The sequence below is a fragment of the Uloborus diversus genome, chromosome 4 (genome assembly GCF_026930045.1).
Source record: "Uloborus diversus isolate 005 chromosome 4, Udiv.v.3.1, whole genome shotgun sequence".
Lineage (NCBI taxonomy): Eukaryota > Metazoa > Arthropoda > Arachnida > Araneae > Uloboridae > Uloborus > Uloborus diversus.
In genome coordinates, this window is record NC_072734.1 from 13,596,240 (window position 1) to 13,840,032 (window position 243,793).

The window sequence follows — 243,793 nt, forward strand, 5'->3', positions numbered from 1 at the left end:
GTAAAGAACGCCGTTGTCTATTTTTTTTAAGTGCAATTTCTTCAATATCCAACCATCTAAGTAGGTAAATACATAAAATACGCCGCCAGCGCAGTCATTCCATCCGAGGACTGCAGTTTCGTGCTTATTAGCACTCATCAGCCCGGAATAAGAAGTGACTGAGCTGGAGGTGGAACACCTCCAGCTTAGCCTACACCAGACCACAGCCTCCAGCTCTCCAGCTCACCTCCAGCTCAGTCACTTCCTATTCCGGGCTGATGAGTGCTGATAAGCACGAAACGGCAGTCCTCGGATGGAATGACTGCGCTGGCGGTGTATTTTATGTATTTCTACCTTAGGGGCCCTGGCTATAGGGTGGTAACTTACTGAAAATACCTGAATTGGTTTATTTATGGAGAATCCCCCTCCCCCCTTCCTCTTTCCTCATTTCAGTTATTTCAGCAGCACATTGTTAAGAAGCGTATAATTGGTTACTGTTTTGTAAAAACGAGGTTTTTTTTTTGGCTAGGATAATGTTTTTTTATTTGATTTCATTTGTTATGGTAATTCAAAGGTCATTAAAGAAGTTTTTTTTTTTTTTTTGTTAGCGATACAAAGTAGTTCAACAGAAACAGAGGACCGTCATCTGTCTTGTATTTTGTTTTGCGCATTTGCTCTTAACAACAGTCGTCTGTCAGGAAATTCTTTCATTAGTGTGCCGTTGACAAGATGACTACCAAGGCCATCAGAGAATTTGAATTATCCCAGCTTGTTCGTTATCTGTGATTAGTGGACCGCATCAAACCCTTTCAAATATTGTCTGAAACCTTCTCTGCAGTACATGAAAATATCATTATCTTAGGCTTTGGAATGTCTCGTTCATTTCAAGTGTGCCATCATCTTAAATTAACCCCTTTTACCGGACGAATCATTTTTTTTTTTTTTTTTGGCTGTAATGAGAAACATCCGTTTTGGAGAGGCGCAATTTTTATCTTCACAGTTAGTAATTTGCCACAGTTAAAAATTAATCGTTGAGCTGTTTTTTCTTGTCAGCTAACAATGAAATTGTTACCAATCGTGTGAATGAAGGCTTAAGTTAAAATCTTATATAATTAAAAACTGAGCGTATGTATGTACCTATGTTTCTATGTATGTCCAAGCTTCTTCTCCCGAACGACATTGAACTGACCATCGAACCAGGTATCGATGGATTCGTAATCTTCCCGTCTTCATGTTTGGCTATTTACCATAATCCTCAGATTATAATTAGCGGAGATATCAATTAAAAACTATTAATTATGACACTTAGATTTCGACATAAAATCCCTAATTTTCGAAGGCTTTCCTCCATTGAAATTATTATTCAGTGCTTCATCTCAACTTTCTGCAACAATGATTTTATTATAATGTATAGCGGGGGGGGGGGGGGGGGTTCTTATCAGTTGTCTTGAATTTCTTCCATTTGTTGTCCATGCAAAAATGTAAATAAACAGCACCCCACTGTTTTTCGTATTACATTAAAATTAAGTGATTGGTCAACTACTATCATCCAAAGATTATTTTTCATTTTTTAGTTCATTTTGTTTTTTTAGTTTTTTAAACTATTATTTTTTCTTTAAAACAATATCAATCATGTTTGAAAGTCAAAAATTACAATTACTATTTCAAGTTTCAAAAGTGATCTAAAATAGAAAATGTAATTGTTATGATTACACACATGTTACTCAATATTTTTGGTTGAACGATGACTTGACTTATTTCTGATGTTTGACCAAGAAAGCTCTCAGTTATAAAACAAAAAGTTTTTTTTTTTTTTTTTTGTTTCTTTTTCTTATTGAACTTTCTTTTATGTGTCAAGCTGAAAAAGATGTGTGAATTGCATATATTTTTTAATGCTTACCCCTTTATATGTTCTAAGAAATACAGAGCTATTAAGAAACCCTATTTTTATTTATAAAAAATCAACTTTTCTATTTTTTCCAATTTTACCGAATAAAACGGTAAAAAAACCGTTTTTTCCTCCACTTCAAAATTTCCGGAAATTTTACATCTCTAGTCGGAGGTTAAAAATGCAGCAGAGCAGGGGTTTCCAAAGCGGGCACCGCGGCAGCATGTGTTCGTGGTGCCGCAGGGAGAGGCGAGGGGTGCCACAAAGTATCGACGGTATCAATATTTATAATATAACTAGCTGTACCCGACGCGCGTTGCTACGCCAACAAAAAAATACATCATTATACTGATTTTCATGACAACCGATTGAACGGGGCAGAAGTTGCTACTCTGCAGTGCCACCTGGTGACGAGTGGCTTCAACGAGCCTATTATGCACCTTCTCCGTGGAAAAATACATATATATAGCAATTTTCACAATAATCGGTCCAGGTATCAAGTGAAGCCGTGACTATACTCAAATTTTGTACTCACGCAGTTTGCAAGATCAATCCATCGCTAAAAATATCAAATAGAAAAAGTTTTAAATCCCCCCGTTGCATGAAAAGCCATAAAACAATAAAGAAAGAATTTATTTGTTCAAACTCAAGAAAAATGGCAACAGCTAACTTCTTATCAATGAGATAGATCTTTCACGCGAATTTTCTGCAGCCGATAATTTTATTCGCATTTATCCAATGGATTGTGACTTAAATCGGAATAAAAAAGGAACTATCGATCGGATTTTTTTTGAACTGATCTATAAACATTCCCAGTACCAAAAATAACAAACGGTGAAAGTTTCAGCCAAATCTGCCGGGTAGTTTTTGAGTTCATGGAAGACCAGGATGAGGTGGGAAAATTCTAACTGTTCTAAAAGGGCGCTGCTATTCGGAAAAGTTTGGGAACCCCTGGTTGTAGTAGAGCGTCAACCTTTCTCAACATTTTTTGTCCCTCGAACCTGTAAAATTAACATGCTGGTTTGATTCCGGATTAACTAGCGTAAAGGTTTCCCATTTTTGCGATAGTATTTAAATATAATTGCAACTTTTCAGTGAAGTTTGCATGCACGTGTTTCGGTGCTGTAAAGCCCGCTTCTTGTTCAGCGTACAAAATGCAGCTAATGTTATTAATTTTTTGCCTGGGATTTTCATTTTTACAATTTTCGTTTCAAAGTCTTTTTCCCCTCATTTTGAAATCTTTACTAATAATAAAGCTGAAAGTCTCTCTGTCTGTGTGATACACATAGCGCCTTGATCGTTAGGACGATTTTCATGAAATTTGGCACAAAGTTAGTTTGTAGCATGGGAGTGTGCACCTCGAAGCGATTTTTCGAAAATTCGATGTGGTTCTTTTTCTATTCCAATTTTAAGAACAAAAATATCATAAGATGGACGAGTAAATTACGAAATTATCATAACGTGGAACCGTAACATGGGCACAAGCCAATTGGCGAGATAATTCACCATAAATTATTTGTACATATACAGGCGAACCAAAAGACCTTTTAATTTTCTATTGCGGGCAAAGCCGTGCGGGTACCACTAGTAGGAAATAAATAATCTAATGTGAGCTAAACATCCTAAATAAGAGATGGAGAGATGGTTAAGATAATAACAAGCAATTATCCCCCCCCCATTTGTTTTCATGTTGTTACTTGTGTAGTAGGGGGCCTTACTACATTCCGTGGGAAATTTCGTGAGGAAATTATGAGACCAATTTTAATATATTCCTTATGGTCTATATAACTATGCCTCACCGGGTGTTTTGCTTGAATTCGTGTCAGACGGCTTGTATGACGTCATCAATCCAAGATGGCGGCTTTGATGAGTTTTTGAAATTATAAGCTTATTTTTGGGTATTTTGTGATAATTTTCTGGTGAATTTACTGGATTAATATTCTATTCACCTTCTTATTATAAATTAAAAACAAAATATTTGATTTATTTGTTTATTGACTCATTTTTAAAGAAAATTCTGATAAATGCTATTTTTTTACCTTGCCACACTCTAATTAGCAACTTAAAAGTATCTTGGGTGAGCTTTCGCAGTTAAAAATATTTTCATTTTTCAGGCTAAGATCTCTAAACATTAGTACAATTGAACCTCGTTAATTCGAACACGATTATAACGAAGTACTGCTAAAGCGAACTACATTTGCGGGCACAGTCTTTCTGTTGAAAATCACTTAACACACTCATCACTATTGTTTTTCAGATGAAACGAGCTACTGTTGAGACAAATTTACTTTGAATGTCCCTTTGAGTACGTTTTAACGATGTTCGACTGTGTAATCGTTTAACAGAATACTTAATAACCTGTATAATTGCGCCTTACGAGGAGCTTTTCTTACATCCTTTAGAACGCGTCCCAGTAACGCAAAACAGTCCCGTGCAGGACGATTTTCTGACCCTCACCCTTGACCTCTTTGGCCGGATGTGAATATCGTATTAGATCAGGGGTGCTCTTAAGGAATTCGTAGGGAGAGTAGAAGAAAAAGCTTCTGAGTAGAGAAAGTATTGTTTGCCGGTTCGTTGGTGAATAATCTGATCTACAAGTACGGTTATTTTTTCCTTAACCTATTTCTGCTGTTTTATTCACGATGTCTTCTATCCCAGAAACTCATTTACAAGTTTCTTTGCCTCCATCTTCAAAAAAAGCAAGGCTACAAATTAATTACAAGCTGTGTATTTTTTGTCAGATTAAGAAAGACCGATTAGTTAAACCCATTGGTTATGATACAGTGTTAGAATGTATCAAGAAGAGAGCAGAATGGAATGACAAAGAGTATACATTACTTAAGGATAAGATTAACGAATGTGACCGTAGAAGAATTGAAAAATGAAAACGCATCATGGCATGCAGAATGCTACAAGAAGTGCACTAATGAAGCAAGTATGGACAGAAGTAAGAGATTACACGAAATGGATAAGAATGAACCACCTTGTTCTACTTCCATTCATGAAGACAATTTTGTAGGCTACACAACGAGATTCGAAATTGTCGTTGGTGACAAAAATAAGCGTTTTCTGCTTCGAAAATGGGAGTGTAAAAAAACCATTGGTGGTGATAAAAACAGGTTCTGCAGGTCAGCAATTACAAAAAACAATTGAAATTTCCAAAAATGAAACTTTCAAAATTAAACTCAGTGACTGTACGGATCCAGGAGACCCTCATTTTATACCACAAATCTTGCTGGGCAAAACATGTACATAATGTTTTACGAAAACATCGCGATCCTGATGCAGTAACAAAGTCGCAAGACATTTCTAATGAAGCAACAGACGTAGAATTTCTGTGTGCATTAAATGATTTTCTTGTTGAGGGAAATGTTACTACAATAGCAGAACTTGAAATGAATTATCAGTCAATTTCAAAAAAAAAATGAAGGAAAAAATAAAACGCGAAAAGAAATTAAAAATCTCATTCAAGAAGAAATGGATGACGCTATATTTAGTAATCCAAAAAGAGTAAAATGAGTCGCAACGCGTGTCTTTAAAGGCAACTGTAGACATTACCCTAGCTAATGCAGAAGATGATTTTATAGACATTGGAAAAACATGAGAACTATCTTTGAAGCAGCAAACACTTTACGCAAAGCAGTTTTATCTCATCAGAAATGGATATTTACAGGATCTCTTGATCAGAATCAGATAGTTGATGCCGTTCCAACCGAAGTTGACCAGTTTTTTAAATGGCACTGCAACGGAAAATTTGAAATTAATTCTACTTCTGAGGTGCAGGACAATACCGTGCTAAACAAAGCAAAAGACTGTCACACATATTCATGTATGAAATACTGTCTCCGTACCAAGCTTCAAGAGAAACTGTTCATCGACACACCCGAGACATGCCTTTGCAAGTTGGTGTTGGCCTTACAATGCACTCTGCTACCCGAAGCAAATTTATAATTGATTTTTTACGTAAAATAGGAGTTTCGATTGATTATGCTAAAGTTCTACGTTTGGAAACACAGATAGCGAATGAGGTAACAAGGCGCATGGATGAGAGTGGCGGGATTTATATTCCTCCTGATCTGATAAAGGCAAGATTTCTGTTTTGTGCTGCAGATAACATTGATTTCCTTGAAGGCACATCTTATGGAAAAGTTACTTTGCATGACACAGTAATGGTACTTTATCAACAGAAAAAAGACTCGGATAGACAAATTTCACTTTCTCTTACCACACCTTCAGCAGCCTTCAGTTCCCTTTCGGCATTACCTCAGTCCTTGACTGAAATAACGTCTTATAAAATTGCAAAGACAAGTAAGCCCAAATGTTCAGCATTTGGAGAAGTATTAGAAGATAAGAAAACAGAAAGTAAGATATTAAATCAGTTCCACTTAGAGGATATTTTTTGAATGATGGCCCGCGTTCAGCAAATAAAACATGAATCTGTTAATGATGATTCACATGAATCTGAAAGTGAAGTAGATGATGGAAGTGCATCAAGCCCTGAACCTGTTATCCAAATTCCAAACTTGTCTGCGTACAACTCTATAGTTAAAAAACAGCATATCACTGAAACGCGTGTTTGTGTATTACATCTCATCGATAGCAGCTCAAGTTTTTCATCAACACAGCTTACTTTCATGCAGAAACTGGAAGACGTAACTAAATATATTTTAGGAGAAAATTCACCGACAGTAGTCACCATGGATATTGGGTTATACAAACCAGTTTTAAAACTTGCTGTGGCAAACAAAAACTTGTCCCATAATTGGATTATTAGGCCTGGTGAATTACATACGATTATGGCTATGCTGCGAGCAATTGGGTTATATTTAGATGGTACAGGTCTCGACTCCACTTAGACTGAGTTATACAGTGAAACTGTAGTGTAAAAAATTCTTGCAGGAAAGTGTGTTAGACAGGCTATAGAAGCACATTCTACGTTAAGGGTTGCACTATTCAAATGTTATCTCGATGCCTTTCATACACACAATGAAGAAATTAAATTTCAAAGCGATTATAAAGTGCAAAAACTAATCAATTGCTTTCAAGAAAAAAAGTATGGTGAAGCAAAAGTACTTCACTCAAATGTAATGCAGATATTAATAGATTTTAAAATACATGAAAAAAATGAAAGATTTTGAGGATACAGAATCAAGTGGAAGACCAATATTTAAACTTGCTTTGTTATATATGCATATGGTTGATATTATGCTACTTTTTGTACGGTCTGTTAGGTCAGGAAATTGGGAATTACACATTTCTTCATTGGAAGCTTTCGTTCCCTATTTCTTCGCTTTGGATTTAACAAATTATGCAAGTATGATATCATGGTACCTGATTGATATGAAGCGTCTTAAAGTTAAGCATCCAAATCTTTGGAATGAATTTATGGAAGGAAATTGGGTTGTTAAAAAGTCTTCTGTACCATTTTGTGCTTTAGGGTCATATGAAGCTTTAGAGCAAGAGAATAGGAGAATGAACGTAATTGGTGGAATAGTAAATATAACTCAAAAAAAAAAAAAAAAATACTTAAGCGCGATTTTTTTTTTTTTTTTGACTACTCCAGAGCTGGCACGGCTTTCTGATAAAACTAAAGCAATGATTGGATTAAATGAAATGTTAAAGAGTAAACATCATGATTTGGCAGGTTCAAGAGGAAAGCTTTCCAAAATATTTTTAACTGCTATTGGTAACTAAAAAAGTTCATAAAATCTGAATCGAAAATCACAAATAACGAAAGAAAAAAAAAAACTTATTCTATATGGGCAATTTGTTTTTAAATTTGAAAAGTAATCGCATTAAAATATTAAATATGTAATACAAGTTGGAAAAAAAATCATAAATAGGCCTCAAAAATGTGTTAAAACCGAGAACTTTCATCAATATCTAGTGCAGCCGCCATCTTGGATTAATGACGTCACACAGGCCGTCTGACACGAATTCAAACAAAACACCCGGTGAGGTATAGTTATATAGGCCATAAGGAATGTATTAGAATTGGTCTCATAATTTCCTCACGAAATTTCCCACGGAGTGTCTTTTACCTTAAGTAAGCAACTGGACTATGTGCGTTTGTTACGTTGGTTTTTTTAATTTACTGCTGTTATACGAAGGTAAACCTTGAACTTTTTATCCTAAAATTTTGTTTATCGCGTTTTTTTTAGTACTACCCTCCTGCTTTTAGTGCAGTGAGATCTCATTACGACGAACTTCAAGGGGCCGCATATTTTGTCAGTTGTAACGGGAATTTCGTTGTTTAGAAATCGAGCATTGTAACATAAGTTACGTCGGAACAGCATATTTATTTCGCAGAAACGGATATTTCGTTGCATTAATACTCGTTTTAACGGGATTTTACTGCATATCTTTTTCTCGATAAAAATGCTTCCATGCTTCAAGATATAGTTAATTATTCTTTTAGTTCTATAGCTAAAGTAAATAATTTGATTTTTTGAAGTGGTCCGAATATTGGTTATAGTTATGCGTATCTTACTATGTTTTGCTCTGAAAAGACGATACTAAAACCGGTGGTTGAACGAATTTACTCAAGAGTGTCATGTTAAACCCCAAAAAGAGATAGCGAACAATTTTTTTCTGTAAAACTGTTTTTCCTGCATTGGTTCGCAATAGACTGGGAAGTGTATGTCTTTGAGATGTTGAGATTTCTATCTATACTACTATCAAGTAAAACTGTTTTTCTTATAGTGATTCTCAACGAACCAGAAAAGTGTAGATCTTTGAGAAAGTATTTACTATTCCTGCTCTAAAATGTGGTATTTGAAAAGGTCACTCTGTGGAGTTTTTATAATGTTATTTTTGTTCTTTTTGCACGTTTCATTTCGTTATTGTTGTTGCAATTTTAAATTTCAGATGTGCCAACAGAAATATTCTTTTGGCGTCTTTATTTTTGTTTGCATGTGCTAGTCCTTCTCTTCGCTGTGTAGGAAAATGTCCAAAGGGCTCCTGAAGGGGGTGATGAACCCTCGAGGGGGAAGTAGTGGAGGCAAAACCCTTCACTAGGTATTTTCCTTATACAAATTTGGTTTCCGTCTGATCTTTTGCCGAAGTTGGCAGAGATTCTTTGATGCTCAGGATTTCACATAGGTTTTTTTTTTTTTTTTTTTTTTTTGACCCCTTTAGGAAATCCGTGAAGCTTCTTTGGAATTTAAAAAATCCAAATAAGTCTAGATTTAAATTTTGAGTTATAAAACTGCTCTTTCTTACACGTTGTCGGGAAATTTTACTCAATATTTTATTGAGCAATCACGATTGCTTATTGTTCTCACTTAACTGTTTTGATGTCGTATGATTTTATTCCCCCCCCTAAAGGTCAAGATTTACGGTCGCCACTCGCCACGTGGCGACTCAGTTTTCAAAATTGGCGACCCCAAAAATCTCTACAGTCGCCAACTTTTTTGGGGGGTTATTTTTATTTTAGATCCCAAGAAAAGAATTCCACACCACAGATGCCTCAGTACAATAAGGATTCACCGATAGAGACCGTACTCCGACTGAATGTTGTTTATTTTACAAAGCTTGCATGTCCTTTCTCACTGCCTGCCTGAATGTTGGTTATTTTACGTTGCTTGAATGTTCCTCTTACGCGATTCAGGCAATGTAAAATAAGCAAAAATACAGTGAATTAGGAAGCCATTTGCACAAGATCAGAGTTGCTCCTTTGTCTTGACTCTGTTTTTCAAGTAATTAGCGTACTATAATCATGATTTCAAGAAGAAATCATTATATTTTAGATTATATTTTAGATAAATTTTGATTATGCCTTCAAAGTAATTACCTTTTCACGTTTTTAGTTTAGTTGCTCAAATGGTATATTAAATTCAAACTTTATTTTTTTACATCGTATTATACACCTGGGATTATACGAAGCTTTTTTTTTTCTTCAAGCCCATTTTAGAACCTGCAGATTATAGGCCGCCCGCCGATAATACACAGGAAAATATGGTTATTAAATTACAGGGTTCGTACGCTCCAGGAAAACCTGGAATTGTCTGGGAAAAGTCAGGAAAATTTCAAATTTTGCCCCCAAAAAAATTTTTCCAGGGAATTTTGAACCTTGAGTTCTAATCTTCGTTTTTATCGATGTTTCCTGAAAAAAAAAAATGTAAAAAGTTTTGAGGCAAAATGACGCTGGCAATAAAATAAAAAAGGCGAACCAAAAAAAAAAAAAAAAAACTTTCGCGGACGCCATTTTTGCCCCTCAATAGTTCCAAAGAAAAAATTTTCTAGGGTGAACAGGAAATATGCACAAATTTAACTGGAGAAGAACATTTTCCTTCTTCTAAAGCACAAGCCTGCGGACGGTAGGGTCAATTGAGAAAATCGTTTTTTAATCGAAAATCTTTTCAGCTACGAATAATACGTAGTCGCCATGTTCGGTCATTCATAAGATGGAAGTAGACACGATGCTTAAATGCCTAAGATTCCAAAAACAAAGCAGAATTGGATGTTTTCTTTAACTGTAAACTAATGAAAACAACGCAAAATGTGCTGTAAGTTGTTTTCTTTTTTTTTTTTAATGTGTAATTTTCTTGAGAAATGAAAATTTTTGTTCTTAAAACTTAATCTTATCCCATTGCTTTGGACGCAAATGTGCTAAAAACTTTTCAACTGAAGTGTAGTTTCATGAAGATTTATTATTTTTAAATTGTTTTCGTGCTATTGGTATATCAATACGAATTCTTCTACTTTGAAACAACTATAGATAATCAAGTCCAAAAAAAAAAAAAAAAAGACAAAATTGCAACAAACTTAATTAATAAAATATACTCCGAACTCAACTAAAAACCAACATTTTTCCGGTAAATTTTCAAAAAATTTTGAAGGAGAACTCCCGGAATTCTTGCTACAGTGGTGCATTCAGGGGGATGGGACACAATACTGGTGACTCTTCCCACAGAATGCTGAGTTGATGTTTTTAAAAAATATATTTTTCATTATTGAAGAGAAAAAAAGATCTCATTTTGGAAAATGCAGTTATTTTAAGAAGAAAAAAATAAATAATATTGGGGGAAAACCTTAATTTATTTCAAAAAGAGAAATATTGACCTTTAAATTTTTCAACAGCTTCAAATTATTGACGTAGAACTGTGTGTATCCCCCCCTCCTCCTCGCACAATCCTCTTTTTTTCATACTCCCCCCTCCTTTTTTTTTCATTTTTTCATTCTTTCTAATTCGTTTTCATTTTTTCTATTAGTGCTCAATTCCCCCCTCCCCCCCGATGCCCTCTCTCTTGCCAATGTTATTACGGAGTATCTTAAATTTCGCTTTTTGGGCTTCAATTTCGCAACATTTCCAAGGAAGATCCTATGATCACCTATAAACATGGAAAATCTTTAAAATTGCGTTTTCGGAGCTTCAGTTTTGAAAAACTGCAGTGTCCCTAACGTTATCAAATATGATCTTCCACTCATGTGATTAAGATTTTAATTTTGGAAAATATTTGAACAAGGGTCTCCCACCCCGTTTCTCTAATTATCATCAAAGATTGTTAATATTTTGGTTTTGAAAACTATACTATTTCGTGATAAGTAGGAGAATTTTTTTTTTTTTTTTTTTTTGGGGGGGGGGGGGACAGTAGCTTTTGAAATCCTCTTTTTAATACCATGGAGTAGTGCATAAGTACTTCATTTTTAGGACTTCAATTTCGAAAATTTTCCAGGGGAGAGCTTCAGGACCATCATCCGGGAACAGCATCAAAAATTGTCCACCATAGCGTTTTTGAACTTTAATTATTAAAAACTAAAGAGGTAATGGTAGGGGGGACATATATTTCTATCTGTTTTTCAAAACATCGATTGGGGTCAGTCCGTGAGTGTCATTCCTAACCCAAACTATAAATATGGACTAGGATCACATTTTTAAGACTTAAATTTCTAAAAACAGCCTTGGAGCCCCACGTATCATTCCTTCCCCTAAAATATCACCAAGAACTCTAAAACTGTGTTTTCAAAACTACTATTGCAAATTTTTTCTGGGGCGTGAATCCCCTTTCAAACCATAAGCTGCAGAACTTTTTCTGCAGTTTGAAATGTTTAGAACTGCTGATCTCCTAATGTTACTAAATATGGTTTACATCTCGTTTTTTAGACTTAATAGTACGCCCTGGCCTAAAATTATTTTCTGATTTCGCCACTGCCTTGTTGAAAACCCCCACGCCCCAGATCCCTGTTATTGTTGCACCCCCAAAATTTTCGTCCTAAATCCGCCTATGGTACACAAAACCTTTTAAGTGCCTAAGTTTCCGAAAATAGCATTGGATATTTATTGCAATGCAAACTATTGATAACAACGCAAAATGTGCCCTTTTTTCCGGGTAATTCGTAATTATTTTCTGGAAAAATGCAAAATTTTATCTTCAGAATTTTTTTTTATTCTAATTGATTTAGACGCTTATGTGCTAAAAACTGACTATTTTATCTTATAATTGTAGTTTTTTAAGGATAAATTATTATTTGTAACTACTTTTATGCTACAAATTCAAAAATCTACTCATTATCTTAAATTTTTTACTTAGTCGCCATATTTGGTCATTTGCGAGATGGAAATAGACAAAAATTTACAAAAACATAATTAGATGTTTATCTCAATGTCTATTGAAAGTAAATGTGCAAAAAAGAAAATTTTTAATTTTAATGTAAGCATCCTTTTTATGCAAAAGGAAAAAAAAACTGATTATTGGCATTGGCTTATGATTGACGGATGTTGACTTTTGATATAGAATGCATTGTATGGTATGCCCATCGATGCAACAAGTTAATCATATTTATACTGAAAAATAGCTTTGTACTTTGCTCAATATGTTTTGTGTTACATACTAATAGGAAAATAAAAAGAATCGTAAACCAAAAGCGGAGAAAGATTGCTGCTGCTTACAGCAAAACGCTAATATGCATGACATGTGGCATCAGAGAAACGTTAAAATAAGTTGAAAGTACATTGTTTTTAACAAATAGTTAACAAATGAAAACAATTTTTAACGGAATGTTTTTTTTTTAAACCAAGTTTTTTTTTTTTACAAGTGGAAAAGTTTCAGTTCTTACACATTGCTACTTTGAACAATTTTGACTATTTTGAAAATATTGTTACTTGAATTTAATTTTGAGTGAAGCGAGTAATCTGGAATTTTCTAAAAAAATAACCTGGAAAAGTAAGGGAATTTTTTTTAACCAAAAGTGTATGAACCCTGTACTTTTTTCAAATTCTTTTTCTAAAACAGTTTTATGTTTTGCTTTAAATGTTGTTCTGAAAGTATGAAAATATTATGCAAATTTTGGCTCTTTAAAAAAAACACACCATTATGTATGTTTTTTTACATAAATCCTCGAAGGTCGTTCCGATCCTATTTTATTCCCAATTAACTCAAACAGTCTTTATTCTGAAAAACGTCAAAATAGGAAAAAAATTAATTAATTTAAAACTTAAAAAGGCAACTTGTTTTTGACTGCACAAAGCCCCCCGCACCCCGTTTTATCATTCCTTTGCCATAGTCAAAGTTCCATGTTTTCCCATAAATCCTGTATTTCATTATAAATCCAACATCATTAAAAAAAGAAATAAAAAAATATATTTCTATAAACTATATCTTATATTTCTGCTGTGATGTGGACAGTAATACTCGTGATCGATTAGGAATACGTTCCATTGAAAATCGTTTAAACAACGGGGGCTAGTTTCTATTTATTCGAATAACAGTTGTAATTTTTTAATCTTCAATTGCATCAGATTAAAATATAAGCCAAATAGCCAGTCCTTTGATTGTTTTCCCTTCATAGTCATCCTAACGACGCTGCGTATTGAACATAGTCGCCATGTTTGGTCATACTCTAAGTTCAAATAATGCAAAAAGAATGATTTTTTTTTTTTTTTTGGAAATATATTCTTGGTAAATGCCAAATTGTATATTACTGGAGGAGGTCCGTAGTTAAATATTTTTATGCCAAAATTATTTTTTTCACTCTGGGACCATGGTACTGTGTACACTACTTTATTTTTGGCTTAATGATTTTTTTTTTCTTATGAAACTTTAAAATGGGTTTAATGGACCATTTGATTCAGGAGCTCCCAACCTTCACCCTATGCCTCTTATGTTTCCATGATTAATATAATTTATATTTCTTGTTAGCATTCCTTTAGCATCACTTTCATAATACTTGTTTCAAAAAATACAAGTCGAAATCCCCCCTTCTCCCACCCCCATTCTTGTACTACAGCGCTGTTTTCGAAACCCGGTAAAACTGGTGGCCACCAAGCTTTTTGAAACTAGTGGCCATAGGCCACTTGAAAATATTCTGAACCTTGAGGTCTACCCCCCCCCCCCCGCCACCCTCCGCACCATCACCGTCGGCCGGGTCCTCATGATGCTACTCCTATAGCGAAAGCCGTCTCCAGGTTGCATCCATGTCCTACACACACGCGCATACATACACAACTGCACACATACACACACATACACCTACACACAAACACATACAGACACCTACACACACATACACAAAACTAATCACATTCATGCATACATACAGACACCTACACACACACACACAAACATACACACAACTACCCACACATTCGTGATTGCGAAAAACATAATTTGAATTCAAGATGTCACACACGCGCATACAAACTACACACACATACACAAAAACACACTCAAACAAACACATATACACACATACAGACACCTACACATACACACACACCTACACACAACTACCCACACACTGATGCCTGCACACAGACACAAACACATATGCCTACACACACATTCCTCCCACCTACACACAAACACTCATACACACAACTACCCACACACTCATACCTGGACACAAACACACATGCCTACGCACATACACATACCCCTACATACAAACACACATACCCCCCCCCACACACACGCCTACATGAACACACACACACACTCGTGATTGCGAACAACATAATTTGAATTCAAGATGTCAAAATTCAAATTTTTTGAGCAATCACGATTGCTTATTGTTCTCACTTGACTGTTTTTGGCGTTCCTATGATTTTATTTTGTTTTATTTTATTTGAGCCTGATTTTTGAACCGAACATGCGTTACTTACTTTTATTTCTGAGATAGACCGCGCAACGCAGCTAGCGCAAGAATAAATCCCAACGTTGTAAAAACACTCAGCAGGCCATTATTAATTCTCTAAAAAAAAAAAAAAAAAAAAAAAAAAAAAGGGCGAAAAGAAAATATTGAAACCGAAAATGTGACTGAACAAACAGTGCTCGTCCTGGGAAGAAGTCTCGACGAATGACCTGGGGATGACATCATTTTGACGACAGTGTGCCACCCCGACCTCATGCAGTTGCGACTGGATGAGAATGACAAATTTGGGGACGCTGGATCTAATAATGAGATCGTTATTTGGCACGCGATTTCGTTGTGATTGTGTACTTGAGTTGGAGTTATGTGCAAAGTTATTTTAAGATGCTAGTGTCCTAATTGCGGAATTGTTGACGGTCATTTTAATGTTTCCTTTCGAGTGTACTCGTTTAAAAATAATTATTTTGATGTTGGTATATGTTGGGCAGTAAAATTATGTATCCAACTATGGATCAATAGTTCCAACTTCTATTCGTTTTACTTTGTTCTTGACCTAAGTCTAAAGCTGTTAATTTTTAGAATTGATGTATTTTTGTTGTGAAAAATCGTTACTCATGGCCAGTGCTGCATTTGGGAAAAAAATATTTGGGGGTTAGATGTCATGGTTGACAGATTTTTGTTCGGCTAAAATTGTCAGTTTAGATTACTTAGCCTGTTTTAATTGTAAAACCATTCATTATTATTATTATTTTTAAAGGTGGTTTGAAAACAATTTACATTAAGTTAGCATCATTCTTTCATTAGCAATCCAAATGTTTGAGGGGACGGTATAAGCCCCCCCCCCCCCACTACTTTGTCTTTTGTTTGGCTTATTATCTTTTGTCTCATTTTCAGTTTACAGATATGATTCTTCGTTTTAAATTAAAAACAATTTTATATTTCCTGTTGTTGAACTATGTACATGCGTATGAGTTTCTCATGGCTTCTTTTTCTATTCTAGGTAAGATGGAAATGGAATGTTCTTAAAACCCGTACATGATCATTTATGAAAAATCTAATTTTTAGCAACTTCTCATGGTATGTACTCTCCGTGGAAAAAAATTATTTCAAAGTTATCAAAAGTTACACAAAAATGTGCGTGTTTGTTTTGGTTCAAATGTCTATATTAGCCTTATACTAGCCTTGCAGGAGATAAATAATGTCGTTCACGCGTCACGGCCAAGACTCCTGTTTTGTTTGCAAAAGAATTTTTGAGCAAATTTTCATGTTACGCGGTTTTTCTAAGCTTTGAAACGTTGCAAATTCCAACAAAAAAGCCTGTGTATGTATTCAAATTGAAAAAAAACCTTGTTTTCGATTGAGATATAGTCAATTTACCCTTTCCCGTGGTTTAAGAGTGTTATAAAAAGTTTTGCCTGAAAACATCAGAACGTCAAGATTTAAAATTCGGTCCCAGGGGTCTGGTTGCGTGGGTCACTACCCCCAACCTGAACGCTACTAGTAAATAGCCTGAAACTTCATTTTGACGTATGCTTGCCAGATGTCCAGGTTTTATGACAAAATCCCGGTATCCCGGCCGGTTTGCTTCATATGTCCCGGAAAAAAATAAATTTGATTACAGAGACATGACCAAAAGAGTCTAAAAATAATTAACTGGAAAGGATTATCTAAGATAATTAATTTGTCATTTGTAACACTGACTTGAAAAATTAATATCGCGGATTAGCTTGTGAGGATTTTTACAAGATTAAAACCAAAATAGACTTTCTAAAAAAAGTCCCTGCCAAAAAAAAAAGCATATGTAAATGTTGTCCAATTTTTTATTCCTCATTCAAAGTGTTTCTTCTTACGAAATAACTTAGAGATATTAACATGCAAGAAGTTAAATTTCTTAATTTATCTGCTTGCGTTATTTTTTACTAGCAGTACCCGCACAGCGATGCCCGTGCTAAAAATTTAATGGAAATTCGTTGTATAAAAAAATTGCCCTCTGATGTGAAATGATCATTTTTCTTTGTTTAAAATGCGTACACATCTTTTCAAAAAAAAAAAACTATTAAAAGTATATTTAGTCTTAGGAATTTAAAACTTTTTATCCAATTATTAAATTAGATTTACAGTTGCTTTGAAACTCTTATTTAACGAGTGAAGCGGTTTTTACTGCAATTTAAAATGTTTCGCCAAATAAAAAAAGGCATCAAATAATATTTTTCAAATGTAAACACGCCCAGCAACCACGCTATCATAATCCATCCGTCTAACGAAAAAAAAAAAAAAAAATCCAGTGGAACATTTAAAAATCGTCGTCAGTTAAAAAGAAGAAAATGTCGTACATTTCAATCCGATAAAAACAAATCAAAAGTTTCTTTTCTTTGAAAACAAATCGCCAAAACAATGAATTACATTTACGGTGCTTTAAAACAGTAGTCGGTAGTCTGAACTGCTCAGCGCCTAACGCGCCAAGCGACCACGCTACTGGAACCCAGCCCTTTTGCGAGTGAAGCGGATGTTTTTTCTTTGGCAATAATAAATGTTTCGCCAAGCAAGCAAAAAAGTATAAAATCACATTAACAGTAGCTTTCAAATCTTTATATATTAAGAGCTGTGTTGCCCGGCTTTGCCCGGTCTACTTTGAGAATAAAAATTGTGTCCAGTGACATATATTCAACAATCAGGCTTAAATAAAAGAAAAAAAAAAAAAAAAAACACCAATCAAAATTACCCTTCCAAACAATGACGTCAGATATTAAAATACTCTTGAGAAATTAAAATGCGAAAGATAGATTTTAAAAGCGTAACCATGGAAACACGAAATAAAATAAGTTTAAGAAATTAAATGCAAAATAAGGAAAGAAACAATGGATTCAAAAAGCGTAACCTTGGAAACACGAAAATAAAATGGTTTGGCAAAACTGAATCAAAATGACATTTTTCGAAAACATTTGTAACTTTTTTCCTTTGAAGATGAAGCTAAGTTTGTTGATCAAAGGTCGAGTGAGATCTGGAGTAAAAAATATCGCTTTTTCCAATGGTGTCAAAAAGAAAACTGTGGGACAAGTCCTTCACTTTTTATTGATAGATTTAATGAAGAAAGTAGTGCCTAAATTTCAGCGAAGCCTAAAGAAGTTCGAGCTAAAAACGCAATTTACTCCCGCCGTAATTAAGTTAGAGCATTGAAACAAATTGTTTAGAACGCGGAAAATTCTACCCTTCTCAACGATATATAATATTAATATGTACAAGTAATTTTTAACGCCCATATTTTGGAATTTATGTGAAATTTGGGCCTAAATTGGAATAAAAAAAAGAACTATTTATCGGATTTTTCGAATTATAGCCTATGTCACTCAGTAAGAAAGCACCTTTCATATATTGAAGGAATTTTTCAAATAGGTGCAGTGGTTCCAGAGATTACCTCGAACATATAACACAAAAATCCCCCCTCTCTCTTTATAATATTAGTATAGATTACCCTTGTTTTAGGTTTATAATTAGTAATCATTTACTCATAGCATTGAGAATGAACTGCCCTATAAAATACTCTAAACGCCAGCAAGGAGTGTGTACTCTTTTGAATGCTTGTGACGCTGGGTGGGGGGGGGGGGGATTCTGGTGTCCCGGATGAGCATTTCAGATATCTGGCACGCCTAATTTTAAGGATCTCGAGAAATTTCCACGAGGGCCTATTATATATCCCTTATTTGTGGTCGAATCACACCGACTCTCTTCTCGATTTGTAACCCTTCCAAAGTCAGAAGCTAAATCCGCAATGGGGTTGTTTCCTTCAGTCAAAAGTTCGACTTTTAGTCACTGAAATGGATAGAATGAGTAAAAAAAATAACATGGACTCAGAAAATACTTTCATTTTCCTAACAGTTATTTTTAATTATTTTTTTTTTAATGTCCGATTTTGAAAACAAGGTGTGGTCTTGATGACGTCACAAATAATGCAATTTGGCGCATCTGTCTACCACGTTTCCACGTTATGATAAACAAGCAGCGAATTAAAATTGCTCTCTACGCTTGCTATCAACCATATCGTTGCCAATACACGTGAGTAAAGATGCGAATTAAATATTTTTCTCCGTGAATGGCAACACTGAATGGCATTTCATCATTTGTGACGTCACACGACAGAAACGTAAACAATGAAAGCGCACCGATTTAAGCAATTTTTTTAAAATATTGAACTTGAACAAATTATTTAAAAAATGGTCAGATCCTATGTTTTTAAGCATGCTCTTTCAGAAAAAAATACTTTTAAAATTTTTGAAACGACCCCATTGGCAGATTTGTTCAGCGAACAAAACATTCGAGAAGCGCTCTAGTCTTTTAAATTGTACAGATAGACGTTTGCAATTTATGTACACAATGAAGAGATTGCGATAATTAAAAGTCATAATAGTTGACTCTTTATTTAAACACACTCTTAATTCCGCACGCCTTCCGTCTTTTTATCCACAGGTACGGTCTTATCCGCGGCGAAGAAGGAAAAAAAAATATCTTCTAATTAATGATCCGGATTCAAGACTGCCTCCTGAATACCGTATGTTTCGTTTTCATTTAGAAGCAAGGGTGAATACATTTGGTATTCGTCATTCGAACGTTAACCCGACTATCACCGGGTGGAACAAAAGGAACCGAGTCCGCCACACCCCGCGAGCTCAACGGAACATCGAAACTCGAACGTTTTTCTGTGGCTTCAGCTGATATGACTCAGAATGACCAGAATTAATTGCGACCTCTGGGAACTTTTCAATGGAAAACGGCTGTAAGTGCGGTTTTCGAGTTAATGTGTTGGGTTTTACCAGTGGTCCTTTTTGGCTGTTCAAGGACAGGCGTTGATTATGGATAGTCTGACCATGTTTGGATTAATGCATTTTCGAGTTTGAATGTCAACGGTTCTCTTCAATGCTATGTTTGCAGCAAACGTTGCAATATGTAATGTATTTTTAAGTGCCGTTATTAGTCGTTGCTTCTATTGTTGAGACGTTTCAGTTGCTCGTGAAAATGTGTCTGTACTGTGTTCACGAGGTAGATAGATTAGATGCAAACAAAGAGTTGCGCCATTTGGTGATGTCAATCACGTGTTTGGCTTGGTCAAGAAAATATGGGTTCCTAAGCAAACAGCGAATCCTGTCGGCATATTTTTTCCCCTTCTTATTCCAGAGAAAAATCCCGAATAGTGGCATGGCGGCAACCTTCTGGCAACCTGTTTACTTCCGGGTTACTTTTCCGGAAGCAGAATGTAGTCTGGCTCTGCTGAAATTTTAACAATTTTATTTGTGGAAGTGACGGCGAGGATCCCCTAGTTTGCGTTGATGATAATGACTACTGGCATTGTGTTAATCTAGGACATCTCCTCTTTCAACCCAAACATAAACACGCTCAATCAAGGTCAAACATTATTTTACCAAGGCCTGAATATCACGATGTCAATATCTCTAGTTGCATGCACATTATTTAAGTAAGAAGCAGTACTATTTTTATCCCTCACTAGCATTCCCGTACCCGGCATTGCTTGGGTAATGGAATTAGCAGGGGTTAACAGTGCTTGGTACACCTAGTTTCGAAAATCCCCTATAATAATTACTCATTACCTATATTTTTTTCTAATTTTGGGAGGATCCCGGGGCCCCTGGACTCCTTACATATATGGCCTTGTCCTTAACCGATCTTTAACTGTTATTAACGATCCTTTTAAAGTATTGATTATCTTTGCAAGCACAGGCCATCCACATTTTATTGTTATACCTATGTTTAAGCAAGAACTTCTTTGTATACAACTTTTTTTTTTTTTTCTGGTGCTAAAATTATTAAGCTGCTTGATGAACTAACTGACTTTGGAGCAAGCTACATAAAATTGACCGTGTGAAAAAAAGTCTTCTCTTAAATTGATCCCTGCTACTTTTAATGTCTGTCCTTGTGACTTATTAACGGTTATTGCAAAGCAAACTTTTACAGGAAACTGCACTCTTTTAAATTCAAAAGGATAGTCCGCCTGTGATGATGTTCTTAAAAACTTCGTTTCTAGTTTTGAAAAAATGAAAGCAAAAGACAGAAAGATTATTATTTGACTTAAGAAAAGCCTCGAAGAATCACGTGAGAAACAAATACAATAACAAATTTAAAATTCGCTATCGACCAAAAATTGAGATGAAGTACTGAATAATGATTCGAATGGAGGAAAGCCTCTGAGAAAATAAGGGATTTAAATTTCAATGACAGGTTTTAATTTCACAGAAATTAAGGGGTTTTAATTAATTTCTCCTGAACTAATTGATATTTCGAAAAATCTTTTCTTAGTGGATACTTTCGTAATTCTGTGGACATGCCTGCCAAATTTCAAGTCTAAGGCTTCAGTGGTATTGACTGTGCGTTAATATATATATGTTATCTCAGGACATTGATTTTTATATATTAAGATTACTTTGCAGTTTGGGAAGAGACCCTTCAGGCCTGTCAGTTAGGAGGTCAGGGGTGTCAGTTCCGCCTTCCCCTTCCATTGCAAAATTTTTGTTTTTGCGAAAAAGGGGTCGTGGATTTTGTTGTTTTCCTACAGAATTTGCATTGAGTGTATTTACCCTTTGCCCCCCTCCCCATGCCCTTTTTTGTGAAATTCCAAATGACAGGCATAAGGCCACTGAAAGCAGTGACGGGGGTGTCAATTTTTTTTGAAGTTTAAAGTAAAGCCATGCCCTCAAGTTTACACACACACACACACACACACACACACACACACACACACACACATATATATATATATATATATATATATATATATATATATATATATATATATATATATATATATATATATATAACAGGAAGACATAAGCTTTTTACCGTCATAAAAGCTATTATATTAAATAATCTTTTAGCTTATAAACAGAACCCTTCAGGTTCGACTGAAAAATGATTTTTTGGGGCTCTTGGGGGGGGGGGGGGCTCTGACCCCCCTATCCCCCCCCATGGCTACGCCACTGACTGAAAGTGATTTTCATAGTTTTCCGATTTCCGATGTTACTAAATACATCAAATCAAAATGACCGATTGATACGGATGTTGATGAAAATGCGAAAAAGACTCATTTATCATCAAAATATTTTCCTTTCCTTCGAACCAAAATACCATCATGCATCTCTTTCATTTTCTCCCCGCCCCCTTTTTTTTTAAATCCACTTTCGCTTTATCCGCGTAATTTCCACAGGCTATTTTAATTATTTGCCAAATGCTTTAAAAATATCATCTTTTCTAAAAAACGGTTTCAATGTTACCAGGTGTGATGTCATTTATTGTGTCGGGCTGTTTCTGGTTAGAAAACTACAGACAACCAAAATCTTACAATTCTTTTAGAGTTGATGCATACTTTAGTGATAATTAATTTAATAACTTCGCTCAGACAGAGAGCTTTTTCTGAAGACGTTGAAATAGGTACGTCTTTAACAATATGTTAGATCTTATCACAGGCTCGCATCGCATATGATGTATTGCAGAAAATTACACGTCTTCTTGCATGAGTGATTTCGTCGAGCTGAAAGACACTCAATTAGGAAAAGAATGTTAACGATGAAATGCCTTTCGATGCTGTCAATTGCAGCAATTTCGTAGGTGTAACCTTTTTTCATGAGAAATGCGAATTCATCATGTTACCTTTTGTTTAAATGTCATAACTTTTGCTTAGTCTGTATTTTCTAAGTTTTGGAAGTTAGTGTGAAAGGATTTCAGGTACTTTCTATCATACACCCTTTTAATGCGACGAAATGGTGTTCGGTAAATAGACCTCTAGTAAATGAGAATTGTAGAAAAAAAAAAAGAGTTTATAGTATGTATAATTTCATACAGTATCGCTAATTTGTTAATTATTTTCTTGTAATTTTAGTCAAGCATAACTTCCCAGATCCCAATCATGTTTCAGTTTTAATCTGGAAAAATCGGAAAATCCTTAAATGGGTCAGGTAAATTATGACCTCATCGTAGTGGCGTATATATACTGTGAGGGAAGTTGCAACCCATTAAGTGTTCATATTTTGACTATTGGATATTATTAATTGACCCTCAAAACTAAAAAATTCACCATCGCCGAATTTTAAAACACCGTGATTGTTTTTTAATGAATTTTTAAAAATCCACCCGCAAAAGTGCGCTCTTCTGAAACGTCACGAGCCTACGTCACAGGGCGCGAATGGGCAGCCTTCCGCTGAAGATCCCTTGTTTTCGCTACGGACGTTTTGAACGCGCTGATATTTTTAATTTTTAGAAATTCAATAATCCTTTTGAACACATTATGGAGGCCGGATTCGTTAAAGTACAATCTAATAATCTTCCTCAAGTACATCAATGATGGTATTCGAATATTTCCGAGAGAATGAGAGGTTTAATGTTCCAGAAACGCGAGGAGGTAAGCCTTAATGTTTCGTCTTCGAAGCCAACTACACGTCCTTCGGCTTTTCCCACGGAGGAAGAGCACATGACGTCACTTCCTGTGCCATTTGACGTCACAACGCTTGAACTTTAAAAATTAATTAAAAAAAAAACTACTTATCGTATCGCAAAATTTTTTTCACCTACGTACATACATGTTACTCTATCATATAAAAATAAAATCAAAAAATAGAAAACTTCCCTATTGCGAGAGACCCCCTCTACCAATGGGGCCCCGAATGATATTCAAAAGTGCACATGATAAATATTTTACATAGTTCTGAGATGGACAAAGGGACTTTCAGCTGTGCATTACGACGGGCCCCCAAACCTATAAATCCGCCACTACCTCTTCCAGTCCCAAACTTTTTCAGATTTTTTTTTAGCTGAAATAGAGTCACGAAATCATCAAGCTTGGTAGACAACCATATGATTCCACTGGATTCAGATTCTTGCAAATGTTGAGTGAGAAAACGGAACAGTCGACAAACCACAGTCCTTTTGGTGAAAGTAATTTTTTAGTGATTTGATTCAGTGGTTGATGTATGCAGAGCCGAAATTGGACAATGTTTTTCTTGCTGTCAATATCCTGAAAAAACTCACTGAGAAGAGTGAAAACTGAACGCTAAGTTTCTAATGCAGGTTTCACACCACATGCAAAAACCTTTTTGCGGCATTCAAATATGACTTCCACGGGGCTGGTCTTATTTATTCTTTACAATAATCCTGAAAAGTATTTGGAATAAGTCCTAAAAATATCTCTTATTTTTCATATCAATGCATGGAAACGTTCCCTGAACTCATATCAGTGGCGTGCCTGGTAGGGGAGGGGGGAGAAAGCAACCGCCCGAGAACCATTCGCAATTCAAGTAAACTGTAGCAAGCATTGCAGTCTCTCGCTAATGGGTGCTGAAAGAGATAAAATCGCTGACGTAGGATATGAATTGTCCAATGCGTTCCGCTCAAAATTAAAATGTTTTATTCCGCTGGCTAATTTCTTAAATCATTGCAAAGAGGCACACTTAAGCTCTAGAACTGCCAGTTGGCTTTAAGTAATGCTTGCAGTTCTCATGTATGTTTTAAACAACGACAAACCAAGGCTGAACTAGATCCAGTAACTTAGACGATCAAGTTCAGCCTTGACTAAACAAATTAAAAACATTGATGAATACATAACCAATCTAAATTACTAAACGAGCAGAATTCCTCCCCTCAAAAAAGTTCTGGGCGGTATTCTCACTCGTATCAAATGGTGAATTTCGAATTTTTATCCTTCGGCTCTTGTACAAAGGTTCCTGTATAACATGTCACAAAAAGAAGTATAAAGCATCGTTCGACATTTTGATTTTATTTCCTGCAGGAATACTTTGATAAACCGCACCATCAAATATTTTGAGGCATTCATTTTCGCCATGCGTGTCGACCAGCTGCGGCACTCCTTTTTTTTCTCTCCTCCCCTCTCTAATAAACGCCTTTCATCGTGCTAGTATCAGTAGCAGCTGTCCAACCGAACCATCTGCGTTGGCTAATATTTCTTTCATTTGCGTCAAAGATATTTTGTATTTATTTGTTTACATTATTTTAGAGGAAGAAAAGAAATCGACCATGATTCTTTTCTTAGTGCCCTTTGTTCTGTTTGAACAAATTGGCTGTTTAAAATCAAAGTGGTTATTTTTATACAAATATATCGGCTTTCAAGCGGACCGTTGCTCATTCTTCATTGTATGTAGAACTCTTTGACCATTTCATTTTTATTGAGCGATTCATCATTTATGTGGGCATCAATTATTGTTTAAGAATAGCTACATTGTTCTACTGTGTGATGCTTGACGTCATGATGGTCTGAATCACTTCTGAACGATTGTTTACCTGAAATGATTTTGGAGGCAGGGTAATTGGAAGTCTTGGGGTTGTTACACTTAATCAATTTTAGTGCGTCATTGACAGGGAGTAATTTACATGGGAGTTCAGCTCCTGCTTTTTTTTTTCCATTTTCATGAAATTTTACACATTGGTTGTGTTCATTCGATTTACGCTTTATATATGTTCAGAAGACTATGCAGCTCCCACGCTTCTGGTAGAAGTTAAGCCCTGGGCATTGAGCTCCGTGAGTAAAAAATTAGCATTTTATATCAATTAACAATAAAAATTTATAATAACAGAAATTAAATATACAAGTTTATTTTTCATTAACAACAAAATTAAAATATTTTTGCGATTTTTTTCTTTTTATTGCACCTGAGAAACGAGATGATTATCAATGGTTCATCCTTTTAAAAAATACATTTGAAATTCATACGTGTTCCGCTCCACGAGGTTCACCTTAACAAATGGTGCGGCTCTCGTGTTAGGATGAAATAAGGCCCCTATATACAGGGTGTTCTGTTTTAACCTGCAAGACCTTTATTTTCTCTTCCGTTAGTCCAAGATGTATACCTCCAATTGCAAAAATGCTCAAAATCAGATGCAGAATTAAGATATTGAAAGTTCGAAGCAAAAATAAAAATGAGTCAAAAAAATACAGAATTTAACTTTTTATACGGGCCCTAGATTCCCTAACTAATATTTAGAGAAAAAAATCTCCATTGAAAGCTATTACTGACACAAAAAAACTTGCCATTTGTGCGACCAAAACTCAAGGAGATATTCCAGTTCAAAGTTTTAAGGGACCATAGAGAAGATGAGATTAGAACTTATCGCTCTTTCAGAAGAATGACAGGTCATCAAAGTAAGAAAAACAAATTATTTATATTTTTCATTGCTGTTCAAAAATGAATGCAAATGTTTGTCATGATATGCAAAAACACGCTACAAAACCTCGAACAATTTGAAAAATCACTCTCTTTGCACGCATATAATTCTCAACACTAGTCAACCGCTATATTTCCCCTCAAAATGTGTTATTGACGGCGAGTGAAAAGTGGTATTAGTCACAAAACGCTGCGTTTCATATCTCGCCGGTGAATATTGGTCGTACTTATTTCAAACATTTTGTGTAAGAATTGTTTTTTAATGGAGATTATTTCCCTAAACATAAGTTAGGGGACCCGGAGCCCGTATAAAGAGTTTTTGTGTTTTTTGACTTATTTTTGTTTACTTCAAGCTTTCAATATCTGAACTCTGTATCTGATTTTGAACATTTTTGCAATTGGAAGAATACATGTAGGAACTAACGGTTGCGAAAATAAAGGTCTTGCAGGTTAAAACGGAACACCCTGTATATCATCAGGGGCCTTAGTTCATCTTAACACGAGGGCCGCACCATTTGTTAAGGTGAACCTCGTGGAGCAGAACACGTATAAATTTCAAATGTATTTTTTAAAAAAAGTCTAGATAACAAGGGAAAACGCAGAAAATGAGTAAAAAAAAAAAAAAAATGGCAAAGACTTATTGTTGTCATTGCTACATGCTTTTCTTATTTTTTTAAAACGAAGTTTCCATCGGTTTTTTTGGAAAATAATTTGAATGTTTTACTTCAAATTTGTAACCAGCGACAAAACAACAGGAAGAAGATTTGTTGCCTTGGAAGGGTTTCAGATCATAAATTTCGATTCATAACATTGAGCATAACCAGGGCTGCGAAATCAGAGGGAAAATAACTGATTCCAGATCCGGAAATTTTTGAACCTCCGACTCCTTTACCTCAAAATCAGTTCGACTCCCGACTCCGCAATCACTGGCAGAGTGGCGGACTTGGAAGGAAAAGGACAGACTCCGACTCTTGGAACTTTAAACCTTCGACTCCCGACTCCGACTCGTTTCTCCCTTAATGTCCGACTCCGAAGCCTTGAGCATAAGAATGGGCCTTATGGATCAGTTTCGTGTACCGCATTTGTCCCGCTTGAGCATAGTTGGGGCCCTACTGATTCATTTCTCGTAGGCTTGCCAGATTTCTGAGATGTTCAACCGGGACACCGGAATCCCCCCCCCCCTCCTCAGCATCGCGAGTATTCTAAGAGTACACACCCCTTGATGGCTTTTAGATTATTTTACAGGGAAGTTCAATCCCAATGCTATGAGTAATTTTTGTATGCAGATAAATTAAAAGATTTTACTTCTTGTATGGAAATATCTATAAAGTTATTTTAGTAAGAAGAAACACTGAATGAGGAATAAAAAAAAATTGAACAATATTTACATGTACTTTTGACTGGCAAAGACAAGTGTTTTTTGGTTTTAATCTTGTTGTAAAAATCCTTACAAGCTAATCGATATTAATTTTTCAAGTGAATGTTACAAATGACATAGTAATCATCCTAAATAATCCTTCCCAATCAATTATTTTTAGATTTTTTTGGTCGCCTGTAGTCAAATTTATCGTTTTCCGGGGCATAAAGTAAACCGGCACTGTCCCGGTCAAATCAGGACGTCTGGCAAGCCTAATTTCTCTTCTTCAGCCCTCTGTTCAGTATTGCAATTAGTTGAGAAAATGGGTGTGTATTTTGTCAAAAATATGTTTGTATAAATTTTGCAGAGTAGTTTTTTTTTTAATAAGGTGTACGAAATGCTTTATGACCCCGTCTTAGTAGTAAAAGGTTTCCTAAAATATTTTCTAGTGTCTTGGGGCCAAATATGAATTTCTTTTTTCTGCCAACTGTTTGATTTTCTTCTTTACAATTATTTCTTTTGGGGACGAGGGAAATAATTTGTCCTAATAATGAAATTCAACTCTTACAAGACATAAAATAAATAAATACAGTGAAGCACCGTTTATACATTTTTGAAAGGACCATATTAAAAAAGCGTATAAATGAAAAAAACGTATAATAGGTGTACGTTAATATGTATTAGACTCTGCAGCAAGGGCGCCCATATGCAAAATTGAAGGGGGGGGGGGGCTCAGATATTTTTTCCATGGGTTAGGAGGGTATTTTCTCCATGTATCCCGATTTTAGGACATATTGGAGTCACTAAAATATTTCATTTTTAATAACTTATTCATTAATGGCTGAGAATAAATGTTTTTACATTTTTGCAAAGAAAAAAGTACCAAAAGCAACGAAATTCTAATTTTAAAGGGGGGGGGGGACTCGAGCCCCCATTGCTCCATGAGCGCCCTTGCTCTGCAGGGACAAATTTAAAAAACGTCTAATTGATAAAAACGTATAAAAGAGAAACGTATAAGCGGTGCTTCACCGTACCTTTGTGCTGAACAGTAAAGTAAAAAATAACAACGTCAGAAAAAGCACAAATTGCCAAATCTTTTCATCCATAAGCTCATTACTTTTTGCATTGAAAAAGGTGCACTGTAATTGGTAATTTGTGCTTTTTTGGCGTTGTTTTTTCTTACTTTATCTTACAAGACATGTTAATAATGACTCATGACGATCAAAACTGTAAAACGATTTTTATTTTGCATGTTTTTTTTTTTCAGTTACACTCTCATTCATAATATGTTCTTTTTTTTTTTTCAAATTGAGTAAATTCTTTGCGTGCGGGAATATCTTTTTCTTTCGGGCATGGAATAAATTCCACTATCAAATATTGTCAGCTGTTATTTTATCGGTCGAGGTGGGGCGGGAAAAAAAGAAAAAGGGCATCCTCTTATGGAATGTATTCCGTTAGTTGTCAATGTATGTAAATCATTTATGATTCCATTCAGGGCCGGAGTTCTCCCATTTAACGATAATCCCTTTATAGCTCTCAAAGACGCGCGCAGCACAAGCCCCGGAAAAATAAACACATTCCCAAAATAGGTCCTTTGAATAAGTAATGGGTAATATTTTTTAAAAGGGAAAAATTGCTTCGCTTAGAAGTCGGTAAATGGCAACACCGTGATACTATCTTTCAGTCTGACGTCATAACGGTTCATGGTAGCTATTTAAACAGAGGGTGAATTTTTAACTTTATGGAATTTTTTTTTCTTTATTCTCTACGTTTCAATCTGCGTTTTTTCTGTGTTCGATCGGTTCGATGTTATTTTGTACAAAGATTGCGTGAAAAAGGATATTATGTGAAGTTTTTTTTTTTTAATTCTGGAAGAGCATTGATTTTTATCTGCTCTTGAATGTTTTTTCTTTCGAAGTTGCTCATTGATTTTTTGATCGCTGCCTTAAAATGCAACTACCTGAACTCCTGCTAAAATTTCGCTTCCGAGATTTTTTATGTGGATGAGTGTTGTTTTGATTTTGAATTTAGTCTCCCTTTTTTGGTTACTGCTTGTGTAAAACTTTTCGTTCATCTGTGAAAACGAAGTTTTTTTCAGAACATAGTTTGGCGATGTTCAAGGCAGGCAGGAGACAAACACTTTTCCCCACTCATTGTGTTAAAAAGAAAAAATGTACCTTATTGCGATAAATTATTACTATGTGTCTTGTAACATTTTCCTCTTTTGATGTTTAGGTACTGTTTAATTCAAGGGCAGATCCAGCTTATGATTTTGGAGCGGATTATTATCGAAAAATGAGGGTCAAACTGTAATTTTTGGCTCAAAATGTGGTCTGGGGGCGATTTTTTCAAAATATAAGTCTCTTGAATATAGGTTTGCCAGAATTCTGAAATGTTCAACTGGAACACCAGACCCCCCCCCCCCCCCCCCCCCCAACGTTGCGGGCATTCAAAAGGGTACCCACCCTTGACTAGTTTTTCCATGGATATTGGACCTCCTACTTCTATTTTTTTTTTTTTTTTTGAGTGTTTAGAGGGTAGTTCATTCTTAATGCTATGAAAAAATCGTTACTAATTATGAACCTAAACTAGGGATGATAATAAATGACGCAAGCAGAAAAATTTAAGCATTTTATTATTTGCTTGCTAATATTTGGAAGAACCACCACTTTGAAAGAGGAATAAAAATTTTAACAATATTTGCATGTACTTTTCAAATGCCTACACTTTTTTAAGAAAGCTATTTTGATTTTAATCTTGTTTCAAAAATCTTTCCAAGCTAATACGATATTAATTTTACACCTCAATGTTGCAAATGACGAAGTAATTATTTTAGATAATCATACACAGTTCATTATTTTTGAGCAATCACGATTGCTTATTGTTCTCATTTGACTGTTTTTGGCGTTACGCTGATTTTTCCCACCGCCACCCTCCGCACCATCACCGTGGACCGGCTGGCTCCTCACGATGCTGCTCCTATAGCGAAAGCCGTGTCCAGGTTGCATCCATGTCCAACACACACGCGCATACATACACACACACAAACACATACACACATACAAACTTACACACACGCATACATACAGACACCCACACATACATACACACACACACATACACAACTACCCACACATTCATGCCTGCACACAGACACATATGCCTACACACACATACACATACCCCCCACACACATTTAAACACACACATACACATACCCCCACACACAAACACACACGCCTACATACACACACTCGTGATTGCGAAAAACATAATTTGAATTCAAGATGTCAAAATTCAAATTAATTTTTTTTTAGATTTTTTTTTCTTTTGGTCATTATATGATCAAATGTATCTTTTGCCGGGACGTGAAGTAAACCGGCCGGGACACCGGAAATTTCTCTTGAAACCGTTACGTCTGGCAAGCGTGCCGAAATACAACTTTAGGCTATATTTGGTCGTTTAATCGGGGTCATTACCCCATGACTCTCCTCCTTCTTTTTCCTGGCTTAATTCAAGTTTTTGAGGTAATGAGAAGCAAAAATGACGTATAAAAAATTTGATTTAACTGTATGTAAATTCAAACATAGTGTTAGGAATTCCGGTGCGACTTCAAACTTTCTTGAAAGGACGACACAGTTCTTGAGAAAACACAGGAGATTTATTTACACTATGTACAGGAAAGATCGTTAACAACTGCTAAATTCACCGTAGCAATTAGGCAAATATCAATTAACACCGTATACTCAACGATGGCACACGTATTTACATCCAAATCCGCAAAACAACACAGCGAAATGCCTCGCAATAAACAGAGCTAATACACTCTCAGTACGAATTCTCAATCGAGACACACTTTTTATCATGCGGCACGGCTATTTATAGACATCGAAAAGAGCTCTCAAATATTCCAGAAAATCGTAGACTGTTCTACCTCATTTCTTTCCATTCACAAGTTTTATCATTCCGAAATGAGAGAACCGTATACTTCAGCCGAATGTACGGGGGATGTATATTCATCACAAGAAACTATTTACAGGTTACGTTACTACAATAATTTTAGATGAAAGATAATTTAATAAACGCCAAATTTAGGCTAGATTACGACAAATTAATCACAAAAATAATTACTATTTACAGAATTTGTAACAATATTTAAGGCTCAAAACTTGAATCCACTTGCATCTCTTTGCCTCCATTTCTGTCAAGACTGTAGAGCACTTCTTCTGAGCTACACAAATAGTTCCTTCAAGAACGCGGCTGAACTTGACTGAAAAATTCAAATCAAATGCGATTAAAAACTGGGTAATTGACAAAAGTGTAGATTTATGTCGGAGAACCGGGAAGACAGCGGAGGAAAAAAAAAGATCGGATGTGAAAAGAGAGGTTGAACCGCGCGCTCCCGTTCACTTGACCCGGTTCTTAGATCTCAGTCGCTCTCTCGTGACTCACGCGGTCGGTCGTGCTCTCTTCTCGTGGCGAGACGAGATGGTCTTATAGGGTAAATCTCTGACGTCACTATATCGGATTTTTTGATTTTGATAAAAGTTGGCACCGAAGGCCGGTCGGTGTCCGTGCGCGCTATCCAGATGTGTCTGTGTTTTATTGGAGGAAGAATTGTGGCCGCTGTTCCTGGTTTGAAATGTAAATATTTACGTGAGTCGCTGGAAGCCATGTTGTTCGGTTCGTGTTTTGTGTGAGGTTGTTGCGTTTTTTTGTTGTGGTGTGTACGTGTGGGAGAAGAAATCTCTTTGGATATTTCTGGTTTCGTGATGATGGTATTGTGATTGAAGAGTGTCTATGGGATTATTGACTTTTTTCCAGGTACGTTTTACTTTTTATATATTAAAAAAATCATGGTAGTATCCCGAAATTTTCCCGCTTATTGAGCAAAATGGGGTCGTTTCCAAAATTTTAAAAGTATTTTTTTTCTGAAAGAGCATGCTTAAAAATATAGAATCTGACCATTTTTTTAAAATAATTTGTTCAAGTTTAATATTTTCAAAAAAATTACTTAAATCGGTGCGCTTTTATTGTTTACGTTTCTGTCGTCTGACATCACAAATGATGAACTGCCATTCAGTGTTGCCATTCACGGAGAAAAATATTTAATTCGCATCTTTACTCACGTGTATTGGCGACGATATGGTTGATAGCAAGCGTAGAGCGCAGTATTTAATTCGCTGCTTGATTATCATAACGTGGAAACGTGGTAGAATAATGCGCCAAAATGTATCATTTGTGACGTCATAAAGACCACGTCTTGTTTTCAAAATCGAACATTTTAAAAAATTAATTAAAAAATCACTGTTGGGGAAAATGAAAGGTATTTTCTGGGTCCATGTTATTTTTTTTTTACTCATTCTATCAATTTCAGTGACTAAAAGTAGTATTTTTGACTAAAGGAAACAACCCCATTGTACATGCTTGTTTAAAACCCATTGAAATTTTCTTGCATTCTAGACCGTTTATATTCAACTATGACAATGCGATTTTCCAGAGAATTTTTGTTCTCATCTTCACATACATTGATGATCACGACTCAATCTGTGCAGATATCTTTGACTTCTTTACCACTGATTACTATTTTACGCTTTGATACCGTACAATTCATTTTGCTAAGGTATTCCCTTTCTACACTCTGATCTCCCAAATAACGGGCGTAGTTCTCAATGGAAAAACCATCTTTATCCGGATACGTTTTCATTTATCAGCTAACGTCTTTTACATTGAAAAAAGCCACCGTTTTTACTCTGAAACAAGTGTTTACAATTTAACTCAAATTTATACATTATGTTGTTTTTATTGGTGGATTCATGCTTTTTAAACTTCAAAAATTTGCTGTATACTCACGAATGATGACGATATAACTGTTTCAATGACTGTAATAAATACGCCCCCTCCCCCCGCCTCTACTCCCTTGCACCATTTTCGAGCCTGGCAGCATCCAAATTCTTTCTCTTGGAGCCAATACCTTTCAGAAAAATTAATTACCATAATTGTATCGCAATAATCGCACGGAAAACCAACTTGCTTTCAGACTAAAAGGGTTAAGTTTGACTTTTCGATCAAAAGGTTTCTGCAATTTTCATTTCGCACAAAAGGGCTGACATTGAAACAGCAGATATGTCCTTCTAGATTGAATCTGTTGAACAAAAACTTCCTTTTTCTTTTCCTCAAGAGCATACTTGTCCAATACCTCCATGTTTTAATCCACTAGTTTTAGATGCTCCGATATGAGGATATTAGGGTTTTGGTGAAATTATCTATCGATTTTAAGATTTTTTTTCAGAAGTGCACATAGCCAAAATTTAAAATGGTGACCTCCCCTTGATTTTTTTTTATTCGAAAATTTCTAACTCCGGGACATAACCTGCTATGTCCTTGTGCTCCATTGTGTACCCAGAAGAAAAATTATAAAACTGTTTTGCTATCAACTAAAAACGACTATTTTGCAACCAATTGTAAAAAAAGATCCTTTAATGAAAAAGCGAGTAAAATACATAAAAATTCTCTTTTCTTTTTTTCTTCTAGGACAAAAAAAAAAAAAGTAAAACAAATTTGAAAACTGGCTGATAAATTCACCTCTTACTTTCGACAAGGGGGGGGGGGACATTTTCAAACAAATGTGTGATATTCATATTTTTGTGCGAAAAGTTTCGGTTTTGAGACCACAATATTTGCAAAGGATTAGTTTTTGCGAAAATTTATTTCCGCTACCACTACTTTTAGAAGCTGTTTGCATTCTAAATAAATGTCAGTAAAATTTTGTTTTGTAATTTCTTATACCTCTATTATTACATACATTTTTTAAAACGAGCACTAATTTCACGTGATGATCCAAAATATTGTGAATACGGCACTTGTATTACTTTTTATGCAGTCAGTCTTAAGAATACGGTTAATGCCCCGGTAGCAGAAACTGCGAGACGTGCGTCGCAGATTTTTCGGCGGCCTGCAGATAATTTTATTAAAGAACAAAAAGAAAGAAATAAAAAAAGAAATAAATAAATAAAAGAAAAAAAAAAAAAGAAATACAAGGCAAAGATCGTTTGGAGATAAAAACTGACTGTTTCACCTAAATTGTAGTTTTTTAAGGATTTTTAATTTATTACTACTTTTTTGTAACAAATTCAAATATCTATTTATAACCATGAATTTTTCGCGTAGACGCCATGTTTGGTCATTCGCAAGATAGATAAGTAATAGTATCGTTTATTTCTAAGTTTCCCAAAACAGAATTGGATGTTTACTTCAATATATTGAAGATAACATAGTGTTCAATAAATCATGTTTTTTTTTTCTTTTTATAAAATATTTTTTTGAAAAATGCAGAATTATTATCTACACAGTTGTATTTGATCCTCATTGATTTGCAGGTTTTATTATAAGCTGAATATTTCATCTAAAATGCAGTTTCCTGCCAACTTCTCATTTACTAATTTAAAAAATTTAAAAACCTATTTTAACTCAAATTTTCCACATTAAAATTAATGTCTCTTGAATAATTGTTTTTCATAATGTGTAGAGTTCTATTTATTTTTATAAAAGTAGTGAAAGCTGCTGCCTCCCCTGCCCTTAATGCTTACTCAGCGACAGTGGTGGCCACTAAGTTTTTCGGGTCTAGTGGCCACTGGCCAGTTGGAAAATTATCCAAGTCTTGGCCTTCACAAAGGACTTGTGTATTTTATGAAAACTTAAAATTAAACTAATAATAATGCTGCAGATTATTTTCAACTATGGAAAATAGTGTCGCAGACTGGCTAGAAAGTTTCTGCTACTGGGGTTAATGCGAATCTTAAGTTGAGTTCTAGGTTTGCTACTTTTTCTATCAATCGCTAATGATTACCGATTAGGTAGATTTGATATGCTTGATTTTTTGAAAAATATTTTGCTCTGTGAGCGAAGAATAACTCATTCCTTGTACTTATGTTTACCCCCTTTTAAAATCTCATTTTATTTTCGGTGGTAATTATGTCCACGTTAGGAACCGCTGCCCTACAGGAGCGTATATAGGATAGGAATTTATTTCGGGAGGGGCCCCCGGTGATCTTCAATGAGAACTTTCCAAATTTAAGTTTAAAAATGTTGAAATCCTTATTCATAACTAAAAAATCGTCCGTCAAGGTATGACGGGTGAAATTTGCTTCTACATTCCAACGAAGCCATTGCCTGTTTGGTAACATTTTGATAGTTGACGTTTTTACCCTGACACCAGTGGATTCCGCCTAAACTCCAGTAGATAGCGGTCATTGTTGACCGCTTTTTCGTTTCTTCATTTCCCTGAAATGACACAGTCTTACTAGTAAAACAGTTAAGTTACCGGACCGGGACAAATGAGGATGAGTGGTTTTAAATTAATTTCGGGTGGGGCTCGGACCCCTTCGACTTCCCCCTTAAATTCGCCCTTGCTGCACTATAACTACCTGCTACTGTTATTCATCAATATAACAAGTTGTTAGTTAGAACGTTAGAACCTTCTTTTTTGCTTTGACTGTTCCTGTTATGTGAATGTGGGTCGTTCTCCTCCACTGGTTCGTGAAATGTGGTCAAAGAACCTGGAACTCTTTGACGCGAACACGAAAGAAAGCCTTGGCTTTTTTTTTTCTTCTCCCCACTTTCTCGGGCGACCTTCTTGCGCAAACACCTTGCCTTTTGTTGACCTCACGCGATGAAGAAAGATATGCCGCGTGCGATCGAAGCCAATATTTATGTTCGTTTGATGGAGGCTGTCATTTCCACACTTTTGATTCGTAGTAAATTCGGTCATTATTTTTAATGGGGATCGATACGGTATCCATTGCAACTAGAACACCAGTAACGTTTTATTTAGTTACTAGTAGTACCCGCACGGCTTTGCCCGTAATAGAAAAATTAAAAGGTCTTTTGGTTCGCCTGTATATTTACAAATAATGTATGGTGAATTTTCTCGCCAATTGGCTTGTACCCATATTACGGTTCCACGTTATGATAATTTCGTATCTCGCCAATTGGCTTGTGCCCATGTTACGGTTCCAAGTTATGATAATTTCGTAATTTAATCATTCATCTTATGATAATTTTGTTCTTAAAATTGGAATAGAAAAAGAACCACATCGAATTTTCGAAAAATCACTTCGAGGTGCACACTCCCATTCCGTAAACTATGTGCCAAGTTTCATGAAAATCGGCCGAACGGTCTAGGCGCTATGTGCGTCACAGACATCCAGACTTCCTACAGTCATCCAGACATCCTCCGGACATCCAGACAGAGATTTTCAGCTTCATTATTAGTAAAGATAAAGATTTCTTCGATAGTTTAAATGTAATGAAATCTTGTGATGGCCCCCAATTCGTTAGCATTGTTTGCCCCCTGTATACTCACCAACCTGCATTTATAGTGCTGTCAGACTTTTCAAAGAAAGGAAAATTTCAGCTTATTCTACCAAAACCCCATATCTTTGAATCTGTGTTCATGCTAATGTTGAGATCACTAGCGCAGGCAAAGATTTTTTCCTTGACCCCGGATCCACACGAATTGTGTGACAATGAAAATAGATTGAATAGGTCGCAATCAAAAGAGCATAGTGTTTTTTTTTTTTCTGGAAGCATAAATTGTTGCCCTCGTCTCCCCTTTAGGGAGAAAGGAAGGCTTCAAGTTTGCCGAAATTTTAAGAAGAGCCGCCAAAGTGAAAATACTTGGCGAGAAAGGGAACGTACCACGTTACTTCACCGGCTGCCGTAGGAAAGATGTCTTCCATTTCACACCGACACTAGCTAAATTAGGCGACTTTTCTTAAAATTCGGGAAGACTTGAAGACCTCGTATTTCGATAATGGGGACACGAAGGCAACTAACTTAAGTGTCTCAAAACATGTTTATCACGTTCGATTGTTACTGTTTGACCACGGATTGTATGGAATTGGCAAACATGCAGTTAAGGCGATTCCATTTGAATGAGGGGAAAAATAAAAATTTTATGCGCGTATTCCGCTCATTTGAAGGAGACTCTGATTAATTTAGAGGCTAACATACATCTGCAAAATCTGACATCCCTGAAAACTTATAGATGCTTCCATTTCCGCGTGTAAACAGGATGTTTTCCTTTCCATACAATCCGTGGTTAGACAGTACTTATTTAGATTTGTTCATTATTACACTATCGAGTTTTCTAACTGAAATCTAGGTACTTTTTCTTTTCTTTTCTTTTCTTTTTTTTTTTTTTTTTTTTTTTGAAGCAAATCTATGTGATGAGGAAATTTCGTAAAATGCACAGAATACACAAAGCACAAGAAAAAAAAATGAATAAAATTAAAAAATAAATAAATAATAATTTTAAAAAAATCTAATTTTTAAGTGTAAACAGTGAAGAAACGTTTTTCTCTGTTACGAGCACCCATCGTGGGTCGTAAATCGCAATGAATCAAAGACTGATGTGATCCATTTTGACGTCAAAATGAAATATTTGATTGGTAAATGCGCCTATAACGACCTCTTCTTTCTCATCCTTATATATTGTCGTCTCAGAGCAACACTAAGACGTCTAATCCCAGGAATAACATTAAGATATCCTTCTGAGGCGACGATATATAATAGCCAATGATCGAGAAACGCTACTGACGTCATCGACAATGAAACTCCTGCCACCGCATGATAATTCGATAATATGTTTTCTTAATGTTTGACATGGGGGCGGGGAAAGGCTTTAGTGTGACAAGGCTGAACTGCATCCGGTAACTTAACTGTTTTACTGGTAAGACTGTCATTTCAGGGGAGTGAAGAAACGAAAAAATGGTCAACAATGAACGCTATCTACTAAGACTCTTTTAAAATTTCAACCATCAAAATATCACCAAACAGGCAGTTGCTTCCTTTAAATGTAGAAGCAATTTTCACCCGTCATATCTTAACGGGAGATTTTCTAGTTAATTATAATAACACTAGGCTTACTGGATTTGATTTAGTCCTTTCTTATACTGCCAATTGAAGGAGGTTTTACTTGATTTCAAACTGGTTTCGGACGAACAGTTATGCGCTGTTGCATCTGGTTTCCTGACATGTAACTCTGAAAAATCATTTTCTTAAAAGATGATCAACTACAACTTAAAGAGGAATATAATTTCCAAAAACCAAGTTTTTTTAAAAAAATCATTTTTACCTTTTCAGCGTGAATTTTAGCAAAAGTTACTCGATCATTTATTTAAAATGTTATTTTTCTCTGTTTAAAGTCGTTTTAATGTCAAGCTTTTTTTTTATCACGCTTTTATTAGCTTAACCTGTATGTATGTATCTTGTAACGGAATCTTGCAGCTCAAATTTCGCCCACTTCCTGCGATCGGATTCTTTTGAAATTTGGCACACGAACTCAGACCCGATGACAATGCAATAGTCTATAATCAAATTAACTCTTTTAATTGTTAGTTTCCTCCAATTTTAATTAATATTTTGGCATAAATCCAACAATGTGAAAAAGGAAAAAATAAAAAAATACATTAAAAAAAGCTTGCAAAAAATTATTTAAAAATATCTACAAAAACCTTTAATTTTTCTGCATCAGACAAAATTTATTCCAATGTTCCAAGGTAATTAGAACATGAAATAAAATTGTTTTTAACTAATTTCATGCCGAAATTTAGGTGAGCTTTCAATTGGAAATTCATTACTGATCATACCATTGTTGAACAAAACTTTCATTCAAATGCGTCTCAAATTTTCGAAGTAATGTAGATATGATTTCCGCACACATACATCGATGACTGAGATGGATTAGCTGGATTTGACAATTACTCCACAGGCAATTTATCAGCGAAGTTGAATGTTTTTAGAGCTCGGCTATTACACTTTAAGTGGTACAGTTGCTCTTTTTGGAGTTCGAGAGACCACGTTTCGAATGCCACCCGTGACCTTTATTCGCTTTTTTTCGGCAAATTTCATGAATATAAAAGATTTTGAACAATGTTGAAATGAATATTTTTTCGTAAAACAAGTTAAACTAAAAAGAAGAAAATGGAATAATAGTTTAAAAACTAAAAAAAACGCTTTCGTAGCAAAATGAACTAAAAAGTGAAAAATTATCTTTGGATGATAGTAGTTGACCAATCACTTAATTTTAATGTAAAACAAAAAAGCGTGGGGGGCTTCTTACCAGTTGTCTTGAATTTCTTCCATTTGTTGTCCATGCAAAAATGTAAATAGACAGCACCCCACGGTTTTTTGTATTACCTTAAAATTAAGTGATTGGTCAACTACTATCATCCAAATATTGTTTTTCACTTTTTAGTTCATTTCGCTACGAAAGCGTGTTCTTTTAGTTTTTAAAACTATTATTTCATTCTTTTCGAAAGCTTATTTTTTTTTGTTTATGAAATGTTAATCATTCTACCGATAACTGTCGGCTTTTGAAATATACGTCGCAGACTCGCACAGAACTGCTCCGGAAGCCCATTTTCAAAATCACATTTTGTCAGGAGAAAAATGGATTCCATCACTATTATCGATTGTATTCTCAGATTGTCCACATTTTCGAAAAGCTAATTCCTTAGCAGTATGTCCTATTTTGAGCCTAGTTCGATCGCTCTTCGGGTATAGACAATATTTGCTCTAATGATTTGAATTTCCCTTTGAAGTTCTTTTTTGCAGACAGCTTCCTGTTATAAAGCGTCTTGTGTCCATTTCCTGGAACATTTGTGTGTTTAACCAGCCATGTTGCTCCGTTTGGGAAAAGTAACTGGATCGTTTTCCACATCTTGGATTGAAACTTGTGAATTGTGGCTGCAGATGACTCCTCGCGAACTTTACTCAAACATCTGGAAAATATATATTTTCCTTAAATAAAGTTATTTTCGATTATGGACTTAGTTGTGCGTTTCTAAAAGGAAATCTTTCGGTCTGTTAGCCATTTCTTTCCTATTTTTTCTCTCTCAGGAATGTTTTGATTGAGCATAGGGAAACTTTTCGTTTTTTTACTTCCTTTTACAAAAAAGAAAGTATTCTATTCACAAAAAAAAAATTTCCCTCAAAAATCGGCCTTAATTTCCATTTTGCTCGCTCAAGAATGAATATTGATTTTTTTTTTCAACCGACCACACGTGGATACATGCCTAAGAACGCATAGACACCTGAAGAGTCCATTTTGACGATCCCCGAGTTAATACAACGAGTTTTCTCGTGACGTCCGTATGTACGTATGTATGTGCGTATGTGTGTGTGTATCTCGCATAACTCAAGAACGGTATTTTCTAGAAAGTTGAAATTTGGTACATACTCCAAGTGGGGTCTAGTTGTGCACCTTCTCTTTTGATTGAATTCGGATGTTCCAAAGGGGGTCTTTTACACCTTTTTGGGGTAAAATCATTGTTAATTTCAATGTAAACTCAAGCGGTGCTATAATTTGGCAAACACTTGGCAATATATTGCCAAGTTTTGTCGCCAACTTGACGACGAATTTGGCTTTTTTTTTTTTTTTTCAATTCTGGTTTCAATTCGGCCATATTTAGAGAGCAAACCATTGAATCACATAAAAACTGCCAATATTGCGAAAATGTATCTGTTTAAAACGTTTTCTTTGCTTCGGTTCGCAACAAACTTGGGGTGAAAATATTTAAAATGTTTCTTTGTTTTCTCCGAGGCTTTAAATTGGAGTAAAAGAAAGTCATGTGATGCAAACATCAGCTCGTTTTTTTTTTTTTTGTCTATAAATAATTTTTCTTTCCTAAAATAACTTTTACTGAACATTTTTATAAGGATGAAATCCCTTCTATCTTTCGCACTGTTAAAAGTATCTTTCCCGTTCAATCAACAGATCGTGTTTTAAAACTTTAATTTGTGTTTCTATCTTCACGTTTTTCTGTGTGTTTTTATTTAGGCAAAAAAAATTGTAACTGGACTTTATTATTAAAACTTTAATTATCAGAAAAAATGATTTTTTTTCTCATAAAAATCCGATTTGTTTCTGGTGGAAATGTTTTTTTTTTTCTACTTTCGCAAAAGAAAAAAAGTTCAGGCTTGTCCCAAAAAACTGTGAACGTGATGTCAGTAGAATCTGTCTCGTTTGTCCTTTCGGTAGAAAGTTCTTGAGGGGGAGAAGACTGCCACCTTTCTCATTAGAACTCTCTTGGTTTAAAAATGCATCAAAAGATAATGTTTCTTTGTATATTTGAAGAATTTTTTTTTCTTGGAAAAACTACTCGGTTCACTTGAATGTTCTTATTACAAACCAAAATTGATTGAACCCTTTGTTCCAAGTTCCTTATAAAATTAAATAAGAATAGTTTTCATGTAACGTCCACATACTTTAAAGAGAAAAATGCAGTTACGAAGAGACGGAATAGTTTTTTTATTAAGTTTTTAATTTCAGAGACTTTTTATAATGAGATATTTAAGAGAATGATGACGTACTTTTCCCTCTCTCTAGGAATTAGACTTCCAGTTTCGTTATCTTGTAGAGAGAGAGAGAAAAAGAGAGTGGGATAGAATGATGGTAGCAGTGTTATTAATTTAAATGAAATGTTTTGAAATGACATGGTGGTTTAAAAGAAATATAGCACTAGAAAACAAAGTGCTTATTTTCGTCGAAAGACAAAAATTGCTTCTAGCTGCTGCTGTTTTATGCATTTCTTAAGTTTAACAGCAACCTTAGAGGAAATCCAACTCTAGTACCCCCTCCGTTTCAACTCACCTGCAAAAAGAGAGAAAAGAAAACTGAAATAAATTCAGAAATGGGAATAAATAAATAATTTCTTTTTTAGGGTATGGGTGATTCTCAGCGGGTACCGTAGAGAAAATTTTGAAGACCACAGGAGGTTAAAAGGAAGTGAGGATGTCATGAACCTCAAGATGTAGTTTAGTATTTCAAACCGGTACATCATTCCATATATGCTAATTATGCCAAAACGATTCTTCAGCGTTATGCGTAAATGTCTGTCAATAGAATTACAGTGCTATTACAGTAGGCTTGCCAGACGTCCCAGTTTGACCGGGACTGTCCCGGTTTTCAGACTAAATCCCGGTGTCCCGGCCGGTGTACTTCACGTTAAACGATAAATTTGATTACAAATGGCCAAAAAGGTCTAGAATTAGTTAACTGTGAAGGATCATTTAGGATAATTACTGTATCATTTGCAACATTGACTTGTAAAATGAATACCGGATTTGCATTTGAGGATTTTTGCAAGATTAAAACCAAAAACTGCTGTCTAAAAAAGTCCTGTACACCGAAAAGTATATCTAATTTTTTATGCATAATTCAAAGTGTTTTTTCTCACTAAAATAAATTGTAAATATTTCATCTAAGAAGTAAAATGTTCAAATTTTTTCTGCTAATGTAATTTTTTACTACCCCTGTTTTAGGTTCATAATTAGTAACTATTTGTTTATATCATTGAGAATAAACTGCCCCACAAAACACTTTAAAAGCAGCCACAGGTCCGTAACCTTTTGAATACTAGCAACGCTGGGGGGGGGGGGAGCGGGGGGCATTCCGGTGTCCCGGTTGAATATTTCAGAAATCTGGCAAGACTATATTACAGTGATGTGAATGACAAAAAGATATGCATTTTCAAAAGATAACAAATTCCAAAGCAAAGTGCTGCGTTTCAAAACACATTCTAATATACAATTTTAAATATGAGAAGTGTTTTGCTCCCCCGGAAGCACATTGCTTAAGATGGTGGCGCATATCTAGTGGCCACAAGTAAATAATCAAGTCAGTTTCTACTGAACTTTTGCAAACGATGCTTGTTTTGCGCACGGGTGCCATTTTTGGGAAGGTGACCCACGCCGGGGGGGGGGGGGGGGAGAGAAATTAATTTGAATTTTGACTCTTGAATTCAAATTATGTTTTTCGCAATCACGAGTGTGTGTATGTAGGCGTGTGTGTTTGTGTGTGTGGGGGGGGTATGTGTGTTTCTGTGTAGGGGGTATGAGTACGTGTGTGTAGGCATGTGTGTTTGTGTCTGTGTGCTGGCAAAACTGTGTGGGTAGTTGTGTGTATGAATGTATGTGTGTGTAAGTGTCTGTATGTATGCGTATGTGTTTGTGTATGTGTGTGTAGGTGTATGTATGTGATGTGTATGTGTAAGTGTGTGTGTAGTTGTGTATGTATGCGCGTGTGTGTAGGACATGGATGAAACCTATAGACGGCTTTCGCTAGAGGAGCAGCATCGTGAGGAGCCGGTCGACGGTGACGGTGCGGAGTGTGGCGGTGGGAAAATAAAATGATAGCACGCCAAAAACTGTCAAATGAAAGCAATAAGCAATCGTGATTGCTCAAAAAAAAAAAAAAAAAAACATATTTCTGTGCAGATACTCGTTTTTTGAAAGATAAACTATTGTTTTAATTGCTATATTTGATATTTATTGAGTAATTAATAAAACCTGGCAAGGCTTCGTAAAAACATTAGCCCTTTCACCTTTTAGAGAAAGGGGCCGTCCATTAGAAGCGTCGCTTTTTTAAAAGCATATTTGACATTTCTCCTTCCCTTTTGTCCCAAAGTGTCACGATTCACCTTACTCCCTCCTCTCGTCACATGTCACGCTGTTATCTGAACATAGTTGTGAGAAATGTTCAGATTTCAATCAAATTTTGCGATGTTACACTTCTTGTTACCTTCTCTCTCCCCCCTTGTCATAAACTATCCCAATTCCACGAACCCTTCTCCCCTCTCAAAGCGTGACATCATTTGTTTACGACTCCGAAGGTATTTGACTCGGTTGTATCAAATCAGATTAAATCCCGTTTTTAATGTCAATAAACAACTGCTACTAATCAAGCCATACTCATCCTGCGGACGACTGGCCAAATGCTTCTTATTAAGCTTTCTTCCAGTGAGGCTGTCCAAAATTTTAACAACTTGTGAGTTACTTTTACACGGGTGCACTCTTAAGAAAGTATTTTTTTCTTTCTAAAAGCAATGGGGTGGTTTCCTTCAGTCAAAAGTACTACTTTTGGTCACTGAAATTGATAGAATGCGCAAAAAAAAAAAAAAAAAAAAAAAAAAAAAAAAAAAAAAAAAAAATAGAATGCGCAAAAAAAAAAAAAAAAAAAAAAAAAAAAAAAACATGGACCCAGAAAATACTTTCATTTTCCCAACATTATTTTTTAATAAATTTTTTAAACTGTCCGGTTTTGAAAACAAGGCGTGGTCTTTCTGACGTCACAAATATTTCGTTTTGGCCCATCTTTCTACCACGGTTCCACGTTATGATAATCAACAAGCGAATCAAAATTGCGTTCTACGCTTGCTATCAACCATATCGTTGCCAATACACGTGAGTAAAGATGAGAATTAAATATTTTGCTCTGTGTTTGGCAACACAGAATGGCATTTCATTATTTATGATGTCACACGACAGAAGCGTAAACAATAAAAGCGCACAGATTTCAGTATTTTTTTTTAAATATTAAACTTAAACAAATTATTTAAAAAATTGTCAGATCCTATGTTTTTAAGCATGCTCTTTCAGAAAAAAATAGTTTTTAAATTTTGGAAACGACCTCATTGTAGATTGGTGAACCAGAAAGAGGACTTTTAGTCAGGGCTGCAGAGTCGGAGAGAAAATGGCCGGCTCGGACTTCGCAAGCACTAGCAGAGTTACGGACTTAGAGGAAAAACTACCCAATCCGACTCTTGGAACATTAAACCTTCAACCCCGATTCCTTTACCCCAAAATCAGTCCGACTCCGGCTCATCAGCTCTGCTTTTGTTAGATTCAGCGACCTTAGCACATATTAATTTGTTTATAATGCTCATTAGTTTTTGTTAATTATTTATGTTGCGATCCGTATCAACTGGTTGTCATTTTTCTATGAACCCACGGGGGGGGGGGGGATAAGACCCACATTGCGCATTTCGTATGGCTTCTTTGTACGCTTTTAAGTTATGTACTTTCCTTTTCCATTGAAATCAGAAAACCGAAATGTACATTAATTTGTCACAAAAAGACTAGTGCCTTGAAACTGAGTTTGACAAATAAATGTGTTTAAAGTTTTCACGACATTGCAGATAATCACTATCACGTTTTAATAGTAGCGAGATTTGTGGAACAAAATCGTTGTAAAATCTTTTCCCCCCAATTTCCCCAACTCGAGAAGTTTATTTTCGAGAGTCGAAGATGATTCACGTCGATCCTTCCTTCACTTTATCTCTCTGAAGTACCACTCCCGTCCGTGTGGTGGTGCAAGAGATCTCATAAAAGTGAAGCCTCCGCTGAAATTGATAACCCAGCAGAAAGAAAATGTATGTGGAGAAAGTAAACAACGGATCTCTCAGAAGAAAGGACTTATTCCGTCGTTAGACGTGAGAAATGGGAAAGTCGTTAAATCAGCGTCTCCGAGCGACCTGTCCATGATGAGCTCTCTTCTTCTGTTGGAGGATACTTGTCCTCGTCCTCCCCCTCATCCTGCTCTTGAGGACTTACGACTGGCTAGGGGCCTACCGAGGGATTGTGGTGATAAAATTAGGGAGAAACCTGAAAATGTCCTTTTTATGGTTGTTTATGCGGGAATTGTTGTTTTTTCGGCTCGAGTTAACGGAAAATGGGATTTGTAAATTGAGTGTTGTCACAAATTGTAGGCGTTTTGACCTCGAGGAATTGCTTTATGGTGTGTGACTAATGTTATGTCTGCACCCTTGCCATTTTACTTTCGTTTTCGACATGACGAAAGAGGAGGAGAACTGAATGAATAGAATGCGCTGCAGCATGCCTTGTTACGAGTTAAATTAATAGAGAAACGTCGGGCAAAACCGCACATTGAAGCTTTGAAGTGTAATTAAAAGACATTTAGATATATTTAGGACAAAAATTAGTCAGAGGACTTCATTATAGAATTAATAGGCAATATTCTGAATTTAGAAGTGTTATGTTCATTGTTATTTTATCGTTTATTTATTTATTTATTTTTTGATTGACCGTTGAAAATGCCCAATCTTCCCCAAGAGGTGAACAAAACCACTATTTTGCCAATTATAACTTAGGGCTCTTGTGTAAAACGTGGAATTTCATTGTTATTCTAAAATACAATAGTAAATACAGTTAATTCATTTGTTTACTTAACCTATGCGAAAATATTTGTCTTTCTGATATAAAATAAGATCTTTATCGCCTTAAAATTAGACAAAAAGTTACGTAAATTTTCAAATTTTTTACATCTAAACAGAAACTAAATGGCTGCCAGACACCAATACAGCTTCAGCCGCGTTTTTATAGCAGTTACTTTAATAAATTGATGTTCTTTTCATCAGATAGTAGCACATATTACACAAAACGGTAGGTTTTGGTTTAACCGACCTGTACAGTTTTGCCCTTCTATTCCCTACCCGCATTTGTGTGACTTGATATATCAGCTGCTTCTTGCACATGCATAAAGACGTTTTCTTACGGTGTTCAGTTTGTGCGTAAAGATCGTTAATTTTGTTTCCGTTTCTCTTTGCGTTCCTTTTTGAAACCCTAGCCAATTTTATTGCTCTCTCTTTTTGCACCAGTATATTTTTTCGTTTTAAAACACGGAGAATATTATGAGTGAAATTTTACATTTTGGAAGTCTCATTTTAAAATGGAAATTCTCAATATTCCAGAACTCCTTGATACTTCCGTCTGATATGGACTTGGGTTCATTTTTCACTACGGCAAACGGAATGCATGAAGGCACTAAGTGTAAAAATGAACTCATAAATCAATTACAAATGAGGCAGGACCGCCTAAGTATTTTATTTTATCGCCATAATATCCCGTTTAATCGCCTAGTGACCAGTGGCTTGTGATTATTTTGTCGCTGCCGTTCGAAGCTCCTACGAATGCGACCTATTGCACACGGAAGTGAATTATTTATAAACGAGACTACTGATATATTTAATTGGAGTTGGGGCTGTTGATGATTGATAAATAGTATTAAAATAGTTGTTCCAGTTAATGTTTTAATGGTTATTTGTGATCTGATGACCTATCTTTCTTTTTTGCCAACTGTACTTTTTGGACTAAATCGAGTTTATTTTATCATTTGACATCAATGTTGTTTCTGGTCTTTGTGCATGAGTGCATCTTGCGAGTTTTTGTACGAAAAGTGTGTTCTTTGAGCAGATTAATTAATCCAGAAAAGAATCAAGGTCGACTGAAGTTCTTGCATGTCGGACTTATTCTCACCAGGGATCTGTATCCAATAATCACTTAGATGTCTGCAAATGCACCAGCAGATGAAATGCATTTTATGTATTAACTAGAAGTACCCGCACAGCGATGCCCGTGCTAAAAATTTAATGGAAGTCCGTTGAATAAAAAAAATTGACTCCCCCTCTGATATGAAAGATCATTTTTCTTTGTATAAATGCGTACACACCTTTTCAAAAAAAAAAAAAAAAAACTATTAAGGAGTCTTTGGAATTTAAAACTTTTCGTCAAATCATTAAATTAGTTTTACAGTTACTTTAAAACTCTATTTAGCGAGTGAAGCGGTTTTTACTGCGATTTAAAATATTTCGCCAAATAAACAAAAAAAAAATACATCAAATAATATCTTTCAAATGTATAAATAGTTCCGCAACTTTATTGTTTATCGTCAAACTCGCCCAGCAACCACACTATCATCGTCAGAAAAAAAGAAGAAAATGTCGTACATTTTACTGGGATAAAAACAAATCAAAAGTTTCTTTTCTTTCAAAACATATCGCCAAAACAATGAATGACATTTACGGTGGCTTTAAAACAATAACCCTAGACTGAACTGCTCACCGTCTAACGCGGCAAGCGACCACGCTAAGGGAACCCGGCCCTTTTGTGAGTGAAGCGGATGGTTTTTTCTTTGGAAATAATAAATGCTTCGCCAAACAAACAAAAAAGTATAAAATCACATTAACAGTAGCTTTCAGCGTTACCCGGCTTTGCCCGGTCTTCCTTGAGAATAAAAGTTTTGTCAAGTGACATATATTCAACAATCAGGCTTAAATAAAGGAAAAAAAAATAACACCATGCAAAATTACCCTTCCAAACAATGACGAAAGATATTAGCCTATGTCACTCAGTCAGAAAGCAGTTTTCATATAGTGAAGGAATTTTTCAAATAGGTGCAGTAGTTCCGGAGATTACTTCGAACATATAAACACAAAAATCCGCCCTCTCTCTTTATAATATTAGTATAGATTGGTACATATTTAACTATTGGTGTATCTCAATAAAACTTTCTCCAAGTAGGAAGGAATTTCGAATCGTTTTCAAAACACTTCAATGGATGATTGTGCTGCAATTACGTACGTATCCAACTGTTGAAACTTGGTTGCGAATAAATGAAAACTACTATATTCCCTTACAAATTTTCAATTCAACAGTTAGAGCAGTCCAACTCTATGGCAGCAATACATGGAAACTAACTAGACAGCTAGAAAAAGAGCTTGATGCCTTTCAAACTAAAAGCATGAGAAAAATATTAAACATATACTCGCCAAATAAAATATCGAATTCAGACCTGTACAAACGTACCAATTGCAAGCCGATAACCACACTGATAAAAAAGCACAGATGGTCATGGATAGGACATGTTCTCCGAATGCAGGCAATAGACCGTACAAGAACTGCTCTCACGTGGACCCCTAAATGCAAGAGGAAGCGCGGGCATCCAAAACTAACCTGGCGTCAGATGGCCATACAAGAAAGAAATGCCTGTGGTTGGCCAAGTTGGGGGAGTGCCAGGGAGGCGGCATTAAACCGGTCGGGATGGAATACCACGAGAGCGGCCTCATGCGCCACTAGGCGTTAAGAGAATCAAGTCAAGGTCATATTCCCTTTCTCACTATACTAAATTTTTATTAGCCTACTTTCCCAGTAAAAGCCAGAAAAAGAAGAAAAAAGCATGAAAGAAGGATTAATGCATCTTTAAAATATCGCGAAGAACAAAAAAAAAGTCAAAAATAAATAAAATAATTAAATAAATATCGAAAAATTGGAAAGTAGGGTATTGAGATGGGGGAAAATGTCTGTCTGTCTGCCCCCCCCCCCCCCTAATAACTTTTAAATGAATATTCCGATTCGAACAAACTTTTTTTTGTTCGAAAGATCTCGGCGAGGAAACCTCATTCCCATATCTCACTTTTTGATTTGAACTATTTTTTGTTCAATTTTGAACAGTTCAAAAAAACTTAAGATTAGCTCCTACGGGGAAATTCAAGGTAATTCCGAACTGTGAGGCGAATTTGCTTCAAACAAACTTTGTAGGAAAAAGCTTTTGATGAAAAACCTGTATATAAAATATCTTTTTGATTTGAACAATTTTCCGTTCAATTTTGAACAGTTCAAATCCCTTAACATTAGCGCCTATGGGGAAACTGAAAGTCAATGTAGATTCCGTACTTGAAGGCGGATATTTTTCAAACAAATTTTGTTGGAAATAGCTCTTGACGTATCTTATGTTTCTACATAAAGATATGCGCAGACGATTTTTTTTTTTTTTTTTTTTTTGACAATGAAAAGTATTTCTTTAAGTTAACATTTTATTGTTTTTATTTATTTTGGTAAGTTCATTAATTTATTTAAAAAAATATTTTTGGCAACAGGGGAAAAAGAAACTTTTTTTTTTTTGATACGATGTATTTATTTTAATGTGCTTATTAATTTTAATTATTATTTTTTCGTTTTGAAAGCTGTTAAAGAATTTTTTTTAATGGAAAAAAGTGTATTAGCTGCTTTGTTTAAAAATTGCTGCTTTTTTTTTTTTTTTTTTTTTTTTTACAGGAATATTTTATTCCTAGAAATTAGCTTAAAATATTTTAAAAATATGTTTGAAATAATTTAGCTATTTTTGAGAATATTGATCAGGTGCTGGAAAATAGTATGGGTATACGGGAAAGTAGGCTCGTATAGTTCTAGACGGAACTTCTTGTTTAAAATGCAGTGCATGAAAATACGCTTGTTGAGACGTTAGAAATATATCTGCTTACAGGTGAACTTCTTTTGCGGGAAATTCGGGGCTGGCCATAAATGTAACTTTTTTCATAAACGTTTTTGTCCTCTCCCCTTTGTCGCAAAGTGTCACACTTCACCTCCCCCCCCCCTTTTGCCACGTATGACGATATTTTTATAGACATATTTTTACAATAAAATGTGTGAAGTCACAATTGTGACCTCTTCCACCCCCCCCTCCTCCCTTTGTCACAACTTCACGGACCCCATCCCTCATAGCATGGCATCATTTCTGGACAGCTGCTTATTGATAATTTTGGACAGCTTTTTCTCAGTGGTGCAATTTTTCTTTTTCAACTTTTTGAAGATGAATCAACAGGTGTTTTTTGTAGTAATCAAATCAATTGATACATAAATAAAAACGGAAAAAAAAAAAAACTAATTTGAATTATGGCATTTTGAATGCAAATTATGATTTTCGCAATCACGAGTGTGTGTGTATGTATGAGTGTGTGTTTGTGTCGAGGCATGAGTGTGTGGGTATGTGTGTGTATAGGTATGTGTATGAATGCGCGTGTGTGTATGTATATGTATGTGTATGTATGCGTGTGTGTTTGTGTCTGTATGCAGGCATGAGTGTGTTATGTGTGTGTGCAGGTGTGTATGTATGCGTGTGGTGTGTATGTTGGATATGGATGCAACCTGGAGACTTTTCGCTAGAGGAGCAGCATCGTGAGGCCGGTCGACGGTAGTGTTGCAGAGGGAGGCGGTGGGAAAATAAAATCATAGGAAGGAACATCAGTCAAATGAGAACAATAAGCAATCGTGATTGCTCAAAAAAAAAAAAAAAAAAAATAGTATAAATTTTATGAACCTGTTTTTGAGTTATATCCTTTCCATTGATAAAATTTTTCTCTTCTGACGAAGACATATAAACTTTAATAAAATAGCAAATTGCTCCTGACTGGGAATTATTAGAGAATTCTTTGTACTTTTTAACAGGACCCTCTATGCTTCTGATTGATACACTGACTATACTCGTTATCCAGGTCAAGAGAAGAAAGGAGTAATGAAGTCACGAACTAAAAAAAGGAAAGAAAAGATATTCCTTTGATGTTCGAAAGGAAATGAAGCGGGCTTAACAGTCATCTCGATTCCGACATGTATGCTGGGAATTTCTTTTCTGTATCTGCTTTGCTCATTTCTGTAATATGTGTCTTTATCACCGGGGGGGGGGGGGGGAAGGTTTGTTATTTTTCCGCTCTTTCCCGAAATAGAGTGCTAATGGTGAGGGAGAAATCCCCATCGCCTTGTCTCGCGTCATTTGCCTCTTCACGTTGTCGAATTTGATTTGCTTTCTAGACTTTGAAGTTCATTATGTGATATTTTGCTTGCTCAAATGTTCGTCGTTTCGTGTTTGAAGTTACTGTAGATCCTCGTTTATCCGGCTGACGTTTATCCGGATCTCCGGTTTATCCGGATCAAATTTCTAGAGATTAAAAATTAAAACCCCACTTTTTATTTTGAATTTCCCTGTAATTATTATGGGAACTAATATCATTATTGTCGTTTTTTTTTTTACTGACGGCTTCGTGCCATGATCGCAGACTCTATGGGTAATTTGTAATTTCTACATTTCGTCCCCCCCCCCCACGAATTGCATGCATTTAGGGTATTAAGACGATTGTTAATTTCTGCTCGCCGCCAAATGAAAAATTTCCGTTAAGCAAAAGTTGTTTCATCTGGCAATTTAGAACTTGGATATTTCCAATTGAGTTTCTCACCAAAAGATCAGTGCTGGGGGGGGGGGGGGTCTCCGTACCCCGAAATATATAGTTTACCAGTATAAAATTAATACAAACATAAAGTAGTGTGGTTTCTAACCAAAACTCTGAATGAAATAAATGTCTGCTTTTGGAATTACTACAGCACTGTTGTTTGTCCAATTGAATACTTAAAAATAATTCAGAGCTTTTGAAAATGAAAAATAACATTTAAATTTCAAACGAGATTTTGTGTAATTTAATTACAAATTGTTAACATTATTTCCTGTCATTACTTTTTGTTGATCAATAAATAGCTGCTCTAAAAGCACACTTGTCTGACATAAAAATGCAGCCCATTTGTTCTCCATATTCTTTATTAAAACGCCACAAAAAATAAAAAATAAAAAAAAAATTGCCGATTTCAACTATTTCGGTAACTTTTTTTAACGTATAATTTTGCGAAATAAAAATCTATGTGGTTAAATTTTATTTATTTTAAAAATTAGTCACGCAGCCAGAGTGTGGGGTTGTTTTTACGGCCAACGCTCTTACTTTTAATCCAAATTCAAGATACATAAATTAATATATTAGTGTAAAGTAATTTTCAACAAACCTTTCACTGCGAAATTTTTTTTAACTTCAAACAGGAAAAACTACAGAAGTGTATTATTTGATATGCTATGAAACCAATCTACATATGAAGTCTTAAACTCTCACAGCCTGATGAATTGCATTTTCGTCTTTCATTTATTTGCGTGTCTGTAATAATGAACTAAATAGTTTACTAATCATTTCTTTTAAATTAATTATATTTAAACTGGATTATTAATAAATAATGTTATCTTAATGATTCAATAAAATGAGTATTTTAGTTGGTTATGTCAGAAAAAAAAAATTAATTGAATGATCTGTCCTTAACAAAAGTTCTGGTTGGCCCAATATTTGAATGAAATCGAAATTCTGCTTTAAATTTATTTCGCTTACTTTTCATTAAATATTTTTCGTCAAAATTTTACTGTTCATTTTGTGTTTGGCTATTTTTCCCTCACTTGCTCTCATTGAATTGTGCAAAACTAACTATGAATATATGTCACACCCAGACTAAATTCGTTTTCTTTAAAATTGGCTAGCTTCGTATCTCTGCTACTGCTTATAAACGGCGAGCAGAATGCGTTGAAGATAATCAAGGGTTTTCTCAAAACGACTTTCAACTGATTTGTCCTCAAACACTAAAATACCTGCAAAACATTTCTGATATATTTACTGGTTGGTTTGTGGAGTCAAAATTAATAATGTACTGTTAAAGTTCGAAAACGCTCCTTCTAAATTATGAAAATTCAATGATGTATCACTAATGATTCTATCATTTATACGCCTTGCCGCGCCAGTTGTGTGAAGTAACTTCTTGCGAGTTTTGTGACCAGAAAGAAATTTAAGTTTAGATTTTAAATTAATAGTTAGTACATCTAAAACTTTTTTTAAGAGTTGTGGCACTTTTGTTACCGGGATATTCTTCGAATCGGGCGTAGATCTTGCGATTCTTGTCCCTTTATCTTGTCTCATTAATAATTTGAGTTCATTAAAACAGAGTTATTTTGAACTCACTAATAGGGAAGCTTTCGATTTTTCAATTATATTTTTATACGATAGAGTAACATGTATAAACATCATAGGTGAAAAAATTTTTGCGATACACTAAGTAGTTTTTTTAAGTTAATTTTTAAAGTTCAAGTGATTGTGACGTCAATGGGCATAGGAAGTGACGTCATGCGTTCTTCCGCCGCGGGAGAAGCCGAAGGACGTGCAGTTGGCTTCAAAGACGAAACGTAAGGCTTACCTCTTCGCATTTAACTCCTCGCGTTTCTGGAACATTAAACCTCTCATCTTCTCGGAAATATTCGAATACCATTATTGGTGTTACTTGAGGAAGATCATTATGTTTTAACGAATCCGGCCTCCATAGTGTGTTCAAAAGGATTATTGAATTTCTAAAAAAAATAAAAATATCAGCGCGCTCAAAATGTCCGTAGCGAAAACAAGGGATCTTCGGCGGAAGGCTGCCCATTAGTGCCCTGTGCCGTAAGCTCGTGACGTTTCAGAAGAGCACACTTTTGCGCGTGGATTTTTAAAAATTCATTAAAAATCAATCACGGTGTTTTAAAATTCGGCGATGGTGAATTTTTTAGTTTTGAGGGTCAATTAACAATATCCAATAGTCAAAATATGAACATTTAATAGATTGCAACTTCCCTATTAAAGACTTACTAAGAAACGATAACAAAACCGTTCAGTAAAAATTCCTTAGCAATGAAAGGGTTAAATTCAAAGCCTCATTAATTTCATCAGAACGGATAAGAAATATTCTTTCACATCTTGGACATCCCTTAGTCCACCTGAAGATTGAGAATAAAGTGTAATTCCGTGATTCATTCGTCCCCTTTCACCATAATAATACCCGTATCTAGTTTGTGCTCCTGACCTAAATTATTCATCAGAGAAAGGAACTTTCTCTTGCGAAGAGATCTAGTTTGTATAAGCCAGGAAATCCTCGTTTTCTTCGTTTCCATCTAAAATGAATTAGTCTGACCTTCCATTTCCCGTGTTGACCGTTGGTTGGGAAGGAAATAGGGACGCCAGAGATTAGCAGGAAACATACGTAAAGATAAGGACATGCGCTTCTGCCTCCTTAGTATGATATCGAATGATAAGGTCCCGGATAACACGTCTCGCTTATGAATTTAGTTTGGATCAAAAGTTCATCGGGGGGTGAGGCAAAATTTAACTTTGAGCTCGAGCAATGTTCTCCGGAAAATTTTCAAATTAATACGAAGTTTTTGCTTGAAATGGTTTCTGCCCCCTTAACAGTTTACTCATCAGATGAGCATCATCATCCCAACATACTTATTTTGACAGCAGACGCACGTTGCCAACGATGGGTCCTTAAAATTTTCATTCTTCAGCTACGTTTACACTTATCCGGAAAATGAGATCCGTATTCCTTTAACTGACTCCTTGCAAAACAAAATCAAATTTTCTGGTTTATTGTGATTCGCCGAAAGCTACACAGTTTGATTGGTTAAAGCCTTTTGCTGGTTGACATTTCGCGAAATGCAATTGTCGATTGCAGAATGAAGGTGAACTTTATACCAAACAAAATACATTCAAATATTCTCTCTATTCTAAACCCATCTTTTTTTTTTTTTTTTTTTTAATTTGTTTGTTGAGCGCACGTATAGTATTATTCATGATCTGGATGGTTCAGCAAGATCAAGAAATCTTTCGCGCCGCCAAGTGAAAAAAAAATACCCCTAAAAATTTCAATAGCGCAGTCTACGCCATGACCTCTCTTCCCCCCCCCCCCCGGTGGATCTTTGGACACCCCTGCGTAAGTCAGGTTCTGTCAGGTAAGTTCTGTTAGTATGAGTGCTTTGAAAGTTTTGTTTTCCTAGATTTTTTTTGTTTAATAGCGCCCCTCCCCGCCTCAAGACGTGCAGTTGAACCTGAGTGCAGATTGACAGGATCTAGGGGCCCTTCGCAATGTATTTTTGAGGGCCCCTTAGAGATGAACAGAACTTCGAAACTTATTTTCTTTGTGCTTTTTGGATTCTCTTCGGGCCTCCTATGCCATGAGAGCCCCTCGCAATTGCAACTTTTGCAAAATGGTAAATCCACCACTGTAGAACTCTTGTGTTCCTTCTTGTGTTTCTGCAAGAGAATTACTTGAAGCCTGACTCTCCTCACAAAGTAGCCCTTCTGGGAAATCAATTTATTCAGCGTTTCCGGATACCTTAAGTAAATAATCTGTTTCCCTAAAGGATTAACTGAGTAGAGTAATCCTATTTCCACACTCTGACTTTGTTTGAATTCTGTCCTCGGTGAATTCGAAGTGGCACAGATTTTGCTTAAGATAAATGAACGGATTTCGCTAAATGTGCATACCAAATGTCTATTAAAAATAATCAAATTCTTTCAGGATTGTTCACGTTGCCTTCTAAATCCTACACGTTTCGGGTTTACTTCTTTCGTCGTCTTACAAGTTGGTAACCAAAGTGCACCCTTCCCTGTTTCCGTTGGAAATTATTTGGTTAATTTTTTTGAACTTGCAAAGAGTTACACTGGTGCAAAAAAGATATCAAAAATGAATCAATAGATTCCTGGAATACGATTCCTTTGCGAACTTGGTGGTTATATCGGAAACTAGGCTTATTCAGTTCTGGGCGGAACTTCCTGTTATCCTTCGAATAAAGAAATAGCGTGTATGAATGTTTAATTAACAAATCTAAAATAAATTTTGGAAATGATTTATATCACAGCAAAGACTTACATTGTTCTATTCTTTCTCCCATTCATTGGTAATTTCTTCTACATAATCCATGAACCACTATTCGCAACTCCAATAAACTACAGAGGACGCTGCAGCCACTGTCTGATGGAGGATGAAAAAGGTAAAAGAAACGCATGCCGTAACTTATAACTTGCTTTGACGCTTAGAGAATGACAGTAATTTTCGCATTGTGTTTGTGGGAAGCTTTCTTTTCTATTCTTTTGAAATTAGATTACACCACTAACTGTCTGAAGCCTGTAATTTACCCCAAAGAAAACATGTGGAATGGAATGTTTTACCTTTTTCTTTAGTATTGTTAATCACCGCAAGGTAGCGTATTCGAGCTCTGGAGTTGCGAATTTACTTGTACTCATTTTCCAAAAAAATACTTGTCTTTTAATTTATTGAAAAATCATCCTGAATGAAACATCAACCAAAATAAAATCAATCTTGAATCACGCTTATTTTAAAAATTTAAAAATAAGCCAAAACTGCCTTGTGCGTTTTTTGTTTCTCATCAATTGCACCCTGGAGCTGTGCCGGGAGTGTAGTTATCTGTCTGGAGTAGATCTTCGGTTTAAAATCGCTAGGAGACAATCTTTTAGGGATGTTGATTATATCATATTGCACAATTGCCATCATACTCTTTTCCCGCATCATTTTAAAGTATTGCGGGGGAAAAAATATGAATAAAAGCATAAAAATTAAAGTTTTGGTGTAAAAGGTAATTGAAATCTGCTGTGTCTAGTGAGGTTTCTTTCATTTACGCAAACCAATCCTTTGGACGTTCTAATAAAAGCAGTTTTTGTTGTATATAATGAAAAAATTGCTATTCACTTAAACGGAAGCTATTAAGTTCAAAACACTAACATGTCACGCTTTGCGTGGGTGTCACCTCTAATCTGATAACCGTGATTGCCGCATTAACCGCACATCATGTCTTGACTTCCGTGACGTAGTTGAGACATTCCATGTCAAGTGACCTATTGGTCCTTACTCGACCATCTCCGATTTGGATGAAATTTTATAGAGGTGTAGAGATGCCTTTGAAACTAACCAATGCAAATTTTCAGGTTCCGAGATCCAAATCCTGAGGATCTAGAATCTCCCAAAAAAAAAGACCCAAAATGGCGGATGAGCTTTTTGTGACAAATTGCCATCTTTAGCCAAAGTTTGCAAAAAAAATTATCACTCTGGAACCCTGAAATTTTTGGAGCTTAAAGTACAATTGGCTGTTATTACTCGTTTATTTTTGTGAAATTGAGCTCATTATGTTTTTTATAGCATGTGTGTAAACTCGTGAAAAAGCGCGGTGGGGAAATATTTTCCTAGGTTTTAGATTGTCATAAAATCTGAATAAAAATAATTCAATGGTTCGTACTTCGTGATTATATTGTAAAAACACTTGTTTTTAATGGGTTACAGTTGCAGAGTTTAAATATCTATATTCGAATAGATATTGTCATCCAAAGTGGCTATCACAACCATTCAAATGAAAAATTGCCTATTTTCAAAGTGCTGTAACTCAAGTTGGTCACCTCGCATCTTCTTTTTGTTTATACCATTAGAAAGAATGCATTTTTCGCTATCAAAGTAAGTTTTTTCTTCGATGGTGTATTTTCGAATAAGGGAAAAAAATGTTCTTGAAATTCTGTCTGTCGTAACGATTTGCCACGTTTAAGGTCGGGTTGTGGAAAATGTTATCACACTGGAAGTCTGAAATTTTGGAAAACCGGCTTTTGTGATTTTGCAATTGTTAATAGACAGAAATAGCTTTTTAATTTATCTTTTAAAAACCTATTTTGCAAATGAAATATGGTAGAAATAGAAAATTATCTTGTTTTTTCTGATGTATCAGTCTGTTTCCAGAACAGGATGTTTTTCTGTTTCTATCATATTTAATTTGAAAAATAACTTTAAAAAAAAAAAAACTTTCTGACTAATAACAGTTGCAAAATATTTTATACTCCGGTTTCGATGACAATCACCATTCTTTATACAATTTAGAACGCGATTTTCTCGTAAGCGACTAATGGTATTTCAGGCTCATTTTTTATGCTTATCTGTAAGAACACCTTTGAAAAGAAAATTTATTTTTATAGGAAAAAATATGTTCTTTCTAATGGTATAAACGAAAATAAGATGCAAGGTAACGAACTTCAGCTACGGCACATTGAAAATTGGCTTTTTTTGATGTGAACTATTTTGATAGGCATTTCGATGGCAATATCTTTTAGAAAATCAATATTTACTCTCTGCAACTTTTACCCATCAGAACCATGTATATTGACAATAGAATTACCGAGTACGAGCTTTTGAAATATTTTTGTTCCTAATTTATGACATTCTAAAATCCAGGAAAATGTTTCTCCACTGCAAATCATTTTTGTCAAGACTTTGCATGTGTGCTACACAAATTTAATGACCTCAACTCACAAAAATACTAGAAGGTATTGACAACCAAAAGTATACTTAAAGTTCCTAAAATTTCAAACTGCCAATGTAATAAACATTTCCAGAACCTTTCCTTAAACGTGGCAAATCGTTACGATAGACATAATTTCAAGAACATTTTTTTCCCTTATTCGAAAATACACCATCGAAGAAAAACTTACTTTGATAGCGAAAAATGCATTCTTTCTAATGGTATAAACGAAAAGAAGATGCGAGGTGACCAACTTGAGTTACAGCGCTTTGAAAATAGGCAATTTTTAATTTGAATGGTTTTGATAGCCACTTTGGATGACACTATCTATTCGAATATAGATATTTAAGTTCTGCAACTGTAACCCATTAAAAAAAAAGTGTTTTTACAATATAATCACGAAGTACGAACTATTGAATTATTTTTGTTCAGATTTTATGACAACCAAAAATCCAAATCAATATCTTATGCAGCATTGGTTGGAGATGTCTCATTTGTGGACAGAAAGAAATACAATATATTTCTCTTCATACATTTCAACGCAAACACAAAACCGGCAAGTAGTGGAGCTTGCGCTGAAATCTTGAATTAAAATAAAAACTGTCCGGGACTTCAGTTTTTTTTTTTTTTTTTTTTTTTTTTTTTTTTTTTTAACTGTTACTAAAGTTAGGAATTAAAAACATTTTCATTACCAGTTATCAGAACAGCCTTTTACTAAAAATGCGCTCCACAAGTATCGCTTTATCTTAATGGTGTACAGCGCATAAATCCATCTCATTTCCATCTAATGAGTGCTCCGAGTGCGCAAACCATAAAGGTTAGCTTTTCGAAACGAAAAAACGCGCATTAATTCTTTGTTTCTTCATCCATTCAACTTGAGCGTGTGTCATTGTTGTAACATCGCAGAGTAATCGGCCGTGTGCTTGATGGGGCTCTTACTCTAGCTCGTGTGCATTGCAGTGGAATTTTTAAGTACCGCCGTCATTAGGGTGATTAATGACGGGGAATGATAACTTTACTAACATATTGCGCATTTGCCAACTCAGAGGCAAAAATTAGAGAACCAGGAAGAAGCGGTACCCAGAGAGGAAATTTCTGTGGCTGCATTGGAATTCCTTTTTTTATTTTTTCAATTTTTAATTATTGTTATTTACTTATTTATTTATTTGACAAAACCTGGAATTCCTGGATATATTCTTTTTAATTGACAAATTCCGGAATCTTTGTAAGAAAAGCTTATTAGTAGACTTTCAAAGTGGTCATTATTTGAACATATAGTTTAATTCTTTTAGTTTAGTAATGCTTCATATGTAGCTTATGGCTACAAAAGTAGTACAGCAGGACTTCAATTATCCGAATTCCAACTCTCCGAACAGCTGATTAAACCAAATCGCTTTCAGAATTTTAAAGAAATTTTTTTGGCGAAACGTTTATATATATATATACATAATTTCTTTATACATATTCAACAATGTTAAATTTAACAAATTATGGGATGAAGTATGTCAATATTTACAAACAACCCACATGAGTAACATTCAGTTTTGGTATAAACATAAGAAAAAGATTTAGTTCAGAAAAAAAAAAGATATATATATATATATATATATATATATGTGTGTGTGTGTGTGTAGAAATAAAAAATTGGCGAAAACGCCCTGCTATTCGCAAACGACGAACTTCTTGAATTCTTAAACAGGTAATGCAAAAAGTTCTCACTAGTTTGAAGTAATCTCGATTACGTAATATACCATAAGCGATTACGTAATAACCGATCGATCATAACCCATCGAAATCTCAATACATAAAACCCTTGTAATTGTAACCAAAATCACTGAATCTTTGTGTAATGGAAATTATAATCAGTGGAATTGTAATCAAAATCTCTTGTAATCACTATTACAAATTACAAAAAAAAAAAAAAAAAAAAAAGCATAGTTTGAAAAACTTAATAGCGCTTTTGCGGCAATATTCACTAATAAGTTTTAAAAAAAATCTTTGAATGTAAATCATGTTCAGCAGCTAGAGGACGTCCCACAGCTAAGTATACCTTCGTTTTTTTAATAGGCTTAAAAAATAGCAGTAAAATAATTGACTAAATAACTAACTTTAACGCAAAAGGAAGAAGCTTGGAGTGCTATCTATTTCACAATCATAAATTGCGAAGCAGAAATTAATAGAAGCTTGTTAAATTAAATGCGAAACTTTTTGAAATTTCAAATTACCCTACCTTTTAAGAAATTGGGAAAAGAGCTGCAAATTTTACATTTTTCGCCATTTCTTCAAGCGCAAATCGGAATTTTTTCGTCTGGTTGGGGAATAAGTTTTAATGATCTCTTTCTCGATCTGTAATGACAGTCGAATTGCGCGGCTGTGGCTTTTTTCAAACGAAACTTTTAACCGAATTCAACCAAATCTTTTACTTAAATTAGAGCCAGAAAAAATCTTAAATGTTTTTTTTCCTTTTTTAGTGATTTGTCTGTAGTGGCGAAGATTTTTATCGAATCTGCTGATAACAGAAAAGCTTGAAAATCTTCTATTTCGTGATTTCGAAGTAACTCGACCAAGTATTCTTAAATTTCCCTCATTTTCCTCAATACATAAAATGATTATAAATTGTTCCGTTATCGCTTTTGTGCGATTTCTCGGTTTTTTCAACGTGCGGAAACTTAAGCGTGACATGCTGCTGTGAGGTTTAAAATGTTTTTCGAGCTAATTATATTACGTTGAGTATTTAACATCAAGTTCAAAATCTTACATCCAGTTACAAATCTGTACGTTAATTGAAGTTGAGCCAATTCGAATAAATTCCAAATTGTGAAATTGTTTCGAAATTTCGGTTACCTTTTGTTAAAATGTCAACAGTGGTAAGTCACAAATGCTGTAATCGAGTTAAAAAGTGTTTCATCGAGCTGTAAATGTGTAAGTTATTCGGGTTATCACATCACACTCCAGCATCCCTCGTTCCTACTACTATTTGTGGTTAAACCGGTTGGATGGAACCCTCAAGACAGTTCTGTTTTTTGATCCAGACCAGAAGCTTAGCAATACATGGTGCAGCACCAGTTATTGGTGCACTTGGAGTCCTTTGTGACCACGACATATTTAACTTGCCCCAGTCACCATTACGAACACGGAGGAGCTTTGACTGACTGGCATCGAGCCCGGGGCCCTTATGGTCAAATATCTTGCCAATTAGGCCACCATGGCCTTATATTCGAGATATAAAAGTTTCCACAATCAATCGCGAAATTTTCTTTTATTTCTTTCTTTCAATGGTTTTGATGAATTACAATTTTGATGAATGAGCATCTTGTTGAATTACAATACTCAAACCGAAGTACTAACACACATTTCAAACGCTTTCCTTGCTTCTTTTTTTCATTTTGTTACTTTTTTTACGTCTTATCAAGGATATGATAGCTTTGTCATAGTGGTGGGCTTCCGAAGTTTTTTTTCCGCTGCCATCTGGAAAGGAAGAAGAAAAAGAAAAATAAGAAAAAAAAAACTCGAAGAGAAAAAGGCACGAACACATCTGACCCTAATCTAGCGTAACTGACGTTTCATGTTCATTCGCCACTCCGCTACGTTTTGTTGTCGTTAGAGAACAAATGAAATGTTGCCGGCTTACACCCTTTCCGTTGATTTGATTCGCCTTTTTCTTTTCGCCTGTCGAGAGAGTCAGAGTGGGACGTTACTTGTATCTTTAACTTTTTTTCTTGAGGTCTATAGTAAAGAAGTAGGGAAGAGGTATTTGATGCTATGAAATGTGAGTAATCATAGAATATTTAAATTTCATTGCAGGGTCTTCATAATTCCTCTTTGGAGTAAATGTCCGCAAAAGGGTTAGTTTTCTTTGCAGTAAGTTATGGAATTTCATATTCATCAAATAAACAAAAAAAAAAAAAAAAAGTAAATGAAAAAAAAAAATAATAATAATTTTAATTTTGACCTCTTGAATTCAAATTGTTTTTCGCAATCATGAGTGTGTGTGTGTGTGTGTGTGTAGCCTTGTGTGTTTATGTGTGTGTGGGGGGAGGTGTTTTGTGTGTTTGTCTGTAGGGGGTATGTGTGTGTAGACATGTGTGTTTGTCTGTGTGCAGGTATGAGTGTGTGGGTAGTTATGTGTATGAGTGTTTGTGTGTGTGGGGGGGGGGAATGTGCATGTGTGTGTAGGCATATGTGTTTGTGTCTGTGTGCAGGCATGAGTGTGTGGGTAGGTGTGTGGGTATGCGTGTGTGTGTGTGTGTATGTGTTTGAGTATGTGTATGTGTGTAGGCGTATGTATGTGTTTGTATGTGTAGGTGCGTGTAAGTGTAGGATATTGACGCAACCTGGAGACGGTTTTCGCTAGAGGAGCAACATCGTGAGGAGCCGGTCGACGGTGGTGCTGCAGAGGGTGCTGGTGGGAAAATAAAATGATAGGACCTCAAAACAGTCAAATGGAAGCAATAAGCAATCGTGATTGCTCAAAAATAGTGCTAAATAATTGAGTAATAAATAAGTAAAATAAAGTGTTGTTGTTGTCTTGTCCATGATGTGCAAAGAAAAGCAGTAGATTGCTCCGAAGCTGTCGAAGACAGCCTCGGCGACCTCCACAGCCTTTTCCGAAAAAATCAAGTCATTTGGATCTTCGAGGCCGATCTTGAGAAGCCTGGTCTGAATTACTGGGCAGCCGAAGATATGCTGAAGCAAATAATAAAATGAATGAATGAATGAAAATAAAGTAGTAAAATAAAAGTGAATGATAGTAATAAAAAAAAATAAATAAGTGTTGAATAAATGAGAAACAGAAAATGTAAATAAATAAGATATAAGTAAATAATAAAGTGAATGAATGAAAATTACTAAATACAATTAGTGACGCATAAATGACAGATACAGATAAATGAGTTGTACAAAATGACTGCACAGCAGTTAGGACGTTATATGCAATATTTTTCAACGAAATGACGGATACCGTTTAAAAGCAAATGAAAGCAAAGCATCTATTCTATTAAGATGCCTTTTATTGTTTCGGAAAACGTTAAAACTAAGAACTAACGCTTATTTGCATATCTTCGTGGTTTGTTTTGAAAGCATTGCTCGTCGCAACCAAGAGTGAAAAATTATCACTGTAAAGTTGGTTTCTTTTCTTCAGTAGTATCACTGCAGTGCTGCTGACTTACAGCTACTTCTGCCGAGAAGGTGTTTTGTAAGCCAAATGGAAACAAAATTTTACAGTTGCAGCATATCCGTTTTTTTTTTTTTTTTTTTTTAACACTTGTTCATTAGTAAGGTATGGGTTATAGTCGTGGCAAGTGTTATCATTTGAGTTTAAAAATGACTGTTGCTAATTCTTAAATATGTTTGCTTTTTATCACATTATTTATTTTCATGCTATGTTCATGCACGAAATTTATTCGCTACGTTTTTTCTTCTTCCGTCTCTAACTTCAAGTGGCTTTGATTTTTTTTCACACATTTTATGATTTAAAAGGTTTAAATCTTTACTAATTATAAAGCTGAAAGTCTCTCTGTCTGAAGGATGTCTGGATCTCTGTGACTCGCATAGCGCCTAGACCGTTCGGCCGATTTTCATGAAATTTGGCAAAGTTAGTTTGTAGCATGGGGGTGTGCACCTCGAAGCGATTTTTCGAAAATTCGATTTTGTTCTTTTTCTATTTCAATTTTAAGAACATTTTCCGAAATTAAAATTTAATATTAAATTATTAAAATTATCATAAGATGGACGAGTAAATTACGAAATTATCATGACGTGAATTGGGAGAGCGAATTAACATAGTCAATTGGCGAGAAATTCGTCATCCATTATTTGTAAATATACAGGCGAATCGGATGACCTTTCAATTTTCAACTACGGGCAAAGCCGTGCGGGTACCACCAGTAATGAATAAATTGAAATGTTCAAATTATCAAAATTTTAAAAGAATTTACTTCAAGCGAGTTTTTGACGCATTTCTGTCACTCTTAGAACTTAATTTTGTCTTCGAAAGGTGTATAACCAAAATTTTTATCAAATTACGTAGATCAAAACTATAGATGCAGTTATTGGAACCCAACTTAGGGACTTAATTGCTAAACGTAATATTTTGTTTTCGGCACATTTAAGAATTTAATAAATGATTTGCTTGATACTTTAAAAAAACATTTTTTTTTTTAAGATACAAAATTGGTTTTTGACATTTTTGAAAAAGAGGGTTTCCATGTGACAGTTTAAACCCATGGTTTAAACTGTCAAAGACAGTCACGTGTCAAAAAACCTTCCAACTTAATCAAAAGCTTCCTTGAATCGACTGTCACGAAACAGGCAGCTGTGTTGTGTTCGTATGGTCCTTTATGTGTCGGAGTTTGTACCAGAACAAGGAAACAACGATTATTTATTCAGTACGTTTTTCCCATCCACCGTTGCAATAAATCAATCAAAAAGTCAAGTTCGGAAAAAAGAAAGAAAAAAAAAAGGTTTATAAAGAATGAGCGTGAGTTATTATGCAGCCGAAGTCATTAATAGTGTCTGTTACAGCAGCTTCCATAGTAATTCGACTGAAATTTTTCGCGCTTGTACAAGAGAAAGGAAAAACTTCTTTTCTGCTTGGATATCGATCAAAGATCAAACCATTCTGAAGTTATTTTTTTTACTGAATTCCTTCACCTCCCAACAGTAAATGTTAGAGCAAAATAATAAAAAAATTTAATTCCAAAGAAAATGCGCGATCTTTTTTCGGTGTGTCGATAGTTTTTTAGAAATTTTAAAAAGAAAAAAAAGGGGGGGGGGGATTTACACAACTTTCACATTGGAAGAAGAAAAAACTTGTTCAATCAATGCAAATATTTTTTAATCACTGAAAATCTGTACACTTGTATACGTTCAAAGTTACTGCATACATTCCAAATGCTATGTTTTGATTGTACTTACCCCTATTCCTCTTTTCAAATCTGACGCACAATTTGTAATATTTTTTTCAAGTTCACCAGCATTTTAAAATTCTCATACGCAAGAAATGAAAATGTTACCGGCTGAGAACTACGACTAGGTGACTTTGAATTTGAAAAAAAAAAAAAAAAATAGAATGTTTCGCCCTTGTTAACATTTTTTGTTCGATAGAAAACGTTAATACTACTTCTAATAAAATAAAATTTAGATGTGAGTTTTCCTTGAAGTAGTTAGCATTCGCCCCACGATGTAATATTAAAATAAACAAATAAAACGGAAATACATTTAATGAGGGGCAAGAAAAATTTGAAATAATGAACTTCGTTCTACGGTGTCACCGAATTTGAAAGAAACGCTTCTGGAAAAAATTTTTGTTTTCTTTTTTTGGTCTGCAAATAAATTTGAAAATAATGTTAAGAGGCAGTTTTTAATAGTCAGATAGATCAGATACATACTATTTTTGATTTTGTTGAAAATATTATAGTGGATAAGACATGTATGTTTTTTTTTTTTTGGATAAGACATTTTCAAAAGACATGTATTTTTTCTTTTCCTCAAAATTTATTTGGAAACCTGTAAGAATTCGTAAAGTGGGGCCCGACGTAAAAGTTTTTCCTTATCGATATTTTTTAAAATTCGATTATAAGTGTGCATCGAGAATGAGCCAGATAAAGTTTTGTGTTTACGACATGACATATAGTATCTAAAAATCGTAAATTTAAAACCGTAATATGCTTACGCATATTACGGTCTTCCCAGACTTATTGTGATTGAGACCCACGATTGACGTGAAAAACCAATCGAGTAATTTCGAAATATAATCGACTAGCTGCGTTGCCCAGCTTTGCCCGGTCTACCTTGAAAATAAAAATTGTGTCAAGTGACATATATTCAACAATCAGGCGTAAAACATAAATTTAAAAGAAAAACATCATGTTTTCCTTTCCAAACAATGACGACAGATATTAAAATACTTTTAAGAAATTAAATCCAGAAAGATGGATTTAAAATGCGTAGCCATGGAAACACAAAATAAAATAAGTTTAAGGAATTAAAATGCGAAAGAAAATGGTTCACAATTTGAATGGAATCGAGATTTCTTAAACTTGATTTAAAAAGGCTTGTAACTTTTTTTCTTTTCGAGATAAAAGCTTATTTTTTAGACCATAGGTCGAGTTAGATCTGGAGTAAAAAAGGTCACTTTTTCCAATGGTGTCAAAAAGAAAACTCTGAGACAATTCTTTCACTTTTTATTGGTAGATGTAATGAAGAAAGTAGTGCCTAAATTTCAGCTAAGCCTAAAAAAATTCGAGCTAAAAACGCAAATAACTCCCGCCATAATAGAGTTAGAGCATTGAAACAAATTGCGTAGAACGCGGAAAATTCTACCCTTTCTAACGATATGTAATATTACTATTTGCGAGTAATTTTTCACCCCCATATTCGGGAATTTATGTGAAAATTGGATGTAAATTGGAGTAGAAAAATAACTATTCATGGAATTGTTTTCGAACTGGTCTGCAAACCTTCTCAGGACTTAAAGGAACAAACTGTGAAAATTTCTGCAAAATTGGCCGGGTAGTTCTCGAGTTTTGCGAGTTCAAACAAACAGACGCTTTTTGGGGACTTCACTTTATACTATGTAGAGATTTTGTCAAAGTAAAAAATTATTTTCCTCGATATTTTACAGCTTTTAAAAAATATGCTACTGGAATATGTTGCATTTCTATTTAATAAAGACTTTTCCATTTTCTCGTGTATATATTTGATTCTTTGAATATGGCACCTAGATTGTTCATTTGGACGATGACGACTAAATTTGAATTCTTATTTTTAACACCGGTTGAATTAAACTTAGGGCCTATAAGGAGCCAAAAGTATGCATATAAATGAAATGGGACATAGCCATGAATGGACAAATATATATATTCCTTTAATAAATAAATAAAAGGAAAAGAAAAGAGAAGAGAGCATTTCATTTGACAATGGGTTTGATTTATCGTTCGTCTTTCTCTGCTTCCTCGTTTAGAGACCGGGAGGGAAGTGTATGAATATTTCTTCTCCTCGCGAGTTATGTCATTTTTTGAGAAAAAGTAATTCTGAAATATTATGGTAATGTACTTTCCCCTTGCTAAGAACAGCGGCCATGTGAAGGTGACGTTTGCAAATAGTGTTGACGAATATACATTTTCCACTTTTTGTTTTCCCGGCGAAACGAAACTTTCTTTGCTCGGTTTTATCTATTTATTTTCATTCTGCGCGATATGAATAATGAAAGGGCTGGTTATTTGATTTGATCCAATAACGATGCTAGTGCGGTGGATTATCGGCTTTTTATTTTCCCCAGTGTTCCCGTGATTTTAATTAACTTTGTCGTTGGGTTTAGAATATTTATTTATCGGCGAGGGAATGATTGTTTCGTGGTAATATTGATGCACTTTGTTATACTGGGAGGTGGAATATGTTTAGGGTTCCGCTCTATGTCTCCTCAGATGTGTCAAGCAAATTCACTGAATCTTTACTCTTTAATTTTTGAGACCTCGTCAATTCAATTTTGATTCGTTTAAAGGTAAATGAAACTCACTTTACAGGAGGTTGGTTAACTGATATAACCGCATAGCTGATTCATATCATGCTCACTTCATATATACGGATGTGATTTTTTTTCGATACGTTTGCACTTTGTTCCCGTAGTTTTAAACTTTGGCAGTTCAATTTTTACATATTTGAGTTCGGTAGAACCCTGTTTTTCCGGCCCCCGTTTATCCGAATCTTCGGTTTCTCCGGATGAAATTTGTAGAGTTAAAAATAATGTATTCACTCAAACCGTTCTTTTAAATTATGATAGCTGAACTAGAAGTTCGCCAAACATTCTGTATTTTGATCTGATGTAAAACTCCTGCATAGCTCGTAGAATAAATTATAGCAATCTTTACAAACATCATAACGTACTTTAGGATCGTCAGTCCCCTACCACTGCAGCTGAACCATAAATGCCAAAGTGTCTAGCGAAACAATTCTCTGTAATTTTGTTACTAGGTATCGTCTTTTGCTGTAATAAAAAAATTCATCTGCTTATTTAAAAAATTCTCTTTTTTACCCATAGTTTCCGCATTTTCGTTTTTCCGGATTGCATTTACTCCCCATTAGTCCGGATAAACGAGATTATACTGCACTATAGAAATAGGAAGTGATACAAAGTTAACTTACATGGCGTCCTAAACGACTGTCTTGCTTTTGCTCTGCCATTGTTAGCGATCCATATCCGCAAATATGAAGATGTTCCATTCTCTCGTCTGCATCGATCCACGATCCCTTCCAGTCCGAAGTTTCGAGAGCTTTGGACGGCTGCCCAGGATTCTTCCGGTCTGGGGAAATTCTTTCATAGTTCCGTTCTCCTCGAAGTGGAAGAGACTCGACGGCAATTATGAGGCTGGATGATTAAGGTCTTTTTTTTTAATATATATATATATATATATATATATATATATATATATATATATATATATATATATATATAGTTGCGTCATTTCCATTGTGTTCTTTCCCCCTGCGTACTAAACAGTTTTCGAACAAATGATATTTCGAGCAGTATTAAGAATATTCGAATCGGACTCCCCAGGATTTAAATGTGATGTAATAAATATAGTCTGGGCGCCAAACGCCCAAAAATAAGGTAACCTTGTTTTGAGGTATGAATAAAATTTTTTCACTGTTTTTGAATGCTTATATTGTGTAGATTTTATATCCGGTTGATGCCATTCTGCCAGATTTGAGCAATTTGAGTAATTCAAGATGGCGCTAAAAAAGGTGAAAATTTAGTTTTGGAGCGATTTTATCATGTGATATATCTTTTTATATGTTTTTTAGGTCGAGGAATCAGAATACAACGTCATTTTTGGTGAAAAATGTACGTAAGCGTGTTTAGTTAAAGTTTTATTGAATCAAGTTGACAAAAATATATTGTAATGCTTTGAATAAGAAACCAAGAAACTATCTTTTCAATGTTAACATTTAAAGATTAATTTCTAATGTTGCAGTTTAAAAGATAGTACTGAAGTGGATATAATAAAAAAGATATATATGGTACTGTTACCTAAGCTCATAGTGCAGTCAATAGATACATTTTACCTTACAAAAAATGGGGTCAAAGATTTTTTTTTTAAATCTGTACATATTGGTGCCGACATGGAAAAACCAAGTTATCCAACACGAAAGACCCCGGGAGAACTTTTGGGGGCCGAAAAACCACAAAAATTTATGACTTTTTTTGTTTTTTCCAAAATATCTCCGAAATGGTTCAACTTAGAAAAAAGTATTAAATATAAAGTTTAAAGAACATAAAATTTCCTACAATTTTTGTATTTACAACTTTTTTGTAGCACAAATAGCAAGCTTGCTATAGCTCAGCGGTTCCCAACCGGTGGTTCGCGAAACCCTGGGGGTTCGCGAAAAAAATATTGTAATGGCAGAGTTTTAACATGCCTGTTTCGGATGTTCAAGTGGTTTCAGGCAAATTTTGTTCCTTTTTTATTCATTTGTCTCTCGCACATTCGATACTCTTAACATGAAAATATTTGCATACTTCCTGACACATTTTACATTTAAATGGCTTACTCTGTCATTGCAAAGTGCCAGTTTTAGCGCTTCCATTGACAATGATAGCCCTGAAGCCATGCTGAAAAAACTCTTTTTGTGAATACAGTGTCCTCAGATGAAAGAATTTGAAAGCTTTCGTCTCCTCACAAGCTTTTGACAGAAAAGTTTGATTAAACTTGATAAAAACATTACATGGAGCACATACGAGTGTCTAAAATATTTTGTTGTTTGGTTTCTTTACCATTTGAGTCCGACGAAGAGCTATGGCTCTTCTTTTGTGTTGAGTCAAAAATGCATAGAAGTGAGATTACGCTGTTGTTAGTTGCTATTATTTTCACACTACATCGACTAGAATTTACTTCGAGCTTTCTTGTCGAAAAAGGGAAAGAATGGCTAGCAATCCAAGAATACCACGGGAAGTATGAAAAATTAATTACTATAGAAAATTTTCGTGGTTGAAATTTTGGCAGTGTGAGGTTTACCCAGTAAAAAAAATCAACGGAATTTAACCATGCAACTTAATTTGCGCTATATGTAAATAAGGTATTTATGAAATTTGTGTAGAAAATTCCTTTTGTAGTAAGTGAGCTTAAAACTATTTGACTTGGTAAAAATTATGTAAGAATTGGAGTAAATGCGTATATTGGAAATAGACGCTTCTATTATTTTTTAATATACGCCGTTTATTCACGCAGTATATCTTTATCAAACAGTTAGGCTCGTAGTCCTTTTCAAGAAGACTTAGACCTAGAGATCTGTCTCATTTTATTTCAAGAAAAAAAGTTCATTTAGTTAATCTAAGAGTTCCCTGAAAGGTATTTTAAAGATCATTCTTTAATTGAGTTCTGATTTAGTTGTTGGAGATAAATGTATCCTAGGTCAGAAAAATGTTAGCCAAACTTTATTTTTGAGCCTCTTTGTTCCACAAATATCACATTTTTAAAATTTTTTCATAGTCGATGGAAGCTCAACACAGAATAATCACTGTGTTTATTTTTCGGTGAATTTGTTTTGTATTCATTTTTTAGCAATCATTTTAGTTCGTAGCAATATTTGTAATTCCGTATTTTGCAATTGTGTTTTCGTTCTTGTTATGAACTACGGAGCAGCATCAAACTAAAAAAAATCTCTCAATATTATTGTCAATGCGTGTGTGTGTGTGTGTGTGTGTGCGCGCGCGCGCGTCCCCCCCCCCCCCCCCGTTTGTTATTTATTACTTAGTACCCAAGGGGTTCGCCAACTTCTTTCGGAGTTTGGAAGGGGTTCGCAAGGGGGAAAAGGTTGGGAATCGCTGCTATAGCTCTTTGAAAATAGGCAGTTTTCCTCCACTCCGAAAAAAAAAATCTTTCACACCGAACGCAAGGCGTCATAATTATTAGAACTTGAATAGAAACTTTAGTTTCTGAGAGTTTATCGACAGTTAGAGTAGTTTGAGTTTCTCCCCCCCCCCCCGCTGGACACAGAGTAGCAATTCTGGCTAACAGATTAGTTCCCACAAGACTCCAAAAACAGACGATGTATTATGAAACTGAAATACATATATACACATTCATTTAAAGCACATACGACGATGCATTAATAAAAGAAAACCCTTCCCCCGCTGCTCACGGACTGACATTTTTGGTCTGACAGAGGTAGTCTTCATCAGACCCCAATAACATATGATTTATATTGCAGTTTGTAATTGAATTACACAATCTTTTCATTCATTTAAAGCACATTATTCGTATCATCTATTCTATTACAAGCGAAAATGCGATATTTGAATATAAATGTGAATGAATAAATATTAGGGTGATAATAAGCAAACAATAGACATAATAATGCATAAATGAAGGTACATTAGTAATACGTAATGAACACTTAGAAAAAATGCTGCAGAAACTGACTTTTTGAGGCATAAAACCCCCAAAAGAATTACCTTTCAAAATGAAAATCCAACTGTAGAAGCTTAATACATACATCTAAATTACAAGGAGATTCATTCGACCTTAAAGCAAATAGAGAAAGGACAACAAAATACGCTGTTTATTTTCTTCGAAGCCGTTTTGAAGGCCCAGGTTCTCCCGGTTCAGAATCTGTAGGGGGTAGAAAGAATCTGTGGTCCTTTAATTCTTCATCTCCTTGTTGCGGTAATTCCAAAAGTTCCTGGAACAAATCATCAGCAGTTTCATCCAAAGATGAAATTTCTGCAACATTTTAACAATTTGCCACTGCAGTGTTTGCACGTGCTGGGGCATTTTAAACCCGCCTTGCGATAAGAACAGGTTCCAGTACAATTTTTCTTGCAGGTACAAGGAACAATCTTCAAAATATTCTGAGTAACTGAATCTCTTTTCGTGTCAACAGGCATTAGACCTTGCGTTCTGCGTTCCCAACCCCATTTCTCTAGATCAATTATTTTGCCTTAACAACTTTGAATTTGGTGGTAGCACCGATATGAGTGATAACGTCCAGCACCCCCCCCCCTCCCCCCGCACGTTGGAGGTAGCCCTGCAAGATTTATTTTAGCCCTGTATACTAGTTTTATAAAAAAGATTAAATCGCAAAGTATCCAAAGATAGGTTCAAATATTTTATGTCACCTGTGCATAATATTTTCAAAATGTTTTCTCCAGCTGCACCTACGGCATCATGATGACTGATTGGGTCCATAAATACTTCAATAGCCTCCTTAATTTCAGGAGGTTTTTTTTTTTTTTTTTTTTTTTTTTTGACTATTTTGTACAACTTAATTTTGTCTTGGCCAAAGATTGCCGAAGTCGTATCACTCCCACTAAACGCATGGATGAAAATAATATTGCTGGGATCAAACTTAAAAGATTTAGTGGAGAAAAAAACAAATGACAAGCATTCCCTCTTCCAGGTTTTAAAAAGAACAAGTTGCTGAAAGGCTGTCGTAAAGTTGTCATCAGCACCAACAGATCTATATCCTCTCGCTCACTATAACAACCTTTTCAATTTCCTTCGCCTTTGAAAGAGCAGTAAGTTGGCATCTTCTTGAGTCTGCCTAACTTCAATGTCACACTCTTCGAAATATGTCTCAAGAAGTTGAATTAGACGATTCTTGTTAAAATTTGCCAGAAATCTTTCTTGAGGAATTTAGTCAACATGTTAGGTTCAACCATTTCTTCAAGGGAAGAGATTGATTGCTCATTGATATAGCATTTGTGACAGGCAGTGTGAATTGTCACTTCTTTTAAGTCCTTCAAAAAACGCTGATGTTCTTCATTTTGATGTTTTGCGCTGCATCTTTGAAGATTTTCTATTCCCTTCTCCTTCACAATCTTTATTTCGCATTCATTCAAACTGATAAAAGCACCTTGGTCAGGCGTAATCATTTCTAGAAAAAAAAATTGTAATACAGAACACACAGATTAATAAAACATACTCTCGGTTCGAACTCTGAAGTGACCAACATGAGTAGCTATTGAGTCAATTCATCTCATTTGGAGAGAAAAAAAGGGGGGGGATAGAATGGGGGTGTTTTGTCTAAGTTAAAGGGAACGGAGGCATTTATCTTCAGCTCACAAATCATTTCCAAGGTCAGACTGCCGGCGTTTCTCCTCTTTTCCTCCATTATCCGATGCGCTTTCACGCACTTTGCTGAGGGGTTCAAAAAAAGTGTGACTTTCAAGAAGTAGTAACTCGCTTGCTTTTCATGCTACAAAAATGTTGTAATGACAAAAGTTGAAGGAAATTTAATCCTCTTTAACATTTGTACTGGAAGCTTTTTGGAATTTTAACCATTTTTGAGATATTTTGAAAATACTACAAAAAGTCACATATTTTGGGGGGTTTTCGGCCCCCAAAACTTCTCCCGAGGTGTTTCGTGTTGGATAACTTGGTTTTTTCATATTGATACTAGTATACACAAATTTAAAAAATAAAATCTTTGACCCCATTTTTTGTAAGGCAAACCCGTTTTTTTCTACCTATTGACTGGACTATCAAGGTTACATAGTTGAAAAGTACAAGTCAAGCTAAAATTCTTCAGAGTCACTTTCATTTACAATGCGAGCTATATTGGTATTTGGATTGCAGCACCTTTCCCCTTCGTGTAAGCATTGACACATAAAATACTACATGAAATATTATTTGCCCTACAGCTACATCTCATAGTTATGCAGGATTGTTCAGATCGGCATGAGCACTTCGCCATTGCTATAATGTAGTCTGGAGCAATTGGAGTATTTCGAGGAATGGCAATGGGAAAAAGCTCTTTGTTGATTTCATCTTTTTGCCAACCAAATGATGTTGGATCTGGATGAAGAAGTAATGGACTGTTTGCAGATAACCACAAAATAGTTTGAAAGTGAGCCCGTTTTACATTTTCGGCAAAGCATTCCCTAGTGGGTGGTAATGAAGCAAATGAAGGAGCTCGTAGCTGTGCTTGACCAATTTTTTTGCCCAAAGAGAAATTCTTACTTCTGTCATATCAGTAGCACCTTCAACACCATAACAAGAAGCAATAAATGCTGTTCATTCTTTAATTACCTCTGTCATACAACTCTCTTTATGGCCCAATTTTCAGAACTGTTTATCAGCCTGAAGACACTACAGAACTACTTTTTTTTCCTATCCCATAGAATGGAGTAACAGAATCACAGCCAGACAAGGCATGAGCAGCCGGCAAACTTAAAATTATATCCTTGTATTTTGAAGCTGTTTCTTTGATGTCTACTGATGCCCTTCCTGGTTTTAACGATACCATACAGACTTCATTTTTCATACCTAGTCGATGGTAGAAGTATAACGGTAACACGAATACATCAGTGTCGTCACATATAACATGAATAGTTTAATTTTCTTTCATTATAGTTTCAGATGCTAGCTACTGCATCATTACAAAATGTCTGCTTCTTCGTGTTTTGTTTTTAAATCAGTTCTCTGACTGAAGTTGCCCCTATGAAATGGCTTAGTATTTTGTCCAGTAACAACCAAACGGTCTTCAAATGGGACATTAAAAACATTTTTAGAAATGTAGTTGCATAAAAGCTGTATCAGCTAGCGCGTGTTGTCATTATTGGACAGCGTCATATTTTGTGGGGGAAGTGGTGTCGTTTTAGTTAGTACAAACTTCCTTGATACTTTCTTCCCACTACTGGCTCTTGTTGCCCTCTTGATGCTGTGGTCATAGTATCTGTCAAATACTAGGTGGACATGAGCATCTTTCAACATGTCAGTGATTTTTTCCAAGGAAATTTTTTCAGGAAATCATACACAGAACCTCCTACAGGCCATTGTAAAACCCACAGGAAAGCACACCCGTTCAACGATTATTAGTGTCGGTGGCTTACTTCTTTTAGATTGCGACTCACTCATAGTGTTCATTAAAGTAGACATAACAACAACCTCTCTCATGTTTCCATCGTCTTTAAACATAGATGGAGGAACAGAAGAAAGTTTGTATTTTAAGACATCAGTCATTTTTATATCTCTGTTTGCTTGGAGAGCAATGATTTTGGAACAAAAAAGAGAAGCGTCCATCTGTAACGCGATTGGAATTTTGCCACTTTCTTTATCCTCATCCATGCGTACAACAGTTTTTTTTTTTTTTTTTTTTTGACTTACATGAAATCCACTTGGGAGACTTTCTTGAAAATTATGTACTGCTATCTTAGCCATTTCATAAGCTTTGTCCACATTAACTGATTTAGCTGCTACAATTTTTCCAGATACAATGTTTACCAATCCTTGAGGATGCTCGATGGATTTAAAGGCTGTGTACACAATTCCAGTTTTCTCCTTAACTTCTCCCTATGTACAACATCACGAATGATTCTTCTGTTACTTTCTTGATGTAAAGGCAATTTGTCAGAACCCTTTGTTCCCTCAAATCAACCCTTGAAAATCGGAAAGTAAAACAGTCTATGAATTTCCCCGTTTTTACAGTAACCCCCGTTTTTTTTTTTTTTTTTTTTTTTTTTAATATATAGGCATTAAGCATTTTAATTAATTTTTTAAAATTATTATTTTTATTATTTATTTATTGTTTTTTTTTAATTCATATAATTATTTTTTTAAATATTTTATTTTATTTATTTATTTATTTATGTTTTTTTTTTAATTTTTTTGCTTTCATCTATTTTTATATATTTATTTATTTTTATTTATCTTAATGTAAACATTTATATATATTCTTTCTTATTGAACAAAATTATTTTCTTCTGTATATATCAAAATTGTTTATCAGTGTGGAGTATTGTTAAATTTTCTCGTACGTCATCCCATAATTTGTGAAATTTAACATTGTTGAATGTGTACAAAAGGATGACGTATTTAATAAAAAAAAAAAAAAGCCATCTTGGACGGAACCGGTTTCGATCAGAAGAACCTTGATATCTGACGGCCGTCAAAAGTAGAACGGTGTTTCATTGGTTTCCGCCAAGAAGCGCGCTCTTCTCTCTGGCCGGTGAATTCAGTCACGTGATTGATGTACGGCGACCGTATGTGAAAGCTACTCTGCTTTCGTCGGCAGTGGACGGGACGGACGGCCAATAAGTAAACAGCCCTTGACCGGGTAGAAAAATGAAGGAATCGCCTGACATCCTTCATATGGACAGTCAACTGTGCTTGGCACACCAGGCACATCTACTAATCAACTTTTTGATGAGAATGGTATCGGAACATGTGCCTTCTATGCCGGGAACAAGGCGATCCCTTCACTTTTCTACCCGGTCACACTTCCTAATAACCACCCCGCACGTTCGAAAGTTTATTCAACTTAAGTGCCTCGTGTGAAGGAAGCCTAAAATGCCTGCAACTACCGGAAATCCGGTTATGAGTTTGTTCAAATAGAGTAACCGGTTAACCGGTGATGAACCAGGTGCGTTCTAATAGAGTTACCGGTTTATGAAAACATTCTGTGGACACTGATTGTGATGTCATCAATTCAACCGCCGACGTCATGAAATCAACCAACTGTTGCAACCGGTTACTCTGTCTGAATCTGAACATACCCTATAGCATCCAGAGACTACACTTTCGTCCTTGTTATGAACTCATCAGTTTTGGATAGTCAATAAGCGAACTGGAGGCAAATGTCTTCTCATTGTATCTGAGAGTGCCAACAAATTGGTAGATAAAATAAATTTAGCACACCAGGGAGAGTCCGCAGCAATGGAGCAACTCAACTCGTCAATTGAAGGCAAAGCTTGGGTATTAAAATTTACCGCTCTAAGCATGGTTTAAAGCAGTTGGTATATTGCAGGTAATTCTGCCTTAGCCCTGACTCAAGGGTAGTAACTTACTGCTTAAAACCCTAAAGTGGTTATAAAATGGTGGTGTATCTTAGTTAGATTTTTAGAAATAGCACTTTGCTTATCACATGTGAAGTAACTGAATTAGATAGCGACAAATACAAGGTTTCATACATCTCTCGTATAGACTATTTAATTTTAAAGCTATAAATTTTAGAGTGATTTGTTGAAACGCTTCAAATGATTGCACGCTTGAAAGACGATGATGCATAAGCTAAAATCCACAGAGGCGTAGCTTTTTTACTACTTACTTTGCAGTACTTTGTTGATTGACTTTTGGACCAGTGTTATCCCGCTGAGAACTAGCAAACATTACTGTGAATATTATCTTTATAACTTTATAATTATTTATAACTTATCTTTCCGCGTTTACGACAACATACCTGTGCGAAAAAGGGGTTTTCATGTTTAACTTATCGAAGGAGCAAGTTGAATAATTTGCCAGCTTAATGGTGAGGGTAACTTCATGTACTTGACGACGCTAGGACCAAGTAGTGATGAACTTAGCATACAAAAAACAGTTTCCTATCCCTCCCTAAAACGAGTTCTCTTTAATTACTTTCGAAGACCAATTTTATATCTGTTGAATGGAAAGCTTTGTAATTAATTGAACATTAAAATAACGTTTATTTATTTTTAAGCTAAATTGCATGTTCGTTATTTAACATTCACAACTCAACAGTTCAACTGCGCTGCAACAAATTTTAGTAAAACTAAAGTGGTCTGTGGAAGCATGTATAGTTAACGATGCACAAAAAGGGGTGCATGCTTTAGAGAGTCCCTGCTTTAATGTATGCACATTAATGTATTTGAAATGTCAATATGGTTTAGCAGAATGGCTAGGATTCTCGGGAAGGTAATTAGCTCCCAAAACTCTGTTCCCCTGATTACATGAAATGTTGAGAGTGAAAAAAAAAAAAAGAAAGAAAAATTAATTTGAACTTTGACATCTTGAATTCAAATTATGTTTTTCGCAATCATCAGTGTGTGTGTATGTAGGCGTGCGTGTTTGTGTGTGTGGGAGGGTTTATGTGTATGTGTGGGTAGTTGCGTGTATGTGTGTGTATGTGTTTGTGTGTGTAGGTGTATGTTGGGTATGTGTGTGAGTATGTGTGGGTAGTTGTGTGTATGTGTGGGTAGTTATATGTAGGTGCGTGTGTGTAGGTGTCTGTATGTATGCGTGTGTTTGTGTGTGTAGGTGTATGTGTAAGTGTAGGCAAGTAAGTGATGCAACCTGGAGACGGTTTTCGCTAGAGGAGCAGCATCGTGAGGAGGCCGACCGTGGTGCTACATAGGGAGGCGGGGAGAAAATAAAATCATAGGGCATCAAAGCTGTCAAGTAAGAACAATAAGCAATCGTGATTACTCAAAAAAAATAAAAAAAAATCGAAACAGCTAAGTAAATAGCTGAAAAGTTTCGTAGGACTTTTCTCGTCACTAAACTAACATTATGCGTTTTTTCTCACTCCAAGCTAGTGATTAGAACTTTTTGTGCAATGGCGACTTTTTATTTCGTGTTCTGATTCAGGAAATGTTTGAGAAAACACTTAAGAAAAACACAAAAAAAAATTAATAAGTAAAAGAACGGATTAAAATTAGTTTACAGTCCGTTAAAGACCCCCTTCAAACTTGAAAGTGCAACATTCATTAATGTGTAAAGAACGAACAAATCACATTTAACTTAACGAAAAAGTAATAGAATTTGAAGCTAGAAAGCAGAATCGTAGACCTTCACTCGAATAAGGGGAAAAGCGTTGTTAACAAGGAAAAGTTTTTTATCGAGAAAAAAGAACAAATGCTGTCATAAAACTTTTTACTCGTGTTTCAAAGTAAAATAAACAGTAGGACATCTGGAAATGAGCCAAAGAACTGTTGCCAGTAAGAAAGAAATTGAATTATTGCTCTCTTGCAAAGAGGCTCCCTTTTATAATGGCAAAGATCACGTTTCGACCACAATGGCGTTCATTTAAATGAAGTAACATTTTTAACAATTGAATTAACGTTCGAACTCCACAGATTGTCTGAATTTCATTTTCTTTTACTCCTGCAGCCTTCAGAAGGACGTTTCAAAAAAATTGTTTGTGACGAACAGTTGTTTGAAATCTTTTATTCGATAGAGGGTTTTTATTTATTTATTTATTTTTTTCAAAAAAGGATAAAATGATTAATCACTTTATTATTTGTTTAATAAAAACTTAAATGCAACTTTATTATATTTCGTCACAAATCGACATTTTTTGTATCACTTAAGCTCAGCCTGAGCACACAGATTTTGTTATCGTCTTACCATAGTATTCCATACTGGTTTTTATTGATTAAAATGGTTATTTAAAAATTAAAAGTGGCATCATGTTCTCAAAAAAGAGTTTTTTTTTCCTTACTGTTTTTTTCTTATTTATAGGCATCGCATTTCAATAAAAAAAAATCCAGATTTTTTTTTCCGTGGGTTCTTAAAATAATGTTGGTTATTTCGTCGTTCTTTAACGATTTTCCTTGTTGAATAAAGTACCGAATATTGAATCGAAAAACTGCTCTTTCATTAAAAGTTGTTCAATGAAACCCATGTTCTCATTTTCTTTCAATTCTTTCGAAAAACCTGCTATTTCGCTTTGATTGCTAAGTTTGATCACTATGCAAATTTTCAGTCGGCCAGAGAAATTCTAAGAAACGTTATTCATGGTTTGAATTTTTGAATATTCCCTTTTTTTACGTATTCATTGGACATAAAATAGGCAGTCCTTTTGCCTTGATATGTATCAAGTATCCAAATTCATTTTAGTTATTGACGAATGAAATTGCACCGACAATGTCTAATTCGTTGATAAAGTCGTGAAATGTGAGCATGCCTTGAATACTGTTCATGAACACTATCCTTTGTTCCTTGTTCATTCGAACCACGGAAATGATTATGAATGGAACAACATTCATCAAGGCTGGAATAACTATTTTCACGTTCGAGTGTTGCCACTCCAGTAAGTTGTTATATCGTATCGAGTCGACGGTTGCCACTTCATAAACAAAGTCGGCCTCTATTGTTGTCGTCACATTAAGTCGTTCCGCCGATTGCTTCAAGTCATTATTTATTATACACTTCGTCGCAGCACTTATTTTCTGTAGCAGAAAGTTTTTTTAATTTATGTTTTTTTGCCCTGTTACTTTTGTTTCCCATTTGAAAAGAGCATTGATGGAGGTGAAATATTGCCTGTCATGACTAGCGTTAAGTGTTTTTAAAGTATTTCTTGGGAAATATGAATCAAGTAGAAACCTCAGAGTTCTTTAGAATTGTTTGATGATATGAGGCTTTTTCTGGGAAATTTTACTTATAGAAACTACTTTAACTTATTTTTTCTTGTTCTCGTTTTTATTCATTTTTACAACTTTTCATTTCAAAAATCGAGGAAGTTAATACAAATTAAACATTTGTATTCATTTTTACCCCTTTTTCATCATAATTCATCTCTCTTTAACCCTTCATTTCATGAATTTAAAAATGTTGTGCCTTTGAATTTTGGATAGGGAAGATACAAATTGCAAGGTGTTTGTTTGAATGCGGAATTTTTTTTATTTACTTTTGTATTGCCGCAATTGTAAAATGTATGCATGATGTAGCACAGACGTTCCCAAACTTCAGACCTCCGTGGAACCGCTCCAGAAAAATTTCACCCCCCCCCCCCCCCCCCCCTCCGGCGCGCTCAAAAAAAGAAAATGATTTAACACAGTTAAATCTATTTTCTTTCTAATATATTTCTACGCTTTTTTCCTTCAAATTTATTTATTCATTGTTCTGTATATTTTTCAGTGCAGTTTTCATTTCTTACATTATTATTTTGAGTTATGGAAGTAAAATTCTATTTTAAATTCAATTAGGATTAAAAATTTTATCAACAAGTTTCTATAACAAGTTTACTAATAAAAGTTAACTTTCGAAGTTAGTGAACAAAACACTGTTAGCCTATTAAATGAATAAATAACTAACGTTAAAACGCTGGTTATTCCTTGATTTAATTTACATCACAAAGGTATATATTCGTTACTTTTAGCCAAGTTTAAGTACGTTAATTTTTTTATGTGAGTTGTATTTTTATGGCGTATTAGGAATTTTAATTATTAACTATGGTTCGGGCTATATACGAGCCGACGCATCAGCTTAAGATTTGTCATTTTGGATCGGAGCGCGTGTTTGAGTGGTTGTCTTGGCGAGTTATCGTGTTTGGTGATTGTTCACTGTGAGCATTTATTAGCGGCACGTGAAATAAAACATTGTTTTCGGCAAATTTGGCGAAATCCGAAGCTTTGCTGTGGTAACCCTAGCAGTACAACAATGAAAATCCGATCCAAAATGGCTAAACTTAAACTGATGCGTCGGCCTGTTCTAGTTCGGGCAAACCGAACCATAGCAGCGTCGTAATGCTGTGTAATGGATGAGCCTTGGAATTTTGCAGCAGAAGTTTTATTTGACGTACAATATCCCAACTGTAAAATGTGCTTCAATGTTTGCTTTTTACTTAATGTGGTTTTGTAACAATATGAACTTCGTCATGTATACAAAATTTATTTTATGTGTCTTGTGTTTACTTCCGAGAGTTCCGTGGGGGGGGGGGGACTGCTGTGTCATACATGTACTTAAGCAAGAACTTTTTTAGTTCGTCATAAATGTGCTTTCTTTTTGAATCGAAATATCGTTACTCGTCCTTCAATCTCAATTATATTTAACGTTTTAGCTGGATAGCACCGCGGACCCCCTGGCATGGACTCGCGGACCCCCGGGGGTCTGCGGGGCCACAGTTTGTTAAACTCTGATGTAGTAGATTTTCATCAACACGATCATAACTTGTTGACTAAATTTTAATTTTTGTGTAAGATGTGCGACAAAATTTGTTTTTCTTATCAGAAAATGTACTTGTTTTGAAATTCACTTAAATAAATTTTCTTTCTTTCCCTTTTTTTTTTTTTTTGTATGGTGCTGACAATATATGAATCCGGCAATCTTTTATAAGTATGAAATATGTCTATGCAAGTTGGCCTTGGTCAACCATAGAACGAATGTATTTCATAACCAGCATCCTATAAAAGGTCGGTATCTCATTTTAGGCGTTAGATAAAGTACCAGCGGATAACATGTACAAAATGTTAACTTATTCAAATGCAGTACAGTTTTTAATGTACCAGCTATCTGAGACTGACTAAATCTCATTGGAGTGGAATGTGGCCAAACTTGCGAACATTGAAGTCAAAAGCAAAAAGGATGTCTTTTCAATTTGTAAGTCTTTATGAACGAGCTGTTAAAACTTCCTTTATTGGACTGATAATTAATAATTGAAGATGACTTTAAACCTACTTACAAGTAGTTCTGAAACTTCAACAAGCTGTTACTGTCTGACCACGGATTGTATGGAAAGACAAACATCTGTTTTACACCCGGAAATGGACGAATCTCTTATTTTTTTAGCGATGCCAGCTTTTGCAGAAGCAGAGTCTCATGCAAATGAGCGGAATACCAGCATCAAATTTTTACTTTCCCCCCTCATTCAGATAGATTCTTCTTAGCTGGACGTTTGAAAATTCCATACAATCCGTGGTTGGACAGTAAAACTTTCTTTATTGGACTGATAATTAATAATTGAAGGTGGCTTTAAACCAGGAACAAAGTAGTTCTGAAACTCCAACAAATTGTTAAAACTTTTTTTATTGGACTGATAATTAATGATTGGAGGTGGCTTTAAACCTACATGCAAGTAGTTCTGAAACTCCAGCAAAGTGTCGTCATTTAAAAACTTTTATGACGGGTCGATTGAAGTTGCGTTTTTCCACGTTTCCAAGTGCACCTACTCCTCCAAGGTCAAAATTCCAATTATCCTTTTGGAATGAGACTCACTTCTCGCCATCTGTCAATGCTCGTTTTGAATGGGGATGAGAGCGGAGATAAAATCCTAGAAACATTCGACACCGGAGATTATTACTTCTTCGGCCCATTGTCCTCGGGGCCCACGTGGAATTTGTCGCTCTTGGAACATGTATCTGTCGCTAATAGCATCGCTCGGAATTTTTTGATACCCGCCCGTGAGGTCACATACTTCGATTTTCCCCCCGCCTCCTTTTTTGTTTTTTTCGTTAGCTAGTTTGCGAAGAGAAGTAGTTCTTGTTTTCTGTTCGGAGATTTTGAAATGATTAAATGTTGGGCACATTATTGGACGAATTTCAACTTTAAGTTTTTTCTTTTGCTGGCTTTTTTATAGAATTTATTCGGGTTAAGATTGATTATAATTTTTTTTTAAATATTATTATTGAGCGGATCTTTGACTTCTTCAACATCAGTGCGTTCATCAAAAGTTGTGTTTTTTGTGAACTACTTTTTATCACAGCAAGATGGCAAAACGTTTCTTAAACAATTTTAGTCCTTGCTGGTTTTTCCTCTTTTTTTTCCTCTATTGCTAAATTCTAAAATTACTCAAACTTAATTACTAAATGACGAAGCTACCTCAAAACCGTATCCAAGATTTTTAAAAAATGAAAAGTTGATTTAAGATCAATGCCAGAGAGTCTTTTTTATGAAGATACTTTTTTTTTTTTTTTGTAAAATGAATCAATTAATTTGACCAGTAATGTATATATGCAATGTACGACTTCATTTCGTTCCTAGTTAATGATTAGCTTCGTTGATTGATAAATACTTCTATTATCTTTATTACTCTATTATCATCTTAATGCTTCTATTATCGTAAGCGATACTGACATGTCACGGTGTTTAAATCAGTAACCTTCAAATGTTGTCGATTCAGAGACCTTTCAGAAAGAAAAAAAACATTTATTTTTGTCCCCCGTTTGGTTATTTATATTAAACCTCATCCCATCTTCAAATTTATCTGAAAATAATTTTAGGTACATCAATATGTTAGAAGTATTTAGTTTGCTAAAAGGTCAGAGGTCTGAATCAGACTAATATTCTTGCTTCCCTGACTGCTGCAAATGACTTTGCAAAGTCTAAACTTCTAATTTTTTCCAACATAAAAACTGGAAACCGAATCACTGAACTAAATATTGGCAGGAAGACGGCTACTATTCTCTTAAGACTAAGAATGAAGCACCACAAGATATGAAAATTTCTATTGACGGTATCGAAAAGTACCGAAATCGTAACTACTTCCCTAAAACTGAGCGCATTCCCCAGAGTATCTTAGACTGTTAACTGTAGCAGCAGCCTGGACTCGGGGACGGATACGAAAGAGGGGCGATGGAGGCGATCACCCTTCCCTTGAGAGAAACCCCACCGGTAATTTTTCGACATTGAAGTTCAAAAAGCGCAATTTTAGACGAGTTATGATGATATTGGTGGTTGGGGAAAAGAGGTGTTGGGCTCTTCGCCTTAAATGTTTCGGAATTAGAGTTTGAAACCTTTGTGATCATTTTTGTGAACTTGTATGCACTACACATAGTAATAAGTAAGAAATACTCTTTTTCAATGCCTCAACGGACTAAGGGGCAGCAGATTGATAGGTACTGCCTACTTCTGTTTCCTCTGTCGCCCAATAAGAGAAATGTCCGTTTTTGAACTGTCTCATAATGCTATTGAAAATTGGAATATACTCTCTTCCGCGCGATTCCTCAATTTGGCGAGATGTCGAAAAAAAAAAAAATGGTTGACGCTTGAGGAACGATTACGTGCTAGAGTGATTAATCGTCATCGGACTAAGCACGAGTGTCTCTACGAGCGGGGAGCTCATTATGCTCAAAAAAGCAGCCCGCCTGTTACGCTGTTAATTATGATGGAGTGTGCGCCCAATTAATCACCGGACTCTCTGCTGTGAGAAAGATCTGCATTCATAAATTATTTCGCGGGACATCGGTCATTAATGATTCTACGTTGTGGTTTTCTTCTTTTGAAAAAGAAGAAATTAACAGAAATATTTTTTTTTCTCCTTCTGATTCCGGAAAAAAATGAAAAGTTGGGAGTTCTGGCATTCATATGTCGTTGTCTGTTTCCGTCGTTTTGGTCGTGAACCAATTCGTGACTCGTTTTGGATCGTGACTGAAATGAAAAGTGTCAAGTCATTTTCGAAAAGATAAGATTATGAAATATCAAGTTTGTTTCAAAAAGAAAAGCGGAAAAAAAAAATGTTTATTGCATTTTTTGGGGGGGGGGGGGTAATTTAACACCAGTTATTTGAGGTGTTTTTTGTGAGTCTTTGTTTACATTCTCGAAGTGTTTCAGTAGAGTGAGTGAATCCTTTTTCCGAATCTAGTCTAGAGATTCAAAAAAAAAGGTCATTTCGTCATTGTCACGTGACAGAAGTTTCCGCTTTCCCATTGGCGCGATAATTTGTTGGCGATCACTTGATATTATTGGTTTATCAACTTGTGTTACGCAAACCATGTCTCACCAAAAAGCGATGTAGCATAACTTTCTAACTCTATGGAAATATGGCCGCATGATGGATTGTCACTAGATAATCAAATGAAAACTTTTATGTTGACTGCTGGGAAGTAACCCTCTGCTTTCTCTATAAGATGTCTGCTCTAAGTTTTCATGAAAAACGGAGTGAGTGCGGTTGCGTAGATCGATGAGCAAAGCGCACTATAACTGATGTCATAAAATCTGACGATACATGCATATATTACACGCTGATTTACATCTAAATCACAATTAATACAATTGTGTAAGATCATGTATTACATGTAAAACACAAGCGTTTGATTCATAAATCTTAGTTTAGTTAACTTTGCTTCAATACTTTTTATTGCTTTAAAAAAAAAAACTGCCTCAGTGACGAAAAAATAAAACAAAGCTCCCGACAACACATTTCTTCCTTTTCTTCCTTTCGATTTTCTTTTCAAGCTCCGAAAAATATCTCAATGGATCCATTTAAGTAATTAAATTAAACTAAGTGATATGTAGCGTCGAGTTTCCGTAAAGCTACAATTATTTGTAATTTTAACGATTCCATTTCTTTATAAATCGTAGTACTAAAAGTGCACTACGTGTAAACCATTTGGGACTAAATTCAGGGCGGGATCGTGGAAATCTCGCCAAAATTTATCAGCCTCCCTTCGAAAACAGTCCAGAGGCATGCTCTACTAAGAAATTTAAGCCGGAAATTGCACCGCTGTTTCCCAACATCCTTAGCTTCTTCTTCTTACTTATCTCTCTGTTCTGAATCAGATCAGATCCATGAGGTTGTTCGCCTTAATCAACTTCAAGACAGAAGCAGGTCTCTTCAGTAGATCCTCGCGTACAAACCAACACAAAAAAATCAGATGTTGTGCAGTGGCCTCTTCAGTATGACATTTGGTGCAAATTGGGAAAGTCCTATTACCATGGAGAAATCTGAGGGTTTTTAGATGACTTGTGCTCAGGCGAGTCAAAGCAGTTTGATCTCTCCTGTCACCCTCAAACCCAAGGGAAGCACCAGGACCCTCGCAAAAATACCATGGATGTCCAGGAGGACATCTCCAAGAGCTGTTTATAGTAGCCTTACATCTGGAGTATAGTTCAAGGTACGTCAGAGGATCCCCACTATTCTGAGTCATAGTAGAGCCCTTGTTAAGTAATCCATTATCGCGAAGCGACCATGTTATCGTAACATTGACATGTTATCCTATCATAACATGTCCACCATCGCACCGATGTATCCAGTAGCGGATTTTAGGGGGGCACAGGGGGCACGTCCCCCCCTCAAAAGGATTTATTAATTTCACTATTTTATTTATTACTTTTTAACTGACCTTTCCTTTGCACTTTTTTTACGTAGCTAATTAAAGAACACAAAACACACACACACAGCATATTTTGAATAAAAGCATTTTTGTTTGCTGAAGAAGTATTACTGGAGTCAGAGGCCCAGAGTTGCAGAATACATTTAACTCATTGGCTTCAAATTCAAGAGACCGCATTATCGCGATTCGTCCATTAATTCTTCTTTGATGGAATCAATAATTAACATTTTTCTTTAAATGTGTAGGCGCACCTAAAAGAGTCATTTTGATCTAGGAACCTCTTTGCGAAATAATAAATTTCTTTTTCAGCTAATAAAAGATGCAAAATGAAAGAAATCATGTGGTAGTTTCTTAGAAAAACCATGATTTTTAATAGAAACGGCATGTAGTATCAATATGTTATCTCAACTATATCATGGCTTTAAGAATAAATCAGCAATTGTTTTGAAATTCACACAGAAATAGTTTCTGAATTCTTCAGTGAAACTTATATATGTTATGAAGTTATGATTAAATTAATTTTAAAAACTCAAGAGAGGTATGGGTTTATTTAATAACCTTGCCCTCGTGTTTTAATCATTATGACAATGTTCCTTGATAAAACCGCTCATTGTCTAGCATCTCTTGGTGACATTATATTGGGTTTAGTATTTAAATGGCTTGAAACGTTAAAGATGTATTCCGTCCACATTCAAAGTATATTAGTGCATAATATTCATATACTTAGGAGAAGATTCATTGATCTTAAGGAATCCTAAAAAAAAAAAAATAAATAAATAATAATAAATAAAAAAACACGCACATTTAAAAATAAAGTCGTCAAAACTTTGTTATGAAACATCGAGGGGGAGGGGTATTCAATTTCCCGTGCCCCCTCCAAAAGATTTTTCTGTATCCGCCCCTGGATGTATCCCATAATTCCGGCTTCAATTTCATCTCCTTTTAACCATGGACGGGGCCTCTCTGTGTAAATTTCTTTACTCTATGCATGGTATAGACTGAGTTCATGACGCCACTACCGCAATGATGCTTTCGATGCTCTGTTTACGTAGCTAAATTTATTCAAGATCGGAAAATTTCTTTATTTTTAGTGGCTTAAACGTACGCGATTAATAACAATGAGCATGAAGTTGTGGGGGAAGAAGTAAGTCATCGGATACTAAGTTTTAGAACTGGAAATATACAAAGGGTTGAAATTGTAAACTAAGGAGCTCATTCAACTCGATTTTGTTCGATTCCATCAAATTCTATCTACCAGTAGCGTAGCGAGAGATTTCCTTCTGAGGGGATTGGGGGGGGGGGGGCAAAAGAAATTCCTGGCTGTGCGATCGGTAGAAGAATAATCGTGTTCGATTCGATCGAATTTTATGTTAGAGTTGAATGAGCCCCTAGCATTCTCTTTTCTCCCTCCCTTGACATTCCCCACAAATGAAGTTTCCAGGAGTCTCACCTCCATTTAAAAATTTGAACTTCAATCCCTGGATATACCTAGGCTGCATTTAAATATTATTTGTTTTATTTCTAAGAAAATAATGAAAATGACATTCTGTCCAAACTTTTTTCAATAAAATGTTTCTTACTAACTTACTTGCTCAATAATATAGGAGTTTGTTAATATTGTTGTACTAATAATTTCTTTTTCTTTTTAGGTAAGTGGATGCTTTGTGCACTTTTTTCAATTTTGGCTTCGAAAAGGTTACATTGTAAAATCTAACGGTAATGGATATGCTCTTACTATTTTTTAGTACTCTATAGTTGATTTTTTCTTCTTTTCTGTTATAACTTGGTAAAAAAGAGAACTTTAATGAACTGACATTTACTGTGCATAATAAGCAGCTATGCAAAACATTCCTGCTCGAATGGTGAACCATTAACAATGAAATTCCTTTTTTCTAATAAAATCCGGGAAAAAAGGAGAATAAATAAGAGGTCGCGCGCACAGCGATTCTTATATCTATACTAATATTATAAAGAGAGAGGGAGGATTTCTGTGTGTTTATATGTTGAGGTAATCTCCGGAACCACTGCACCTATTTGAAAAATTCCTTCACTATATGAAAGGTGCTTTCTTACTGAGTGACATAGGCTATAATTCGAAAATATCCGATAAATAGTCCTTTTTTTATTCCAATTTAGACCCAGATTTCACAAATTCCCGAATATGAGAGTGAAAAATTACTTGCACATATTAATATTATATATCGTTAAAAAGGGTAGAATTTTCTGCGTTTTAAGCAATTTGTTGCAATGCCCTAACTTAATTACGGCGAGAGTAATTTGCGTTTTTAGCTCAAACTTTTTTAGATTTAGCTGAAATTTAAGTACTACTTTCTTCATTAAATCTATCAATAAAAAATGAAGGACTTGTCCCCACAGTTTTCTTTTTGACACCATTGAAAAAAAAGCGATATTTTTTACCCCAGATCTCTCTCGACCTTTGATCAACAAACTTAGCTTCATCTTCAAAGGAAAAAAGTTACAAGTGTTTTCGAAAAATGTCATTTTCATTCAGGTTGTCAACCATTTTATTTACGCGTTTCCACGGTTACGCTTTTTGAATCCATTGTTTCTTTCCTTATTTTGCATTTAATTTCTTAAAATTATTTTATTTCGTGTTTCCATGATTACGCTTTTAAAATCCATCTTTCGCATTTTAATTTCTTAAAAGTATTTTAATATCTGTCGTCATTGTTTGGAAGGGTAATTTTACATGGTGTTTTTTTCTTCTTCTTCTTTTTCTTTTATTTAAGCCTGATTGGTGAATATATGTCACTTGACACAATTTTTATTCTCGATATAGACCGGGCAGAGCCGGGCAACGCAGCTCTTAATATATAAAGATTTGAAAGCTACTGTTAATGTGATTTTATACATTTTGTTTGTTTGGCGAAACATTTATTATTGCTAAAGAAAAAAAACATCCGCTTCACTCGCAAAAGGGCCGACGGGTTCCCTTAGCGTGGTCGCTTGGCGCGTTAGGCGCTAAGCAGGTTCAGTTTACGATTATTGTTTTAAAGCAACCGTAAATGTAATTCATTGTTTTGAAAGAAACTTTATTTGCTTTTATCCGAGTGAAATGTTCGACATTTTCTTCTTTTTTTCTGACGAAGATTTTTGAATGTTCCACTGGATGTTTTTTCGTTTGACGGATGGACAATTTTTTTTTATTTATTTATTTTTTATTATTATTTTACACCACTTAGTAAATGAGTATGAACCTGCAAAATATTGTTACAATCTGTGAGCACTCACTTTTTAGGTGTGTGAGTTGACATGGAATGACCCAGATATTATTTGATGTCTTTTTTTGTTTATTTGGCGAAATATTTTAAATTGCAGTAAAAACCGCTTCACTCGCTAAATAGTTTTAAAGCAACTATAAATCTAATTTAATGATTTGACGAGAAGTTTAAAATTCCAAAGAAACTTTAATACGTTTCTTTTTGAAAAGGTGTGTACGCATTTTATACAAAGAAAGATGATTATTTCACATCAGAGGGGGAGGGGGCGTCAGTTTTTTTTTTATTTAACGGACCTTCATTACATTTTTAGCACGGGCATCGCCGTGCGGCTACTGCTAGTAATTAATATTTTTTGCACCTCAAGCGGGGTTTTATTATTTTTTTTTCCTTCCAGTTTTTAATTTTTTAGCTTTTATTTTTGTGTCAAGGTAGCTTCATCGCATTTTTAGGCTCTATTTGTTTAACATGGTCCCATATTTTTGAAAAGTTGGATCAAATTTTTATATGTGCAGCAATAAAAATTCATTAGTAACGATTTTGTATAATTGGAAGCGATGTATATTATAGAATAAATAAATATTTTTGTGCTTAAAATTAAAAATATTAAACAAAAATTTAAAATTTCTCAAAATTTGCTAAACAATTCGTGCACGTGTTTCTTGGTTTCAATGAACCATTTTTCAATGCTAGAAGACGTGTGATATTGGATGTTAAGGGTGTGCAAATGAATATACTGATTTTGCTTTTTTAACGTTGTTTATATCTTAGTTTGAGAATTTGCCTAAATTCCTAAGTAGTAGCATTTGTGTTCAATTTACCCAAAACATACACATGTAAAGAAAATCATGTCCCAAACTAATCCTGTAGGCTATTATCTGAGATACATTACTATTCATAACATTCAAATTTCGTGAAAAAAAGTTTTCAAACTCCAATTACCGCCGCAACACTGGAGTTTCTGAAAAACATTTAAAATAATAACTTCAACTGCCAAACCTTATTCTCAGAACCGATAACGTGCCGATAAACATTAAAATCTCTGCTCAACTTCAGCAACAAATGAACGCTCTTTCCATTACTAATTTTTTTATTATTATTATCCTTTCCCATCCGACTTCACACTCTGAGAATTCAACTACGTTACACGGGATGGGCAATTCCCAGCTGTAGCCCAAGACACCGAGTAATAATTTGTATCTTAGAAGTTTTAAAAACGCGTAAACCCGTCGTTCGCAGACTTTTCTCTCTGGGACTGGCAACTTAATATCTTAATCGATATCGCTGCCGTTAGAGTAAAATCACCTCTTCGAGATTAATGTGAGTATCAGCTCGCGTGTGACGCTCTGTTAACGGCTTCAACTTTCCGTTAATTATAGGTGTTTATTTTTAAAGGGATTAGTTTTTTTTTTCCTCTTCCTGTTGCGCCTTTTGGAAAGAGAAATTCAATTGATTGCTTTTCGCTATCATGAAGTATTTCATTTTTTTTTTTTTTTTTTCATTTTCAGAATTAAGTTTTCTTTTTGGTAAATGGTAGAAAGTAATTCCACAACTGATTAAAGTAAGTGGAAAATATCATCAGAAACTTGGTGTTAAATGTTTCAAGTGAGTTTTTTAGCACTGTTTGAAGAGTTTTTTTGGGGGGTATGTGATGTACGTTCACAGTGAAGAATCTCAGAGGTGAAATTAGGTGAAACGGTTCTCGTATAAAATCGTCTCTCACTATTTGTTTTTTGAGAACAGTTGTTTGTAAATTTAAATAGAAGTAATAAATTCTTAATTTCTTTACAGTGCTTTCTAAAAGTTGCAACATTCGTATATCGTCTTCAAAAATGCTTAAATCTGTTGGGAAATTTATCAAGTGCTTATACAATCCAAATTCAAAAAAATAGAATACAGTTGGCTCTCTGTTTAACAACTTTCAAGGGACCACAAAAATCGTCCTTAAGTAGAAAGCGTCCTTAAATAGAATACTTTTAACACTATACTGGAACCTCTGGGACCGTGAAAAGCCGTCGTTAAACAGAGAGCCTACTGTACTTTTATTTTTTGAGAAAAAAACCTTAATCTAACAAAATATAAGTACAAAGTAGGTATTTAAATGAACGAGCCGCCTCTGTTAGACACTGAAGAGTACATAACACTTCAAAGAAACTTAATTAAAAATTTCGACAGAATTATCCAAAAGTTTATAGTGATGATATTTTACATAATATAAAACATATTTTAAACGAAATAATATCAATATTCTTCAGCTTCATTTTTTGCAAGAATCACATCTTTAATCCTTTCAGATTTAAATTCCACCAGCTGTTTACATTCAAGGCTACTGATACTGTTTCCATACCCTCTTCAATGCAGCAATGAGTTCAGCAGCTTTGTTAACTGGCTCTAGGTCTTGAATCTTTTTCTTTAGATTTGACGATGCCACAAATTTTGCATGGTATTGAGATCGGTAGAGTTGCTTGACCAGTTTAATACCGAAACCCTTCTTTCTGCTTAACATCTGTGAGTCGATTCAGAGATGCGATACGAAGCGGAATCTTGCAGAAAGATGAATGTGTCACTGAATGTGTCCTTGCTGTGCCTCAAAAGAGAGTATCATGCAATAATCCAGTATATCTTGATGAAAGCGGAATAAACATTGTTTTAAGACACTTGTCCATTTCCAGCAACTCGCATGCCTCCCCATACCATAACTAGTATGTTGTGGCCATCACGAAACTTTCTTCTATATTTTTCTTTTTTTTCTGATCCCTCCCCATGCTTGACGAGGAAGTAATATTCCCAACAAAAACAAAATTACACATGCAAAAACTAGACGACCATCTCAATGTCTGAATTATTGCAAAAGCAAAGCAAAGAGCGAAAATTGAAAGTTATTTTAAAAGCCTTGCTTGAATTAATTATAAATATTTTATTTGTTAACAAACATAAGATGGCAACAGTTAAAAATTTTAAATCATTGAGATAATATTTCCATAGACTAATAATAAGAGTAGACCGAGCTTTCTCATTCTTGCTGATGAAGAAAATTGGTTCATAGATGTATCATGTGACTAGTGGAAGGGCTTGGCGAAGACTTTGGCAGCATGGTTGCTAGATGGCAGCATTATCTATAGCTTGGCACTCGACATGTATTTTAAGACAATGTGTTTTCATTAAAAAAAACTTCCAGGTGCAGAGATTGAACTGTTTTTCTTTTAGTTATGCATTATTTTGACATTAGTAATAGTTTTTGATCAGTTTTCGGTAACTTTTATTTCATTTGGAGCTGTCAGCGTTGGCGTGAACGAAATGGCGTAAACGTTTTGCGCTAACGCAAAAATGTGCTAATCGGTATCTTAAATTGAAACTGTAAGTAAAAATCTTACCGTTTGCTGATTCTGCTTGGTCGCTTGCATCTTTTATTGCTTAGAGAGTTATTGAAATTGACTAAAGAAAATGCACAATACTATCTAAACGAAAAACTCACTATATTAACAAACTATTTACAACTTAGAATAACAAATTTACAAATCGGACTCCATAAAAGATCATTCTTCCGTGTTCCATCAATTTTATTTATTTTATTTCTCGCTCGTGTTGATCGTCTGCTACGATCAACGCCCACTGTTGCTAGGATATCCACCAGTCACATGGTTTGGTTTATGAGCAGCAAAAGGGTTGCCATAGCTCGGTCTACTCTTATTATTAGTCTATGTTCCGAATAGTTAAAAATTTTAAATCATTGAGATAATATTTCCGATAATTTCCATACAATTAAAATCACGAGAAATACGCAGACGACAATCTATTACGATTTATCTTTGTTATTGTTGCATTAATAAAGCTATTTTTATTCGCAAAAAAAAAAAAAAAATAAAAAAAATAAATAAATAAAAAAAACACCTTGGAGCGATCGGTGTCAAAATTGAACCAAAGCCTGTTTACATATGGATTCACATATATTCCAAATTTCAACCAGAACGTAGCATTACTTCTTGAGATAAGGCACTCACAATGGAAAAAAAGAACGGGCGATTGCGCTACCCCCCTTTTTAGCTGTTGACACCAAAATAAAATCAGCTTTTATACCCACTAAGGGCTACTTGCCGATAAATTTTTCCTTCATTCCGTTCATTATTTCTTGAGATACAGCAGTCACAATTGACGACAAAAAACGTTCTATAGCTCAACCCCCGTTTGAGTTATTGACACCAAAATTGAATCAGCTCCTGTTCCTGTTACTGTCAACCATATGGACCAAATTTTGTTTGATTCCGCCAGTTACTTCCTGAGGAATAGCAATCACGCGTAACTCAAAAAACGTCCCAATGCTCCACCCCCTTGGAGGAATTCGCGCCAAAAACCAATGGGCACAAGTTCACATAGGGGCACATATGTGTACCAAATTTCGTTCGATTTCATGCAGTAGTTTTTGCTGTCGAGAGGCCACAAAAAACTGGTCACACACAGACGTGACATACACACACACAGACAGACAGACATTTTCCAAAAATAGTCGAAATGGACTCAGCACACCTCAAAACGTTCGAATCCGTCAAAATTCGAAAATTTGCACGAATCCAATACTTTCTTCTATATATTAGATATAGAAGAAAGTAAAAAGGATGTCTAAATTTGAGAGATCGTCTTACATAGGCTTGCCAGACGTCCCGGTTTTCAGACAAAATTGCGGCGTCCCGGCCGGTTTACTTCATGTCCCGGAAAACGATGAATTTGATTACAGGCGACCAAAAAAATCAAAATAATTGATTGGGAAGGACTATCTAGAATAATTTCTTTGTCATTTGTAACATTGACTTAAAAAATTAATATCAATTAGCTTGTAAGGAGTTTTACAACAAGATTAAAACCAAAAAAAAAAAAAAAACAATACACGTCCTTGCCAGTGAAACGTACATGTAAATATTGTTCTTTTTTTTAAAATTCCTCATTCAAAGTGCTTCTTCTTACTAAAATAACTTGTAGATATTTCCATACAAAAAGTAAAACTGTTAAATTTATCTGCTTGTATCATTTCTTATTACTTTTGTTTTAGGATCATAATTAGTAACCATTTACTCATAGCATTGAGATTGAACTTCCCTGCAAAATACTCTAAAAGCCATCCAGAGGTGTGTACCCTTTGAATACTTGCCACGCTGAGGAGCTGAGGAGAGGGGGGGGGGGCATTCCGGTGTCCCGGTTGAACATCTCAGAAATCTGGCGAGCCTAGTCTTACACAAGTTTCCTCAAGCGCTTCCCTTTTCTAATACCAAACTCAAACTCTTCTTTCTTCAACAGATATTTCAAATAAAGATTCATCACAGAATAAAATATTTTCTCAGACTTGTTGCCCCTAGAAGAGCATCTCTGTGTTCCAGGAGAGTTGGACACGTCTCTGCTTCATGTTCATCTTTGGTTTTACTTCGAGGACCCGCAATTGCAACTGCAGTTTATGCAATCTCCAAGTGTAGTTGGCTTGGACACGATAACTACAGATTCTTTCCAACACTTATGGATGTTAGAGGCATTTTTAAAACGGTTATTTTGTACAATTCACTGCAATTTGCGTTCATCTCTACCAGCTGTTGCAAGCTTTCTACCTTATTTACTTCGGTTTTTTTTTCATTGGTTGATCCTTCTATATTCCTTTAATACCTTCAAGAATGTAGATAGTAATTCCTTCTTTTAATCCAAGATTAACTTTTTTTTCCTGACTTTAAACAATGACACAATTAAGCAATTTCCTTGTTCGATTTTATCACGTCGACGACTCATTTTCAGCAAAAGAATAACGAAAAAATTTCTAGGCGCCAAGATTTATACTTGCCACAACTTACACAGTTAACAGACAGGCAAATATTTTCGCTACTTTTCAAATTCTCATTAAATGAATTGATTATTCCAATTTTTGACTCATATTTGTGGTAGGAGCTAGTCAGGCTATTGTATAGCCTTTACTCCCATCTACTCAATCAGGGATTTTCAAATAGACAGGGAGAAATATATTTCTGTTTGTAATTTTCTTTTTTTTTTCTTTTATTTTATATGTGCGGGGATGAGATTTTTCCGGCTTTTGCCGGAATTCCGGCTTTTTCTGTTCACTTTTAGAACCTTTCCTCTTTTTCCTCCTTTTTTCGCCTCTTTCAAGCCTCATTTTTCTCAAAAATCGGAAAAAAATACGATTTTTTCAAATTTTCGGTTCCCGATTTCTTATTTTTTCTACTTTTCTCCCGCGAATCTTCATCCTCCACGATATCTGACAAAACGTATAGTTTGGAATCATGCCAACGATGTCAAACACGTGCTGCGCCGAAATTTGCATGCCTTGTTTGAGATTTCAATCTTTTTGCATCCTGCAGGTATTTCAATTATTTTTGATGTTGGGTTGTTTTTCACTATATGCTACCTTATATCTGCTTATTTTGTTCATCATTTCAGTGATATTTTTATCTCTTTAATTTATTTTGGAAAAAATGCAAAAGTCAATCAAAAAATGTGGCATAGCACCCACAGTCTCGAATTTTATTGAAACTTAACATGGTTACTTTTTTTGTGTATTTAAGAAAGTGTAAAAAATATTTATGGGGGAATCTCAAACCGTTTAGGCTTTACAGCCTGTTAAAAGTTTTGAGATTTCATGATTAAATGAAGCGGCTGCAAGTTGTTCTTTTGATTCCGAAATCGTATTAGGAAGTTTTTAAAGACAAATTTTGGGTTCCAGTGCAAGGAAAAAAATAACTAATCGTTTATATTCATATATATTTATTTATTTTCAATTCTTACTATGAAAAGTATGTTCTACCACATAAAGAAATTTTAGATTTTTCTCTCCGTTGTAAATTTTTACTTTAAAAACAGACCCGAATTTTAAAATGTATGTTCCCACTCGTTTAACACTATAACCTCAAATGGTTTTAATGAAAAAAATATTTTTCTCTAAAAAATATGAAAATTTCACACTATTGTGTGATACAGGCAAGATTGACCTATGATTCCCTCAACCCTTTGTTCAATAGCTCAGGGGTTAGAAATTGTTGCCTCTTTTTCAAAATTTAGATTTTTTTATTACTAAACACTCTTGCAAGAAATGGTACAATGCAGCAAACTGTACAAAATCATTACTTATACTTAATTAAATGCGTATTACCTTTAAAACTAGTAAATTAGCCATTTTTTATTGAATTTTCGAAAATCATGGCTTCCAGGTTCTATTTTGATGCGGTTTTGGATGTCATCCCTTTTACGAAATTTTTTTGGATTTCCTTCTTTTTGCTCTCTGACCACTCTCATCCCTGTATGTGAAATGCATAGTTGTAAAAAAAATATATTTCCCTGATTGAAATAAATTGAATTGAATATAAAAATCAACATAATTTTCAAATTTGTTAACGACCCCTATATTGTTAATACCTTTAAGGATGCTGAAATTCTTTCACCTATTCATTAATAACATGTTTTACTTTGTTTAATTAACCTGCATTCATTTTGCCCGACTCAGTGACAAGTTTTGCTTAAACAGTTATGATATTCTATTTTTGGATCCCTGCCGTTGGAGGCAAATTATTTCTTTATTGATTTTGTAACGTAGAACCTACGCTGATACACTTAATAATTCATCGCTTATTTATTATCACTTGAAAAACCTCCAAGTCTAAGCACTTCTTTCTATCTAGAGAGCCACCCACTTTCTAGTTCAAGTATTCACTCGGAAAATGTAGCTTTTTTTCGAGAGGCATGCCAGATATCTAAATATTGATGGCATATCAAAATATCTATCGCTGTCAACGTCAGACCTATAAAAATCCTGGTCACGAACCATTAAAAATATTCGCTAAAGTGCATCGGGAAGGAAAGAGAGGAAAGTCAATAAAAACTGCCCCTTCCCATAGTTCTGTTATCTTGGGTATGCATGGCTCCTCGGAAGTAGGACGTATGCACCTTTTTTATGTGTCGTCTGCCGGATTGATAACCACTCGCCTGAGTGCAAGAATGTGATCTCTCCCCTCTCCGCTATTAGAAAGAGATCTCGTTATAAATCGGTTTTTCAGATCATCTTTTGTTTCTCATTCTTGCATTTTTTTATTTTTTTTTTCACGTCAATCATTTTTTATTCGTCAGTATATCATCGTCAGTATGATGAAAGACTTATTTAACTTGTCTTTAACCGTAACGTCGTTTTTTGAGCATGTATTTTGTGTCAATGTGTTTTTCATTGCTTTTGAGTATCTTAACTAAAACGAACTTATAACGTATCTCTGGAATTAAATATTATCGCCTGTTTTTTTCACATATATGAATGCAATAAGCAATTAAATTATTTAATTGTTTATTGCATTCAAAATAATTATGCAGAGTACTGCCAACCACTAACAGTTTATTTCATTATTAGACTTTGCATTCGAATAAACTACGGGAGCTGTATAATGTGCGCGAAATTTCTCTAAAATAGAACCTCAGCCATAAGTACTGAGCACCTAGTTTAACTTTTAGTTTTTTTGAAAACTACAGTAGAGTCCCGAAAACTGAACCAAATTCAGAAAACTCGGCCACTCTCTGGCAGGACGATAAAACCTCGGGCGAAAAAAACATATTGCTTTCGCATTTCCGATAACCCGTATTTTCACTTTCGACTACTTAACGGTCCACATTAGGCCGAGTCGTCAAGACTCTTTTGTTTCAAATTTAACTAAATTGAAACAGCTTTTTTTAAAATAATGTTGCTTATTCACAAAAAAATCGATATTTAGTGAGCCCACTCTTGACTTAATTACAGTAGAACTTTTTTTTTTTTGGTAGAGGACCGAAAGCTTTTTAGTCTTCGGGACTTAAAGCGTTCCATTTTTGGCCCTTAACGTTCCTTTTAATAAATTGTATAGCGTCTAATTTTGTATTTTGATAAACCCCATAAATGCTGAATGGAATTCACGTCTGGTGATTGGGTACGCCTAAAGAGCTCGATGTAATTTTCCCGAAACCAAGCCATTTTGCAGACAGCTTTAACGGGGTGCTTGATCCTGTTGGAACTTGACGCTGCCCTTGTCGTCATCAACAAAAAGTGATAAGCGGGCAGTAATGCAGATTCTAGGACATTTTTCTTGTTTTATAAGCGTCCATACGACCTTCACACATGAACATTTGTCCCACTCCAGAAACGTTCATACAGCCCCAGATTATACGCTGCCTTCGCTGTGTTTTATGGTTGGTACTGCACATTCTGGTTTAAATTCCTCTCGTACACAGCGATGAACATGGTCACATCCAGGGTACCAGAAATCTGGAATGTCGATGAATGTTGTTGAGAATTTGTTCGTTACTTTTTCTGTTAAAAGCGTTTGCTTTCTACTCAAATTGTTGCATGGTAGTGGAACATCAAATTGACCAACTTACCTCAAACTTCGATTTGTCTGACCACACGATATTTGACTAATCTTGTTCGGTGAAACCCTGGTATTTGAGTCCTTTCATAACGTGTATTTTCATTGCTGTTGGAAAACTAGGGCTTCCTCCTGGCCGTTACAGCTCTTTAGACCAGCTTCTTGCATCTCTACAAAATATTCGAGCAGCTAATTTGTTGCATTAAAACCTATTGACAACTCAGTGGCTTCCCCTTTTTTATCCACTCTCTTAATATCGTTCGGTCTTCACGGGCTGTCGTGATCCGATTGGGCCCAGCTGTAGGTCTACTAACAATGTGATCTGGTCATGGCGAATTGCTCAATATTATGTTGGTAGATGGTTCACAGATCGGCGCGAAACTTTCAGAGTTTTCGAAATCTCTCAACTATGATTTTTCCTTGTTTGAGCAAAAGTTGCACACGTTTTTCTGCAAGTTCATTCTTCTTCTTTTGGTCCAAACAGCAGAATTCTTTTCATTAGTATGCGTCGTAGATGAAAAGTCAAAAAATGGTCTGCAATATAAATCGGCATCGGATTAATTGTAAAATATAAATCGGCACTGAAAAATGTTTAAAAATAAGATGCTGATTCAAGTATCTGTGACTCCTCAAAATATGGTGCAATTATATGAAAATTATTTTTTTTTCTTTATAACTTTTATTTTTTCTTCTCTACCCTACTCAGAAATAGCTTCAGACTTTCTCAAAAATCTGTGACGCACGTCGCTGTTTCTGCTACCGGGATTTTGGCCTAACTATAGTCCCCCAGTGCAATAAAATGAGTGTTCTCTACCAGCCATCTTTCAAGTAGTGTAAAAAATCCGTTAGAAAGAGAAACTTCCCCAACTTCATGCTCTGGAATAAATCAAGGTCTTTAAGCAAATCAGCTTCATTTCGGCTTCGTGCTGTATGTTCAATGAAGATTAGCGTCCTTCGTGGAACAGTCGCGCTCGAGTTGTTGCGCTTATTTCTTGATGAGTCCCGGCAAGCAAACATTTAGTGTGGCGTTGCGTGTAATGATCGTTTGCGTAACATGGGGGCGGACCACTGTTCCGAGTGCGTGACTCACTCGGTTGATCGGATGATGGGCGGTTTTCTTCTGTGAACGTATGTAGACTGCTCGTAATCGCCGCCGTTTCACAGGTATTTTTCTGTGTTTCGTTCGAAAAATCAAAAGCGCTGATTATGATCATCAACTGAATTGATTTAAAGCTATCAACAGTGAAATTGTTCCAATAAAAATATTTTGAGCCAGTTTGTTTTTTGTTCCACAGCCTCGGCTGACTCTACTGGCACTGGGGGAAAGTTTATTTCGTGGTTGTTTCTTTCGGAGTTTGACGTTACGAACGTAGTTGAATGTTCTAGTAAAGTAATCTGACTCCATAATTATCGGAAATATTTTTATTTGCAATAAGTTGATTATGATAAGGAGCGAAAAGCAATGATTCTGTTTCACCACCCAAATTAATGCGTTGGGCAACTGAACCTACAAAGTTTAGGGCCTCATTTCTTATCAAAGTTGCATCACTTCTGATACAGTTTACATTTTTCAGGCTTTAATATAGGTTCACCTATGAGAAAATAATTGTTAAATTTTTTTTTTTTTTGTTTTGCACAACTAATTAACTTTATCAGAAACATATTGCAGTGCGTAGAAATACAGTACAAATGTCAGAAGACCCTTTTTTTTGTGTGTGTGTGTGTGTGTGTGTGTGCGTTTTCTTCATCAAATATCTTCAAAATTCAGAAAAGAAACCTCCTATAGAGATGAATGGCTGCTTGAAATTAGTGGTGCAAATAAAGTGAAGAAATAAAAATGTAAATCTGTATTTAAAGGTTCATATAGTACATACTAAAACATGATGGGGTCTTGTGGGAATGATGATTTAGTGTGTAGAAAGCGGATAGAATGTAGGCATGGAGAGCTTCCATGGACCTCGGGCCAAATCTATGGCTTGATCGGGCACTGCTGGGGAAATCTGCTTTCCTTGAATACGTCTAGGAAGCTGTTCCGCATTTACATAGGGAAGAGGAAAAATTCTCAACAGGCCACTCGATGAAAAGGTTAGCTCCTGAAAATCTTACCTCAATCCGACCTGTGTATGGACAACGTACTTAAAACTGTCGACATCTTTGAAAATTTCTATGAAAATCTAAGAGACAATGGAAAAAGTTGCCGTTGTTTGTTTCGGGCTCTTATTAAAAAGACACGTTGTAAGAATCCCAAAATGGATCGTAGTCTGCAAAGATCAGCATTATCTTCGGAGGACACAATCCTGTTATAAACAATCTGCCATCGGAAGTCAAGTGGGCAAAGTTCCCATTAAAATAAGTAGACGATTCCTTTAGAATCGTTTCATGAAACGGAAGACGTTTGAGTCATTGAACTTCCGGTCACCAAAGACGTTGTTTGTGCTCGCATGACACGGAAACGTCGTCTCTTTCCATTGTAAAGGACATACTCATGCAGTTTATGTATTCATTATCGTAATCATTTATTAAAGTTTGGCGGCTGTTTATTTTTTGAAGTGAAGCAAAAACGTTTGCTTCACTTCCCCTTCCGTCGAAAATGAAAGCACTTCATTAGCATGATCTTTAAGAAAACTTAGCGTTCTGAAAGTCTCAACCCTTTATTCCCAGATTCATGTTTTAGATGTTGATATTTTTGCATTGGGATGAAGGGGGGGGGGGGTATGTTTTGTATAAAAAAGGGGGTCTTCTTTTTGCATCAATCTTAACTACCAGATTTGTTCAAGCCGTGCCTTCATTTACAAGAAGAAGCAATGTGCTAATTCGCCTTCCGTAATGAGACAGGTAAACCATTTTTATTCAATTAGTTAGTCTTGAAGAAGGCAGGTTCGTGACAGTTCTGCTATTAATGGGAACTGATTCCCTTCCTCTCTGTTGCTTACCACCGGGATTTATTCACCTGACCCTCTTTTTCCATGAGCTCTCTGTTTGAGAGAACATTTAATTCGTAATACTGAACCATTAGTTAGTTAAGGGAATTGGAGGGGGGGGGGGGGATCCTTATTCTTACGACTATGAACTTCAATGCTTGTGTTTTGTTGATTATTAATTGTGCTCATTCCTTGATTGCTTCAAACCAAACTCCATAGGCTCTTCTATCTTTATAGCTCTTCATGCGGAAAGTCTGAATTCTGTTTAATAAATAGATAAAAATTCACATAAATTTAGAAAGAACAGTAGCTCTCTAATGCAAATTTAACTCTGATGGGAGTAAAATGTTTCTGTCAGAGGAGATTCGTAAACAAATTGCTCTTCTCAATAAAAGGGGAAATAACATAGGATTTTCGAACCACTCCCTAATCAGTCGATTAGTTTGGCAGTTATTTTGCCGAGCTCTTCTTCTCCTCTCTACGCATATATTTATTTGCCTTTTTACCTCATTATGGTTAAGGAATTGACCACGAGGAAGTGCCTTTGATCTGTGACTTCCTGGAAGAGTTGTCTTACAGCAGTTGTACCCCAACTATTTCTCCTCAGTTTATATCCTACTAATTCTTCGGAAATCCCTCGCGGGTACCAAGATTCAAACTAGATGTAAACAAAGAACTGCGACATTTGGCGATGTCAATCACAGGTTTTGGTTTGGACAAGGACAAATTGGTGCGAAACAGACGGCGAATGCATTTACGTTTTATCGTCTTATTGGTCAACTTTTTTTAATTCCAGAGAAAATCCCCAAAAACTGCATGATGGCAAAGCTTCTGGGGACCTGTTAGTATACTTTCGATCTTTCTTTTCCGCGAACAGAGTATATTCCGATCTCTTACGGTTTAGGCCGTTTTTGGCTTACTGGCATTTAACTAGTACACATGAGCTGCCTATTGATTAATGGTGGAGTGACTACAACTATCCTGTTAGTTTCATTCCATCAACTTCCTAATCTTGAATCTTGCATCCGTAATCTATTACAACTTCTTAAGTTGGATGTAAATGACATCATTAGCAGCGATAACATCTTCATGCATAGTCTTTTCCAACATCAGGATTATCTATCGCGTGCCCCAACGCTCTAATGGCCATGACGTAATTCGACGGACTGTAAATTACCCTGATCCTTATTGGGGTTTAGCGACGGCCGAAGAATCTAATCCGCGGTTACCTGCGTGGGTGACATTTTATCGATTGGGAAAGTTTTGACTACATTTCTCGCTCCAAAAACGGAAAGATATTTATTGGCATAACCATTTTCTTTTGTTTAATCCGCTCAACTAGTAGAGCTTATCGCGGCTTAGTAGTCTTTTTATGACCTCTTATTCGAGCTTAAGTTACCTCAGTTGAGAAAGTATGTGTTTGTATTTCTTCCCATCCGCCTGTGTTCTTTGATTTCTGAAGAGGAGAGATTTCTTATCCGAGTAAAAGGGATCATAAATTTTCGATGGAGCGTTTTTATCAACATTCTGAACTCTCTATAAAGGTTTCCAGTTGTAATAAAGAGACTTATACTTTGAAGTATTTTATTTCGTTTCAGATATTTTAATGGCTTGGTGTTTCGTAGACTTTTGTTCCCCCTTCAATGGATGGTTTAATATTTTTAACGAATGTCTTTTCCCCATGATTATATACTTTTAGTTTTTTGACTTTTTTTCTTTGAGGATATTTGCATTCGTATTCCTTGTTTATACCCTTGCAATATATAATCTAAAAAATCAGGGGTTCTCATCCTCCCGAAGAACAAGGGCATTCCTACCCTTGCTCTTACTTCCTACTCCCTTAATATCACCAACCCTCCCCCCCCCCAAATTAAGAGCTTCTCCCCTCCCCTCAAAAAAGGAAAGTACCCCTTAAAACACTCCCTTAAAAATTTCAAAGGTGGCAGTCTGGTCATGACCCCCCCCCCCTCCCAGGTGGGCACTCCTTGTACCAATACTAAAAGGAAAGGCCCGATAATGATTAACATACTGAAGGTATATGACTTAAGACTAAGGGTTCTGTAGGGTTTAACGCCGCCTTTAATGGTGCCACGCCTCTGTTCCATAGCTTTGCCTTACTCAATCACTGCATTTACAATGTTGAAACGACTATACTGCTCAACTGCAGGCAATTTGAAAAAAAAAAAAAAAATCACATTTCGAACCTTCCACGTTTCAACCTCAAATTACCTCGTTGAAGAGGTGCTTGTCAATGCTCGACTAACTCCGGGTGCCAGCTGTCGCACTTTCGTTTACTTTGCAGAGGTTGAGAATTCAATAATCGTCACCTCGCTGACCCATTTCGGCTCTGAATTTCGCATTTTGAGATAGATCTTTTGGTGCCAACAATGGGAGAAAATACGTTTTTGATTGCGAGAATGCGTTTGTTTCCATGCTATTGTTCCATGACGCTTTCTTATCCCCTGAGAAGGACGTTGCCTTTCAGAAGTGGCGTTTCGAAACGCTTTTGAAAGTGGTATTGCCGAGTTTCGCGTCAGTTGTCTTGTCATTTGAAGCGTCTAGCGAGTTTGGAATTTGTTATTCTAAATAAACCAGGATGTGGAAATGACAGATGGCATTCGAACTTGTTGATGTGCAGTTTAACGTTTATTACCATTAATGCCACGAGTGCGAAGCAACTGAAAGTAAATTTTGTGAGGTTTGAGCATGAGTTTGCGACCCCAGCGAGAAAAAATCGTTCAAAAGGACGGATTGGGTTTAACGGTTGAAGAATCCTGGAAAGTGAGCCTTTCCAGGACTCTTCTAACCACGCGAATTACTAGTTCAAAACGGTAGCAATCGAAAGATTATCTTGAAACATATTTTTGACGTAAAAATTGTTTGCCCTCGTTTACGAGATATGAGGGCTTAAAAGCCTGCCGAAATTTTAAGAATAGAGCCAAATTTAAAGATTTGGCACGAAATTGATCACGCAATTCCACCGTCTGCATCCATCTACAAATCGTATGAAAGATGTCTTCAATTTCTGACTGAAACACAGGCCACATTTGGCGACTTTTATTAAAATTTGGGCAGAGTTTAAGACCTTATATTTCGACAACGGGGACACGAGGGCAAATAATTTATTCGTCCGTAACCGAGCTAAACAATGCACTTTCGCTTGCTACTTACAATTATTCTCATTTTTTTCACCATCGTGTGGTTTCCAGGTGAAGTCCCCAAAGCGTAGTTTTAAGCTATCTTTCTTTATGTTAATGTATGAATCGATAAATACGAAGAAGGGAATTTGGGGTCTTAACTCCCCCCCCCTTTCTAAAAAGCTACAAAATTATCTGTATGAACATACATGCAAGCACCTAAAATTGCGCTCGTTGATCAGAAATTGAAATGTCATGCCTCCCCCCCCCCCAGTGGCGGATACAGGGGAGGGTCATGGTGGTCATGGACCCCCCTCTAAACCATCGACAATAGTATCCGTTCACATACATTGTGTTTAAAACACTGTATGAATAAAATGTAAACGATTTCAGTTGTCTTTTCAATTCATTAATTGTTTTTGAAGGTAAATCTTTGAATTTTCTTCTTTCATTGTTTATGAAATTAATTTGCTACGGTTATGCTAGGATTTTTTATTTTTATTGTTACCCAAGCATTTCAAGAAATATTTCGTGCCCAAAACCGTAAGTTCATTCGAGGAGGGGGAGAGTCATAATTTCGTATGACCCTCCCTAAAATGGTAGTCTGTATCCGCCCATGCCCCCCCCCCTCCCCATGAAAAATTTCTTGTTACGTCACTGAACTTTATCACTCTGTTTACGTGAAACAATGCTCTCTTTCTCCAACAACATTTGAGAGAAATGATAGTCACGTCCCGCATTCCATCGATAAAACGATATTTTTTCCGAACACCTGCATCTTCGGAAGATGCAAATTCGATACTTCTATTCATTCACCACTACAGGGAATAGATAACAAGCGTTGAATAGTCATGAGGGGACGTCGCATAACCTTTTTTTGGGTTCAAGGTCAACAGCTCACCGCCTAGAGTCGATTCCGTTGGGAGGAGTATAAATTGGAAGTTGCAAGTATTTGTTGTAGAAAATCGATTATGCAAATGTCCTTGCTTCATTTTGGAAGGCCTTAATGTGGAAAGGTTATGTTTTGAAACATTAACGGTTTCAGATTTTGAACTTTAGTTATTTGAGTGCACGGAGGCTTGTTCATCTTATATATATAAAAATGAATGTTTGTCTGTATGTCATCCATGAACTCAAAAACTACCCGGTAGATTTGGCTGAAACTTTCACCGTTTGTTATTTTTGGTACTGGGAATGTTTATAGACCAGTTCGAAAAAAATCCGATCGATAGTTCCTTTTTTATTCCAATTTAAGTCACAATCCATTGGATAAATACGAATAAAATTATCGGCTGCAGAAATTAATTCGCGTGAAAGATCTCATCATAGACTAATAATAAGAGTAGACCGAGCTATGGCAACCCTTTTGCTGCTCATAAACCAAACCATGTGACTGGTGGATATCCTAGCAACAGCGGGCGTTGATCATAGCAGACGATCAACGGCCGCGAGAAATAAAATAAATAGAATTGATGGAACACGGAAGAATGATCTTTTATGGAGTCTGATTTGTAAATTTGTTATTCTAAGTTGTAAATATTTTGTTAATATAGTGAGTTTTTCGTTTAGATAGGTATTGTGCATTTTCTTTATTCAATTTTAATAACTCTCTAAGCAATTAAAGATGTAAGCTCCCAAAAAGAATCGGCAAACGGTAAGATTTTTACCTACAATTTCAGTTTAAGATACCGATTAGTACATTTTTGCGTTAACGCAAAACGTTTACGCCATTACGTTTACGCCAACGCTGATGTAGTAGTTCCGAATGAAATTAAAGTTACTAAAAACTGCGAACAAAAGCTAATTACTAATTTCAAAATAATGCATAACTAAAAGAAAAACAGTTTAATCATCTCTGCACTTTGGGAAAAAAATTATAATAAAATCACATTACGTCTTAAAATACATGCCGAGTGCCAAACTATAGATAATCCTGCCAGCTGGCAACCATGCCGCCAAAGTTTTCGCGAGCCTTCCACCAGTCACATGATGTATCCATGAACCAATTTTTTTCATCAGCAAGTCTGGGGAAGCTCGGTCTACTCTTATTATTAGTCTATGGATCTCATTGATAAGAAGTTAGCTGTTGCCATTTTTCTTGAGTTTGAACAAATAAATTCTTTCTTTATTGTTTTATGGCTTTTCATGCAACGGGGGGATTTAAAACTTTTTCTATTTGATATTTTTAGCGATTGATTGATCTTGCAAACTGCGTGAGTACAAAACTTGAGTATAGTCACGGCTTCACTTGATACCTGGACCGATTATTATGAAAATTGCTATATATATATATATGTATTTTTCCACGGAGAAGGTGCATAATATGCTCATTGAAGCCACTCGCCACCAGGTGGCACTGCAGAGTAGCAACTTCTGCCCCGTTCAACCGATTGTCATGAAAATCAGTATAATGATGTATTTTTTTGTTGGCGTAGCAACGCGCGTCGTGTACAGCTAGTATTTAATTAAAAGTGGTGCTCTGTTGTTTTGATTAATTTAAAACTTTTATCCTGCTTGCACCTAACGGTCACGACTAGGGAAATTGACTTCGAAGTGAAACGACGTAAGGTTTATAGCACACACCCTAATGGAGGTTGACTGACGAAGTAAGAAAGCACACTCGTGAACTGATTCTGATTTTTAAAAAAAAATCTTGGGGGAAAAAAAAAAGCTAAAAAATTTCCGCAGAGCTTATACAGTCGACTCCCGCTACAACGCGATTCGACTTACGCGAAATGGCTATAACGCGAATTTTTCCAGGAATAACGAATTTTAGAGTTAACGCGAATTTTTCGTCCAGAACACAACTTTTCTTTGGAAGGAAGTTTCGGCTTCGTTATTAGCTACTAAATATTGGTTTCGTTAGTGTTATTGCATCTCTAAAAGCATCACTGACAGTGAAAGTTCCCACACCAAATTAGTCTACGCATCGCGTTGTTGGTGCAACAAATAACCTTCTTTCATTTATTTATTTTTTTCATTCTAAATATGAAAGTTGATGAAATATAATGGCACCTTAGTGGCACCTTCATCTAAAGTTTGTGAAGATGGGAAGAAAAATAAAGTTTCTGACTAAACAACTACAAAACGACGTCGGTAGCGCGATAATAAGTATGAGTGAATCTTTCCTACGTACAATTAAAAGTTAAAACAAAAAGATACCCGAAAAAGTTCAGAACTTATTTTCAATATCGAAGCTTGCAGAGTAGTCTATCAAAGTAAATATTATGAAAATGGAAGCTGCTCTTGTATTGTGGATTAATAAAGACATCAGTAAGAGGGGCTGTTGCCATAAATTGAAACGTTATAAAAGAAAAAGTGAAGCAAGCGTATTTAAAAATGTATTAGATAAGAATAACGATCTGATCATGGAGCATGAATCATCATTATCTTCATTTTTTAACTCATAAATATTGTTACTGTATCTACCGTACAATACTATTATAATGCAGCATTTTATTATTACTTCACACTATACGTACCGTGTTGTTTTATTTTATGTCTTTCCCTCCAATTTTAAAGTATTTCATGTTGAATAAAACAGTTTTTTATTTTTTAAATACAATAAAAGTTTAGTTTTTTAAAGTAAGAAACTGTAGTGTATAGTTGAAGAATGCTTTAAAGCAGTTTGAGGGGTGTTTATAAGTGTCTAAAAGAATTTGGTATTCTCCAAAAAAAAAATTGTACATATATTTTTCCACAACGCAAAATTTCGACTTACGCGAGGATTCTTGGAACGCATCCCTCGCGTAAGTCGAGACTCGACTGTACTCATAAATTTCAGCAGTACAGCACTATGGATTCGGTTGTGCTGCGTATATCGCCATTAGGAAAAAAAAAATATTTTCTATCATTCGAGAGTTCTACATGGTCTCGAAGATCCAACGGTTTGTGTATCTACATGATTCTGAATTCTCAGCTATTAATGTATTAATTATTTTAGTAAGCATTTGAAAAAGTTTTTTCCATTTTTTCTTAAATTAATTAATGAAGTTTATGCCAAACTCTTGACGCCATGTTCCACCCCGATTTGGTGCTTTTGATTGACATCCGTACAGTTCTAGAAATTTTTCGTACCCAAAAAATTGTGTTTCTCAGCATGATTCCTCCCCCTCCCCCCTTTCCACATAAAATGCTGGTTTGATTCAGGCATTTAAAAAGCCGTTTTCTAATGTAAAGTCTGCTTGAGACTGCTGCCCCGAAAAAAATATGAATAAAATCAAACTACAAGCAATTTGTCTTTGACGACGAAAATTCCGCTCACTAAATAAATATTTAAAACAACCCTCGTCATGATAATCTGAAAAATCAGAGCAACATCAACTTTGGTCAAGTGAGGACAATAAGCAATTCGTGAATCTCCTTTGACCCCGCGCATTTTTGGTACATTAGCCGCCTATAATTTGGCTTACCAGTGTAAACGCTCATCCGTTTCGTGAATAAAAAAGCAGACATATATGTGGGAGTGTGTATACGTCCTGTTCGAAGAGGAATCGAGTCGCCGAAGAATGCAAATTAATAAAAGACAGAGAGAGGGTTCTTTTGTGTTGGTTCGGGAGGCAGACCTTATTTCCTCGCATCGCCACCCAAACTGCTCTTCTTTCTTGAATTGTGTCTTTTGAAATGACATTGAATCCGTGACCTGAGACCTGCCGGCACCTGTGGGCGTTGCAGAGGGGGTTTTGTGTTCGTTAAACAAACCCCGTGGTTTTATTTCGTCGAAGCTGACCTTGTGCAGCTAATTCAATCCCTACTTATTAGTTAGTTCTTTCCGAAGAAGTTCTATTGGGTTAGCTTTTGTCATAGCGGTGTCTTTTCATACGTTCGATGCAGAGCCGCAGTGGAGAAAAGGTTTTGTTGGTTAACCCTCATGAAAACCCCTTGTTTTGAGCTATATCTCTAATCCCGGTACAAGCTGTGAGTACTGTGTGACAGAAAATCCCGCCCCGTGGGCAAAATTCCGGGTTGTAACTGATGACCAACCTTTACAGCAGGGGAAAATCCTGGCTTGTCACAAACTCCATCGCGTGGATAAAACTCTGGCTTTTTATAATCAAATTCCAACGCCTGGAAAAATTTCTGCCTTGTCATAACCAAACTCCATCACCTAGAGAAAATTCTAGCTCCTTATAACCAATTCCCCTCTAAGAGAGAATTCTGGCTGCGATTGTGTTCAAGGTATTATAGAGATTTTCTCATTTCCTCCAACACAATTAATGCAGCTCCAACCCCATAATAACTTTTAAAAGCATCGTATAAGCAGTGTATCTGAATCTTAAGTCGTAAGTTACCTCCCTTAAGCCAGAACTAAGGCAGAACTACATGGAATGTACCGACAGCCCGGTTAAAATCTTGTTTAACAGGTGAACCTTTTTTGTTGCATTAGGAACAATTTGCAGCTACTGAATGTGCAAATATTTACCAGGCATATACAAAGTAACAAACGTTAAGTTTTAAGGAGAAGATTTTTTCGTAACATAATTTTACCTTTACCATCCTAAAACTTCCTAAGTTATGTATAAGCAAATTCCAATATGCCATCAACACATAGCGGTATGTTTAAACTCACCAAGTTTACATTTTATACTCTCGGGGGCTAAAATTCAACAAGGGATTTCCGCCCCCCCCCCCCTCCCACCCCATGGAAAAATTTTTAATGACGGTATTCGTGGTTCAACATAGACTTACAGGGAGCCGCGTAAGTTTGCAAGGACCCCCATGTCAACACAACAAAAGAAAGAAATGGAGGTGTATGAAATGCAAATAAGAGTCTTCGAGCCTGAGTCCCGAGAAGGTTATCATTAAAGTTTAGCCATAGGTGCTGCAGAATACCAAGCCCAATTATTACACATGTACTATGTAACTACATAAAACTATTCATGTAATAAGAATGCAACATTTTAACTGACGAAAAATCGAACCCCTACAAAATAAGTCTTTAAAAATTGTTTTTAAGTTGAGAGGAATAAATACAGGGTGTTCCAAAATTATCTTTACAACTTCAAAAATTCATAACTTCGAAAATAAACAAGATATTCATATTCTGTCTTTTGCATGTATTACTGCAACTAATAATGTTTTTTTAATAAGTTAGTTTTTTTTTTAATTTTTAAATCTGGTTTTAATTCGGCCAATGTTGGTGATACTTAAAGAGTTAATTACTGAATCACATTAAAATTGCCAATAATGGGGAAATAAATCTGTTTCGTTTTTTCGCTTCGGTTCGCAAGAAACTAGGGGTGAAAATACTAAGTGTTTCCTTGCTTACTCCAGGATGCAATTATCATTAAATTGGTGTAAAAGGAAGTCATGTGATGCACACATCAGCTCGTTTTGATAAATTGAAAGGGAGGGATGGAGATCAGGTACTTTTGCCCATTAATTTTTCAAAATCGAACCTTTAGAGATGAAATTTTAGCCGATTTTTTTAATAAAGTTGTGTTAGGTTCTAGTGGGCGGGGGAAGAGGAGGCTTCCCGTGAAGTTTTCAAATTTTACGGAATGGAAACAAAGTTTTTGACGTGTATTGGCTGCAGCCGGGAGCGCTGCTTCCTTGAACAAGATTTGAAATTGAACCTTTAAAAGCGAAATTTTGGTATATCTTTAAAAATGTGGTTCTTTACCAGAGAATTTTCCGTTTTTTTTTTTTTTTTAACTGTGTCCTTACATTTTCGGGGGTGGGCTGAAGTTCAGGGGCCTCTTTCAGTATTCTGAAATTCGAGCTCAAAATAAAAAATTTTAGACGACTCTAAATGAAGTGAGGTGTTCAGGGCTATCCCGTAAAAATTTTCAGAATTGAAGTTTTTTAAACTATAACTTTGGCTATCTTTAATGATGTTGGGGAAGGAGGGTGTGTTACATTTCTTGTATCCGAACGGTCGCTGTTGCTGATTTTAATCGCCACAACCGCCTTTTTTCCCTTCCTGGGGAGCCCTTCCTTTACGTGTGTGCCAATTTTCAAAACTGCATGTTTTTTTCCCCTACCCTTATTTTGGCCATCGTTTACTAGACTAATTAATATTCTGCTTTCATCTGATGATTTTGAAACTCCTTAGACCAGAGGTTCCCAAACTTTACCGAATCTCAGCACCCTTTGAAGAATTATATCGTTCGCAGGTGCCCTGTCTTTCTCTATTATATACGTTAAAATTAATACGTCTTTTTCTATTGTATACGTTGAAATTGATACCATGGACATTTCGCGGCACCTTCCGCATCCTGCTGTAGAACCCTCGAGTACCGCGGCACTCAATTTTTGAATCCCTTCTTAGATAATATTTTATCGTGCGATTGAAACTCTCAAATAGAAAAATTACATTGCCAAATTAATTTTAAAACGTAGTGGGTCCATTAAAAACAGAAAGGGATCTGGAAGGGGTCTACAAAAGAAAACTCAGGTTTACATTAAACTCATCATTTATTCCGAAAGATACTTATATTTTCCCAAAGCTCTGAAACATAAGCAATGTTGATAAAAGGTGACATGTTTGTTTATTTTTTTAAATTTTTATTTATCCACCATAAATAATGAACGCGACCTTAACGATCGTTCAAGATAAGAAATTATTTTTATTCATCGCAACGCCATCAAATTGAAAAAAATAATCCACTTTCATTAACTTCGTTCTCATTTTCCATAAGCTGTCGCGAACTTTGTTTTGGCAAGAACGTCAAGAATGTGTTCGAACGCCACTCGATAAACCAACAGTTAATGACCCTAGTTAATTAAGTTGCTGCACAGTCAATCACTTCGGGGACCGGTTACAGTGACCAAACTTTGTTTCCTCTCAAGATGGATTTTGAGGACCTGTTTTATTTTTTTATTTTTTGCCTTATCCAATATTTAATACTTTTAGAAAGTAATTACTAGATTTTTAATTATGTTTTAGCATCTTATATTGCATCATTGATTCAGTTGGTTTCATTAATAATGTTGAAATTAGTAATCTAGTCTCAGCCATTTTTTATCGATTAAATTAGTTTTTTATTATTATTTATTATCGTCTCAAACAACTTGTGTGATCAGTTGATTGAACGCAACAGGAACTTTTATTTTAAATTTATATTAAAATCCGGTGATGGGGGGGGGGGGGAGGCATACACCACGAAGGTTAAATGGTGCCTCCTGAATTCATTGTTGGAAGTCTCAATAATAGCACTTAAATATGATAAGTAAAGCTATTTTTTAAAAAATTATCTTAAGTAAAATCATTTTGAACTTTCTTTAAATATTGTTCAGATGCGATTTATATTTATAAATTCGTTTGCACTATACAAAAGTAAAACTGTAATCAACAACTTTAAAAGAGCACAATTTGTAAATTTGAGCTTTTTAACGTTGTTGATAAATAAATATTTTCACTGTAGAGTAGATGTTCAAAAGTACTTTGATAACCTCAGTTTACTTAAACGTACGCTTACTAGTTCTTGTTAATATTTTGATGTTTGTTGACACAGGATCCTTTAAAAGAAGACAATGCCCTGAATTATTCAAACCAAGATGACAGTATTCTCGCCATATATTTTCTCGTTTCACCTTAAAACATCGGTTCCCAACCGGTGGTTCGCGATTGGTATAAAGGGGTTGACAAAAATAATATTGTAATGGCGGAATTTTAACATGCTTGCTGAGCGTTCTTTTATTTATTCACTTGTTTCTTACCCCATCCAGCCCTCGACAAAATGTGTCAAGTCATCAAAGATTACCAGAAGAGAACAATTTGTAAGCTCGTCTTCGTATTGATCATACAGTTAAACCTGTGTAAGTTGACTACTTGCGGTGCACTACTTTATTGGTCAACTGAAACAGGTGGTCAACTTACAGAGGTTGATTTATACGATAAAGGCTAATTCTGTGCCTGAAAAAGGCGGTCAACTTAGAAAGGTGGTCAACTTACAAGGGTGGTCAACTTTACAGGTTTTACTGTACTAGATTTGCTCCTAGACATTTGTTTCAGAAATCTCTTGTGTCTGTCCATGGACATTATCTTGCGTGAGAAATATGCTTTTTAAATATTAGTTCCCTTTTGGACAACATTTCCATGTGAAAAAGTATAAATACAGAAGAAAATTTAATACTGAACTAAATGTAAGAGTAAGACTGGCAGATATTTGAGTCAAACTTTGAGTTTATTCATTCCAGAACTATCCCATTAAGAGTTTTTTCAAAGTTGACTGAATCTCAACAAAAAATAATCACTTGGTTTGTTCTTTGTTGAATTTGTTTTGAATTCATTTTTTACCTATTATTTTAGTTTGTAGAAATTTGCAATGGGGTGGTTTCCTTCAGTCAAAAGTACTACTTTTAGTCATTGAAATGGGTAGAATGAGCAAAAAAAAAAAAAAAATTACATGGACCCAGAAAATACTTTCATTTTCCCAACAGTTTTTTTTTTTATTATTTAATTATTTTTTAAAAATGTCTGATTCTTCAAACAAGGCGTGGCCTTTATGACGTCACAAATGACGCAATTTTGCGCATCTTTCTACTACGTTTCCACGTTATGATAATCAAGCAGCGAATTAAAATTGCGCTCTTCGCTTGCTATCACCCATAACGTTGCCAATACACGTGAAGTAAAGATGCGAATTAAATATTTTGGACCGTGAATGGCATTTCATCATTTGTGATGTCATACGACAGAAGTAATTTTTTAAAAATATTAAACTTGAATAAATTATTTAAAAAATGGGAGATCCTATGTTTTTAAGCATGCTCTTTCAGAAAAAAATACTTTTAAAATTTTGGAAACGACCCCATTATGTTTTCGTACTGTTGAGCAATATCACTAAAAAAAATCCCCCAAATTTTATTGTGTGTACGATTTTTTCCCTTGTTGCTTATTACAAAGTACAATTTCTGCGGCTGCATAGGGCGAGACAAACATAAAATCTATCAATTATCATGCAAGATTTAGTTTATTAGTTAGACAACCCTTAAACAGTTCCACTCTACGATTTTCGATTGATGCATCTGGTATTTCAGATAACGGGACATTTTTTTTTTTTCAGTATGTGCGGGGACAACGGGACAGGCTACCTAAAAACGGGACTGGTCCGTTCAAAACGGTGCGCATGGTAACCTTAATAATGTTGCATGTTATGCTGGAAAATACTTTTTTTTATTTTCTTTCCACTGTCTTATGTTGCTGCTAATCGATGCGTACTAGAAACCGTCTGTGAAGAGAAGAATGAACTATCTTCTGATCTGTGACAGCGTCAAACGGTTAAATAAAATAAAAAAATCAGTGACCCATCTTACCCCGTAATTTGATTTCGCCATTTGTGCTTCCGACGAGGTCCGTTGGTTTTTCGAGTTTGTGAAGAGATTTCTTTTTCTAAACGCTGCTGATTTACTGAGGTGATATATCATGTTTTCTGGCCTCGGCCATTCTCTGTTGTCCTTTTCGATTTGTGCCAGCGTTTTTTAAATGTTTTATTGCCTCATTCATCCATTTATTATTCGTGACTCTCTTTGTGTTCCGTACTTTTTTTTCTTTTCCGCTCTTTACTTTTACCTACAATATTTTTCATCTTGATGTAGCTGTTTTTTGATCTTTGGGGTGGGTTTGAAGCCTTAAGCGAACGTTTGGGAATTTCTTGGAATCGAGTGTAACTCTAGAAAAACTATTCTTCTTACTGACAAAAATTACGGGTAAATTTTTTAGGAGCCAGGGAGAATTATTAGCTGCTTTATATGACAAGTTATTTTTCAGGGTTGATCGTTTTAGATGGGGGGGGGGGGGATCTTTGACATGGACTGGTTCACTTATCATTTGGTGACAAAAAACTTCTATTTATTTTTTAACTGAAAAGTAAAGTAGAAAAATGATTACCTTAACATATTCAAACAATACACTGATTAATTTCTTCTCAAAAGTTAAACTATTTAGCCTAAAATTTCAATGACATTTCTTGTTCATTTCTGAATTCTTTGAAAGTTGTTAGATATACTATATATGGACATTAGTAATATGCTGTTCAGAAGAAAAGTATAGAATGCTGATTGATTACAATTTTACAAGAGTATACTTGTATTATCACTGTATTTATAAATTTACATTCAAAAGAAATTGTGAAATTACGTTACTAAAATTTTTATTCGTAATGTTTTTTTTTAAATCTTATTCTAAAATTCTAGTCGGTAAGAGAGAGAAATTATTTTTAGTCGCCTGGTGCTCGGGATTTGTCTGACCATGGTCGTCTATGTCAGAGGACAAGTACCCATGGTGGTAACCCCAGAAAAAGTTAAGAAAACATATTTTTGGGTTTGGAATTGGGCAGTTGACCTGCATGTCAGTATTTTCCCCAACATCCGCTACCCGGATGTTTGGGAAATGATGAAGTTCTCTGTTGGGGGGTTTGATGAAGTTCTCTGTTATTTCTCAGTCAAAATTAAGAAACTTGAACATAATTGAATGAAAAAAAAGCTGAAGTGGTGCAACTCTCTCTCTCTCTCTCTCTTTTTTTTTTTTTTTTTTTTTTTTGTCCTTTTTGAGTGTACACTATATTTCTAAAACGAACTCTATTAATAGGATGGAACTGACCGTGGGTTTTGGTGGTGTTTATGGGAAAATAGGATGAACGAAATCATTATCACTTCTTTAAAAAATAATTAAATAAATTCTAATATGACACACATACTGTCTGACCACCGAAATCAGACAGTATTCTGACTTCCGTTTTCAAGATCTTGGATTCGATGGAAAAGCAAACATCCGGTTTGCAGGCGGAAATGGACGCATCTATTAGTTTTAGGGATGCCAACTTTTTCAGACGTATGTTAACCTCTAAATTAGACATTCACATTGAAATGAACTAAACACGCTCATTACATCCCCCCCCCCTATTCAGATAGATGGACTCGTCTGCCAATTCCATAGCAACCGTGGGCAGACAGTATGTTCAACATCTATCCAATCCTTTCACTTCGCAGCATGCAACAGGCAGAAGTATGACTTTTTACAAGGATGCCCCCCTGGGGGGGGGGGTCATGGCACAGACTGTGCAATTGAAATTTTTAAAAGGTTTGTTTTAAGGGGTTTTTCTTTTGGGGGGGGGGGTTGGTCTTTGGGATATTTAGGGGGTGCGCGCTTGCTCTTAAGAGGGGCACCCGTGATTTTTAAATAGCAAATATTGTAAGTTGCTGATTTCGATTTCCGTCTGAAGCATCTGACTGGCATCAGCCAGATGAAATTGTTAAATTTAGAGGCTATATATCTTTATATATAAATGGCTACTTCTGTACAATTGTATGTCCGGGGTAATCTTCAAAACAACTGGACCGATTTTAACCATTTTTTCACCATAGATAGCTACATTATCAGGGAGCAACTTAGGCTATAATTTATTCCTAAAAAACTTAGTTTAAAAACGTTATGATGGAAAACATTAAATGTTATGTAATTTCCCTATTAAATGATTAAATATCATAGAGTAAAGAAATTACATAGAGAGGCCCCGCCATACTAAGAAATTGAAGCCGGAAGTTGCACCGCTGTATCCCAAGATCCTTAGCTTCTTGCTAAAAATCTTGAGATACATTTTGATTCAAAACATTCTATTACTGAATCTCAATTGGTTGTTAATTTAAACTTAGATATTCTTGCAAGTTTATGAAGTACGTTTTTGAAATTGCATTAAAACATGAATTAAATTGGAAACGAATCCGCCAGCTACTTTATTCGATTTCTCTTTGCGAGATTAGTGAAAACAATTCTCGCGAAGCGATTATGTTATCGTAACCCCGCTCATCATTGCACCGCTGTATCCCATAATTCCGGCCCCAATTTCATCTCCTTTTTACCATAGACGGATCCTCTCTATGTAAATTTATTTACTCTATGTTAAATATAAAACCCATTGTTACGAAAATTCGTTGCCTTACAACAGCAATATTAAAAGTAATCATTATGAAAATTTTGAATCAAGGCTTCTCCGGAGTAAACATGAGTTTAAAGTCATTTAAACATTTGGAAACTCTATTTTTTGCACACTTAGGGAAACATAGTGGAGAGCTGAGCTTTTTATGTGTGTACTATTTAATTAAATAAAGCGCATGTTTTTTTTTTAGTGATCTTTGTTTTTGTTAGTTCATATTGTGGAAATTCTTCAGATTTTTATATGCTTCAATTAGTTCTTTCATTTCTAAATGAATACTCGTTCGTTCTTTATACTTATTGCTATTTTACTTTTATGGGTAAGGTAGAAGCTCGATTTTTAACTACGCCAAAGCGGTGTGTTTTGAGTTCTTTCAGTTAAAACAGAAAACGAAAGAAAGTAGCGATTGTTTCTTACAATGGGGTGATTTCCTTCAGTCAAAAGTACTACTTTTAGTCATTGAAATGGATAGAATGAGCAAAAAAAAATAACATGGACCCAGAAAATACTTTCATTTTTCCCAACAGTTTTTTTAAATTAATTTTTTTAAATGTTCGATTTTTCAAACAAGGCGTGGTCTTGATGACGTCACAAATGATGCACTTTGCCGTATCTTTCTACTACGTTTCCGCGTTATGATAATCAAGAAGCGAATTAAATATTTTGCACCGTGAATGGCAGCACTGAATGGCATTTCATCATTTGTGATGTCATCGGAAGAAGCCCTAAACAATAAAAGCGCTCCGATTTAAGGTTTTTTTCTTTTAATATTAAACTTAAACAAACTATTTGAAAAATGGTCAGATCTTATGTTTTTAAGCATGCTCTTTCCGAAAAAAAAAAATACTTTTAAAATTTTGGAAACGACCCCATTATTACTGACCCAAGCAACGCCGGGTATTTTTGCTTGTTATGTTACAAAACCTTGAAAGTAATTAATTGTTGGGAACACAATTCAGCGAAGTATCGTATTATTTCTCCGATCTAGGCATTTCGAGTGACCAGTTGTAAAAGAAACACTTCACTAAGATCAACCTGTTCAGTTGCCCTTGAAACGAATGTTTTGGCAGGTGAATTCCTGTCTTCTGTTTGTATTTGTTACAGCTTTGTTCAAAATTTTTATTTTTACCTAATCGCTTTGACGTAATGAATAGCATCTTGATTCATCTCGTTGAAAGGTAAACTTTCGTCGCATTTTAAGAAAATGTTTTGATAAATTGAAATATGTTATTATTTCATAGCTAAAGCTTTAGGTATTGGATAGTTAAGCACATGTGTCGGGTGTCAGTTGAAGTTAGAAATTAGAACAGAAGTTGCGTTCGATAAAACTGGGAAATTTCCTGTTGGTGAAAATAAAATCTTGAATCTGTCTTTGAATGGGGTAGTTTCCAAAATTAAAAAAATATTTTTTTTTTCTGAAAGAGCACGCTTAAAAACATAGGCTCTGATCATTTTTTAAATAATTTAATTAAGTTTAATATTTAAAAAAATACTTAAATCGGTGCGCTTTCATTGTTTAAGCTTTTGCCGATGACCTCACAAATGATGAAATGCCATTTAGTGTTGCCATTCACAGAGCAAAATGTTTAATTCGCATCTTTACTCACGTGTATTGGCAACGATATGGTTGATAGCAAGCGTAGAGCGCAATTTTAATTCGCTGCTTGGTTATCATAACGTGGAAACGCGATAGAAAGATGCACCGAAGAGCATCATTTGTGACGTCATCAAGACCACGCCTTGTTTGAAAAATCGGACATCTTAAAAAAATTAATTAAAAAATAATTGTTGGGAAAATGAAAGTATTTTTTGGGTCCATGTTTTTGTTTGTTTATTCTATCAATTTCAGTGACAAAAAATGCTACTTTTTAACCGACTTCAAAAAGGAGGCGGTTATCAGTTCATACCGTATGTATGTTTTTTTTTTTTGTTTGTCCACTCACAGCGTCTCACCTAGTGAACCGATTTTGATGATTCTTTCTTTAATGGATAGGGGATGGCTCAACTTAGGTCCCATTACTTTGTTTGACCATATTTGTCCTTTAGAAAAAAAGTTATGGACAAAAAACCATAAATTTCATGCATTTTCCCTATTAAATGATTAAATACTGTAACGAAGTTCGCGCTTACCTTCCGTGGATAACGGTGGCTCAGTGGTAGAATTCTCGCCTTCCACGCGAGCAGCCCGGGTTCAAATCCCGACTAGGACAAAGTGAATGTAACTAAGATTTCGTTTCTACTGTTTCTCGAATGTTCTATTGATTTCTGTATCTTTCCGATTCTGGAAAATTCCGGCATTTTCTCAAGTGGTAAAGATACATTTTTGGTGTCAATCGCTAAAAGTTTAAGATGTGCTTATAGTTTTTTTTTTTTTTAGTATGTAGCATTTTTAGGAAAAAAAAAAGGGTTAAGTTTCATGATGGTAACTTCTTACTTTTACAGAAATATATACATTTGCACTAAAAAGGATGAAAAAAAAAAATTTGGGAAAAAAATAGAACCGACTTCAAAATTGCTCTAAAAAGGGAAAAATAATTTTACTCTTTAAACACCATCGATAATACTTTTAAACATAATTTTTGAAGTTGGCACAAAAACGATAGAACAGACCATTCACCGCCATAATTCAACTACAACTATAAATTTTACCAGGCCTAGTTCCTTTACTACCACATACATTATGCATTGATAACAGCTTCTTTGAGTAACGATATAAATGTTTCGTTTCTAACTTTGGATGATTTTCTGAAAAAAATATGAACGAAGCATGGTTACACTGGATTTTACTTTTTGTTTTTGCGCCAACTTCAAAAATTATGTTTAAAAGTATTATCGATGGTGTTTAAAGAGTAAAATTATTTTTCCCTTTTTAGAGCAATTTTGAAGTCGGTTCTATTTTTTTCCCAAAATTTTTTGACTGAAGGAAACAACTCCATTGCTTCGGTATTGCATTAAAAAGGTATAACTTCTTTAGTGTGGCATTTTGCATAATTTGCTGAGAGGAATATTTTCTTTTCAGTTAATTAGTGGAGTTGCTCATGACTTAGATTTGATGCTGCAGGACTTATTTCCTGATGCTATTCCGTCGCCTCTGAGAGAAGAATATGGACTTACGGACGACATCGCGTTGGACCATGAATCCTTTGCAAAGTAAGTATACAGCCAAAATGAAGTTTTTAATGAAAGGAATGTTTCAGAAGGTCACGGATGCAAAATATTATTTTAATTTAAATCGTGTATCACAGTGGTGCCCAACCTAAGGCCCCTATGTACTGTCCAACCACGGATTGTATGGAATTTTCAAACGTCCAGATGAGACGAATCTATCTGAATGAGGGGGAAAAGTAAAAATTTGATGCGCGTATTCCGCTCATTTGAATGAGACTCTGCTTCTGCAACAGCTGAAATCGCTAAAAATAATAGATTTGTCAATTTCCGGCTGTAAAACAGATGGTTTTTCTTTCCATACAATCCGTGGTCAGACAGTATACGAGCCGACGCATCAGCTTAAGGCCGAATCCGCCTTTTTTTTTTTGGATCGGAGCGCGTGTTTGAGTGGTTGTCTTTGCTGGCGAGTTGTCACGTTTGGTGATTGTTCACAGTTTGCAATTATTAGCCGGCACGTGAGTTGTTATTAAATGAAATATTATTTTTGTTAAATTTGGCGAAATCCGAAACTTTGATGTGGTAACCCTAGCAGCACAACAATGAAAAGCCGATCCAAAATGGCTTAACTTAAGCTGATGCGCCGGCCTATCTATATAGTGGCTCTAGCCCAACCTACTGCCCGCACGCTATATGTGGCCCGCGAGACTGGTTTATGGACCTTATCATAGGCGGATTTAGGACTGGGTACCTGGGGGGGCAGGATTTTTTTTTTTTTTTTTTTTTTTTTGAGCAATATTAGTTGAAATCAAGACTGGATTTATAATATAGACTTAATGTGGCCCTAAGCTGTTTCAGCTTTTTGGTATGTTTTGTAGACCCGGGCAACTTTTCTCTCGGTAGCAAAAAAAGAGTAGACGTTAAATCCCGGTTATCACAAATTTGCCATTTTAACTGCGCTTGCGCGCGGACTTAGCTTTTTGTGCTTTCTGTTTTAAGATTTTGTGTTACTTGTTTATATTTAGGTTGAGCTAGAGTCCCAACAAATTAATGAATGTGATTAAAATATTTTCACAGCGTTTTCGTGATATATTATATGAAACTATGGATATGAATACCTGATAATTTTTATAATGTAAAGGGAAAAATGACACTTCAATATTGATTGGTTTGAAAATATTTACTTAACGTAAACGTAAAACACGTTGTATACTTCAAAAGTGACTGGAATATGAGTACAGATCTCCGTCTTTTGCGGATATTTTACGTTAGGCGTAAACTGCAGTATTGTACATTTTTATTTAGGTTGATGGTTCGGCTTTGTATTAGAAGTGATGCTGCAATTCTAGTACGCTCTTCTGAGGTTGAAAATTTGGCCCTGAAAAGGGCCTTTGATAGAAAAATCAGACTCCGAATCCATTAATAATTAAAACTCAAAACTCAATCTTTATCGAGACCTAAGAACTAAATCAGAGAAAGCTTTGGGATTTCAAATTTTTATCTGTTGCTCTCTCATATTTATTAACAAATTTAAAATGTTTAATTATTTTTAGCAAGATTTTTGAAATTAGCTAAGTCAGCGCGCAAGCGCAGTTGAAATGGCAAATTTGTGATAACCGGGATTTAACGTCGAGTCAAAAAAAGCCAAAGTGCCCCCCCCCCCTCCCCCACTATATTTTATACATATGGTTCATGATGGGAAATGGTGTCCTTTTTCAGTAGGGAATATACCCAATTAGATATACCAAGTAGAATATACCAACAGAATATACCCAATTTTAGGATGTCCGGGTGTTCTCCCCCGTAGGAATTTTTGTAAAATAGATATAAATTTCTGCATTTTGAAACCTTCTGCAATTCGATGAATTGCACAAAGATTCAATCTGCACAAAGATCTCTGGAAAAAAATATAGCAAAATACTCTTTTACCAATTACGATAATACACGATACAAATCAGTGGCAGCAGTCCTCGGAGAGAAAAAGCGAGGGAGAAGATAAGATTGTTTTGTTATTTGCTTACATCGGGCTGTTTAAATTCACAATTAGTTTTTGGTCAAGCCCTTAACCCACCCACAAATACAACAATAAATTAAATACAAAATGATCAAGAGTAAAAAATGCTTTTGAAAAAAATGGTGTACAGATTTCGAAAATAGATAACAGGAGAGTACCATGCTGCCCATTTGGACAATTTGCAATTTATACACTTGATAAGAAATTAAGTTGAAGCACAATTTGCTTAGGAATTTCAAAGACTCATCTAATCCGTTTCAAGGACTTGAGAAAAATTAAAATTATTTAATTACAAGCAGTGCAGAAAATGAAAAGGAATAGAGGTGGTGTTTTTTTCCCGTGTGCTGAACATATTAACAATATGCAGTAGAAGTAAGATAGAGGCAAGCAATACAAAAGAATTTCCAAAATATTGCACTGCATTTGGGATTAAATAAACAGCAAGATGTGAAACATGTGAATCACAAAAATTTATATCAAGTACTATGTTACAAAAACGTGAAAACCATGATTTTTTTCATTTTTGATGCAAGATGAGGCAACGAACTGAATTTAACATATTTCGGCATTTATTCTTCTACCGTCTATCACCTCCCATTTGTTATAAATGTTTAAATTTATTGTTTGTATCCGTATTTTCCCAAAATTTTCAAGCACTTTAAAATAAAATTTATTTTTTCAAGTCCTTCCTTTTTTTTTTTTTTTTGGATAAGGAACAAATCATGAAAATTTCTGGAGTTGGAGGCCTTCAACAAAGCGGGTGTCCTAAGCTATATAGCTTGTTTAGTTTATAGGAAAATTCGCTTTTTTAAAATCTTTGTTTCAGTTTCTAATTTGTTGAAATAATCCTTGTTTATTTTAAGTATTTCAGCTGAATACATAGCTCGTTCAGTCGATATTTTCACTTATATACTTGCCCTAATATCTTTCAGTTCAAAGTAGTCGTTTTCAACACATTTCAGTATCCCAGTGACCGCTTTACTACTTGTAATATATTGTATGGATTTCTCTCTCCCCCCCCCCCTCCCCCAGAAAAGGACAGTCACTATTCTCTTCATTTTCACGTCTGAACTATTCAAAAAAGAAAAAAAAATCATGATTTTTTTCTTTTAAGATTTTGGAAGGTTTATGGTTACTATGTATAAAGTCCTCCCAAGACTGGGAGGGCATTGACCCCCTCCGCCCCCCCATAAATCCGCCCATGGACCTTATATTACGAATCGAAAACTATTTTAGAATTTTCCAAAACAACCGATTACCTTCATTCAGAAAAAGAATGAGTTTTGCAAATTTAATGCCAAATAGGCAGAAATTAGTGTTTAAAAAAAGGATGAAAACTTTGTCTTAATAAAATAGGCATGTACTGTCTGATCTTGAACTCCGCGACTAGCAGTGGCAAACGGTTCCAATTGAAAAAGGGGTGATGGTTTAAGGACGCACACTTCCCGGTGCATTCAATTTTTGCTTGCTCGTTATTTTCTTCTTGCTATCACCCCTATTTTGATAAAATCAGAGACCTGACGCATGCGCAAATTCGAGTAAGGTTTCGCGTTAAAATATCGGACAGTAGTAATGATTGACAGCAATAATTGGGTTTAATACATACTTGAATATTTGTTTTGGCTCACGGGATCGATTTAAATACGAGGTCGGCCCTCGGGTAAAAAATACCCGTGTATAACATATATTTAAAATTATTTTTTGCTAAAATCAGCAGTCAAAAACTTCGTAAAAGGTCGTGTTATAGTTAGCGACATAGCGAATACATTAAATCGCCGACAGTGTTAAATGTCATCCTTTTGTTACGGCATTAACTGAGCTAAGATATTAGTATGAAATGAGTTACCTAAGATCATTTCGTGAGAAAGAGCGGGGGGGGGGGGATTTCACTTTTCTGAAAGTTTTGAAAATGTCTCTCCCCTTATTTTAATTTTTGGTTTCAATAAAAAGTCAAAATTCCATATGCTTAGCCTTCATTTGATTGCAAGGATTTTGAAATGCATTTGCATAACTGACAATTTTGTCATCGGTGATTCAACTTCCAATCGTCATTTTCACTAAATTTTTTTTAATGTAAATTTTTAGATTATAGGGAAAGGGGAATTTGAACTTTTTTTTCTCTTATTGTCTGCCCCCCCCCATCCCCACCCCCCCCCCCCACAAAAAGAAAAAAAACTCCAAAGGAAAAAGCTTGCTATGAGGTTAAAGTATGAGGTGTCAGTTTGCATAAAAATTTGTTCTGTGATTTTTAGTTTATAACTTCAATGATCATTTTTTGTGTAAACTTCCTTCTGTGTTCAAAATAAAAGTATGGGAAAAAAAAAAAGTTTTCTGGCTGATAAGCCAATGTCAAGACACCAAGGAGAAAAATAAAAACGCTACATTTGAATATTTATCAAGCCATCAAACGTGCAGCACTTTTCATCACCCTTCAAGAAATATTCTAGTTAAGAAGTATTTTGTTTATATTTAAAAGATAAGCTCTTATCTCTGTAATAGAAATTGTGGTAGTCTGGCTTCCAAGTAATACCAACAAAAAAAAAAAGGGAAACACACCCTAACTTTACACTTGGTGAGGAGGATGTTGCATTTTGTGCGTGAAATAAATTTTAAAGCATGATTTAGTTGCTTAGTGCCCCTTTCAAACATGGGATGCTTAAAGAAGTCTTTCTGGTGCTGTGGTAAGTAGTAGTCACTTAATTTTGTGTTTGGTTAAATTCGTAGCAATGAAGAGTACTTTGTTTAAAAAAAAAAAAAAAAAACTATAATTGTGGTCCTAGTATTTTGGTATTATTTATCTGAAATTGCTCACAATACTAGATGACTTTTATGGCAAAGAGTAAAGTTTTGAACTTTCTATTGTAGAAGGCTAAAATTTTGAGCAGGTACTTACTGACAAATCTTCAGATACCTTTAAAAATAGATCGAGGGCTAGATTTAAAGAACTTCCGTGAAATCTTAGCAATCCGCTTTCTGTGTATGTAAAATTAAAGATATTATTAAAGGTAAACAGTAAATATTTTTAGGCATGATGATTTTTAATCAATAATTATTTCATTTAATGTTATGGTTTAGGATAGTGCACACTTATTTACATGAACATAACTTTTGTTTGGGTGCAGACATTTGCAATTTGATGGTTAATAAAAACCAAATTTTAACTTTCCCAAAATTCAGCAAGCTTTTTACATTATTACAGTACTGTTTTGAAAATTAAAAAAAAAAAACAATGTATCGGCTGGCTTAAATTAAGGAAGTTTCAAGAAAAACCCGCGAAACATTTACCGTAAAAAGGTTTAGTTTTTGCTGCCGCGATTATTTAAAAAAAATTACTTTGATGATGATATTTTTAAAAATTTTTTTTAAATGTTATGTGAATTATTATTATTAATAAAACACTCCCGGATAGGTACCCATAATTGTACGGTAAATTCACTAATCGGGAACCCGGTATTTTCTGCACTTTAGACATAGTCGAGCTTTTACAGCAACTAAATTTGTTAATTAACAATCACTCAATATTAAATTTTGTGAAGTGTGACAATTTTTATTCCTTTGCTGCATGTTCAAAAGAATTGAAATGGAAAAAATGTACATATATTTTTGAATATTATGAGGGAAATAACTTCGAAAGTTTTACCACTTGCTTATGTTTGTTTTCTAACTTTGAACATCGTTTTTTGTACTAAATTGTTAAACTTTAAGTGAAGTTATAGGGTGTTCAGGAAAAGACTCCCTGATTCCAAAATTGAATATCTCGAAAACAAGGATCGATATTGGAATAAACTAAACAGTATGTTTATTGTGAAACATATAAAAATCAATTACAGAAACATGGAAATTAGTTACAAAAAATCGCCAACAGGGGCACTGCACGCTGTAATTGCAATTAAAATCCCCATAAATAGTGCTGCGAAGGAGAGTTAGGCACTTCAGCAGTAGTTTTGCCATCAGAGCTACTTCCATTTACGCTAGAGATTATCGTCCAACCCCTTCGCAGCACTATTTATGGGTAGAGCCCCTATAACTGGAGAGGCCGACGCATCCGCCATTTTGGAAAACTACCTTTATTGGCAATGCTTCGCCAAACAGGGAACGAGAGAGTCGGAGAGCGAAGGTGAACGTTGGCGAAATTTTGGAAACTGTTGGCGTCGTTTCCAAGCTGCCAGTCACTTCGCGTGCCATTATTTATACATTTCATTTTTCTTTCTGCATCTACTAGAAATCTGAAGAGCCGAAATGCTTTTTTGGAGCCGTTTATACAATTAACAGCCAAACAACCACACATTTGTCTCAATTTAACACATGCTAAAGAAATGTAAACATCGGCAGCAATGCTAACGCTACGAAGCTCTGGATCAAGTTTGCTCCAAAATGGCGGATGCGTCGGCTCCTCAACTATAGGGGCCTTATTTATGGGGACTTCTACGGACACGTTTAGTGTGACGTCAATGGTTGCCAGAAGCAGGGGGAAGTTTCCAAACATGCCGTTGCTATGCGCGTTGCTAAGGGAGAAACAACATAGGATCTTCGTAGAAATAGGGTTAAAGCGATAGTTTTTTAATGATTTTTAGCCAATTAAATGCTTTCAGTACATTTTTAGTTAGATTTTGAGGGGGGTCAGGACCCCCATGATCCCCCCCCCCCTTGTATCCGCCACTGCTGTGAGTTAATTCTTAAAGTTAGGTTTAGCCTCGGATAGGAAAGGTTGAGCACCCCTGACTAATTTATGCAATTCCTGCTTACAATGATGATATTTTGTTGATTTGTTTTTTTTTTTTTTTTTTCAGCCATGCCTCCTTGCTGGAGCAGTTCATGCGAGGCGCTGGACCGTCGGACGCCTCCTTCCTGTGCGGGCCTGAGCAGCAGGGGGCGTGCGGCGAGTACCGAAGCAGTAAGTCCCTGTTTGCGGAGACCCCCACCTCTGACAGCTGCGACGGTAGGACCACCCCCACCAGCACCTCTTCCGCCTCCCCTCCCCCTCCCGCCCCTCCTCCAAGGTCCGCCCTTCCTCCCCCTCCCCCCGCTGTACACTACTCTGCTGACTATTCTGCGCACCTCCAGGCAGCCTCCTCCTCCGTTGGGGCTCAGGTATCTTTCTCTATCTCTATCTCTTGGCTGAGGGCTTAGTTGAGAGATTTGCATCAAAGTTCATTTGATTCTGAAGTCACTTGATTATCAAATCACCCGAGATTTACGGGAGACTCCAACTGCTACGTTTTCTCCGTAGTTGCGCCGGAATTTCGTCCCTTGCAATTAGTAGGCCTCCATTTTTCGGAAAATGCCGATTTCCACTGACGTAATCTGTCAAAAAACGCTTCAAAATTTCTTCATTGTTAATAATCTATAGTGTATTCATTGAGAAGTGATAGCAGAAGTTAACGAAGAGATTGGAGCCAACATTTGTCACTTTCATGAATTACTCATTGGATTGGCGATTCTGTTCATTCGCTTGTCGGATTGGCGCTGCTTTCAGTCATGCCAGCGCCAAGTAGACATCGGCATCGCCAAATGTCACCTTGTTTGTTTACTTCCACAATCGCTTCTCGCTAAATGCATTATAAAAAGCTGCCAAAAAAAAAAAAAAAAAAACTTTGAAGTCGGTGCATTGCGCGTTAATTTTTCGTAAACGTACATTTATTTCTTTTTTCCTTTTCCTTCTTCCCATGTTTCGATGCATACACAATTAGAATAATTTAACAGCCACTTGCCTGATTTTACTGTATGTGCACTTTACAGATTACGCACGAGTAGTTCCCACCTTCAAATTGAGAAATGAGGAAGTGTTGCGGCGGGTGCACGCGTTGTTTTGATTTTAAATCGGAAGTGCTCGAAAGTTTTTTTTTTTTTTTTACCTCTTTCTTTTTCCTCAGTTTACTGTTCTAAAAAGTGGATTCAAAAAATGCGGATACTGATTGAGTGCTGCACTTTCATTATTTATTTTCAATCATTGAATAGCAAATGTCAAATTATTTTATTTATTTTGAAATCTTCTAATATTCTTAAATGTGTTCAATCATGGATATTAAAAATCATTTATGTTCTTTATTTTAATTAGTTTTTTTGTCAGTATTTTTTAAAATAAATCAAATGGTTTGAATCTTGATCATTACTTGCATGCAGATCAAGCTCTAAAACTGGATTACCAAGTAATTTGAGAAATTCATTCAATTGCTGATCATTCAGTTTTGAAATCACTCCATAGATTCTTCGATTCTGAAATCACAAGGTCCCTGGTCAGTCATTTATGTAAATCTCTCAATTATGCCCATCATTAGTCTCTTGCTTTCTTTTTTCCTTGCCATAAATTAACAAAACAAGAATACAATCACATCCAGGTTACTTAGCATAATTTTAAGCACTGAACTTGCTTCCCTGCATGAATGCAAGTTCTTCTGTCCCAACAAAATCACCAAGAAGGACAGAAAGATGTTTGAGTTTAGCTCTTTAATAATAATTTGCTCGAATAAAAAATATTTCAATTCATCTTCATTTTTTAATTTATGTTTTGATATACGTAAGTCAGTCAGAAAGTTAGTTGCACGTCTTCGTAAATATGTTCCGATTAAGACTATTTTGATGACACTGTGTGGCAACATTTCAGACATGTACCTTTATTGTGTGGCGTAGCAGCTTCCCTGAGGCAAGTTAAGTGATAATAAGTCTCAAACATGCCTCAACAGTTGCAAATAGCGGTCAAGTTGGAAATGTTACTGTGATTTGTTTTTTGTGGGCAAGAAGGTGCAACTGCACTGAAATTTATGTGCAGTTGCATGAAGTGTATGGTGAAAATCCAATGTCCACTACCAATGTCAAGCTATTGCAAAAATGGTTCAACATGTTTGAGAGTAGACATACAGATATTGACGACGCTGAGAGCGAGGGAAGACCAAGTTTAGGCGAGAAGTGTGGGACCACCCTTCGTAGCTGCCTACACCTTTCACCTCCTGACTTCCATGTTTTTGGTTCCAAGAAACAAGAACTTTCAAAGCGACTATACCGTTCGGATGACAAAGTGAAAACTGCAACCCTACAAAGGTTATCGGACATTGGATGGGATTTCTTTGCACAAGGCATCAAAAAACTTGTACCATGCCTCAACATTTGCTTAAATAATGGAGGTGGTAGTAGATTTTGAATGGAACTTTAGGAGATCAATAAAGTTATTGTAAAATTTTTGTCCTTTTTTTGTTTTCTTGAGCAGTGCAACTAACTTTTTGACTGACCCTCGTAATTAAATTTTGTGAAAAATTGGTGGGTATGTTAAATTTTTGTCAAAACATACATGGTAAGGGAGGGAGTTTTAAAATATTGTCATTCAACCATTGCCTTTTCTTACAATATGTACTTATGTCACCACCAAAGTTTAATTTATATGGGAGCTCACGGAAACTCGGCAAAATAAGTTCTGAAGGCTGTTTGGCTCCCACACTTCTTTCATTAGAAATTAGGCCCTGATTACCACCACATTGACTATTAACTTTTGCTTATTGGCTTAAGTAAAATGACGGATAGTTCTTAGTCACCCCATTTGTGATCAAAAAGGTCTACAATCTGTCGAGCAAGTGGGAAGGAAATCGAAATATCACTATCAAGGGAGCATTTTTTTAATTTTTATGACTTGAAACACAATTCCTGTCTATTTAATGGAATTTTTCAAGTTATCTTTAATATATTAATTAGACAGGTTAACCGGTGGTTTTTTTCCGACTTTATTGCTCATAGTATTGCAGTTTTTGATAAAATTTAAAGTTGTAAATGTCAAGTTTCTGAAATTGGACTAAAAGGAGTATTAATGACACAAGTTATTTAAATTGACACAAAATATTTTCTTGGAAGTATAATTTATAATCTTGGAATTGGTATATAATATTTTTAATGGTGACTGTAAAAAAATCACTTAAATTTCGTAATGATGTATTAAACAGGTCAGTCGACATTTTATTTATATTTTTCTATCCATGAAGGGCTCTACACATTTATAGATTATATTTATATATTTATTTAATTTTTTATTTATTTATTTATTTTTTGTACTCTTTCGTGGAAATTTCTTATCAGTTTCTATCATTCTTATTAATGTTTCCTGAAACATTGTTCGTGTAAAGCTTGTGTAAAGATGTCAACATTAAGTACTCAATCGTCAGTGTGTCTTGCTTTTACTAACTCAACTAACTTTATTTTTCCCCCAAATAAATTTACTGTTTCTATTAACATTTTTATGTTCCATAAGGAGTTTTTACGATTTTATTCCTTAAACGAAAATGTTTTATTTTTGTTTATAATGAAGCTTCAAACTTTCCCAAGTCATATTACTACTTGAAAAGTGATATTTTATGTGTGTCAAAAATGGTAAATGATTGCAGTAGCAATTTGAAATTTTTACATGTATGTTACTTATTTGAAGTTAGAAACTAGTTCTGCTCTTGGTACTTGATTAAATTTTTTTTTTTAATATTAATGTGCTTTGAGGCATTGTGGATACAAGCAGCCACTTTATCATTGCATAAAAATATGAGGTTTGAGGTATAAATCATTTTTACAAGTCTTCCTATAATAAAGTGCATCCCAGATCACATTATTATGCAGTGATGAAGTGGTTCTTTAACCCCCCCCCCCCCCCATCCCAAATATGAGTAAATTACTTTGCTTATAAATACTTACTTAGGCTGTCATAGCCTGCGTCAACAACACCTGTGCTGGATCTAGGGAAGAACATGCCAGGGCCAGTGCAGTGGTGGATACAATAAGGAGCACTTTACGCATGAATTGCAAACAGTTACAGCTTTACAATTCATTAATAGTTTTTGAAAGTAAATATTTAAACTACTACTTCGTTTCATTGCTTATGAAATTAATTTGCTACGTTTATTAAAATTAATGCCTTATTGCTGACCAATTTGGTGCTTTTGATCCTCCCCCAAGCAGTTTTAGAAATTTTTCGTACCTAAAACCATAGGTTTGTTCATGGGGTGGGGAAGAGTGGGCATTCTTTAGCATGACCCACTCTAAAATGTTTTCTGTATCCGCCCCTTGGCCTGTGCCATGTGCCCTGGGTAGCAACTTCTGGCAGTGGGGGGGGGGGGGGGGACTTTTTCCTAATTCTGTGATTATGTGTTTTTTTTTTTGGTCAAAACTAATGAACTTGTTAGAAGATGGGTAAGGGTAGCAATTTTAAGATTTACCCCAACCCCTAAAAATTGAAGATTCGTCACAGAGCAAGGTATTTACTTTCCATGCTTGCATGCAGTGGTTCAAAGTTCCTCATATGTTTCGGGCTTCACAGCACAAATGTATTGAAAGAAGAAAGAAGTCTATATTGTATGGTTCTTGATTTTTATCTTCATTGAATTGGGCACTAATCCCAGATTTGATGTTACCACTTCTAATTGACTTACCTTTAGTCAAAACCAAAGAAAATCTTCTTGTAACTTTTAGAGCAAGAGAGTCTTAAATGGCATAAAAAATCCCGCTATTACACTTTTTTGAGTTTTTGAAAGCTCTCTTAAAGTACACTAGTTTAATTTTTGGTTTAATTTATTTAAAAGTTTTGCATTAATTTAAAAAATACTTCAATTGTTCCTCACATATGTAGCTCAAGGACGGATCCCGCTTCTGGATTTGGAGGGGCTAATTAATCAGAAAGGGGAATGGGTCCAAATGCAGTGTTGGGGCAAAAATTGGGGATCTGGAGGATGAATTTTTCAGAAAACAAGTCCTCCAAATGCATATTTAAGCTATATTTGGTCCTCGGAGGGGGAGGGGTCATTAACCCCATCTCTGGATCTGTGTTTGATATGGCTGACATCTTTCAGAAAACAGAGGAGAGGAGTATATGTGAACAAAAATATGTTTAGTCTTGAATCGTTTCTCTCTCAGCGTTAGCAGGGCCTGATTAACCAAAAGGCTCGGGAAGCTTGAGCTTCCCCTCAGAATTTTTGGGGGGTCAAAATATCACTGTAAAACTTTGCTTAATAATTTCAATTTCTGCTTTTAACTGCATTTTTAAAGAGATAGCAAGCATTTGAACTTGCTAAACAAAACTGTTTGAAATAATTATATTATTGAAATTGAGGACACATTTGATAAAATGTGTCCCCAATTTCAACCCAAGTTTGTTACTACCCAAATTTGCTGAGAATTTAGGTGGAACATATGTAATAAAAAAAAATTATGTCAATTGGTAAGGTGGAATAAACTTAACTCTGAATTCTGTTGAATCACTTAGCATTAGTCAGTGTTGTATCAATGTGCATAGATTGCTTAGAGAAAATTCCCCAAACAAAACGTAGGAGGCCTGAAATGAGGACGAGCTTCCCCTAATATCAGAAGTTAATCGGGCCCTGCTCATTAGCAGTTCCTCCATAAGATACAGTGGCTTAGCCAAGCAGGGGGATAGGGGCTCATAAGCCCCTCCATGAAGAACAAAACATGGCCTAAAACTGCGCTTTTCAACTTTTAATTTTGAAAATTTTCAGATGGACTCCCCCCCCCCCCTAAAAAATTTCTTACTATGCCACAGGTAAACTCTAGAATTTTTTTTTTTAAATCTTAATTTGAAACTTTTTTTGTTCTTTCAATATTGTTTATAGTTGGGGGCAGAGCTAACTTGACAGCACTGTGCAAGCTACAAAACATCATTGTCATGCTGCCAGGTTAGCCTTGTCCCACAATGGTATTTGCTGTTATGGTGGTAGAAACGTACTGAGGGGGCCAAAATTCTACCAGACCTGGGGCCCCGTGTTTAACAGGCCTTACATTATACTCTTTGTTTTTTTATCGTTTCAGTCTTCTATGGTTAGCAGCTCCTCTGTGAGCTCTGTCCAGGAAACATCGGATGGAGACAGTAGTCACACGAGTGGCAGCTTTGCCCCATGTGACATCGGTTTGCTCGAGAGGCTGATCCGTACTCACCCTATCTGGTTCCTCCCCGGAATTGGAAGAGCTGGTGCTGTTCATTTGTTACAAGGCAAAGATGTAGGGGTAAGGAATAATCACCCACTGAACACATTTTCATGAATTTTGAATGAAATTATTGTGCTTAATTTGTTGTAATCTTGCTGAATTTTGTGTTTATTGCATTAGTTTTCTCTCAAAATTTCCTATAGTTGAGGCAAACCAAACCTGGCAGCATTGTGAAAGCTACTCAAATCCTAATTTCAGCATTGCGATGCTGCCAAGTTCGATTTGCCCCAATCTTATAAAAGCTTAAGATTTCAACCATTCAATGTTTTTATTGCTTTACTTCTAGAACTTTATAGTGCGTCAATCAAGCAAGCCCAATACAATGGCCCTGTCTGTTCGACTGCCAGAAAATAAAGGTCCCTATGTGGAGCACTACTTAATTGAGACTGTTGGTGATGCTCAGTTGCGTCTGGAAGGCTCCGACAACAATTTTCACGCCATCCCTATGTTGGTAGCTCATTATTGTCAGTGCTGGTATGTTCTGTATGTTGTCTCTCTTTTCCTTTTTGAGCAGTGGTGGCGATTTGGGGGAGGGCAAGAGTTGGCGACCACCCCCGCATTTTTTTCGTCGTCAACGATTGCCCCAACTTTAAGATTTTAACTTCAAAACATTCTGGGCGAGATTACTCGAACGTCACCAACTGTAGTTTAAAATTTCAGTTTTAAAGCTTCAATTTTGAAAATTTTCTAGGAGAAAATCTCGGAGCGCACTCCCTGCTTCCTTTAAATTCAAGGATGACCTAAATTTGCATTATAAAGACTCCAATTTGAGGGGGAAATCAGGAAAAGAATCCGCCTAGCTAGCATAAAACTGTATTTTTAAGACTCCAATTTAGAAAAAAAGAGTCCAGAGATCTTTTTCTGAAGTCCCCGAAGGAAGTACAAAACTGAGTTCTTAGGATTTCATTAATTCAAAAAAAAAAAAAAAAGAAAACTAGGAGAACCTCCGAGCTCTTTCGTTCCTCATTCAGTCAATAAAAGAGAAGTCTGAAAGAACGTTTAGAAGACGTTTTAAACGTTACAAAATTTCTGGGAGCGAACCCTAAACCCCTTGCTCTAAGTTTGCTAAAGATGGTTTTAATTTATGTCTTTAACACATCATTTTAAGATTTTTTTCTCCCCAGGAAGAGCCTTCCTTACCCTTACATTACCAAAGACAATCCAAACATCTTCGATTTTATTATTATTATTAGTAATTCGACTTTATTTAAAAAAACATTGTGAGGACATTCCTGGAAATTTCTTTCCATTCCTCATGCATTGAAAAAATACTACTAAAATGGCGTTTCTAAAACTACAATTCCAAAACATTTATGCAAGAGAACATCAGAAGCCGCCCCCCCCCCCCCCCCCGAGTCACTTAAAATAGCCTAAAATAGTCTTCAATTTACGTGAAATACACCACCAGCGGTGTGTTTCACATATTTCTGCTTTAGCCCTGGCTAATGGGGGGTAATTTACTGAATATAGTCTTCAATTTCCTTAAAAAATTTTGCCGCTGCACTTATAAGCCCTCACTCGTCGCCTCTGTTTTTGAGTACTGTATTATAAATAACCAGAAAATTTTTAACTAGCCGCCAAGGCGGCTAGTTTAATTATAGCGACTTGCACAAACCGCCTCTGGTGGGTTGGTGTACAACTCTGTTCTTCTGAAGCACTAACATACAGTGCCTTTGGCGCTGTACTTCCTTAGACTTTGCATAGCAAAAGAAATTTAATTGAAGTTTTTAGTATGTAAATTACATTCTTTCAAAGGAAAAGACGAAAAAATAATTGCAACAAAAAACACGTCGCCTGCCTCAATACATGAATTAATAAGCAGTGTATTAATTTTTTGCGCGGTGCAGCTCTAAAATCATTCGATTCCAATAACTTCTACTTTAAGCAGGAAAAGGAGAGAAATTATGAAATCAAAATCAACGTAGCCTTGAGCGTCTTGGCCACTTGCCAGAATGATGGGGAAAATTATAGGGAAGAGTAATTCCAAAAAAAGAACCGAGAGGAGAGAAAATTCGTTTTTAATCGTTTTAAACTAATATCTCCAATATTTAAAATCTCACAATTATAACACCTAGCTAAACATGTAGCCAGAGAAATTACGAATCTATCGATATCTGGTTCGATGCTCAGTTATCTGTCGATTGCCAGAGGTAGCGATGTAATAGATACATACAAACATACAATCATATTAATTTTAGAGTGGTGCATAATTTTTTCCCTGTGTATGAAATGAATAGACCTGTACTTGTAGCATGACTTTCATTGTTTGACTTATTTGCCAGTATGGGCTGTATATTTGATGATTATATCTGCTTATGTATATAAAAAACTTTTTTAACTTTGTTATTTTTATGCATTTTCAGTGTTGTCTAAATTGTTGTACTCATTGTACAAGAAAATGAAATGCAAGAGTTATTTCTAAAAGAAATTTAATTTTAAGGATAAAAATATTACTTTTTCTCTTTTTTTTTCATGCATTTAGCAATGTTTGTACTTAGTTAGTATGGCCACCTTAGGCCTTTGTGACTGCCGAAAATCTTTGTGGCATCGAGCCAATTTCAATGTTTATTTATTATTTTTTTTAATGTGCAAAAAGAAGATACATAAATCTTTCTCAATTAAAATACTAATATTGAAAACATGTTTTGAATAATCAGATTTTTTTAAGTTTAAAAAACATTACCACTGTAAATATTCAACTAATGAAAAAAGAAATAAAATTGGGTTTTAGAGAAAAAGTCATTTATCTTCATTTAATGAAAAAATGTATAGCTATTATAGATGAGACGGGCTCAGCCCGGGCCTGAAGCAGGCTCGGGCTCTAGAACCGAAAATAGGTTTCGGGCTCAGGCTCAAGCACAGATATTCAATCTCCATACAAATTCAAAGCAAATAAACATTTTCCTACTGTGAGAAAATGAAAGGAACTTTTAAATCAGTTCAATCAATGTCAGATTTACCCCCCCCCCCCCCCTTTTCCTAAAAAAATAAATAAATAAATTAACCCTTATTTATAGTGGTTTTTTGAGCAATCATGATTGCTTATTGTTCTCATTTGACCGTCTTTGATGTTCCGTGCCTTTTTCAACCACCACCGCCACCTGCAGGCCCGGCTCCGTGCTCCGGTAGCCGATCCTGTTAGGTGGCGTCCATGTCCTAGACACACGCACGCTCATACACATACGCACTCACACACATACACACACGCCAACGTGCATACACACAGGTCTACGCACACACACAAGCCTACACATACACAACTAATACACACGTCTCCGTTCAACAGGAGGGTAGACTAGGAGGGACAAGAGCCATGTCTAGAAACAAGTGAGCAGAGTAGTAACCAATGAGTAGGGTCCTTTCCCAACTCGTGATTGCGAAAAACATAATTTGAATTCAAAATTTAAGAATTCAAATTAATTATTTTCTTTTTTTGCAATTAATATTGCAATATGTCATACAGTAAAGCAATTGTTGTGGAGCATTTTAAAAAATTTAGAAACTTCTGTTAATGAAGAACATTTGACGTAACATTTTTCATTAACAGAGAGATCATGTCAAACTGTAGAAGGCTCAGTTTTTGATACAAGAAAGTTTCCTTCGGGCTTGGGCGGGCCCGGGCTCTCAAAAATGAGCCCGAACTCATCTCTAATAGCTATCTTAACTCAAATATACTTAATTCAGATATTGTTAGAATGCAGATTTTAGTTGAAATTTGTCCAATGAATTTGTCATTAATCTATAGCAGTTGAGTGTTATGGTCTGAAATGATTTTGTTTTAAATGTACTGTGTACAACGCATTTTGTGGCATATATATTGCCTTTGATCAATTGTATTAATTTTAATCCCTTTTTCTTAGTGATGAATTACCAGTGCAACTAACATTGTCAGCACCTCTTGCTCAAGCTGGCTCTAGGCAAGAACTTTCTTCTCTAGCTCTCCTGGGTCAAGGTATGTATAGGTTTTTTTCCCTAGAATTTTAAAATTATTCCTACTTGTTTAGTTAAAATTTAATCTCAAATATGATATTCTCCTGAGTAGGAGTCTCACTTTGTTTTAATGATTTTCACCCTGCAGTTTGCGGGGGAGGAGGACTATTAGTGTTTCGAAAAACTTTTATTAAACTTCTGTGGTTTATAATTAAAGAAATTCAAGCATGTTTCTAGACAGCTAATTTTAGGGCAATCCAGTCGACCATGTATCAAATTTATTTTCACCCATGCTCCCAAATCAATGTATATTTGAGACCACAACCTGATAACATAATATTAGACCCTTGATTAAGAACCACTTATAATTTTATGGTTATGCTTCGTTTTCCTCAACATGCAGATATGTTTCTTTCTATATAAAAATTATTTCCCTTGAAATAAACAAAACTGAATCATTTTGAACCCTTTAAAAAATCGCAATTGCAGAAATGAAACCTTTTTGTACAAAATTATAAAAATCGTACGTTTCTCGTTAAAAACGTATTCAATTACGTTTTATTTTCCTTCTTTTTGAAGCGTTTATTTTAAAAAATGGCAGCCAAAACCTCCCTAGTTTTTTCCACATTAGTTGGGGCTTGATTTATACATGGGTTTTGGATTTTTTTCTGATTTCACCTATTAACTGAGGGGTGTTGACTTGATATACAGTACTCTGTTTTTGATTGGGGATGAAAAAAATATTCTAATCTCAATGTTTTTTTAAAATTGTAGATTTCTGGCTTTCCAGTCTAGTCCACAGCCCTTCAACGGCTCCTCCAGTGGGTCCATTCCTTGGCTCAGGACCTTCTGAAAATGTACCTTCACATTCCACATTTAAGCCAGGACTCAGCACGCGAAATGGAGCTTCTCCACCTACGACCTTAACTCTTCCTAATTGTGAGAACCCTGCAGATATCAGTTCTCCAAGCAGCAGCTCCCCGCCACCACCAGTAGCACCAAAGCATCAGAGTCACACAGCCCCACCACCTCCACCACCACGCTCATTCTTGACCTCTAGGACATCTTCCTGTGCCAACTTACCAGCACCACCACCACCTTGCATGAGCTCAGAAACATCTCCCGATGTCTCATCTCCGAGCAGCAACAACGAGTGTCAGGACCAGTGTAATTCAATAAATGGTGAAGGGGAAGTAACCGGTGTAAAACCAGAAGATCATGAAAGCAAAAAGAACGAGAAGAAAATTCCTCGTGTTGCTCATTACAAACAATCTAATATTGCCGATTTATCCACTACTTATTATAAAAGCAGCTTATCTGATAAAATCAGTGATTATGAAGATATTTGGGGGAACACTGGTTTGAAAGAAGGTGAGAAAAAGGCAAAGCTAAAGTCTTTCCAGTCAGCTGAAAATAGGCAGTCAGATTACCTTGAAAACCTAAAATCTAAAAATTATGATCTTTTCCAAAGGCAGCAAAGTGATAGTATTCTCGCTACAAATCTCCGTTACATGTCTTCGCAAGGCACACAAACTGAAATTGCTCCAGTGATGCTGTTTGGTTCTGAAAACATGCAGAATCAAACAGAAACTGAAGGTTCCATTTTAATTCAGAATGAATCTTCACAAGAAGAAGGTGAACATTTTTCTAGTCCATTTTACTCTGAGCCCGTCGACTCTTTACCTCTTGAGTTAGATTTAACAAGGACTGCTGCTTTTCCAGATGTAGATTCTTTGCAACATAGACTTTTTAATCACAGATTTTCAGATCCCAATTTACATTGGCCACAGAATGCGTCCTGTCGAAAGATAGAGGCTACACTCGATGAAGAACGAATGGCTAGTCTGTCTTCAAGTGTGGACAATATTAAAGGTTTAGGACCTTCACCACAGCACAGAAAGCAGCAAAACATTGCTCTTTCAACACAGTGGGTCCAAGAACTTAATCAACGTATTTCATCTCATTGCCCGAAGAAGGACAGTCAGACGCAGGTGTCAATACATGACTTAAAAAGTGACAAAAAATCTTCCTCTCCAAAGAAGTCCAAGAGCCGCTCTCAAAGCAACAATGCTTGGCCCCTAGATTCTTCTTGGGAGTGGATGGCACATGACGATAGCAGCAGTGATGAAAACGATGTGATATCGGGAACTCCTGAATCTAAATTCCCTCTGCATTTGAGCTATAAGGATGCAGATAGCCAGCTCGGTGATACAACGACAGTCGAAGACCTCATCGCATTGCGTTCTCCGGAACTAGCGCTTCCAAACATTAGGCCTTTGACTCAGAGCAACGTGATGCGTGCGTCGGAATACGATAATCTTGACCGTCCACCACCCGATGTAGAACAAGATGTAGCGGATAGGCAACGTGTCAGCGAACTCACAGATGATGCCGCCACTGAATTTTCCGAACCTTGGGATAGCCTTAGATGGGAAAGGTTATTGAGGTTGATGATTCCTGAGACGGATATTTTGGGAGATGATGACACTTTGCAAAGAGAGAAGATAGAAAATCAAAAGAATTACATTTTAGAATTCAACAAAAGGAACGAAATAGGGGTAATGTACTTATCTTTATTCTCTTTTGAATCTAAACATGGAGTCAATGCATTGACTTGTGTCCTATTCAATGAGTATTGATGCACTTCTAAGAGAAACCTGCAAACTAGTGTTTAGTGTTAACAATCTCAAAATTGCAATTAAAATGTTAACCTACATCTGAAAACTTTAAAACATGAGAACAATATTTAAAATGTATTGCTTTTGTTTGAGGTATCTTGTAACAGGTATACATAGGCTTACCAGATTTATGAAATGTTTAACTGGGACACCTGAATGCCCCCCTCCCGCGTCGCTAGTATTCAAAAAGTTACACAGTTGTGATTGACTTTTGGAGTGTTTTATATGGTAGTTATTTCATAATGCTATGAATAAATGGTTACTACGTGCAATATACAATAACTGCTAAGTGATTACTAATCATGAACCTAAAATATGGGTAGTAAAAAATGACAGAAGTAGATAAAATTTGGACATTCCACATCTTAGGTGTAAATATTTACAATTTATTTTAGTTAGAAAAAACACTTTGAATTAGGAATTAAAAAATGTACAATACTTAGATATACTTTTCATTTTATCGAACTGTTTTAGACTGTCTTTTTGGTTTTAACCTTGTTGTAAAAATCATCACAAACTAATCTGATATGATATTTACAAGGATACAAACGATATAGTAATTATCCTTAATAATCCTTCACAGTTAATTATTTTTAAACTTTTTGGTCATTTGTAATCAAATTTATCTTTTTCCGGGACATGAAGTAATCTGGCCGGGACACCGGGATTTCGTCTCGAAACCGGGACGTCTGGCAAGCTTAGGTATATGTAGTTGTTATCCCTATTTGAGTTTTCGACATTGTTATAATGTTTAAAATCTGAAAACTAGTTTAAACTAACATACTATCCTTAAAAGAAAGAAAATAGTAACACCGAAAAGTTTTTTTTAGCTATTTTAATTCTCCAGTTATGGGTCATTTCCTAGAAATTTAGAATTTTCCATCCCATGTTTGCTGCAACCTCATAAATCTTTTTAAATTATTTTTTTAATACTATTTATTTGTCACCTTCTACCAAATAAAACAGCGTGGATTTAAGAGTGATAGACAATACCTATATTTGTTAAGACTAAAAAAATATACTAAAATGTCATTACCATCCACTGTCCCACGACTCAATGTTTGTCCTTAGTGATCTAACTATACTGCAAATAAAACTAAAAAATGTCTTTAAAAAAAATTTTCATAATTGCCTTACATAATCAAATTTAAAACAAAGTTTCTTTTTTGTTTGATTGCAATTTTGAAATTTGTGTGAAACAGTTTTAATCTGTCCCTGGTATTTTGCATCATTACCATCCAACAGTTTTTACTCTTTTATGATCACTTGGTGGCCCTATTACCCCAAACAGTGTTCAGTTTTAGTAGCAGCCGCTTTAAGTTTGTTTGAAAAGCAAAAATATACTGTGTGGAAATCTTCTTGCGTCTTGCTTAGATGTGTTGCTATGATGTATCAAATGAAGTCGAAAAAATTTTTATTGCTGTCATTACCATCCATACCCATTGATAGTTATTTTAAACATTATTATGTATTTTTGTTTTTTATTTGCTTACATTAGATGAACCTTTGATCGAAATGTGCAAAATTTTTAAAGGTAGCTACAGTTTAGTTCATGAGAGGTAAAATAAAGTGAAATATCATTACCATCCAGCACAAAGTATAAAGATTTGGATGGTAATGACAGACTGAGGATAGAATAAAATTATTTGCTTTGTTTTGTAAATTATATACATTTTTATTTTCAAATTCAGTACATTGAATTGTTTTTAATATTTTAGATACACAATTTTCTTAAACTTACTTTTTTAAAATTATCTTATATAATAAGTACCTGTTGGGCAGTGGGTTGCTGTTATTTTTAACGGTCAATGGTTCCCAGTTAATTATCATTTTGTAAAGTGCATTATATTTTAAATTGATTGGTTTTAAATGTAATGTGTTATAGGATGATAACTAATTCAGACCCTAATGTGCAGGTGTTGTTAATTCAAACCAAAGTAATAGTCTGAGACAAAAACTAATTTTGTTGTTCCACAGAAGCGGACAAGCACCAGATAGCCACAGAAGAGATTTTATGCGTTATTAAAGGTCCTCCTGTACTCATTTCTTGTAGACATTTTTGTTTAGACAAAAGGGGAACATAATTCGGTAGAGAAACTCACAGCATCTGTATTTAATGCAAAACAAATATTGATGTCATAATGTTCTGTTTTGAAAAAACATAGCATTTTGACATTAATTTTACTGTATGTTTGCTTAAAGTTATTTTAAACATGTATATGTCATTTCCATCCAGCCGTCCAGAGTCATTACCATCCTTTCTACAGAATTGCTTGTCCACAAATTATTTATGTTCAATTTTTTAAATAAATGTATTTTAAATATTTAGTTCTATTGGTATTTTAGAAAGCATAGTTACTTTAGGTTATAAGACTTAATTTGAACGAGTAAAAAAATGAATGATGTAATTATTTCAGTATTTTTTTTTAAAGAAAACATTGGATGGTAATGACACTTTTGTCCTTTTTACACTCTGAAGCATCATTATCTGCAAAATAAATGTACATATTTCATGAACTATTGTAGTTTTACCAAGATACATATTTTGTCTTCTAAAAAATGCCAAATTGCATCCTTCCTGAAAAGTTCAAAAATTAAAAATTCAGGGTTGCAAAATTCCACATTGCAAGAGAATGACCCTTATATTTTTTGTGCTCATTTTAAATAGTATTTTTGTTCTTTTCAAATACCAATGAAATCGAATGTGATATTGGTTACTTTTTTATGATCTTTTGTTGGACTTAGTTACTCACAGAATTGACATTCATTACAATAATTTTTGCAACTTTTTTGCAGCCACTTTCTTAATTTATGTTAATATTGAGAAGAAAAAAACAATTAAAGGTTGATAGATTTAGTTTCCACAAAAACTAATTGTGTATGAATGAGCCAATCGAGTGAAATGTAGCAAAAAGTGGATACAGTAAAACCTGTCTACAACGATACTGTTGGGACCTAAAAAAATATTGTTATAGAGAGTTTATCGTTATAGACAGTCTGATTATTTATGCTGACATTTTGCTTTGGGACCAAGGAAAATATCGCTATAGACAGGTTTATTGTTATAGACAGTATGGTTATACACAGGTTTCACTGTATATGGTATACTGCAGGTGGTAATTAAGTAATTAATTGCTACATGTAACTATTTAACTATCACATTAAAGAAAGAAAAAAAATTTTGTTTTCTCAAATATATTTATAAATCTTTTTACACTTATTTATTTTTTATTTATTTATTTACTAGTGGTACCCGCACAGCTTTGCCCGTAATAGAAAAATCAAAAGGTCTTTTGGTTCGCCTGTATATTTACAAATAATGCATGGTGAATTTTCTCGCCAATTGGCTTGTGCCCATGTTACAGTTCCACGTTATGATAATTTCGTATCTCGCCAATTGGCTTGTGCCCATGTTACGGTTCCACGTTATGATAATTTCGTAATTTACTCGTCCATCTTATGATATTTTTTTTCTTAAAACTGGAATAGAAAAAGAACCACATCGAATTTTCGAAAAATCGCTTCGAGGTGCACACCCCCATGCTACATACTAACTTTGCGCCAAATTTCATGAAAATCGGCCGAATGGTCTAGGCGCTATGCGCGTCACAGACATCCTACAGACATCCTACAGATATCCTACAGACATCCAGCTTTATTATTAGTAAAGAAGATTTCATGAAAATCGGCCGAAGGTTTAGGCGCTATGCGCGTCACAGACATCCTACAGACATCCTCCGAACAGAGAGACTTTCAGCTTTATTATTAGTAAAGATTTAACTACCACATTAAAGAAAGAAAAAAAAATTGTTTTCTCAAGTATATTTATAAATCTTTTTTTATTTATTTATTTTTTATTTATTTATTTTTATTTATTTATTTATTTGATACAGAAGTGTGAAGAAACTCCTCATACAGTAGGCTTTGAAGATAACGAGAGTAATTCGACCGTCAGTGCATATAGTGATGTTACCAGTGATGGTGTAGATGATACTTCTGCATCTGATTATCCACCTGCAGATCTAGATCGATACAGAAATAAAAGCTTCGAAGAACGTCTCGAACCTTTGCTTGGTAATGCTTAATTTCTTTAGTACCAGTTAATTGTCTCTCTTTTGGATACAAACAAAATACCTACTATTCTTCGAAAATACACTTAGAAAACACCTACCTTCCCAAATAGTAATAATAGAAAATACCAAAATCCTGTTTTTCTTTTTTAAATCAACTATCATTCAAATCAACCTCTGGTGGCTGCTTTAGCGAGTTAAGAGCCCAAGAAAAAACAAGAAGTTCCGTCTAGAACTATACGAGCCTACTTTCCCGTATACCCATACTACTTTCTAGTACCTGATCAATATTCTCAAAAATAGCTAAAATCGCAAATTGTTTGAAATATATTTTTGCTAATTTCTAGGAATAAAGTATTCCTTTTACATCTAAAAAAATTAGATGCGTAAAAAAAAAGCAGCACCTTTTAAACAAAGCAGCTAATACACTTTTTTCCCTTTAAAAAAAAAATTCTTTAACAGCTTTCAAAAGGAAAAAATAATAATTAAAATTAATAATCTTATTAAAATAAATACATCATATCAAAAAAAAAATCGTTTCTTTTTCCCCTGTTGCCAAAAATAATTTTTTTAATGAATTAATGCACTTACCAAAATAAATAAAAACAATAAAATGTCAACTTAAAGAAATACATTTCATTGTCAAAAAAAAAAAAAAAAAAAAAATCGTCTGCGCATATCGTTATGTAGAAACATAAATGACTTCGAGTTTATTCGCCGAAAGCGGAATACCTAAATTAAAACTTTAGCGTGAAAATAAAAACAAATCATATCAACAATAATTATTTCACAGTGAAAACCATAGCTGCGGAGTCGGAGCCAATCTCATTTTGGGATAAAGGAGTCGGAGACGAATATCCAAGAATCGGAGTCAGTCATTTGTCCTCCGTGTATAAATTTTTGCCAAAGCTACGACGTCAGAGTCGAAGTCGGGGAGTCAGAGTCCGATTAATTGTCGAGCACCGGAGTCGGAGTCAGGTGCCTCTAAATTGTCGGAGTCTGGAGTTTGACGTCAATAGACTTCAAACTCCTTGCATTTCCTCATCACTTCCAACAAAATTTGTTTGAAATAAATCCGCCTTCAAATACGGAATCTACATTGACTTTCAGTTTCCCCGTAGGCGCTAATGTTAAGTTTTTTTGAACTGTTCAAAATTAAACAAAAAATAGTTCAAATCAAAAAGTGAAGTATGGGAATGAGGTGTCCTCGCCGAGATCTTTTGAACAAAAAAGATTTTGTTCGAATCGGACTATTCATTCAAAAGTTATTAGGGGGGACAGACAGACAGACCGATGGACTGACAGACCGACAGACATTTTCTCCCATCTCAATACCCTACTTTCCTATTTTTAATTTTTCGATATTTATTTAATTATTTTATTTATTTTTGATTTTTTTTTTGTTCTTCGCGACATTTTTAAAATGCATTAAGCCTTCTTTCATGCTCTTTTTCTGACTTTTACTGGGAAAGTAGGCTAAAAACGGAAATTAAAGACATCCAAAGGAAATATAATAAGCCTTTTATTCAGTTTTTTTTAAAAGTATATATTCAAAATGTTGACTGTCAATGTGAAAACTAGTTTTATAGTGTCTGCATTCTGCAATGGTTTTCGTATTTTAAAAATGTGAAAATACACAATTTTCAAAAATCAGCAAGCTTGCATTTAAAATTTTCTCAAGCAGCAGATAGTTTGGCAGTGAGATCATTCTTAGAGTAAAAAGGAAGGATGGGAATTTACACATTTCTTTTTGTGTTTGTTCATATTGCACCGGTAGAATGAAAGGGGCACATCTCTAAATAGACTATCATTATAGATGTGCCCCTTTGATTCAACCTGTTCAATATGAAGAACAAAACTAGCAATTAGAAAGTGGTGTTGATGTTTTCTCACTGCGTTTATTCCAACTTAAGCATCCTCCAATACCCCTTTTTTTTCTGTATAAATACCAATGCCCCACTGCATTTTTATTTTATTGTTTTGGTCTCAAAACCTCTCCACACCTTTTTTTCTGGATTATACTACAAGATGTCTCTTGAATATAAACTTTTTGAAAGCTGCCAATGCACAAGCTCTTTATGATTGGCAATTGCTTGTTTGGACCTTACTTGTTGGACAACTTTTGAGCTACTCATCCATTTTTATTTACTTTGCTTGGTTATTATGTTGTATGTATACAATGAGTAATTGCAGTTTACTGTTTGAATTAACAGTACAATATTTACCGTTGTAACTTCCTTTAAAAAAAAAATTGTCTGACAGTAAAGCAGGGGCGGATCCAGACTATGGATTAGGGAGGGGAACATTTTTAGCAGTTATGTTTTGTGGGGGGAGGGGGGTATATGAATTTACTCATTAAAATATAACCATAAAAATTGAGTTTTGCAACTTATCCTCTGCATCTTAATGCTACTTATATAAAAAAAAATTTGCTTTATAAATTTTGCAAGTATAATTCTCTGGAAACAATTTAAAAAAACCTGTTTTTCTTCATTGTTTTTTTATTGTTGTATTTATATTTTAATCCTAAAATTTTTGATAACTGATAAAGGGGGTTCCTGGAAAAAATTTGAAATTATAGCCCTAAGAACGCAGTTTTAGACGGTCTCTGATGATGTTACGGGGAAGAAAGGTTCGAGGGGCTTTCTGCAGAAGTTTTTAGAAATTGAAGTTTTAAAACGCAATTATGGGCGATATTTTTTGACGTTAAGCTAAGAGACGGGACTTTTGGGGGCTGCCCAGATTTATAATTCCTTTGGTTTTCCCTGCCATCCTTATACTTTAAGAAGGTATTTTCAGACAAGGAGGGATACAAAGGAGGGGCAGTGGGGTGATTGGCCACTCCTTGAGCCAAGAGACAGGAACTTTCTTTGCATATATTTTTGTTATTAAGGTTTCAAAAACGCAATTTCACATAATAGTCAATGGTATTAAAAGAAAGGGATTTCTTCCAGAATTGAAGCCTTGAAAACGCAATCGTAGCCTATCACTTATTACTCTGGAGATGGGGACCAGAACTTTCTACGGGATTTTTTTCGAAATTGAAGTTCCAAAATCTCAACTTTAGATGTTCTTAGATCATATTAAGGCTAGGTTCAAAGGCTGACTTTGGATATTTTTAGAAAGAAGCACAGCTATAGGACGCCTTTGATTACATAATTTAAGCTATGAGATTCACTACACTCCTTTGAAAGTTTTTAGAAATTGAAGTTGTAAAGAATAAAAAACAATCGCCCCTTCCTTGAACATTTTCTGGATCCATCCTTGTTTTCAGAGCACTCTAAAATTACCTTTCTGTAAATTTAATTCAAGTTTTCAGTATTTCTTTCTTTTTCATTTTTTACCTCTTAGTTTGTTCTGTGGAGTAATTATATATATGTCCAGTTCTACATGCTTATAAGTTCATTCTTTGCCATTTAATTACAATCTTTTAATAGCTGCTCAAAGAGTTACTGCACTGAGGAATCGTAGTATATCAAGGATTGGAGAAAATATTAGGCATTATATATTTCGGTAAGTTTATTTTTTAATTGAAACTTTGTTCAGATTAAAAACTGAAAACTTAACTGTCAATAGCACGATTAAAATTGTTTTCATAACAATAAAAATTGAAGATCCCTTTTTTCAATGCGAAAAGAAATCTGAGTGAAAAGACATCTGACAAAAACAACAAGACCTGTACAGTAAATAGTTAAAGCAGTTTAAAAAAAATCATTTTACTGCTTGCTCAATCCATTTGCATGGATCCGAAATTTTTATGGTTAAATTTGCACTTAATTCCTGGAATTTTAAATTTTGGCTCTTAATTGTGATGTATTCAAACATAAGGAACCAGTAAGTAGCTCAATATGAAGTATCAACTTTCTAAAAAGAAAACGTTTGTACTTGAGCAAAACAATGATTTGTATGTGTTGCGGGGGTGACCTTACGGTCGCCTCCCCCCCCCCCCCCCCCTCTCCCAACCACTAATTGGAATTTTAAGTAACTAAATTTTAAATATGATTTGAATATTTACTGTATGTTACGGTTAGAAATGTCAGTTTTCCAATTTTACTATATATACTTTTACTAGAGGACCCAACAGACGTTGTTCTGTTCAAACTTCGTAAGTTGAAAAGTTGAAAAATTTCAATAACTATCAAGTGTTTGAACCGTTCTGTTGAAAAAAATGAGTAAATAGAAAATGTTTTAAGCTGCTTGGTGTCAGAATGCGTATATTTATTACAACTTGATTTATCTAGTGCCCACTGAGCAGTTGTTTCATCAACTATTTTTCCTCTCGTACTTGAAAGATCTTCATAGATTCTATGGTTTGTTCCATCAGCCATACTCAAAAGATAAAAATCATCCTTAGATATTAAGTACAAAACAACTAACTACCCATGTCGAAAAAGCGGGAAATCCCGCTGCAAGTCCCCATATGAAAAAGAATAAAACAATCGAATGGATATCGTTTCAAAAAATGATAAAGGTAAAAACAGTTCCCTGAATAAGCAAAAATCACCCCCTCCCGGTATAAAATAAAAACGTTCGTCAACTAAAATGCCTAAACACTCTTTAAAAACAAAAACCAATTCTTTGCCATTTAAAATATTTCACTAAATGAACAAAAAAAATACAATAAATTACATCAACAGTAGTAAACAAATAATCACGCGACTGAATTGTTATGGCCAATGTCGGCAAGCCACCACGTTCCTGTAATCTAGCCGATCAGTGAACGCAGCAAACTCCGACCGATTAGCGATCCCATTTTTTGAGCGAAAACTTCATATATTTGCCTAATTTGAGCTTTCCACCAAAGATAAAAATCTTCCACTGCACTGATCTTGTGTGTACACAACTACCCTGTTGTAATTTATCTGGACGAAAATAAAATGTTTCGTCAAATTCCACCATCTTTTCCTTTAATAATGTACTGATTAGTTTTGATTATCCTTAAAGTATCCTTGCCATTGGGCCAAATGTATTTGAACCGAGGATCCGATGGATTTGAACCGAGAAACAAATGTTGTTATACAAATACAAAAGTGACGACCAGCAACAGGCTCTGGGCCCAGCTAGACTGGTCCTAGTCAATTTACAATCCCCAGTGAAGATCAATGGCCCTCTTAAAACTGTCTACTCCTTTGCTCATTACCACCTCTTCCGGTAAACTGTTCCAAGGTTCCACTACCCTGCTAAAATAATAATTTTTCCTAACATCCATGTTAGCCTGAGATTTAAATAGCTTAAAACAATGACCCCTTGTCCTGTTTTCAGTGCTAAACTTTAGCCCCGTAACATCTTTCGTTTTAATAAATTTAAACAGCTGAATCATGTCCCCTCGGTCTCTTCTTTGCTCAAGACTGTACATTTTTAGCCTTCTAAGCCTGGAATCATAATCTAAGTGGGAAAGTCCACTTATTAGCCTTGTAGCCCGCCTTTGAACCCTTTCCAATACATTAATGTCTTTCTTAAGATAAGGAGACCAAAACTGAACAGCATACTCCAAATGGGGTCTTACCAAACTTCTATATAAGGGCAGAAGAACTTCTTTAGATTTATTTGAAATAGATCTATTGATAAAGCCAAGCATCTTATTGGCTTTGTTGCTAGCAATGCTGCACTGTTGGCTAAACTTTAAATCCTGACTTGTTAGGACCCCCAGATCAGTAACTTTGTCTGCCTGACTAATGACTGAACCTTGCAAATAATAACTTGTACACTTATTTCCATGCCCTAAATGTAGTACTTGACATTTCCCAACATTAACAGCCATACCCCATTTATCAGCCCACTCCGTAATATGATCTAGATCCTCTTGCAGCTGATTTGCTTGTTCTTCATTTTCTACAGTCCCCATAACTTTGACATCATCAGCAAAACAATTCATGTTCCCAGAAATATTTTTGTGAATATCGTTCATAAAGACAATGAACAAAACAGGCCCTAACACTGATCCTTGAGGAACCCCGCTTAAGACCTCACTCCAATTAGAATAATTTCCCCTTACAACTACTCTTTGTTTCCTTCCGGTCAGCCAATTTTTTATCCAAATGAGTTTTCCCTCCTATTCCTATATCAGCTAAATTGCTAAGTAGAGCAACATGCGGTACCTTATCGAAAGCTTTTTGAAAATCAATGTAAACAACATCTACAGGCTTCTTATTGTCCAAAGCCATGGTAACTTTGTCATAGAAATGTAATAAATTAGTTGCACAAGATTTACCTTTCCTGAAACCGTACTGAAAACTAGTCAGTAGATTTTTTTTTTTACAAAACCCCCTACACCCCCAGCCCCCCCCCCCCCCCCAATAATTATGTACGGTACTATCCGATCATTTGGTTAGGAAAACCTAAAGCACCGATCCGGTCACATGGTTTAACTACAACGAAAAATACGCGTTTAACGTGAACCTAGTGAAAGAAACCCGATTTCTTCCAGTACTTTACTTAAATATATCACTGGACCTAAAATAGTTGCTTTCAAGAAAGGAAGGCTGCACTCTCTCTCTACGTTTTATCTATTCTCAATTGACATATAACCAGGGTTGGGTTTTAGACTGTCCAAAGCCGGTTTAGGACAGGACAGGTGGTTTTTACCGTCAAAAACTGTCCAAAAGTGTCTGAAACTGTCCAAAACTATGCTAAAGCTTAAGGGGTGTAATCTAATCAACTCGTATTTACTGCAATATTCGCAATGTATAAATATAGATATTAATCAGGTTTAATTAATGGTATTTAATAAAAAATTTTCTCAAAAATGTTCATTTAAAAAATATTTTACTTAAAAAAATTGCTAATAGCTATTGCGTAAAAACATCCTTATGTAACAGTTGGCAGAGTTGTCAAAGGAAATTCACAACACTACCAAGACAACTAATGTCCAGAGCCTGATTACCGCAGGGGCATGTGGGGCACAGGCCCCTCCTCTTAGATTTCAGGGGGGCCAAAATTCCCTCAATTTATCCTGCTAATTAAAAATAAATAATGATTTCACTCAGAATCTAGAGTACAATGATATCGTTGATAGTTTTGCAAATGCCAAGACAAGGAAAAAATCTATTTGTTGATAAAATTCCCCTTAAAAATGTGATCTTTTTGCAAATCAGAAAACTACTCCAAGTTCACTCTGTCTTTACTATTAAAAATTATATCATAGATAATTTTGGTTTACTTCAACGTTTAACCACATTTTATATATTTATCGTATACTACTACATCTCTTCTACTTTTTAAATGTATATATTATATTGTGATATGAGGTACCACCAAATTTAGTATGGTTGTGTAAAATGCAAGTATTGAAATATTTTATTGCTTCAACATATCAAAAAATTGGGAATGGGGGGGGGGGGGCACAAAATGAATTTCGTGCCTGGTGTCTTCAAAAATCTTAGTCAGACCTTAGGGGGGCCCTGAAATAGAAATGTGCCTCATATCCAATATCAGGACGATTGGGCTCTGCTAATGTCAGTTCCATTTAGAACACAAAGGAATGTTATTAAATGTGCAATATTTAGGAAAAAGAAAAAAAAAGCTTTTTTTTAATGGTTTTTTCAAATAAGTTTTACTTGATGTTTTAACAATTTATTTTTTAAATTATAGATTAAAGAACAATAAATTGATGACTACACATATGTTATAGAACCTGTGCTGGTCCTTTTTTAGTTCATATTTTTAATATAATACATTCTGTAACTACAAAAAATTGTAATTTATTGCATTTAATTCAATTATTGCACTACATTTTGAAATCTTTCCTTTGCACACTTGCATAAATGTTGAAAAATTTGGTTACGGAGGCAAAAAAACTCCTGCATACAAATTGAAATTTTCAATGAAAAATTTAATTTTTACTTAACTATACTAAAATCAGCTGCATGAATAAGTTACATATAGTATATTTATACTTGAATGTTCACATTAAATGAATATATTTTACAGTCAAAAAAATAATTTCGACACATTTTGTTCTGTTTTTGATATTTTCACACAAAATATAGTTTCTCAAAAATAGTTTTGGACACTTTTGGGCTCAAGGGGTTTGAACAGGATGGTAAAAACCTTGCCAAACCTGCTTTCATTTGCACACATGCGTAAACATAGGGAAATTCGGTTACTATTATCAAAATAAATAAACTCATGCATGCAAATTGAAATTTTAATAAATAATTCAACTTCTATGTAACTAGATTAAAATCATCTGCATAAATAAGTTGAATGTTCTCATTGAATTAATGTTCAATATAAAATGTCATTATATATCATGTCAATATATATAATGACATTTTATATCAAATGTCAATATATATCATTATCAATATTATCATATCAAATATTTATATCAAATGTCAATATATATCATTTTATTATTTATTTTTGATGTTTTTTCAGAGAATACGTTTTTTCTAAAAATAGAGTTTTGGACACTTTCGGACAGTTTTGGACACTTTCGGACAGTTTTGGACACAAGGGTTTTGGACAGGATGGTAAAAACCAGGGTTTTTACTGTGGTTTTTACCGTAGTGTCCAAAACCTTGCCAACCCTGCATATAACAGTAGGAAATTTCATTACTAAACGCAGAGCTGGTTTTCTTATTATCCTTTGGCAACGGGTTAAATATTTATTTCAGTTCTCGTTCAACAATAGGTTAAAATAAACATTAATCATTTTTGAGATATAGCCATCCAATGTTTAGATTAATTAACAAAAACGTTTCCGATTCGATCCATTGCGCTTCGAAACCATGCCTTGCCACAACTTAATTACACACAAAAAATTTGGTCCAGCCGCTTAAAAGCCTTATGGTGACAAACGTCCGCACAGAAGATTTTTATATATTAAAATTGGAGATGCATCGAATATCACATTTTACCGAGTACCTGAATACCTGATATGCAGCCAAAAATGGAACTGAATATCCAAGCAAATACCAAATATTTTGTTTAAAAAAATTCAACTGTAATATTCGAATTTTATGCCAATTTAAAATAGAAAATGTTTGTCTATTTTGTGAAATTTAAATGCATTTTCATTTAACATTGGAAACTTACCTACATTAAGCATTATCATTAATTTAAAATAAATAATAATTTCTCTTACATTAAAATTACTTTGAGCGAGATAAAATTAGTAAGGAACAATTTGCTTCTTGTACTATGATATTATATAGTAACTTTCATTCTTTATATAAAAAAATATATTTTTTACCAACTACTTATCAAATATTCAAATTTGTTTATTATTTAGTTGCCGAATATTGAATTATTTTGCCTAATATGCAGTATGCTGAATATTTGCTGTTTCTCTAATTTTCATCAATTCAAATTTGTGAAGATTAATTTGTTCTTAAAATATACTTGTAGGCTAGCTGATGAAAGGGATAATACATTTGCCAAATCTATTGAACATTTCATTCAGTGTACAAAAGAAAGCAATGAAACTAAGCCTGCTGTTGTGATGAGAAATGTAAGTAATATATTTGTCTTGTCTCATGTTGCCCTGTGTTTCCCCCCAAAAAAAACTTGTAGTGATTATGGTTGTCCTTTTTTGCAGATTCGACAGTTTATGAGTGGTATTAAAAACTATCTTTTAAAACATGGTGAAGGACGCTTTGAAAATTTACTCCAAGAAGAAAGAAGCAAGGTATATAAGTTTTTGATTTTATTTGGAATAGTTTCCTAATGTGGGGGGGGGGGACTTTTTTTCAGGGTGTAATCCCAGAAAGAATTTTGTTTCGACTTGCCATGATTTCCTTTTTTGACATTTCTTTTTTTTCATTTGTATTTAATTCCTGCATGTTGTTTTCAAGCCTCTTTAAACTGAATTGTTGGTACTTAAGGGTTATGCATGGTGGTAATCCTTGTAATGGGGTCGTTTCCAAAATTTTTTAAAGTATTTTTTCTGAAGCGTGCTTAAAAATATAGGATCTGACCATTTTTTAAATAATTTGTTCAAATTTAATATTATTAAAAAATTACTTAAATTAATGCGCTTTCATTGTTTACGTTTCTGTCGTGTGACATCACAAATGATGAAATGCCATTCAGTGTTGCCATTCACAGAGAAAAATATTTAATTCGTATCTTTACTCACGTGTATTGGCAACGATATGATTGATAACAAGCGTAGAGCACAATTTTAATTCGCTTCTGGATTATCATAACCTGGAAACTGATAGAAAGATGCGCCAAATTGCATCATTTGTGACGTCATCAAGACCACGGATTGTTTTCAAAATCGGACATTTTAAAAAATTAATTAAAATATAACTGTTGGGAAAATGAAAGTATTTTCTGTGTCCATGTTATTTTTTTTACTCATTCTATCAATTTCGGTGACTAAAAGTAGTACTTTTGATTGAAGGAAACAACCCCATTATTTTTTGCTTAGTCTTAAGTGCAATTCTTTCTTCTGGAACAAAAGATACTTCTGAAACATTCATATTCTGTATCATTAGTTTTCTCATTCATTATTTTATTCAATGCTTTAATTTGTCTGGTGACATTTTAAAATTTATTGCATGTATGTATGACACGTAACTCTTAATTTCAATGCTCGTATTTGCAGCTAAGGTCAGACGAATTTCTTGACATTGATGCTGTGATTGAAGATTCTCTTCATAAGCTGGTTATAAAACCTCTCAAAGCGTTTATTTATCAGCTTTTTGTAAATGAATACACTAGGTATGTTTTATGAAGGATTTTGCAAAACAAATTCAGAATAATTCATTTTGTATTTTTAATATTTTTAGCTTTAGTATCTCTTTTTTTAAATATAATTTGGAGGAAGGATTTAAATTGTAAAATGATAATAGTAATCTGTAGATAATCTATTGCAGATTCTATATTGTGGAATGCCAGATTGTAATTTATTAAATTTCCATATAAGAGGTACTTCTGCCAAAGTTCATATAACTTTTGGAAGCACCTAAACCTTTGGAAAGCCACTCCTGGAAGCCATTTTTCTCAACTTCCTGTGAAGCCTCCTGCGATGCAGCTTTATCTTACGAAAGAAAGCGATGCTGTGCAAAGGTTTTTTAACTGCTGGAAATAGGTAAAAGTCACTCGGGGCTAAATCTGATGAAACAAGGTGTTATTTGTTTTACATCCAATCGAAGCGTGCATCCTCAAAATGGAAGTCGCCTTCACCACGATGAAGTTGAAGCTTCATCCCTGGAGGTTGGAAAAAGAGGCGTCCAGGAGTGTATAGAAAAGTTATATGAACGTTAACAGAGGCGCCTAGTTGTCCATGGTGACTATTTTGAAGGTGATTTGAACTATTCACGGTAAGATTTTATACAACCTGTTCCTGAACTTTTTTATCATACTATGTATATCATAATATATTATTGGTGCCTTCAGCAATATTTAAACGATAAATTACTGACTTTGTACACAACCTAAGAAAATGAGTCATAATATTGCCCCGCTCACTGAATCATTTTTTTTTTTTTTGTTTTCTTTTTAAGGGAAGACACATCAATAAGTGTTTATACTGTCACGAAAGTTTATAGCAGAGCCATACATGGCAAATTTGTACAAGTGTCACAAATCACCTTATCCCTTCCACTTGTCACATGTAACACTATATTACTTGAGCATATTTTTATAAAAATGCTTCATGTCACATTTGTTACCCCCTCCCTCCCCCTCTTGTCACAAACTGCCATAATTTTACGAAACCTCAAACCGTGACATCATTTGAGGCAGTGAGAAGCAAAGGGATGTAAGTGTCAAAGTTAAATATTTGGAAATATCCAGTACAAATGGAAGGAAAACCTCTCCTCTATCATGGGACAAGAGATTGTACTAGTAGCCCTGGTAGGTGCTGCTATACAGCATGATTTCAAAAAAAATTCAATGAAAGCCTACCTAGGACCGCAACTTTAAACTTGTTTCACCCAAAATCTTGAAAATGTCCTCTTAAATCCCTTTACTTCTCACAGCCTCATTTGTGGACAGCCCCACATTTAAGACTTGTATCTTCAATTTATTTACGTGACGTTTTCTGGTGTTACATCGTTTGCAATAATTTGTTCCATCATATTTCATATGAACTGATTTTTAACTTATTTATTTATAGGAATGGATCATTAAAATTACTCTCAGATAACATTAAGTTTGCGCGCACAAAAACCCCTGAAGAGCTTGGAGTTCGAGTAAGTAGCTGTTTTGAATGAAAATAGTAACTTTTTTCACATAATGGACCATTCCATGGTTACGTGCGGGACAAAAAGACGCTAAACTTTCTTAATAGTTCTACAAAACAGGTGTAAGCAAATTTTTTAAGCTTTACAATGCTACTCCTGACGCAGTTATATTTTTATTAATTAATTTTGTTAATTTATTTGCATGCGTTACGTGCGGGACATCCAAAGTCAACATCTTGTAACCTGCTTATGAATAAGTTAATATTTTCGCTCTATTAATATATTAATGTTAAAATAAATTGTAGATTTTGAGAGCAAAGATTCCAATGTAAAGGAAACATATCTCATTTGTTCAGAAACTATAGTTTAAACCATTGAAGCAAATTATGTATTTCGCCATTCCACGAAAAAGTAGTCACTTTGTCCCGCACCTGACGGTTCATATATTTCATTAAAAGTAATAATTTTAAAAAGTAATGATGAAATCTTTTGCTTAACAAATCACACATTCATTTTTAATTTGTTAACGAATAAAATTTTTATCATTGCCTTTTTAAATTATTATTATTAATAAAATATATGAGGCATCACAAGCGGGACAAAATTACCGTTTCCTGTGGAATGGCCCTAATGCTTTATTAAGTTGATTTTAAAATATCAACCTGTGATATTTCAGCCTGAATTCAAACTTCCTGAGGGTACATCATTAGAAGTGGTCAACCATTTCCTCAATAGGTTGCAGCAAGCATATTCACCTCTTAAGAAATTAGAAAATTTATTGGCAGCAATTTCCACCATCTATAACAGTGTGAGTAAATCTTTAAAAAAAAAAAAAATTCCTGTTCTTATTTTTGTATGATCTATCTGTTATTTCAGGTTGCTTACTTCATTTATTTATTTATTTATTTGTTGATTTTTAGGTTCAACAAGATAAAATTGCTCAAGGGAAAGAGCATGTGTCTCTTGGTGCTGGAGGTAAGAAGATTCTGTTGTTCAAATTTGTTTTAAAAAAGTGACATCACTGATATATAGGGGTAGTTCCTTAGTGAAGATCACAAAACATTTGGGATTTAATACTTGTCTCAAAAATAATGTATCAAAACTTTTGATATTAAATTAATTCTTTGGAGAACACTTTGCCTGAGGGTTTTTACTTTTGCAAAAAGGGTGTGTAGCCAAATAATGTCCTTGTGTTAGAACAACCTCCGACAAACAAACTGATGATCTAGTTAAAAACAGTTTTGTGAAAAAAAAAATACAAATGAAGACTTTCACTTCATTTTAAATTAATAATTTGTGGATTTTATTTTAGTGATAACAGTTAGGGTCAAGTTTCTATTAAGGTCAGTGTCTTATAAAATTGGTCAAATATTTTAAGAAAAATTGAATTATTTAAGTGAAAATGCTGCTACTGAAGAAAATAAGAACTGAACTGAAGAAAACATAGCTAATAACTTTCTTAAAGAAGAAATATTATTTTTCACCAGTGTCGAAATTTTCTGTCTATCTGAAGAATTTCTCTGATCCAACTATAGAAACGAAACATCCTCTAAGCCCAAATAGGCTGGTACCTGTCTCCCTGCTCAATGAAGAGCTGATATCCTTTGAACGCTTTCTGGCATGAATCATTATTTTTATTTATTTATTTATTTATTTATTTATTTGAAATCTAATGAAAAGACACTATGAGTGTGTTTAATTTATTATCTAATTGTAGATTTTAGTAAAAACATTTTTTAAAGAATTTCTTTAGCAGGGAGTGGTGTCACTGTCTATTCACACCACCCCCTAGGGCAGGAAAAAAACAAGTTTATGAATGCAAAAGTGATTTGAAATCTTTAAAAATATGTATGATTGAATATCACAAGGAAAATGAAGACAAAGGGTTGACTGTTTCAGTAAAAATTGAAAATTTTCAAAAAACACCACTTTTTAGTTCAAAAATTGGGATTATTTTAACAAGAAATTGTGTCAACAGAAAGAGCAATTTTAGTATTGCTGCCTTCTGTTGGTGTTCATTAAATGTTGAAAAAAATATATTCAAATGGTTTTTATTCAAAGGAAAGGGAGGGGGTTATAAAAACTGATGCAACCACTGCTCTTTCAGGTGCTTAAATATTTCACTCAATATCTATCCTAAGCATGCAGATAAGCTGTAGCAGCCAAAAGTTATATGGCAAGTAGAATTGTGCCACGCAATCTATATGTTGTGTGTAGAATATTAGTTCTATTTTTGTTTAAAAAACAAGAAAAAAATATTTTTTAATTATTATCTGTCACTTTCAATCATTATAAATTACTTTCTGGGTCTTGGTTGTTTTTATGTTTGCAAACTTTCTAAGCAGTGGAAATTAATTGCCAAAAGTAGTAGTAGTTGTAGTAAAAGTAGTAGTTGTAAGGGGAAATTATTCTAATTGGAGTGAGGTCTTAAGCGGGGTTCCTCAAAGATCAGTGTTAGGGCCTGTTCTGTTCATTGTCTTTATGAACGATATTCACAAAAATATTTTTGGGAACATGAATTGTTTTGCTGATGATGTCAAAGTTACGGGGACTGTAGAAAATGAAGAACAAGCAAATCAGCTGCAAGAGGATCTAGATCATATTACGGAGTGGGCTGATAAATGGGGTATGGCTGTTAATGTTGGGAAATGTCAAGTGCTACATTTAGGGCATGGAAATAAGTGTACAAGTTATTATTTGCAAGGTTCAGTCATTAGTCAGGCAGAAAATGTTACTGATCTGGGCGTCTTAATAAGTCAGGATTTAAAGTTTAGCCAACAGTGCAGCATAACTAGTAACAAAGCCAATAAGATGCTTGGGTTTATCAATAGATCTATTTCAAACAAATCTAAAGAAGTTCTTCTGCCCTTATATAGAAGTTTGGTACGACCCCATTTGGAGTATGCTGTTCAGTTTTGATCTCCTTAACTTAAGAAAGACATTAATGTATTGGAAAGGGTTCAAAGGCGGGCTACAAGGCTAATAAGTAGACTTTCCCACTTAGATTATGATTCCAGGCTTAGAAGGCTTAAAATGTAGTCTTGAGCAAAGAAGAGACCAAGGGGACATGATTCAGCTGTTTAAATTTATTAAAACGAAAGATGTTACGGGGCTGAAGTTTAGCACTGAAAACAGGACAAGAGGTCATTGTTTTAAGCTATTTAAATCTCAAGCTAACATGGATATTAGGAAAAATTATTATTTTAGCAGGGTAGTGGAACCTTGGAACAGCTTACCGAATGAGATGGTAATGAGCAAGGGAGTAAGTAGACAGTTTTAAGAGGGCCATTGATCTTCACTGGGGATTGTAAATTGACTCGGACCAGTCTAGCTGGGCCCAGAGCCTGTTGCTGGTCGTCACTTTTGTATTTGTATAAAAGTATGAAATGTTTTAGTATCTGCAACAAAAATTTTAAAGAAGGCATAATGCACTGTCATTCATCAATAAAATGTTCTATTCTGTTTTTCTTTGAGCAATCACAGTTTGCTTATTATTTTCACTTGACCGTATTTGATGTCCTATCCTTTTAATGATTTTTGTTGATAATACATTTCATCTTGCACTTTGGTTGACAGAAATTTGCTGACAAATGAAACCCTAAAGATCAATTCCACTGTTGAAAATTCCTAATGCATGCATGCTGGATTTGAAAATTAGAGTCAATTTGGCATGTTCAAGTTTTGACACTTCCCCCAAAAGTTGCTTTAAAATATAAAACATCGACTAAAAAGTCAAAAAGCTCATCAAGAAGAAATCCATTTTCAACTTGTTTGAGAATACTTCTAATCAATATTTTTTGTATATGTTACTCTTTCTTAGAATGGAAGAAATCAGTAACCTTTAACAACAATAGAAATATGCATTAACTTTAGACAATTAATGCTGCAGATGATAAAAATTAGTTGGTTCCAACAAAGTCTTTAAAATGTAAAATAATTTTTACTATGATATTTCAAACGAATGAAAAGGTAACCTGAAATTTGTGTAACATTACAACTTTTAGAAACTTAGATTGAACACCTGGCTGCAATTCTTGATTGCAAAAGACATATTTTTCAGCAACGAATTTAAGTTTTTTTGGTTTAAATTTTAATTTTGCAAATTAGTTAATAAGAACCAATCTGTTGCTTACACACCACTTTTTATTTATATTTTCAGATTTTTTACCTATCTTCATTTGTGTCCTTGTTCGCTGCGGTCTGATCGCTGCCGAAATTGAAGCAGATTACATGTGGGGGCTACTTCATCCATCGCTCATGGCCAGGGAAGGAGGGTAAGATTCAAGTTTGTTTGCATACAGCAACATTTTTCTGAATTATTGTTATCAAATTACAGGTATTATAGCATAGATGATTAATTTCTGCATTGATTTAACACACTGGATTTTTTAGAAGAATTTAGAAAAATACCTGTTTTAATAGCTATTCATTTGATGTAGCTCAGTAAGCAATTTTTTTTAATTGCAGAAGAAAACTAGAGGAATTGGGACTAAATGGTTATCATCATTTATCTTAAAAATCGAAAATAATAACTTTTTTCAAACTCACCACAAAAAGTTTCAATTTAATTGAAATAATTTGGAAATTATTTTGTAAAGTAACTTTTTGTCGAACAAACATTTCCTATTAACATTTTCAAAGACGACCTGCTCGGAGCTTATACCCCTTCCTTATTGTTGGTGAGCAGGTGTTGTTAAGTTAAAAGATATTTCATCTGCCGTATTTATTTGTGCTGCAGATAACTCCAAACATATAATTAAAAATCTTTATTTTGCAGCATGCTCTTTTTGATGAATTTTGCATGTAATGAATCTTTCACTTAATATTTTTAGCATATTTATGTTTTCCCCGTCAGGTATTATCTCACCACACTGAGTAGTGCAGTTCATGTTCTGAAAAGTTTGCAAGCTTGCAGTCCCGAATCTCCACCCAATAGCAATGGGAGCTCTTTTGATAATGTGCCAGGGGCAAGTTCTAGTGCTCGCTCTTATGGCATGGATATGGGCAGTCCAAGGTCTCAGCTGGGCTGCAAGACGGTATGTTTGAGTTGTTCTTTTCATCGCTCAGTAGCAGACGTTTGAAAAATGTCTGCTGCAAAATTTTGGTTTTTTTTTTTTTGAGCAATCACGATTGCTTATTGCTTTCATTTGACTGTTTTGATGTCCTATGATTTTATTTTCCCGCCAGCACCTTCCGCACCATCACCGTGCCGCCTCACGATGCTGCTCCTCTAGCGAAACCCGTCTCCAGGTTGCGTCAATATCCTACACTTACACGCACGTACAAACACACAAACACATACATACGCCTACACACACATACAAACACATACATACCCCTACACACACACACACTTATGCTCACACTCAAACACATACACACGCATACAGACACCTACACACAACTACTCACACACTCATGCCTGGACACAAACACATATGCCTACACACACATACCACACACAAAAACTCATACACACAACTACCCACACACTCATGCCTGCACACAGACACAAACACATATGCCTACACACATACCACACACAAAGACTCATACACACAACTACCCACACACTCATACCTATATACAGACACACACACATGCCTACACACACATACACGCACCCCTACAGTCATAAACACACACGCCTACATACACACACACACTCATGATTACGAAAAACATAATTCAAGCAGTCAAAATTCAAATTTTTTTTTTTTTTTTTGTGAAAGTTTGAAAAAAAAATATTAGCAATGCCATGCAATTAAACACGATATTGGTCTAAAATTAAAAATAGTTAACTCTAACTTGTTCAGTCTGGACCTGATTAGCTGTCTGTGTGCCTGGGTGCCATCATTTTTGGGGCACCAAAATAGGGTAGTTTTTTTTTCCTTCCCTTTTTACAAAACAGCTACTTTGAAAATATAGATTCTCCTCTCTCTTTCTCTTTCCTTGAAAATACGGAGTTTCTTTCTTCTTTGAAAGTACGGGGATTTGAAGAGGGGCACCAAATTTTGTGTGAACCTAGGCATCATTTTGACTTGATCGAGCCCTGCAAACTCTGCATGGTTGGCAAAAATGGCACTGTTCATACTTACTGTTTTTAAAAAAAGAATGATCATTAAATGCACCGTTAAGATTATGTTTAATATCATTTTTTTCTTCAAACTAATGTGTAGTATTTATTGTTTACATGATAGGTAGATTGCATATTTCTACGAACTGTAGGGAATACCAAATTTCTGAGCCAGTTGCCTAGTGCACCAAATTTTTAGAGGCATTTTTACATGTTAAATTGCAAAATCTGCACATTTTTACTTTCTTCTATATTTAATATATAAAAGAAAGTATTGGATTCGTGCAAATTTTCGAATTTCGAATTTTGACGGATTCGAACGTTTTGAGGTGTGCTGAGTCCATTTCGACTATTTTTGGAAAATGTCTGTCTGTCTGTGTGTATGTGTGTGTGTGTATGTGTGTGTGTATGTGTGTCACGTCTGTGTGTGACCAGTTTTTTGTGGCCGCTCTACAGCAAAAACTACCGCATGAAATCGAACGAAACTTGGTACACATATGTGCCCCTATGTGAACTTGTGCCCATTGGTTTTTGGCGCGAATTCCTCCAAGGGGGGGTGGAGCAATGGGACGTTTTTTGAGTTACGCGTGATTGCTATTCCTCAGGAAGTAACTGGCGGAATCAAACAAAATTTGGTCCATATGTTGCCTTTAACAATAACAGGTGCTGATTCAATTTTGGTGTCAATAACTCAAACGGGGGTTGACCTATAGAACGTTTTTTGTCATCAATTGTGACTGCTGTATCTCAAGAAATAATGAATGGAATGAAAGAAAAATTTATCGGCAAGTAGCCCTTAGTGGGTATAAGAGCTGATTTTATTTTGGTGTCAACAGCTAAAAAGGGGGTAGCGCAATCGCCCGTTCTTTTTTTCCATTGTGAGTGCCCCATTTCAAGAAGTAATGCTACGTTCTGGTTGAAATTTGGAATATATGTGAATCCATATGTAAACAGACTTTGGTTCAATTTTGGCGCCAATCGCGCCAAGAGGTGTTGATTTTTTTTTATTATCATTATTTTTTAGCGAATAAAAATAGTTTTATTAATGCAACAATAAGAAAGATAAATCGTAATAGATTGTCGTCTGCGTATTTCTCGTGATTTTAATTGTATGGAAATGATCGGAAATATTATCTCAATGATTTAAAATTTTTAACTGTTGCCATCTTATATTTGTTAACAAATAAAATATTTGTAATTAATTCAAGCAAGGCTTTTAAAATAACTTTCAATTTTCGCTCTTGGCTTTGCTTTTGCAATAATTCAGACATTGGGATGGTCGTCAAGTTTTTTGCATGTGTAATTTTGTTTTTGTTGGGAATATTGCTTCCTCGTCAAGCATGGGGAGGGATCAGAAAAAAAAAGAAAAATATAGAAGAAAGTTTCGTGATGGCCACAACATACTAGTTATTTTTGATAATGGACTACTTTTCTTTTTATTCAACTCAATGATGAATTATTATTTTTACTTTCTTCTGTATCTAATATATAGAAGAAAGTGTGGGTTTTGTGCAGATTTTCGAATTTCGAAGGATTCGAATGTTTTGAGGTGTGCCGACTCCATTTCGACCATTTGGAAAATGTCTGTGTGTCCGTGTGTGTGTCACGTATGTGTGTGACCAGTTTTTTGTGGCCGCTCTACAGCAAAAACTACTGCATGAAATCGAACAAAATTTGGTACACATATGTGCCCCTATGTGGACTTGTGCCCATTGGGTTTTGGGGAGAATTCCTCCAAGGGGGGTGGAGCAATGGGAGGTTTGAGTTATGCGTGCCTGCTATTCCCCAAGAAGTAACTGGCGGAATCAAACAATATTTGGTCCATATGTTGCCCCTAACAGGTACAGGTGCTGATTCAATTTCGGTGTCAGTAGCTCAAATGGGGGTTGAGCTATAGAACAATTTTTGTCATCAATTGTGACTGTTGTATCTAAAGAAATAATGAACGGAATCGAACTAAAATTTATTGACAAGTAGCCCTTAGAGGGTATAAGAGCTGATTTCATTTTGACGTCAACAGCTGAAAAGGAGGTGGCGCAATCAAACGTTCTTTTTTTTCCATTGTGAGTGCCATTTCTCTAGAAATAATGCTACGTTCTGAATGAAATTTGCAATAAACGTGAATCCATATGTAAATAGGCATTGGTTCAATTTTGGTGCCAATTGCTCAATGAGGGCTGATTTTTTTTTTTTTTTTTTTTTTTTTTGGTGTGAATAAAAATAGCTTTATAATTGCAACAATAAGAAAGATAAATTGTATTTTGTGTGATTTTAATTGTTGGAAAATGACCAGAAAATCGCGTTGATTTAAACTTTTTAACTGTTGCCATCTTGTGTTTGTTAACAAATAAATGTTTGTAATTATTTTATGCAAGGCTTTTAAAATAATTTTCAATTTTCAGTCTTTGCTTTTGGGATAAATCGGGAATTGGGATGGTCGTCAAGTTTTGGCATGTGTAATTTTGTTTTTGTTGGGAATATTGCTTCCTTGTCAAGCATGGTGAGGGATCAGAATTTATAAGAAAGATAAAGAAGAAAGTTTCGTAATGGCCACAATACACTGGTTTTTAAAAGCTTTTATAGCATTATTCAATGTTTGAATTAATCCTTATCATAATTGTTTTGCATTTTAGCCATCTCCTGAACCCAGACTTGCCTGTATTGCTGACCTTCAGGGATTTCTAAAAATTATGATTCCAGATGAGTTGACTGGCAGTATTATTTCAAAAACTCTTCCAATTAAGCCAAATATGACAACTAAAGAAGTTGGTGAGTTGATATATTTGTATGTATTGGTGTTTTACCTGTGCATTTTATACTGCATTTGAATGGTTTATTTCAAAAATTATATCTGTTAAAAAGAAGAAACACTCATAAAAATTTATAAAATATTACTAGTTATATCTTTTATCATTCTGTTGTGGTATCTAATTGCAATATTAGTGTTTAGTTGAAACTATTTTTGGATTAATGATGAGGGATAAATGAAAACTGGGAGTTGTTCAATATTCAAAAGAGAAGGGTGATATCAAAAATAGAGATGTCTCTTTTTCAGAATAAACAATTCATTTATTTCATGAATCTGATAAAGGCTAGTGTTTTTCATGTAGCGTTAGTTTTGTTCATATTAATTTTGTACATGTAAGGTCTCATAGCATAGTGACAGCATTTTGAACTTTTTCAAACATTTCATTCTCTATTTCTTTTCTTTTGTTTACAAGATTTTTAAAAAGGCCAACATTGAACCATTTCTATTCTTTCGAGAACGTATTAGTTCAGGGTTCTAATGGGGGGGGGGGGCTTTGAAAATGCTGTAAAGTGCTTAGTTTCTGTTGCTTGGTACAAAGAGCTTCTTACAGTACAGTGGACCCTTGTTTTACGCAGGTTTATTTTACACAGTTTCGATTATACGCAGTTTAATATTTGACACTTTATTTTATTTTACACGGATGAGTTTCGGTTTTACGCGGATACAGCAATGCAAACAGATAACATTTTCCTCTCTTTCAAAATTCATACTCCTAAAGATTGCAGATTATACGTAATAAACTGCACTTTGGCGTGCTAATAACCAAACTTGGGCCTTTTCACACATTTAATGTGATTGGTTCCAGAGCTCTTTCCAGAAGTAAAGTTATTAAACTCACACAGTTCAGAGCTCACTGGAAGAAGAACTTTTAGGAGTGACAAAGGAAGCCAAAACCAACGAGAATACTGACTTCGGTGGACACACAACCAAAAAGATTCACATTGAAAATTTTAAGCCATATCTAGACAATAGAAATAATCTTTCTGATTTGTTAGTGAAGGAAATTCTATCATGGAAATGACGCAAGTGATCATGGATGCGTTAATGCTCAGCAAAGAATTACGGAGAAAAGTTCTTAATGACTGCCAAAAGACTATCATAGCCAGCTCCTCTTTACAAACAGGACACAAAATTAACTTATGTTTTCTTTATGCATGTTGTGCATAAAATCAATATAAGTGCACATTAAACTTATTATACAATTTGTCATTACTAGAATGAAGTATTTTGTTATTTACGGAACCAAACCCCTATTTTAACACTAGTATTAGGTCTCAATTTACGCGGCTTCGATTTAGGCGGCATTTCCATGGAATGTAACCCCCGCGTAAAACAGTTCTCTACTGTACTAATTTTGAATTATAATCTTTGATTGGATTTATGCGCCCCTTTTTGAAAGTCATCAGTTTTTATTTGCTATGAAATATTACCTTCCTTTGATAAAGAGAGTTTATTTATTTAAATGGATTTTAGAATTAAAGATTTGTTTTAGTCTTGTACTTGTGATTATCACTACTATTTTTTCTGACCACTTTAAACTCAATTAGCAATGAATAAGTTACCTATTTTTCAAAGATTTTTAAATACATCTGCAATGCTCTGACCCGAAAATTTAATCTTTGAATTTCTTTCTTCCTTTCTTTTTTTTAAAAATAAAATAGACAGTTTCATTATGGAATGCATTGTCAACTAAAATCAGTATCAACGGTTTTGACTTTATTGTAAGTAGTCAGTATTGTTTTGTTTTATGATTTTTTTCTCTTTTGTAATGAAGGAATATAAAAAAGAAACTTCGCATTTGAGCACACAGTAAACATTGTGTAGCTGAATTAACATTGTATAGCCCAACACTAATATACTAATAACTTAATTTTTCCTTTATTACTTGCACTTACAAAACTTCGGTGAAGATTATCATGATGTAACCTTATCATATGTTATATTGGTGGAACACTTTTATCTCTTAAGTTCTAAATTATGAATTAAAAATTGATTTGAATGTTCGACTTTTCTTTTCCTTTTTAGTTAAACTGATTGCTCACAAATTCAATGTAACAAATCCTCAGGATTACTGTCTGTTTAAACTTGTTGATGGTGAAGGTAAGAGCCTTTTTTTTTTTCCAATGAGTGTCGTAATAATGTATATTTTTGCTATAGAGAGAGATTTGCCAATAAGTATATTTCTTGTGTGTTGTTACTGCCTTAATTTTAAAATTATTTATTAGTTTGATTGCATCCCTCATTTATGTTTTCAAGTTCTAATCATAGAATTTTCGAACCTGTAAGTAATTTAATATACATTTGTATCTGTTTACGACTCTCAAATAAGCATTTTTAACATTTTGGTTTTAAAATATCAAGTCTTTTGGTTCTAAAAGTAAATCTTTATGGAAATTAATTTTGTTTAGTTTAGTTATGTGTTATAATTTTTCAATTGTCTAATTTTTCTAATCTTGAAGAATAACATTTTGTAAGTTTAGGATAGTGAAATCATAATGTAATAGTTTAGTTGCTGGGTTTTTTTTTTTTTTTTTTTTTTTTTTTTTTTTTTTTTTAAGATTTCAGAGTTTTGAAACAAAATTAATAAATTTTCCAGATTTTGAGGCATTTCATTTTGCTTTCTAACCTAGAAAATCATTATTCTTAACACTTTCCAGATTATATCTAAAAGATTCGATTTTACTAATTTTTGAAATATTTCGATTAGAAAATATACTGTCTGACCAGAATAGTCACTAGTGAGAAACTGTTCAGTATGCTCACAGAGAAATGTATAAATTATTTTAATGAAATCAGCGCTGCTACTTTTCTTTTAAACTGATTTCTACTACTCCCAGATTATGAAATTGCTTTATTTAGATACACCAGCGATAGGAAACCCATCGATTGCGATCGACTAGTCAATCTCGAGCCCATTTTGAGTTGATTGAGGTAATGTTTTGAGTCTTGCTTTTTGTCTGAGTAGAATTATTATACATCAATTTCTGGAACAAAATTTGGTTTAACGTCTAAATCAGAAGTTATTGGAAAATTTTTCAAACCTTTTATAGTCACTGGAATTTTTTAAGTCACTATTTTATCAATTTTAAAGCAAGCATTATACTTGTGTCTTTTAATATTCTGATAATGGTTAACAAAACATTACTTTTGCAATTTAAATCAACTACTTCATACATATTTTTTACTAAGTATTTTTCATAAGAGTTGACCTACCATTTGAAGTCAGCTTCAGCCACAGTCTCAAATTTACACAGGGAGCACCATTTGAAGTCAGCTTCAGCCACAGTCTCAACTTAACACAGGGAGCAAAACATCATTTTTATTTGGTTAGATTGTAGCCGAATATTCGGTATTCAGCCAAATCACTAGGGAGCATGCCAATAAAATCATGACAAGAAGTTTGCATGTAAAGTTTTTAATTGCCAACCAAATGTAAAGATTTTTTTTTTTTTTTGCCAGCACTGTAGTTTATGCACCATGCCCCCCTCCCCCTCTCACAAGTCGATCTTGTGTTCACATTAAACTTGAAAAGTAGATCTTCAGTCAATTTAGGTTGCCTACCGCTGTGATACACCAACAATTTTAATATTCCTATCTGCTTTAAGTTTTCTGCATAATTTTTAGGAAATGCTCTTTTTTTCATGACTTTAAAAAGGTGAATACCAAAATGGCAAAGTGCTATGCCACATGAGAAAAAATTGGAATAAATAAATAACTAAAAATATTTTACTTTGGTTTTAGCTAAAAGTTGAATTACAAGTAAAGTTATTGCAATCACACAAAACATTTTAGCATATGCTTGATCAATTACAAAGCTCTAACTTCCAAACAACAAAATATTTTCCCGAGACAGTTCTTTTTTAAATAAAAACAAACCATTTCATTACTAAGAAAAAAAATTCACTGTATTTTGAAACCTATTTTAAGCACCTGTGAAAAAATAATTTATTTATTGTTGTGTGAATGAATGTTTAAATCACATGTATGCAGGGCCGATCCTAGGGTGTCAGCCGCTCGTGTGCAAAGCCCTAATGTGCCGCCCCTCAAAGAGTAATTTGCATATTTTGACTAATCTTTAACGTTCATATAAATCTTTCTTCAAATTTGTGTCAAATTTTGATTCAAATAACAAAAAAAAGAAAAAAAACCGATGAACTTATAAAAAGGAAGACAAGTTTTATAGTAAGAAACTCCTTAGGTACAATTTGTATCTTTGAAGAAAGTAATAGATATACCAAAATTTACTAGTCTGTTTGTACCATTTTATAGTCTGTCTTCGGTGACATCAGAAGAAGGACGGAGGAGAGGAAGCAGGGAGGGGAGGGGGAATTATCCCAGAAAATTATCGAAATTGGCGTATGAAAAATTGTTTTAATTAACCTTTGGTTGTGTTTGGTTGCAATGACTAAAGAGTTGGGTATATTCATGGTGCATGGAAAAATTTTCGAAATTGACGTTAAATATCGCAATTTTGGGAACTTTTTCAAGACTTCATGGAAAGTACTAATGCAAGCTGAAGTTCTTTCCTAAAATTCTTTCAAAATTGAAATCAATTTGAAGCTATTTTTTGTGACTGTAGCTTTGGAAGAATCGGCACTCTTCCCGAAAATTTTCCGAAACTGAAGTTTTAAACACGCAATTTTGGGCTATCTTTGTCGACGTTTCTAAAGGGAGGGAGATTCAATCGTCTCTCATCGAAAGTTTTCGAAATTGAAGTTTAAAACGCAAATTTAGGCTGTCTTTGGTAACGGTAAGGGGATCTGGTGGCTTTCCTTCGGTAATTTCTCGGGACTATTATTTTAAAAACCCACTTTTGACTATATTTGAAAACGATAAGGGGAAACGTGAAAATATTCCTAACCGAAATACTTTTCGGAACTGAAATCCATTTTAGGCTATTTTTGGGAAGGAAGGATTTTGGGGTTCCGAAGTGGATATTTCTAAAAGCACAATTTTATACTATCTTTGGTGACGTTAACGAAAATGGGAAGCTTCGGCGGATCTTTCGGATATTTTTCGATATTAATATCTGAAAAATACAACTAGACTTTTGTCCACCTCACTTCGACAATTGATGGGCCCCAGCGCAGTGAAAAGTTACATAAGCAAGACAGTTCTCCGGAATTCTTTAAAAATTGAAGTGCCAAAATCGTATTTTAAGCATTGTTTGATAACGATGGGACACAGAGAGGGCGGGGGTTCAATGTGCCCTCACTAACTGTTTTTTTTTTGAAACTGAAGTCAATTTCAGGCTAGTTTTGGCAGGAAGAGTTCTGTGGCTCCACGGAACTGTCCAAATTTGAAACCGAGCAGTTCATCTGTAATTTTAATTAGAAAAAATTGCTGCAAAGGGAGAAAATTACAAAATTTTTGTTCGTCAATCGTATATGTTTGACTCTCAAGGGAGTTGTAATTTTCCACTGTCACTCTACCCATCCCTGATTGTTGAACACAGAATTTGTTGTTTTAAACGCTTGCGAGAGTATCTAATCAGTATAGCTTTCTTTGTATATAAAATAAAACTATATCTATAGTCTATAAAAACTTGGGGGGTGGGGTAAACATTAGTGGCCGCCCTCGGTGCTCCTTTTGGAAGGCACCCTTTCATGCTTCAGGAGGGGGCCATTTCCCTTCCCCTGTATCCATGCCTGATTACCAGTTCTGTCACAAATTTTACTACCAAATGAAGCATGTGTGTAAAGAGTAGATAATAATGGACAATGAAAAAAAAAAGAAGAGGGTGCTTAACATTCTATTTTTTTTAAACTATGCTATGCTGTCGGGAAATTGGCACTTACTTTGATATAATTGAACATTTAAAATTCAGCATATTTATTCGACTTATTATAAGTTATCTTGTGAGAAATTCTTGAGGAATGTTTCTTGATTAAAAGAACTATATGATGCGGGCGGCCGGCGGCCGCCCCTTGCTTTGGCCGCCCTTGTGCGGTGCACACGCTGCACACCTGCTAGGATTGGCCCTGCATGTATGTTCCACTAACTTTTTCCTTTGATGAAAAAAATGACCTGCACCCAGATTTTATACCAGTGTTCATTTCCCAAAATGGCAAGTAGGCCATGTGACGTTTGTCAGCTTTAAAAAATACTGCCCTTAACAGATAAACGGCAGTATCTGCGAGAAATGAATTTACGAGATATTTGAAGAAACGCGTTTCGGATTCAGTACAAACAATAGAGAAATATTGGAATTAAAGTTTTTTTTCTCATTTTTTTAGCGTAAACCAAATAAGAAAGCTTTAACTACTGAGCTAACGTACAACAGAGGACAAAAATGAAAATTTGCAGTGACTGCCCTTTATTCAAGGCATACATAGGTGACTGGGGCACCAAAATAGTGAGGGGGGGTCAAAGAATGTGTGGGGTAAGGGGGCTTGGCTGCTCAAGCTTTTCTTTTTGTAAAATTGGGCTATATTAAAGGCTCTTTACATTACTGATTCTATGACCTTCAAAAAAAAAAAAATGCGGAATGTGGCCTTAAAGATCGGGACGGATGGCCATCATAGACTTACCCCTCCCAATTCAAAGTTCCATTTTTATAAATTAAGGTGAGAAAAATCTATTTATTTGGAATTCTTAATTCTCACTTTCATGAAATCAACCATGGGCGCCCATATGCAAAGTTGCAAGGGGGGCTCAGATATTTTCCCCGTGGAAACTGATTTCAGGACAGATTAGAGTCATTAAAATTTGACATTTTTAATAACTTATTCATTAATGACTGGAGAAGAAGTGTTTTTACATTTTTGCAAAGAAAAATTACTAAAAGCAAGGAAGTTCTAATTTCAAAGGGGGAGTCGACCCCCCCCCCCCCTTCCCCCTATATGGGCGCCTTTGACATCAACCACCCTATGAAAATTCTATTTTTCAGTTGGTCATTAATTTTTAACTCCGAAAAGTGAGGGGGGCAAGGCCCCTTACCTTTTGAAAGTGAAGGGGCAATTATCCCCCCCCCCCCGTACGAACCGCCTATGGCAGTGTACCTTTTCGCATATTTTTACTTCTTATTCATTTAAAAACCATACACGCAGTTCAATTAATCTAAATTGCACATTTTTCTTCTAGAAACTATGCTTGGTGATAGTGAGTGTCCACAAATTATTAAGGCTGACCTTATGGCTGCTGGATCCAATTGTTTGTTTACGTACAAGCGCTGTGATGCCAAATTCATTTGGCCAATACTGGAGAAATCATCCTAACTTTTTAAATGGAGTTTAAGAGAAGTAAAAAAGGAAACATTTGTGATTTGACCAATTTCTATAATATTTTTTGTTAATAGTTTAGATATTTTCGATTTACGTGTATAGAAAACATTGATTTAGATTCTCATTATGTAAAGCACTGTATGTAAAGTTATGATTTGTGCTTGTGTTGCCATAAGCTTTCATTTTTATGTAATTCCTATGTTCCTTCAATGTGAGAAAACGATTTTAATTTTTTTTTTGTTAAATTTTGAAAAAAGTTTATTACTGCAAATATTTTGTGCACTAATGAAAAATTTGAATTGTGTTTTTAAAATGAATATTTTAAATATTTGCTGCTCTTTTTGAAAAAAATTAATTAATTAAAATCATAGTGTAGGCATTTTTTATAAATATTTTGTTTTCAATTAAATGTTCACCAACCTTTCTGAAATGATTAATTAAAGGACATTAACAGTCAATTAAGTGTGAAAAACTTGTACAAAATAATCCTCGACAAATACTCTGCCAAAAGCCAAAGCTGCGGTTTTTCTTCTATTCATCATTTGAACTGACGTTAAACATTAAATTATCATTCTATTCTTTTTGAAATCATTTACTTATCTTATTTACGTTTGTACATAAGAAGTCATTGTTACAAAATGTAGTAAATATTTATACAACTTTGTATATACATATTTTTTATTTCATTTGTATGGAAATACTTTAAAATATTTAACTCCTAGTCGTCTTTTTTCTTCTCCCTGTCTTAAAAATTAAAATGCACGCAATTGGAGCATAAGGTTTTATGCTGCTGCATAATTTTATGAATGTTAAAGAATTTCAACACAATCTTTCTGTTATCTTTATGCAAGAGCTGGAATAATGTAAAAACTTTACAGACATGACTAATTTATTTGGGCCAATGCTATATATTCTAAATGTTAGTGTATAATTTTAGTCATTTATATTTTTTTGTTTCTTCAAGCAAGTATGCTAATTGAAGAATCTCATTAGTTCTAGAAATGATTGATTTTTTTTCTTTTAATAAACTGCTACCAATACATGCTTCTCAAAATATGACTAACATTCTATTGCTTGTTACTAAAACCACTATATGTTAGCCAGTTTTTGAGTTTTGAAAAAAAAAAAATATGTTTTGAAAAAAAATCTTTAGTTTTGCGATATTTTGTAGTTGATGAATATTGAAAACTCTTTTAATAGTAGATACATGATTTCTTTGAAAATGATAGGAGACCAGAATGTCAAGCAATGATCAACAAAATCAAGCCTGTGGAATATTCTAGCTGGCTGTCAATGTGTGTTAATAAAAATGCCCTTTTTTCAAATCAGTAAATTAAAAAAAAAAAAAAAAACGTTGATTTCCAGTGTTGCCAGATGGTCAAATCCAGATTTCCCGAATTCCCTTCCAACTTTTCCCCAAAAAGCGATGTTTACTATCAAAATTCCCCAAATTAAAAAATTAATTTTCCCACTAATATTTTCATAAAATGAGTCGACTTCCTCTGATATTTTTGTCTCTTGAAAAAAAAAAATTTTTCCCCAAATAGCCAAATTTTCTTATAACATTCCCCAACTTTTTTTCTTCCCATTTTCGTTTTTTTTTTTGTCTTTTTTATCTTTATTTTTTTTTTACTAATAATAAAGCTGAAAGTCTCTCTGTCCGGATCTCTCTCTGTCAGGGTCTCTGTGACGTGCATAGCACCTAGACCGTTCGACCGATTTTTATGAAATTTGGCAAAGAATTAGTTTGTAGCACGGGGGTATGCACCTTTAAGCAATTTTTTTATTCCAATTTTACGAAAATTTTCCTGAGCAAATTTTTCATAAGATGGATGACTAAATTACCAAGTTATCATAATGCGGGACCGTGACGTGGGCAAACCAATTGGCGAGAAATTCACCATGCATTATTTGTAAATATACGCCGGAACCAACATACCTTTTAATTTTCTAGTACGGGCAAAGCCGTGCGGGTGCCACTAGTCATAAATACAAGCGCCTGACCAAAAGATAAGAAATAACCAAATATTTTCTTTCTACTCGAATTTACTTACTCTGCTTCTGTATGTACATTTAAACTATGATTTTTGTATATATTTATCTAAGTACATTCTTCATCACACTCTTTTTTGCCTGTTTCACGTATTAACTAGTTACTTACGCAGAACTATTAATGAGAATTCCGCAGCGTAATATTCCACATAATGCGAAATGTGAATTCCATAAAGTTGAGCAAAGCTAAACCAACGCTGTTTGATACAAACAATATAACTACCAGATGTCAAGACGCGAAATTAAATACGAAAAAAATATTTTTTTCCCCAGGTTTTCCCCAAGGAAAAAATTTTTCCCCAAAAAATTCCCCTCAAAACCCATTTTCCCAAAATTTCCCGAGAGCGCCAGATTTCCCCAAAATGGGGAAATTTCCCCGAATCTGGCAACACTGTTGATTTCTTACAATGGATAAATAGATTACACATGAAAGATTACGGATAGAAATGGACACATAATCCTGCGAGAAGTACTTTTAAATTTTATTTTTTTCCCCTTTGCATTTAATCAAGTAAACAGTAGCTGTACAGAAGTGTGGTTTGTGAAGGGGGAAAAAAAAGTTACTAAATATGTATTAAGAGGTTACAGTACCTCAAAAATGATGAAACGATCAAAAAATTTTTTTTATTGCTTATATCCAAATTAAAACCTATTCTGAACACAGGGAAAAAGTTTCATTGCTTTATTTCAAATATTAAAAAAGATATGAGTGGTTTTAGGCCATGCTCGCTATGTGTTCTTATGCAAAAGAAAAACTTCAAATTGCTTTTTCTCGATGATGGTATTTTTGTGTTTTCATGTCATTAGAATCCCTAAGGATCTTTTTCTATTAAAGATACAGCTTTAAAGTAATACTTTTTCAAATTGTAATAACATATTTGACAAAAATGTGCATTGGATAAGCATTTTAAAAATTACTCAAATGTTTAGAGCATGTTAAACGATTGAAAACCAATTAAAAAAAAAAAAACCTTTGAATTTTTACATAATTAATCACAGAAAATTTTCTAATGAACTCATACGCAAATGAATGCACAGATTTTTAGAGATGATTATAGTGATCGTTAAGCAAAAAAAATTTAATTAGTGCAAAAATAAAAAAACCTTAGAGATTTCAAAAAATTGAAATTTTCTTCAATTTTTTGAATTTCTTAAAAAAGTAGGCAATATTTTTAAATTTTGAAAAAAAATTATTGATTAATAAATAAGCATGCATGTTATGGTTTCAAAGAAATATAAAATTTACTTAAATTTAAAAAAAATGTTTGAAAGGTACTGTGACTCCTTAAAACATTTGAAAAGCTCTATATGGCTAAAATTTTGATGAGACATTTGACTTTTAAAGTATTATTTAAAAAAGTGTTTACTTAAAATTAAAATCAATCTTCTTTTCACAATAAAAAAAAAAATTTTTATTTTACAAAATCATTAGATGCCTTTTAATACAGTGGACTCCCTCTATCTGAACACTCTAATGTGAACACCCCAATATTCTGAACACATTTTGATGGTCCCGGCGAAGCTCCATAGACTTAACATAGGCTGACCTCTCTGAACACCCTGTAATATGAACACCCCAGTATTATGAACACTATTTTTAACCCCCTTCAAGAATTACCGCTCTATATACTGAACATGTTCCCAATCAGTACTCGGGAATTCCCATGAATGAACACAAAGACGGGAAGGCATTAAGGGAAGATGGAGAGAGGAAGAAGAAATATTATTTTTCTGGATAAAACTGTATCACATAAAATCATTCAGCTGAGCAATATGAGCCTGAAGTTTCTGGAAGTGAACTATATGTTTCAAGAATCATCCCATTGTATCAATAGTCAAGACCTTTAAAGTACGATTACCTCAAATAAAAATGTGGCTGCAAAATTTTCACTTTGATGTTAACATGTACCTTGCATGAGAATACACAATGCAAAACCAATTAAAAATTACTCTTTTTTTTTTTTTTTTTTTTCAGGTATTGTACCAATAACTGTATTGTAATATTTTATCGCCGAATGTTACATAAAACTTTTTAAATTAAAAAAGAAAGAAAAAAAAATGAAAGAGTGTAGGTCCTACTCAATTGAATTAGGCATTGCACCAGCCACCAATCCAAAATAAAGCACCTCTATCTCAGTAACTGGTATAGCTTGCTAGGCAAAGTACTGAACATAGTCTATTAGAGAAATAGAACACATATACATGGATTATCCAGTCTCCCTCTGTAATGAACACCCCCCATAATCTGAACACTTTTGTTCGGTCCCATGAGTGTTCAGAATAGAGAGAGTCCACTTACATACAAATGCGAATGTGACAACCAGCAACAACAGTCTCCGAACCCAGCTAGAGTGGTCCAAGTCAATTTGTCAACCCTAATAAAGATCAAGGGCCCTCATAAAACTATTCACACCATTACAACCTTCTAATGAACAACTAATGCTATTCATGAACAACTAAATATGTACTTTATAGCTGTTTTTATTAAACATTTCAACAACTTCGAGAAAATTACATGCTCTTAAAGTATGATTTTATTTAATTAGTCAATATGCAGCTGAACTTGTGTTGCATACTCAAGTATATATATTTTTATTTATTTATTTAATTTATAGTTTTGAAAGGTAGAAGTTTTTAATATTTTTAGATTTACAAAAGTTAACAAATAGTACTTGAAGCAAATTGAAAAGAATAATTAATTGTTTTTGAGAAAACTGTTTGATGTTTTGATTCCCCCCCCCCCCCCCCTCGGTTTTCAACATGAAATATTATGTTACAATTTTGTTGTGAATAAAGTTACTTATTGATTTAATTTATAAAAGCATATGACTTTATGCTTTGCCTTTTTTTTTTTTCAGGGTAAAGGGGGGGAGCTTATGTTAATTATGGACCATATATTTTGATTTATCTGTCCGCTTTGGAGGTTATCTCAAATTGTAAACTTTGCAAAGCATTTGCTCAACTTTTAATTGTTTTGAATTTTCAAGCTATTGTGTAAAATAATTTTGCAAATTAGTGAAAATTTCTTTCCCGCATCCCATGTGGATACTATGTCCACCATCATGTATGCAAACACTTAATAGTAGTTATTGTGGTTTAAAACTGTGTGTAACAGTGTTATTTGTATTTTTATTAATGTTGTATAACACTATCTGCTCTGTGCCTTTATGCGTGCTAAATGGATCTGGGTCAGTTTTAGTTCTCGCTATTCATGATGTTTGAGAAAATATGTTTTCATCAGACTTTTTTATGAAAGTATTTTCTGAAATATTTTTCTCTTCATTCAAAGTCTTAATATCGTTTTAGTTTCTTTACAAGAAATGCAATATTTATTATCGTATGCTATGGAGTAGGGCTGGACGATGTATCTGCCTATGATGAAATATCCATCCATGTCCACTAATCATCTTAATGGTTTTGAATTTCAGAAGATTTTGATGATTAAGGTAAAGCGACCAAACATGCTGTTAAACATTCAAAGATGGCTGCACTAAAATCTATCAATTTTCCTCTCACTTTTATGGCAACCCTTGCTGTTTTCCTTGACCAGTTATTTGAATTTGTTTCCATAGTTGGACAGTACAGTTAAGAGCAAAACTGCCCTAACTGTAATTAGTGCTTGAATTTCCTAACTGTAAATAGCATAACTAGCCTTTTGTTTGTTATCCATTAAAAATCCCTGCAAAAATTATTTTCTATTAGGTGCTAATATTCGAAGAAGAAAATGAGATCACCATCCTTTTTGTGATTGTTTGTCAATATAAATCTCTTAAGGTTCATTTTTCAGGTAGCAAAAACAAAAATCACAGGGTAAAATTAAAAAAAAAAAAAAACTTGTTGCCAGCCTGTTTGGCAATTTTTTAATTCGGTAGTAATTCCATTTAAGTTTTCCTCAATTTCTAATGAAAGTGATACACCAATATCAACTGATGATTACACTGCCATAAGTTCCGAAGAGAAAGGGGGGGGGGGAGAAAAACAATTCTGTTAAAATTGGGTTTAGAAAAAAATGTTTGAAAATGTACTGTAAGTTCAACTCTGAAAAATATTTCAATTCAAAATAAGTACTATAAAACTATAAAAATTAATTTTAAAAGAAAACATGTACATGGATTTTTATTTTAGAGTTAGTTGTATTTAATGAATTTTGCGTCATCTTATAAATTACATTTATCATGTTTATGCACTAAAATATCCTGCTGTAAGATTCGAGGTTCGTGATGTTAAAAATTTTATATCCTCCAGCACTGCTTTGGAGTTTATTACCGTAATTTCGGGTAGATAAGCTGTGGCTTATACGTGTTTTAAAGCTGAAATTTAACATCTGCGGCGTATCTGAATAAATTTTCCCCCCACCCTTCTTTCTTAGTGTTTCTCATGTTCGCCCAATCGAGCGGTAATGTTAAAATTCATTAATAAACGCTAGTAGAGCTCTCAAATTGCACAATGAAACAGGTTTCTCATCGAATTTAATTTCTCACACCCTTAAACCTGCGTTAATTTGCGCCGATTTTACCGCTGTTATTTTTCTTTCCAGTGTTGCCAGATTCGTGATGGTAACAGATGTTTCACGAGGCTGAAAAATGGAGGAATCGCTAGCTTGTCTGAGTTAGAGTCCCTATAGTCTGATAATGTTTTAAAATGTCTCAATGATGATAAATTTATATAAAAAAAAGAATCAATTGATAAAAGGTAAAAAATTGTTTGATGAAGTGCTAAGTATAACACAATGATTTGAAAACTTCTCATCCAGCTAAATGTAGATGTCATCTGTCATCTGTTTTTTGCGTAATCGTAGCATTTTCTGATCTTTTTTTTACACGAAGTTAATTCCATTTCTATCCATCAACAAGTGCAGTTGCTTGTTACAGTTTCGTTCTAACTATAATAAATGATCACATCCATACATATGTATACATAAAGAGAGATATATATACAGAGAGGGTGGGGTGCCATGTTTGAATACGCTCTTCTGCTGCGTATACCATGGGGCGGCTTATCCGATAAACTTTCGTTTTTAGTTAGTAAATTATTGCATGTGCGGCGTATACGATAGGGCGGCTTATCTACCCGAAACTACAGTACATATTATTTGTTAATTATTTTATAAAATCTCATTTAGTTAAGGAAATCCTTCAACTGCATTTTCTAAGAAACTGCAAAAACCTATTTCCTGCAAACTGAAATCCTAGGCTGTGTAATTTAACTTAACATTGGAAGCAACTGACCCATGTCTAGTCTATTTTGTTACTCTTGACTTTTTAAACAGTTATGTGTTTATAAATAAATTTCTGTCTGAAAATATCAGGTGCCTGGTTTATTTATTTTTTGATAACTGTACAGATATTGAAAGAAAGCACTTAGTAAGTGAGAAGTGTTTATAATTTCATTGTTAATACCAGAGAACTGTAGTCAAGAAAATTCAAACTAAAAGATTGATTTAGTTCATCTTCATCCTTTTTTTTTTTTTTTCAATTCATTTCTCCATTTATTAGAAGAACAATTACTTGGCATTGAAAGTAAAATCTCTTGTTTCAATAAAATTATAATCATTTATTATTTTCATTTATTTATTTATGTATTAATTTTTCCCTGAATCCCAAAAGTTACTGATAGATAACGAAATATGAATAGTTTTGTTAAATCTCTTTTACTTATTTATGTATACCCAACATTAAAAGAGTAATCTTTGAGTCATCAAATGTGTAAAGTTGATTTTAGTATTATTTAAGATACCTATTTACAAATTATAATTGAATCAATGTGGAATTTTTGTGCAGATTTTTTTTTTTTTAACTGAATCAAAATGCTTGCAATTTTTATGAAAAAAATGTGTCTATAAAAGTGGATAAGTTCTCCATTTTTTCAACACCTGTTTCCTTATTTCTGCCTAATTTTATTGATTGTAAAACATTATTTAATGCTAACATTCTCCTAATTGTGTGTTCTAAAATTACGCAAAACCAGAATTGTGTTAAAGCTAAATGTACCTGACTTTCTTGCTGTTTAAAATATATATATTATGTCGTGTGATAAATGTTATATGCATTTAAAAATATTTTTATTGTTCATTTCTTAAAGCTGCAAGCCATTGCCAAAGTTTTGTTTTTGCTCATTTGCTTATCCTTTTCTCTTTGTACCTGACAGTTCGCATCTCTATAAAGCAGCATTCAACCATCATTTTTAAGATTTTGTAATTTTTTATATTTTTAAGAATTTTGTAACTATGCAAGTATTTCAAATACAACTGACGAACATCGATACTTTGAGTAACAACATCTTTTCTTCTCCTCATGGATCATTTATAGATCCTTTCCCCATGTTCTTAATTTGAAATATTATTTTTTTAAGCTTAAATATGCTGACAGTGGTTTATATTTTGTAAATTGTTGGTAATGAATGCCTGAAGCGTGATTGATGTCTGTACTTAAATCTGTTCTATGTTAATGTAAATTTTTGCTTTTTGTTCTCATATAATAAAATCAAATTGTGAAAAGTTTTTTTTAATTTGTTCATTTTTGTTGCCGACTATTTTCTTCATTTTAAATCGGTCTAAAATGAAAAACATTCTTTTTAGTTTAGGGTAAAAGCACTAGTAACAGATATGCTTAAGACATTGCTCTAAGGTTAATTTTCTTTCTGAGATTTTGATGTATTTTTGACTTTTGAAACTTTTTTTCTCTCATGCAACTATCTTATCTAACGTTTGGCTGCTTCTGGATCCTCTAAATTAGTCAATTCTATTTTTATTTGCTCAATTTCAAAAAAAAAAAAAGTCATCCCTCCCCCCCTCAATAACAGACACCGAAAAATCTGATGATACCCATCAACAGATAGGATCAGAAAAGGATGAGTAATGGACAAATTCCCCTTTTTCTTCAAATGTGCAAAGGTTCTTTATTTTAAGAACTACTGTCCATTCGCAAAAGCAAAGACTACCACTCAGGATAGATTCCATTTTTGGAAAAGGGGGATAGGTTGAGGACTGGCACTTTCCGCTCGCACTTTCTATCTTTGCCTTTTTCGACTCTACTTCGGAAGAACTGTTGAACACGTGATTTTGCACTTTTTACAGCGGGTTTCCCTCCCCATTTTGATAAAATAAGAGCAGACTTGACGCATGCGCAAAATGGACCTTAGTCTCGGTTACAGAAAACAGACAGTCAAGACTTATTAAATTCAAATAAGCAAGAAACACCAGCTGACCTCATGGTGGCTGTTCATAACATTCCACCTCTGCCTTTTAAATACCAACAGACTCATAAAATTGATTCTGATAATACTAGATAATCGCACCATATTCATAGGCCACAGCAAGTTTTACCCGCCTAAAATTAAATCCTATTTAAATCCAAACATATGACTGTCTGTTACTGGTGCTGTTACCATATATATATATATATAATAATTATAATAAAAGTGAAAAATATTGAAAAAACCACACCAAAAATCCATAGATGCGCAACGCAGCAAAACTAAAAAGCCAAGTAAATATAAAATATGCAAGCCAAATATCAAATATTAAACAAATTATATAAAAAATAATGATGATAAAAAGGAAAATTGCAAACAGCTATTTAATAGGAAATGACAAAGTATGAATCGCAGGTACTGTCCCGTGAATGGCTAATTATCGGAACTTGTTTTTCTAATTAGTCGAGGCGAAACCCCCTGCTTTTAATTTTAGGTTTGAGCTCTTGTTTATAATTTAACATGTGGTGCATTTGTCAAATGTTACTCTATATTGCATGTACTGGAGCTTTAACATTCTCATTTAGTTCATAGTTGAATTTTTTGGTCTTTTGACCATATTTATTGAATCCTCCACGGCTGATGAGCTCTGGATTCATACTTTGTCTTTTCCTATTAAATAGCTGTTTGCAAGTTTCTTTTTTATCATCATTATTTTTTATATAATCTGTTTAATATTTGGTATTTGGCTTGCATATATATATATATATATATATATATATATATATATATATATATATATATATATATATATATATATATATATATACATACACAGTGAAACCTGTGTATAAAGATATTTTCCTTGGTCCCAAGCAAATTGCCAGCATGAATAATCAACAGGTTTCGAAAATATCCGATATTCTGATATATATATCGGATGTTTTGATATACTCGGATATCTTGATATATGTCCGATATTTTCAATCAGCACTAACTAAAGTACTCAAAATAGTAAATGCATCCTCAAATCACTCTTTATTTTCTTATATTATTGTTAAAACAATATGTAGACTTAAAATTAAGGTTTCTTTCATCTTTAATATCTAATATCTCATTTTTCATTTTTATCAATTTTAATGGAGTTAATTTAGCATTAGTTGTGTTACTCATTTCTCTTCTGTTTGCTATTTTTACACAATTATGTGATTCAGTAGTAAAAAATATGCATTATTCGGTGCACAAAGACATTTTCTTTCTTTTTTTGGACCAACATTTAATATTTAATTTGGCACTTTTAATGTGAATCAAAATTGTAACATTTCTAATAATTTTTAGAATATTAAATAATAAAGGAATATTACATTAATGATGTATTAACACATCATAAAAATATAGCACACAACTTTTTGGTTATTTTAAATAATGAACAATACTACCATGATTAATATAAGTTTTATAATGAAAATACCATAGTTGAAAAAATAAATATCGAAAATATCATGATATTTTCAAAATAAATATCGGATATATAACGACTGATATATATCGGCGAACCCTGATAATCAAACTGTCTATAACAATGTCTCGACGGTATCTTTGTAGATAAGTTTTACTGTATATATATATATATAAGAAACATATGTCTCTTCTGCATTCTAAACATTTTTGTAGAACCCATTCATTTAAAAAAACTAACCAGTGAAGATTTTTTATTAGAGGTTTTTTTTATACTTTATTTATTCCTTAACTCTAGGTATTCTAACAAACACTACATTTTTTGGAAATCTTCATTCGTATCATTTTTCAATATAATTTTTGTTCCCCGAATTTTAGCTACACAAAGGTATGTAACCACTAAGGTCCTGTTTATGCACACCCCGGCTTCACCCGGGTTGAAGTGGAAGGTGGATAAAAGGGGGATTGCACCCGGGTTGATGGGAAGATCCGTTTTTGTCAAATCGTGGATTCTCCTTTACGTTATTGTACAATATCCTTTTTTTGTGTGTGTGTGTCTTTTTTATAGTTACTAAATTGAGCATTAAAAAACATATCGCAGAACTTTTCTGAAAATAATTTCGGGCATAATGGGTTAATTACTTATCACAACTACACTGTGAATAATATTATATTTCAATATGAATATCCTATTATTTCATCCTTTTAATTTATTACTTGATTTTCATAAATTTAATCAAAAATAGCTTGTGATAAATGCAATAGCTTTTATTAATTTCGACTGGGGATCAGCATTGTGAGAACTAGCATTAATCAGTAAATTGTGTAAAAATATGTCTGGATCTTCTAAATCAATTTCCAAATTAAAATTTTTGCCTTTTGTGATTGCCAATATCATGGCCGACTTAAGGGGTGGGTTTTTAGGGTTCCAACCCCCTCCAAAATTTTTACAACTATTCCGAAATATGCTTTTATTATACTTTTTTTTCTGAAAAAATTGTTTCAAATTGATTTTTTTTTTATTAATTTATTTTATTTTGGTTTTAAATTTCATTTAAAAATAAAATTTTTATTGACGAAACACATATACAGAATTTTATTCACAGTAATTACTTTTAATTGTACTTCTTGTGGGAAAAAATCCGCCAATAATCCTTTAATGTAGGTGGAGGGAATTCCCTCCTGTATTGAACGTAGCTTGAAGCCGGGTTGAATGCATAAAACGGCTTTATTAAGCGAACCTGGGTTGAATCCAGCTGCATAAACAGGGCCAAAGAGTTTCTCAGCCAATTGCGTGTTTCAACTATTTAGCTATTTTCTGGGTTTATTGGCCGGTTGTGGTCTACCAGTGGTGTTTCTGGTACATTTTTGCTTGACATGTTTCGGATTTGTTCCGAATACGGTGCAGAAATGAATTCAAAGGAGAAGTCTTATTAAAAGTTCTTTGTTTTTAGTGGTAGAAGTGGGTGAGTAAAAAGTACTAGTATTTTCCTGCGCATTATCCGCGGGCGGCCTATAATCCGCAGGTCCTAAAATCGGCCTGAAGAAAAAAAAGCTTCGTATAATCCGCGGATAATACAATGTAAAAAAATAAAGTTTGAATTTAACATACCATTCGAGCAACTAAGCAAAAAACGTAAAAAGGTAATTACTTTGAAGGCATAATCAAAATCAATCTGAAATATAATCCATATATAATGATTTCTTCTTGAAATAAAGATTATAGTACGCTAATTACTTGAAAAACAGAATCAAGAGAAAGGAGCAAACGGTCTTATCTTGTGCAAATAGCTTCCTAATTCACTGTAATGTTGACTATTTTACATGGCCTGAATCGCATAAGAGGAACATTCAAGCAACGTAAAATAACCAACATACAGGGAGGCAGCAAGAAGGAACATGCAAGCAATGTAAAATAAACAACATTCCATTGAAAAGAAGTTTTAGTTCGGTTGGAGTAATATTGGAAAATTGATGTCCTAAAACGCATTTATTTAGGCGTTTCTTGGACATTAATTTCGAAACATTTCTAGAGGAGAGTCCTCGAACAACCATCCTTTCACAAAGGTTACTACCAAAAAATAGTCTGAAATTGTGCCTTTAAGATTTCAATTTTGAAAATTTTTGGAAAGAGATACTTAACCGCTCTTTACCTCTAAACGTCTCCATTCTCCAAAGTTAACTTAAAATTGCGTTTCACCTTTCAAGGAATGATTCTCGAACTCTTCCTTAAAAAGATTGCCTAATGTTTGGAAAAAATCTGAATTGCTTTGAAAAGAACCTTAAAATAAAATATTTCGAAAGTTTCTGAATATTAATCGGGTAATTAAGCCCAACATCTTTTTCTTTCATGCCCCCAGCCCATTTTTTTCCCCCAGTCGGTCTAAAAATAAAAAAGTCTTCAAAACGCTACACTTCGCAAGCCCTTCCCAAAACCACAAAAGAGCATCTCAAATCTCGTTTTCAGGGCTTCAATATCGAAAAATTTCCGGAGGACAGTTACTAAACACCTTTTAAGCTAGAAAATCGTTCAAGATTGCTTTTCTAGAGCTTCAATTCTGAAAAATGGCTAAATCCCTAACATTACCAAATATGGTCCACAGTCACGTTTTCAAGACTTCAATTACGAAAAAATTTTGAACGAGGGCCCGATTGTTCTCGCATGAAATCTAAAAATGAAAAAAACTACAAATTCTAAAAATTTCAGGCGGAGAGCTTTTAAATCCCTCCATCTAGTGTCACTGAATATCTCTTAAGTTTCGTTTTTTAGGACTTCAATTTCGAAATATTTTTTCAGGAGAGCCCCAGAACAACCTGCTCTTAACGAAGTTAAGGGCAAAGTTACTCTGAACTCATCAAAGTTACTCTGCGCTTTTAAAACTTCAATTTCGAAAAGTCAGGGGGAGGGGTGATTGATTTAGCTCTTAAAAAAAATCAATCGGGGGCAACTTGAAAAAATCCCATTCCTTTCCTAATCTTAACTACAACAAATATAGCCCAAAAGGCATTTTTAAGGTTTCAATTTGTAAAAATTTCAGCAGAAGTTCCCCAGATTTTTTTTTCCTGTAGCATCACCAGAGACCGCCTAAAACTGCGTTCTTAGGACTACAATTTCAAAAAAATTACCGGGGGGGGGGGACCCCCGGACCCTCCTCCACCACCAGAAGCGAACATTTTTTTTATGAGTATCCTTTTAAAACTATTTTTTGGTTGTGACCCTGGGGGATGGAATGAAGTCCTTGCCGCACCTCGAAAAAAAGAGAAAACCAGTGCACTGTTGCCCCCCCCCCCCAATATATAGTAACTACAAAAAAAAAAAAAAAAAAAAATAGCGGGTGAGGGGAGCTAATCTTGGTTATATGAGCCCCCTCCAAAATGAAAACATATATACGCCACTGCAACATTCAGTCGACGTACGGTCTCTATAGGTGAATCGGAGCGTTGGTGTTAAGAACAAAAAAATCACAGATAATCCAAGGCAGCGTATAATCCGCACCTCATAAACTTTGCCTTTTTTAACAGATAATCCGCGGATTATACGCAGGAAAATACGTTAGGATGTCCAATCCATGGGCGGATTTATGGGGGGCAGAGGGGGGCAATGCCCCCCCAGTTTTGGGAGGACTTTATGCAGTAACAACACATTTTCCAAAAAATTTTTTTAAAATCATTATTTTTTTTGCTTTTTTGAATAGTTTAGAAGGGCATGGGTGGATTTATAGGAGGGGGCATAGAAGGCAATCCCCCCCCCCAGTTTTGGGAGGACTTCATATAGTAACAACACATCTTCCAAAATCTTAAAACAAAAAGATTTTTTTTTTTTTTTTTTGAATATTTTAATGAAAATGAAGAGATTAGCGAATGTCCTTTTCTGATGGGAGAAAAGGAAAAAAAAAAGAACATTAAATACAAATAGTACAGCTGTCACTGGGGTGCTGAAAATATGTCTAAATTCACTATTGATTGAAAATCATTTGGACAATTATCAGAGTTGGGTTTTGGACTGTCCAAAACTGGTTTAGGACTGGACAGGTGGTTTTTACCGTTCAAAAGTGTCCGAAACTGTCCAAAACTATGCTAAAGCTAAAGGGGTGTAATCTAATCCATTTGTTTTAATGCAATATTCGTAATACATAAATATAGATATTAATTTATATGACGAATTTAATTTCTACGTAACTAGATTAAAATCAGCCGCATAAATAAGTTATATATTTATACTTGAATATCCACATTGAATAAATGTATTAAATAGTCCAAAAAATAGTTTTGACACATTTCGTTCTGTTTTTGATATTTTCTCACAAAATATAGTTTCTCAAAAAATAGTTTTGGACACTTTCGGACACAAGGGTTTTGAACAGGATGGTAAAAACCTTGCCAATCCTGCTTTCATTTGCACACATGCATAAACATAGGGAAATTTAGTTACTATTATCAAAAAAATAATAAATAAAAAATAAAATAGACTCATGCATACAAATTGAAATTGTAATCAAGATTTCAACTTCTATGTAACTAGATTAAAATCAGCTGTACAAATAAGTTGAATGTTCTTATTGAATAAATGTTCAATCTAAAGCATTACTTAAATACATTTTATTCTGTTTTTAATGTTTTTTCACAAAATACAATTTTTCTTAAAACATAGTTTGGACAGGACGATAAAAACCAGGGTTTTTACCGTGGTTCAGACCAAAACATGGGGGGGGGGGGGGGGCAATTAAAAATGTTGCTCAAAAAAGATCCTGCCCCCCCCCCAGAAACTCAGTTCTAAATCCGCCAATGGTCCAATCCTCTATTTTTTTAGGGGGGGGGGAGGAGAATGAATTTTTTTTTAAAGATTTGACTTAAGAAATGTTGCATGCAATATACAACAACCCAGTTATGACATCCAGAGACTAATTTCACCTTGTAATGAACTCATCGGTCTGAAATAGTCGTGATAAGTCACTGAATTTCAACCAAAAATTTTTGAACTGTTTAAAAGATTGCCAAAAAATAATTATTATTTTTTTTTGTTTTTGTTTTTTTGCCTCTAATGAAATCTTTTTAACCAAATTCGCCTGCTGATCAGAATTTATTCATAAATCAAATTTCCAGATAAACCCTAAGTGCCAAGAAAACTCGTGGATGTTAATGAGTGACATCAAACGAAAACAATAGGCAGTCTTTGGTTGTTCAAAATCGAGAACAATTTGATAAGTCAATGTTACATTATTTCTCTACATTCCTGATATACCTAACGGCAGGCCCGTCATTTCGAGTTTTTCCGGGGGGGGGGGGGGGTTCAAAAGGCATATGATCAGTATAAATCATAGTGAAACAAGAAAAACCATTCCCACTTATATGCAAATATACTGGTTATTATAAATTAAGGAAACATCACAAAAGTGACGATTACTCAAAAAGTTACATGTTTTGAAATTTACAAACAATATGCAACACATAGTGAGATATAAAATAACATAAACCTGACAATGATGGCAGTAAAGAAATTATTAACACATCCGTAAAATGAACAAATCGAAAATGTCAGTTTGCTATAAGAAAAGTACCTTAAATATGGAATGTGTTCCCCTCTAGAAGCAAAATACAGCACATACAGCGATGTGTGATCTTGTCAGTTTTGCTGTCTATCTGTTCCACAGGAAAAGGGAGCCATTACTCTTGCAAAGCAGTATCAAGCGCGGCAAGGGTGTGAGGGGGCGGGTTGAGAGCAGCTAGACGTCTCCCTAAAGCATCCCAAACATGCTCGATAGGATTCAAGTCCGGGAATCGAGCTGACCACTCCATGCGGAGAATTGCAGCCTGTTGAAGATAATCATCTATGATGCGAGCTGTGTGTGGTCTTGCGATATCGTCTTGTAACAGGAAAGTATCACCTATTGCTCCGGCATATGGGCCCGCATAAGCATCAAGGATATAGAGATCTCATCTCTATAGACCTGAGTATTCACGGTTCACCTTGAAAGACATGTAGGTCTGTGCATCCACCTAAAGGGATGCAACCCCAAACACCTCCCCTTTCGTATCCACCTTTTTCGCGAATGTTTGACGGATGATAACGGGTTCCAGGTTATCTCCATACCAAATAACGTCTACTATCGCTTCCTAGACTAAATCTAGACTCATCCGTAAAGAGGAAAGCCCTCCATTGATCAGGCGTCCAGTGGATATGTTGTCGTGCCCACTGTAAACGGTCCCTTCTGTGGCGAGGTGTGGGTGGCACACAAATAGCTGATGGTCGCCTACCTCGCATACAGACCACCGTCGTGAAGCCTTATACGTACAATTGACGTTGAAACCAATCCTTTCAGCGGTTGCAGCAAGGGAGGATTTGAAATAAGTCAGAGTCCTCCTAGATGCCGAATCTGTCGTTTGAAATTTGCCCAGCCTCTCGTCTCCCAATGGCTCTCCATCATCGTAGTTCTGCAGGCATCAAATGATACCTGGAAGTCATTGTTACAAGATGGCTATCTCGAATTTCTTATGGCAATATCACAGCGCAGTATATAGGCTTGTTCTCAAACATAGACTTTTTACGCTCCTCACAGATAAGCACTCCAATTGCAGCGCCACTAATTTGCATATTGCACTTTTATTGGGCAATTCTTACTCAGCAACATATTCAAATTTTACACGATTTGGCTTATTTTTGAGAGAGTTATCGCTATTTTAATGATTTTTCCTTAACTTATGATCAGTGTACATTAATTTTGCTGCGTCTTCTAAGCCGGAGGTAGTGGGTTCGATCCCCTCCGGTGTCCTGGATTTCCTTATCCTGTGCTGTAAACCTTTCCTGTGTGTGTCCAGAGGCAAGGCGCTTAGTACACAATCCTCTATGTATGAGAAGCTGTGTAGTTTCTGAATGAATAAATAAATAAATAAAAACGATGCACTTAGTACATGGAAAGTACGGTTCTTCATCCTTCCATCCAAAAGTCTCATTCTATATTAAACGAAGTTATCCTGATCAAAACGTTTTTGTGAAGAAAAAAAAAATTTTTTCGTAAATTCTTTTTTGATTGAATTAAAAAAAAAGAAAGTTCTTGAGTAGTAAATGAGAATTATTAATTTTCCTAAAATAGGGACTCATACTCGGTCGCACGGAGCATGAATTTAATTCAATTGCAGTGAAAAACCAGCAGTTAAGAGTTTTAACTGTATCCGCGGAATTTGTTTACATTCATCCATGAGCGTTTGATCCAGACACCGAATTATCCGTGAGCCATTCTGGTGTATTAAATTTTCAGGAATATACACCAGCTTTTTATGCTGCATGCTAAAAGTAAAAAACCACTAATGTAATTTTTCGAATCGAAATTTCGGACTTGTGTAACGGTTGATATTAAAAATACAAATTTTGCGTAAGTAATTGAAAAAATTAACATTCTTTTAGTGTTTTGATCTGTTGTTGAAAAGATGGATGCAAAGGTATAGAATTTCTTCTGTTCTAAATAGATAAGTATGTTAAAATTGCGAGTTCTCCTTATTAAGTTCATGCGTACAGAATAGAAATCTGTGTCAGTACGTTTAATTTGCTTACTTTTATTGAGAGGAATACAAAGTAAAGTAGCAATGATAGTATTTTTGTTTCTTTAGTGTACTGAAAAAAGAAATTGTAATACTTTTGTCACAAGAAAGACTTTTTTTTTTTTCATTTAGAAAAAGGCTCCTACTAAGAAGGGTTCGAAGAAACAATTCAGAAATTATGCTGTTTTGGGTGGTGTATCTGTGGCTGAAATGAGTAGAGAGCAGGTAATATTGATAATAATGCATAACATTTTTTTGTTTTGTTTCCTTTGAGTCTTTACTTGATTCATGTTACAACGTCTCATTTCCATACACACATGCTGTCTGTTTTCCAAAGCCAAAACCTAGCTCCAATTTGCGCATGCGTCAGGTCTGCTCCGAATTCATCAAAATAGAGAAGGAAGCCCGGAAGTAAAAGGCGCAAAAGAATGTATTCAGCAATTCTTCCAAAGTTGCGTCGTAAAAGACAGACATAGCAAGTGCAAGCGAAAAGTGCCCATCCCCAACCTATCGCTCCTTTTTAAAATGGAATTGATCCTAAGTCCTAGTCTTTGCTTTCGAGAACGGACAGTATCTTTAAAATATTTAAACTAAAACACAAATAACAATAAAATCACAGATACACCTTTCAGGGTTGCAATGAACCTTTTTTTCAGAACCAAGAAATGAAATTATAGATAAAAAGGGGCTCTCCTCTGATATGCCCCCCTCTTGGCGAGATTTTAATTTTTCGCTCGATACGAAAATCGCCAATAAGGCGATAACTTGGCAACCCTGGTTTTGCAACTTGAACGCTGGAAAGTAGTTTCTCTAAGTCTGTTTTTGCACGTGTATGTGTTTTAGGAGGTAGGTGCTCATATGTTTCGCTCTTAGGGAGATTTTAAGTTGAATACTCTTAAAAAAAGTTTCAATTCAAACTTTCTTTTAGAGTATTCTTTTTCTTGTTGTTTTTTAATGTTAATTTAGTTGAATTTTCTATTTTAATTATGAGTTCGGTTTGTGATGTTGTCCAAATGTATCAATTGAAATTTTTGAATGAATCTTCTTTTTCGTCAGGTCGTCCAACGTTTGGACGTACCAGAGTCCTAAATAGATTTTTTATATTTAAACTAATTGAAAATAAAGAGGTTAGGTAAGTGAACATATTTTGAATTATTGTGTTTTTAGTGTGTTTCTGGTAGTTTGTATTTTGGTCTGGTTGGCATTTTTGTAGCACAAAAATGGTGTTAATTTCACATAAAAATCTGTGACTTTATTGTATACTGAACGGAGGAGATCTGTGACTTATATCCGACTGTGATGTATATTAAAAGTCGGAGGGATAACGGACCGAGCGGCAGCGAGGTCCTGGCGAGCCCGAGGTCTCATAGTAATTTCGTAATGAGACCGAGGCAGGGCCGGCGAGCCGAGGTCTCATTATGAAAGTACTATGAGACCGAGGGCTCGTATCCCGGAGAAACAACGGAAAAAAATTAATGCATTAATTTCATTAAATAATTAATGACATAATTTGAATTTTTCCTGTTGGCGCTAAAAAAGCATCGCTAAGAACGATGTATGACATATGACGTCATACATAGTTTTCTTGGCGACGCTTTTTTGGCGCCAACAGGAAAAAGTCGCCAAGAGGGGGGTATATCAGATTTGTTCCTAAAAAGGCATCTAGTAAGCTTGAGACACATCTAATTTTTATTGTGATCTGCATGTTTTTAAACATTGTTTCAGTATTTTTAACATTTTGCACCAAATATAAGCATTTTTACTAGCGTGTTTATTTTTAATTAAGTAGAATCCAAGGAAATACAAGAAGATATAGTTTTCCTATTTCCGTGTTTATGAATTATCACAGTTCTGCCTTGATTAATTAAACTCAAATGAACTAAAACAAGCACAATCCAAATGCCACCAAATTTTTGAATCTAAGGGGGAAAAAAAAGAACGCATTTTTCATCTGTCGAATAAGCAGAGGGTGTTTGTTGAGTAGAAGAATTTGCTTGTGCAGGACTTGCATCCCTTTTTCCAAAGTTCATTGCTGCTTTTTTGAGCTTATGTTGGATGTCATTACATCCATGAGCTCACTTTTTTTGTATAACAAATCAAGTCCTTTCCTGTGTCATCCTAAATCTCATTTTTCATGCAATTTCATGTGTTTGCATCAATTGTAATTTTTGGCCACTACAGTGTAATTTCACGTGTTTGTATCAATTGTATTTTTTGGTCACTACAGTGTAACTCTCTTAAATATTTGAAACTTGTGAAATTCTGATCTTTTGCAGTTTTATTGTAAAATGAAAGGGGGGAAAAAAATCTCAAAAATAATACAGTGATTGAAAGCTCCTCATGTTTAATTTTGGTATACAAAAAATCAAATTTTTCCATCTTTTGTTTTGAGAAAAATGAGCCATGTTTTATCAGTTCATGTCATTTTGTGTTTAACAATAGGAGATCTGTAAAAAAAAAAGCATGAGAGCAAAATAATTCAAAGATAAAATCGACATTGCTGAATAGAAATGAATTTAAAACAATATTTGGGAAAGGGTCAAAATTTAGATCTGTAAAACATTTGGGAACATTTTTTTTTCCTTTCCTTTTTTTTTTTTTTTTTTGATATTTTCAATATTTTTTTGAAAACTGTTCCACAAGCATAAAATCTGCTTTTTTTTTGGGGGGGGGGGGGGGGTAGGAGTTAACATTTCAAACTTTAAATGTAACTACATGAATTACACCGCCAGCTCAGTCATTCCAGCTGAGGACTGCAGTTTCATGCTTATAAGCACTCATCAGCCCGACATAGGAAGTGAGGTGGAAACTGAGTTGGAGGTGGAAATCTTCTTAAGGAAGTCAAGAGTGCCAAACAAAACTGGTAGCTAATATAGAATTAGCACAGACCAGACGAGTGACCAAAGCGATGGTTTGGTACAACTCGAAGATTGCAGGCAAGGCATGGTATTTTCAGTAAGTTACCCCCCTATAGCCAAGGTTAAGGCAGAAATACATGAAAATACACGGCCAGCTCAGTCATACCAGCCGAGGGACTGCCAGTTTCCTGCTTATTGCTAATAATTGCCTCTGGTCACAGTGCTTGGCTCGGTTGAGCCCTTCCTCACCTTCATTTCATTCACTCATAACAATTTTTAAAGTAAGATATTTTACTTGATTTAACTTCAGATATTATTCTGTGAAACTCGTTGCACATTCGCTATTTAAATTGTGTAATATGAAGTAGTTCAAAATTGATGTGGAAAGTTTTTAATTCTTCATAATCAGGGCCGGATTTGGAAGTGTGGAGGCCCCGGGGCAACGAAGGAGTGGAGGCCCCTAATCATGGTTCGAATAGATCATCATATTTTCAAAAATATCCGAAACTTTGATATATATCCGAATATTTTGATATATATGTATATATCCGATGTTTTTGACCCGTGAAAATTAGGATATTTTGTAAAAATTTTTACTGTGGGGGCCCCGGGGCAGTAGCCCTGCCTGCCCTCCGCTAAATCCGGCCCTGTTCATAATGTTTTTATTTTTGCATGAAAAAATGCTTCCTATATTTCAAATGAAATGTCAGAGGTGTTAAAATCTAGTTTTATGAACTGAAAGTTGAGTTTTTTCTTGCATTCTTTGAATAGAGGACAATAGTTCAGATCGCATCCAGTTAGTTATATAGTTTAGTGGTCTAAACTGAAAGTTGAATTTTCTAAACAATAAAATGCTGAGTAATGTTTAAACGCAAGCTAAATTTCTAAAATTTGCTTTTAATGCTTGATCTTTTTCAAACATTAGTTGGAAGAACATATAAATCAGTTACAACAAGAAATTGAGCGAGAAAAAGAAGATCGGAACTACTTCCAGATGGAACGAGATAGAATTCAACTGTTTTGGGAAGTTACTAAGCAGCAGCTGGAAGAGAAAGATGCACTTCTCCGATTAAAGGACAGTGAAATTGATGAAGCTGCATTAACTCATCTGGCAGAAATTAAAGTAAGGCATCAAAATTGGTGCAAACCATTTTGATATGATTACAATTTATTATATGACTACTAGAGGTCCCGATAGACATTGTTCTGTTCAAACTTTGTAAATTGAACAGTTAAAAAATTTCAATGAACTGTCAAGTGTTTGAACCATTCCGTTGAAAAAAATAAGTAAAAAAAAAATGTTTTAAGCTGCTATGGTGTCAGAATGCGTATATTTATTATAACTTGATTTATCTAATGCACACTGAGCAGTTGTTTTATTAACTATTTTTTCTCCCGTACTTAATGGTTTGCTCCTTCAGTCATACTTAAAGGATAAAAAGCATCCTCAGATATTAAGTGTAAAAATCTAACTACCCATCCAGAAAAAAGGGGGAATCCTGCTGCAACATCCCCCATATGAAAAAGAATAAAACAATCGAAATGATATCGTTTAGAAAAATGATAAAGGTAAAAACAGTTCTCTGAAGAAGCGAAAATCACTCATCTCCCCCCCCCCTCCCGATGTAAAATAAACATTCTTCAACTAAAATGACTAAAAACTCTTTAAAAACGAAAAACAATTATTTACAATTTGAAATGTTTCGCCAAATAAACAAAAAGGACAATAAATTACATTAACAGTAGCTTTAAAATGTAAACAAATGATCACGTAACTCCATTGTTTATAGCCAATGTCGCCAAGCCGCCACCTTACTGTAATCCAGCCGATCAGTGAGCGGAGCCAACTCCGACCGATTAGCGGTCCGATCTTTTGAACGAAAACTTTTTAAACTTCATATATTGCCTAGTTTGTTCTTTCCACCAAAGATAAAAATCTTCCACTGCACTGATCTTTTGTGTTCAGAACTACCCTGTTGTAATATATCTGGACGAAAATAAAATTCGTTTCGTCTTTAAATTCCATCATCTTTTCCTTTAGTAATGCACTGATTAGTTAGATAATCCTTAAAGTATTCTCGACATTGGTGCCCAAACTCAGATGGATTGCATCCGAGAAACAAATGTTGCTAGGTACGGTGCTTTCTGATCATTGGGTTAGGAAAACCTAAAGCACCGATCCGGTCACATGGTTCAACTACGATGACAGAACACGTTTTGCGTGAACCTGCCAGTACTTTACTTTAAAATATATCACTTGACTGAAAATCGTTGCCTTCAAGAAATGAAGGCTTCACTCTCTCTCTCTCTACGTTTTATCAATTCTCAATTGACATATCTCAGTAGGAAATTTCATTACAAAAAGCAGAGCTGGCTTTCTTATTGTCCTTTGGCAACAGGTTAAATATTTATTTCAGTTCTTGCTCAACAATAGGTTAAAATAAATATTAATCATTTTTGAGACATAACCATCCAATCTTTAAATGAATTAATTAACAAAAACGTTTCCGATGAGATCCATCGCGCTTCGAAACCATGCTTGCCACAACTTAATTACACACAAAAAATTTGATCGAAATCGGTCCAGCTGTTAAAAAGCCTTATGGTGACAAACGTTCGCACAGAAGATTTTTATATATTAAGATAAAGAGTTGACCCTTCGCTCCACCTTGTTTTAGAAGTGTTCCATGAAGGGGTGATACAGAAAGGAAAGTTGAAGAACAGAATTGGCTTTTGCGTTATTGGCTTTAGAGCCTGAATACGTCATCTTGAAATTTAAGAAATTATCCAAAGAGGTGAAATATTTAAATTTTGTGCGATCAAGGCAGATGTCTCATTAGACAGGTCACATCCTACGTAAGTGTGTGGATCTGGGTTTAACCTCTCTGCAGCCATTGGTCAGAGAAAATAATGCCTCCTATAATTAATTTGAATTGAAAACTGGCAAGAGTAGGGTTGCAATTAAGAATGCACAGCTTGTCATTTCTACTTTTTTGCCAACTCAATACAGTTACTGCTGTAACTCAAACCTTTCAGGTCTAAATAATCACAATACAAAAATATACTAGGAGTACATTTGCTTTTCATATTGCCCAAATGTTGCTAAACTACAAAATATGGCACATGTCCTTTCTTCCTTCTCTACCTATTTTAAGGAATGAACTCATTTTCTCAAATTTTTCACAATGGTCATTTGTTTGCTGTCAGACTATATTTATTTTAGGTTTGCAATCAATTTTGTGGACAATATTAGCAACATTTTACATTAACTCTTAGAATTTGTGTAGTCAGAATCTACCTTCGGGGGGGGGGGGGGGGGGGGGGAGGTTTGACCTCTTTGATGTCTCCTAGACGCAATAGTATGTTAAGGGTTGTTAAATGGGAGGAATGTGCAAAAACAAATTAACGAGTAAAAGTTTAATAACTGTCTGTTAAAAGAACAGCCTTTGAAATAAAAGGATAATTATGAATATATGCTGCACAGTAACAGTGGAGGCAATTCAGAGGGGCAACCCCCTGCCCCCTCCCACTTTTTATGGTTCATCTATTTATTTTATTTTCCAATTTAGGAACCGAAACTAGAAATTATAAAAAAAAAAGCAGAAGTGTCAAAACTTTCAGATCATAACTATTTGTTTACTTGTATATCTGTTTAAGCAGTAACTTTTAGTTTATGTATTCATCGTTAAGATATTAGTAAAATTCAATTGTTTTTACTTAAACCAGCTATACTTTCTCAATGAAATTATATTACCAAATGTTTGTGACATCTCAAACTACTCTGGGCTAAAAAATGTAAGTCTTATTCATGTCTTAGTGTTTCTTTGGGGAAAGTTATTGTGTACATAATTCATCAAAATCTTAAGAGAAATGTGAGTTAGGCTGTTAAATTTGCACCAAATACATCTCATATGCTCTCAAAACCAGCCTTCGCAAAATTTTTGCACTTTTTTTTTTTTGCAGCCGCAAAAAATCTTATGGCTTTTAGTTGCTTTTTTTTTGCTCCCCCCCCTCCAATCTTCATTCCCAATTACCGCCTCTACACAATAATATTATAATGCACAGGTACAAATTGTATTTTTTGGCCATGCCTCCCCCCCCCCCCCCAAATAATCATTCTAAGAAGTTTTTGATGTCTATGATAAGTTTTTCTGAAAAGTAATAGAAATCTTAATTATTGTTTTTGAAAAGCAGAATCTTGGAGCATTGTTTGGGAAGTTTATTCCCAATTCAATGAGGCAAAAAAAAATTTCATAAATGCTCTTCTGGATCTGCTTAGAGTGCTCTAAAAGCTAGTGTTTCTTCCTAAGGTTGATTCAACTGTCACGTGAGGGACAAATTAAATTACATTTGTACACATGTTCCAATTATTTAGGACTATAAATTAAAAATTGGCTCACCTAGTGAAAGTACTTTACTTGTGTGATATGTTAAGAAGAAGAAGAATTTCAAATATCATTTTTTATGATTTTGTTTAAAATAAAGTTTTCCTTTTCATGTGCTGCATACACTTTTGGACTGCATACACTCAGTTTCAGCGACATATATTCTGAATTTACTGTTGCAGTTTTTTAAGTGTACATTTTGTTCTTCCACTATTTATTTTTTTGTGTTAGTTTTAAAAAGAAAGAAATTGTGTGACATTCCAGAGAAAATTCTTTTGCCCTGCATGTGACAGTTTATTTTATTCCAAAAGTAATATTTAAAACAAAAATTAAATAAAAATTTTGTACATACAAAAACAAAAGTGACGACCAGCAACAGGCCCAGCTAGGCTACTCTCTGTACTCGTACATGTGTGATTTCTTAGGCAAAAAAATTTGTTTATCAGTTAATTTGAACTGAAATATAGAGCTGTCATGAGCAGGATAAAATGTCTGCTTATCCTTCAAATGGCGCCTAAATTTCTTTCATGCTCTCAAAACCTGAATGACTTAGCTTTAAAGAAGTAGTATTTTTTGATGCTATTCATTAGCAAAAAACCTCATTTGCCTTCATAATGAAAGTTATTTGCATCATTATTATACTAGAAAATCGTCTGTCAAGATATGATGGGTGAAAATTGCTTCTACATCTGAATGAAGCAATTGCCTGTTTGGGGATATTTTTATAGTTGAAATTGTAACCCTAACTCCAGTGGAGGAACCCTAAACTTCAGTAAATAGCGTTCATTGTTGATAACTTTTTCGTTTTTTCATTCCCCTGAAATGACACAGTCTTACCAGTAAAACAGTTAAGTGACCGGATCGAGTTCAGCCTTGTCACAATAAAGCCTTTCCCTGCACATTACCAAAACATATTATCAAATTATCATGCCGTGGCGCGAGTTTCATTGTTGATGATGTCATTGGCTATTGTTTTTTATGAGGATTTCTTATAGAACTTTCAACTTTGAATATTCAAGCTATGTGTAAAATAGGAGTTATGTCAAACTAATTTTTTTTTATCAGCAATCACAGAATTTTTGGCTATATTTTCATTGAACAATGTTTAAAAATATTTCTATGATTATTGTGTGTTGAAATTTTCCCCCATCATTTCAGCTGTACAAACAGAAAATGAAGCACGTCATGTTTGAATGTCAGCAGCATATTGATGAAAAGATGAAAGAAAAGATGGGTGAAAAGATTATGGCTGAAGAAGAGCATGAACTGAAAATCCATCATTTAGGAAATGAAATCAACAAACTTAATGATGAAATAATGAAACTGAAAATTGATCACAGTGATGAAACTATTAACCAGAGACTGGTAAGTGTGATGAAAATAATATTCAACAATATTTAAGAATAATGTTATTCATCGACCTTGTGGCGTAGTGGAATGATTGTGTTATGCGCCGCCCATTTTTCAAGGACTAAAAATTTATTTTACTCTCTGGGTTATACGCATACACAAGTATTTACACTATTTACAGTCTTCTTCAAGAAAAGGAACATATGTGATTTCTCAATAACCTTTTTGCCTCAAACGGAGGACTTTAAGAAGTGGTATGCAGTTCACATTGTTCAACAGAAGCAGCACGACAACCGAGTTGTGCCTCTAGAACACAGTTCCCAACTTTATAAAAAAAAATTGATCCATACACCAGGTACACGAGACCACAGGTATTTCTCCCCGACTCCTTACCACGGAGTCCTGACCTCGTCTCCTCGATCCACCAAAAAATCTTCTTGGCACCGAAACCTAACAAGAGGCGTGCCCTTGCCAATTTTAATTTTTTTAATTGGTGGACTTCTTAGCGCTGCGATCGTAGCTAAGTCAGGAAGAGATTTGATTTGCTTGACCACAGGCACCAAAACGTCTACACTGCACTCGGCACAAGATCACACGCAACCATGATAATTGGTCTTCAAAAGGTGCGACACTGCCAAAGGACCTACTGGTGTACCAGCCTATTCACTACTCAGACTGGACGGCACCCAGTGGCGGATCCAGCTGATTGTTTCGGGAGGGGCCATCCGAAATTTTTGAACAAACTCCGAACTCCCCAGGAATTTTATTAAAATGAAGTTTTAAAAACTCAATTTTCGGGATATCGAGACATTAGGTGAGGGGGTGGCTTTAGGAATCTCCTTCGAAAATGTTTCAAAATTTAAATTTCCGAGTAATTTTTGAAAATTAGAAAACTAAAAAGGTATTTTATCTATCTTTGATGATGTACGGAGAAAGGTCAGGTTTCGGGCGTTGACCCCAAAATACTTTTTGAAAATAAAGCTTAGAAACCAAAATATTCTGTCATTATACATTGAGAAGTTAGAAGAGGAGGGGTGCTCTTCAGCTGTCCAGCCTAAAAATGCACCTTGAGCTATAATGTTTGCTTACATTAAAGGAAGTGTGAAGGTGCTTAGAATCCTTCCTTCCTCGAAATATTTTGCCTTTGAGGCTCTAAAAATTCGATTTTTAACTATATTTATACATATTTTAGAAAGGGATGGAAGATTCGTGAGCGTCCAAAAATCTCCTTTTAAAGTTATCATCACGGTATAAACATGGGTGCAAGTTTCGTGATGTGTTCAAGACGGAAAATATTTTTCAGCTCCCCCCCCTTCTGCCCGCATGCAGGCTTAAGGAAAAAGTTATGTCTATTAATGTTGTAGATTTTAACAGTTTTGGAATATGTGTTTGATTTAAATTTTAAGCCTTTAAATTGTAATATTTAAGCGTTTTGACATCATAATTCCAAAAAATCTAAAATCCAGCAATAAGTGGAGGGGAGGGGGGGGGGCTCTGGGGGACTCTCCCCAGAAATTTTTCGAATTGAAATCCAAAAAACGCTATGGTAGGCCATTTTGGTAAAGTTTTGGGAAAGGAGGGGTTCAGGAACTCTTACATCAATTATTTCAAACTGATAGTCCCAAAATAACAATATTGGGCAGCTTTCAAAAATATTAGAGAAAGGGAGGGGGGTGCTCTGGGCTCTCCCAGAAATCGATGTTTTAGAAATGAAATTGTACTCCATCTTTCATAACGTTTATATGCTTTTTGAATGCACTATGAAAGGGATGGAGTTCAGGAACCCTCCTTCGGCAATATTTCGAAATTGAAGTTCTAAAAATGCAATTTTAGACGATGTTGGATAATGTTAGGGGTAAAAGCGTTCGCAGCGCCACACCATTAGTTTTTGCCGATGGTAAACATTTTCATTGTAGCAATAAAATCGCTTAGGACATAAGATTTTCACTTTTGCAACATAAAGCAGTTCTGATCGCAATGTCTACATTAGGTAGCGCCAACAAACCAGAAATGAAGGAAAGGTGAGGGAAAGGTATGACCGACTATTGATAATGAATTGGCACCATTCTCCCACACAGTCTTCATTTGAAAAAGAATTCTTTTATAAGATAGCAGGTGGTGAAATTAGCAATAAAAAATCGCTTCAGTGAAGAAGATATATTTTTTAAACAAGGTATCCTTTCCAATATTCCTAAAGTAACGCTTTAAATTTTCAGCATCAAAACATTTTCGGAAGAGAACTCCCGAAACCCTTCCTCTGAGTTCACCACAAACCAGGGTTTCCGCTACGGTCGCATTTTTCGCATAATGCAAAAACACTATCTCAATTGCGGAAATAAAGCAATGCATTTTCGCTTTTTTGCTCAAATAAAAAATAAATTATTTTTTTTAAAAAAAAGGAGAAATGTACTATCCTAGAGAGGAAGCATGCATGGCGATAACCAACTTAATCTTTTTTAAATCTTAGCTAAGATGTTTAAACTACAATTAAGTTCAATAACTGTTAGTCTATGTCCCCGTAATAACTGCTTTATTAGGAGGAGGGGACAACAACGTTCTAAACAAAAATCGTGTTTTCTTTTTTTATTTTATGTTTTAAAAAAATCGCTGTTGTACTTATTTCTTCAAAGATATCACAGATGAAATGTGAATTTTATTTTCAACTTTAGATGAAACACACTGAGGCATATATAAATATATGAGAATGTGTAACATTTTAGCATTTTGCTAACATTTTTTCCTCAATTTTAGCTTTTATGCTAAAGAACTTTTGAACCCAGCTTAAACCCTGCCACAAACGTCCTAAATTTCAATTTTTAAGGCTTCAGTTTCTAAATTGTTTTGTAGGAATAATACTCCTCTTACCTATAAACATGACTTATGACAGCCTAAAAGTTTTAATACTTTAATTTTGGAAACTTTTTGAAAGAACTTTCCTACACCCTTTCCCCTTAAGTCATCCAAAGATAGCCCAAAACAAAGCTCTTAAAATTTCAGAAACGAAAATATTAAAAATTCTAAAACTTATTGAGAGAAAGCCTTCGAATTCCCTCTTCTTAAGTCTTTTAAAGATTACCTAAAACTGAGTTCTGAATACTTCAGCTTTGAATATTTTTTGGGAAAGGGAAACCCTGAACCCCAAGACAGTCTAAAGTTACTCTTTTAAGACTCCAGTGTCGGAATTTCGCCTAAAGAGAGCCCCTTCCTTCCCTCTTGACATTGCCAAAGACTGCCTAAAAGTTTTAAGACTTCAATTACAAACACTTTTCGGGAGAGGGTCCCAAATGCCATTTCTTTCAAGCCCATTTAATTATAGCCTCAAATAGTTTTTAAAACATTAGCTACAAAACATTTTCATGTTAAAACACCAAAACCATCTTTCATAAATTCACCAAAGATTGCCTAAATTAGTGTTTTTAAGACTCCAAATTTTCGATTTTTTTTAAACCTCCCCCCCCCCCCTTTTACATCATCAAAGACAGCCTAAAAATTTTTAAGAGTTTGCAGACGAGAAATATCAAACCACTCCTAGCTTCAAAAATGGTTTTCAATTCAGTTTTTCGATATTTTATACTGTAACCCTTGAGTAATACCCCCCCCCCTCTTGGATTGTCCAAGATATCAACGTTTTAAGACCTCAATATCGTGGGTTAATTTGCGAACTGATTACCCTCTTTGCAAGAGCAGCATTTTTCCGCAAATTCGTGCTGCCGTTATTTTTCTCTTTTTCTTTCTTCCTCCCCCCCCTCCCATAATTACATTCTAGCGAGTGTTAGATTCAATGACATTGGAATTTAGTGATTCCTAAAGTCTTTGTCAAAAATGCAGGAACGGTTGCACATCAGTGTTTCCAACCAGCTTGAAATTTCCCCTCGATCATTTCCAAAATTCCCATTTTCATTGAATTATTCAAAATCCCTGATAGTTTCTGTTTTACCTGGTACAGCCTGAGTAAAAACTTTAAGGCCAGTAAAAAATTATAGAATACGGGAAAATGAAATAAAAGCGATTTTAATATTGTTGAACAATTAATTAGTAATGCTCAGTTGAAAGAAATAACGCGACAGTTAAGTTTTTTAAAGTATGCTTTTACCAAAAGAATAGTAGTACATACAAAATTAATATTTCAGCCTGAGTAACAACTTTAAGGCCACCAGTATTTCTTAAATACTAAATGTAGATATACTGAAATAAATATCACAGCAATTAATGAGATTGTGGAAACCCTTCAACTTGTAGTTTTTTCATTAATTTCTTCGAAGTTTTGGTGCTCTCTGTGAATATCTATCAGCATGACAATTCACCTATCCATTCGAGTAACAGTACACAAAATTGGTTAAAAGTCAACAATGTTGAAACTTTAAACTAGCCAGCTAAGTCTCCAGATCTCAACCCAATCGAGTACTTATGGGGCGACTTAGCAAGAAGAGTTTATACAGATAGGAGACATTTTACTTCATCATTAGAGCTGAAATCTACTATAGAAGATGAATGGTATAAAACTGATCCCGAACTTTGTCAAAAACTAGTTTCATCTAGGCAAACAAGAGTATTTGAAGTAATTCGAAGAAATGGCTCCTACACAAGATTCTAAATGCTTGTATTTTTTTCTTCCTATGCTTTTTTCTATGTTGGCCTTAAAGATTTTACTCAGCTCCTTCAGGCTCAAATATTGATCTGTAGTATTTTCTGATGATAAAATAATTACAAATGATTGTTTTGTCGTTTTTTGCTTGTATTTAAGGTTAATAATTATCACTCAAATTATGTTTTGATCCCCAGTTAAAGACATGTCCAATTTCTCAAAAAAGTTTACTAGCCTTAAAGGTTTTATTCAGACTGTATGTGGACGCCTTTTGATGTGGCGAAAACATTTCATCTTGTCAGCATTCACTCTCAATCGGTGATTCAGATTCAGCTCTTTAAGACATTTTAAGAGTGTACATAATTTTCACTTATGCGTGTAAAGTTTGCAAAAAAAAAAAAAAAAAAACGCAAATGAAAAAAACGAAAGAATGATCGAAAATATTATGAGAAAAGGCTAAATTTTCAATTAGTGCCGATTATTTCGAAAAAACAGGGAGAATAGCGAGTAATTCATAGGTCTGCAATGCAGTGAGTTGGAAATAACAGAGCTAGACCTAAAAAAAGTCAAACGGCGCGAGTCGAAAAGTCACTCCTCCAAAAGCACGTTGCAAACAAAACAAGCCCATGGCGGAAAACCGAGAGAATATCGATGTAAATTCGTGGTTATGGCACAGTCCAGTAATTAAAGCATATTTTTCAAACACTCAATTTTTCTTTTTTAAGTAAAAACTGAAAGAAAGGTATCGAATTTCTTTCCGTCCCAACCTCCGTCTCGGAAATTTGTCCAAGACGGAAATCCGTCCTGAGACGGAAGGTCTTGCACCCATGGGTATAAACTAGGGAGGGAGGGGATCCTATCAAAAATCGTTTGTAATTGAAGTCCTAAAAAATGTCATTTAAGTTGCTTTTAAGCAAGTTAAGTGATAAGGGCTGGATAAGCTAGTTTCCTTTGACATTTTTTCCAAATAAAAGACTTAAAATGCAATTTTTTGCTACATATCAAGGCATTTGTGAAAGAGCATGGGAAAAGGGGGGTTCTCCCCCTAGTTTCGAAATTAAAGCCATAAAAACGAAAATTTAGGCTCTCTTGTGAACAATATACTCTGAGAACAGCAGCATTTAGAGATCGTCCAAGTGTCTGTAGTTGAAATCAAGAAATGATGTAAAAGATGGAGAAAAATTTTGGAAATAAATGTTTTGTCTTCAGGATAGGGATATAATTTATCTCCCAATTAAGGCCTATACTTCTTTTTCAGAAAAACACATGTGTTAAATTTTGATATCTTCTCATATTTTTTTTTCTTAAAAAAAATTCCTACAATCACAAGGCTTTGGGAGGGGCCATGGCCCCCCTCTAGATCCGCCCCTGACGGCACCGTATGTCAATCTTGGTGTACTTTCAAAGTCGGCAGTAGAGACACGTGTAAAGGAGCACGTCACAACCTACAGTAGCGTCGAAAATCTGCACAGCTTGGGATCAGCCGTTGTGCGGATTTTAGAATTTGGCAGATTTTGAAGTTATAAAAGTAATGATTGTTATTTTGAGTAATTAAAGCATAATTGTGATACAAAAAATAAAATGATTTTTTTTTCTGACAAAATTATGCTTTTGCAATCGGGAACTGTCTAACAGTTATAATTTTGCATGAATCTATACAGTGAACCCTCGTTTTAAGCGGGGGTTACGTTCCACAGAAATGCCGCATAAATTGAGACTAATAGTAGTGTTAAAATAGGGGTTAGGTTCCATAGATAAAAAAATACTTCATTCTAGTGATGTTTAATTGTATAATAAATTTCATGTGTACTTATATCGGTTTTTATGCACAACATGCATAAAGAAAACAAACTAATTTTGTGTTCTTTTATAAAGAAGAGCTGCCTATGATAGTCTTTTGGCAATCAACAAGAATTTTTCTCTAAATCTTTGCAGAGCATTGACTCATCCATGATCACTTGTGTCACATTTCCATGATAGAATCTTCCATCACTAACAAATCAGAAAGATCATTTATATTTTCTAGGAATGGCTCAAATTTTCAATGTGAACATTTTTGGTTATGCGTCACCAAAGTCGTATCCTCGTTGGTTTTGGCCTCCTTTACAACTCCTGAAAGCTCTTCTTCCAGTGAGTTCTGAACTGTGTGAGTTTAATAACTTTACTTCTGGAAAGAGCTTTGGAACCAATTACATAAAAGGTCTTACGATAGCCCAAACTCTATTATTAGCTCGTCAAAATGCAGTTTATTACGTATAATCTGCAATCTTTAGGATAATGAATTTTGAAAGATAAATAAAATAAAATAAAATAAAAGTGTCAAATCTTGAACCGTGAATTATCGAAACCGCGTAAAACGAGGGTCTACTGTACATAATAATAAATGGAAGTTCATTTGCGGGTGTAATGCTCCTTATACAAATCCAGTTTACATCTGATTTCTGCCAAGTTTGGCACAGAGTTCTTTGATGCTCAGGAATTTACATAGGGTAATTTTTGTTCCGCTATGGAGGATACACTCCATAGGGGTTTTCCTGATAAAAATCCATTTTTGTCGGATAGCAATGTTGTTAAACAGCAAAAACAAATTTGACCACCAAGGGAACATCTTGAAGAAATAGCACCCATCGCAAATTTTAAAGAAAAGATTAAGAAAACCTACATAAACTGGATCAAGTGGCAGCAAGTTTTAAATATTAAAAATAAAAAGAAAAAGTGTCAGCCTTGGTAGTATTAAGAGCCAAGAAAACTTATTTGAAATGTTTTTTCTAAAATTATTGCCAATTTACTAATTGTATTGTTGGCAGAGCAAATTAAGTAAATTTTAATTTTTTTTTTTTACACTGCAGAGTTGCATTAAAAAAGTGAAAACTTTCAGGTACTTAAATCTAACATTGCAGATAAAAAGCTAAAAAATTTCAATTATGACTTTTTTTTTGTCAAAATTGAAAACCTCATAAGTAGTGGAGGGATTTTAATTCCTTGTGTAATACTACAGTCAACGCTCGATATAACGACCATCTCCGTCCCAGAGAAAAAGGTCTTTATAACGAGTGGTCGTTATAAGAGGTATAAATTTAAAAAATGTACACCGTCATCATGCATGCCCAAGTAAATGCCCAAATGTTTTTTATCATAGGAATTTTTAGAAAAGTAGTGTGCAAAATATTATGACAGAATATTAAACAAGTTTTAAAGTAGAAAATATAGGGAGGAAAATGTTACACACTTTCAGATCTGCTACTACTACTACTACCACAACAATTTCTGAAGATAAAACCAGAAACAGAGGTCTGCCTTTTTAGCAGACGTGATTTTTACAAAACATTATTTTCTGTTTCAGATATAGGTGATAAATTGTGTTTCTCTTGCTTTCCAAAGAAACATTTAAAAGTCCCTCGAAAACCCCAAATCTTTAAAAATACTAGATTCAAACACCAAACTACCAATACATCTGTCAACTCCCTTTTCTTAGGAATCTGGAATTTTCTCGATTTTTCCTCCCATTATTTTTTTTGTGCTAGCTGTGATGAACCCCAAACCACTTAAAGTTGGATTTGACATTGAAAACTGCAGGCAGATGTCCGTAAACAATAATCAATGTCATTTTAAGCTACAAATTTGTTTTATTGGAAAGAACACAAGAAATAGCGTCCGCTGATTCGGTCGCTGTATTGGATTAGTCGATACAGAACGGTCGTTATAACGAAAGCAAATTAACATAGAGTTTATAGGAACAAAGTTGGGACTTCTACCACTGGTCGTTATAATGGGACGGTCTTTATAATGTGTGGTCGTTATATTGAGCGTCGACTGTACAACATATTATTTTTTAAAATAAATAGAAACATTATCCTAATTTTATAAGCAGCTATGATGTTTATAAACTTTTGTGTAAAAATATTCTAAATCTGAGAAATGAAGTTCAGGTTGTGTGTGAGATGCAGTATAAAGTGCTTTTTTTAACTACATAAGTTTATTTTTCATGGTTTATAGGGAAAAGCCCTTTATAAATCGGTGGTTTAAAGGTATTCTACTGTATTCACTTATCTTTATTCGTTATTTTTTTCTTTGTATCTGAAAAACTCTTATGAAATGTTCTTCCTTTTAGAAACATGCAGAAGAATTGTGCGCCCTACATCAAAAATATCATACAGAAATGGATATTGCCAAAAGCAAAGGTGTTCAGGAAATACAAAGTATAAGAAATGATTTAGAGCTTCAGAAAACAAAGGTAATTCAAGAAATAGAAGATGGGAAAGACGCTCATGTGCAACATCTTATTCAAACCCATGAAGAGCTGTTTAAAAGAATGAAAAATTTTTTACAATGACATAATCAATAATGACATTTTGCTAATTAAAAGTTTGAAAGTAAGTTAGTTTCAAAAATATTTTTTGGCGTTTTGAATTATTTCATTTGCTCTTGCAATCAGTAAAATAACATATTATATAATTAGCCAATCTCACGTAATCAATTTCAAAGTTTCATCACACAGAAAATTACCTTAAAAACCTTTGTCGATTTTCTTATCAGTTTTTTATTCATGAAGTCAGGGTTCGTACGGGTCATGGAAATCCTGGAAAGTCATGGAAAAAAAATAACGAAATTTCAGACCTGGAAAAGTCATGGAAAATTGAAATTTTCATTGAAAGTCATGGAAATTATTTCAAGTCATGGAAAAATTTCCCGGACAAAGAGAAAGAAACAGTAGCTAAAGGAGCATTAGAAATCTTGAGTGATTTAACAGTATAGCACATGAAAGCTATTAAAAGTGGAAAATTGACCAATCCAAAAATCAAATCTGAATTTTGAAATCTCATTGCATCCACTTCTGTCACAGTCGCTTGCCATTTTTTGCGATGTGATTTTACTGCCTGGACATCACTTATTTTGAATTTTCTGTTATTTTCAACACTTCTTATGTTTCATATTCTGTAGTAGCAAATTTCACGTTCTTAGTTTTGCCACGCCCACTCAAAAAAAAAAGCAATTTAATTGAATGCAAATTCGATTCCATCACTCGTTAGGACTTGATTATTAAATTTATCAGAGTTTATCTTATTTTTTTTAATGTTTTAGAAAATCAGAACAAGAGGAATTCTAATGCTCTAAAACAGTAGTGGCCAACATACGGTACGCAAAACTAATCCATGGTGACCCACTGCTACTTTCAATGTCGGGAATTAAACGTGTTCTGGAATTTTGAACCTATTAATTTATATGCATTTGAAAATATTGCAAATTTGTAAACTAAACAAATATACTTTTGAATCAGAATATCGATTCATTACTGAATGGTTTTTTCAAAAAAGATCTGGTTTAGAAACATAAAGAACTAAACTATGTGGCTTTACTTCAAAGAACCAAAATACTGTCAAGTTATGTGGATGATTAAAGGCACTGTTGACACTAAAAGGTAACTTTTAAAGCAAATTTATTGAAACTTAGTGATGACCTCATTCAACCTTTGTCCCATTCAATATCATTCTGCCTGTTTAAAAAAAAAAATCAGACATTTAAGCATCATCATATTCGCTTTACTGCATTTTTACTTTACTTAAATTTATATGATGAAGACAAATAAGAATAGTTTAATTTTTTAAGTGTGCACTTATATTTTTTCCATTACGAGTAAGTGCTTCAATGAGGCTGTGGTATTCATATAGACGTTTTGCTAATGCTCATTTCCAAATACTACCAAGTTTGAGATTAAATAGTGTTATTCTCTTCAAGTAATGAGGTCATGAAAATTTTCATTGAAGTCATGAAAAAGTCTTGGAAAAGTCATGGAATTTTTTCATCTAAATAGAGTATGAATCCTGTGAAGTGAAATGATTAACATGCATCCAGAAATTGAATTGAAAGTACTTTTCCCTCTTCTGTTTACTTTTTTGCGAGAAAGAGGCCTAACCAGGGAACCACACAAATAGTGTAATAATGAAAAAATTTAAAATAGGTAGCAATCAAAAGACATATTTTTGTCGTGTCCTCGTGATCAAAATATGAGGTCTATAAATCTGCCAAAATTTTAAGAAAAGTGCCAAATTTGAAGACTTGGTGGAAAATTCAAGATACCTTGCGATTTCACCGTCTGCATGTGGCAAGACATTCATGTGCAAAGCCTGTGTGAAAGGTGTCATCCACTTCTCACCGAAACTCACCAAATTTTGCGACTTTTCTTAAAATTTTAGCAGACTTTAAGACCTGCTATTTCGATAATAGGGACATGAGGGAAAATAATTGATGCATCTAGAAACATGTTTTTAATCCTAAAGTAGTAATTATTTAACTTTTGTTGGTTAACATGTACGACAGTGGTGCTCAACCAGGGGTGCAAGTGGTATCAAGTAAAATTTTCAGAAGACTGAAATTTTTGGAAGCTCCACCCCCCTACCCCCGTAAAAACTCTTCAAATATGCATACAAAAATCATTTGGAAAAAAAAACATTTGGAAAGTTTTTTTTTTTAAATATAATATTTCAGTTTTGGAATGTTGCCTGACCAAAATTTTCGGAAACAGAAACCCAAAATGTTCAGAAATGTCGGACATTTCGGATCACAAAAACTCCTGTGTCCTACACGTACAGCCGGCAAAGCTGATCCTTGTGTCTGTTCATATGTTCAGTGTTACGAAACAAAATATTTACTATTGATCATCTTCACTAGGTCTTTTGAATGATTGTTGAAAATTTGAAGTCATCATAAATTGGTTCCTAAAATAAACATGATAAGAGCAATTTTGGTTAGAAATTCTTTCATTTTCCTTGTTTTCCCATGCTATCTAGAAAAACTTTAAATAATTTAATTACAATTTATATTTGTCTTAGTCCATGAGATTCATCTTAATGTGAGGTTGTGGCCCGCGGCAGGGGCGGCATTTCACCATTTCATTTGGGGGGTCGAGTTTCTTAAATATGTATAATTCCAAAGCGAAACAAAACAGACATTAGCTAACAAGAAGTTGTCATAAAATCGGTTTAGTATAAATAAAATTAGTGTCTATAAACAATTAAAATTTTGATTCATTGACTAAAAAGTTATCATACAAAACATCTCGCTACTAAAGTTTTTATGTTTTTTGGAAAAGTTATAATGCATGATTTTTGGAATTCGGAAGAGCAGGGGAAACGTGTTACTAACCTATCAGTGCCCAATGTCGTGCTGTTTTGCCAGTTCAGCTAAATGGAAAAGGTATTTTTTCCCCCTTTGTGCTTCGAAAATATTTCTCTAACCTCCTGAGACATAAAAAAATCTTTCTCTACTAGCTAAGCTGATTGTAATAGTTAAAAAATAATTGAAGTAACACAAAGTTATGTATGAAAACACTTTTTATATCTTGCTCTTCAAAATCACCCAGGCTACTTCAAAAACTGTGAGGCGCTTAAACTTTTCATCATTGAATAATCTAGTCATGTCGGCGCTCTCAGTTTCAATAAGATATCATCTGCCTGCAGCTCCGTTATTCACTATTCCATACTGATGAATCCATAACAAGGACGAAACTGCAATCTCTGTATGTGAAAACCATTCTGTCGGTATACACCGTAAAAAATGTTCCGGAAAATGTACGGGAATTGTTACTGGCATCCATGTTGCCAGTAATAGTGATGCTGTAAGCCCGCCAGTTTACAGTAACAATTACCAGAAAATCTTCCTGAATTTTTAACACTGTATTGCTTGTAATTTTTCTTGCCTCAAGCTAAAAATTTTACTCACAGTTGAAACATTTTATTTTTCGTTTTCAAAATCCAATCCAAATAACCATAATCCCAGCCAACCATACAGAAAAATAATTATCATTAAATCTTGTGTTTATTTCATTCGAAACTAAATCTATTACTTCATGCAAAACATTCAAAAATCAATGTTTGACTTCAAATCATCATGTTTTTTTTTTTTTTTTTTTTTTGCGCCTTTTTTGAAAAATTTCACGATTGATTGAAATATACATCTATAAAAAAAAATCTATTTTCAGTTTCAATTGTAGATTGAACCGTGGTAGTATGATGCACAGATCCATTGTAGATTGAACCGTGGTATTATGATGCACAGATCAATTGTAGATTGAACTGTGGTTTGAATAGTCGAGTAGCGGATTGAAGATATAAATTTTGATAGAGTAAAGCATTTTTCAAAAACCTTTTCCCGATGCAAACAAATTGGATAAAAATTCAAACGAAGGCATACATGCTAAAGGGCATGAGCTTTTTCACCATTGAAAGAATCGTTTTGCAATAATTCTTCCAGTCGTCAAATCACTGCTTTGAAGCTATAGAGAAATGATTTTATCGTTTTAGCTCTTGAAGATTATCTTGTGTCACTCCGCGATTGCATAATTATAGAGCTCCATCAAAGATATTTGGTTGATATGTCTTTTTTTATTCAATAATCACGTGCATTTTTAAGAAGTTTCTATGAAAGCATTCTAATGTATTGAGCAGCTGAAACGTGTTTCTAGCAGAAGAAAGCGATGAACACTCATTAAATAAATATACACTTAAAAAATGAGCGTAAAAGTGAATGTAAAACATCAAGGAATTTTCTTGTGAAAACCATGCTGCCACACCATTTTTCACGAACCTCTCATATTGGACATACCATCGTTATACTGGGCACACAAGTGTGAAACATTTAGCCTATATGAGGCAATGTCTTCTTTAGTTAAAATTAACCATGGTTCTCTATCAGTTTTCTATGTTCTGAAGAAGCCGAAAATACTTAATGAATTTCTAAGTCATCATTCAAATAACGAAAAACACTTTTTCTAGTCTGAGAATGTGTCGAGTTTCATCAAATATTTGCTGAGAACCAGCGAGATTTTCTTTTATGAACATTAATTTCTGACTTACATAAATTGAATTCACCCATTTTCTATCATTCTGCTCAAAAAATTTGGGGGTGCGACCGCCCCCTCTTGACCCCCCTATTTGCCGCCCCTGGCCCGCGGGTTAAAAAAGGTTGGGCACCACTGCTGCACAAAAAAGAATGAAGTAATAAATAAATAAAAGATGGTGTGTGAAAGCAAAATTTTGAAAATATTGCTCATTAACTAAAAATTACTTTTTGTACTACTTTTTTTTATCATGAAAAGAATTTTTTTTAACACAATTTTTTCTTGTCCTTGCACTAGAATCTAAAAATTTTGCAAGATGCAATTGAATTAATAAATACATTTATTTAAACCAATTCTGATGTAAGCAATGGAGTGTTATTTTTTTCATTTCTTTCTTTTTAGAAATTCTATTGAAAGTCTCTATAGGCTGGCTTTATTATTATTATTTAAGTCTTGAATGTGTATTACATTATTATTAAACGTTTTTACTATTATTAAGAATATACTTTCTACGGGAATGATTAGGGGAGACTGGGGATACTTGATCCCTAGGGATACACAGAGCAGCCAACTTTTAAAAAAACTAAATTAGACATTATGTAGAAAACTAAAATCCATAAATAAATTGCCGATCTAATAAAAAGTCTTATGTATTTTCTCAGTGGGATCAGGTATCCCCCATGAAGGGATCATGTATCCCTTTATGAGGGGATACATGATCCCTTTATGAAATTTTTGAAAAAAGTTATTTTACCAAAACTATCTGTTTAATTTCAAAAATAAATAAATAAATAAATAAAATAAAATTGAATTTTGACATCTTGAAGTTAAATTATGTTTTTCGCAATCACGAGTGTGTGTGTGTATGTAGGCGTGTGTGTTTGTGTCTGTGTGCAGGCATGAGTGTGTGTATGTGAATATGTATGTGTGTGTGAATGTGTATATGTGTATGCAGGCATGAGTGTATAGGTATGTGTGAGTGTGTGTATGTATGCGTTTGTGTGTAGGATATGGACTCAACCTGGAGACTGTTTTCACTAGAGGAGCAACATCAGGAGGGGCTGGTCGACGATGGTGCTGCAGAGGGAGGCGGGGGAATAAAGTCATAGGAGCATCAAAACAATCAAATGAGAACAATAAGCAATGTGATTGCTCAAAAAAAAAAAGAAACCCCGACAGATAGATTAAAAAATTATCTTTGTTGACATACTTTTTTAGAAGAAAATTGATAATTTGCAGCAGAGAAAAAAAATTAAAAACTAAAGTAGGGATCAAGTATCCCCAGTCTCCCCTACTTGGCGACAACATTTTATTCAAATGTCAAATCATCAATAGTATATCTTTCGAAGCACAAGCAGTTATTATTACAAAATTTCCTTGATCTTTTTGTTATTTATGTGCTGGAAGAAACTTGAACTGGTTAAATTACAACTTTAACTTTATTTTAGTGAATGATTGCACTGGCTTTGCTTTTTTGAGGATTGCACTTTAAGTCAAGATGTTTTTGCACTGCAATTTAAGGTATTGTTATGCTTATTTTCTTTGCTTCAATATTTTTTATTTTTATGTTGGAGTGCATTGAAGTTTTCTTACTATTTTGGATAATTACTTCAGTTGAGGCTCTTTACTTAAAAAAAAAAAGCTAAAATACAAAAGGTAAAACACAAATACAATGACCAGTAGTAGGCATTCCGTTTTTTCTCGTAGCTTTTTTCTTTTTAAGTGAGGAACTAAAGTGAGATGACACCTTATTATGACCAATATTTGTAGTTCACAAATTCAAAAGTGATATCCAGCAAGTCTTGAAGTACAACTAGGCTGGTCATAGCCAATTTATAATGACAGAATCAAGATAAAGTGCCCCCTCAAAAAAAAAAAAAAAAAAGCTCTCAAGATAAAAAGTTTTATATTCAAGGACTTGAAAACCTTGAAATGTATCTTTATTCCTTGATGATTTACAGTCAATTCTCGATAACTAAAGGGGCTGACGAAAAACGTCGGCTTATCGGATGTTCGACTTACTGTTAGTTCTTGTTTTCGACATTTTAATATTAAAACAATTGAATATTTTAATTAATATGTACGTATAACAGACAAAATTGCAGAACTTAAAAGTTTTTCAGCACAATATGCAGTTTATGCTCGAAGAGTTCTGAAGACGAAGTTGCTTCTGGTCTTGAACTTCTCCAACCATCTAGCACTGGTGTAGAAATTTTCTATGTTCAATAATATAGCAAAATTCATTGCTTTTCTCATGCAGCAAAAACATCTACTCTTATTAAAATGGCATGGTCTTGAATTCGATACTGCTGAAACCACTTGAATAGAGCCGATTCTACTTCAGGAAAGGTGCACATCTTCATTCGTTTCAAATTTGGATTCACGGATTCGTGCCGATTTTGAAGTTTCTCATTTAACCCTTTCAGGGGTGGTGGTCGCACTGTGAAACCAACAATTTATAAAATTTTTTATCTTTTTTTCCCGAATGTTTTGAATCAAGTCCTCTTCTTTTGAGTTCAATGAACAAACTAAGACGGCAGAATAACAAAAAAATATTTTTTTCGTAGGCTCAATTTCTTGTCCAAATCGTCAAATTTTCAATTTTTCGTTTACCCCAAAATTGGAATTTTGTTTCAGATTTTAAAATTTTTAATTAGCGCTGAAAGAGTGCATCATTTTTCTTAATTTTACCTGAGGTACTCAATCATATTGTTCTAAATGATTCAAATTCATTTTTACATGTGTAAACATGTTTTTGTCCTTCCCCAGGTGGGGGGTGTGAACAAATGGGGACACCACCCCCAGCGAAAAAAGTTGCCAAAAAATTTTTTTTAACTGAAAAATCTATGTCTAGATGATTAAATAAACCTACTTGTGGTGTTTTTTCTTCATATTTCTCAAAAATTAATGATGCGCCTCTGAAAGGGTTAATAGCAATGACAGTATTTGGAGCCATATTTCAATGCATTATCTTTTTGATTATTGAATTCCTTTCAATGCTATAAATAAGATTTTACTTGCTAAATCTAAGATTTTTAGCTTTCGCATTTCAAGAGAACTCTATCTCTCTCTCTCTCGGGAACTTATCAGCAAACGATTGGATTAAAGAATAACGAGGAATGCATCGTAACTTAGGTCAGTCTTTGAATACATGTACAATAAGTTGTCTTGGCAACTTGACAGCTTAAAAGCAGATTCGTAGTCCAGCAACATGTCTAAGTGTAAACAGTACAGTACAACAAAAGAAAACAAGCTATACTCATTTCCGCACGTGTAACTCCTTTATCGCACATTGGCTCAACAGGTGTTCTCCTTGCTTTAGCAGTCTATTGTGCAGAAATTGCAAGTGAAGGTGAATGAATTTTTTCTCTCATAGTCACTTGAGTTATATATATTTTTCTTATTTTCTTTCGTTCTTTGAAAATAAATTTCAAGTCATTTTTGAAAAAACTTCGAGTTAAAGGAAGTTAACTTCGAGATATTGAGCATAATTAGCATGGGATTGAAGACAAATGGATCAGAACTTGATAAAAACTTCGAGTCATAGTAATATTTGTGTTATCAGACTTGGAGTTATCCAGAATTGACTGTACTTAAAAGAGGTACACATTGAAAAACAAGAGCAAACTTCTGGCACAATTAGGGTGTCTAAGATGGATTTTTCGAAACATATGTCCCCGAAATGCAGTTTTAGACTATATTTGGCTAGCTGAATGGAGGTCATGACCCTATGGTCCCACACTGGATCTTCACTTGACGCATGCACATAACTCTACTTATTTAAAGCACCACTTATGAAAAGTTTCAACACTTTCAGTGAACATTACAGAATTACTGCTGTTATTGTTTCAGATAGATTTTAAACGTTATGTGTGTGTGTTTTTTTTCTTTTTAGTCAGTTAACTTTCTAATTGCAAATGTTTGTTACAGAATCTTTTATTGCTATGAAACTGCTGTATCAGTATCAATGCAGGGTAATGGTGCCAATTTATCAGATACAGTTAATCATAAATTTCCAACTATTGTTTTGATATAACAGGGTTCGTACGCTCCTTCAAAACTCCTCCAATACTCCTTCATTTAGGAAATTTTTTTGAAGGGCCCTTCAAACTTCATTTTGGTTTGAACTCCTTCTTTTTTAGATCAAGACTACATAATCGTCCTCTATGACAGTAATTAGTAATACTTCGATCGAAAACTTAGCTTTGTCACAGGGGCGAAGGTATTACAGCGATTTTTATTAAGTAATTTGATATATTTTTTTTCCATAAAATGATTTATAAATTGGTTATAGAAGTCATAAAAGTTGAAAGTGAAAATATTATTAGATGAGTAAGACATTTCATAAGTGAATTAAATCATGCTTAAATGGTGCTTGGCTATTTTGTCAAGTATTATGATCATTGCTTTTAACTCCACCACACTCTCAGTAGCAAAAGTCAGCTTGTTCAATATTTAAATATTGAAAATACATTAGTTCACTTAATATAGATGTACTATATTAAGTGATTTTGTTAAAAAAGCAATTGTTTAGTAAATTGCAGTTTTGACACTGTAAAAATAGTCATCCACAAGTGATGTCATGCCTTGAGGGGAGATGATTTCAGGAAATTGTGACAAGGGGAAGAGAGGGTGGCAAAAAGTGACATCACACAGTTATTATAACAATGTTTATGAAAAATAGGACATGTGACAAGGGAAGGAGAAAGGCAAAGTGTGACAAAGGGAGAAGGGGTTCAAATCTGTTTTAAAAAAGTTACAAAATTTATATATATAATGATAGCCCAAAAGTACTCCTTCAAAATCTCCTTTTACTCCTTCAAAACTCCTTCATTTAATTTCTGAAATTGAGTACGAACCCTGTATAAGTTTGAAACCCAAATGGAACATTAGGAGAAAATGCTGATGAATATATTTGATTGTACAATCCATACTGTTATTATTTGTTAATGAATTACTCTTTCATAAAAATATTTCATTTTTGTCTTAGGACCAAATACAAAATTTTGAGCGAAAACAACATTACTTAAAAGAGAAAATACAAAGTCTGAATATGAAAAATGAAAATTTTCAGCAAGTAATATCTGAAATGCAACAAAAATGTGAAAAAAGAAATGGGAGTAAATGTACATCTGAGCTGCAGAATTTGGTAAGGAAATCACTATCTAGTGAGCAATCAATGAAATTTTTCAGCAAGTAATATCTGAAATGCAACAAAAATGTGAAAAAAGAAATGGGAGTAAATGTACATCTGAGCTGCAGAATTTGGTAAGGAAATCACTATCTAGTGAGCAATTTATTTTTGCCAGTTACTTTTCAAATTTCAAACTAAGAAACTCAGTAACAATAGCAGGGTTTCCACAAGTCAGGGGGTCCTAGAAATGCCAGGGAATTTTGTTTTGATCAAAAAAAAAAAAAAAAGTCAAAGAAATGTCAGGAAGAATCATTAATTTTGTTGAACGTCATAAAAATAGTTTAAAAAAAAACTTGCAAAAACCTTCATCTTTTGCAACATAAACTTTTGTACTAAGAAAATTATTATACTCATATAAATTGATTCAAAATGAATTCTTAAAATACTTGATTATTTGGAATGGACTGACTAAGAAATTGCTTCGCATTTTATTTTTTGAAGCATTATAAATTAATTACTAAAGTTCCGATATTAAAATGTTTAAAAGTTCCTTTTTACATATGTTGCAAAGGAAATCAAAATTTTAGATTCTTAAAAATTAAGCCACAAACTTCAAAATAGAGTCTGGAACTCTAGAAATTTTTTCTGGAAAAAAGTCTGAGAATTCAATTTTTCAAAAGGATTGGAAAATGTAAAATAGTTGATTTATAAGAACTATGGTAAAATATACATAAATAATTGATTTTGTTTAAAAAGAATGTTTACAATTACAGAGAAGCATTAAAACTAATAAAATTTACACTGTTATCCAGTGAAGAGGAAAGTAAAATTTATAAGCAACACATGAAAAAGTTTTAAAATCACATATTGCTAATTTTCAGCTTTCTAAATGTTGCTCATAATTTTTAATTATGTACAATGCTGGGAAAAGATGTATATGATGCAGTGAAAAGCAAAAACATGTAACTGACAAAATTAAAAATTTGGAGAAAACCAATACAAGTGGTAGGAAAACCTCTCTGTTTTGGATCTAAAGTTAGTGCAGTAAAATCCCTCTAATGCGGACAATTTTTTTTTTGTCTGCAATAGAGAGGTGTCTGCAGGACAGGGTTTTAATAATGTTATTTGCATCGGAACTGGGGAATTAAAAATTGTCCGTATAAGAGGGGTGTCTGTCTTTGAGGGTTGTCCGTTAGGAGGGGTTTTACTGTATTAGTAACTCTGGTAGTTGCTGCTATACAGCATGATATAGAAAACGTTTTCAATGAAAGCCTACCTAGAATTTGAACTTCAAACTTGTTTTACCTGAAAAGTTAAAACGTCCACTTACATCCCTTTGCTTCTTTCTCACTGCCTCATATGTATTTGTGCTGCTTGAGTCTTAGTGTAAGTATTTTAAAGAGAAATTCCTATTTAAAGTAATAATAGCAATAAAGAAACAATGAACAGGTTTTAATTATTTCAACTGTAGGTAATTAGTTTTTAAATTAAAAACATTTTGAAATTTTGGATTTGTATAAAGAGTTTATGCTGTACAAAATTTAGATCACACCATGCTTTGTTCACAAAAAATATTACAGTTGAACCTCCTTTATCCCGATCTGCAGATCAAAGCAGTAGACTTTTTAAAATCTTATGTTGACAGAATTAGACAATTTTAAAATATGATAACAGAAGAGCAAGTACCCAAAAGAGTAACTTTTGATTCTAATCTATTGATGATAAAACATTTGCCTGACCATGCTTCATTCAAAAGCTGCTTGCATTTAAAACAGAAGACATGGGACCAATTGTTCATTAGGAAATTATGTGGATTAAAAAAAAAAAAAAATTAATGTGCTGTTAACAATTCTATGTATTTTTTTTTTTTTTTTTTGACATTTTTTTCCTCATAGTGAATGGCAAGTCTGCTTTTTTAAGGATTTGTTTTGCTATTTGCCTGGATTTTTGATCATATGGGGTGCCTTTTGCCCAATTTAGTCCAGATAAACCAGGTTTTACTGTATTTAAAAATGATTAGAGAGAGAAAATTGCATTGGAATATGGCACAAATGCTGGGTCTAGTTGGAAATATTTTTGCTAGTATCAAAAGAATTATTTGTTCTCTTTTAATTCTTATTTAATTAAAAAGGAGTTAATAGCCCAAAAATTCTAATAGTTCAACAATTCTGAAGTCAATTTTCACACTTTATGTTATATTAAGCAGAGTTTTTATTTAAAAAAAAACCTACAGTAAAGCAGCATTCATGAAATCAATTGATTTATATGGTTAAATATATTGAATAACTTAAAGTTGATAACTTTAAATTTTTAAATAGTGTATGAATTGTTCCTTTTAATGCTTGTAAAAACAAAGGAAGGAAAATTTAGCATTTTAATCCTATTTTAATGGAATTTAGGAGCTAGGGTCTGTCCTAAGAAATTTGAAGAGAGAAAATCAGAAACTTTTGTCTGAAAACAACGTGCTGTTTATGAAATTGCTCCAAGTAAGTTCTTTTTTCAAAAATTCTTCGATTAAAAATAGTTTAGAATGCACAGAATGTCCCATTAAAATGTATAATCTTTAAATAATTATTATACTAATTAGTACAACACAAAGTTTCAAAAATTAACGTAATGTGAACAAATGTAGGAACCAACTACTTAGCAAAAATGTGCCGATTGTCAGCCGTTGCGGTCTAGGCAGTGCCATAGCTAGATTATATTAGATGCATGGTTACACACCATGCATGGATGCACTTGATGCTGTGTAGATACATTTGCTGTAAATATGTGCATTGGCTGAAAATTGTTAATGATATCCACATAACACATCGATTATCTTCAGAATCTGAAGATAAATGAATGAAAAGCTTTCATTATTGTTTTTACAAATACATGATTGAAAGCAAAAAGCATTTTCTTACTACAAATTTTACCTACCCACTGCAAATTGATTTTCATTCCTGCAGATAGTTTTGAACTATGTGCGCAAATACTTTATATTTTTATCTTACTATGGGCAGAGCTTTTAGGGTCATAATGGCCTAATCAATAGGGCTGTGCCTAGACCAAAATGGTCAACAAATTGAACACTTTTATTAAATGGCTTGATTTCTGCATTTCTTTTATTGTGAAAACTGTTCTATATCATAATTCATTCCATATTTCATTACTCTGTAAATTGACAAAAAGAAAAAAACCCCATAATTTATTTTGTTTTTCGTTTATTTCAAAGTAAATTTTTTTTTTTTATAATTTATAGACCTTATGTTGGCATAGAGCAAACAGTTGGTTGATTCAATGACATCGCGATTAGTGTCCATAGGATGTTTTCATTAACAGGTAGCTCTATTAGGACACACCTGATTAGTCACCGGTTAACCGTGGTCGACCGGATGCTCTATGCGAACACAAGGAAACAGACTTTTAGTTTTGAAATTCATGTTAGGTTTGTGTTGCCCCTCATTGCTCATGAACTGAAAAAGTCTTTTTTTTTAAACCACTATTTGATGAATTCAAGTTAAAGATATTAAGTTGCAAGAGAACAGCTCACACTTTAAGGAAATCTGTGGCTGGTGAGGCAAGGAAACGCTTCCAGGTGCAGCTTATCTTAGTAAAGGGGGAATTGGACTGGCTTACCCACTTTTTGGCCTCTTGTGTTTGAGGAATCAACAAGACCATAAGGTCAATGTCCCGGCAGAAATTGTCCGCATATCCACTACTATGCTGGTAGGAATCATAAGAAACATCAGAAATTAGATTCATTCAGCGTATGGACAGGGACCTCACTTAACTTATGTGGTATTCGAAACTGTTAAACAACTTTTAGCTGTACACCAACATTACTAGAAAAAGAACATTGTCTCAGAAAATGGGTTTTATTGCTTTTTAATATATAAAACTCATCTTGCTGGACCCTATATATATTGTTAAATAATATTTTTCATTGATTGTGTAGGTTTTGTTATGTTTAATGCTAACCTTGCTTCTGTTATTTTACAATTTTTAATGTATTTTTTTTCTTTTGTTCCAAATGAAAACGATTTTGTAATTAACCTCTGGAAAAGAATGAAAAAAAGACATTACTCTTAAACTAAAGTTTACTCTGGTACAATATATTAATTTTTAACATGAAGGCATTTTTTTACTTTTAATGTTTTCTTTATTTCCAGTTTCAAGATATTGACATCTACTCAAAGAAGTATTGTACAAAGTCCAAACCATTGTGCAAAGAATTAAAAGCAAGTCAAGAAGTGTAAAAGATTTTTTTATTTGAATGTAAATATCATCAATTAATATGAAACAAAAATAAAATTTTTCTCTGTTAAAACTCGAATTTATAATTGCTTCTTTCATGGTTTAATATTAAGGAATAAAAAAATACATGTTCTCTCTTTTTTTTGGATGGTGAGTGATATGATTTAGATAACTCATTGTGATGGGCATAACTGAATAGCCATATTGGAATAAATCGATAACTCAGAATACATTCATAAAATTTTGAGTTTTGGTTGAGTACTTTCAGAATTGAAAGAACCTTTTGAGTAGCCTACTTCTTGAGTGACAACAGAGTTGAATGAACTTCTTGAGTAGTCCAGTTTACTAGGAGTGGGAAGGAGAGTCAACCCGCTCGGAGCTCTTGGTTTGAACATATAAGGTAACGCACTAGTAGTGGCCACAGTTAAGCATATTTTACGTTTTTTTTAAACTGTGGGTCTACAATATTAATTCCAATTTTTTAGCTCAATGAACGTATTATAGCCCAACTATTCCTGAATCGTCCCATAATTGAAAAATGCCAGAATTTCATTTTTTTTCAATTTTTTATCCATTTTTTCCCAAGCTTCAAATTTGATCCAATAGTGGCCACTCCAAAATCTGAGATTTTCAGTAGTGGCCACATGCAAGAGTCAGTAGTGGCCATCTGACATCCTTTCTTTAGAATTCACTTTAAATTCAAATAACTGATAAATAAAATTGATTCAATATGATAGTTACATTAAGTACCAACATATTAATCATTTTTATTGTACATTTCTTTCTTCATTAGAATAAAAAAAAAAGTTTTTTGTAGAAAATTTGTACTTGTATTTTTTGTACGCCAATATAAAAAATAAAGTAAATGAAAATGAATGTACTTATATAAGTATTCTACACATGAACTTTGGTAAGTATGAACTGAATAATTATTATCACTACAAAATCATCTTTACTAATAAAAAAGCTGAAAGTCTGTCTGGATGTCTGTGACGCGCATAGCGCCTAGACCGTTTGACTGATTTGCATGAAATTTGGCACAGAGTTATTTTGTAGCTTGGGGGTGTGCACCACAAAGCAATTTTTCGAAAATTCGATTTTGTTCGTTTTCTATTCCAATTTTAAGAACATTTTCCCGAGCAAAATTATAAGATGGACCAGTAAATTATCAAGTTATCATAACGTGGAACCGTAACATGAGCAAGCCAATTGGTTAGAAAGTCACCATACATTATTTGTAAATACATAGGTGAACCAAAAGACCTTTTAATTTTTCTACTAACACTTACCTACTTCACAAGGATATGGTTTTTCATTTGTATGTGTGACTGATGAAATTTCAAATGAGTAAAAAAAAAGAACTAATTGTCCATTTACAGTCATCACAAGAACGGTTTTTCCTTGGTACATACATATCCTTAAATACATTTGCAAGCCCGAACTGTGAGAGAAAGTCTTGCAGCGATGTTTACAAGAATGGTTATTCTTTGGCATGGGTCCTCAAATGCGAGTTCAAACCATAAGAACAAATAAATGTCTCTTTACAGTAATCACAAGAGTAAGGTTTTTCTTTAGTATGTATTCGCAAATGAGTTTTCAAGCCTGATCTCCCAGCATATCTTTTCTCACAAAAGTAACAAGAATATGGTCTTTCTTTTGTATGTGTCCTTAAATGACCTTTCAGAAATGAAAGGGTATAAAATCTCTTTTCACAATAATCACAAGCATGTGGTTTTTCTTGAGTATGAATTTTCAAATGCTCTCTTAAAGCAGAGCTCTGAGTAAAAGACTTCTTACAATAATCGCAAGAATAAGGCTTTTCATTGGTATGTATTCTCAAATGGTTTTTCCACGCTGCCCTCTCACCAAATGATTTACCACAATCATCACAAACATACGGTTTTTCGTCAGTATGGACATTCCGAAAATGACGTCTCAGATGGGCATTAGTCGAGAATGCTTTTTCACAAGAATCACAAGAGTATGGTTTAACTTTAACTTCAGCATGTATCCTCAAATGACTCTTCAAAACTGTACTTGTCGAAAACTTTTTTCCACAATACTCGCAACAATATGGCTTTTCTTTTGTGTGTATCCTCCTATGATTTTCAATGGCTGCTTTTGTTGAAGATTTCCATCCGCAATAATCACAAGAAAATGGTTTTTCCTTAGTATGTGTCCTCACATGTGCTTTGAGGTTCGAGTTGTTGGTGAAAGCCTTGTCACAAAAACTACAGGAAAAAGGCTTTTCTTTAGTGTGTATCCTCAAATGCATGTTCAAACTGGAATTTGTAGAGAACGCCTTATTGCAGTATTCGCAAGAATAAGGCTTTTCTTTAGTATGCGTTCTCAGATGAATCTTTAACTGTGAAGTTTCACTAAATTTTTTGTTGCAGCATTCGCAACAATGAGGTCTTTCTTTAGTATGCGTCCGCCTCAAGTGCCTCTTCAGATCCGAACTGGAAATGAAAGATTTTTTACAAACATCACAAGAATGTCTGTAGTCTTTGGTATGAATGCTCTTGTGGCGTTTCATGTTTGACATGTGAGAGAATGTTTTTTCACAATAATCACACGAATATGGTTTTTCCTTCGTGTGCACCCTCAAATGATTTTTCAAAATAGAAGCAATAGGAAAGGTCTTTTCACAATAACCGCAAGAATATGGTTCCTCCCGTTTCTCCCCAGTATGCGTTCTCCTATGTTTCTTCAAACTGGAACTACTAGAGAAACTTCTGTTACAATAGTCACAAGAGTACGGTTTTTCTTTTGTATGTGTTCTCAAATGCTTTATCAGGTCTGCTCTGCTAGCAGATCCTTTTCCACAATATTCACAAGAATGTGGCTTAGTATGTATTCTTAGATGGTCCCTTAACTTTGAGCTCAAAGAGAATTTTCTCTCACAATAGTCACAAGAGTATGGTTCTTCCCGCTCTTCCCCAGTATGCATTCTCCTATGTTCTTTCAAATAGGAGCTACTAGAGAAACTTCTGTTACAATAGTCACAAGAGTACGGTTTTTCTTTTGTATGTGTACGCAAATGCTTTTTCAGGTCTGCTCTGCTAGCAAAGGCTTTTCCACAATATTCACAAGAATATGGCTTAGTATGTGTTTTTAGATGACTGTTTAACTTTGAGCTCGAAGATAATTTTTTCTCACAATAGTCACAAGAGTATGGTTTGTCTTCAGTATGCATCCTCAAAAGTCTTTTAAAACAACTTTATAAATATCGACTTAAAAAATTGGACAATACATATAATTTCACTTTGGCATGTACCCTCAAATGCTTTTCCAAACGCGAATTCTGGGAAAATGTCTCCTCCTAATGATCCCTTTTCAAGTGTGTAATCTCATATGCTTGTATTTTAAACGTAAAATTTATCCCAATACAAATCAGAATACTGATCTTGGTATGTAATGTTTCTTGTTTGACGTATATGGAACAACTTTTTCATCAAAATTTCATTTCCCATAATCAAAAGAATATGGCTTTTGTTTTTTAGCTACATATTTTCAGTAGTTATTCATATCAGTTCAGGATTTAAATGCACAATTATGAAAACTTTGGACTCTTTTTAAATTTTAGCTGTGTTTTATTTCATCAGATTTGTGCAATCGGAGGAGAATTATTTTCAATCTGAATTTTCAGAAGTTTGATAAATAGATTTACTTGGTGGTATTGTTTACTGTTGAAAGTTTAGTTTTATATTTTAACTTAACGACTATACTCTATGAGGGAACAGAAGATGAGCATTTTCTTCTAAAAGCATATATTGAGAAATTAAACAAATACCTAAATTTCTTCCAAGTTTGAAAAATCACTTCTACTTATGTCAGTTCTTTCAAGATGGAAAATTTTGCTGTCTTATGAAGTAAGATATGTCTTTTAATCTGGCTGACCAACACCTCCACCAATCAAAAACACCTGAAAAAGTTAAACGGTTATTGATAATATTCAGTAAGTTACCGCCCTATAGCCGGGGCTAAGGCAGAAATACGTGAAATACACCACCAGCTCAGTCATGAACTGAACCATGCAGTCAGAAACTGCAGTCCTCAGCTGGAAATGACTGAGCTGGCGGTTTATTTTACGGTTATTGATAATGTTAAAAGATACTTTTGACATACATCAGAAAAACTCGTGTTCAATGTAATCACTCTTATTTGTATTTTTCTCTCTAGACACTTTACTCAGGTAACTGCAACGAAATGGCAGCAATTAGGCATAAGTGATACAAATGAAATACATTGAAAAACTACAAGTTAACCAACAAATTTCTAATTGTAATTAGCTTTGCGTTGTAGGTAACAACTTTTTCATGAAGGAATTTAATAGTTGGAAGCACAACCCCTCTCTCTTTCTATCTATTAATGAAAACGAAAATCTCCAAATCAACAGCGTGAAACAATGGTAACCTCGAAAGAATAGCCGTAACTATGTGGTACTGATAGGGTTTCCAATAACGTGCCAATCTCAGTCCCGCGAGCTGTAAGAAGCCAATTCCGCAGGGTCCCGCAGAATCAATTTAATTCTTTTAAGAGTTAAATGTCAAATTGAAAAAAAAAGTGCTTTTTAGGAAGGACAGCTTTTGTAACATGAATTAGTCGTTACCTCGAATTCTGTACACCAATTGTAGCAAAAGTGTACTTAAAAAAAGTCCAATGCGTCTTAACAAAGCATACCTCATATGGAATGGGAAAAATATTTGCCCAAAAAATAATGGGCTTGATGAAAACACGTCATGTGGCTCCACTGCAGTTGGTTTCACTGGGATTAAAAAATTGTGGACATTTAGCCAAAGATCCCCATAAACTTCACTACCTTCTAAAATAGATTTTTCTTTTCTTAGGGATGTCAAGTTTGGGGTTTTCGTTCATAAACTTTCACTCTATCCAATTTAGCTGGCCTTGTGGCTTTATTCACGTTGGTCATTGTATCAGTGCATTTTCTTCGTTTCAGCAGGGGGGTGAACGCTGATTGGGTCGCAGTCTCAGTAAAAGTTTCTGAATAACTTCGCTAATTTTAACTCTCACTTTAAAGAGACCATTCTAAAACTTGAGCAGATTAACGTTCATTCATATTATATTATTTGCTTCACAGTGACAAAGAAAAGAGATCATAAATAAAACATGATAGGTTTTTTCATTGTTTTCTTCTTCCTAAAAAAATATTGTGTACCTTTAGTAAGTTAAATGTTTGGAGCGCATTCCTTAAGTTTACAGAAGTGTTTTAACACTGTAGCCAGGTCTACTCCAGCGGTTTTTGCACTTTTTAATACACTTTCTCAACTTCTTCTGAAATCCAATCTTATGGGTTTCAATATTTAGTGATGGTTTTCGAAAGGATTATAATTTTACACATGTTCACAGTTGCTGAACGTATGAACACTGAAATCTCGAATGAGAATACCAATTCATTCTCAGATAAATTTACTCTATTTTTATTGTTTTCTTGAATGGAAAATCTACCGTTCAACATATGAGACAAAGTATTCCTTGCTCTTCTTGCAAATATACAGGAAGGAGATTAAAACTTCAGATGATAGGTGTAAAAATATTAGTTTTATAAATGGCGAAAATTTGGAAAGGTTTGCATGGAAAATCCTTGCAGGATTATAAATCACGCGGGATTTTGCTCTCAATCCTGCTCAATATCATGCTGGATCCCGCAGGATTCGGGATCGGGATTGGAAACCCTAGGTACTGAACTGAATTGAACCGACAATATTCTGTAGGATTTACATAACAGATGACCTCTAAACGGCGACATCCTACCAACAAGCTCCTCATAGTCATCATAACAGTTGATTGATTTTTTTTAGAAAATCTTTTTCTGGAAGCAGAAATAATTCCACATTATCTATTCCTACTTATTTCAGCCATTATAAAACATACACACATGGCAGTTCTTATGGCTGTCAAATAAAAGCCATTCACTTGCAGGATGCACAGGTTCAAGAGCGTAAAAAAAAAGAAAGAAAAAAAAAAGAAACGAAGTCACACAAATTTGAAGGCGTAAAAAGAAATTAAAAAAATTCTAATAAAAAAATTTAAAAAAAACAATAACAACAAAACGAAATGGAACACAGAGAGGGCTTTTGATGGCGCACAATCGGAAGGGCGCATCCCCCCTCCCCTTTTGAGCAGGGGCGGGTCAGTCCCCCCCCCCTTATGAACTAGTCAGGGCTGTTTGGCGAGAAAATATAGTAACATACTCGTTTCAGGGTAGTGTTTGTCTCTTTGTTGTGTAGTCTCTTTTTAAAGATCGCAGGGGATAAATTTTGAGGTTTGCCGGGCTGTGGAAATTTGTGCAGATTGAATTTCCGACCATTTTTTCAGTATTTTTTTTTTTGGGGGGGGGGGGAGTGACTCCTCTACCAAATGGAATAGTTCACCCCATGTTTTCTCTTTTATGGTTTTTAATATAATTCCAATGCCTGTCACTCGTGAATAAAAAATAATTAAAAATAAAAAATATTAAAAGTTGAAAAAAATAATTTTAAACAGAAAAATTTTGATTACTTATATTGCTGCTATAAATTTAACTTCATTTTAAAGGTATTCCCCCTTTTCCTCCCTTCATTTCGCCACTAATTCACAAAGAATATTTTATGGTTCTGCTCTGCAAACAATTTATGGGCCACAGAGTTGTATTAACTGAAATGATTTTAAATTCAATGTATTTTATGATATGATTGAGATGCTATTTCATTTTCCATTGAATTTTTTAAATCTCCATACATTTTGTTGAAATTTTTCCTTGAAAGCGACTGTGCAAGTATTCGGGGGGTGGGGAAACAAACTGAGGCCCTTGGCTTTGGCGGCAACTTTTAGGGGCGGCATTTCTATTCATTTCTGTTTTTCTCGATGAAACTCCTTATAAAAACTGGAAAAAAATTTGGTAACGGTGGCAACTTCAGGATATACACCGGCTAGGAAAGATTGTAGAGCCAGCACTGAAAAGTAATAATTTGCTTAAAACAATCAGAACGATATACATGTTAAAAAAAAAAGACTTATGGAGATAAATTTTAAAAAATAATAATAATAAATAAAAAATAGTATGTAAATAAAAAAGAAATTTGATTGCTCTCTCATTGATGCAAACGCTTTTCGTTCAAAACTGATATTAGTCAAGTCCATGATGCAGGAGCATCTCCCCTCCCCCCAATGTGCCACGCCTTTCCTCCTTCAATCATGATGAATAAAAGAACTTATCACTCCCCCCCCCCCCCCACCATCTCAAAAATAACACTCATCGACCCATTCCACGCCACTGTATAACATTAAACTAAAAATGAGTTTAGAAAAATGAGATGTTTGGAGCGCGGTCAACAAACTTGACCAGTTGCGAAGTTTTCAAACACATTGAGCAAACGTTTTTTTCTATTTATAAAAACATTGTATTTTTCTTGCACTTAAAAACAATCATTTGTACATTGTTGCGGGCGTAACAAGTACAAATCATTGTTTTTCAAATGCACAAATTATTTTTAGAAAGTTAATACTTCATATTATGATACATAGGGGTTCCTTTTATTCAAATACAGCACAATAAAATGCCTAACATTCCGGGTGAAAAGTGCAAATTATATGCACGAAAAATGATACTCCAGTGCAAATTGATTGAGCAAAATATGAGTTTTAAGAAAGGCAGAAAATTTTTATTAGTGCTCAAAGCAGTATTTTCCCAATTTCTTTTGCACTACCAAAAGTGGAAAGAAAAAAAAAATATGTTTGCAAAATCTTTATTGTTTTTTCCTTTTATTTTAAAGTTTATTTGCGCAATGGAAATATTGTGAAGTATATATTTAAAAAAAATGTTTTGTCAATTTAACTCTGAAATAAGTGCACCCGCAATGCATGTGACAGACAAGGCGCACATATGTAGCATATTTCACCAATCACGCCACAGCGTATCCATCATGAATGAATTGAAAGGAAAACCTTTCTGATCATCGTGCCCAATATTCCCCCACACGCTACAGACGTACCGAGTAGCACTTTGGCCGAGTAGCCGAGTACCGAGTTACCGAGTAACTCGGCCTTTCACTACTCGGCTGAGTTTCCCAGTACTAATTATGTTGAAAGAAGGACCACCAACACACACCGATGAATTTTGAACTTATTGAAATAGTAGTATAGACCTCCTTGTCCATATAATAGTATTTAAACTAAATTCCTGTTGAAATTTAATTACAAAATTTTGCAAAAATAATATTTTTTAAACTAAAAATGAATAAATAAAAAGTATGACTTATCAAATTGGAATTAAAACAAATTATACAAATTTATTCATTATAGGTCTAGTTCGCTAAACATAAATAATTTTTAAAAGCAAAAAAACAAATGTGCAGGAACACTGCAGACACGTTCTTCTGTGTTACAGGGATCGTCTTTTCAGTGCATAACATGTGAACTAAAGAATGTAAAGGCATACAACAAAAAATTCGACTTTTGCTGGTTGCCTTTAAATCAACGAGCTCACATTTTGTGCATTGAAAAAGAAATTCCTCGTAACGCCAAAACACGTGTCTGCAGTGATCCTGCACTGTGCTTCTAACGTTGTTTTATTTCCTTTTATTTTTAAAGCTAAGGTATTTTTATATATCTTATAACTAATTTTAGTTTGTAGCAAAAATTCCATATTTGCACAATTTTTAACAAAAAAATTTTATTAACTTTCGAGACATTCGAGCCAAGATTTACTCCATTGAAGTATTTCAAACTTCATTATTCTCAAAATTTAAATTTGAATTGTAAATGGTTGAAGAAAATTATATATGCTTGAGCTTTTTTGTAAATTTTAATACATTCAATTTTTTGCAACTACTCGGTATTGGCCGAGTACCTGATCAAAATTTGGCCGAGTACCGAGTACTCGGCATATTGGCCGAGTAGGCCGAGTACCGAGTAGTTACCGAGTACTCGGTACGTCTCTACCACACGCCTCTGCTAAACAATAGCTGTATTGAATGACTGAACGAAGAACAAACTCGCTGTGAGAGACGAGCATCGAGAAACGCAGTAGAACTGGACGAACTAGATTTGAAATCGAACTACTGACGAACTAGATGCTAAATTGAACTAAAGAAACTACTGAACTAGTTGCCAAATCGTAAACAAAATTGAACTAAGAACTAAAAGAACGAAAAACTAAATGAACTAAGAACTAAACGAACTAGATTGTTTTCTACTGAACTAAAAGCAGAACTAGTTCGATTGAAAGACCAGTTCACTGTGACTGGGTCAGAACTAAACGTCCCATCCCTACTCGTAGAAGCCTTGCTGTTGCTCGGGTCATATCTATGTTAGTTGGTCTTGCTCGGTGGTAGCTATCTATATGGTGAAAAAATGGTGGAAATCGGCCCAGTAGTTTTGAAGATTACCCCGGACATACATTCATACATATAGAAGTAGTCATTTATGTATGAAGATGGTGGGGAAAGAACCAATGTTTGGAAAGGAAAAAATTCTCAATGAGCCGAATGAAATCCAAATTTTACCGAATGATAAAATTTGAGCATGCACATACAAATGCGCCCATATGAGGGGAGGGGGGCAAGTGGGGGCTCAAGCCTCCCCCCAGAAATAAGCACTTCCTTGCTTTTAGAACTTTTTTCTTTGCAAAAAATGTAAAAACATTTCTTTTCCAGATGTTGATGAAAAAGTTATTAAAAATGTCAAATTTTAATAACTCTAATTTGCACAGAAATAAGTTCCCATAGTGAAAATATCCTGCTAAACCATGGGGAAAATATCTAAGCCGCCCCCCACCCTTACATTTTTGCATATTGGCGCCTTGCACAGATATACATACATAACATCTACTGTGAAATAAACATCGAGCATCATTTGAGGGAAGATTGCGATATGGTAGACTCTTGGCGACTTTTTTAACTGTCGCCAAATTTTTTGGCGCCAAAGCCTAGATGCTATTATTTTCGTTCTGCCGATGAGAAAAAAGGGAAAAAGTATATATTTTTTTTACTAACCAACTGAAAAACGAATGAAATAGTGTTTTTGAAACAGAATAAAAAAAGTAAACAGTAACTGATTTAAAAAATACTTCAATGCTCAAAAACACTAATTATCAACTAAGAAAACTCTCAAAATTACATTAAAATACTATCAAACTAGAACAATACTAAAAAAAAAAAAAAAACCCATTGGAACAGAGCAATTAATTTGAATAATTTAACTCTCAAAAACACTAATTATAAACAAATCTAAGTAAACAAACCCTCAAAATTACGTTAAAATACCGTCAAACTGAACTAGGACAATACTCAAAATAACCCATAGAAACGAGTAATTAATTTGAATAATTTAACTCTCAAAAACACTAATTTATAAACAAATCTAAATAAACAAACCCTCAAAAGTACATCAAAACTACTAAAACTGGATAAATTAGAAAAATCGGCATTAAAACAAATTAACGCATCAGATTAATAAATTCGAATAATTTAATACTCAAAAACACTAATTATAAACAAATCTGAATAAATAATCACATCAGAGCAATAAATTCAAATAATTTAACCCTCAAAAACACTAATTATAAACAAATCTGAATAAATAAACCCTCAAAAATACATTAAAATACTACTAAAACTAGATAAATAAATTCTACAAAACACGATAAAACGGCAGCAAAGCAATTAACACATCAGAACAGAGTAATTATTTGAATCATTTAGTCATCAAAAACACTTATTATAAACAAATAAACCCTCAAAAATATATTTAAAAAGCTACTAAAACTAGAAGAAAAAAATACTAAAAAACACGATTAAAAAGGCAATAAAACAAATAATCAACCCATCAAAACGGGGTAATTAATAAAAATAAGCATTCAAAAACACTATTTTTAACGACACTAGGTTAGTAAAAAAAATATTCCCTCTTTTTCATCGGCAGAAGGAAAGTAAAAACGTATAGGCTTTGAGACCAAAAAATTTAGCAACAGTTGAAAAAAAGAAAAAAAATATATATATATATATATATATATATATATATATATATATATATATATAATTACAATATTAAAAATATAAAACGGCATGGTTGCAAAATTACTGTTCCCCATGTGCGGAATAATCCAATAGCATCTGAGCCGCAAAAAAATAAAAAACGACTTAAAAGCATAAATTTAGAATTCAATCAAATATTAGGCTTTATCAAATTTATTATTTTTAGAAAATTATACAAAACAAGGGGGTCATGTAACATGAAACACTATTTATTAACCAGCCGTTTTATGAGAAAAATTACATACAGAATGAAATAAATGAAACACCAAAAAGTGATACTCACAGCTTACGGGGGATCCATAGGTTTAATGGGGATCTTGCGATCCCATACATTGAAATAAAATAATAATTAAAATACATTAATGATTAAAAAAAAAATACCACGAGGAAGCGATGCTTCAACGTGGAGCGATTTCCGAGGTGGGATAAGGGGGGCGGAAACCCCCGGCAGACCGGTTCGGAGAGGGTGAGTAAGGTTGCCGGTCAGAATTTCGAGGAGCAGAGCGGAGCAGGGTTGCCATCGGAAAATCGGTTATCGCCAAAACAGCTCGCGGAGGAGTTGAGTAGGGTTGCCGGTGGGAATCTGGAGGAGCAGGGTTGCAACTGAAAAATTGTTTATCGCCAAAATTTGGCGGCGTCGCCAAGAGTCTATCGAATCGAAATATTCCCCAAATGGGAAGACCAAGAGTCTATCGAATCGAAATATTCCCCAAATAATCCAAGTTCCCCCCCCCCCAAAAAAAAGGGGGGGGGTCAGTGACCTCCGATTAATTCTCATCGGGACGACCCCCGGGGGGGGGGGCGCAATTTCTTTCGTTCGCCAGACTCGTAGGTACTGTATACAGCTAAAGTTTACACAATTTTTACTATTGAGAACATTACTTGCATTACTCGCCATTGTTTCCTCGTGAGCTTCAAAATGTCACGTGCTTGAGGCAAACACAATTCTATGCACTGAAAAATAAGCAAAAAAAAGGTCCTTTCGTGTTTGTGTATTCCAAATATGAAAAGCAAAATTACTGTAAACTCAAATCATCTACCAAACCTCTGTGCTCAATTCGCAATCTGGCGCGATTTCAAGTTGGCAGCGGCTATTGCGCCGGTAACCGGCGAAATAGCTCCCTAGCTATTGCGCAGGCAATAGCCTCAGGTGTTCATGTTCCCGGCGTAATAGCCAGCCGGAGCTCCTGGGCTATTGCGCCGGGAATAGCCCAGGATATATGCGCTTATTGCGCATACATCCACATCCTAGAGCTCTAGGATGTGGATATAAGCCCTAGGATGTGGATATCCACATCCTAGAGCTTTAGGATGTGGATATATGCATTTATTGCCAGCGAAATAATTTGGGAGCTATTACGCCGGGAAAATTCCCGGCGCAATAGCGGTAGGGCTATTGAACCAGGAGAATTCCCGGTGTAGCCACTGGGCTATTGAGCCAGGAGAAATCCCGGCGTAATAGCCAGCAAGCTATTGAGCCTTAATTTCGGATTATTATATACAAATTCAAATGTGACCAGGGCTGTGGAGTCGGACTGAATTGGGGGTAAAGAAGGTCGGAGTTGTTAGAAAACATGCCGACTCCGGGCTTCTTTTTTTCTTTCCTTTTCACCGACTCTCCTTACATTTTTAAAAACTTGACTACCAATTGGTTCGATTACATGAATAAAAAGTTAAAAAGATACTAATGGGAAAATAACTGCCATTATGGCAATCAGCTAGCTTGAGTGCTTACCGAATTTTCTGTAGCCGTCCCCTAGTTTGCTTGCTTTTTAACTTAACTAATAGCAACTGTCAACAAACCGTTTTGTTGCCTAACATTTTCAAGTAATCACTTTCAAATAAAAATAGAAATCTAGTGTTTTAGAAACGTAACAAATTAGTAAGTCGAGGTCTGTAGCTAAGGTTGAAACGTTTAAAGGTGATCGGCAAATTCAAAGACAGGGGCGGATCCAGACAGAATTCTCGGAGGGGGGCATTTGGAAAAAACGATGCTTTGTAAAATTTTTGAGTTTAACAAATATCAACATGCCCCCCCCCCCCTTAACTAGAGCATTTTCAAGGAATTTTCTCTAGGCGACGCAAGTTTAATATAAAGGTTGTAACCTTCCAAATAATTTTCCTCTTTTCTTAACAAACGTGTGCATGTATCGTCGCCTCAAAGTACTGTGTTCTGAGGTGAAATTTTTCGAATTTGTAGTCTTAAAAAAGCATTTTGGACGATATTCGATAACTTTAGATGAGAAGAGGTTCGGTGGCGCTCCTCTGCCTATTTTTCGAAAAAGTAGCTTTAAGAATTCGATTTTAAACGATCTTTGATGATCTTAGAGGGAGGAGAAATTTGAGGGCCCATCTAAGGAAATTTTTCTGATTTGTAATCTTAGAAATGCATTTAACTGTCTTTCGTAACATTAAGGGCGATGCAAGAATAAAGACAAAAAAAGATGCATTAATAAAAGATGCATTCTAATTATCTTTGGTAATGGTAGGGGAGAAGAGGTTTGGAGCGCTGCCCCGAAATTGTAGCTCTAAAAAGGCTGTTTAGACGATTTTTGACGTTACGGGGAGGAGAGATTAAAAGGCCCATCCCAGGAAATTTTACTAATTTATAGACGTAAAAACGCATTCTAAACTATCTTTAAGGTTAGGGGTTGAAGAGATTCTGAGGTTCACTGCCAAAATTTTTTCAAAATTGAACTCTTTAAATTACAAATGTAGGCAATACATGATTCATGAGTAACTTTTAGAGGACCGGCAATTTTTCGAAATTGAAGCTCCAGAAACGTAATTCTTGAAGACTTTCAATGATGTTAGACAGGGAGGAGTTCTCATCCGGAAACATTTTGAACCTCAAGCGCTTATAACAAAATTTAGTTCGAATCTTGAACGATGTTGGCAAAAATGCGATGCGGGGGATCTTCCCCTGGAAACTTTTACAAATTATTTTTCAAAACGTGGTTTGTAGACGATCTTTGGTAATATTAAAAAATTAACAAGAGGAAGAGGAGTGGTTTGGAGGATCCCATATTAAAAAGGCAATGAGAGAAGAATACTTACATACAGGGTTCATACTCTATTTGGATGAAAAAATTCCATGACTTTTCCAGGACTTTTTCATGACTTCATGAAAATTTTCATGACCTTATTATATGAAGAGAATAATATTATTCAATATCAAACTTGCCTTTTTTTTCGGAAATGAGCATTAGCAAAACTTGCGCCTCGGGTTCGATCCTTGCTGGTCGAAGAACCACCGTCGTCATTAAAGGGGACTGGGCGACGTTAAATATGCTCGTGGTCTCAATGTCCTCCAAGTGAAACGATACCTCTGGGGGTGCTAGCACCAGGTAGCTATTAGCTCTTGGACTAGTTCTAAATTCTCATTAACTGCTCGATCCGGTGATGGTGCTGCCATCTATCGGTATATAAAAAATAATGGAGGCAAGGCACTTAGTATGCAGTCCTCGACATAAATGCAGTTGAAGTCAGTTGTGACTCTGAATCGAATCGAATCGAAAACTTGCTATGTGAATGCCACTACCTGATTCAAAAAATATCAGTGTACACCTAAAAAACTGAATAATTCTTACCTGTTTTCATCACATCAGTTTAAGTTAAGTAAAACTACAGTGAATGATGCTTAAATGTCGATTATTTTTTTTATAAACAGGCAGAATGATATTGATTGGGGAAAAGTTGAATGAAACACTACTATGTTTCAATAAATTTGCTTCAAAAGTTGCTTTTAGTGTGAACTTGACAATTTTTTGGTTCTTTAAAATAAAGCCACATTCTTTAGTAAATTCATGTTTCTAAACCAGATATTTATTTAAAAAAAAAAAAAAACATTTCATAATAAATAAATCTTTTGATTTAAATGTACTTGTTTACTTATTTGTACATTTTCAAATGTATATAAATTAATAGGTTCAGAAATTCCAGAACATTTTTGAATAATGACGCTGAATGTACCAGTGGGTTGCATGGATTAGTTTTGCGGGCTGTATATTGGGCACTACTGTTTTTGAGCATTAGAATTCCCCTATTTCTGTATTTTATCGCCTGACTAAAGATTATCCAAAACCTTCAACAAATTGAGATAAACTCTGATCAATTTTAAAATAAAGATTTAGGAGTGATGGAAACGAACTTGGATGCAATGTTTTTTGAGATCGTTCAATTTTCCATTTTAAATAGCTTTCATGGTGCAATACTAAATCACTCAAGATTTCTAATGCTCTTTTTAGCTACTGTTACTTTTTCCCAGAACATTTTTCCATGACTGAAAATAAATTTCCATGACTTAGACTGAAAATTTCAATTTTCCATGACTTTTCCAGGTCTGAAATTTGCTTATTTCTTTTTCCATGACTTTCCAGGATTTCCATGACCCGTACGAACCCTGTACATAGCACTGCATAAAGTCAGGTTAATCTAACTTTAACTTAATGCACAATCATTAAATGTACATCTTTTTATCGAACACTTACTAACACATATCCCTTTTCTTTCTCTTATGGGGGAAGTAAACACATCAAACAAGACGAGCCCACTATGCTAAATGAACCAAATATTTGGTATACACTTGACATTTTTGAAATTTTCGTAGGGTGGCCATGCTGGCATTGTTTCCATTCTTGTTAGACTTCACATGAATTACAATGATTTTTTTTTCCAATTTAAGTTGTGAAAGAGGGTTTAAAAAACTATACTTGAAACTTCCTCAGTGTGGTTTTATGGCTCCCCGGCGTTGTTTTTATATTCTCGTTAAACTTCTGAGGAAAAACAATAAGGATTTTTTTAATATTTATCTATAAAAATGTTTAAAACTATTTTTGAAACTTTCTCAGGGTGGCCATGGCCTCCCTCTCTTTGCTTTCCTTATTGTTAGACATTTATGTGTTATAAGGGAAATGTTTTGCATTTTTTCTCAAAAAAATAACGGCTTTTAACTGATCTTGAAATTTTCTCGGAGGGGGCTTGGCCCCCTCCCTGGATCCGCCCATGTTCAAAGAAGTTCTGGCGCGAAAGCACGAATCCAAAAGATCCGATGAAATAATCTAATGTTTTTTTTCTTTATTAAGACAATTTCTATAAGCTTGGTTCTCACTAAAAAGTATGGAACAAAATAAGTGTATATGATTTCTTGATTACAACACTCAATAATTGCAGTTAATCTTAAAATCTTCATATTAAGGTTAATTCTAAAGCAGCCAATAAAATTTAAATTAAAAATTTAGCGAAGAAGAAATATATAGTAAAAGCTATTCGTACAAATTTGTATACCGCCGCATTTTGTGTAAAATTAGCTCCTGACGTATATGTGCCCTATTTTCGTTGAAATTTTATTGATGAAATATAATTTAAAATATATTCGCGAAAATTTTCAGAATTAAAATATTTATATTTTTTATATACTCTGAAATTAACTTTGGGTGTCATCTAGCAGATGGGTGTCACCCGGGGCAAATCACCCCCTCTCAAGAACTTGGATTTAGAAAAAAAAAAAAGCTTTTTTTCTCTCACAAAAATTGAAAGCACATGATTTGATCAATATGTATTTGTTAAACATTAAAAGGAGACAAATTACAGATAATCCTTTTCAAATTTTTTTAAAGGAATTTTTAAGTCATCTCACTTTTAAACTCATAACTATTGAAAAATTTGATTTCTAAATTGAATTTCCAACATTGTATGCGTCTTGGGTTTACAATAAAAAACAAAAGGCGAAATTTTCAAGAAAAGGAATTAATATTTCAATCTCTGTTTAGAGGTTTCCCCCCTTCCCCTGAAGAGAGGGAGGGAGTTGAAAAAATACAATTTTAAAAAAACGGAGTCGGACGTTTCAAAATCCAGGAGTCGGGCCATTTTCCTTCCGACTCTGCAGCCCTGAATGTGACGACCAGCAACAGGCTCTGGGCCCAGCCAGGCTGGTCCTAGTCAATTAGTCCTCAATGAAGCTCAACGGTCCTCTTAAAGCTATCCACCCCCTTGTAAAAAAGCAGTCGCAAACTTTGTAATATGGAATGAGTAAAACGACAACAACATGCATAAAGTACAAATAAAGTAATGAAATCGAGTTAAAAACTCAGCAAACGGCTGTTTCGGAGCTGTCCAATGCAAGCCCCTTCATCAAAGCAAAAAAGAAGAACGAAAAGTACACACAATGTAGCCTGAACGACAAATAAACAAAAATGGAAGGAAGCAAAGTAAATAGACATGGAAACCGGAAACACATGCGTCACAGAACAGCAACGACACCTATAGTGCGGAAAAACGTCACAAACAGAAAAATGTTTTTAAAGATAACATTTCCAAACACCAGGGAAAGGGGGATTACTCGACAAATCATTAACTATTGAAGCAGAATTTTTCCAAATGTAATAAGATTCCCAAAAATCTAAATCATAAATCGAAGAACACCCATGAATATAACCTTTGCAGAAGAAAAATCGAAAATATGTTTGAGAGACCAACAGTGTTGTGCAATAGAGGAACGTTTTAAATCTTGCTTTATTTAATTACTAGCAGTACCCGCACAGCGATGCTCATGCTAAAAATTTAATGGAAGTCCGTTGAATAAAAAAAATTGATGCCCCCTCCTCCTCTAATGTGAAACGATAATTTTTCTTTGTATAAAATACGTACACACCTTTTCAAAAAATATATATATATTTAAGTTTCTTTGGAACTTCACTTTTCGTCAAATCATTAAATTAGATAGTTGCTTTAAAACTCTATGGCTGGTGTCTCGTAGTGTTGCTCAGTGACCTTAGGATCGATACCAATCCGAAGATTCTGGGTCCAGGCCGACCACGAGTTACAACTGCAGAAGATTGTTTTCTGGTTCTTTCAGCCAGAAGGAGAACTACTGTGCCGCAGCTCGGTGCAGATCATTTTCTAGCAGCAGGAAGAATAATTTCAGCTATTACAGTGGGAAATCGTCTTCACAATGCAGGTCTCTACACAAGACGACCAGTTGGGTGTGTTTCTCTCAAGGGACCAGGGGCGGATCTAGAGGGGGGCCATGGGGGCCATGGCCCCTCCCAAAGCCTTGAGATTGTAGAATTTTTTTAAGAAAAAAAAAGAAAAAAATATTATGAGAAGATAACAAAATTTAACACATGTATTTTACAGAAAAAGAAGTATAGGCCTTAATTGGGAGAGAAATTATACCCCTATCCTCAAAACAAAACTTTTTTTTGCAAAATTTGTCTCCATCTTTTACATTTTTTATTGATTCCAACTACAGACACTTGGACGATCTCTAAATGCTGCGGTTCTCAGAGTATACCGTATACCTATTGTTCACAAGACCAAAGAGAGCGTACATTTTCGTTTTTATGGCTTTAATTTCGAAACTAGGAAGAGAACCCCCTTTTCCCATGCCCTTTCACAAATGCCTTGATATGTAGCAAAAAATTGCATTTTAAGTCTTTTATCTGGAAAAACTGTCAACGGAAACTAGCTTATCCAGCCCTTATCACTTAACTTGCTTAAAAGCAACTTTTTTGGACTTACAAACGAGTTTTGATAGGACCCCCTCCTTCCCTAGTTTATATCGTGATCAGGGGCGTAGCTAAGGGGGGGGTTTTGGGGACAAAACCCCCCCGAAAAGTTAGTCTCAAAAAAAAAAGAGAAAAAGAAGAGAAAGAGAAAAAAAAAGAAGAAAAGGAAAAAATTCCAAGCGATTATACACACACACACACATATATATATATATATATATATATATATATATATATATATATATATATATATATATATATATATGTATATATATATATATATATATATATATATGTATATGTATATATATATATTATATATATATATATATATATATATATATATATATATATATATATATATATATATATATAATGTATATATATATATATTATATATATATATATATATATATATATATATATATATATATATATATATATATATATAGAGAGAGAGAGAGAGAGAGAGAGAAAGAGAGATAAAAGAAGTAACCCCCGAAAGTCGGGTCTAGCTACGCCACTGTATCGTGATGATAGCTTTAAAAGGAGGTTTTTCAGAGGAGCTCACGAATCTTCCATCCCTTTCTAAAATATGTATAAATATAGTTAAAAATCGAATTTTTAGAGCCTCAAAGGCAAAATATTTCCAGGAAGGAAGGATTCTAAGCACCTTCACACTTCCTTTAATGTAAGCAAACATTACCTAAAGGTGCATTTTTAGGCTGGACAGCTGAAGAGCTAGAAGAGCACCCCTCCTCTTTTAACTTCTCAATGTATAATGACAGAATATTTTGGTTTCTAAGCTTTATTTTCAAAAAGTATTTTGGATCCAGGGGCCGAAACCTGACCTTTCTCCGTACATCATCAAAAATAGACAAAATGCGTTTTTAGTTTCTTAATTTTCAAAAATTACTCGAAAATTTAAACTTTGAAACATTTTCGAAGGAGATTCCTAAATCCACCCCCTCACCTAATATCTCGTTACCCCGAAAATTGAGTTTTTAAAACTTAATTTAACAAAATTTCTGGGGAGTTATCAGGGCTCAATTTCCCAATAGGCAGAGTAGGCAGCTGCCTAGGGTGGCAAAATTTTCAGTGGCTGCAAATTTGCTATTATAATACACATTTTTTGAATTAAATTGTTATTCTTGAACGTAAAATATTAGCATTCTTTCACTTTCCACAGAGACATTTTTTTCTTGTAATTTAATAATGATTACTTTCACACATCTTATGAAATTCAAATGTTTTTCAATCATGGTATTTGTCGAATCGTCAGCAAAATTTGCCGAATAAAAAATTTTGTGGGAGATCACTGTGATCATTTCATCGGGGCGGGAACACTTTCTTACGTTTCTTTTTTTTTTTTTTTTTGAGTCAAGGATATTTTGCTTCTTTTAGGGGGGGGGGGCAGATTTCAAATTTGTCTAGGGGCGGCATGGAACTAAATTCAGCCCTGCGGAGTTTGTTCAAAAATTTCGGATGGCCCCTCCCAAAACAGTCGGCTGGATCCGCCACTGCCACAGCAAAGGATCCATTTATGCTGGGCAAGAGAACATGTTTCCTGGACCCCACAGCAACCGGCTTCTGTGCTGTTCACAGATGAGTCCATATTTACATTGGAGAGCGAATTCAGGGCGCTTACTGATCTGGAGGGAACAGCGCACTAGATATCATTAATCCATCACTGTTTAAAGACCACATTT

At 34.5% G+C, this 243,793-nt stretch overlaps 2 protein-coding genes and 1 long non-coding RNA gene across 3 annotated transcripts; all 3 read left to right on the plus strand.

The window, feature by feature from the left end:
* Nucleotides 1-121,959: 121,959 nt before the first annotated feature.
* On the plus strand, nucleotides 121,960-174,068 carry LOC129219645 (protein sprint-like). The gene is made up of 19 exons (XM_054853915.1): nucleotides 121,960-122,059; nucleotides 128,819-128,967; nucleotides 134,817-135,011; nucleotides 135,280-135,467; nucleotides 138,854-138,945; nucleotides 139,698-141,481; nucleotides 145,498-145,675; nucleotides 149,109-149,184; nucleotides 155,023-155,125; nucleotides 155,213-155,302; nucleotides 156,227-156,342; nucleotides 157,742-157,817; nucleotides 158,485-158,616; nucleotides 158,729-158,783; nucleotides 161,968-162,082; nucleotides 162,664-162,844; nucleotides 166,518-166,653; nucleotides 168,719-168,793; nucleotides 173,777-174,068. Exons 1-19 carry the CDS (start codon nucleotides 122,014-122,016, stop codon nucleotides 173,908-173,910), a joined length of 3,921 nt encoding a protein of 1,306 aa, XP_054709890.1. The 5' UTR covers nucleotides 121,960-122,013; the 3' UTR covers nucleotides 173,911-174,068.
* A 17,848-nt stretch (nucleotides 174,069-191,916) lies between these two features.
* LOC129219834 (dynein regulatory complex subunit 4-like) lies at nucleotides 191,917-219,336 on the plus strand. Its single transcript, XM_054854139.1, is given in 8 exon segments — nucleotides 191,917-192,054; nucleotides 192,286-192,378; nucleotides 195,937-196,134; nucleotides 200,555-200,761; nucleotides 209,443-209,652; nucleotides 209,654-209,704; nucleotides 219,158-219,212; nucleotides 219,311-219,336. Coding segments are annotated over 8 exon segments (852 nt in total). The 5' UTR covers nucleotides 191,917-192,042.
* Nucleotides 219,337-219,345: 9 nt separating this feature from the next.
* Nucleotides 219,346-224,380, plus strand: LOC129221156 (uncharacterized). Its single transcript, XR_008580479.1, has 3 exons — nucleotides 219,346-219,435; nucleotides 221,701-221,787; nucleotides 223,456-224,380. It is a non-coding gene; the product is annotated as an uncharacterized LOC129221156 (long non-coding RNA).
* The last annotated feature ends 19,413 nt before the right edge of the window (nucleotides 224,381-243,793 follow it).

Excerpts from the sequence above, each read along its gene's own strand:
- LOC129219645 (XM_054853915.1), top strand. The coding sequence starts at position 122,014 with ATGGACTTACGGACGACATCGCGTTGGACCATGAATCCTTTGCAAA. Across the intron at positions 122,060-128,818 it reads GACCATGAATCCTTTGCAAA|CCATGCCTCCTTGCTGGAGC; the intron begins GTAAGTATACAG and ends TTTTTTTTTCAG. Across the intron at positions 162,083-162,663 it reads CTCATGGCCAGGGAAGGAGG|GTATTATCTCACCACACTGA; the intron begins GTAAGATTCAAG and ends TTTCCCCGTCAG.